The sequence below is a fragment of the Sciurus carolinensis genome, chromosome X (assembly GCF_902686445.1).
Source record: "Sciurus carolinensis chromosome X, mSciCar1.2, whole genome shotgun sequence".
NCBI lineage: Eukaryota > Metazoa > Chordata > Mammalia > Rodentia > Sciuridae > Sciurus > Sciurus carolinensis.
This window is the reverse complement of record NC_062232.1, coordinates 111140400-111384192: the sequence shown is the minus strand read 5'-3', so window position 1 is coordinate 111384192 and position 243793 is coordinate 111140400. Positions and strand designations below refer to the sequence as shown.

General features: G+C 37.4%; 2 protein-coding genes and 2 non-coding genes across 16 annotated transcripts in view; 2 read left to right on the top strand and 2 right to left on the bottom strand.

Annotated features, from left to right (window-relative positions):
• Positions 1 to 6528: 6528 nt before the first annotated feature.
• Mbnl3 (muscleblind like splicing regulator 3) lies at positions 6529 to 121347 on the top strand. Of its 11 annotated transcripts, none has more exons than XM_047535671.1 (10): positions 6529 to 6583; positions 51296 to 52190; positions 83202 to 83366; positions 100034 to 100225; positions 101322 to 101597; positions 105925 to 106075; positions 108026 to 108061; positions 110456 to 110550; positions 111663 to 111736; positions 113490 to 121347. In XM_047535671.1, the coding sequence occupies exons 2-9, from the start codon at positions 52014 to 52016 to the stop codon at positions 111717 to 111719; spliced, it is 1149 nt and encodes a 382-aa protein (XP_047391627.1). In that variant the 5' UTR covers positions 6529 to 6583; positions 51296 to 52013; the 3' UTR covers positions 111720 to 111736; positions 113490 to 121347. The 11 variants fall into 11 exon arrangements, with proteins under 11 accessions (XP_047391627.1, XP_047391625.1, XP_047391633.1 ...); XM_047535669.1 differs by lacking the exon at positions 6529 to 6583 and adding an exon at positions 7370 to 7554; XM_047535673.1 differs by lacking the exon at positions 6529 to 6583 and adding an exon at positions 7724 to 7953 and having other exon boundaries at positions 101322 to 101558.
• On the bottom strand, positions 119971 to 120046 carry Trnav-aac (transfer RNA valine (anticodon AAC)). Its single transcript has one exon. It is a non-coding gene; the product is annotated as a tRNA-Val (tRNA).
• Positions 121348 to 149536: 28189 nt separating the features above from the next.
• Positions 149537 to 149609, bottom strand: Trnad-guc (transfer RNA aspartic acid (anticodon GUC)). Its single transcript has one exon. It is a non-coding gene; the product is annotated as a tRNA-Asp (tRNA).
• An 81148-nt stretch (positions 149610 to 230757) lies between these two features.
• Positions 230758 to 243793, top strand: part of Rap2c (RAP2C, member of RAS oncogene family) — a 16387-nt gene continuing 3351 nt past the window's right edge. Inside the window, exons 1-4 of one of the 3 annotated variants that reach the window (XM_047536776.1) lie at positions 232114 to 232310; positions 232431 to 232945; positions 233067 to 233227; positions 235689 to 236001. In XM_047536776.1, the coding sequence (XP_047392732.1) occupies positions 233153 to 233227; positions 235689 to 235967 (354 nt within the window). In that variant the 5' untranslated portion in view covers positions 232114 to 232310; positions 232431 to 232945; positions 233067 to 233152 and the 3' untranslated portion in view covers positions 235968 to 236001. Of the gene's footprint in view, positions 230861 to 232113; positions 232311 to 232430; positions 233228 to 235688; positions 236002 to 243793 lie in introns of those variants that run through there. The other 2 variants (XM_047536774.1, XM_047536773.1) reach the window with 2 other exon arrangements.

The window sequence follows — 243793 nt, the reverse complement described above, 5'->3', positions numbered from 1 at the left end:
TGCATTCACTTTAAAAATGAACAAAAGCAATGTTTTATTCAACAGAAAAATAAAATATATTCCTGTCCCATATTTTAACCATTCTGAAACAGAGGCAAAAAAATAAAAATAAAAGGGATGAAAGAAGAACAAAGGAAGAATAGTTGGAATAGGGAGAAATGAAGAGAGAGACAGAAGGTTCAGAGAAATATTTATAGAAGGTGATAGAATAGACTTTGAAGTGAAAAAGGTGAGAGAAACAGAATTAGTTTATTTAAAATAAAAGTTTGATTCACACATTAAAATATTTATTTTTCCAATTTAATAGTTTTATTAAATGAATTACCAGAAATTAAAAATGAATAGAACAACATCCTCATATTAAATTAAAAAAAACAAATTTGTAAATCTTTGGACTCTCCTGATCATTATCCTTATCAATATATATGAATCCAATCGAAGTGAAGAATATAATTTTCATTACAATATTTTATTTCCTACAACAATTTTCTATTTTTGAAATTATAGTATTCAAATGATTTCACTACATTAACATATAATGAATAACTTAAGCATTTCCCTTTTGCTGGATACCTAGGTTGCTTTTTAGGATTTGTTTGTTTTTTTAATAGTCAAACTAAGGTTTCTTTTTTTCTTTCTTTGAATTATTGCCTTTGGATAATTTTCAGGTTCAGAATCCCTGGGACTAAAACTGTGAACATTTTTATGACTCTTAATTCAGTTTTCAATGCCATCAACAACTGGAATAGACCTCTTCCTCCTGAGCCTGTGTGGTATTGGGGTTTGTAAATTGTTGTTCTTTTGGGCAACTCGTTGAATATCAGATGGTGTCTCTCTGTTTAAACCATGTATTTTTCTTTCAGCTTGATGATGTTCTTTGACTATTTGTCCCTTGGGGATCTAGTACAGGTCTTGTAGATACATAATACTTCTGTATATAGTGTAGATGTTATTAATTTATCTGGGATGTTTCTATAATTTCTACACTTTAATATTACTTTCAATACTGTTTTTATATTGTATTGTTTTATTTTTAATCAATCTTCCCTTTGTAATATTTCCTATTAATTCAAAACTTTAAAAAATCCCCCATAATAAAATAGTGTGTTCGTTCTAATGTTTGAGTTTTATTTAAATATTTAGTTTTTTAGTTCATATGATGAGAGATAAAAGCTTTTGTTAATTTCTTTCCATATTCATGATCCCAGGTGAATTTAATAAATAATGAAAGCTTTCCCCCATTGTTTAGTTTTGTCCATCAAACTTCCAATTCCTAAATTAATTAGGGGTTTTTCCTGGTCTCAGCCTCTTTCACTTAACTATATTTCTGATTTGCATCAGAATTCTGCTATTTAAACTAGTGTCAATTTATAACACTTTCTAACATTTGGGGGTTCTTTTAGATTTATTTCCCTAGGATAGTCATGTGCAATTAATGTGGTATCATTTTTGAACTAATATATGTCTTTGTTTGAATTGTCGACATTTATAAATCAATCTGTGAATTAGTATCATCTTCATACAATTGGTGTTCCCATTCAGAAATACAGTATGACTTTATTCAAAATCTTATACCATTTCTTTTTTTTCACAATTCTTGTGTATGTTGACTTGTTTCCAAATATGTTAATGATGTTGCTTTTATTGTATTACTTTCCTCCTTTTGGTTGGCTTAGAAATAGGTAATATATTGACTTTGAAAGATGACTTATCTTGAACTTTTTTGAATTTACCCAGATGTAGTTATATTTAATCTCTTTCACTTAGTTCTGTGACTTTTCTATGTATACTATAATGTTGTATAAAATTTTTCTATTTTGGTTTTAGAACAGTGAAATTACTCTGAAAGATACTATAATAGTGGACACATGTCATTATATACTTATAGAAACTCATATAATATACAACACCAATAATGACCCCTATTATAAATTGTGGATCACTTATAACCATGTACCACTCTAATACATAATAAAAGGAGGACATAATAAAAGGAGGAGGCATCACATTTGTGGGTCCTTCCTCTCAATTCTGCTTTTGAACTGAACTATTCTAAAAAAATAAAGACTTTAATTTAAAAAAAACTCTAGTTTCTTATTTTCCAATATTTATGACCACTTTGTTTTAATACCTTATTGACTAAACAAGAATTTTTCAGAAACACTAAATTTATAAACATTAAAAGCACTCTTTTTTGGTTCTGTTTTTATGGGAAACATCATTTTTCCTCAGGGAATTAGTTCTTTATTTTTTAATATACATTCATTGTTATATTAAAGATATAGCTCACTATTTCTAGATGGTAACCATAATAGGAACTTCATTTTATCAAATGATTTTTTGATATTTACTGGAATGATCATACATTTTTCAATAATATTGATATTTTGTTGAAATTATATTTACATTTTTGGAATAAATAATACTTGATCTAGAATTAAAATTATTTAAAGAAGTTTCTGTATTTTATTTGTAGCATTTTAGGTAAAATTCCCACATCAATTAAAGCAGTATGGCATTCTAGGTGGGGCAAGTATCTGAGTTCAAGTCCAACTGGACCTTGCACTAGCTACATTCAGTAGTATGTAGTAGTTAAAAGCATAAAAATGCATGGACCCTGTCCTCAGAGACAACTGATTTACAATCCTTGCTATCCTACTTAATATTGCTGTTACTTTGTTCCTTTGGGCAAGCCTGGCTTTACCTGTTTTTTACATGGGACCATACTAATATAGGGATTGTAACAAGAATTAAATGAGCTAACCTGCCTAGTGTGGAATAGTTCCACATTAAGTGGTTGCTTTAATAATTATCATGTTCCTCAGTGACAATAGGTCTTGTTTTCTTTTTTTATAACATTCTAAACTTTTGTATTATTCTTAACCTTTGTAGCACTGGTATCTGTATCATTCTTGGCCCATTTTCCTCTGAGGATGATTTAAAGAAACGTACCATACTTTTCAATGACCAAGGATGATTTGTGTACTATATTCTTCAAAGGCTAGGGGGTGGGGTGGGGTAGAAATCACCTTGTAAAACCCTCAGGCCCCACTGTGTTTTGGAGTACAGAGGAAGTGGTTCTTTAATATTTGTCTTGTTTTATTCTGTATTTATTAGAATAAATCCAGGTAAGTTTGACAATTTTGTCCAAGTTAAAACAAACAAACCCTTGAGTTTCAGAAATTTTATTTGCAATCCAAGGATTATCAATCAATTTATTTTCTATGCTTGTAATTATTTCAGCATTCTCTTCATCTCTAAATTGCCTTAACTTTTCTTCTGTAAGAAATGCAGTCTGCACCACTTTACAAACAGGTTACCTTGAAAGCCTACATTCATTTGATCATTCGAACTTTTTTTAACAACCAGATCCTGCTTTTTCTTCTCTTTCTTTAGTTGAGACCTTTCTGTGAACCCCAAACTCCAAACCTCTAACTCTGAATGAAAAAGGCTTTTTCAAGAATGAATGAATAATAAATAATGCCTGTAGCTCTTGAACTACCCTTCAATGCCAGAGGCTTTCTTTCCCAAAAGACCACAAATGTTACCGTGGGGCTGTAGCCTGCAGGGCCATCTCTGGAACACGGCAACAGCAAAAATACCATTGTTGATTGTATTAGGGCTGGTGAGAATAATTCCATGGATTCAAAGCAAGAAGGAGATCTTCAGCTTTTATCCACAGCATGACCCTGCTGGTATGTCCAATAGTACAGGTTGACTCTCTTTTTAAGAGAATAACAAATGAGTTATGTGGCTTAGAAGAGCAATGAAATGATAATTGCAACAGAATATAATGATAATGCAAAAATTCATTAAAATCACAGTGCACTAATACACAAGAGAATGTAACTTTTCACCTATTCAGCATCTCTAAAAACACAGCAACATTTGTTTGGTGGTAGATTACAATAATCCTTTTGTTACTAAATCATTATATAACTTTTTGAATCCTTTCCTGCATCAGTCAAAATTAATTATATTTTATTGGAAAAATATGCTCCTTTAACTGTGCGACATCTTTACCCAGAGTCTTATCCTTACATTTTTACATAGGTGTCCATTTTGAGCTTTAAGACACAGATCTACATAGGGATGTCTCAGGTGTGTTTAAATGTTTGATTACATGCCTTCGTTTGACTGGCTGGGGCAGAGGGACAGGACTTGCAAATCCAAGTGTTGCAAGACTTGGCACCTTTGAAGGTGCATCAGGAGAGTGGTTCTGAGAGGATCCCAAAATGCCATGGAGGAACAGGTGAAAGCATGGAGTGATTATAATATCCATACATTATGCTAAGAACTCACCCAGTCTGTCACTCAGCACACAACCCCATTTTTCCTGGGTCATGCCTCCAATCATGTCGAAGAAGAACAGAGGAGAAAATGTTGGGTAGTTTGGGCCACTCCACTAAAGTGGAAAGTATTTCCAAGGTAAGTCTACCCCAGAGAGCAAATAGGCCCTTTTAAAATACAGAGGGGAGGGAACAGTAATTTCCTTAGACCTTTGAAAACTCCCCAGTGGCTGGGTGGCAAGGAAATTTGCCTAGCTTCATTTGTGGAGGTCATGTCACCTTTGGTAAAAGGAAGATAGTTTACCAGGCTAAAATTTGTTTACAAGGTTACTACCCCACCACTGCGTCAGAAAGAGAATTAATAAAGTCTCATTTGCAATTTCACTGACCAGAAATTTCAAGAAATAGATAATGTGGAAGGTATACTATCCCAAGAACTAGCAAAATGACTGATGTATGCCTTACACTTATAATAAAACAGTTATTTCAGCAACTCAAGAACAATAAAATTGAGCCAGTTTCTGTGGTATTAGGGAAACCCCAAGTGTCCCACAGGAGATGTGACTTGCAATAGTGGATACAGGTAAAAAGGACTGGTGTTGACCCAGGTTAGGTTTAGCATAAAGACTTCTTTGTTGACTCATAGCAATAACAGTTCCTCATTTGTTAGATCATTGGGTATAAAGTTATATAATTCAGCCTTGCCCTTCTCTCAGCCTTTAGTGGTAGCCAACATCTACTTTTAGCTGTGGTAGTTCCTGGACTGCCAAAGTCACTTCCTATATGTTAGACAAATTTTACTTTTACAGTAATGCAGGTAACTTGGCAAGTTTTAAGAAAGGTGAGGAGAGGTGGTTAAGAATTAGTGAGATCACTAGCAACTCCACTGTTTAACTTATGCTAGGATTTAATCCATAATACAAAGCATCAGACACTATCCCTACACAATGTCCTGATGACTTTCACAGTTCTTATCAAATGCCATTGGGAGTTCTCTCAATTATTTGAAAGGCAGTTTTTACCCAGTCTTTGCCTCCCAACCATTAGGATCCCACTCTTATTATCTTGCATTTAACAAACAGAGATTGATTTCTTGCCTAAAATTAGCTGGAAAATTCTATTTGGATCAGTCCAGCAGAATTAAAAAGTATAATTAGCCAGAGAATTCACTCCACTCCTCAACCTAACTGCTGCTTAACTATCTCCTGCAATGTTTTTGCACTTTCTGCAGAGCATGTAGAACTCAGTCCTCGGTTGAAGCCGTTGATTGCAGGAAAGCAGCCATGAATTGCTATGAGCTTGTCACTGCCGATCCTGCATATGCGTGTGTTATCAACTACAATTGTCCTCATAAAATTAAATAAAAGCACGCATTTATTATTGTGAGGCTCCAATTAAGGGACAGCTGGTGCTCCTATTACACTTGCATTAAATCGAAACTTGTAATTTAGCTGTCCAGATGCACACTTTTTAATCAAAATATAAAATTGCATTTGCTTTGTCCATTTTCCATTCAAAAGTATCTGGAAGCTTACCTCGGGCTCCTCCTACCCTGCAAACTCCGTCGAAGGGAACTATTTGCACTGATCAACATTTTCCTCTCCGAAGTTCTTAGAGGGAAATAAAAGATTGGGGGCATTTATAGAAGGGTGAGGACCCAGGAAGGCAGCTGGTGAGTATCTATTCAACCAGCAGTGAGTCGCTCTATGTATTGGCTAGGGTCGTTTTTGGAATACCTTTTTTGCCTCACCTGTCTCTGAAATGTCTATAAGCCCAACAGCTTTGAGGCACCCTGCGTTTCCCATTGGCACTTCAGTTCCTGAAGCGCTAGAAACTTTGCTGTCCGCCCCCCCCCTTTGCCCTGCAACCCCCGGGATGTGTCCATGCTCCCTGTGTTTTGGCTTTGGTATAAGCCCAGTGTTATGATTTGCCTCCCTTCTCTTAATAATGAAATGACAAAGGGCATTCGCAGCGGGGGCTGGGCGGCCAGGTTTGGGGGAGAGGAGCCACACCCCCTGAGAATAAAGCCCGCGCTGCGCTCTCCGAAAACCATGCACGAATGAACGAATCACACAAAGAATATATTTCGCGACGAAACAGCGCCCTACAGGAAGAAAGTGCCCGCACTCGGAGCGTGATCAGGAGCGCGACTTTTTGGCGCTCTTTGGGAGCAGCGAGAGGCAGGCAGAGGACAGAGAGTCCCGGGGTGGGCTCTGGAGCACGGGCAGCACGCGCCCGAATTCCCGCGCGTTCCGCAGCCGCGAGCCAGGGCTGGGAGTCCAGCGTCTAGTCAGGTGAGGCCGGCGGCGGCGGCGATGCGGGGAGCGCCGCGCTACCTGGCCGGGCGGGGCGGGGCCGGCGGCTGAGGACTGCCGCGAGCCGCCTCAGAGCCCAGAGCTCCTGCAGCCCCGGCGCTCGCGGCTCCTCTGCCTGGCAGTTTCGCGGGAGTTGTGTTTTGGCGCCTAAAGCCCCCTCGCTAGCGCCGCTCCCTCAGCGCGCCGGGTGTGTCAGGCGCAGGGCACCGAAAACCGTGGCCCCGGCTGCCCGGGTTGGTGAACTCCGTGAGGGGACATCTGGTTGAGGGCACCGGCCAGGACGGGAGGGCACGCCTTTGGTAGGACCGGGCGGGGTTTGGGCCAGGGTTGCTATGGCAGCCGCTAGCCCGGGCGGGAGCCCCACGCCCGCCCGCCGCCGCGAGGGAGCTGGGGCGCTCCGAGGTGTGCTCCAAGTGGACTGAACCAAGAGGATGGGAGAAAAGGGGAGGGCCGGCCCAGGTCCTCCGTCCCCTCCCCCAGCCCGCTGCCGGCCCCGGGAAAGGGCCCCCGCGGAGTGGAGAAAAGAAAATATTCTTTCCTCCGGGTCTGAAAGGAGGCTTGCACAAGCACAGGGGTGGCACGGGGGTGAGGGGAGCGGAGGGATTGTCGCCTCCGTTCGGGAGTCCCCATGTGCGTGTCTCCAGACTTGACATTTTATACCCCACAGCGGCCGACTCGGAGCCGGGTAGCACGTCCCAGCCCTGAAGTTCTGTAGGTGGGGCGGGCTTTAATTTGCTTATATCTAATGATTTGAGGAACCTCGCTTTAAAATGGCGGCATTCAGTATACACCCCTGCTAAAGGCTCTCCCGGCACTGGGGCCACCTCGCGCAGTGCTGCTTTTGCTTCTGCCGCTAACACATGGCATGTGCCGCTGTCGCTGCCGCTGCCCCTACTGCTGCCGCTGAGAGCAGGGCCCCTTAGCCTCTGGGTTTGCGCTAGCAGCATAAGGTAAGGCTGGAGATAAGTTGGGGTTTGTGAGAGTGGCTGCCTTTTTAAGACGCGACGAAATGCAGTGTCTTTTAAACTTTATTTTATGAAATGGCAAAGAGAAGGAATATTAATCCTGAAACTTTGTTGGAATTTAGAGCTTTGATCTTCCTCCTCTTTCTTCTCCTCCTTCCTTCTTTTTCCCCCTCGCTCTCTTCTTTCTTAATACATTTAAAGGAACTTCTTGCATGGCATACCATCAGCAAATGCTTTTAACAACTCATCTCCCCATTTCCACTGTGATATCGTGAGCAGTGCCATAGCTTCCTGGCAAATTAGGTCTCTTCCCGCCCCGGATCAACACATTTGGGCAGCTTACTTTTACTGCCAGGCTCTGAAGGGAATGAGAGTAGATTTTAGGTAGGTTTTAGGAGAGTATTAAAAAGGTAACTTTAGCTTTTAACACTCACACAATATACTTTTATGGTAAGAAAACGAAATTCAACCCAGACTAATAATGAAAGTTGGCATTTAGGTGATTCATTTGTGTGATTTTATAATGATTGTGGTAGACCTACTGTGTGTTTTTCTGAACACTGTCTATTGATTGGTATATATAGATGCAGTATATGAATCCATATTGCTGTAATTAAAGTAATATGTTCTAGAGGAGTTTTCTCTGAGATATTCTTAAATTGCTGTTTGTAAGTTGGGCTCAGATCCCCACAGCCTCTCCATATATATCTATAAAGTTCATGAGGAAGCATCAATTAAAACTAAACTGTTGCAGTGTTTAATTTTAAAATGATTGTTAATTTTTCATTATGCTGGCTTCCTGGTTTAACCAATAAGTTTTTGGGTGATTGCTGTTATAATGATCAGAAAACGGGTTGTTGATATAGCTGTATAAATGACTAGATACCAATGCTTAATATAATTCATCCTGGTTTTTCCTTTTCTCCACCCCCCCCACCTTCTGAGGAAAGGCATGTTCGACATTGAGACTTACCAGAGACCTTGGATTTTTCCTTCTTATATTCACATTTTGTCTTTTGCTGATGCAAATTTAGTCCTTCATATTTAAATACATTTTAAATTAATTTAATGTTTAATTCACAGTACTTTTAAGGGATGCTTTCATATTTTTAAAAACTTTTCCAAATATAGACTAAATAGGCTTTTGCCCACAGACCAGCTGATATTATTCTAAGTCCACTTTTTACTTCCCCCAGTGCAGTGGACACTACTCTTTTCACTAACTTTAGCAAGTGTCTGGAAGCGGGGAGTTGCTTTGCAACTGTTAAAGCATAGTATGGTTTTTCTACCCAGGTGCTGTGCTGTAGTCTACCTAGAAACAAAGAACAGAACTGTTTACAATGAAATTCACCATATAATAAATTTCATGTCATTTTAAAGATTATTGTTGAGAGAAGACTGAGGGGCAGTTCATTGCTTCATGCCTGAGAGTTCCTATACATACAGCAATAGATTAACTTGGAATTTTTGCAATGGGGGAATGAAAAATAGCCACTTCTTCTATTTTCAGTGATTACCTACTTAGATTCCACTTCTGTAAGCTTTGCTTCTGGGTGCGATTCCTTGCTTCTAAACAACTTTGGACTAAATGCATCCTTTTTAAAAGTGAAAATACTAAACTCTGGGGCCAGATTAGACAAGCTAAACTGATGTTATAGACATTAGGGGGAAATTTTGCCAGTTGCTATTCTGCTGCCACATATAGTGATGAGATTGGAGACCTTGTATGGATACAAGAAAAAAAATGCATTTTGAGAGAGAACTGATACAGTGCTGGGTTATAGGTGGTGACTGCATGCTTTGCTCTACTTCTAAGTTCTACTTCATTTCTCTGATTTCCTTTGCTGCTTTAAGCACTCATAATGACTTCCAGGGCTATTATAAAACAGCTTTTCCCCCTCATCTGTCTACTCCAGGCATTTCACAACAGCTGCTTTTTAAGGAGGATCAAACCTATGATTATGATCTGGTGGCCATACCTTTCGTATTATTCCCTTGCACCTATCCTATACCTAAATAATGCTTTGCACAAAGTAGGTGCCTAATAAATGTTGAATGAAAAAGAAAACGTATAGCTTATAAACCCACAGAGGAGTATGTTTGGGCACAACTTTTAATTTAAATAGAAGACTTTTTGTATACTTGCAGAAATCTAAAAATTTAAAATAGATTGAATGTATATTCCCCTAATTGTCTGTATTCTACTTGCCTCTCATTGTACTTGCAGGCTCTTATGTAAGTCATTATTTATTTTAACCAGTAGGTGTATTATTATCAGTCCAACTTGACAAATGAAAAAAGAAAAAATCAACTTGGGAATAAAAAGGTTTTGTCTTTTGCGTGAATGTACAGCACCGTACATGCTGGAACAGTGATAGTTCCTCGGCTGTTGTACAGATGTTGACAATATAGTTTGAAGTACAGTTTGGTTCTGTATCCAGCTGTCTTTATATGTGAGGGAAGAGGAGAAGGAAGGAAGGGAGTGAGAAGCCCTGAAGTGATGGAAGATTTTTATTCATAAAATTTTACACTTTTCTGCTTATGTTACAGTAAATTCAGGAAGGTGGCAGAATTTCTCTGTTTTGAAATAAATTATGTTGTCTGATAGGATTACAAACAGGGATTGGGGCAGAGCAGACAAGAATAAGTTATAGTACATGTTTGACAAGTAATTTGATCCTGTAATTAAAGTTAGATAATGACCACTGCCATGTTATAACTATCAAATGTCTAAAAGAGATGGCAGGATACACTCACCTTTACTTCATCCAGGCACTTCCATGCTGTCGTTTTCTCGTGACAATGTCTACTAGATCAAACAGGTAGATTTTCCCCATTATAAATGTATGCTGTATCAAGAAAATGGAAATCAGAAATTGTTTCATTGTGAGATTTTTTTCTGCCTCCCCCGAGGTGTGCTATGTCTCCTCACTTCAAAAATAGAAACCTGAGGGGCTGGAGTTGTGGCTCAGTGGAGAGCGCTTGCCTAGCATGTGTGAGGCATTGGGATTGACCCTCAGCAGCACATATAAATAAATAAATAAAATAAATAAAGGTATTGTGCCTATCTACAACTGAAAATAAGAAAGCAGAAACCTGAGCTTCATATAAAATGAAGCGGATAATTTCCCTCTATAAGAATAAACTCTGAGAATAAATAGTATGTCAACTAACTAACCAACAAACAAAACCTATGACCAAGAAGAAGGCAATTAGATCTATATTAATGTGGGCTTTTAGATCTAAAGGAAACCAGATGGTTGTGTGGCATCCTGCTCTTCCTGAGTGGTTATATATTGCCTCAAGATAGCCAAGTGACAATAGTGGAAAGAGAACTTTGAGAATTAGGATAAATTAGGTATCAGTTACCTTATCAGGTGTTAATGACATCCATGGAACCTAAAAGGGATCAGAAAATATTTATTTTCAGATCATTCTAGTAAGGGCACAGTATAAATCCATCATTTTGTTCTACTTGGTATTAAATTGGATGACAGTGTTTTTTAAAAATTGATGAGGAAAATAATAGAATCCAGAAAATTGCACATTATTTTTATTTGAGTAATAAAGGTACTCCCAAATGGTCTGGGAACACAGACACAAACACAACATATGTGTATGAGTGCATCAATTAGTGGTCAGTTTAGAACAGTTTTTACAACCATGTATTCATTTCTCCTTGGAAGAATATAGACAAATATATATATATATATATATATATATATATATATATATATTTTACATCATTCCTCCAATTCTAAGAATTAACGAAAAAAGATTTACAGTAAACTATAAGAAATATTTAACATAAGTGATGTCTCTCTGAGGCTTAGAAAAAGAGCCAGGCTTCTGAATGTTTAACTCCATACAGTTAACTTTCAGAAAAGGATGGCTGCATTGTTCAGAACTCAAGAAGAAGCAAGAGTGAAAAGATGCTTGATTTAAATGTGCATGCATGTGTATCTATGTGTAGTATATGTAAATGGTGCTTTTCAAGAATCATAGTATCCCTAGAATTCCTTTTTTTTTTTTCATTATTTTGAGACATGGACACACTATGTTTCCCAGGTTGGCCTTTACTTCCTGGGCTCAAGCCATCCTCCGATTTCAGCCTCTTAAGTAGCTAGGAATATGGTTGGGTGACCCAGAGCCCAGCTTCCCAGAACTCTTTATAACAGCCACGAGAACAAAATGTTAGGGGGAAAAAAGAAGCCTGATTAGAGATTTAAGACTCAATTAGTCATGCTTGTTAAAATATCATGTCCACTCTCAAATCCTTCTTGCATCAGCATTAAGTTGGCTCATGAGCAGAAGGAGTGATTTGTTTCTGATTTTAGGCAGTTTGATTTATGCCTGTACAGTGAGTGAACTTGAAGGGCCCAGAAAGAAAGGATTTCCAATTGAGAAAAAGGCAGTCTGGACAGAATGCAGGGGTTGTCACTAGAGACTTCAGACGTTTTAGGCCATAGGAACATCCTAGATACTGATAGTTTGCTGGATCTGGTTTTCCATTTTGGTTTATTGAAATTGGCTTAAAATTTTCCCCATTATATTCTCTGAATTCTGAGCTGCTTGGTGTTGCCTGCAACTGGGGTGGGAATTTGCGAAAGGTTTCTTTAGGCTCATTCGGGTGCCCTTGAATGTGCCAGTAACTCCTTTTTAGGCAGGTTTCTAGGTCTCTTTACCTCATATCCCCAATGTCTGTAGGTCTCAGTAAAAGTTTACATAAATCCAAGAACATATTCATTTTTCTAATATGTACTTGCATTTTGTGAACATTCTTCCTGTGATTTCAGGTAGCATTATTTTTATTTTTTATTGATAAAACATCAACAACAGTGAACACTATGTGGAACGTAGGTTGCCTCAGCAGCAACTCTAAATAAACAGGGAGAAACCTGCTTTGGCAGGTTTTGGGCTGAGATTTTGAGGACTGGCTTGAAAGCCAGCTGCTACGTTTCTGTTGCCTGAAGTTACACTTAGCATACGTTCCCTACATCACAGGGAAATCAGTCTTCAACATGAAGGTACCTAGAAATAGTTCTGTAAACTCTTTTACTAGATTAAAAAAAAGAAAGGAAAAAAAGAAATACTGGAGCTCGGGTGCCTGTTGTCATGTGTAGTTTAAAAAGTGACAAAGTCACAGATGAAACCCAAAAAGGAGCTGTCTCATTTTTAGTCAGACACTGATTGCCCATTTAGAGTTTGGATTTGCATAGGTTTTTATTTACCAAGATACAGGTATGAATAGTGCCTCTTTTTACTGTATCCAGAAAGCAAAGTCCACACAGTAGAAAAGAGCTGCCATTTCAGATCCACCACAATCATCTTTTGTACACAGAGAACCATCAGTCTTTAGGTACAGCTTTTGCAGTTTCTCCTTATGTGGTGTATGAAGAAACCAAATGAGAGGGTGTGTTGGGGAAAGCGGTGGAAGGGGTGACCTGTTAGCAAAAATGAGAGACTGAAAGAACTAGAGAGCTTACGTTTCACATTTTGTTTTGTAGTCTTCAGCCTTTAGGCAGGAAAACAAAACAAAGCAAAACAAAAGGGCCATTTGTAATATTAGCTTGGGCATATATCCTATAATTCCCCAGTTATTTGCTTTACAAATGGAGAAAATGAGATTGTCATATAATATTAAGGTGACTGCTTTATTAGGATTGGATTCATGCCAGGCACAGTGGCACACTTCTGTAGTCCCAGCAACTCCCAAGGCCAAGGCAAGAGAATTGCAAGTTCGAGGTCAGCCTCAGCAATTTAGTGAGACCCTGGCTCAAAATAAAAATAAAAGGGACTGGGAGTGTAACTCAGTGGTAAAGCACCCCTGCATTATCCCCAGTACCAAACAAATTAGAAAAAGAGAAAAACAATATTGGATTCATATATTATGATATTTTTCCTGAATTCTACTTATAATGTATAGAGACACACTCAGCAAGATTCATGGCATAGAGGTGGGGATCACATTTCACCTCAGTACCCAAGTGAAGAGTTTGTGTTTGTGCTCTGAAAACTAGGCATTCAATAAATGGTGCTGTTCTGGGTGCCTTTTTTGTTAAAGGGCACACTGATGTTCTCAAAATTCTTGCTCTCTGAGATTGACAAAGATCCCAAAGGGAGGAGGGAGTATTTATTTTCAGAAGTGATTTTGAGAAAAATTTAAACTCCCAATTCATTCAGCAGCATCTCCCTTAATTAATTGGGCAGCATAAAGAGAAACCATATACATCATCCAGAATTATGAAGTGAAACAGTGCACATTATACAGTCATGTTTTACCTCTAAGGGCTTCAAAATCATAGAATCTTTGGAGGGAAGCTGGGGTGCTGAGCCTGTGTGATTAGTTCTCTTCCGTGACTGCCTATAGCAGCGGCCTCAGCTGCAGACAGACTCGGAGTCAGTGAACACTCAAGCTGGGGTAGGGGCTGGACTCAGATTGACAGGCTCTGCAAGTGAGAGCCATTTTTGAAAAGAGCCTTGGATTTTGGCAAGACTTTTTTTTTAACAGTGCTGGGGATGGAATCTAGGGCCCCATACTTGCTAAGCAGGCATTCTGCCACTGAGCTATATCCCCAGCCCTTGGTGGGACATTTAACTGATGGACTAACTCCTCTCTCCCATGTATTAATCCTCTTTCTCAGAGAGGTAAGCCTGACTCTGTTGGGAAATTCATGTAGATATACTGAGAGATTCAGTGTAGCAATAATACTAGGGCAAAATGCTTTTCTTGGATTGGGGTTGTAGCTCAGTGGTAGAGTACTTGCCTAGCATGTGTGAGTCACTGAGCTCGATCCTCAGCACCACATAAAAATAAATAAATAGAATAAAGTTAAACAAATATTTAAAACATACTTTTATTTCCTACTAAAACTTCCCCTCCATAGTTCTTTGTGATTGAGAAGTTGACAGCATAGAAATGCTATGACCTAGTCCTTATAGCATTTCACAGTGCTGGAAAAACATGAGAACACTGTTGTATTTTGTGGATATTGTGATGATGATGATGATGATGATGATGATCATAATAATCTATAATTGGATTCAATTAGAGGACTCTTATACCTGCCCATACATTGAATTAGCAGAAGTCATTTTGTGGGCTAATGATGATGATGATGAGAGAGCAGGCAACTCTTAAGAGACTAGTACTCTGGGATAATGTAGTCTACAGGTTCTGTCACTTACTAATCAGGTACATGAAAATTGTGGTTTCAAATGTTGATCCTAAATTAACAGGAGCTGGGCATGGTGGCACATGCCTGTAATTCCTTTGACTTGGGAAGCTGAGGCAGGGGGATAGCAAGTTAGAGGCCAGCCTCAGCAATTTAGTAAGACCCTCTCTCAAAATAAAAAAATTAAAGGGGCTGGGGATTGGTTCATTGGTTAAGTGCCCCTGGGTCCAATCCCCAGTACCATAATAAGAGTAATTATAATAATAATAATAATTTTTTAAAAAATAAAAATTAGCAGGAAACAGCTAAGCTATCTAATGTCTGATTCTGAACACTATCATTCCAGTATTCCTTTAAATGTGGTAAAATACTGTTCAAGTGATCAGATGTGTGACCCGTGGTTTTTTTTTGTAAAAGTTATATTTTTCACTTTCAAGCCTAGATCATATAATAGCCCTCCTTATTGTCTTGTGTCTATATCCCCAAAGAAATTTCTGTAATATTTTTAGCCATCTAAGAAAACAATTCAGATAAAACCACTCAGAAATGGTGACAAGCAATGACAGGAAATGCTGGTTGCCCTGGTCTCCTTCATAACTTAGTTGAGGCCACAGCTGGCTGATTTGCTTTAAACTTCCTGTTTGGGGGCTATTTGGGTCAAAAGTAGCTGTGTTTTCCATATAGCGATTTTTTTTCTTTATTCTGTAAGACCACAATAAATCTGTCACTGGACTGCATGTTTTGTATATTTTATGAACTGTATCATGTGGTTCGAGTTTAATTTGGAAGGCAGTGCTTTTACAATCAAGATCCCCCCACACACACGTGCAGCTTTGGGGTCTGGGATTGCAGGGGCCTTCAAAAGTTTATAGCTTTATTTACACAATAGTGATTGCTGAGGAGGGCATTTCCTGCCAGTTAATGACTGGTTGGGAGGACCAATCGTCCAAATCCAGGGAGAGAGGACCATTCATTAAATGCCACGAAGGGACCGAGGCACTTTTCTCATGGAGAGGTGGGGAGAAAGTGAAACCACATTCTGCCCTTTGAAGAGCCCACAGCAGTGAGAGCAGAGCTAGCTATGGATGTGGGGCCTGGTAGTGCTGAGAGTGGAGCTTCTTTTCCTGACAGGAACAAACTAATTTTTTCCCACAGGTTGCCAAAAGGGAACATGAGTGGGAAAGGTATTTCCTTTAGGTTGATGGCCCAGTGGAAAGGGGTTAAAGAAACCTGAGGTCCTCGAACTTCCCATTAGGTGCCTGAAAATGTTCAATGCAGAGGTGTTAAGAGTTACTTTTAAAACCTATAAGATCACATGATGGAATTTCCTAATTTGTTGAATAACTGATCATAACTAAAGTGGACAAAAAACTTGGAAAGGAAGGGAAAGAATGATCTCTTTTCAAGGTCAGTTTAGCAAGATATACAGATTTTATTTGGATTCCCTATTATAATAAAGGTAAATAATATTCACAGTGTTTTCCTTTGGTGGAAGTAACATTGAGAGCTGAAATATTAACCATATAACCCATGCTATTCCCAGGAAACAGTTTTGTTCCCCAGTATAATTCTTGCCTGCTATAAAGCAGCTGAGGTGTGAAGAGTTTGGCATTGATTTAGAGCAAAAACAGAATTAAGATCAAGGTTGGGTTCACATCCAGGAATCCCTGACTTCCTGGCCTGTCCTTCACTCCTTTAGCTTGCTAAGCCTTCAATTTGCCAAAAGTTCAATGTTTATAAAAGATAAACATCTGTTCTGAGTTCTTTTAGTAGGTACCTCCATATAAAGGTCATATGACACCCCCTCCTCCAAACTTGGCTTGGTTTTTTACCTTGAAATTTTCATTTCTTTCATATCGTTCAAACTTAGTGGGGGAAGGCAGGGGTGGGCTGTACCTCTAAAATAGAGGCAATCGCTGAAGGCCAGACACCTGGGTTTCTTCATGGGATTGAGTAATCTGTCACATGAAGAACAAACCAAATATTAAGTTTCATTTTTTTGAGTCTGGCAAATGTCATTATATGCTTTTTAAATATTCAGTAATCCAGGGATTGCCGGTCATTACCAGTTCACAAAAGTGAAAAGGTTTTCTGAAGTTTAAAATGCTCTACAAATAAACTGTATACCCTTACATTTGTTATTTTTAAATGATGTCTCGAGCAAATTTATAAACAGAAGTGACTGATGAATTAAAAAATAATACATCAAAACATGATTTTATTTTTTGAACACTTGAGTTTGAATGTTAAGATACACTAAAATATTTGCTAACTCAGAGTAAAGACAGTATTCTGATTTACAAACTGTTTTGGACTAAGAGCAAGGTTCTTCTAAGTACGTGTCCTATTCGCTCGAATGTTAACATTCATTACAATTAGCAACACAGCTGAATTTAAATAATAATTCAAAAACCTTAGAAGTAGCTTGTTCTAAGAAGTCAAATGCTTCCATTTTCTTGACATTATTTTTTCATTCAGCAAACCCTTTCTTTGTAGGTAATCTAAAAATATATTTCAATCCGGTTCAGGTTCAGGTTCAGGTTACTGTAGTCTGAACTACTGGCATCAAAGTCAAATGAAAATTTACCCTGCTGTATTTGGACCTGACAACATTACTCTGTAGTATAAAAAAGTCTATTTGTTCTGTCATTGTAGTTTTCAAGTGTTAGGCAACAACTCATTAGCACATAATGAAATCCTTTTAGTAGGTTGCAATTTGGCATTTCTTTTAAACAAAATTCCATAAAATATCAATGTATCATCTACTAAAATTAGGCATTTCATGTGAGTCTGTTATTTCAAATCCACGCACATATGTACTGAATTAGGATGCAAAGTGTATTTGTTACCTCGTGTTGCTGTCAAAAAAGTTTAAAATCAGTGTTTTGTTGGATGTTAATTCAGACTGGATCAGAAATGGTTTTTCCTCTTTTTTTGTTTTTTGAGAGAAAGGTGGTTAAAAGATGCTGGGGGCTTTGGGCCTGATACTGAGTGATGTTTGTTAAGCTCTTTGATACTTATGTGTGTTTTTCAAATGCCTAGGGCATTAATGGGAATGATTGTACAAATAAAGATGACAATAACCACATAGCATTTCCAATAATTGAACCAAGGAGTAGGAAACAAAAAGGATTTACTTCCTTGGCCAGATAGGAGATTAAATACTGTATTCAATCTACTAGGAGATGGGAATCATCCTTAGAAGTGTGGACAATTATGCAGATTACTTTGAATTAAATAATAGTTGGATAAAGGACAATATTACCTTCTGGGGTACCATTGTGTCTTCAGCAAGAACATAAGGATCTTGTCTTCACCCTCCCTCCATCCCTTTCCCTGTTGTCTCCCAGTGCTATTAAATCCCTCTCTGCCCCTGACATGTTGAATTCATTCCCAAAGGCCTCCTCTTGCGGACATCCTTCAGAGCCTTAAAGCAGTGCTGCTTTCTCAACTCTGAGGACTTGAAATCCAATTAGGCTTTTCGTCAGATGTTTAATTGTTAAACTTAAGTTACTTTTCTGAGAATGAAATATAATGTCAGTTCTACTGAGTTAGTTACTAAATTCTGTGATTATAAATGAGTTTATAACTCCCTCCTCAGACCACACTTAAAACTCATTAAAAATAGAAAGACATACACATCTAATGGTTGTATAATTAGCAATCAAGTTATGAAATGAGATGTAAAACAAATTATCATGATAGAATTATACCATCACACCCCCCCAAACAAAAACAAAAACAAAAAAACCCTAAACTGTTATATGCATGACTTTTCATGATAAAAACTTAAAAATGTTGATGGATGAAATTGCATGCATTTCCACATCCCGGGAATGACAGTTTTTAACCATTTTTTATTCTGTTTGCTAAAGCTATGTAGAAAGCAATAATAATATGTTCTGGGGCCAGAGACTACCTTTGCCTTTAGAATCTGTTTTACTGTAAGCAACATTTACAGAATAGCATAGAGTAGGGTGAATAAGGTGGGTGGTTTGAGTGTGAATAATTCAGAATTTCCTGTTGCAGCCAGCATATAGTTGTGTGTTTTAGACAAACCAAATTAGTCATTGTTTGGGGGTGTCAGTTACAGTTTTTTCTATTCAGCCTTCTGGGTTTTTGTTATGGAATACTTGGAAAATGAATAGTGAGAAGCAAAAGCTATGTGAGAGGGTGTCCTAAAGCCAGGGAAACCCTGAGCTATCATTCATTTCATGCAGCATTCATGCTCTTCTCGGTCTGTTTGGGAAATACTGTTATGATCTGTTGTGTAATAACCTTCCAAATTGCATTTGAATCTTTAAGGTATACATAAGAACTGAAGGCCTTCAACAGGTAAGTGTGTTTTGTTTATTGTGCATAAATTCCCCATGGGAGGCAATGAGACTGTGGGGATACATTTTCTTCTAGAATGGAAGAAGAAGAAGGAAAAGGAGAAAGAGATACAAAGTTCACTATTCATTAGCTCCAGTGATTTCTTATGCCACATTCCTCATTTTTATGGAATCCTTTTGACCCAAAGAAAGTTCAGAAGTTGGTGTTGCTATTAGTAGAATCTTTCCTGAGGAGTGGGAAAACCCCTTGGTTTTGGCAACAAAAGCCTGCTCATCTTGGCTTCTGGTGCAGAGTTCTACTTCATGTCATTTTTTAAAAAATTTGGATAATAATTAAAATAAAACGAGAACCCCTCTTGAAATGCCGGGAGTTTTCTACGGTGAAAAACGTTGGGTTTCCTCAGATCACTGTAAAGGAAATCTCTTGAAGTACCTATCTAGACCTTTGAGAGTTCATTCTTTCAGCTTTCTAGAGCAAGACAGACTTAGGAAATAGGAAGTCAAAATAAAAGCAACATTAATGGCCTCTGTGCCGTTAAGTCTCCCTTTCTGATTTGCTGGGTGTGAATAGTGGTGGAAAATTTAACCATTCAAGGTTTTAGAGGCCTGAGACTTCGCTCAACACTTCTTTATGCTGTCAGGCCCAGGCAGGGTGATTTTGGCTTTTGTAGCACTTGGGTGGCAGGAGAACCAGCGTTTACAACCACCTTCACCTCCAGGAATGTATTATACTTTTAAATCAATCTTAATATCTGTAGGCAGGAGTTTATATATAGGAATAAAATTTGAGCCCCCATTTTCACACCCAATAAAAACGTCCTATAATAGGTGTTTATTCAGAGTCAACTGACATTTATTGAACAATTACTGTGTGCCAGATGCCCTGCTAGGTACTTGCATTTTGTTATGACAAAATTTTCTTTAGTAATGAAATACAATTTGTTTCATGCAGGCAGGTACTCTCTGGCATCAAAGAGATATCAAGCTAGAAGTATACTCTCAAGTCTGTTCTCACTTTTTATAAGCTTCCCCAAACAAAATAATTTCTTCTTTATCTAGTCATATTCTCTTCACATGGGGACCATTTTGTGGCCCATGGCCCACCTCTCTTCTATCAGTGAAGACATTTATTTCCTTATAAGTCAAAACAACACTAATCTGTTACCCATTTTGATATAGCCAAAGGCAAGTTTAACCATTTGGTGGATGGTGCCACAGTAGGATAGGGAAAACAGATGAGACTTGACAGTTGGGTGAAGAGCAGGACGTCAAGTGTATACAATGTGGAGTAAAGTGCTAGCGAAAGCTGTATAAAAAAAATCTAGTACAACACTAGATTAAACTTTTCTAAAATGCAGAGAAAATAACAGCAAGATATTTGTTAGCAGTTAATTCCTCACCCCTCGGAGTGGCCACAGCAGCCCAAAGAGAGGAGGAATCTTTTCATGTCACAGAAGCAGAGGGGAAAGAAAGTTTCTAGAAGATGAGGGCAATCAACAAATACTATGGGAATTATGTAACTTGAGACTGCTGGTTTTGGAATTTAAGAGGTCATTGTGACCTATGAGGAAACCAGAAAACAGTTTACGGTGGGTTGAAGAGTAAACGAAAAGTTGGAAAATGAAAGTGGTATTGATAACATTTTCAAAATAATTGATGATGAAGGATAATAAACATTGGAACTTAAAGAAACTGGATCAAGGGAAGATTTTAGAGTGTTTTTAGAGGGGGAATGACATTTCAAGTAGATGTGCTTGCAGATGAGCAGGCAAAAGTGAATATAAAATGTCCATCAAGCACAAAATATGTCCTGAGTGGCTACTCTACTTGCCCAACATCTCTCTTAATAATATGCAGAGTATTATTTGTGCAGTCTGATTAAGTATTACATGCAGAACTCTGGTGATAATAAGTTTTAGGTCCTGCTTATTCTTCTTGCCTTTAATGTATAGAATTAAGCTGGTTATGAAAGAACTGAGATAAGTTTGTAACCTTCAAAAAAGCCAATGGAATTCAGTCAAAATAACAGGTAAGAGTGTTTTTAAATGTCTTCAGAAATAAGACAGTGCTACTGAATTAGGGAAAATGGGGCTGATGTTTTTCATCGCCCAGGATCAATGAAAATGAAAGAGAGGGTGGGGAAAGCTATAAAAAATAATGAGGACTAGAATATAACTACCAAGGATGTGCTTATTACTCCATGATTTACCTTTAGACTAGGATTCAGTGTTTGCCTTTCATAATATGGAAATTTACCATTTAGCATTTTCTCTGTGTTGCATCTGTCAACTTCTGTTTTTCATGGATTTTATATTTTAACATGTAATTAAAATAAACACTCCAGGTCCAGATTCAATTCTCCTCATTTTAATCACCTTCTCCATTCTCTCTTGTAAAATACATTTTGTTTCTTTTCTCAGAAGCTGATGATTATTGGTACAAAATAATTTTAATTTTCACCTTGAATTTAATGTCTAGATTGATTCTGGTCAAAGAGAAAGTGTTGCTACTTGAGGTTCTGCAAATTTCTTTTTACTCTGAAGGGGAAAATGATGCAAATTATATTGTATGTTGAAAAACTTAAGTCTTTGAAGTTTCTGTACAGGTACGAATGATCGAAACCAGCATTTCTCAAACTGTTTATTTTGCCACATGTTCCAGGGGAATAGCTTTCTTAGGTGAAATTGATGGTTGAAATGGATACCACATTCTGAGGATTAAATTGCATTAAATCTATATGCCTCAAAATATGTGTGTATGTATATATAATAGAAGTGTGTGTGTGTGTGTGTGTGTGTGTGTGTGTGTGTGTTCTTTTAAATTTTAGCTTTGGACTTCTTATGCTGCATTTCAAGCTACTATGCAAACATTACTTGTTGATAAGAATTTAAGAATATTCTATCAACAAGAATCAAAATAGATTAATGACATCTCATGCCAAGAGAGCACACTGAACAAAATCAGCAGTAACTTAGATTAAAAGATTTCCTTTTATGCTGGGGTAAAATATTTATTTTTCTAAAATGACTACAGAAGTTTTGCTCTTAATTTTGTCTTTATGGTTTCTGGTATAAATTTCTCTATTTTTTTGTTGTTTACTTTGCAGTGCTGAGAATCCAAGCCAGGGCCTCAAACATGCTAAGCAAATGTACTATCTGGTTTACATTTCTTCCTCATCACTGGAGAAAATAGATTTGTACACTATTCTAAATAGGGAAGCATACTAAATGGTTTCAGATTTAAGTTATTGAGGATATTTTTTTGTTTTTGTTCTGGTAAAAATATTGAGTAGATAATAACTGTGAAATGATATAATGGATGGGCTTATTAAGCTCAAGGATTTGCAACTGTTTGCTTGGTAATTGGCAGGATTGAAAAGGAAGGCAAGTTCATATAGTTGATTTAAATTAAGGCTTTTGTTTTGAGGGAATAAAGCATTTTGTTAATCAAGTTGTGACCTCTGTGCATGTTTTAACTAATTAATTTAGTTCAATATCTTTTCAAAGGCTTTGTTCCATGTTATCAATGAACTACACTTCTTGAGAAGCTTAGTCCATCTTCCAGGGTCTGCTCTCTGACTTATAATTATTATGACTATTATTATATTTGGTCAAGAAATTGAATTTGTAAGTAGGTCCTCTTGGTGTTTGAAGAGTATTAGTAATCTACATTCTTAGGATGCTTCTACTCAGTAGAATTATATTTTTAGCAACAAGGTCTACACATGGAAATTAAAAGAATTAAAATTGAAAACATATAGAAAGAGGTATTATTACCAAAAGTCTTTATTGCATTATCTTTTTGGTGTGTGTGTGTGTGTGTGTGTGTGTGTGTGTGTATGATTAATATTGTAATAAATACCAAAGAAATGACGACTTGTTTGTTGAGCTTAAAGTGGAAAAATTTCAGCAAGGAAGACAAAAGTGAGTGATGAGAGACTGTTTCCAAACATATCCTCTGAAAATGGCTTTTCACTAAAAGCCTTTGCCTCCACCTCTGCCCAGCTGCATTAACTTGAGAGGAACATTTACTTTAGGATGCCAACTACCTTGTTTTTTCAAAGCTAGGGAAGTTCGGTTTTGTAGGACTTGAGATCTTTGAGAGTTAGTTATTCTCTTCTTCTGATTCAAATCCTGTTTATTTCTGTTTGTTCATCTTCAAAACTCCCTCTTGTCCCCAAAGGCAAACTTACATTTGGTCCTTTAACCTCAGTTCCTGGTAGAACATCAGTGTTCCTAAAAATCCTTGTTGACATTCAAAGGTCTGTATCCCTTTTTCTTGGCAAAAATTCTATTCTTCCAACATTTAACTTGAAAATTATACTCTTTACATATGGAATGCAGTTGGGAATGCAATTGGAACAAAGGGGAAGAGGGCTAATTTATCAAACTCAAATCAAGAAGCTGCACAGCTTCACAGGAGAAAAGCAGATCTCCAGAATTCCTGGAGAAAGGTCAGGTATACCAGTTGTGTTTGAATTCTGCAATGGGCCTTTTATAGCATATCAGTACTGGCATCCTGCCAAAGCAGTCTTTGCCCAGGAACTCACTATACCTATAACCTTGGAAAATTGCTTCAGCAGTAAAACATATTAGTCACTGTGTCTTCTTTTTGTTTAAAAGCATATTTACAGATTACATATTTATTATGACTTTAGAATAGAGCATTCTAAGTGCAAAATATTTTCCCCTCCCTCCTGCAACAGGTACACATACAAATATATAAATAGGAACAGCTTTGACTTCTGTTTCAGCAAGATTTCTATAGTACCTTGAAGTTGTGTTGTAGATATGTAGTAGTCGTGAATCTTTTTAAATTGAATATTCTCACATACTGACCTAAAATAAATCACTTAATTTAAATGTAATATTAATTAATAACCAGTTTTCAGTGTCATAGTGGATGTAACTCTAGAACTATTCACCAGGGAGAAAAAAAGAAAAGGAATGTTGAGATCATATTAAGAAGTGGCAGGAAGAAGTGATATAATTTTGTATTATTTTCTAGTATGAGTTGAATGTTTCTTAACCCAAATGCTTGGGACCAGAAGTGTTTCTGATTTGTAGTTTTTAAAAAGTTTTAGAATATTCGCATATACATAATGAGATTTCTTGGGGATGGGATTAAATTCTAAACATGAAATTCATTTATGTTTCATATACACCTTGCAACACAGACTGAAAGTAGTTTATACAATGTTCTTAATAATTCTGTACATAAAACAGTTGCATGGTATGGAATTTTCCATTTGAGTTGTATGTCAGCATTCCAAATATCTTGGATTTTGGAACATTTTGAATTTCAGATTTTCAGCTCAGGTATGCTCAATTTGTAGTAACAGCTACTTATTCTGTGCTAGACTCTGAGGCAAGAAATTTACACACGTTATCTCATCTAATCCTCACAGCGACCCTGTGAGGTTGGTGTTCTTATTTATCTCCTTTTTACAGATGGAGAACCTGGGACTCAGAGAGATTAAGTAGTATGCCCAAAGACATTTTGCTAGTAAACAGAAAATGTCAAAACTTGAAGTAAACACCCTAACTCCAAAGTCTATGCTTATAGCCCCTATGGTTATATTATGGAGATATAAAAATTTTTTACTTGGGAACTTGAGCTTACTACCTGGGTCTTTCACAATGTATTAGTCACCTAGAACTCAGTACCAGATAAAGATAGTAAACCTCTGGAACAACCAGATGCTTCAGGTTTTACAACTCACTTCTGAGCTAGGAAATTATAGATGGTTAGAAGTGGCAGAAAGGACTGGGGTTGTGCTCAGTGGTAGAGCACTTACTTGCCTAGCACATGCAAGGCACTGGGTTCAATCCTCAGCACCACAAAAATAAAGGTATTGTGTCCATCTACAACTAAAAACATATTTTAAAAAGAAGTGGCAGAGGAAGGCATCCTTCAGTTAACAATACACTTGTGCAGGATGTCTGTGTGACACAATATTGTCAGTAATGCAGCCCCGAATGTTTCAGATTTTTAAGTCATATTATGGTGATCTTTACTATTATTTAATGGTCTTTTTTTGTGGTACTTGGAATTGAACCAGGGGCACTTAACCACTGAGTTATATCCCCAACCCTTTTTATGTTTTATTTAGAGACAGGGTCTTGTTAAGTTACTTAGGGTCTTGCTAAGTTGCTGAGGCCAGCTTTGAACTCACAATCCTCCCGCCTCAGCTTCCCGAGCTCTTGGGATCACAGGTGTGTGTCACCTCCCCCCACTTATTTAAGGGTCTTAATTCCTGATGTTGAATGCATGGATCTTATCTCCAGCACATTTCAAATTCCAGGTTGCTTTACCCCTGATATTTAAGCCCTAGGACTTTTCCATTTCACTCCTCTTTCCATTCCACTTGCAGCTATTTTTTATTCATTGTTCATTCAGCATACTTTGCTGAGCACATACTTTGAAATTAGCCTTGTTTCTAGATGCGAGGATATGACTCTGAGTAACTATTCAAGTGAGTTTTTGGATCAAGATAAATGATGTAGATTATTTTCTATAAATTTATCACTACAAAGCATCACTACCTTTATTATTTTGTATGCCCTTCTTTAAGCCTAATTTTATTGTTTTAAGCTTGTATTGATTTATGTGAGAGAAAAAATGGAAGTAGTCCAAATGTCCGTCATGGACAATGAGGTACACAAACTGTGGTATACCCACAGAAAGGAATATTTTTGGGGAATAAAAAGAAATGACATACCATAACATGTTTTGATATGACTGAACCTTGAAACCATTACCCAGTCACAAAAAGCTACATACTGTCTGATTCCATTTATGTGAAATGTCCAGAAGAGACACATCCATAGAGACAGAAAAGCACATCGGTGGCTGTGTCGGAAAGGAGGAGTGGAGGATAGTTAAAGAGTATCCAGTTTCTTGGAGAGGAGATGAAAACTGTTTAAAATTTGCTGTAGCAATAGTTGCAAATAAAACCCTTGAATTATACTTTTCTAAAGGGCAAATTTGATGGTATGTGCATTACATCTCAATAAAACTGTTATTACAAATTATATTTAGATAGGATGAAAATTACATTTTTCCCACTTTAAAAATTGCTAAAGTTAAGTAACAGCTAAACTGAGGGAGTTGTTGATTGGCTTTTAAAGAGAGGTAATGGATTGGAACAGCTTTGAACTCCTATTTATTCTATGGCTTTCATAGGAAAAGTCGACTTTTTATTCCTTTTAGTTTTACATAATATTAGGGTTCTTTTGACATAATTATAAAAGGATGAAATATAATTAGCTCTAATTCAATTCCCAGGACTTCCCCTTTTTCCTCCCCTCCTCCCTCCCTCTGTTCCCTACCCTCTACATACTGATCTTTCTGCTGTTTGCTTATAGTTTACTTAAAAAGTTGAAATTCACTGTGGTATATTCATATGTGTACATAGGAACTTAGGTTAGATTCATTCCGCTGTTCTTCCCTTTGCCCATCCTCCTCCCTCCCTCTCAATCCCCTTCCTCTACTCCACTGATCTCTCTCCTATTTTGATGGAATTCCTCCCCTTTTCTTTTCATTCCCCCTTATTTTGGACTAACTTCTGCGTATCAGAGAAAACTTTGACTCTCTGGATCTGGCACATTTCATTGAACATGATTTTCTCCAGTTCCATCCATTTAACTGCAAGTGCCATAATTTTTTTATTCTTTATGGCTGAGTAATATTCCTGTGTTTGTGTGTGTGTGTGTGTGTGTGTGTGTGTGTGTGTGTATACACCACACCACATTTATAATCCATTTATCTATTGATGGGCATCTGGGCTGAGTCCATAATTTGGCTATTGTGAATTTTGCTGTTTTAAACATTGAAGTGGCTATATCCCTATAGTATGCTGATTTTAGACCTTTTGGGGAAATACCAAGAAGTGGGATAGCTGGGTCATATGGTGGTTCCATTCCTAGTGTTTTGAGGAATCTCCATACTGTTCTCCCAAGGGTTTGCACTAATTTGTAGTCCCATCAATAATGTATGAGTGTACCTTTTCCACCACATCCTCACAAAAATTTGACTTCTTATGTGAAGTTCTTCATTGACCATTTCCATTCTTAGCGGTGCCTCCCTCTTTGGTCCAACCATGTATTTGGTGCTTTGCCAAGTTCACTTCCATGAGCCTGAAATCTTGGTTTTTCCACATCTAGCACAATGCTTTCCATATAGCAGTGACCACTACTTCCATTGGTTTAACAAGTATTGGTTGAGAACTTACTAATATGAGGTATTGAGCCAGACACTGGAGATAAATAAGGTGTTTCCTTAAGGAGCTCATGGTTAGGCAGACGACTGAACAGCAGTTCTACTACAGAGTGACAGATGTTATGATAGAGATGGGCTGACATGTTTGATGGGGAGGCTGAAACCTTGAGCATAGTTCTGTGTCTGGATCTGGTTCATTCACTTAACTGGTACACATCCAGGCATTCTTCCCTACAGTTAAACACATCCAGCAATAAGACACTCACTATTTTCTAAAACAGTGAAGTTAAACTGTATTTTTCCCATCTACCAAATGCCCATGTATTTTTGACATCAAATCTACAAATTCAAGGCAATTAGATATCTTATTTATAAATAAAAAAGTAGGGCAGTAATTAATATTGCTTGGTACTTCCAGAAATCATTTCATATCTTAACTGAACTTTGATTAATCTCATTTTTATGGGAAGTAATTAGATTTATTATGTGTTCAAGTCCCTGATAATAAGCCTATAATTTTTAGGTTATTTTTGTGCCTAGGAGAGGCAGTATAGACCACCAAACATTCTGAAACAGGCCTGAATTTGATCCCAAATCTTCTGTTTCATAATCTTGAACCAATTTATTTCATCTCTCAGCATACCAGTTTCCTCCTCTGTAAAATGGGGACAGTAATGGAACACTTGTCTCACAGGATTGTTATGAGCAGTAAATAAACTGGTATGCGTGAGACTGCTAAAAAAGTTCCTGGCACATGATAAATTGTACATGTTTGCTGTTGTTTTTTCTTCAAATGAATTTCCCACTTTATTCGTATGTTACTCATAAATCATACCGAGTCATCTTTAAATGATAGTCAAGTCATTGGAGATTGATGCAAAGACTTCTCTTATCACACCAAAAGTCAGCTAGGTTTTCAAGTGTCTTTTAAATGACCATAGAGTTTTAGAAATCACATGCCTGTCTCCAATCAGTTTGCTTGATAAATCTCTATAACTCACATAACATATCATGCCAAAAAATCAGTACTTTTGGAATGTTCGATGCATAGTTTAAAATCCACAAGAAATAAAGCATACAACAAGGTTGGATTTATACTTCTTGACTAGATTGATGCCATTCTATTTGCCAGCCTCATGATTTACATGAGTATTTTTTAGTCAGCAGATAGCACCATTGGCCAGTATGCTGTCGAGGGGCTAAAATTTAGTGGTGCATTTCAGACATCTATTGTCAACAAACGTTTTTGGCAGCATTTGGGTGCTTTACTTGGCAAAAAAATTTGACACATACAAGGTAATTTAGAATAATAACAAATTAACATTGAGTTACTGGGGTACTCTTTTTTTTTTACCTTAAAAGCAGGTTATTGTTAACCTTTTTTCTTTCCATATTGTTTCAAATTTTTTTTGTTCAGTACAATGATGATATCATCTTTTTTATAATGATATAATCTTTTTCAGAATTAAGCACAGGTAAAGTAGCATGAAGAAGTGAAAGAGCTGATTTGGCCCTGAAAATGCAAGCCCCTTGGGACACAACACTACATTAAGTGCAGCTCACTGCAGGGTTCTGGGTAGATCCACTTTACTCTGTTGGCCTTTATCGGACCAAGTTGTTAACAGTGTCCTTATCATTGTGTATATGGATCACAACATTAACCTTGTCATTCCATTTAAACATATTAAGCAAAATAAGCCAAACTCAGAAAGTCATGTCATGTTTTCTCTCATATGGAGAAGGTTGAGAAGAAAAAGGAGAAAAAAGATGGTGGGGTGATGTCATGAAAATGGAAAGGAAACTGGTAGTAGAGGAGATGGATCAGGGGGAGGCAGGAAGTGAGGTAAAGGGGAGATACTGGGAATTATATTGACCAAATTGTACTATTACATCATAGACATCTAGGAATATGTAACAATGAATCTCACTATTATGTATAATTATAATGCACCAATAAAAATATGAGAAAAATATCAGCATAATGTTGTGCCTACCAAGACTTCCTCAGTACCAATAAGTAAATGAGTTAATTTTATTTCTCATATGTATGATAGTTATTAATGTTTAATGAGAAGTTCCCTTAAATAGGGTCCCATTCTCAGCACTAAAAAAAAAGAAAAGAAAAATGAAAAAAAAAAAACAAGGAGGATGCATGAGTCTTTGAGGGTCATTTCATATCCAAACTATAATATTATTCTTTCTACTGCTCACTCTGGGACAGACCCATAATTCAGCCACAAAAATGGCAGCATCTGGCAGAAGCCCATCAGTCCTGATTGGCAAATGCCTGTGATGTAAACGTTCAATAATTTGAATATCATCCTTGGCTCACAGCCTATAGAAACTCAGCTTCCTGCCCCAATACCCACCTATGCCATTGGAGCTCTAGGACCTTCACAGTCTTTTCCTGCACTGTTTCCCCCTGTTTGTTTCCTAGATGTCAGCTAGGATGCTGTAAGAAGAGTTGTATCCCATAAAGAGATGGGACACTACTTCCTAGATCTCAGCTTCTACGAGACACCCTAGAGTTCATGAAAGCCAGATCTTAAAGTTTTTAAACTGTACTCATAGAAAATCACCCAGGGTCCTCAGGAAGGGCACTTCAGAGCCCATGCTATTTGTATTTTAAGACACAAATCTAATGCACTTGATTCAACAACTTATACTTAACAGTTTGCTATTGCTACATTTTATTGGATTCAATCTGGTTTTGCAAGCCACAGACAGTTTAACTGGTGGGGGGTAGTTAATAGAGGCAGGTGCACATTAAAGTCGTAACTTTTATTTTTTTGTGGTGCTGGGGATTGAACCCAGGGACTTGTGCATGCAAGGCAAGCACTCTACCAACTGGGCTATATCACCAGCCTGAAGTCAAAGCTTTTTAAAGCTGACAGTGAGGCAGAAGATGGGCAAACTCCATAAAGTAGACATGAAGATTCCAAATGCTCAGGCCTTTGTGACCACTTAACTAAGTCCCAACATATCCTTCAAGACATGTTTTTAGGGGCTGGTGTGTGCTCAATGGTACAGTGCTTGCCTAGCAAGTGTGAGGCCCTGGATTTGATTCTCAGCACCACATAACAAATAAAAGCATTCTGTCCATCTACAACTTCAAAAAAATATTTTTAGAAAATAAAAGACCTGTTTCTTTCTAATGGTAACCTAGAATTATCAGCAAAAGCTGAACTTTTTGTCATTGTCATATATCTAAGTGGAAAAACAGAGTTTCACAAAGCATTTCAGAAAGATTTCTTCCCAGATTATTAAAAGACAAATAATAATAGATAAGGGTTTTGTTTTTTGAAATTTCATTTGTATTGATATCCTCTTTTCCTTGACAGTTTTCTAGTAAGTGAGGTATTACTGAAATAAGACTTTCATGTGACTTTTGAAGGTTTTAATAGGCCTATAATATTAATAAAATTTATTTGGGCCAGGCATGGTGGTACATGCTTATAATCCCAGTGACTTGGGAGGCTGAGGCAGCAGGATTGAGAGTTCAAAAGCCAGCCTCACCAAAAGCAAGGTGCTAAGCAACTCAGTGAAACCCTGTCTCTAAAAAATACACAATAGGGCTGAGGATGTGACTCAGTGGTAGAGTGCCCCTGAGTTCAATCCCCGGTACTCTCCCCAAAATATTATTTGGCATAGAAATGTGGGTATCCATAAAATTATTTGGAGGCCAGAGTCAGCCCCCAGAATAAAGTGGTACAGGTTGAATATCCCTTATTCAGGGTGCTTGGGACTAGAACTGTGGAGGATTTGAGAATATAATGAGATATCTTGAGAATGAAACCTCAGTTTAACATTTAATTCATTTATGTTTCTTTTATATTTCATATATAACTTATACACATAACCTGAAAGTATTTTTATGTTATTTTAATAATTTTTTTACATGAAACCAAACTTGATGATGTGGAATTTTTCACTTTTGGCATCAGGTTGGCACCTAGAAGATTTCAGATATTTGGAGCATTTCTGGTTATGAAGTTTTGGATACGGAATGCTCAACCTGTATCTGCTCTCAGTGACAATACTTCCCAACTCATAGAATTTGTGCAATAAAAAATATGGAATATTAATAACTTATTTTTAAGTAAAATGTGATTGAATAATTATTAGGTATCTCACTAAAAATAGCATAAGGGAGTCTGTTGAAGAAAACTCTAAAAGGAGGTGGTGCCACTATTGAAATTTTGTATCTTTTAGGGTTTTTTTTACATCTTTTAGTTTTTTCATAAATACACTTTCATATCTGGAGGGACAATGATTTTTCTGAAATCGGTATCATAAATGTTCCAAAATATTTGTGCATTTTCAGGAATAGAAGTATAGACTAAAAGCATAAAGATTTAGAACACTAAAACTCTTTGAGTTCTGTTTACCAAAGAAAAATTTTGTGGAATATCAGTAATATTTTGCTTATGAGGATTTTCAAGTGCCTTGTATATTTGACTGTTCACAATATCCTGCCTTATAAATGGGGATACAACTATACAAATGGAAATGTTTCTTGTATGTGCTTAGGGGATAACCACTTGCATTTTCTTCAGACTCATAGCTTTTACAGTTAAGCCATTCACAGTGTAATAAGAAACAAATATTGTAATTTATTTAAAAGCATTACCACTACTATAACAAAATAAATACATAGTGCCTTAGAAGATGTGCTCTAAATAGACTTTTCTATGTGCAAATTCATGTAACTCAACATGATTTACCAGAGGGAGGCATTTTCATAGGCTTCATATTGGATTCCAGTATTTGTGCTAACTTTTTTGAAAACCTACTATGTACTCAGCACTGAAAAGTCTGTTTTGTCCCATTTTTTCATGAATCTCCTCTTTCCCTTTTCGACTTGAATTCTGCTTTGTCACTTCTGCCTCATCTGCTCTTAAAAAATGAAATATCTTTTGCATCAGATATTTTAAAAACATGCTCTTCTTGCCTCTGCTTTGCATAACAAGTGTATTTGGACTGCAGAATACAATAGGACATCTCTTAAATTGATATAGTACCATTCCACTTACCAATAATGATCTTCCTGATTTTTCTAGTGCAGAATAACCTAGCAAAGAAGTTCCATTTGGAATTAATGCTTCTTTGAGGTTTTAAGTCTCACTTCAGAGTTCCCACTGGAGGTGAAAATCTAAAGTCCCTCTCTTCTTTACTTTTATTTTATGAACCTTTACAATTGTGAAGAGTAGATTCTCTTGATTTTAACTTAGCCTCCTGAGACATATTTAACTTTTAGTTTACATTGTAGAATCATAATTTTTACACCCAGTATTTTCATTAATTGTATTCATCTTGTGTGTCTATTGATTTCAGGCAATAGTATACTTTATGTTTTTGTAAAACTGATAAAAAACTATTTACTCTCATGTATGCATTTCTCATGTTTATTACTTCATACCACATTATTCTCTTATCCTTTAAAAAATTGTAGCCAACCTTTTGTAGTACAGGAATGACTTAATTTGTGTTAGCTTTGGTACCTGTATGAATCATGCTTGTTTGATTATGAGTGAGAAACCCACTCATTTTCTATATCATACCCATTGGTAAGATTGCTATCTATGCAGTTGATTCAGCAGTAGTAATCTGTATGAATGTTTTTATGTATGTATGTATATATTTGAATATTTGGTATTGGGGATTGAACCCAAAGGTGCTTTACCACTGAACTACATCCCCAGCCATTTTTAAAGTTGCTTGGGCCCTCTCTAAGTTGTTGAGCCTGGCCTTAAACTCATGGTCCTCCTGCCTCAACCTCCTGAGTCACTGGGATTCCAGGTGTCTGCCACCACGTCAGGATGTATACATTTTAAATACCACAAAACAAGAAAGAGGTGTCACAAAGGCATAACTTTAGTTATTTGATGACATTTTGTAGGATACTTATCTCTTATCTCTTCCATTTTTGTGTAGCTTGCTGGGGATCAAACCGAAGGCACTGAGCTACACTGCCCAACCCACATATTTATTTTTAATTATAATTGTTTTATTTTTAATGCATTGTACTTATGCATAATAATGGGGTTCACTTTGACATATTAGTAAATGCATATAGCATAGTTTTCTCCACTTCAATATCTTGTACTATCCCCTTCCCTTCCCTCCCCATATATTTATTTTTAAATTGCATTTGCAAAGAGCTTTACTTGTGCTCCTTATTTTTAACTAGCTGCTGTGCTTGCAATTCTATTTTGTGTCACTAGGTGGTTGCTGGTTGTGAATTGTAATCATTTGAGCAGATAATGCATGGATTAACAATGAGACTACCTTTATACTACACAACTGAATCAGGTTTACTTTTTCTATGAGAATTTATTTGTTATTAAAATAGTCAATAAAAATATTCAATCAGTAATGATAGACTGACAGTTTTAGTAATATTTCAATGTCTAAATATTTAAATTTTAATAATATTTAAATACTCATTAATTATATTTCTCCCACCAAACATTAAATGGTATTAACCATCTCATGTACTTCCTCAGGGTCTTCCTTTTGCTTCACATACTTTGTGTATTAAGAATCCCTGGACCATATGCTCATGTATTGCTTCCTGAAGGCTTTTTGCTTATAGCTTTCTCTTCTATCACCCTACTTAGTTATTTTGCTACCATTTCTAATTGCCCTAAATGACTAAAGCCTAATGTCTTTAGGTTTTAGGTGAAGTGTTAGTCTCTGGCACTATTTATATAGGAAAGAACTGTAACATATTCAGTGCAATGTCTCAGTAGGTTTGGCTCCTTTCAGCCAACAGACTTAAGATTCCACTTTCATACAACAACAACAACAACACACAGATATCCCAAGTGCACTCACCACCAGCCCCACCCCAACTGGTTTCTTCAGGTGTGGTGTACACACTTAGACGTGGCCGTGTCTTCCCTTGGTCTCTGGAAAATCTGGCAGTGGTCTCTCTTCTACCAGCTAGTTGCCAGCTTCTGTCACTTATTCTAACTTCTGCTTTCTTCTGGACTTTGACCCCTGGTTGGTACAAAAACTAACTTGCATCAAATAGTAAAGATTATTAGCTTCCATAGCAGATTTCCTGCAGTTTTATAGTTTATTTTGGAAAAGGAGGCCATTACTCTATTTCTTCTGAAAATCTGAGAGCATTTATTAACTACTTGTTCAAATAAATAAAATGATTTTAAAGTAAAGACAGTGGTTTCAGTTATTGATGACCATACGTGTTCTCATGCCATGAAAAATCAAGAGTTTAACTGTGAAGGAAAAGAGGAAAGAGAGAGAAAGGGGGGAAGAAAGAAGGATGAGGAGAGGGATTAAGATGGGGAAAGAGATTGAGATTGAGATTAAAACTTTCTCCAAGGTATTGAACAGAGTATTTAGCTCTGGTTATCAGAATTGGGCTCTTGTGCTGAATTTGTCACTAAATCTTTTTGTAATTGTGACCAAGCCACTTATCCTCTGTTGTCCTGTCATCTTCTCTGAGGAGTGAGGGAGTTGGTCTGTAGAACATCACTGTTAACATTGTGAGTCTATGACTCAGGTTTTCATATTTAAGCAAGAATATGAGGGAATACGTCTTAACTTCTGGTCTGTTTGTGTTCATAACTGAACAACCCCACTGCTAATAAAAGCCTAGATCCTTATACATAATAAAATGTCGGGGGCAGAGGTTGTGGCTCAGTGGTAGAGCACTTGCTTAGCATGTGTGAGGCACTGGGTTTGATTCTCAGCACCACATACAAATAAATGAATAAAATAAAGGTCTATCAGCATCTAAAAATTTTTTTTAAATGTGTGGGTCAATCTTTTTCTTGTTCATTCCTGCATTTTCTGGATCTGGTGCTCTCAGTGCAGCACTTTGCATTTGTGAGATCTTGGTAGTTATAACACTTTCCCATTCGTGATAAAGGAAAACAAGAACCCGACAGAGATCATTTTTTTTTGTTTGCATAGATACAATCATTGTAATTTACAGGAAATATTACCTTTGTATAAGAGAGTATTCCGAAATGGCATAGGCTGACATTTTATAATTCTGAGAGTTTGTGGTTTTTAAACAGATGAGATTCAGAGCTTAATCATGTCATCTCTAATGGTTTTAGGGTGTGAGATTATCTCCCAGAGAATAGGCTTATTGATGGAAGAGGCTGTCTTGTGTACATTTGTGTCATGCAAAGATGGTGCTATGCACATACCACACAAGTTACTGATGTGTTTCCTCTCTGATATTATAATAAAAATTTAGGGGCTGTGGTTGTGGCTCAGTGGTACAGCACTGGCCTAGCACATGTGAGGCACTGGGTTCAATCCTCAGCACCACATAAAAATAAATAAATAAAATAAAGATATTGTGTCCATCTATAACTAAATAAAAACTAAAAAAAATTATAGAGGATTGGTAAAGCACTTGCCTGGCTTGTACAATGCTCCTGGTTCAATCCCCAGCACCCAAAAATAAATAAAATAAAAAGTTACAGGCTCATGGCATCTTAACTTTGTTTGGTGGTTTTGAGATTTCTGGTCTGCATTGCCATCCAGTGTGACAGAAACCCAGCAAAGAGGAGGTGTCACCTGGCAAAACATTTCAACATACATACTCTATAACTTTCATGTATAGATCCTTCTGGAGAAAGAGAAAACAAGTTAACCACTTGCCTTTAGTTTTCTTGTTATTCTCCAGAGTTTCTCATGTTATAAGTATTTACATAAGGAACTTCATGGGATCAGAATGAATACATAGCATCTCATTTATTGAAAAGGAATTTTAGTCATTTTAAAGTAATGGGAAGAGACTTATTTTATTCCTGTTTCCATATTGACCGAGATGAGTTCAGGTAATTCATTTCAAAAGCATTTGGTATTTACTCTTGAACAGCACTGTTGTGAGTGCTTTATAAATATTAACTCATTTCAACCTATAAAACAACCTTACAAAGTAGATTCTGTTATTAACAATACTTTATAGAGGAGAAAACTGAAGTTCAGATTGTTTAAGTAACTTGATCAGTTAGTAAGAGGTAGAACTATTAACTAGGCCTTTAAGCTTCAGAATCCTATTGTTAACCACTGGGCCATGCTAAGATATCTTTTATGGGTTAAAGAAAATGAGGGACTGGGCTGGGGAAATGGCTTAGTGGTAAAAGCACTTGCCTAGCACGTGTGAGACTCTGGGTTCAATCCCCAGCACCACAAAAAAAATCAGGGACACTGAATTTTCTTTTTTTTTTCTCATAGATGAGTACCCAGCTGTTTAAATTTCCAATTTTTCACAGTTATTTACTTATTTTAAAATTAATATTCCTTTAAACATATCTGGGAATGGTACTGTCCAAAAACTTGGAAAAGCAATGCTTCCCATTATTCTGTTTATGTCACCTATTCTTTATGTTTATTATATAAAACTTCTGGCTATTTAATTAACTGACATAGCTAATATCTGGATGAGTTTTGCTCTTCTCTCTAAGGATGCTGTTACATCAGCTCTGTGCTCTGTCCCTTGGGTAACTATTGACTTTTTTCCATCTAGGTCCTTTGCACTCTCTCACACTGACTTTATTTAAATGTTCACTTTGGCAAAAGTCAAGGCTACAACACCAAATAAACAATTAACTATTTTAAAAATTTTCTGTAAATTCTGAACAACCCACCTACCTTGTCAACTGCCTTAATGTCATTAACTGAACCTCACACCAGGAGTTTGCAGGTGTGTTCTGTGATTTATTACTGCTAGTATACTGAGATTCTGAGATTAAGTATCTTGACTGAGGTTCAGATCCAAGTCTTTGTAATTCTAAAGTTTATTCTGTGTAGTATACAACAATAGATTTTCTTCAGTTTTCTGAGCTTTAGTTTCCACATCTGCAAAATGAAAAAAAAAAAGTTGGCTCAGAAACCAGTCTAGATCCTGCTATGAAGGCGTTAACAGCAGTAGATGCACAATGAGGATATAGTGGGCTCACTGTTTGGACAGTGTTTTGAGCACCCATTGATGCCTTTTACTTGAAGTTGGGAAGCTAATTCCAGAGAAACGAGTAGAATTTCTCCCTTTCTAAGAAAGTACAGAGGGGCTAGGGATATGGTTTAGTGGTAGAGAACTTGGCTAGTGTACAGAAGGTCCTAGGTTCAATTCCTAGCACAGCAGATAGAAATATAGTGGATTATTCCATAATTCTATAAGACCTTAAAATATATTTTTGTACATAGTACGTAGTTCCAAAACAAATACAGAAAAAAATGGTTTTATAAATTTGCAGTCTCTTATCTGTAGTCAACTGACAGTTTGAAGTTTTATTTAATGAATAATTATGTGATGAATACTGCCACCTTTATTATTTATGGGATAATCAATTTACCCAGTGTTTATTGAGAATCTAGTTGTTCCACATACTCTTCTGGGGGAAGGTAATAGTAAACGTACCTTTAGTTCTAGAGATATTTAATTCAAATTATTTTTGTTTTTGAATGCTGTCCCAGAGCAGTTTTAATAGGATGGTGTTGATTAAAGTCATAATGTAGCACATGCAAGTGTGATTTGAGGTAAAGATGAGGAGGCATCAGGTAGAAAATACTCCAAGAATAAGGGCTTTGGAAGAATTCTTTGAGAGGCACAGTTGAAGTATAAGATAGTTGTATTGATGTTTCTTGGAGAGACAAAATTGCAGCTCAAGAGATAATGGCGATGGATCTGGAGACCATCATGCTAAGTGAAATAAGTTAGTCCCCAAAAACCAAAGACCAAATGTTCTCTCTGATATGCAGATGCTAATACACAGTAAGGGAGGAAGGGAAGAATAGAAGTTCATTGGATTAGACAAAGGAGAATGAAGGGAAGCGCGGATGGGAATAAGAAAGACAGTGGAATGAATTGGACATCACTTCCCTGTGCTCACATATGAATACATGACCAGTGAAACTCCACATCATGTAAAACCATAAGAATGGGAAGTTATACTCCATGTGTGTAGGATATGTCAAAATACACTCTACTGTCATGGATATCTAAAAAAGAACAAATTAAAAATAATAAAAATAAAAAAGAGATAATGGGAAGATGCCTGAGGAACATGGTCAAGGAACAATTTTCCTAACATTATAGTATTGTCTAGTCATCAATAACCTTTTGGACCTCAACATGTTTTTCTTTTTAAATGTAGGGTATATAACATCTAAATTCCTAAATGTCATTTTTCTGCTAAGATTTTCTTGGGGAGATTTAAAATGTTGAAAATAAAATGTAAACATGAGGGACTGTGACTTTTCCATGTTTGTACCCTCAGCAACTAGGTATGTGGTCCCCTGAGTTGGTCCTTAACAAATGTTTGTTTAGTGAATAAATTTATGAAAAATTAATTATGAATACCTACTAACAACATACATTCAAATAATTAAATAGAAGTAATCTACTCTGAATAGTTTAGAGCCCTTCTTTTACCTGCCTGCAGGTTATGAGCTAGACTTGATCATTCCATGATTAATTCTAATATAAATACTAAAATACTCAAAATCCTTCTTTCTTACCAAATGAGTCTTATTTGATTTTTTTATTTGATTTTTGACAAACCTGGTAACCTGAGTTGTGTTGTTTCAGTCATTACTAATGTGAAAGCTGCTTTATTGCTGACAACTTAAGTATTTTTAGTGTAACAATTGCTTAGTAGTACATGTAATTGATAATACCATGCATATTAGGACCTTGGGGATTTCAACTCAGATTTATGTCAGTGTGAGTTGAAGAAATTTGTATTTGCAGAAAACCTTTATGACCTTTTGTGGGATTAAACTGTTATTTTAAACGGAATCAAGGCATTTTGGTCCCCTTCATGTATATATTGAATTATATGGCTGTCTAATTTAATCATTTAAAACATTCAATATTTGGTGATATAGATGACATAATGTTAACCTTAATTTCCTCATCACATATATAATGTGTACTCACATGATTTTAAATTGATGAAAGCAACATGGTAATTATAATATAGGATTCCATCCATCCCTTGTGATGAATATTCCTTTCACCTCAATATACATTTAAATCCTCTCTTACTTAGAATTTAAGTCCTCTCCCTGTCCTCCTCTTTTTGTTTATTTTATTTTATTTTATTTTATTTTTTGGTCCTTGGTACTGGGAATTGAACCCAGGGATGCTTTACCAGTGAGCCACATCTTCAGTCCTTTTTATTTTTTATTTTGAGACAGGGTCTTGTTAAGTTGCTTAGGGCCTTGCTAACTTGCTGAGGCTGGCCTTGAACTCAGGATCCTCCTGCCTCAGCCTCCTGAGTCACTGGGATTGCAGGCATGTGCCGAAACTGTTTATGAAACTGAAAGAGAGTGTCAAGGAAGTTTCTTCGAAGCTAATGGAAGACAAAGACCCAGAGAGGTCAATAAAGTCTTACAACCATAGAAGCAAGGTTTTACCCATCCCTGGGGATTCAAAGCTCCTGGGAGTGCCCTTCTGGTTTGCAGGAATGTGAAAATTCCTCCACTGCCAGGAATTAAAGCTCCAACACAGATCTGAGGTGTCAATAAAAGAAACCAAATGAACCAGGACAATTGGGTTAAAGTTGCCAACCCATTTTCAACACAAGTCGCCAACATAAGAGATATGATGAAATTTGACCCTGAGCTCTTCATGTGTACACTAAAATTTCAGGCATTTTAGCCAAGTAGATGAACCTTTCTGGGCCTCTGTTCAAGGCTGAAGTAATCAATAGGTTATTTTGTCCTTTACTGACTTTGAAAATCTGTTGTGAACTCATTTTGAATTATTTGGAGTGTTTTCAATATTTGATATGTGCTCGATTTTCCACACACACTTTTTTATTTTTATTTTTTGGTACCAGGGATTGAATCCAAGAGTGCTTAACCCCTGTGCTACATCCCCTGCCCTTTTTATGTCTTATTTTGAGACAGGGTCTCACTAAATTTCTGAGGCTGGCTTTGAACTTGGAATCCTCCTGCCTCAGCCTGAGTCACTGGGATTATAGGCATGTGCCACTGTATCCAGCACACACTCCGTTTTAAAAACCTGAAGTCTGGATTTAACTTGCATGCCTTGCACAAGTAGGCACAGAAGTTATTTCCCCATTTATTGATGCAAACCAAATTTAAAATTCATAGATTTCACAGAATTTCCCTCCCTCCTTCCTTCCTTCCTTCTTTCCTTCCTCCCTCCCTCCCTCCCTCCCTTCCTTCCTTCCTTCATTCCCTCAGTGCTGGAGATGGAACCCAGGGACTCAATCATACTAGGTACCATGAGCTATATTCCTGAACCCACAAAATTATTCTTATTGAACAAGAGTATTAAATTGCAGAGCTAAGGTGTTGCTTTCTAATTTCATAGTGGAATTAAACCAGTTTTTTTTCTAGCTTCCCTCTATTTTGAGGATTTTATAATTTTTCCTTTAAGACTTGTTGAGATTGACACTGAAAGATAGAAGAGAACTATTCTATCTGGACCTGACTTATTATTATAAGTATATTATAGTTATGCACCTTTCTTTAGTGTTAGCAAGGCCATTGAGTATCCAAATTTTAATTAGAAGATGTTTAAAACTTAGCCCATTTTAACATTCCTATAAATTTTACTACAAAAAAGACCTCTGTTTTCTAATCTAGCATTAATCATTCTGGAATACTAAGCAAAAGTAAACTTCTTATTTTAGACGCCTTTAAGGAAAGATACTTTCTGCCAGGTGCAGTGGCACTCACGTGTAACCCCGATGGCTGTGTAGTCTGAAGCAGGGGGATCACAAGTTCAAAGCCAGCTTCAGCAACTTAGTGAGGCCTTCAGTAACTTAGTGAGACCCTGTCTCAAAATAAAAAATTAAAAGGGCTGGGGATGTGACTCTATGGTACAGTATCTCTGGGCTCAATCCCGTATCTGTGCTCCCAACATTTTACTCTTAACTCTTTCTTAAAGCAACCAGCTTTCTAATGAACTCTAGTGTGTTAGTCAGCTTTTTGTTGCTGTGACCAAAATACCTAACAAGGACAACTTAGAGGAAGAAAAGTTTATTTTGGCTCATGGTTTCAGAGGTTTAGTCCTTGGTGAACCAACTTCATTGCTATGGGCCTAAGGCAAGGCAGAATATCATGGCAGAAGGGCATGGTGGAGGAGCACTGCTCCATTTATGTGGGTCAAGAAGCAGAGAGAGAGGGAGAAAGAAGAAGGGACTGCAAGGGAAGATGAATGCTTCCAGGGCATGCCCCCAGTGACCCATCTCCTCCAGCCAGGACCCACCTGCCTAAGTTACTACCAGGTCAATCCATTGCAGTTAGGTTACAGTTCTCACAATCCAATCATTTCATAGCTGAACATTCCTGCGTTAACACAGGAGCTTTCAGGGGGACAACTTATATCCAACCATAGCATCTAGGCAATTCATTTATAGATATGTATTTCAGTCATGTGTGTGATGTGCGATAATGTCTCTAGAAGCAGTGATTCCAACCCAGAGGGTTGGAGCTCTTTATATTCTTTCCTAGAAAATTCACTTTCCCAGAACCCTCTCTTCAAGTCTACTAGAAGGCTTGGCATTGGTCTTTGAAATCAGGAAACATTTGGGACTCTTGCAACATTTTCAACCACAATGCTTCCCCCCCCTTCTGTTCTTTCACTAGTTTATGCGTACTCCTAATAAAGAATGGGTGCTTAGTATTGAGACAAAATCTAAATTTATTGGCTGTAATGCCATGAAGAATTCAGTGGAGGAAGCCCTCACTGGATATAGTAGGATACACCACTAGGTACAGTGATGAATCCCTTTATGCCATTAAATTATTTAGATACTATCTCAGCTTACTCTTCTGACAAATAGTCACCCTTATGTGACTCATGTTTATCTATAGAGGTACTTGGGGAATAGGATTGTAGCTCAGTGATATAGCACCTGCTTAGCATGCATGAGGCCCTGGGTTTTGGTTTCCCCAGCACCACACACACACACAAAAAATAGAGTTAGAGAGTTATTTGGGCTATTTAAAAGTACTTGAAAGATAAACACTCAGTGATAGATTTTGATTATTGTTTTGCAGTGTGGGGGGGTGGGTGTAGGGATTGAACAGTGGTGTCCTACCAGATTTTATCAGTAAATACATCGACCTTGAAAATTCAATTCAGTTCATCATGCACTTTCAGAGGAGCATGAACACTTCTAATCCACTGAGATACTGGCTGAAGTCCTATGGCAGGAATTTACAAGATGCCATTGTTGCCCAAAAGTTACTGTCTAAATTTAGCTCCTGAGATGAGCTTGTTCTCCAGCAAAATCTAACTGAAGGGGTAGGAGTGGTAGCTCAATGTGCTTGCTTACCACATGTGAAGCACTGAACTTGGTCCTCAGCACCACATAAAAATGAATAAAATAAAAGTATTGTGTCTATCTACAACTAAAAATATTTTTTAAAACCTAACTGAAAAAAATAGTGGAAATTTGAACAACATTTTAATAAGGGGTTTTCATTTTAGATATTAAGATTGCAGCTGGGTGCAGTGGTGCATGCCTGTAATCTTGGGAGGCTGAGGCAGGGAGATCACAAATTCAAAACCAGCCTTAGCAAGGCCCTAAGCAACTTAGAGAGACCCTGTCTTAAAATTTCTAAAAGTTTTTAAAAAGAACTGGAGATGCAACTCAGTGTTAAGTGCTCCTGGGTTCAGTACTTAATATATGCACAAAAAAAGACTGCAAAAGTATTTGAGATTTGATTCAATTCAGACCCCAGAAATGCAGATACATGTCCTTAATGACTGGGTCATTGCTAAGTGGGTAGTTAGCAAAATGCAAACAAGAAGCAGCCCTTTTCAGTTTGTTTCTCAACCTACTTTTCATATTGGCTGGACTTGACACACTGCCTTTCACACACTCACAGAGCCTGTGGAGTGGAGAGCAACTCTCTGACCTTTATCCACTTCCCCTTTGTCTTTTGTTCTTTCAGGGTATGTTGGATGCATGAACTTTACTCTGATTGTGTGTTGTAGGCTCCTTAAATAAAACAGTTTTCAAAGGTCAGATCATTGTTAATATTCTACATTTATGGCCACTGAGTCTCTACTGCACGTAAAAAGACTGTGGGAGAGGCTTGTCTTTCTGTATCAAATATACACTCCTTAGATCACTTTCCAGATCCTTCAGAAACCACCCACATGTTTTTCTCTTTCCCCATAGTAACATGCCATCCTAGCCCGCCCATGTATGTTTACCATGCTATGAATGCTCGCACCTTATCTGATCTTCTTGCCCTTATACCTGCTGTTCTTTTCAGGAATTCTCTCTACCCCTTCACCCCCTATCTAGCTTCTTCTCATTCCTTAAGGCCTAGCTCTGCTTTCTTCTTGAAAACTCCCTTGACTACTCCAGGCCTTAGTGACATTTGCTTTTCAGAAGTCTCATAGCATTTGTTGCTACTGTTGCCAAATTTCATTCTTCATTATCTGCATTGCTTGCTTTTATTTCATATGTATTGTCTTTCTTTCACCCAATAAGATTAGGGTTGCAGAGGCACATGATCCAGGTCTGTGCAGAGTTGGTGAACATTAAATGTTCATTGATTGATATTTTCCCATATGAGAATTTTCAAAGGCTTCACTTGCCTTTAAAATAAATATTGGTTCCATAAATGAAATGAATGATGGGTATATTTCTTTGTTTTCTGCTACATCCCCATCCTAACTTGCTGCTGCCCCTACTTGAATGTATGGTTCAAAGGACACAGATTTTGTCTTCTTTACTTTTATTTCCTCAGTGCCTACATCAGAGCCTGGGTTGTATTAGGTGCTCATTGAATACTTGTTGACTGACTCATTAGCAAAATTGTTGTGTATATATTAAATGCAGTCAGTCTTGCAACTTATTTTGTATTTAACTTATCTCAAATGCTTTAGCATTATAGGACTGTAATTGTTCAATATGCTAAATTCTCACTATTCTTGAAGTTTAAATAAAATGTTTGGTGAAAAAATATCTTTTAATGGCACTGGGGTTTCTGTCCCATGCACTTAACCAGTGTTAGTTAATAACAACTATGTTAAGAATCCAGTTTCTAACCCATTTTTATACTAAATTGGATTGATTTTTAAAAGATATTTAGCAACAAGGTCTCAGAATTCTTTGTACTGTTTGAAAATAGACATACCTTCTCAGCACATCAGGAGGCTGAGGCAGGAGGATCACAGATTCAAAGCCAGCCTGAGCAACTTAGAGAGGCCCTAAACAACTTAGTGAGAACCTGTCTCTAAATAAAATATAAAAAGGGCTGGGGGTGGGGCTCATTGGTTAAGTGGTTCAAATCTCTGGTACCAAAAAAAAAAAAAAAAAAAGAGAGAGAGAGAGAGAGAGAAAGAAAGAAAGAAAATAGACACACCTAAAAAAAAATAAAAGATGAACTGCATTGACGATCAAAACCAGGAACATCCATTGCCACAGCTGTGTTCAAAAGAGACACTGTAGAACCTATTTTTTCTATCATGGCCATGTGTATGAACTGAGGTAGGTCATTTAATGGCTTTATGAAATAGAAGTACTTGATTTACCTGCTTTTTGAAAAAGTACATGAAATGTGACAAAGCTTAAAACATTTAATGAAAAAGTTCTGCACATAGGCAAAATATCTTTATTTTTATGGCCATTTTTTTCAGACAGAAGACTCAGGTTTTCCATTGGATGCCTGTGAAACCCTGATTTCCATGTGCAGTGTTGAGCCCCTCTCATATGCCTTAAAGAATGTGGTGGTGGACCACTAACCAAAACATGGGAGGGAACTAGAACCTGAAGCAAATTTGAACTTGAAGGCTTTTAAATCTTGTCACCCTGCCAATTCAAGCAGTATGTGGCAGGTGTCTCATATATTTGTAGAGCCAAAATAAATGGCCACAAGAAATTCAGAGGTAATACAGATGTTAAGCAAAGCTTAAAACTGAAAGAAAGAAAACGTTGTTTTGTTGTTTATTCAGGAGTTTGATAAATGCATTTAAAGGAATGCCTCTTCAGCTATTGGTCTGGGTGCCAAATAGTATCTTTTTTTTTTTTTTTTGGTGGTACTGAGGATCGAACCCAGGGCCTCCTCGTGTTTGCAAGGCAAGCACTCTACCAACTGAGCTAAATCCCCAGCCCCAAATAGTATCTTTGTGATCTGCTGGACCACGCATCTGCCATACCTCTGTGTTATGTGCTGGCTTTTAGAGAAAAAGCAGATGAAAGGAGGAGATAAAGAAAATGTAGGAAAATGGGTAAAAGCTGCCATCAGTGGCCTTACAATTAGATCTAGAGCAAGTTTTCTATTTCCATTATATCAGTAGAAAATATTTCTTTTTTGTTTTGTTTTACCTTCAAGATAACTTCTATGAGACAAGATGTGAATCTTTCAAAATCCATAGTCTACTTTTTTCAAATGATTCACTGAATAGTGAATCTAGAATGTATGTCAGTTTAGAAGTGGATATAGTTTCCTTGTGTCTTATCTAGGAGTTCGATAAATGAGCATTAAAGTCAAAATGAATTATTATTTTCAAGGAAGAATACTTAGGGAAATGTTTCTTTCTATGGCTCAAAGTGCAATCTCCACCCACCCTCACTCCTACCACCAGTTCATCTTTATCACATTCATTGTTGGGCAAAAACATTCTAAAGATTTGCCTACTATACCCAGATATAAAGATGGAAATCATTTGGATAGTCCATATTTTTATAAGACCTTGCTGCTATAAATGATCAGGAATAGACCATTCTTGATGGAGATCTAATATACTATATAATAAGAATTACAGGTATTATCATCTCAATTTCAAGGTTAGAATTGTGAGAAAACATTCAGCTTTCCAAATCCAGTGGATTCAAAACCTAGGGAGATGGCCAAAGCTCAGCCTGCCCAGAGGGTGTTCAGTGACAAAACTTGTTTCTAGAATGGTATAACAGAAGGGTCCGTGTTAAATTATCATTTAATCTTTTTTTCATTTTTCTTCTGGCACTGGAGATTGAACTCAGGGAGGCTCTACCACTGCACAACATCCCCAACCCTTCTTATTTTTTTATTTTGAAGTTTCTTAGGACCTTGCTGAGATGCCTAGGCTGGCCTTGAACTTGTGATCCTCATGCCTTTTAACCTCCCAAAACATTTAGTCTTAATATCTTTCAAAAAAAAAAAAAAAGAATCCTGGCAAATATTCTAAAACCCTAAGTAGCTACAACAAGGAAGAATGTGATCCGTGCCATAAGAGATAAACAGTATTGTGGCCTGGTTAATAGAGTGGGTTCTGGAGTCAGATGGCCTAGTTTGAACCATGACTTGATTACCTACTACCTACATGAAGTTGTTCAAATTAAATTACTTAACCTTTCTCTCTACCTCTATTTCCCTGTCTATAAGATGAGAATGGTAGTACCCTCTCCAAGAGGAATATGGACAGCAATAAAATTTATTGTGAGTAATCCCCAAGTATTTCCCTCTCATTTCTATGCAATAGTGTTTGAGTGTAGGTTTAAGAGTATTAATGCATAGTGTGCTTGGTGTTTTGTTCCTGGCATATTAAAGATTTGTGTTGAAGGCAGAATACCTAGTGTGTATGTCTAGCTCATTAACTCTAATAATCATTGCACTTCTCTGTGACTTGGGTTACTTCTCTGTTTAAATGAATATACCAATTTTCATGAGAGCAGGGATCTTTGAAGTCTTGTTCGATGTCTAGAATAGTGCCTGGCATATAGTAGATACTAGATAAATAAATGTTGGCTCAGCACAACTCACGGATATTATGAAAGTGATGATCCATCAGGCAAGAATGCAATTTTGAGAAAGAACCATAAGTACTCTGCAAAAATGACTTATTTTCCTTGTTTAAGATTCCCAGGAGAGAGAAATGATCTCTCCTAATATTTCTCTACCAGGACCCACACACAAGATTTGGAGTCAGAAGATCTTTCCTGGAGACATCTTTTAACCACTTAAGGCTTAATAACCTAAAAAAAGTGATTTAACTTCTATAATCTTCATTTCCTTCATTGACATATTTAAGTTATCACGCATGCTTTAGAGTATTTTTGAGACAGCATGCACAAGGTTCTGGGTTCGATGCCCAGCACCACAAAAAGGAATGGAATATTTTGAGATATCCAGAGATCAGTGCAACATAACTACCTGTAAAGTGCAATTATAATAAAGCACAAATGCACCAAGAAACAGTAGCTTACCATGTTCTACTTTGGAGGACTAGAAATCATAAAAAGTAAGACCATATTCCTGTTACTCAATTGTAAGGCAGGAAATATAAAGCTGTACTGTCCCCTCAGACAAACCCAATCATCTTACGAAAATAAGAAGCTGGGTGCAGTGGCACATGCCTACAATCCCAGCGGCTCGGGAGGCTGAGTCAGGAGGATCCTGAGTTCAAAGCCAGCTTCAGCAACTTAGTGAGACCCTAAGCAACTCAGGGAGACCCTGTCTGTAAATAAAATATTTAAAAGGACCGGGAATGTGGCTTAGTGGTTAAGCGCCCCTATGTTTAATCCCTGGTAACAGAATAATAATAATAATAATAATTAATAATAATTATACAAGGAAAACTGGCACCTCTTCCTGTCCTTTTTACATAGTCAGATAAACAGAGCTGCATAAGCGCATTTCTCCTCGTCCTCACACCAGTTCCCTTTACTTGATGCACCTAATTTCCTCTGAGCTAACCCCGCTAAATATTTCCAGTCAGAAGGAAGACATGTGCTGGCTAGAACTGCTTTGAGGAATTGGCCAGAGTCCCATCTGAGGTTTCAGGCCAAAATTAAAAAATCCCTCTTCTCTCATTCCTGATGTTACATGAACTGCACGGCCAGAGGCCAGTTCCCATTTGCACTTTTCATTTGTAAAAGTTCAGAATTCAAATTTATTATTTATTATCTGTTTCTCAATTTGTCAGATCTCATAGAAACCTTTCTCCAGATCCTTATGTTTATGTTCTGAGCAAATCTTCAACCCTTATATATATAGTTTTTTTTTTCCTTTTTTTGTTTATTTTTCTTTCAAATGTGTTCAGACAGCCTACACAATTTAGCTGTAGGATTAAGTTCTAATATAAACTTACAAACCCCCCAGAACACACTCTTTCATTGTACTATTCATGATACATCATGGCAGCTACAGTATGTAAACTAATTTACTATTGAAACTTAACTTAGTAACTAACATTACTGAGAATTTTTTGTCTGTGGAGAATCTAAGAAAACTTGAGGTAGCCAATCCTATCACTCATCAGGATTTTTTTTTTTGCTTGTCATAGCTTATTCAACTTAAAAACCAGTTACTAAGACATAATTCATGCACTGGCACTATCCAACTAATTCATTTTTTAAAGCTTTATGCCTTTTATTTTTTAATTATTTTAATATACTTTATTTTTAAATTATTTTTTATTTTTACAGATTGCATTTTGATTCATTGTACACAAAAGGGGTACATCTTTTTGTTTCTATGGTTGTGCATGATGTAGATTCATACCATTTGTGTAATCATACATGTACATAGAATAATGGAGGAACTTTAAATTATGTAGAAGGAAATGAGAGGGAGGAGGGTATGAAAAATGGTGGAATGAGACAGACATCATTACCCTATGTACTAATTCATTTTTTTAAGTATACAGTTTAGAGAATGATTTTTAATATATTTTTAAATTTGTGTAACCATCACCACTACCTAATTCTAGAACATTTCCATCACCCCCATAAAGAGACTCCTTGCCCATTAAATAGTCCTCTCCCATCTCCCCTCCCCCTAGCTCCTGGCAAATACTTGCCTACATTCTGTCTCTGTGCATTTGGCTATTCTGGACATTTAATGTAATTGGAATCATAGAATATGTGCCTTTTTGTAACTGGCTCATTTCACTTACCATGATCTTTTCAAGGTTCAGCCATGTTGTAAAATGTATCAGTATTTCATTCCTTTTAATGGCAGAATAATATTCCATTGTGTCAACATAATACATTTTTCTTATCCATTCATCTTTTGATGATGGACCCTGGGGTTGTTTCTGCTTTTTGGCTTTTTGTGCATAATGCTGTTGTGAACATTAGCATACAAGGATTCATTCGAACCTTGTTTCAATTATTTTCATTTTATACAGAGGTATAGAAGTGCTAGGTCATACGGTATCTTTGTGTAACATTTTAAGGAATTGTCACTGTTTTCCATAGCAACTGCACTCTTCTACATTTGTACCCAGAATGCATGAAGATTCTAATTTTCAATTTTTATGTTTTTTTTTTTTCATTATAGCCATCCTGGTAGTTAAGAGTGGTATTGCATTGTGGTTTTGATTTACATTTACCCCATCAGGGACTTTTTTAAATTATTGTTTTTCTAGAGTTCATTTCTCTGACAACTGTGACCCTCTGGAACACAGTTCTGCATGTAGCATATTGTAAAAGAACCCTCAGAACAGTTACGATCCATCATAGAACTTCTTCAGAGGAACCCCCACTTTGTCCCTTAGGCCCCTCATTCAGTAACTAACTCTTATTCAACATTCATAGTTGACCATTAGGTTTTCCACAATGGATCTAGAAAATTTGCTATGTCAGATATTATGGCAGTAAGAGAAGTGACATAAGAAGTTACAATTAACAGTAATTAACAGTTTGCCACTGAAGTAGGAAAACTGTAATCTTTCCCAAGACATTAATCACCCCAAGTTTTTAACAGAGGCCAACTTATGTTCAATACTTTTTAAGAAGTCAAAGGTATTTATAATACATTTTAGAAAGATTTCCATGAAGAAAGACTCACAGAAAAATATGGTTGGCTCTGGAATAAATAAGCTTGCATGAATTTTCCAGGTATTTAATTTCCCAATGATATCAGAAAAATCGAGAGCTATTAAATTTCCTCCAGATTTTAGAAAGGACAAACAGATTCTGTAAACTTATTGAAAGTATTGTTCAAATGTTAAATGAAATATTTTCAAGAACTTTAATTCTACTTCTTGATGATGTTAACAATTAGTTGATTAGTCTGGTACTCAGAGCTTACTTTTCCTCCAGTGGCATTTTGGCACAAGTTGATGATTTATTTCCTGTAAATTAACCTTTCGTATATCTTCTCAGCTGAGTTGCTTGACACTGGTTGTGGTTGTCACTGGGTTCAACTTCAAACCTTAAAGCTGCACAATATTTAATATATTACTGAACGGCACTTTCTATCTCTCTTATTTCTGTATGCTGATATCTTTTGAGTTGTTCCGATTTCCCTTCATAAAGACAAAAAAACATTCCCACAAGAAAAAAATCCAGGATCTTTTCAAAGAATTTTTTATATGAAGCACATTTTACATTTCCATTCTCTACCCTACCTCATATAAACTGATTCTCCAACTATTTGTGACATGACTGTTTTGTGCATTTTCAATAATTATATTTTTGATACATACATCAATTACTTCTCAGTACAACTTAAATTTTCTTAGCAATTCTTATTTTTATTGGAAGAAAATGACCAAGTATTTTTTGTTTTGTTTTTGGTGGTGCCAGGGATGGAACCCAGGGCCTCAAACATGCTAGGCAAATGTTTTGCCACTGAACTCAATCCCCAACCCTATAGTCAAGCCTTTAATCAGACCATAATAAGGTTAGTTAAAGACAGGTCTTTGATAGCCTCTAAAAACTGGAAACACACAAGTGGATTATGAATGCATAAGGGGCTGTCATGTTAAGCTGTGACATTTTCTGCACAGTGGACACCAAAATGAAATTCTACCTTAAACAAGTAAAACATAACAACATTTAAAATTTGAGATGTTGCCCAGTTTTGTACTTCAACAGTAAATCTAAGCAGTTGCTTTCTTTACTGTGCATAGCCTTACACTGGGAAATACCCTTTTTATTTACAAGAGCTGACTGTACTCTGTTGCACTGTCAGTATGTAGATGCTTCCTATTCTAAATAGGATATGGTTGCTTTTCTTTCCAAATCTAGAGTTTGAAATGGAAGCATTGTATTTTAGCTAATTTTATTTATTTTTTTCTTGCAGGTTCTGAAAAGTGCCTTTTCTGAAAACTCTGCTGCTTGGATTCTACTCTAGAGCTGTCTCTTTACCAACCCCTCTCCCTGCCACACCCTTTCCCGCTCCCTGCCTCCTACAAAACCTGGCGTGCTTGTAGTTCACTTGTCAGCAACTTGTCCATTTATTTTTTTTTCTGTGATTCGCAGTTTTCTTAGTCATTTTCTCGCCCCTCAATTTTGCAGCAGAGCTGGTTTTCGGGTTGTAACATCCTTCCCAGTCTCACTCTTTAGAGCTAAGAAATAGGGAGAAAAACTTTTCTCTCCCTGATCTGAGACCCTTGCACAAATTGAAGGGCAGCAAGCAGCATATGCTTTTTATAAGAATAATTGAAAACATCAACTAGACAGCACAGAATTCTTTTGAAAGCCTGCCAGTTTTTTGAGGCAAATTCAGCAAAGGAACAAAATAAACCATTCAATTTCTATGAGCTTTACAGTTGCCTTCTTAGGAGTTGGTCTCTAATTTGATTTTTAGTTATTCTGATACAACTTTGATTTTATGAGTGACTTTTTGTTTGATTAGATCAGATTTGACTTAAATGGAAACCTAAGTGCTAACAAATAGACATTCTGCCAAATCAACCTGGTGTCTCTTCACATTTAGCCCTAATTCATTTTTAGTCCTTTAACAATCCATAGTAATATTCTCCTAAAGAGGGTGCACTTGATATAATTTTGCTTTCAATATGACGGCTGTCAATGTTGCCCTGATTCGTGATACCAAGTGGCTGACTTTAGAAGTCTGCAGAGAATTTCAGAGAGGAACTTGCTCTCGACCTGATGCAGATTGCAAGTTTGCCCATCCACCAAGAGTTTGCCATGTGGAAAATGGTCGTGTGGTAGCCTGTTTTGATTCTCTAAAGGTGAGCACCATTTGAATGCACGTAATTGAAATTTGTTGATTTCTATGTTTTTCAAAACATGATGTGCTGTGAAATTAGTAAAATTAATAACAGCATGGAATTGGTAAGTTTTGTTTTTTAAAACAGAATGTAGACTTTGTGCTTATAGAACTAAGCCAGTCTAAAGCTCACTCTACCAAAGCCTACTTGTAAAGATAGATATGCTTAAAAATAAAGATTCAAGAATTTTTGGAGGAGTGAGGGATATAGTCTTGCTAATAGTTACCTTTTTAAAAAGATGGATTTAGATTTTGAACACAGTAATAGAAATCCTCATATAACCTGAAGAAGCTTTTACCAAATTACAATATAGCTTATTATCCATACTATAAAAATACACTTGGCAGGGACCAGTCAGCTTGGGATAAACGAAGCCAGTTTGTGAGAGTATAAGGTGAAAATCTCACAATTCAGGAAGAAAATTATGGAATTTAGAAGATTTTTTAAAGTATATTTTGAACCTTTAACATAAAGACATACCTACAAAACTAGGTTCACAGGCTGGGGTGTAGCTCAGTGATAGAGCACTTGCCAAGCATGTGCAGGGCCCTGGGTTCCACCCCAGCACTGCAAAACAAAACAAAATAAAACCCAGTAGGTTCATATAATTTTCTTCTTCAACACCTAACTGACCTAATTCAAATTTGTGCTAAGTTTTTGTAAGGAAATTCCTACATCTAAGGTCATCAAACCTTAATGTTATGTACTAGAATATAAACAAAACATGAGGGAAGATGAGGTATTATGTAGAATATGACATATATGATTGCAGAGCAAGAAAATGCATTGATTTTCATGTTTTATTCATAGTTATCCTTAAATTAATGATAAAGATGTACAAAATCAAAGCATAGGAGCATAAAACTGGTAATGGATTCTTGGCTTAATTAATAAGATTTTCTACCATGCATTCAAGATGTTTTTTCAAAATACATCAAAATGAATTAAACTTAACGAGAACCTTTTCAATTTATTGATATTGTTTTACCCTCATCATGACCCATTTTACCTCATTAACATTTTTATTTATGATGGCATTGGCTAATAGAGATGTATGCTTTCATGTGACAGTTTCCTCAAAGAACATTTTCTCCAATGATATACTACAGGTTCAGTATCCCTTAGCTGAAATGCTTGGAGCTAGATGTGGTTCAGAGTTCTGAGTTTTTCAGATTTTAGAAAATTTGCATGTATGTAATGAGATATCTTGAGGGTGGAATCCAAGTCTTAAGCATGAAATTATACAGTATTCTAGTACAACAGCATTTTTTACTACAACCTGTCACATGAGGTCAGTTGTAGAGTTTTCCACTTTTGATATCCTGTTAGTATTCAAAAGGTTTTTGATTGGGGAGCATTTTGAATTTTCAGATTAGGGATATTCAAATGCACTTGAGTTATGAGCCTTTATTGCAGATCATTCCAGTTCAATAATGAAAACTTGTTATGGTAAAGGTAATTCCTACCATTGGAAATCTCAGAATTCCTTTTATTTGCAAGAAACATTATGACTAAAGCACTTATTTTGCTTTCTTTATTTTGGGGTCATTCATGTTTCATCTACAGTCTTTTGTATATTACTTCAATCTGCTACTGTAGGACTAGGCAGTTCCTCCAAGTGGAAAAGAGCACTGAACTAGTCAAGGTTGGAGAAGGGTATCTTTTATCCAGTTCATATGGAGATTGATCCACTGAACTAGGCACTTTGTGTATGTTGTTTCTGAAGATCTGGAGTATAGTCCTAACCCCACAACTATGCTTGACCTTGGGCTCCGGAATATCACAAATCTTGAGTGACTTCTTCTCACTCTACATAATACCTTCTGTACCTAACTTTCATGATTACTTGTGAGACCAAAGATATACACAAAGGAAAAACTATGCATCACTATGAAAATTAACTAAATGCTTCAAACAATTTTATTTAGAGTTTATTATTGAAAAGTACAAACTCATGTTCCATGCTAAAATTCAGTTGCTGTATGATAGCAGTTCTTCTAAGTATCACTGTTTCTGTGTTTTACTCTTTGGTATGGAGTTCCCTGGAGGCTTTGTAGATTCTGTCTTTCCAGGCATCCTAGAATGTGGAAGGAGATTTGTGACCTTCCTAATCATTGGTACACTTTAGGTCATTGTTCCCATTTAAAGGTAAAAGAGTTCTATAAACTATTTTTTAAAAAATAATATGGAAGGCAATTGTTTACAAAATGCATATTCCCCTTTAAGCTTGGAAAATGTTTAATTCAGAGACTAGGTAACAGCTAATGAATATAAATAAGCCACTTAATTATTTAAATAAGATGTCTACTCACAGTAGCTGGTGTTTTAAAAAGAATTTGTGCATTATGTAAATATCCTGATGACCAGTCACATAGGATACAGACAATTTGCATAATCCTTATATCCCAGGATATAAGGATATAACGAAAAACTTAATTTTTCAAATATACAAAGTCCTTCAAACAGTTATTTAATTTGCTACTTAGATAGCACATTCATCAGAGTTCCATGTCTGCACAAAAGCTTTGTAGTTCTCTTTACTGTTATTTCTTCTCCACAATGTGCATGAAAGCTATGATAAGTTAAGGGTAATTGACCTTTGGGGGTGGTACCACTGCCATAGCAACAATACACGAAGTACGTACCTCAATGGTTACCACACCATTTGCTACCCCTCTTGAGTTTGTATAATTTAAACACCATGAAATTCATCTGTGTACTATTTCTTCTTCAATGAATGGTTAAATAACTGAAGCAATCATTTGATGAGTTTGGGGCTGCAGCTTTTGTTTTTATCAGGATTTCTTTATCACTCACTATTCTATCAGATGATGGTTCTTTGCCTTCATAATAGGCGCAATAGACACAAGGTCCTTTACTCACCTCATAATGAGGGAACATTACAAAAATGAGAAGGGTGAGTTGGATGGCTAATTATGCATTGTGCTGAAGTGCTGTGCCCATCACTCCATGAATGTTGAGTGTTTAGTGATAAAAGTTGCCCCATCTTCAGATAGAAATCTAGACAGTGCAGCCTGCAGATTAATTTCCAGAGACAGAAGAGTCTCACGTTAGGTTGGTATGCGACTCTTTTTGATTCAATTGCTTGGTCTGCTTCACACAATTTATTTAAAAAGTTCTCTTCTAAGTATCACTTAATCCATTCTATACCGTCTTTTTGATACTCTGGTTTGCCATTGATCTGAGTCGATATTTTTAGCGAATGTCCCTTGGATCTCAAAAAGGTTCATCACTATTAAAATTAAATCAACCTCTGCAATTGCTTTCATGACCAAGTTATTCTGCTTCAACAATATCTTGGTGACTGGTGTCTTGAATTTTCACCTCCATACTTGAAACAGTATGTGATATCAGCCACCTGATATCAGGAAGGAAGTAAATTGTCATTATTTCATTAGGACAGCTCAATACCCATCACATTTGACCACCATACTCACCACTTAGTGTAGTTTTGTCACAGTTATTTTCCGGTTAAGGGTAGAGCAGCAGGCATAGTCTGCAGGGGACATTCGTGTCAACCCATATACATTCCTAAATGAAGCAAACCTGGAAAATAATGCAAATGAATCAACCCCACATTGTCTTCAAACATCACATATGATCACATGCATAACATTTGACAGATGGAACCTGTTGTAGAGGCATAAGGATGGGATAGTATCCTAGTAAGTAAAATTGGTCTAGATACCAGTATATTCTATATTAGCACCACTAGTCACAGCAGTTTTCACTAGTTTAAAATACGAATGTTTATTTATTTTTTGGTACTGGGCATTGAACCTAGGGGGCGCTCTACCACCAAGCTACATCCCCAGCTCATTATCCCTAGCCTCTTTTGCTTCTTGTTTTTGATACAGGGTCTCCCTATGTTGCCGAGGCTGGCCTTGAACTTGGGATACTCCTGTCTCAGCTTCCAGAGCTGCTGGGATTATAGACCCATGTGTCAGCACACCTGGCTAAAATTTGACTATTTTTAACTGAATATTTACTGATCCCTGTTTGCTAAGGGAAAGTTTACCAGACGCTAGACTCCTAGCAACATAATCCCAAGGGTCGTCATATTACACAAGACTTAGCACCATTTGTAAGCTCCATCAGAGAGGCACTACAAAGACACAGGGACAATGACTGCCATCCTGAGAGACAAGGAAAATAAAAATTGACTTAAGGAACTCTATCTTCTATGATACTGACCTTAAAAAGGAAGTATCCTTCACTGGTAAAATTCATCGCTATTTATTGATTTTCAAAAACCTCTTTTGAAAGAAAAATGGAATTATAATTTGTACTCAGGTAAATATATATTGATAGTTCAGCCTCCTTTTTTAACTTTTTATTTTGCAAAAATTTTAGGCTTAAGGAAAACTTACAAAAATAGTGCAAGCAGTTCCTGTATACTTTTCACCCAGATTCCCCTAATGTCAACAACTTACATACCATACATAGCACAGTTATCAGAACAAGGAAATTGACAGGGTATAAGACTCTTAACTCAGTACCTTAGTTGAATTTCTCCAGCTTTCTCCCTAATGTCATTTTTCTCTTCCAGGATCCAATTCAGAATCCCACTTTGTGATTACTCGTCCTGTCTCCTTAGTCTCCTCCAGTCTTTCCTTGTCTTTCATGGCCATGACACAAAGCAAGACGCATTCCATAGAAAAATTGACCAGTTCTTACCCAATCTGTCATGGTCACAGATACTATGGAGAAAATTGGTGAAATTCAAATAAGGTCCCCAGTATAATTAAAAGTCATATCAGCATTAATTTCTTTGGGTAATTATGTTATGGTCATATAGATTTTCAACAGTAAGGGGATCTGGGTGAAGGTTATATTGGGACTCAAGTCATTATTTTTGCAATTTTTCTTAAGTCTAAAATTATTTAATACTATGATTTTTTTTAGTGGGGTTCTTGGGATTGAATCCAGGGCCATACACATGCTTAAGCACATACTACTACTGAGCTATACCACCAGTGCCTCAAAATAAATTATTTTTGAAAGTTAGCTTTCTAAACCTTGTGCATGCATCTCCTGTCCTTTGAAGCTCACAAATACATGAAGTAATTTTTTCCATTTTCTTTCTTCTTAAAAAAATAATTTAGGGTATGATAATAAAACTCTGACATCCATGCAATGACCGATCCCAAAATTGCCTGCACAAAAGCTCAGTGAGTCAGATAATTAGTTTAAAAAGTCTTCATACCCATAACAATCATTCACAAACCTTGCAATCAAGACTTTGGCTGAAGAAAGAAAACCATTCAGTCCAAAATGTTTACCATTTACAGATGAGGAAACTGCAGAATCAGTGAGGGGAAGTCATTTACCCAAAATCACCTATACAGTTATCAAAAGAGCCTGATGACTCCAGTGTCCTTCCAGTTGTTTCAATCTTTTTCCCTATGGAGAAGAAGGAAATGGAGGAAATATCAAAAGGGTTATTATTTCTACTAAACCAAAAGCATCTGGTTCTTATAAGGGTCATGCTTTCTCCCTGACTCTGTGATGCACTGCTTGTGAAGTTTTCTTTACCATATTTTTGTTGATGCATTATAGTCATATATAATGGTAGAATTTGTTGTTACATACTCATACATGTACACAATATGACACATGTAACGATGAATCCTGCCATTATGTATTGGTACATATTGCTACATATTCATACACACACACAATATGACAATATAATTTGACCAATATAATTTCCCAATAGTTCACATTTATCTCCCCTCCTCCCTGCCCCTGGTCCCTTTGCTCTCCTGTGCTGATCTCCATTTGATTTTCATGAGATGTTCCCCAGCACTTTTTCTCTCTAGCATCCACTTATGAGACAAAACATACAACCCTTGGCTTTGTAAGTTTGGCTTATTTTGCTTAACAAAATCGTCTTGAGTCCATCCCATTTTCCTGCACCTGGCATAATTTCATTCTTATTTTATTGGTCCTTTATCATTATACATGACAGCAGAATGCTTTTTGATATAATTATACAAGCATGGGATATATCTTATTCTAGTTAGGACCCCATTCTTATGGACTTACATGGTGGTGGGATTCACTGTGTTGTTTTCATATGTGTACATGGGAAAACTACGTCAGATTCATTACACTGTCTTTCCTTTGCCTATCCCCATTCCCTTCCCTCTGGGTGAGGGGAAGAATAGAAGTGCAGTAGATTAGATAATTTCTTTTTTTTTTTTCATTCTCCAACTTTATTTTTACTTCTAAATTGACCTTCATGTTTCATTCTTCTTTATCGCTGACTAAAACTCCATTGTTGATATATGCAACATTTTCTTTATCCATTCATCCATTGGTGGGCATCTATGTTGGTTTATAGCAGCACAATTCACAATAGCTTGTGAACTTTTGTTGTTCTCCTTCGGTTTTTGTACTTGAAGAGAGGAAAATTGAGAGAAGAACCCAACTTTCCCTTTCCTAATCCCTCCCTTTTTTATTGTTTCATGACAACTTATTTTGGTTAAGATTTTAAATTAAGGTTCATATTTCATTCATAGATAATCATTTGGAAATTTTCTTTTTAAAAACGGTAGAATAGAAGGAGTGTGTTTTAAAATATTTAGACAACATTATTTAATTTTGTGATACTAAACTTTGCTTAATTGCTGAGTGTCAGAACACTGAGTTATCTCTGCTCCATAGTCCAACCTCCTCACCAAACACTGCAGTGCTGGGTTAGCTGGCCAGGATTAGGGGGTTATTATTGTATAATATGCTCTGATGTCTAATTCTGTCATTAGTATAATGCTCTGGCTAACTAGGAGGTAATTGTCATAGATCTACTGAAAATACTGCAGTAGCAATTTGTCCTTACAATGGGTCAATTAAAAAAATAACTTGGAAACTAACACAACTTATTTTAAAATGGTGTCTTATGGAATTATAGTTCAAGATCATTTCTCTCTCCATCTTGCAGCCAAGTTGCAATTGGGTACCTACTGAGAAAAGACTCAGGATAGGGCTAGATATGTACTCTGCAACCACAGTTTGATTATACCATCCCCATAAAATAGAAGACATTTTGCAAGTCTAAAATTTGAAAACCTGTATATTATATGTCAATTCTTTTGTTTGGAAGAAACTCTTACATATCAGGGAAGTATATAAACATATAAATAATTCTCTTCCTGTTAGCATAACTGTATGAAATCATTGCAAATATTGCCTTTCTCTATGCCAGATTTTTGTGGAATGTGGATGAAAAGCTACTTCTGTGCATCTGGAAATAATAATTAGCTTTTCTAGGAACACGACTTTGTTCCTAGAACATCATTTACTTAATGCTCTTTTTGCCCTAAGAGATGAACTTTCTGCTTGTACCATTCTTGAGGATAACCCTGTTTTCCTCTCTGGCCATGTGTCATTTGATCCTTGATTTGTAGGGTTATGCATTCCAGAGGAATCTTGGCCATCTGCTCTTTTCTCATTATCTCTAAATAATCTCCTCATTTTCTTCTACGTTTCTTACACTATGTAATCAGTTCGAGTTCTTAAATTTGTGTATTTGTTGTTGTTGCTGTGTAAACCAGATTTGCAAACCTGCTTGGGTTTTCATTGTATTTCTATGTCTTCAATTCTCACCAGAGTTAGGTTTTGTTTGTTTGTTGTTTTTGCGGTACTGGGGATCGAACTCAGGGCCTTATGCTTGCAAGGCAAGCACTCTACCAGCTGAGCTATCTCCCCAGCCCCAGAGTTAGGTTTTATTGTTAGATATAATTAGAAATTTAACTCATGCTTTCTGTCATCTTTCTTGATGTTGTTTTCTTTAAAAAGTCATTAAATGCATTTGTCAACATTTTTTTTTCTAAATGATCTTCCCTATTTGAACTTGACCATGTCATCTCTGGAGGGAGAGTAAACCATTTTTCAATACCTTATTTGTGATGAGTTTGTGTAATATCGCTTTACATCACATCTAATCTATTATTTAGTCAAGCAGTATGGCTATTGGGTTCCTCTGTCAAAACCAGTTTTATAGCTATAACTTGGTCAAAGGCATTTAAACGAATGCCTTAAATTGGATTTTTTTCTATCATAAATGGCCCTTTTTTCCATTGGAATCTCAACTATTTTATCCACTAGAAGTTGGAAATTGGTAGACAATAAATTAGCCTTTGATCCTACCTGTATTCTTACGGGTAGAAAATGAAGGCAGTTTCCAGACTGTGAAAACTATGCATAAATTTGAAAATGTAGAGTACACAGTACTGTAAGTGCATTAAATAAGATAAATCCTATGGGTCAGCTATGATTTGCCAGTGAACTAGTTAGTACTCTTCTAATTTATCTCTTTAATATGCAAAAATGCAAACAGAAAACCTTTTTGCTCTGTGACTTTAAACTTTTTACCCATCTTTTATATGCCTGTAAATACACTGAATAGACAGCATTGTGCTATCAATATCTCTTACTCCAAGATCCCATTGTTTTAAAACTACATTGTCACATTGTCTTAAAACCTCTGTTCATCATCCCATTTGTGAAAGATACTTAACACTGATGTAACAATTTGAGAATTTTTCATACCTCCACTAACCCTGTGTTGTTGTTTTAAAATTTTGACAAATGCCTATCCCAGAAGTTGTTTTTCTGTTGTTGTTTTATGCAAATCTCATGCCTTACTTTAAGTGAACTTAACTTTTTTCCTAGCTTTTATACTGAAATAATATCTAGAGTTTCTGTAATTTCCTGGTTCTTTGATTTTTTTATTGGCCAGGAAAGCATTCCATATAGAAACAAATTTAATCTTAACATAAATGTAATTGAAAAGTCTTGAAACCATGACCGTCTTCATTCTGGAGTATCCCACAGGAAGAAAGATTTAATTTTGGAATATTGTCTTATTTTTCAAAGAAGCCTAGAAAGTAGTCTTGATAAATCCCTCTTTCTTGGGTGAGACACAGATGTAACCCTTGAAATATTTGGAATGAAAAACAGTATCAGCAAGTGGCATAAACATAGAAAATGTTTCCTTGTAATAATAGCTGTAACAAGGGCTCCTTGTGTGGCCTTCAATAGGTCATGGGAATCCTACTGCCTCTGTTTCTCTTTATACAAAAGCAAGCAGCAACATCAATTTGTAGAACTATTTGTTGTGGTTTACTACAAGGATTTTTATAAATGTCAGGGATTATTTAATGCTGAAAATCCTGTTAAATCCACGAAGAGTTCTGTATACCTTCAATTCCCCAAAGAAATAATTCATTCAACAAACATTTATGAAACCTATTACTTGTTAGGCACTGAGCTCGGCATTGTGCCAAATACAAAGATATGGAAGATGTGATTCCTACCTAAATTCTTAGTGAGAGATTGCTTGTACTATGTGCCATAAGTAAGGTACAAGCTCACAGTTAAGAGTCCAAGGGGAGGGGCAGGGACTGGGATTCCATCCAAATGTGAAAGTTAAAGATACAATCATGGGAGAGGTAATGTTTGAACTACTCTGAAAGAAGGACTAGAAAGACATTGCAGACTGAGAGGATAAGTTGAACAACTATACAAAGGGAAAAACTGGTGTATTTAGGGAGTGGAGTGTTAAGTCTAACTAAAGCACAGAGCTTCATAGAGCACACGTTGCAGAGGTGTGGGTTGCAAAGTCAGTGAGGAGTTTGGACTTGATTTGTAGGTCTGAGAAATCTGGCCATTTTGCAGCAGAGAAATGATAATATCTTTCTATGCAAGAAAATTGGCAGAGTAAAAGAAACTGGGGAGAGAGGACCTTTTAGAAGCCATTGAAATATTGAAGGTAGGAAATGATAAGGATTTAAATTAAGTGGTGGCAAGGGGAAGAGAAAGCCAGTGACGGAGATGAGGAGTAGATGAAGTCAGTGTGGTTAAGAGGTAGTTGACATTCTACCCTAGCCTACAGCTCTCGTGCTCAACCTGACATCAGATTGCTTGTACTAAATTGCAGTTATTGAGTTTTTTAAACATGAAGTTTCAATTTCAAACACTTTAAGACAAAAATAATGCTTGAATATTACTAGATTCTCACAGTAATTATTTTAAAGTAAGATTCAATGAGCTTAATCAGACAGAAATTTCCTTGCCTTGTATTTAAATATAGGACCAGTGAAACTCCACATCATGTACAATCACTAGAGTGGGGTCCTAAATAGAATCAGTTATACTCGAAGTATAAATAGAAACAGTTATACTGTATGTATTTATAATTTGCCAAAATACATTCTACTGTCATGTATAACTAAAAAGAACATATATATATATATATATATATATATATATATATATATTGACCTTAAAAAAATTCAGCGAGCAATTTAGCAAGGCTCTAAGCAATTTCATGAGAACCTATCTCAAAATAAAAATTTTAAAAAAGGACTGGGGATATAACTCAGGGGTAAAGCACCTCTGGGTTCAATCTCCAGTGGTCCCTCCCACAAAAAAAAAAAAAAAAAGATTCAGTGGGAGCCACTTGGCTAAATGTTTAGGTTTTAAACATTTGTTTTGCATTCGACATGTGCACTACCATATCTTTTGTGCTTAGCACATAGTAGGACCTTTAAAGATATTTGAATGAGACATGAGCTCATCGAATCACACAGAGGAAGAATAAACATAAACTCAACTGAGAGGCTCCCAGTGAACTCTCCTTTGGTGTCTGTACTTCTACCCCAGTTCAAATGTTATTGAAATATGGATGAAAAATGTATACCCCTGTGTGACAACTTTCCACACTCAAGCACATTTTAATCTAGATTAGATGACCTACACATTACTGGTTTTTGTAGATGTAATTCTGTCCTTCGGAATCATAGTAATGTTCTTTGTCCAGATGCTGTTGGATACTTGCCGAATGTTGCATTTTGAGTGCTTTTACCTTATGTAGGGATTTAAACTTTTTTTGCTGAGTTATTACTGTTAAATATTGCTTCAAAATAATTAGTATGATAAGTTATTCATATCTAAACATGATTTTTTCCTAAAATGTTTGAAATTGAATTTTACAGCAGATGGGTTGCTTACAAATCAAGGTATTCTTGGAAGTATGATTAGTGCTAATAAGATCATTCTGACCCAAGTATAGGTCATATTCTACAGAAAAGAGTTTTGTTGGAAAGGGGACTGCCTCGTCCAATAAAAATATATATTCGAAGTTCAATCAATAAGGGCTGGAGGTGTAGCTCGGTTGTAGAGCACTTGCCTACCATGTACAAGACCCTGGATTCCATCCCCTGCACCACCAAAAACAAAGTTCCATGAATAGTTCTTTCTCTAAATATTTTTGAAGTCCCAAAGAATTTGAGCATAGAAAGGCAAAGAATTCTAATAGAGTCCATGCACTGACACTTTAAAAAAACTGAGTAACTGAACTTTGGTCCAAGCAATTCACTTTGAAAAAAAATGGGAAAGGGGATGATGCTGTACATTTGTAGTAGAGTGCTTGCCCACATGTACAAGGCCCAGGGCTCAATCACCAGCACTACAAAGTAGTGGGGAGAATATTAAGAAAGTGATGTCAAGATGGGTTTTTTAAGGAAGGCTATCTGGGTTTATAAGCTATGTCCTGGACTTTGTGAATTCAACCAATGTGTTACACTTTCTCCATTCTCATCTCAATTCCTGTCTAGGGATTGCTGGTTTTCTGAACAGATAGTCCTGGGATCTTAGTGCAATCATCAGTAACCAAGATATGATTATGAGTTTGGGCAACTGACTCACCTTTCAAAAACAGAAACAATGCTTAGAACATGTTAGACAAGTTTTTCTACAAAAAAAGAAGCTTAAAATTATTTTAAGTATTTATCAGCATTCAGCTGATACCAACCTTTAGAAATGATTTCCATAATTATGACTTGAACATGTTAATAGACAACTGACAAGAAGAACAGAGCCAAGACTACCTTTCACTTTCTCTAAACTCTTTAATTTCTTTTCTTTATATGCCTTCAATTCTCACCCAGAGTTAAGTTTTTACTGCTGCATATAATTGGAAGTTTCACTCATCCTTTCTGTTATCTTTCTTGATGTTGTTTACTTAAAAGTCATTAAATGATTCTATGTGTTTGTTAACCTTTTATTTTCTGAATGATCTTCCCTATTTGAACTTGACCATGTTGTCTCTGGAGGAAGAGTAAACCATTTTTCAGTACCTGGTCTGTGATGTTAATATTGCTTAAAATCATGTCTAATCTGTTATCTAGTTAAGTAGTATAGCCATAGGGTTCCTTTGTCAAAACCAGTTTTGTAGCTACAACTTGATCAAAGGCATTTAAATGTACGCCTTATGTTGGATTTTTTCCTATCATAAATGGCCATTTTTTTCTTTTGAATCTCATTTTTTTATACCACAGGAAATTTGTCTCACTTTGGTGGCGCATGGCATTTATTTCATCATTGAAATTATTAAAACATATTTAAACCATATTTTGCTCTTTTCTCCCCAAATTTTCATATTCTTCCACTAGAGAAACCTATAGGAAAAATGATGTTGCTTTCAAGTCAGAGATTGTGAAAGAAAAAGGAGGAAGTGGAGGAGGATGAGAGAAAGAAAAGGAAAGAAGGAAATTAGGAGACACCAATTGAGAAAGGGTTTTCATTCTAAAATACTTCCATTCCAGTAGTAATGCATTTGAAACAAAACCAGAATGAAGATGTAATGAATAAAATCACATAGAAATTAAAGGGGGGTAATAGAGAAGGACTTTTGTAATCATTTTATTAGAAAGGTATCTTTTTTGTAAGTAATTTCCAAGGCTTTTGGAAGAATGTAGTTGTGTTACTATTAAGAGCAAGTCAGCAAGGGAAGGGGATAATTCCATATCTGAATTTATGTGCAACTTATTAAGCTAACTGAATGGTTTTCATTTAGACATGCTAATGTAGTCCAGGCATTCCAATATTGCAAACTGGGGAACTCAGTTTAAAATAGGCTTCCAGTGATACACAGATTTAATCATTATATAGTTAAAACATGAATTGCAACATCACAATGGAGACCGTAAACACATACAATTTTCATGTGTCTGTCTAATGTAAAAATGAAACAAAAAAGAAAGGAAGGAAGAAACTAAATGCAACTTAGATTACTCTTTAATACAGAATGGAAGGAGTGAAAAATACTTTGAACTCCTTAAACAGGTGTTTATTTTCTTCACTATAAAAGAAGTGCTCAGCGGCAGCATATGCATGGCCCTGGGTTTGATCCCCAGCACTGTAGGGGGGAAAAGGAGAAAGTGCTGTATAAGATGTATTTTTTTCTTACTCCCTTACTGCAAGGTGCAACTGGTGAACTTTGTATTCAGTGCTTGCTTTCAGGGTTAGGGATCTATTGATACTTCAGCTTTTGATTATCCATGTTGAAATGCTATGGTCAGCATTGGCTTGTTGGTTCATCTGATGTGAAAAGTATTTTCTTCCTTTTAGCTTGTATTTTTCTAGATGTAGTTCTGGGGAGTGAGGAGAAGTGGTAATGCTTTCAGATGATGAGGGATCCTGCAGTGAGTGAAGGGATGAATTTATGGGAGAACTGAAGGAGTTTACTAGAAAACTCTTTGTATACATAGCATACATTTAGAAAAACACTCTGGAGAACCTTGTAGAGCAAATGTAAGTAACATGTAAGCAGAGCTCTCATATACTTACTTACTATTATAACTAGTAGCCAGCCCCACTTTTGCAAACAGAAAATGAATGCATTTTCAAAGAGTAGTCGAATAGGTTATGAAAAACCCAGTCTTTCTTTTTAGTGACCCGAGCTGACCTTGTCTTACTTGACTGCTAAAGTCATTACTGATGTCAGAGACATGGAATTAAGATGGCCAAATCCTTTCATTATGACCTTTTAGAAACTGAATTATCAGTAATGTAACAAAATGCTCATTAAATGACTAAATCCATTGTCAGATAGGACAGTGTTCCCTGAGAGCCGAGTTTCTCAGAAGTATGGTGGCACACTAGCTTTACCTGGGAACTTGCTAGAAATGCAGATTCTCAGGTCCTGTCCGATACCTATTGAATAAGACACTCTGGGGGTACCCCTGGCCATGTGTTTTTCAAAAAACCCTCCTAGTGATTTCGATGAACATTAATATTTCAGAACCACTGGTTTAGAGGAAGCAATAACAGTTTAGAAGAGTGTTGATTAAAGATGATGTTTCAAAGTTTCAGAAGTCTCAGTACTCTGTTGTTCCCTGAATGCTTCTTCCTCCCTCCCTGCTTGTCCAAATGGACTTTTTCTTGGACTGTTGCTTATACACAGATCTGGTGGAAGAAAAATGGTATCTGTTCTGGAGGACTTTTGTGTCTTTGAGAAACCTATTATATTTCTCCCTACAATAAGCATTTTAATGCTTATTAACTTAGAGGAGGCTCTGGGAGATTCCTTTACTCAAAATTCTTTGGCCACAGAACCTGATTTTTGTGGATCATGTAGAAATGTCTCATGGAGAGTTTCTGTTTGTTTGTTTGTTTGTTCTGGTACTGGGAGTTGAACCCGGGGTGCTTAATCTCTGAGCCATACCTCCAGCCCTTTCTATTTTTTGTTTAGAGACAGGTTCTCACTAAGTTGCTCAGGGCCTTGCTAAGTTGCTGAGGCTGGCCTCAAACTTGTGATCCTCTTGACTCAGCTTCCCAAGCTGCTGGGATTACAGGAAGGTGCTGATTCCTGACCATTATGTGGACTATTACATGACAGATGATTGGGCAAGAATCATGTTGGTGTCCAATTATGTGAAACCAAAAAGTAAATTTTTTAGTTATTTATCTATTATAATTCTTTGAAAAGATTAATGACTTTTTTGTATGACAAAACTCTATTGAAGGTATTGTCAACTGCCACAAGAAGACCTACAAAATTTCATATGCAGCAAATATGAAAACAAAAAGATTGTGCATATGTATGTGTGCATACATACATATACATATAATACTTAAACATGTTTTACATTTACATGACTCAATGTTGGTATCTAAGAGGTTGGCCTATGGTGATGAAAAATAGGAAAAAGAAAAAATGAAGTAAAACAGCTTTACAATTAGATTCAATTTTATTATTTTACCAGTTTATGTAAGTAATATTTTAAATACCTTTGCTATAATTAATCCTTAGTATTTTAAGTACCATTAGCATTTTTTCCTAGTCTATTATTTGTTTTATCCTCCTCACAGGAACAAATGACTTGCTTGATTTTTTTAACCATTTTAATATGTGTAATAACATATAGCAGTAATCATGGCAAAGTTAGGATAAAAACAGTATCAACCAAAGACTGTGATACTCTATGCTTTTCATATAAAAGAAATGATACTGAACATTTTACTCATTGTGATACTAAAGTGAATTTTTGTTATGCTAGATTTTTGTATGTGTGTATAAGTGATGGTGTGTGTGTGTGTGTGTGTGTGTGTGTGTGTGTGCGCGCGCACACGTGCACACATGCACTAGAGATAGAATCCAGGACCTCCAGCATGCCAGGCAAGTGCTCTATCACTGAGCTATATCCCTAGCCCTAGTTATGCTAAGTCTTAAAATAGGAAGTTTGCAATGGTAAAAGAGTGTCTCTTGATTAAACAAGTCTCCTAAGTTGGTACTGGTTTGTTACCAGTTGAAAAGAAAAAGGAGCAATAATTCTTTTCTCTTAGTTTACTTACAAGAATGAGATTAAAACTTGCATCTCCCTTTTTCTCCTCTGCCCTTTCACCTATAATACCACTATGCTGTGGGAGCAGCAACTGCTTAACAATAATATCCAGTTCTAATAAGAGATATGTCCTTATTTTTAATATTATATATATATTTCCTCCCTAGGCAGGTGATAATTTATATTACTCATTTAATCAAGAACGATGCATATAATATTACCATCTGTAGAGAGAAGAAAATGATACAAATACCTATAATTTGTCAGAATATTTATGGCTAATTCACAGAAGTATTTTAGTTTTAAGGTAAAGATGTAATGAAGAAAAATACACATAATATTTTTACATTTTGTACTATTTTACTTCCAAAGCACACTAAATTTTACTCTGCTCCTATATTCTTTCAAACTACCTATAAAGTATGTAGAGGCAGGAATTTTTCTTAGGGAAGTTAATTAACAGAATTGGAAAATAATTTACCCATGATCTAAAAGTAATTAGAATCCAGAGTCCTTGAAGCCAGGTTAAGTATTCTTTCCAATAAAACACTGCATTCATATTAATTATTCTTTCTTTGTCTAGGAATAAATATGCTAGGAGTCAGAGTATAAAGAGTCTGTGACCTGCTTACATACAAAGAGTCAATTCATATAACAATGGATTTATTTTTGTTGTTTTCCCTATCATATTGTCTTAAAAGTGTAAGTACACGTTTGCACTCTGCTGTCAGTTGTTTAATTATTTATAAGAGCTGGGTTCCCTACTGTCATCAGTAAATGGTTTTAACACTTTGTGTTTTAAAAGCTGTGGAAAAACCTAATTGATAAATTAGATAATAGAATTGATATGTTTACATTATTGACATATTTATATGATATAGCCACATTTTCACTTGTAGTTGAAAAACTTCAGTTTTGTGACTAATGTGTACTTAACCAACAAGAAATTGGCAACAATATAACTGGGCTCAGTGGCCCACGCCTGTAATCCCAGCCATTCAAGAGGCTGAGGCAGGAAGATCACAAGTTCAAGGTCAGCCTCAGCAACTTGGTTAGACTTTGTCTCAAAATTTAAAAAGGAAAGAAAGAAGTGGGGTGGGAATGTAGCTCAGTGGCAAAAGCACCCCTGAGTTCAATACAAAAAAAGAAAATGAGGAAGGAAAGAAAATGACAATATACAAAAGAAAACAAATGTAACTCTTGTTTATCAACTGCATTTGAAGCAGGAAGAAATAAAACCCTAGTTCCCAGGCCCACAGATCATCACCTCCACTTTATACTGTCTCAAAGTATTTCTACTTTATGGTCATTTAAATCAGATCCCCACTGAAACTGGTCTTTCAATGGGGGTAGGGCAATATTTTGTGGGGTAGCCAGTGTACTTTATGTGAGTTCTTATTTGCCTGTGTTCTTAGAGAAATGAAATGCTTCAAGACACTTTGTACTTTTTGTGACAAGGTTGATCTTTGTCATCATTTGGAGGCATTGTCCACTTTGTGATAGTGTTAAACCTATAGCACTCAAACAATTGTGGTCTCAGGAAACTTGCTTCTGAATGGCACTAGTGTGTTTTTAAGTGGTTCCTCTCTCAGGGTGGTAGTAATGGTCACAAAGTGCACAGACCAACTGTTTTTTCAAGCCCCACTTCCTTCTCCAATCGTTCTCAATCTCCAAGCGGTGTTGCTGGACTCTTCCTTTTGTCAGGTCGTGGCAATTTTCCTTAAGTGCTCATGACACAATTTCTCATAATTTGACATTGTTTTCTCCCAAACCAACTGGCAAAATTCTGTTCTGCAAACACTTACTAAAAAGCTGTTGTTAAGGTTTGTATCTGTTTTTATTATTAATTGTTTTCTTTTCCCCCATGTGATTTGAATCTTAAATGTACCCCAAAAGTTCACGTGTTGGAAGCTTGGTTCCCAACTATGGCACTATTGGGATGTGGTGGAAACTTCAGGATGGGGCCTAGTTGGAGATAGTAGGTCACTAGGGGCATTCCTTTGAAGGGGATATTGGAACCCTGGCCATTTACCCTCTCCCTTTCTGTCTCTCCCTTTCTCTGCTTCCTGGCCAACAAGAGGTGAGCAGCTTTGCTCTGCCATGTGCCCCTTGCTATGATGTTCTGCCTTGCTGCAGGGCCCAAAGCCATGGAGCCAAGCAACCATGGACTGAAACCATGAGCCAAAATAACATTTTCCTCTTTTTACATTGTTTATCTCAGATCTTTTGATATAGTAGCACAAAACTGACACAGTTAAGAGAAGACATGTCTATAGTAATTTTTCTGCTCCAGGATGGACGTTTTTTTACTGTTGATTACCTTGTCTGGTCATTTTCAAGTCACCTGAGATCCCTAGATACTTAACAAAATATCCTACTTGCCATGTTTGTCTGTTAAATTGTTTTCGAACGTACCAAACAGCCAATCTTTGTTATAATCTGTTTTAGTCAGCTTTTTCACTGCTGTGACTAAAAGATCTGAGAAGAACAATTTTAGAGGAGGAAAAGTTTATCTGGGGTCTTGTGGTTTCAGAGGTCTCAATCCACAGGCAGCAGGCTCCATTCCTCAGGGCTCAAGGTGAGGCTGAACATCATGGCAGAAGAGTGTGGCAGCGGGAAGCAGCTCACATTGTGATCAGGAAGTAGAGAGAGAGAGAGAGTTTCCACTCCCCAGATACAAATATAAACTGGAAAGGCAGTCCCCAATGCTCCACTTCCTCCAGCCACACCCTACCTGCCTTCAGTTAGCACTCAATGAATCCCATTAGGTGATTAATTCACTGACTGGGTTAAGGCCATCACAACCCAATCTTTCCCCCTCTGAGCCCTCTCACACTGTCTCACACATGAGCTTTTGGAGGACACCTCACATCCAAACCATAACATAATCTTAGAAGACAAAAGTGACTCAGAAAGTAGAAATATTCGAACCAGTTCTTCAGTTTAGTTCTATCAAAATATTACAAAGCAGTAAAGTGTTCTGGTCTTAATGTGAACTCTAGATCCAGAACACCGAGGTTGAAATCCCAACTCTGCTTCTTTTTAGTTCTGTCATCTTGGGCCTCAGTTTCCTACATTGTGAAGAATAAATGACATAATGCGTATACAACACTTTCACCAGTGCCAGGCACATGGTAAATACACAATGAGGTAAGATATTAATGTACAGGTTGAGATGGTGTTGAAGAAAATGCAAACAAGATCACAGTATTCTAATCTCTCAAGTGAATTTTGTTATGATGATTACTTTCATATTAATGGAAAACATAACTTTACAGGGGTCTCAGCATGATATCTAAATGTGTATTAACAATTGTCCCATGACAAGGGATGTGAGCTAACACTGCATATACAATTATTCTCCAGCACTCATAAATAGTCTGAATTAGTTCAAGTTTGAGGGGTCATTTGGCCTTATATTCTAGAGTCTAGTATATAAAGTCAATGAAACATGAAACCACCTAAAGCCAAATAAATGCTTCAGTTACCTTTAGTAGTAAAATAAGTGTAAAAGATTGGCATACTGATATTTTACACTGCCTAGCTTATTTTACTGCAGCTACTTTATCAAATCTTTTCCAGCATAGAATTTGATTTACCTTATATAAGAGGCATAAACAGACTCATCTTTTTTTCAGAGAAACATGTTTTCTAATTTTATCATGATTTCCAGGAAGAACAAAATGAAGCTTGTATAGATTTATTTTGTTTTATTTTTCTCACCAAAACAAGAATTCCATTCATTAAAAAGCACTGATTAGACTATCACCATGGCCCCAATGACCCTAGAAACCTTTTTGTGCTTAAAGGATGCACATTCAGGAAAAATGCCACATGAAGTCTTCCAGGTGTTCTGATCTTCTAACAAGTCTTGTTCACGCTGTTTAAACTGATTTAGGTAGTACAATTGACAGATTTTAAAGCTAATTAATGAACTCTCTCTGGTCTTTGCTTTATTTGTCCTTCTTTTGGATTTAGAGATAGGCATTCTTTGGCAGTGGTCATATTTCAATTTCTTCTTTGTAAGGGCAGAGAATTCATGGTTGAGGAATTGATTTATTTTAAAACACAAAACCCTCCCATAATCACTTTATTTAAAATAACCCAATTTCTAGTTACATTGTTTGTAGATGGCTTTGTTTAGTTTTTTGAGTACTAAGTACAGTTTCATCATCATCAAATATTAACTGCTCCTCTTGAAAGCTTTACCAACTTAGACTGGGAAAGGATCATTTTAAAACACAAATTTTTTTTACAAAAGTAATTGCAGCAGTTTCATTTGGAACTTTGTGGATTCTATTCACATCTCTGAGACACACTTTGAATGAATCTTAAAACACTTGGTAGATACTCAGTTCATGCAGAATAGATTTTTACTTTTAGAAAAGAAAGAATGTATTTGTTTTCATGGCTACAGAACAAAAATAGACCATAAGTTGGCCTAATTTTCAGATGCATTTAAAAAGAATCACTTAGCTAAAAATGCCAATTTATTTAAATACACAATGCCTGGAATTTGGAATTTTCTTTGGGGGTTTGTGTGTTACTCTAAACTGCCTATAGTTTTAATAACAAGTTAACACAGAAGTTTCAATAAGGCTTTTTGGTGATAAAGATACATTTTCACTAACAAAATATAGACTTTGTACATGCCTCAAAGTATTTTAGTGGCAGTTCATGTCAACAAGTAAAATGTTCTGCTTGGAAACTGCATTTGTGGTATTAGTTTGGTATTTGGGAAGGGTTATAAGAAAGATGCTTATTTTAAAGTGAATATATTTGGCTCTATTAGGGGTTTGAAACATGATCTCACACTTAGGAATTTAGCAAGACCCTGTAAACAAGCATTTTGGTATCGTGCTTGCTTTTTCATTTCTTTATCTGAAAGAAGACTCATGTTTAGCACAAGAGCAACTGGTTTTCATCTTTGTGTCCCTGATTTCAAAATGCAGTGGTAAATCAATAATTGTATCTGCCCTTTACATAACCTTTGGGTGGAGGGATATGTGACTGACATAGAGACATAATTATTTAATTTATTCTCAGCAGCACACTGAGCCCCAGAGATAAATTGCTTAAATCTGAACAATAATCAGTGACTTTCTCACCTTATACTCTTGTTACACCTTTGTAAGATATTTGCCTAAATTAAATTCTTGTTTGAAACTTTCTTTTCACTTAGAGACAGGAAATTTAATTTTGCCAAGTAGAAACCCCAATGTTTAAGCTTAGTGCATAACTAAAACATGTAGAAATTGTGGGGATTGCCAAATACCTTCCCACTTCCTAAGTTTTAGTACAGTTAAAACTCACTTGAGACCCTTAAGTCATGGAAAACCTAAAGTAACTGGCTTGGTTTCAAGGGAAAGAAGTCATAGTGTAGGAAAGCCAGTTAGAGAAGTCTTGAAGTTTTTATTTCAGGAGTAACCTCAGTGAAGCCTTTAAACAAAAGAAGAAAGACAGTGGCCATTTGGAAAGATCTGATGAAATTTACAGCATCAGAAAGGGGTGTTGGCAGGATTGTGGGATGTTATTTTGTAGCAACCATAGGAAAAAATATCCACCTTGTTAGCTTTTGAGAGATGAAATATAGGCACAAGTATCCTTTCAGTGGAAGATCCAGTTCTTTGGATTTCACTCTATTTTTCAATTTAGGAGAGAAGTTAAAATGAAAATGAGAAGAAAAACTATAAGTATTACACACCTTGATTTAGACTTCACTTTTACTTGTAACCTGAGGAAGATGAGTTAGATCAGTATTTTCATAAGGGTATTCTATGGAGAGATGTTGACAGGCCTTTGATGAAAAGATGTAGGGGTGGTTTTTGCTATTGAACAATGTTGGGAAATTCTGGGTTAATAAAATAAGCAGGTCTCTTTCCCCTAGGATATGTGAGAATCTTTATTATGCTCTTGCATATTGTCAGTCTTCAACAGAGCAAGACAGTGCACTGTTGTTTTTTGTTGTTGTTTGTTTGTTTGTTTTTTACCCATTTGACCAGGAGACCTTGTTTTTGAGAATCCTTTCTTGGAACTAGTGATCTCTGTACACACTCTGACAAATAATGGATTAAAAGATTTCCAAGAGACTTTCCAGATTTATCATTTAATGTTTCTATAGATATCTAAACTTCCCCAGCATAGTACAATTTCATTCATTCTGACCTTATTAATCCTGAATCTTTGATAATTCCAGTGGAAGCATCTGCTTTCTTACTGAATAAAAATAGTCAGGACTGTGTCTACCAATTGATTCCTAAATATTCATTATCACCATTTCTTGTGAAATTTATATTCAGTAATATGGGACTATTATGAATTACTATTTTTCCCAGAATTTATTACTTTGTTAGTTAGAATTAGCCGTACCCCTCAACTTTCTTCCTCTCTTTTAATATGAGTAATCAAGGATTGACCGAAAAAGATATCTAGGCAAATACTGACTATTCAACTCCATATTTTGAATATGTAGCTGCATAGATCTTATGTGTGTTTGTAGAAACCTGATACTAATCAGTCATTTTCCTGAACTTCAGTGGATGATTTTGCTTGAAATTCAGTATTCCAGACAGGGCTAAAGAAAAAGTTAACCTGTCCCCTCTCTCTCACACACCACAAATAAAAACCTTAAAAAACAGAAAAGCCTCGTTGTCATGTAAAAATTCACATGCTCAAAAATTTTTGTAGTAGGCTGGGGCCATAGCTCAGTGGTAGAGAGATTGCCTAGCATGTATGAGGCACTGGGTTTGATCCTTAGCACCACATAAAACTAAACAAATAAGATAAAGGCATGCTGTCCATCTACAACTACAAAAGTTTTTTAAAAAAAATAAAAAAAACTGTTGCATAAATTTGGAAGCAGGCTGGGGATGCAGCTCAGAGGTAGAGCGCTTTCTTAGCATGGGAAAGGCCCTGGATTCTATCCCCAGCACCGCAAAAATAGAAAAAAACTAGAGGTCTGAGTCACACACCATGCCCCTCTGCATCCTAACCTAAAGAGGGAGCTCCAACCAGCATCAAGATCATGAAGATCTCTTGGACATATTTTAGTCCAGTTTTGCCTCTGTGGGTGGGAAGGTGGAGTGGTTGATAAGGTAAGTGATTGGTGTGAAGCTTTTGGTGGGAGGAGCTATGGAATAAAAAAATTGCCTTCTCCAACAGTCAACTTCCTTCAATTTCTTGCAGCTGGTCAGGTAAGCTGGGGCTTTGAGTGCCTTGTGCTTCACTCTGTGCAACTGATCGACTGATCGGGGTTGATTACGTGGAGGGGGCTGCCTAGGACTTTTTGGTAAATTGGGTAAAATGGGTTTTGAAGAATTTGACTTTATTTAGCTCAACTCGCTAGGGAGAGAATTGCCAGATAAAATATTGTATGGGGTACAGTTATACTTAAAAAATTATTCAGTGTTCATCTGAAATTCAAATTTAATTGGGAGCCCTATGTTTTTATTTGATAAATCTGACATCCCCAGATAGGATTCTAAGCAGAAGCCCTAGCAGGGAAGAAAGGGTATAAGCAGCTGGTTCCTTTTTGTCCTGGCTTCTAAACTGCTATGGTAGATGTTGGATGGACTGTCTAGAAAAAGAGGGTGAGAGAACCATAAGGGTAGAGATTTGACTTATGGGCCAGAAACAACACTTTGTTGTTTTATAACGAAGTCTATGTAGTAAGTAGCTTTTGGGTTGTATGATTTTATGTGTGTTTTATTTCTTAGAGTAGCAAATTGAATGCCATTACTTTTCTTTCCATTTTTTTCTGTATTTCATGACATTTTATGTTAGCTGCCATCAGCTGCTCTAAAGACAGCTTCTATGGATACTTACCATCAGGAATGCCTTCTGAATTTTGGCAGCTTGGTGCCAATGTACTTTGTTGTCTTTGGGGTTTTACTTTTATTCTGGCTGACTGTTTTGTAAACAGAGAAGATGCGTTCTCGATGAGCTTGTTATTAACCGAACATCTGGTTAATATTTTTCTATTTATGGTATTTGATTAGAGCAGGGGTAAAAGTGTATTTGGGAGAAGGAGGGGATCCGGAAGCAGATTTAGGGTATTGGTGAGGCAGGCTTGCTTTCCCTGTGAACAGCAACTATGATTTTTAGTGATATTTGCTCTCCAAAAATTTTCCAAGAAAAATCTCAAGCTCACGACTATTTGAAAATAAATGTTTAATGTGACTGAAGCAGAATGTGGGTGGAACATTTTTCTTGTAAGTCACTGTATGCAGTAGAGATCCACAAGAAGGCTCCACCTGCTGTGATTTTCCTAAAGCCGTGTATTCCACCTTTGTCTAAGTAGCTTCAGGGAATTTAACCTACAGCTTGTTCTGAGAAATTCTGGGTGGAGGTGGGGCAGTTGGAGAAACGGCTTGTTGTAAACTGACCCTGGAAATTCAGGGCTCTCCTTTGGCAGTCTCAGGTACTGTTTAGATATGGATCTGGTACTGGTTTCCATATACAACCAATGGGACCCTATATCCTGGGAGCCCTTGGGGCCAGAGATCCCTGAAATTAGACTATGGTTTGTGTCTGTGTGCCTCATGGATTTATGTCACTTCTGGTTCGGTTATACTAAATTACCTGGCTTTTTCAGTCACGATGATCCCATATTCCTCAAGGTTTCTAGTTATAAAAACAACAAAAAAGTTAGCTATTTTCTAGACCTAAATAGGATAACGGTTCCTTTGGAGGAGAAAACCGGGAATTGTCTCAATCATGTTGACTATTGTTCTCCACTTGAAGGCAGAAGAAAGACCTTATGAAAGGAAATAGCAAGAGAAGCAATTAGACTTCTAAATGGTAGGTAGGCCTTATGAAATTATTCTCAAAAAGTTCAACCGACTCAGTATGGTGTGGCTGCTATTCACCAGGCACAGACACATCCCTGGAGATTCAAAGATGAGGAAGGTACAGTTCCACCTTCAGATAGCCTCAAAGTTTAATAGGGGAGATAGGCATGCAAACAATTTATCGATGTATTCGGTGATAAGTGCTATGGTAATCTGAGTACAGGTACAGTTGGAGGCGCAAAGGAGGGAGTGACAAAGGGGTGTGGGGGTGGGGAGATGGCTTCAGGAAAATCTTTGTAGGGAAAGAATCCTTTGAACTGAGAGTCCATGTTGGATAATGAGATCCTGGAAACTTGTCTTTTTGTGTCCCTGAACTGCTTGTGAGTTAGGACAAGTCACCTCACCCTTTTGACCTTGACTTTCTCAGTCAGATAGAGGTGCACAAGACATTCCTTAAAATCCGGTTGAGCCCTAAAATGTTTCAATTTGAGAATCAAATTATCTTAGCGGGCTATTTCTAAACAACAGTGTAATTGTTGAAGCTAACCCTCCCTTCATTTTTTGGAGGTCACAATTGAAAAGCACTCTTGAGGGCAGCTAGGTAAGAAAATTCTCTCCTTTTCTCCCAGGTTCTTGCCTATTCAAATTGGAGAGCTCATTTGCACTAAAATCATTGTTCTGTATATGTGTATATGAATTATGTCAAGAAAGCAAAGTTCGAGCAGCACAAGGAAGGGGACTACAGTGCTAACTGCAATGTGGGGCACTTGGCTGGTCCTTTCCATGGGGGTCTGTGTTCAACCTTATTAAGCTTGCCTTCAATATATTCAGAAAATGATTTAACAAGACTTTTTCTTTTCAGATTTCTTCCCTGCACCTCACATTTAAAGCAAAAGTCGTATGCAAAATTTTAAGTATACTCTGTGTATAACATCGATACTTATTGATGATATAATATTTGGAGGAGAAAATGATGCAGATTTTATCCATTTTTATAAAGACAGAATTCTTTTTTAAAAACATTTTTACTTGTAGATGGACACAATACCTTTATTTTATTTATTTTTATGTGATGCTGAGGGTGGAACCCAGTGCCTCATATGTTCAGGGCAAGTGCTCCACCACTGAGCCACAACCCCAGCCCAAGGCAGAAATATAAGAGAAAGAAAATGGGAAAATTGCTATTTCTCTGCTGATATGTGGCTAATACCCAATTTATGCCAATGTTGACTCACTTTTAGCTCTTTCCGGTTTTTCCTAGACTTTAATAGGTCTGTGATGGTTGCAGGAACCAGGCAACATAGTATCTATGATTTGTAATGTTCAAACCACTGTGACTCACTCTGAAAAGCCATGCCTATACACATAAGTATGTTACAGTGGGGCAACCTCATCAATAGAATTTTTCATTTAACACATGATGGTTAAAATGCAGTAACAATATATTCTCCATAGTACAAATTATCTGAGTGGTCTGTTTAACATTTAAGTTTTAACTCTTGGTAGTCAGGCAGATTGGTAAGATTATGTCTTTGAAAAGATAATCCAGTTATAATTGTATTTGAGAGAGGATATTTGGGGGTTTTTTTCCCCTATGTCTCCAAATTTATTTGAAGAAGCAAGTCATTCTGCCAATAGCTGTTTTTGTTAAGATACTGGGACTGACAAAGGGTAGTTTTCAGCTTTTCTAGGGTCCTTTTCTTATTTTGATGGATGGTAGAGCTTTCTCATGAACATAAAAAAAAAGTACTTTTCACAGGCTTTTTCTACTACCAAGTGCATGGGAAGTCTTGTTATCTGACAGAATCTGACTCTCATAACTCCCAAGACTTAGGTGGGATTTGAATCACTACAGTGCTATTTTTCTCCATCAGTCAAAGGCTTAGTATTCATTTGTGAAAAGACTGAAGGTTGGAAAAAGGCAATAGATTGAATTTGGGAGGTTTTATAAAATGCTCACAACTTTTTCCTTTGTCTGTTATCAACTTTTCCATGCAGATGTAGTTCAGAAATGTCATTGGCCATTTCTACCCCCCTGCTGTTTTTTTGGCTGCATTTTCAAAGACAGTGGGTGGGAAAGGGGAGCTAGAAGATTCATAGGTGAAGGAGCACTTATTTCAGCAGCAACTACTTTCCTATTGAATCACTGTGGTATTTTCTTAACTCAATAACATAATGAAAGACCAGATGAGAATGACATGTTTTAACATCAAAAGGAAATGGAAAAGGAGGGAAATTGAGGAGAGCATAAATGAGCTTGCACACTCATCTTTAATTTTGTAGGTATTTAAGGGAAGGAGAGAGATTGTGCGTGTGTGTGTGTGTGTGTGTGTGTGTGTGTGTGAGAGAGAGAGAGAGAGAGAGAGAAAGAGAGAGAGTAAGAGAGACTGGTTTAAGATATCTTGACTAGCCTTAGCTGCTGTTTTTAGGATATAGGCTGTTCTACCAAAGGGTGGCAACTGTGACAGGTGAAACATTTCTGAGTCCTTGATTGATTACATAATCTAATACTTTCCACTAATAAATGGCCTTTCTGACCTTTTGTGTCTAGATTGGAAGAAAGAGGGCTTAGGACACCATCTACTTAGCTAGGGAAAAGTGAGAGGTGATTTTTTTTTGACTCAAAATAGTTTCTGGGCTGTTATAGATCTAGTGTGGTGGGGTATCTTGTGACCCACTCAGAGAGCTTAGTTAACTCAGAGAAATCATTGGAACTTTCCAGTCATAACTTTTCCAAAGTACAAGTATAATGTGTGATTACATACTCTGTTGGGACAATCTCTGCCCCTTCCACACTTCATCCCATCCATACTTAATCTACCACAGACTTTATCCCCTGCAATGATGAAAAGCAAGTGTTACCAAATATCAAAAGCAAAGCTTGTTCCCCACAAAATGCTATCTAGAGGAGGTTTATTATCACCAAGTGTTCTGCACACAGATATATTATCCTGAGTTCTAAAGACATTTTGAAAAACATGAGAGGCTTGGTTTTCTTTTGTAACATTGTATTCCACAGATAACATAGATATTAAATTACTTGGTCTCCTCATCTATTGTTTCCAAAGAAAATGCAGATTTTTTTATTGTATAAGCTTTCTTTAACATAAACAGCAGTGTCTGGTAAGATGGTATTGCTATGCATTTGCATTGTTATAGAATTAAATTATGAATTCTGTCATTCAAAAATGATTGCTTTATAAATCAAGTAAAATCTCATAACTAAGATGAATATGTTTCTTTAAATCTCTTGCTGCCTCATATTCCAGACTTTAGTTTTATAGCTCAACTTGATGTAATTTTTAAGGCATGATTTTCTTTTTTCTATTTGTTTACCATTTTTGTTTTGTAAAAATGTTATAAGTGAAAACTAAAGTTGCTGTATGTAAGGAACAGTGATATAAAAGCACAAAGGCATGTTCAACTTTTTATCTCTGGGTTAGCAGAAAATGTGCCAAAATGCTATACTCCCTTCCCATCTCCTTCTCTATCTGATTGCATTCATTACAAATGGTATTAAAACTCTAAATTCTCACAAGTAATGAAACCCCAATTATTCTTTTTTTTCTTTTTAAAAACTAATCTAGTATTTGAAGTTCGTGATAAGAAAGATAGTCTTTACATAGGTTTGCGTGTGTGTTGCAGAAGGGTCAGAAATTGTATTGTGTGACCGTATGTACTAATTGTTTTAACAAGCTAACTGGGTGGCTTCGCAATCCTAAGGCAATCCTGCTCAGCAGCTGCCTGATTTCTTTTCTCACCACTGCTATGTGACTGCCCCAAAGCCTAGGGATTGGTGCAATGGCCCTGAATGTGCGTAAGCAGCAAGATGAAAGATAAGCAAAGGAGAAGGCAGGTCAGGAGTGAGGCATTTAGACCTGGTTGGGGGCAGTATCTTCAAATGCAGCTGCAGCTGGTGATGCAAAGGTCTGAGATTCAGAAGAGAGGTCAGAGGTAGAGATAGAGATTTAAGATCTGAACAGTTGCAGGGCTGGATGAAACTTTGGAGAAACTTTGGAACAACTTCATTTCTCCAGGGAATAGAGATGAGAAAAGGCAGCAAAGGATTTAGGCCTGAGCCTTAGGGAAATGTTTAATGTTGGGGTGTGGAAGGAGGAGGAGGAAGCCTGAAGTAAAGTATAAACTAGCATGCCTGGTGGTGAAAGTCACTAAGTGCCATACCTCCTCCAGGCTGTGAATTTTAAGCCAGATAACCTCAGTTATGTGGGTGGAGGGTGGAAGATGTATACACTAAAATCCTGTGACTGTCTTTGCCTTGCTTCAAGATATGGTAGATGTAAAACAAAGCTAATGGCCTACCTTGAAACACATTCATGGTGGAAAAAATCCTTTATTGTCATTTTTTAGCACATATCAGGATTTCCGTACAGTTCTTACATGTGCTGAAATTATATAGCTATTCCTAGTCTCCTTGTAAGAATTCAGGAGGACTAGGTTAATATCATTCTCAATTCTTACAACCTATAAATTCTTTTTTTCCCAGGATTTGCAGAGGAATATAAAGGCACATTGAAGTGAAATTATTATTAGATTTTGGGAATCATTTAAATTTGCTTATATCTAAATTGATCAATGGGAGAAACAAAATGACATTCACCACAGAAAGCAATAGTGTACCCTTTCGTTTCTGGCATTAAATTTAAGTTATATTCCGCTTCTTTCCAAGGAGGTAAACAATCGAGCCACCTGGTCCCAGCCATCTAATATGGTTAATGGGTGCATTGGGATAGAAGAATCACTTCTAATGTTCCATAGCACAGTAGGGTGACTATGATTGACAACGATTAATTGTATATTTCAAAAATAGCTAAATAGAGAGGATTTCGAATGTTCCCAGCACAAAAAAAGATTAATGTTTAAGGTGATTGACCAATTACTCCAATCTGATCACTGCACATTGTATACATGTGTTGAAATATCACACCATACTCCATAAATGTGTATGATTTCTTTGTGCAATTTAAAATTTAAAGTTTAAAATGTTTTTAAACAGATGAGAAAGTAAAATAAATTCCATGCATGTATGATGATGTGAAAATGAACCCAACTGTTATGTACAACTATAATGCACTAATAAATTCCTTTGCTGAAATTCTTTAAAAATAAAATGAATGAGAAACCCCCTTCAAAAAAAAGAGTAGTTGCAATGCATTTGAGTTTGCATTACATACAACTCTTTAAAAGTTTTGAAGAACACACCTTGATTCCAGTGAAATTATAGGAATGTTTCATTGCAAGATAAATAAACATGGAGAAGTGATTGCCTAAACTACTTAAACATCATAAATAAGAAAAAGTGCATAGCATGTGTTGAATGAAAAACACTTGGTAAAATAACTCGTTTCTCTCCTGGGAGTTCAGGTGACCTAGCAACTTACACTCTTGGGTCCAAAAAAAATTTGTCTTTTTTTTCTCTCTCCTTTTTCCTCCCCAATATCCTTATGCACTGGAAAGAATCTTAGTATCTGTAGGAAAAAGAATTTCTTGCAGTTGTGTTTGCCATAAAAGGATTATAGTGAACCTAGTAATCCAAATGAGATAATTATTAGCTGCTTCATGTAGTGCTCATGAGTTGAACACAACAATGGGTCACATGATAATGTGATAAACAGCAAGTCCAGTGACATTCTTTGCTACCACATAGTAAACACCATAATCAGCAGCCATGTCAGCATTTAGGTGACACCAAAGGCACGTTGGATTCTGTGGAACTGAAATATTATCCTATCTTGAAAGTGTTTAAACCATCAATAAAACATCCAAATAGCTGAGAATCTAAAATATATTTTGGGCTCAATTATCTAAGTAGTGTAAGGTCTTTGCTTCTAGAACCTAAAGAACAACTTGGCTGCCAGGTATGAAGATTTATTCTTTGATTAACAGAACGTCAACGGGTCTCATGATGTTTTTCACATTGTGGATTTAGGAAAAGAGCTTTGAAGCCTAGATTACCCCCAAATAATGGAGTCCAAAATTTATGTATCTATGTGTGAATGATTATTAAACATTTCCCTGAATTTTCTTGATTACCTATACATGCGGATCCAAATCCCAAGTCCTCTTTAAACACACATGATTTGCCAACTCATGTTGAATGATTTTTATTTAAATTTGTAATTTGTATTTAAATTTTATGATATACTATTCACAATGTTTTATGTTCTAAATATAATTTCACGCATATCAAATAAAGCAGGGTGGCTAAGAGAAGGAGTTCTGGAATCAGACTAGCTGGGTTTTAGTTCTAGTTTTGTCACATTTTAGGTGTATGTCCATAGGCAAGTCACTTAGCCTATCTTAGTCTCAGTTTCCTGGCCTAGAAGATGAAGATTATAAAAGGATCAGCTTTACAATGTTGGTGTGAAGATGAAATAAGTTAATTCATGAAAAACACTTATGAAAGTTTTTGGTACACGATAAGAGCTTAATAAATAAACTCTTTATTTCCTCAACCATGTAAGATTGTTAGAAATGCTAAATGAAAACTTTGTCTAATTCTTCACTGTTAGGGTCGGTGTACTCGAGAGAACTGCAAGTACCTTCACCCTCCTCCACATTTAAAAACGCAGCTGGAGATTAATGGACGTAACAATCTGATTCAACAGAAGACAGCAGCAGCCATGTTCGCCCAGCAGATGCAGCTTATGCTCCAAAATGCTCAAATGTCATCACTTGTAAGTCACAGCTGTCTTTGAAAGTGGCCAATGCATATTTTGTGTTTTGTGGTGCTGTGGACCAGACCCAGGGCTTCACACACACTAAGCAAGTGTGTCACCACTGAGCAACATCCCCAGCTCCATGTACTTTATTTGAACCATACATATCTACATTGGAATAACCTTGTGGGACCTTTGGGAAGCTAGTTATTACAGGATTTAGGACACGACTCATGTTAATTGACACTTCTGAGCTGTGCATGTGAAGGGAACAGTCAGGTGTGTTGGATTGAAAACCGGGTTGCATTTATGCATGAGTTGAATTTGTAGAATATTAATAAAGATGGAAGTGCATTTTAAAATGAAGAGAAAGATTGATTATTATTACATGGAAATCTTTGAATTCTAGGATATTAATTAAAACAAAATTCTCTGTTCTTTGATAGTTTCATTGTTGTTTTTAAAAATCTTTTTATATTAAAGTAATTTTGGATTTATTGGAAGAATTTCAAAAGCAGTCCAGAGAATGCCTGTATTACCCCTCACCCAGTTTCCCCAATGTTTTATTTTGTGTTGGGGGTTTTGTTTTGTTTTGTTCTGTTTATTACAGGGCTGGGATTGAAATCAGGGTTTTGAACATGCTAGGTAAGTGCTCTACCACTGAGCCACACCCCCAGCTTTCCCCTGCTATTAATATCTTATAGTACCATAGTAGATTTATCAGAACCAAGAATTTGACATTCCTATATTACTATTAACTAAACTTCTGGCTTTATTCACACTTATCTAGCTTTTCCAGTAACGTTCCCTTTCTATTCAGGTGTCCTAGTGCATTTGTTTGGATTCTGTTTCCCCTCTCTCCTCTGATCTGTGACCATTGCTCAGTTGTTTCCTATTTCCAAAGACCTTAACATTCTTGAGGAATACTAGCGTGTTATTTGATGGTGGTTTCTACTTCTTAACCTAACTACAGATTTTCCCTCTGCAAAAATTAGTAAGATTATGATGTCCTTCTAGTCAAGTATCTAGTAATTTTGTAAATTAGTGAGTTTAAATGGATTGTATAGAAAGTAATTAAGCTATATCTGATCATATTGTCCTATTGAGAATTTATCTTGTTCTGATACCTTCAAATGTAATGCTGAATTTCGACCTGACACTTCTCAGAGGGAATTAAAAACTGTCCCCTTTCTGCTACAGTTCTTCAGTTCTAAAATTGAGCTCAATGGTGTCTCATTCCAATTCCAGCTAGCCTACTTTTTAAAAATTAACAAGATAAACTTGAAAGAACTGTTACTACCATTTGTTACCCATTCCATCAGTGACTATATGATAAACACTGAAAACCAAAAGATATATGTGTTATTTAGATGAAATGAAAAAGTGGGAATAGGATAATCTGCTGTCAGTAAAGCCTCATTAAAAAGTTTGTTCTCAGAATTCAAGAAAATCTGAGTTAATATAGCACCCTTGAACTATCATGTCTATATACATAAGTGCAAAAACAGGTGAGAAGGGCATTGATGTTTTGCACCATGATATTCTTTTTCCAGAATGTCTAGACAGATTTAGGTAAACTAAATATATTTCATGTCCTATACCATTAGTTTGCCAAAAATATTTGCCTTGGAACTCAGTGCTGATTAATTATGTTGATAAATTAGTTCTCAAATCACCAGTAGGCTTGTCAGAGCTCCTCTTTGACCTTCAGTAATACTGAAGTAATACTGGTCAACTCCTTACTGAAACTCTTCCCTGGGCTTTCACACACTGAAGTTCCTCCCTGGATCTAAAGGAGCAGGGAAGACAAAGACTCCTAGATATGAACAAAACAGAAGTGAATATGCCTGGTGAGTCCAGAAAATGTGGAATGAACCAGAGGAACTTTTACTTTTTTCCCATTTTATAGAGGTATAATTAAAAATAAAAGCATATATATTAAAGATGTACAATGTAGATATGATATCTGTATAGTTTATTAAATGAGACAACATGGATTAGCTTGGAGAACATTGTGCTAAGTAGAGTAGGCCAGATAGAGAAAGAAATACTGCCTGATCTCTTAAAAAAAATTGAACTCACAGGCACATAGTACAGAAGAGTGGGTCCTAGGTATTAGAATGGGGATTATGGGAATGTTGGTCAAAAGTGACCATGACAAAGGAACATTTATTTAACTCATCATTACTACCCTCAACCTCTTATGGTATGTCGCATTTTCAAATTGAGCAAGGATTGGGAGCAAGACTTTATTATCAAACAGTTGAGCCTAGCATATCTTAGTGTTAGAGCAAATCTCTTTTTCAAAGTTTAGGGGCTAGTTCAGGGAACCAAATGACCTGCTTCAGGGAATCAGAGAGCAAGTTGCAGGGTAAAGCAGGGATAACTATGCGCCTTCCATTCAGCTTCTGCCAGAGTCTCTCCATTCAAAGTCTCAGTCCTTCTTGCATTATCGATCATATGGGATCACATTGGAGCAGTAGGGAGTGACATTTTTAGAATCTAATAAGAAATTCACTAAGTTTTCTAACCTCTTTATTTGTGCTTTCTAATTTGGTTGTACATTATTTCTATAATAGAATATATTTCCTTTGTCTTTTTTTTCTTCATCAAGGGTAATTTCAGATTTTGGACTACAAATGATGACTGATATGACTCACAGAGGTACAATTTATTTTATGGCATGTCACAAGATGCAAGTCATTACTTAGAAGACCCCAGGGAACAATTATAAGTTACTTTTCTACCTCATAGATTATTTAGTGATAGCTGTTGTGATATGATAAACTGAAAAGAGATTAATTTCTGCAGTTACTATGTGTACAAAAAAATCTAAGCTGCCTCATAGATGTTCTGTAATTGAGCTAGTGTGAACAATTTTAAGTGGCATTTACCAGTCCAATCTGAAAGAAATCTTTTCATTATGGGTACTGATCCTGATATTATTACAGAAGTAATATATAATTTTACTTAATTTCCCTGGTACCTACTCTCCCCCAAACAACTCTCACTCTCTTAATCACTCAATTACCAATAATTGGATACTTGTCCCTAGAACGTCAAGCTTTTGTTTAAAATATTTCTAGTCCTTGTATTTATATGATTGCCTAGTACGACCCATTTATATCACTGACTTGAACTTCAGGTCTTTCCACAAAGCATACTTTGATCTGTTTCTGGGATACCAGAAGAGCACATCTGCCTTTACAAGATTGAATACGGTTTGCTTATTATAAGCCCCTAGATAAAGGGAATGTCAACCTAAATGGGATGGTAGCTAGAGAACAGATTCTGTTCAGTGTGACTGAACAATGAATAAAAGCCACACCTAGTCGATTTGGATAGAATGCTTGCTGTAGCAGGCAAGTTTGTTCACTGTATTTAACAGGTCTGCATTGACATTTGCTAGTATAAATTCCACCCCTGAAAGCTTTTTGTTGGCTTTATTAGAAGTTTAGTAAGTGAAACAAAGGATGTGACTCCCTGATAATTTCAGTGCAACTTAAGAGATTGTGATGCTCAAAGAAAAAAAAATATGAGTTTAAAAACTCCCCTTTGCATAATCAGAAGGTAAACCTGAGCATTGTTGAAGAATGTTAGGAAAAGTAGACACACTGGATTACTCTCAAGCAAAACTAAAATTGTGAAATTTCAGTTTCACAATTAGGAATTTTAGTCATTGGAAGGAAGGATTCTCACTACTGAATTTGATGTGTGTCTGTGTATACATATATATTTACATTTCCACATGTATATAAAATAGATATGATGCAATAAGGTTATTAGAATATTTTTAGTTAGATATTTTGCATATCTAGACCTTTCCATATCTGGAAAGTTCCTTTAGTTTCTTTCTCTGAATGTGAGTTTCATAGGGAAACTGATCCTGACACATAGGTGAACTTGACCCAGGAGCATATATTCATCTGATGATTTATATAGAGGGTGTAGTTCAGCACATTTGATGTTCCATTAATGTGTGCCAACTCATCTGATTCTGCAATTTTCATGATTTCCTAAGGCCAAGTTATGAAGTCCATACCATAAAGGCTATAAACAAAGGTTTCATTCCCTGATTTTTCTTTATCTTCTGTTGAATCATTTGTTGTCTTTCTGGACACCTGCCTCCCTTTTTACATCATTTTAAATTTCTATCTACCAAATATATTTCTCAGAAATAGGATTATATATTTACATTAATATAGTAAGGAATGAAAGTGATACAATACTTCAGAACCAAAAGAAATAAAAACAGGAAGTTCAAGTAGATAGAAGGAAGGGACACATACTAATTAATTACATAATAATAAATATTATTTTCAGATTCCAAGGTCTTCAATGTTTTTCTTCTTTACTTAAATAAGAGCTAGAAGGTATCATATTATTCTGTGAAACTTTGGACTAGAATAGTGTTACATGACTGGAAATAAAATTGGAAATTTTTTTTTACTTTTTCATTTTCAAAAGTAAGTAGATAATTTAGGAGTTGAAGACAAGAGGATAATCTCCTTCCCTTACCAAGATATGTTCTACACTTGCCAAATTTGTATTAGAGTTACAATTTTTCTAGTTTACATAAACGCACTTTATCCACTGACATATTTATGTTATAAAGAGTAGTTATTGCCCTGGTTCTTTTATTAAATTTTACTATGAAAAGGGTGGGTCAGACATTTTGTAGATTTAATGGAAAAGGAAACCATGTCTATTGCTCCAGAACAACTCAGTCCTAAAACAGGAGGACTGGCCCCAAGGAACTAAAAAGTCAAAGAAAGATGCAGACAAATCTAGGATTGCACAGAGTGCAGTAGGACATAATGACAAAAGTGTAGTCCTGGGCAACAAGGAGATGAACTGGATCCCTACAATTTGGGTCACAAGGAAGTTCGTACATATTGGTGAGGACCAAAATGACCTTGTCCTAGCCAGAATGTACCTGGTTTATCTTAGATTAACATAAAAGAGTCAAGCATTTTTCTGGCGCCAGGGTCTGGTCGTAAAGCTCCATATGCCACTCTGATGTTTTTGTCTATTTATAGTTTGCTGGGAAACTCTTGAGGAAAAACTGACTCCTAGACACAGGGGCAATCATGGTGGTCATAATTCAGCATGGCTGCAGTCATATCAGACTGAATCCACACATCCATATTCCAGATTGCTAGTCTCCTCATCAGGACAGAAATACAGTATATATTAATGAAGGTTCTACAGCAGACTTTTCCATTTACCTATTCACAGAATAATAAATTAAGCTATTTATTTTTCCATCTCAATGTAGTGACATTGTTTTATAAAGTGATTTTTGCAAAATATTTAAGGCAGTAAAAGGAGGCATTATGCAGAATTAAGGTTAATGTGCTCTTAATATAATTATGATTGTCATTATCATGTTAATTCCACATTGACTGAGATTGACCAAATCATATCCCAGGAGTGCTTGGAGTGCTACTATGTTATGAGCCCAAAATTTCATATGGATATTACTACATTTTCTGAAAGATTTTACTTTTAAAGGTAGCAGCTAAAGATCATGTTTTTAATTGCTCAACACACATTGTTCCAGAAGTGGAGTTACCTTACCTTGGGCTACCTTACCCTCATTTGCTTGGTGTCCTTCCAAGAGTAATGTCTTTTGAAGATGTTCATAAAATTTGCAAAAAGTTATTTGCATGTTCTAAGTGCTAAGAGCTCTTTCTCCCACCCAATGGTCTAAGCTTCAGGCCCTGAAGATTCCAGATTCATTCCTAATTTCAATTACTGATCTACCATGATTATTCATTACTCAGGTCCTTTCCTGTTACTGTGTATGTCACAGCTTAAAGTTCCTTTTATATTAAAATAAAACCACTAGAAGTGGGTGTGCTGCCTTGCCCTAACTCTGTTAAGAGGAAGTATAAAATCTGTTTGTTTCAAAAGTTAAGTGAAAATGCTACAGTTTTGCAACCAAACAGAGGGTACTTGTACATGATATCTCTTACAGTGCTCAGTTCCTTCAATGGTAACAAATCTCAACATTCTCCCTTTATCCTCCCTTATATATCCCCGTGGGATAAATTAAACATAATCTCCTCTTGGCCGACTTCGTGTCCTCCTCCTCTGGGACTGGTTAGCTCAGTTGGTTAGAGCCGGGTACTAATGAGACCATGTGGGCCTGTTAGCTTCACTGTTCATGGTCAAGTCTAAGCTACCAGCTACCTCAAAATTGCTTGCTGGTGATCACAAGTTAGATGAAAGCTGGGAATTTGGAGGGCTTTGTGAAAATCTTTCTCCCTGAAGGAGGATAAAGAAAACGTCAACAAATAAAGCCAATGCTTGATAATCTAATCTATACAGAATGATTTCTTTCCCTTATCAAAACCATCCTCTTGCATAAGTGGATATGGTTTAGCAGTTGTCACTAGGAGGGCCACCAGGAGACCTAGTGTAAAAACTTGTGATTGCCCCATTACCTGATAATCTTAAAAGTAGTCCCCTAACATTGTTAAATTGCTTTCATAGGCTTTAAGTATATATTCAATAGTAATTTGTTTTTGAGAAAAAGGAAAAAGAAGGTTTATTGCTTTGCTAGCAAAGGAGAAGCACAGGGGACTCCTGTCTCAGAGGCTGTGATTCTGACCCTCAAAGGGAGCAGGGGGCTTTAAAGAGGTGATTCAAAGGTAAATTTCATGTGTTCTCTGTTGGAGTTGTGATTCACTCATTAATTTGGGAGACAGTCATTTCTGAGATCTTCTGGTGTCATCCCCAAGGTCTGAGTTACTTGGTTCCTCTGGTAGGTGTGTGCTTAAGGCCAGATAACTCTGCCTAGGATGGGGAAGAAAGATGATTCTGTTTCCACTGAGATTAGGAAGGGGAATAGATTAGGGAGGAGGAGATTCTTTTAAAAATAAGTCACAGTTGCAGAGCAGCAAGGGCAGCAAGTTACATTCCATTTCTTTGGAAAAATGGGTGAGGACATCTCCAAACTGCTTCCTGATGAGAGAGAGTGACCTTAGGGGAAGTGACCCAAAGTCCTTGTCCTCTATCATGTGGGGCGTGGATAGTTAAGGGTATTCACCATCAGAGCAGTTAAGATGTCCACAGTGGCAGATGGCAGGTAACTGGACAAGGCATACATAGGGCAGGGATCATGCTAAAACAATAATAAGACAGCAGAGCATTACTTTTTTAAACAATTAGCACAAAAGCAATTACTATTTCAACCAGTCTATGAAAACCATGAAGATGGTAACTCATAATTGTATCAGTTAAAAACAGATGAATTTATCAATGTAGGAGGTTAAGAAGATTTGTAGGTCTATGAGCTCAGACTCAAATTGACTCAGGACAAATTTGGGACTCTCAAGTCCTTTGTGATCATTATTCTTAGGCACTCCTACACAAGAACCCTTCCTCTATAGCCTCCAGTTTTACTTACTTTTAGCAGAACTGACACAAGTGTACATCTTAAGTTACGTTTAAAAAACACACATGGTTTTTCCTTTTAAATGTCCACGTAGGACTTTGCTTAAGCTATATTCTCCTGCCAGGTTTTTAAGACAAGTTGTTCAAAACTGACCTTGTTCCTATCTATTCTTAAGAGTCAGCTGAGATTCCTGAGAGATCACTCTTGTGGACATGTGCAAAGTCTCTTGACTCCTTTAGCTTTCATCTACCAGTGGTGCCATCTGCTGCGATGGGTCAGGGTCTTGCTGACCATATGTGCCTTCTCTTGGAAGCATCAGGGACATTTCCCTCTCCAATGACCCTCCTCTTTGTAGAATGTGCACTGGTTGACTTCCTGTACTCTAGAATCCTCTCAATCTCCCTAATCAGCAGATTCGGTGACTCATTAGAGTTACAGGACTCAGAGAGGGGTCCTGTAATTTTCTTGGTCCTGGTAACAGAGGGCAAGAGTTAAATTATTGACTGCTTTTTTCTTGGTCCTTTTACTTCTTTGACTTTGGTGTCCAAGTTTTTTATTTGAAACAACCAGCAGGCCAGTTTCACCAGTCTTAAAGTGGGAGTAATATCTCCCACTTCAATATCTATAATTTTACAGTCACTCCTTCCATTTAATTGGGTCGGTATTAGTACTGGAATTCAGCCTTCTATCCTGTCTGTCCTATAGGTAGTGGCTTATTATCTCATATTAACTCAGGTTGTTTTATCAGAAGCAGTACCTTTGCAAAACATTAACAAACAACATTTATAAAGCTTGTAAGAAAAATCCAAAATGAAATTAATGTGGCAAAACATATTCAGTTTGTGTAATAGCTATGAACCAAGAAACATGATTTTTATCATCTTAAGCCTTTACTTAATTATGTATTATATGCTGTTCATTTTGAGATCAGAGTAATCTTTACAATAAAATTCAATCTTTTGAACATGATTTTAAATGAGCTTAAGTCTAGACTAAGTTGGTGCCATTCTAGCATGGAGTAAGGTGAGAGGCAGAGCCTTATCTCTGGTAATTTAAACCCTTCTTTACATAGTCTTTTTGAACTATTCCATGAATACCAGTCACATTAGCAATTCACTAGTATCCAGGATTTGTAATAAGAAGTTATATATTTTACCACATGATCTTGATCATATGGAATCTGCCAAAGCTACTCATGTAGAACTAGAAAATATGATAGTGGTTACCAGATACTGCAGAGGGAAAGGGTAGGAGGGATGAGGAGAGAAGTTAGTCAATGGGTACAAACTTAAAATTAGGAGGAATAAGTTCTGGTGTTCCATCACACAGTATGGTGACCATAGTTAACAATAATGTAATGTATATTTCAGAATAGCTACTAGAGTTCTCCCCACAAAGAAATAATGATTTTCATTATTATAATGATGGATTTATTAATTACCCTATTTGATTATTGCATAATATATACAAGTGTGTATATATATATATATACACATACATATATACATATCACTGCATAACATACATATATGTGTGTGAATGTATTATAAAATACCCCATGCTTTTCATACTGTTTGATCTAACATTTCCCATTTTTATCAAAAGATTGTTTGAGAGTGGCCATCTGCCTAAAGTATACCTCAGGAAAGAGAGAGAAGCTAATGTACATTCCATCTCTCTGACACTGCTTTTGTTTTGGTTTTCTTGTTTTGCACTGTGATATTCGAATTGGATTTTTATTTGGTAAACCACAAATTAATCTCAATATAGTTACAATATATTAGGAATCCCTTTTCATTCAATTCAGTGAACATGTATTGAGCATATACTCTGTACTGGACATTAAATGGACGGGAGGTGGATAAAAACAGTAAACACAAAACAGGCTCTACCCTCTACAATTTTATGATCTAATAATAATGAGGTATTTAATTAGTATTTTTCTGATCCTCTTAATTTTTTATTTGTATCTGATCCCCCATGTTCTTATAGCTCTGGGCTTTTCTTCTTTTCTTTTTTTTACCTTTATTTTATTTATGTGGTGCTGAGGATCGAACCCAGTTCCTCACGCATGTGAAGCAAGCACTCTACCACTAAGCTACAGCCCTACCCCTCTGGACTTTTCTTTATTTCATATCAGAGCTATCTTTCAAATAGCCATATATGATTTTGTTGTAGTTTCTGTTGTTTTGGTGATGATGATGTTTGTCTAACCCCTGATAATTTTAACTTATATCTCCCATTTATCCTGGACTTGTACTGACATGTTTATGAATAGTGTCCAGGTTTCCTGTAGGTTCCTTACTCTACTCAGTTCTTCCCATTTCCCCCCACAAAACCCACATTTTGTTTTATACTATTTGTTAACAACCTAATTTTTTATTATTTTTGTAAGCATTTTTGGTGCTGGAGATGGAACCCAGGGGCTTCATGCATGTGAGGGGTGCACCCAACCACTAGCCTACAACTTGATTTAAAAAACTATCAAGGTATGAGTGATACATCAAAAAAGCCATATATATTCATTATAGGCAATTTGATGAGCTTGGAGACAAGCATATATTTGTGAAATCATCACCACAATCCTTGCCACAAATTTGATTTTTAAAGTAGTTTTTCTTTCCTACATGGTGGTCATCAACAAATCATTTTTTAGATCAAGTTCGATTTACTCCTCAAAACAGTCAAAATTGCTTTGCTTATGAGGTCTCAAAATTTTCTGCCTAAGGAAGAATTATTTTGCCTTCTTCCTATGGTGATCTGTGTGTAGGTAGTTAATTATAATCCCTAGTGTTCTGTCGTAGCTTTCCTCCCACCAAATAAGGGTAGATCAGAACCATGGTTTATATTTTTTATGCTGTTCTTCATACCTCTTATACCCACAACAGTCTATTGATCTTTCATCTCTCTGCCTACCTTTAATGTTTCCTCTTACTTGAAGACATCTGTGATTATTAAAGTCAGAACAGCCAGGTGAGGACAATTATTACACTTTAGACCCTTGAACTTTTTTCTACTCTCTCTAGGGCCACAGTGACTTACTGTTCATTAACAGGCATGATTAGTACATAAATGCCACTATCAATTTGTATCCATTTATAAAGCTGATTCTCAATTATTGAGGGACTAGTTAACCAACCTGGAGATTATATGGGACTGCAGTAGCCTGCCTTTTAGCTACTTTGGTCCTCAAAGACCATAACTCAAAGATCATGGAAATGACCAAGTAAAAACTGTGAGAAAAAAAGATTACTCAGTTGTGCTGCATATGACCAGTTGGAAAAGTCTGATAGAAACTAAAGTTATGAAAAAAAAAAAGAAACTAAAGTTATGCATTTCAATGTGCTTTAAAATTATCAAAGGATAAAAATAAACCTTATGATGTTTAAAGAGGCTTGCTCCTTTTTATAATATATAAATGCTTGTGAATGTACAGTAAAAGGAAGGTATTATGAGCGCTAGTAAAATTTAAGAGTGCTATTTTTCTGGTATTAAAATCAAGTCAACAAATTGTTACCAAATGTTTATCCTTCCATAAAAGAAAATGTTTGGTCATCCACCTCTAGATAGGAGCTCAGAGAAGGAAGGTTCAATTATTCCATGGACTTCAGTACAGGATGCCATTTAAGGGACTTAAAGTATTTTGCATTCATCTATCAATAATTGTTACTGATCTCAGATATTATTGAGGTAACGGGGCAAATAGGTCTATTCTGTTAGGAAGACACAAAGATCAATTTATCATAAATGCAGAGTTTTCATATCTTTATGCTAGCTTGAGGAATAATCTATTTTAAATTATAAGTTAGTGTCCCTAATATGTGTGTAAATTGGACATATTTTTGAAGGCATAGTTTTTTTCATTTTTTATTTTTAAAAATTTTAATTGACACATAATATTTGTACATATTTATGAGATTCAGTACAATAATGCAATTTATGCCTAGAATTATAATGATGAAATCAGTGTAAATTAGCATTTCCTTCTCAAACATTTATCATTTCTATGCATTAGGAACCTTCAAACGCTTCTAGTTATTTTGACAAATATCATAAATTATTGCAGACCATAGTTACTCAGATTATTAGATCAAGGAGATTCCTGCAATTCCATGTTTATTGCAGCAGTATTCACAAAAGCCAAGATATGGAATCAACCGAGGTGTCCATCAATACATAAGTGAATAAAGAAGCTTAGTATTTCTAAGGAGCTACACAACACTTTAAGATGAATATGCAGTGACTCCTAAAATTTTACCTTTCTAGGATTCCAACTACTCTTTTTCCATTGTCAATCACTGAGTAGTAATCTATAAAGAAACAGTTGAGAACCTTATTCAGTAACTGCTTAAAAGAACGTTTGTGAATACCTTAATAGTAGTTTTTAAAAACAAACTTCTTCAACTTGTAGACTCTTGCCAAAGATATTATACTTTCCTATCAATGGATTTACATATAATTGATGCTTTACTCTAGAAATTGTAGTGTTTTATATTTTGGAATCCTCTAGAACCAAATACAGTAAACTTTTCTATAAATGACAAGATAGTAAATATTTTAGGCTCTATGAAGCAAGAAGATATTAAATAGGTATTGCAGAAAGGTTGGTCCTTGTTCCTGATGCTAATCCAATAACAAGGACACAGTTTGAGAAAAAAGGGGGGAAAAAAAGGTTTATTGCTTTGCTAGCAAAGGAGAAGCACTGGGGACTCCTGTCCCAAAGACTGATTCTACCCATCAGCAGGAACAGAGGGGCTTTTAAAGAGGTGACTCAAGGCTGCATTCTATGTGTTCTCAGTTGGAGTTGTAATTCACTTAATTTGGGAAATAGTCATTTCTGAGATCTTCTGGTATCATCCCCAAAGTGTGGATCACTTCCTTCCTATGGTGGGTATGTACTCAAGGACAGATAACTCTGCCTAGGATGGAAAAGAAAGGTGATCCTGTTTCCCCTGAGATTCAGTAGGGGGAGAGATTAGGGAGGAGCAGGGAGAGAGGAACAGAAAGAAACATGTCCCTTTAAAAAATAAGTTGAAGTGGCAGAGCAACAAAGGTTATATTCAAAGCATAAACTGAACCACTATTATAGATACCTATATGACAAGAGAAAATATCTCCAATTTCTTATAATATAGGTTTACTGATGAACACATCTTCATCTGTGGATAGACATTAAAATAAGAATTTCATGTAATTTTCATGTGTTACTAAATATTATTATTCATTTAATTTTTTCAACCATGAAAAACTATAAAAACCAGGTTGCTGACCATACAAAAAACAGGGGCAGCCTGGATTTGGTCCAGGGGTCCTAATTTGTGGATCCTCATTCTAGAGCATTTAGCTTCTTAACCAGTCCATAACTGCACTAGGGGTGAGTATCATGGGGGCCTTGAACTTCCTGAGATCATGTGAACTATTTTGTGTGTACTTGAGTTTTTTCTGTGGATAGGGTCTGGAGCTTTAATCTGACTCTTAGAGAAATCCCAGACTAGAAAAGGATTAGGAGAAACTGTGCTGAAGACATTTCATTAATTTTTAGGAGGCATTTCCTGAGTGCCTCATAGTTCCTAAGCACTGTGCTTGGCACCAGGAACTCACAGGAATTCCTATCACAGGAGGTGATATGCTAGAGACACCAGGGTAAATACTTTTCATGTGGTGATCTTATTCATAAAGTCTGTTATCTCTGCTTTTCTTGTTGTTTTACAAGACCCAAAAAGATGAAAAACCTCTAGTTCTGGGGAAAAAAAAACTCACATTTTCAAGTATTTGGTAAATAAGTTAGGTTCAGATTTGAATATCTGAAACACATTTAAACATCCCGATTAGTTTAGGCTTCAAAGAGAAAATTCATTTTGGGCTGGGATTGTGGCTCAGTTGGTACCCCACATGCATGAGGCACTGGGTTTGATTCTCAGCACCACATGAAAATAAATATATAAAATAAAGGTATTGTGTCCATCTACAAATAAAAATATATTTTTAAAAATTCAATGTCTCAAGAGCCTTTTTCTTAGGATTGAGGGAGTAGCTCTGTCGCAGAGCATATGCTCAGCATACACAAGGCCCTGGGTTCACTCTCCCTCACCAAAAAAAAAAAATCTTTTTCTTTAAAATAAGGATTAACCCACAGATCATTCACTTTGCTCAACTGACATCAAGGGCTATGATATAGATAGAAGCAGGATTAAGTTGCTTACTAAAGCTGAATATGTGAGTTTGCAGGCTGTTAGTCAAAGTTAAGCCCTTGAATGTTTAAATTCATGAAATGGAGTAGTTGCCCTGGGGCAGAGGTGGTGGTGAGAAAACAGAAATATCTACTGGAAAATAAATAAGCAACTTGGAGTTCCTGCCTCTGCCCCAGGGCTGTGAGTGGACAAACTTGCTTCTTCTCAGTAAACAGTGTTAGAAAAAATTTATACCCAAGGAGGAAATGGTCATAAAAGCTTTGATACTGATTTTAAAATCTAAAGACAGCACATTATAGTTCATGATGAGATCTTTTAAAGATCTAAGCGTTTTCAGCAACCCCCTTACATTTTGTATATAGACATTATTTAAAGCTTTTTTCCCATACACTTGTATCATGTAACAGACTTAAGTAAATTTAAATATATTCCAGAGATAGCAGAAGTTAACCAGGAAAATTTCCCTGTTGAGTCACCCCCAAAAGGAAAGGAAAAACAACAGAAGTCCAGATCCAGCATAAAAGGAAGGCATTGCTCATATGTACATTAGACTTAAATATTAATTGATCATTAATTAAATTAATATTAATTTGTTAATGATTAGTGTTTTTGAAGTCTGGGAAATTCACCCACCTCCTAATCTTTGTTTTAGTTCAATGGTTAATGGATATAATAATGATCTTTTTCTATTTCTGCAAAAGGCAAAAGCAAAAATCCTCCAGGAGATTGGAATGGTGACTTCAGTAAGAAACTTGCCACAGAAGTCCCAGAAAAAAACAAAAAATGAAACAAAGAAGACTACTGTGTGCTGCAAATATAGAGTTTTTACCTTGAGATCCTTGCTGATTTTGACATGACAATGAATCATTGAATTAGTGAAGTCTGTCTTGTTGCCAAAGCATGCCTGGGTGGCTGTTTCCAAAAGATTTCCTTCTCATGAAGTAAAATAATGTCATATCAGCTAATTCCTGGAGCTTCTATTTCATTTGATGAGGCTACAGACTTTTTATATCACCCGGACTTAGTTCGACTGGGTCAGCCCTAAGCTGTTTGTTCTCAAACCTTAAACCTCCTCTCCTAGCCACTTCACCGACTTTTCTGGCACCTGGTATTACCCCTTTCACTTTAAGCTCTTGGCCACTGTGCCTTCTTCACTCACCCTAGTGAGTCTTGTCAGTTCTTTAAGGCCAAGTTCTCTCCGTTCTTCCTAACAGTTAATTTAATAAATTCAACCAAGATAGAGTGCTAATGGGGGAGCACTTACATGTAAGCTGAATATGGCTTATAACAGGAGTTTCTTGGAGAATCTGTGCTGGTGAAAATTACAAGTCAGTGCAGAGGTCGGGGCAGGGAGTCTAGGTTGCCCCATCCAGGGTCTAGAGCTTCCTATTCTCCCTGTATTTAGAGATGTTCCAATTAGTGTGATTTAGCAAGTCTGGGCACAGCTTGGCAATATATCAGCTTCTTGGGGTTGTTTCTTTTTTTTTTTTAGGGAAAGAAAAAGCAAGAAAGAACACGTGTGATTAGTAATACACAATGAAGGGCTGGGGATGTAGTTCAGTGTAAAAGTGCTTGCCTAGCATGTGAGGGGCCCTGAGTTCTATTCCCAGCACTGACCCCCAAAAAGGTAATACACAATGAGACAGCAGCAATTACACAATAACTACCTTAATGAGTCACTATTAGAAATATACTATATCTCATCAGATATATTATTCACTTACTGTTAAAATGTATTTTTAAAACTTATCATTGATTATATCTGTCAATCAGTCATTCACTAAGTATTAGGTATGATAGAGGAGACAAGAAATATCTAAGAAATTATAACTACATTGAAAAGTAAAGATATCCATGTGTGAAACAAACTGGAAAATAGCACAGTAAAGTGTTAAATTATGTGGTTACAGATAATAAAGGAAATATACATACAAAACTCTTTGAATCCAGGACTTTTAAAGATAGAAACACATGTAATAGCCTTTGCATTTCTAAGGCTTTTCTTTACAAGTTCTGCCCTATAGTTTGTGTCCATTCTGTTATATCTTCTTGCCCAACAAGGATCCTTGTAGCATTTTTAGGACCTCCTTTTGAACTGTATCATCTGGCCCCACTTGATAAACACAAGGCTAGGCAAGTCAAGATTCATTTGTGAAGTAGGACCTCTAGTTAAAGAATAACAATATTTGATCTCATTTTAGGTAGACAGAAAAAGTTGGTAAAGTGCTTATTTTAAAAAGATGGTACCAGGGTTTGATGCCAGGAGTGTTTTTACTACTGAGTTATATCCACAGCCCTTTATCATTATTATTATCATTATTATTATTACCAGGGATTAAACAGAGGGGTGCTTAACTACTGAACCATGTCCTCAGCCCTTTTATTTAACTTGCTTTTAGTTTGAGACAGGGTCTCACTAAGTTGCCTAGGGCCTTAAACTTGTGATCCTCCTGCCTCAGCCTCCTGAATCACTGGGATCACAGGCATACACCCAGCCAAGTATTCACTTAACTTGCCTTTATCTTCCTCAACTCTTTGCTCTCTTCCATAAATGTCAATAGACCAAGAAAATTAGCAAGGTTAGTGCTTAGTAGTGCAGGTGGTACCAATGGTATGACAGGCAGCCTTCGAGCCAAGCACTACTGATTGGCAAGAAGGAAAAGGGTGGGAAGAAGGGGGTTTTCAGGAGTACCCAAAGTCCACAGAGGTCAGGCCTGTGTGAGGAGACAAGAGAGATTGTCTGTGTATGTACCGTCACTGGTGATGTGGTTTTTTTAAGTAAAAAAGGAAGTGCTGGACAAAATATATTTGGAACAATGAGATTTAAGTTGGTTTATTCATGACTTACAATCAAGAGGTTGTTTTATCGACTTATCAATAAATTTTTTGCTTGAAGACATTTGTTGGTTTAAAAGCAACTCATAGATGGGCATTAGTAGGAGATTAAAAATAAACCAGTCAGAAGAAACAATGTTAAATGCTGATATGGCTTAGGAAATTCTGATATTTCTGCAAGAATGTCATCTTGTCCAATAAAAACAGGAAGAATATGTTTACTTGTAACACTTTTATCCCCTCTTTTAAATATACAGACTTCTTTTCCTGTGAATCCATCCCTTGCGGCTAATCCTGCCATGGCTTTCAATCCTTACGTACCTCATCCCGGGATGGGCCTGGTTCCTGCAGAACTTTTACCAAATACGCCTGTTCTGATTTCTGGGAATCCACCTCTCGCATTGCCAGGAGTTGCTGGTCCGAAACTGATGCGTTCAGATAAACTGGAGGTATTTGTGAAGAAATATATAAATACCTGTAAGGTGGATATTAACCTTATGTATAAAGGTAACCCCCTCAGAGCCCAGTGTGCTAAATACTTTAAATAAGTACACCCAAATGTTTTCACTTATGGAGTATAACCTCAGAGAAATGTTAAATATTTTATTGCTACAGTTATACCTTACAATTAAGTGCATCGATTCAGTTATACAGTTGGTCAAAAATGTTTTAAATGAACCCAGTCTAGATGCTATGGCACAGGAAGTCTGGGTGGGAATGCTCCTGTACTCAGGCTCCAGCTTTATAGAATGGGATTACTGTATTTGTTAATGAGCCTCTACTTACTAGAACAGTAAACTGGAAAAACAAATCTAATCTAACCCTTTATGATTACAAAATGTAAAGTTATATGAATGCAGAATGCAAATGAGTCTTATAGCGTCTAAACCTTTTTCTATCTTAAGAATAATGTACTACATAATAAATACCACATATTACCTAAAGAATCAAAAAGTAGTTTCAAACAGCTCTTGGTTTACTAAAGTCCTTCAATTTTTCCTTAATTGCTTTTTTATTAATTGAAATAAATGACTAGTTGATTTCTTAGAAAGTAGCTCCATTGACAGCCCTTTAAATGCTTCATAATGTACTGTAATGGAATCTGATTGTACATGTAACTCAATCATGGTTCACAAGTTGGTCGTGGAAAACTACCAATGCATTGCTGTGTGATAAAGACTAATCTTGGACCTTAAAAAAACTAAATACACTTGAGGCTGTGTATTAACTAGAGGGTTAAAACTGGTTTTCAATAATACTTTCATTTAGGTCAGTGTAAGGGAAACAGAAAAACTTTCCTTTGTGGAGAATGGAATTTTTTTTCTAGAAACGCATTGTCTGTGTTTCCATCACATAGTGAATATGACTTTTGATTAGCCCTCATCTTTGCAGATTCTCCCTAAATAAATGAAAAAATGTATATACTTATTCTTGCAACCACTGGCAAAGCTAATAAAAGCCAGCCACCTTCCAGTCATCATACTGATGTGTGTGTGTGTGTGTGTGTGTGTGTGTGTGTGTGTGTGTTGTTTTTTCTTCTTTAAGGTTTGCCGTGAATTTCAGCGTGGAAATTGTACCCGTGGGGAGAACGATTGCCGCTATGCTCACCCTACAGATGTTTCCATGATCGAAGTGAGTGATAATACTGTGACAATCTGCATGGATTACATCAAAGGTCGATGCTCCCGGGAGAAATGCAAGTACTTTCATCCTCCCGCACACTTGCAAGCCAAACTCAAGGCAGCTCATCACCAGATGAACCACTCGGCTGCCACAGCGATGGTAAGAGCAGACCAGCACTTGCAGCCTCTCCATTTTGGGGTAAATGATTTATCAAATCAATTTGTCAAATATTCCATAACCATAATGTTAGATAGTCATGAGTGTATCTTAATATGAATAGTCAAGGTTATAAGCTAGATAAAAAAAGAACCTATTTATTCTACTTTATTTACTAAGATTTTCTAAAGGTAATTATTTAAAAGCTTTACTAATGATTTTTAACCTACTGTGGCTCTTTCTCCCATTTTCAGAGAAAGGATGAACTATGATTTAAGCAGTAAATTGTTTTTGAGTGCTTTTATAGTCTAACTACCCTTAATATACTAGAAAGGCAGAAAGTTGCCTCTGCTCTGTGAACCACTTTTGAGGGCACTTCGCTACTCACATTCTTAATGCCTTTCAGAAACAGAGTACTTGAAAGATGGGATATTAAGTAGGTTCTAATTTTTTAAAGTTAAGGTTACCTTTCCTTTCTGGAGGCATGGTATAGGCAAAGGAGAAGACAAAGATAGAAGCCTGCTAAGACTATGGGGAGATTTCCTCAGGACTTAAGAGAGACCTGGCTTTTGAATTGCCCCAGTAAGTCAGTTTTGGGGGAAATATACTTCTGCTTAATAACACTGAAAGGTTCCCAAAGTGTGTCACAGCTGTCAATTAAACGTACCACTTGCAGTTTATTTCTTTTGACACCTGGAACTTTCCTCGTGCAATAGGGTGTAACAGCCCAAGAAGGGACAAAACTCAGAAGAAACCTCATGTTTCCTGGCTATGGAAAAGGCACCTACATAACTCTGAAACCTTGAAAATGTGATATGAACCAAATCTCTTCATATGCATGTGTTGCTCAGACTCTCTTGACAAAAGATTTTGCCTTTTAGCAAAAGAGATCCATTTCTTTTCAAACATTCTATTGAGAAGGGTTTCCTCATACATAGTCAAAATTCATTTTGCTGAAACTAGAACTTCACAAAACAAGTCAGCTCCCATCTGATATGAGAACAACCTCCCATGTCTCTTCTCCAAACTAAATACCCCAAATCTCTCCAACGTTTCCTCATTAGATTATGGTTTCAAGGATATAGCATCATATTTGGACTGGCCCTACTTTCTCAATATCCTTCTGTTTTCAGAACTGAACCCATTACTTCACAGATCTGAGCACCAAAGTAGAGCATACTTACTTTCTTTTTTGATCTGGGCAACATCATATGTTAATAAATGTTTAAAAAGTCTTTATCAAATGTTTTTTTTTTTTTCTTAAATGCTTCTGAATGAAGGACTTTTAAGCTAGGAAAATAGCAGGGGAGGCAGAATGTAAGCCTGCAATTTTTTTTAAGAGATAGGGTCTGGCATGTTGCACAGGCTGGCCCCTAACTCCTGGACTCAAGTGATGCTCCTGCCTTAACCTCCAAAGTAACTGAGACTTATGGTCCTTCAGGAATTTTTTGTTTGTTTGTTTGTTTGGGTTTTTTTTTCTTGTACCAGGGATGAAAACCAGAGGCACTTTATCACAGAGCAATATCCCCAGCACTTTTTTATATTTTATTTAGAGACAAGGTCTCACTGTGCTTTAGGACCTCACTAAATTTCTAAGACTGCTTTGAACTCCCCATCCTCCTGTCTCAGCCTCCTGAGTCACGGGGATTACAGGTGTATACCACCACACCCAGAAGTCCTTCAGTTTTTTAATTACTTATGTTAGAGTTGCATAGAGTTCAGAAACATTGTGGGGCTATTAAAAGAGCAGAATGCAGCTGTCCCCCTAAATAAATGAACACACAGGATGAACAAAAAATGCCTTGCTTGCTCCATTATACATCTCTCCCCATGCTTGGACATGAGACCTTCATGTTTCTACCCATTTCTGATGATTTGAGTATGTTTGGTAGAATGCATACATTACATATGAGCATCAAATTTCCATCTGGAGAGCTAAATATTATATAGTATGCCCTCAACTGGTACTTGTGAATGTCAATGTAAAATCCCTTCCTGAGCAACAGATCACACAGGATCTTAGTTGCAAAGTCAAAATAGCCCATAGGAATTTGTTTGAGGTAAGACCATATAAAAGGAGGGCTTCATGAAGATGCTTAATCTTTTTTTTATTGTAAACAAATGGGATTCATGTTGTTTCTCTGTTTGTACATGGAGTAAAGGCATACCATTTGTGTAATCATAAATTTATATAGGGTAATGCTGTTTGATTCATTCTGTTATTTTTTCCCTTCCCCCCACCCCTCCCACCCCTCTTTTCCTTCTATACAGTCCTCCCTTCCTCCATTCTTGCCCCGCTCCCTAACCCTAACCCTGACACTAACACTAACCCCTCCCACCCCCCATTATGTGTCATCATCTGCTTATCAGCGAGATCATTCGTCCTTTGGTTTTTGAGATTGGCTTATCTCACTTAGCATGATATTCTCCAATTTCATCCATTTGCCTGCAAATGCCATAATTTTATCATTCTTTATGGCTGAGTAATATTCCATTGTATATATATACCACAGTTTCTTTATAATCTTTTTATATCTTTAAGAATTCAGAGTAGAAATGCTTTGTAAAAGGGGAGTATATACATATACCTTTTGTATATGTATAGCTCAGGTTGACTTTGTTGAGAGCAACTTGCATGCATTAAAAAATGACTTGGAGGGGCTGGGGCTGTAGCTCAGTGGTAGACCACTTGACTAGCACATGTAAGGCACTGGGTTTGATCCTCAGCACCACATAAAATAAATTAATAAAATAAAGGTAGGAAAAAGAACTTGGAGGGTTGATAATTATTTCATCCACATTCTACCACATCTTTGGTAAGTTGGCAAATTTGTGATGAGGGTATTGAGGCCCTGGCCAGTGTTGATAAGGGAAAGATTTAATGGCAGTACAAGCACCACCCAATCAGAACTGATAGACCCCAGCATTAAGCCAGGGGTGCTACCTTACTAGGAGTCATGAGTCAAATGTCCACCTAGGCCTTTCCTCAATTTGTAGTTTACTAAGCAACACAAGTTTGATTCTGATGATCACACCATGCTTCTAACTTTCTAGGGAAAGGGACACCCCATACTTATACCAAAGGGAAATCTTTTAAATAATCTGTCCTACTCTATTGAAGTCTTCAGCTAATCCATTTTCCCTCAATGGTGATAAAAGGCATTTGAAACGATAAATTATCCTTTATAATTTATGATTTTAGTCATGACTTTTGCCACCACTTCCTCTCAGATCAGTTTGGAAATCTAAAGCTACTTGGTTTATTTTCACCTCACTTTTTTAGGAAATGAAAATAAACTCACTAATAAAATGCAGACCTGTCACACTGTGTGCACCAACAGCAGAGTCCCCAAAAGAAAAAAGAAATAGCTTTAGGCCCTTGATAACCACAGGAATAAAAAGGGCATGGCGTAACCCTTTTTGGTACATACAAGGCTAGTTACTCTGCACAGGTGTCACTGTCTCATTAAGAAGTTGGAGTGTACCTAATGGTTGTTGCTGGTGCATGTTTTTAAAGTAATGTGCAATTTGTTGAGGAAAAAATGTAATGTGAAACTTCTTCAATGAATCTGGAGCAGGTCTGAGTATTATAAGCACAGTGGGATTTTGAAAGAAATACAAACTTGAAAGAAGGGTTTAAAATGCTGATAGGTTTTAGAATTAATCCTTACAAGGATTTAACAAAGCAAATGGTGCATACTAAAATACACAGTGATCCTATATAAAGCAGAAACACATTTATTTTGCTTAACTGTATATCATACCCAGGTGAGGTAGGTGGTAGGGGAGGAATAATTCATTTTCTTTTTCCTTCCAGGTGGGTTAAGAAACATATACTTCTAGAATTTGAACCTGAGGTCTTTGTATTAATTAGATTTTGTTTTATAGGGCCACAGTATCAGACTCTAATCTATCAGCATCTGTTTTATCATCTGTATACCACTTATCTCCTAGATCCGTATCAGAATTTTAACAGGCAGGATTTTCTTTCCTGCTGTACCTGTTGCTTCTGCTCATCCCATTTTTACAGATTAATAATTGAGCATTTCTGTGATGTTAATTGTAAATGTATTTGCTGTAATAGTTTTCTGTTGCATCCTGTTCAAATGAGGTCTGAATTAGGGATATTGAAAAGCTTTTCCTTTTTACCTTGCTTTTTTTGTGTTTTGGCCTAACTGCTTGTTCAGTGAACTGCTTCATCTCTGCAGTGGGTTACCTTGCTATGCAGCTGCTGCTTATTGAATGGCTTGCTCAATGGATACCTTTGCAGAAATTCCCAGGCCATTCATTACATAACTACTGCTTGCTTGATTTGACTATATTTTTTACTCACTCTGGTATTTGCGTTTAATCCATCCCTCCCCCACAGGCCCTACAGCCTGGTGCACTTCAACTGATACCAAAGAGATCGGCCCTTGAAAAGCCCAACGGTGCCGCCCCGGTCTTTAATCCAAATGTTTTCCACTGCCAACAGGCTCTGGCTAACATGCAACTCCCACAGCCAGCGTTCATCCCGACAGGTGAGAACATAGCTCTGGGTACCTTGAGTTTACAGATGTTGTGAATATATATGATGCAAAGCAGTTTTCAAAGGGCTTTCATTGGGAGAACAATCCACATGCATTTTGATTGATTAGAAATAAAACAAAGCAATTATGCTTGATCTGCTAATATTTGTTGAACAACTTGTTTTTCTATGATTCTAAAAATTAGTGGTTTGGAATCAAACTAGGAGAAAGTATTAATATTTTTCTTTATAGGTTTTTTGTTTCTTGCTTCTTGTGATCCATTTGCTTGGTTTGATCTCAACTAATTCCTTGACTCTTAGGTATCACTTTCACAGACAGCAGTCTGTTATCCCCCAAAAATAAAACAAAAAATAATTCCAGCATCAGCATTACAAAACTGCAGTCCATAGAGTGATATACCAAAGGCAGTAATTTTAAAACTACCCTTAAATTTATAGTAAGTGTAGTATGGCACAGTATAATATATGTAAAATAGGAAGTGTTAGCTTCTAACTCATGAACAAGTTAATATAAAAACATAGCAGTTTGTTACATTTTCTGATACTTTGCTGCATATTTTATATTACCTTCTACATTCATCTATATTTAATAGTGTAACAGTTTTGAGACTAATTGAGAAGAAAATTTAAAACCAGAATTTCATTCAAGTAAATATCATATATGGGGAAAATAATTTTCTTCCAGTGGTTTAGTACTTTAAGAGTGAACATATGGTGCCTTAGGAATAAATTGAAATACTAACCACTGGAAGTAAAAATAAACTTTTTTCCCCAGAATCCTAAATATCCCACTTTGTAAATGATTATTAAATGAAAATAACATCTGCTTAAAATATTTATTTAGAAAGCCTTGTTAGTTCTGAAAACATTTAGAACACACAGTATTGTATACTTCGACTTGGGAAAAACATTAGTTAATTAATAAATCAATCTGTTAATTAATTTTTAAAAAATCTTTCATTACTATATTTCTTCATGACACCATTTAAGTTACACATAATCATAAAAATAGTTTCTGAAAAGGAAAAATTTAATTCTTTAGCACTTTCTTACATCACTTATAAAAAGTAACCACTGATATCTAATGGTTACTAAAACAAAACAATGGTTACCTAAAACAAAAATATGCAATGTCCACAAAGTAAAAGAAAGAACCATTGTGAGTTGAGGTACCTTTATTTCTGGTGTTTTTTCCCCCTCAAGATTTTTAGACATTTACCTACCCATTAGATCTTTCCACTTTGGTTACTTCCATTTGTCTTGTAGAATGAATGCATAGCCCATTTGGTTGAATGTGGAGAAATGTACATTGTTCACTATAGGTTTTCTTAATCTGTTGATTTGTTTAGAAGTTAGACTTCTTTTCTGCCAGTTTTGGCCAGTATAAAAATCTAGATTTACATGCAAAAATGTGAGAAAATTTTCCTTTCCCTTAATCAATAGCAAAATGAAGAAACCCTGTCTGGCCGAGGGCCCCTTCTTAAGGGAAAGAATCTTGTCATATGTTCATAATGAAGTCCTCAATTTCTACGAGGTGGAGGAGGCAGTACTAATAGATTAATGTTCTAAATAGGAAAATAGGCACCAGATACAGCTACTGGAGCATATTTTGAAAAGAATATGTGTAATAAATGAACTTTTATGATAAAAATTACAACATATATGCCCAGAATAAATATGTAATTTAAATGAAATGATTTCTTTAAAGACAAATTAAAGTTCATTTTTTAACCTAAGAATTCAAGAATTACTTTAACTGGGTTTGTCATCTTAACGCTAATCTATAATTATAAGCATGAAGGATTACTGGGTATGCATGAGCTGATTAATTGATATTGCGAATAAAGTATCTTTCTAGTTAAAAATTCATTTCCATCTGTAAAACTTTAATAATGAAATCTCTCTTTTCTTTACTTTCCACGCTTTTCTGCATGGTGTACAGGGCCAATACTGTGCATGGCACCCGCTTCAAGTTTTGGTAGGTTTTGTACAAAAATTCTCAACTTTTTCTAATCTGAAAAAAATGTGTTTTTCTGCTGTTAACTATGAAAGAGATGAGTGACAGAATGATGTGATTGGTCATTTTCTGAATAATTAACATTTAGTATGGTGCTTTGTGTTCCATGTCTTTGTGGAACCAAAATAGTCTTATTTTCTCAAGTCCAAGGTGGTTGCCACTGTGACCAAATACTGACCCTGCCATTTCTCTAGTTCCATCCCCCAAATAGCAACTGACATGTTAAAAAAATATTTCTTTGCCTAGAGAAACTGAACAATTTAAATACCATGGAATGGTACACTTTTTTAAAAAAAAGAGAGACTGGGTAATTATTTAGGTTTACATATATTATTTTAAACGTGTAAAATATTTCAAAGGTCTAAAGTACAATGAAATAGTTTCCCCCAAAAAAGTTATCCATATGACCTAAGCCATTCCACACTCGGATGTTGAGAAAGAATGGCATAAGTAAAGCATTCTTCAGTGTTCTGTGCTGAATTCTGTAGTGTTCTAGAATGAAGTGCCATCTGCACAGAAACTAGACACAACAGAATCATTTTTAAAACGACTCTTTGGGGGTTATGAGATTTTTAGCAACCAGTTATGGACAGGACCTTTAGTTAGCCACTAGCCACCAACACAACATGGTAGCCATCTCTAAGCCATTTTGCACATCACTGATACTGAAGAGGTTGAGAAAGCAACCGAGGAGTTTACAAGTCTTAAAATCCTCATGAGAAGCAAGAACAGATCTAGAAAAAATAGATCTTTTCAATGCAGGGAGGAAAGTCCCACCCTTTACAAATCTACCATCTCATATCAACCCAATTCCTCCCATCCTTTTTGAGAGTTTGTATCAACTTGATCTCCATCCTATTGGTGGAGTACAGTAGTTACAGATGCCAGAAGGCACTAACAGGCTTATGGAGATAAAATAAAAGGTCAAAGTGATGATCACATAGAAGCAGAACTCACAACATAGTAAGTTCTGAACCCTGGCAACAGAAGTGAGGCCTCTGTTATTGAGGAATTAGCTGTCCCCTGTAGGAATTAACAACATTTCCAGTGAGACTAACTGGAACATTCTATGCATACGATTAGAAGAACAGACTTCTCCAAGTTTGAGATTTGTGTCTTTGTGTTGACATTTGGTGACCTGTTTCTTGGAGATGTTTCCCTGTCTTTTACTTTCAGAGCTCTGCTTAGGAATGCAAATTGCATGCTTTAGTGCTGCTGCTTCCTGTGTAGTTGCTGTGCTCCCAAAGGGGAAATAAGACTGTTTTTCAATTTAGCATGTGAGACAATAAAGGGATGACTGTAGGTAACAGGCAACTAGAGTTGAGTGGGAGGGATAAGTATGAAGTTTCTGTTAATAGCCATTTGGGGTACATTTTTGGTTTCTATGACATTACATATGTTGATTTTCCCCCTTCTGGCCATTCACGTTCTCAATAGGCTTTCAGAAAGCCTGAGTTCGATTAATATAGACACAATAAATTATTGTATGTGTATAGCTGCCAATCACACATCAATTCCCTGATTGGCTTTCCAAAGTATACTGGAAATCAGAAAAGCAGCCAAAACTTTCAGATTGAAACTGAAACTAGAGAAGGCAAAGAAAAAAACATCCTGAGACAAATTTTACAGTTGCTAGCCATTGTAACTCTAATACTTGCTGTGAAGACAAGATTTACTATGAAGGACTCCATGTATTTATTTGATAAGTAGCCAGTTTCCAAGGAACTTGCCAGAAGAGAACCTAAAAACCTGTACAAATAGTCCACTGTAGTCCTCATATCTGTTTCCCTACCATGTACCCACCAATTAAACTACATTTCTGTTTGTGTGCAGGTCAGGTAAGTATACATAAAACTGCCCCTTTACACCTGCAAATCTAATGACAGCACTCATGTCCATAAAGTCAGTGAATCCAAACACCAATCCACAATTCCCTAATCCCCTTTAAAATGTGCAACCAGTTACTTGTTTGCTTAACTAACTTCAGATAGATAGCCCTGGTAGCATCAGATTTTTTTCCCATATACATTCGTTATAAACCCTTTTGAAAATTTGACCTTTTGAGTCAACTACCATATGATACTGCTCAAAAACTTACTAAATGTTGAGAATGGTTCCTTTTTCCTTAATGGTAACTATAATTGGCTTTCCCATTTTCTCTTTTTAAATTTCCCTCCTTCCATGCTGTGTTGCTTTGCACTGACTGTGATTGCATGTTGAACCCTGGTGTTTCCATCATGATGATGTCACTTGGCTTGTTGCTGTGATACCTACCACACCTCATTCCATCGAATGTCGTCATTACATAAATGCTCTGCCCTCCCGTGTGTTGCTTCCATGGTTTCCTACTGAAAGTGCCTATGATGCACGGTGCTACACCTACCACTGTGTCTGCAGCAACAACACCTGCCACCAGCGTTCCCTTCGCTGCAACAACTACAGGCAATCAGGTTTGGCCATTTATTTCACCTGTTCAGACCTAGAAAATGACAACATGTTGGGAAGGCACAGTGTATGCTTTTTGGATTGGTGAGAGACACTGGTCCATGTACTTACGTGTTTCTTAACCAATTGTCACATTTACAAATTTTACTTTTGTGCACACTCTAGGATGTTGTATATACTTTACCATTCACCCTAAGGTTAATTGGTGGAATTTTACTCAATTTTAATCAGTGAACAGATGTCATTCTTGATATTCTATATCCAATTTTTGCTACCATACCAATCCTCAAATGTATATACTGTACTGTTTCTTAAATGTTTTCTCATTGATCAAGATGAGAATTGATTTTATTTTCCTGCCATTTTTTTGGTTATTGTGCTTGAACTTCGACTTAGTACAATCATCACTTTTACTTTCAGATACACTGGAAAGAAAGCGAGGTGTCACATTTCTTTCCAAGGCATCGATGGCCTTATCATTACCTGGTGATTACATCAGACATTCGTTCTCATACAAACATTAGATGTGCTTTTGTTGTTTCAATTTTCATTTGCTTTAGATATTTTTCAGTCAGAGTCACTGGCAAATTATAAGTATTCGAGGAGTCTTGAAATTTAAGATGGTACATTTGTATGAATACATCACAATGAATCTCCACATCATGTACATCCACAAGATTGGAATCCTAATTAAAATAAGATATACTCCATGTTTGTGTAAATAAGTCAAAATGGACTCTACTGCCATGTACAATCAAAAAGAACTAATAAAAATGAAAAAAATTTAAAGATGATACATATGATAATTATTGAATAATGCTGTTCTGCCATATCAAAGTGCTAACCATGCCCAGACTGCAAGTTCCTCTGCTGCTTAAATTAAAAGCATGAGCACCATGAGGCACACTGAGCATTAACTAATTGTGGAGCAAACCACATTCTAATCTGTGCTTTGCTATTAGTGGAAATGGTCAATATGTCTAAAGTTTAAAAAATATGTCTAAGCTTTTCTGTGAAATTGATTATAATCATTGATTACCATGTCCAAGCAGTGAACAAAAGAAACAGAATTCTCTCAAGAAACTATTTTAATCTAAAATCTTTTTTACTACTATAGATACCCCAATTATCAATAGATGAACTGAATAGCAGCATGTTTGTTTCACAGATGTAGAAGTTACCAGTAGAACAGTAAGTTTCTTTAAGTATTAATATAAATAATATTTATAGGTTATATCTTTTTATTTACACAAATGTATTTGCTACAGGCTTTGCTAAATATTTTCATTGAGATACCACTTATGACATAGAGGTTGATGTACACATTCTAAATTGTCCAAATTGAAATGAGAGAGCAAAATGTGCTTTTTAATATGGAAATGACAGCTGATAACTATGTTCTTTTTAGAGAATACAGCTTACAATTTCTGCAATGGGTGCCTATTTTTAAAGGGGTGTTATTTGTTAGCCAAACACATAGGTCACTTTTGAACTCTGATTCCTGAACATTTTTATAGCTTCATTTTTTAACTGAAATACAACAAAGTAGGGCCAGGGACATAGCCCAGTGGTAGAGTACATGCCTAACGTGTAAAGCCCTGGGTTCGATTCCCAGCACCCCTCCCCAAAGTAATATTTGTCAGGATTTTACTGAGATGATTATCTTAAAGACAGTAAGTGTCATGCTTCTCAGATGACATTGTGGAAAATAGTGCATTTACAGTCAGCTGCCTTATGTTGCTTCCCATATAAGTCACCCAAAATTGCTCCAGCTGTTTTGAATTTTGAGTGGCATGATCAAGTGATTTAATCATTACTTTCATTGAAATCATGTTATTTAAAAATTCCATTGCTCTGGGATTTTTCCCCTGCACCCTTAATCTCCTCTTTGCCTAGTCCAGAGCCCATGGTAGCACACAATTTGACCAATCATTCACCTGCACATGTATCTTTTGAAGCCACTTAAGAGGGCTAGATATCTTAATTCTAAGGACATTAAATAAGTGTACCAACTCTGAATTGCTTATGTTAGTCATTGAAAATATGAAGTCCTTGCAGCCACATTGTCGTTTGAAGGAGGCAGCAGTTGTGTTCCCAGCTAATCCTTCTTTGCTGCTGAGGATACACAGGCCACCAACTCTGTTTTGAACAGAGCTGATTGCCAGATGTACAGTAGATAAACAAGTCCTTTTATCATAAGGACTGTTTTTAAAAGACACTTTTGAATCCATGGAATAACAGAAGGAAACATAAATGGTAATAGTTTTCAGGGGTGTCATTTGGGATAGTGGCAACTTGGGAAAAGCACCATACATGAGACTATAGATTTTGCCAACACCTTGCTCCATTTTCAATAGCTACTGCATGTCAAGGTAAACAAAAGTCATAATTAAAACTAACTTTCCAACAAAATGCACATGGGAAGAGTGATTCTTTTTGCTTGTGTCCATTAGAAAATGTAGAGGCATTTGATATCTAAGAAGTATTGAAAATTTCTCTAAAGGTCAAAAACCGTTTTGTACATTACTATATGCCTCACTTAGGCTATTTCTGCATGGCTTTAAAACACTCTTGTAAAGTGTGAAGTTTATTTAATATTGGCATATTTCAAATTGTTTGGTGTTGAACACATTTTTCTAATATGTACCTGTTGAAGATCAGTCAATGGGTGGATAATGGGCAAAAAGTTTTGGTATTGTTTAGATAATGCCTGAAACAATGGAGTGTAACTCTGTTAATTGAGCACAGTTCTCCAAAATAGCTCTCGATGGGAACTTCCCATAGACGGTCATAGCTGTATGGCTGTTTAGTGATCATTCACAACAGCCCACTTTCACAGATGTAAAACTGAAGTTCAGAACTGAAACAAGAACTAATCTCCTAACTCAGAATGCAATATCCCTTCAATATTTCTCACTCTTTCTCTTGTTTTTCCCCATTTCAGTCGAAATTCTGAACAGCAGAGTTACGGAGTACCGGAATCTCTCCATGAGAACCTCCATATGGCCTTTCTATATGTATTCTCAAATGTCCTCTTCTACCAACACAACAATAAGCATGGTGCAGTCAATATATTAACAAAGCAAAGGTACCAGCTAACAAATTTGAATAAAAAATGAAACATGAAAAATCAGCAGAGATGGTAAAACAAGACACAAATAGAAAACTAGTAACTACTACTCATCTTGTTTGAATTATTGGGTAGAATAAGACCATAGAATTTGTGATTTTCCAATAACCAGTATACTAAATTAATTTCCACAGTGTACTGTTGGTTTACTCTACATTCTTGGTGGATAAATGTTTATCTGTTTTTGAAGTGTTACCTTACTATTGTGTTTACAGGATAGTCTATTGGGTTGATTTAGAATGTAACAAATATGTCCAGTACCAATTTCCACATCATTGTGTTGTACTGGGTTGGGTTGGAATTAGTCCTTACATACTATAGTGTTTTGCTGTTTATGTGTGGTGTTTGATAAAAATTAAAATGTTACTAGTGGGGAACAGAAGTTTATGTGCTTGAAAACATGACAGGTTCATGTTTATATGCTCTCTTTAGAATCTTTCTGTAGGTTTCTAGAGGCAGACATTTAAAAGGCCTCACTTTTGAGTGTGCACAAAATTTGTTCATAAACATGCATGTATATAATTTGTACCTGTAGCTCTGACCCTGCATAATTCAGTAAGCTTACTAGATTTTTTTGTGAGAAATAATTACCCACCCAAAGTAAGGAACTTCTTAAGACATTAACTCCTAATACACTCCTCTTAAATAGCCTAAAAAAAGAATAATTTTGCCTTTTAATGAAGTTCTCAGCTTTTATACTAAAATTTATATAAAGCACGCATTACATTTTTTTGTGTCTCAAGAAATCCTGTCTCCTAGGTTGAGTGTCTAAAATTGAGCCATTTGTCATCTTCAGCTGAGAAACTGGTACTTGGGAGCTTAAAGGTATGCTAATTGCAGGGTATAAATCAAACAGAGAGATGGGGGAGTGGAGATAGTTTTTACATACTGGCAGAAAGTGTGTAAAACCATTGCATTGTAACCTTTTACACAAGTGCCATTTCCAAATGCAAATGGCTCGTGCTCTTTAGACTACTCTGAATAATAAGTAAGAGGCAATCTAGCAAAAGTCAGTCAGGGTGAAAGAGAATTGGTTCCAAATGAAGCCTTTCCTCCCCAAATGGACAATCTTTTCTATTGATCACAGAGGGAGCCTGAGTACAGGTTCGGAGAAATGGTAGAGATGGGGACAGGGAGACATTTAAAATTACTCTTTGATTTATGCAAAACAACTAGGAAAGATGTCCACAATTGTCTTTAGCTAAAGTTTCACTGAATTTCCAATTCTGTTAAACATTTATTGTGAAGGAGCCAGTGCCTGTGATACATGGCAAGTTTTTCCCTGCCTAGACTTCAACATCAGAGTCCTGTGCATCATACCCAAGCTTTCTTATTGTTTGGAATCATTAGCCTTTATGTATGTTTCACAATTATAATACAGGTGTTAGCACACTTTGGTTAGTGTAGAGAGGCTATATTCCATAGAAATGAACTGAATTCTCATTACTAATACTTATGAAATAGTTGCACACAGTAAAAATAGCAATTAATCCATTCCTGTGCTACATAGCATACCTCCTCCACTCTATGGAGTTATTAACATTATTATACAGTGGTAGAAACATATGATATTTTACACAACTTAGATTTAATATTTTCTACTAAATATATATTCTCCCATGGGAAAGTATAAAACCATAAAATATATATGTTGTTTTTCTCCTTTATGAAAATGACAATCAAAGAAAGTCTGATTTAGGATACCTTAAGCCAGCTGGTGGGTTTGAATTGCAGAACAATGGATATGGTGAAGACTTTTCGCAGTCTTATTTTCTAAGACCCAGAGCACGTGATTGCTCAAGGGTGCCCAGCCAACTGTAGGACTCAGAACTCCCAATTATCCCTTCTCCTCACATTTTGCTTCAGAACATTTCAGACTCCATGGACAAAGCATGAGCAAAGCACTTTGACTCAGAATATAAGATAATTAAATTATCCCTGGTAGTTTGTATCCTACTGATCTTAACTATCAATCCAAATCCTGGTCAACAGTGATTTCTAGACAGTCTCGCTTGTATTGAGCCACTGTTATCTGTTGACAGTGTTGCCTGGAGCAAGAGATCAAGAGTTGTCCTAACTTTTCCCGGTTTACTCTTTGAACCACTTAAATTTGTTTCCTAAAATCTTAACACTGCTAGAAAAGAAAATAGAGTATGTCTTTTTGAAATGTCTTTTGTAAGCAACTGAATTTTGTATAATCTGTGCCGGTGCCTCTCCAGAAGGGCAGATCTGATCACATAAATCCAGGAAGGAAGCACCTGAGCTGGTCAATGGAGATGGGAATTTTTGTGCAAAATGAACTTTTCTGTAGTTTGACATTTTGATGCAACATACTATCTCATTGAACTTTTTAAACTTGTGGCATAGATGTACATAGATAACAAACCTAGAGTACAGTTGTTTTCATATTGCTTTAAGCACTGGAAGACATTAAAAATGACTTATTTGTAGGAAGAAATTCAATAGGGGATATCCATGGTAGTTGTATTTTGGAGCCACAAGTTTCTATATTGATGACATTTTTAAAGTTGCTATGTAAATGAGTTTAAAGAAAGAAAGCTCAAAGTCCTAAAGTTTTCATCAAATTCAACAGAGTTTTGAGAGATGCAATTTTAAGATAGTACTCTTTAAGCTAGTTGTGCAATGACTTATTAAAATTATCTCTTTTCAAGAGAAAATAAGACCAATAAGTCATTAGACTTTAAATTTCCAGTTAAAAAGACAAGTCACGAAATCAGTGACTCTAAGCACAAATTTACTGGATGAATTGTATATATGAAATTCTAACCATTTGTGATTCTTAGTTAACAGTTTATAATCTTTGTGTTTTACAAGGGCCTCTATTGTTATTTATCTCAAATTATTGTTTGTCCATTTTTCTCAGCCTTTTGCGAAACTATGCAAGAGTGCTGAAACTTGGCTGAAACGGGTCATATATACAGAAAAAATAATCTAAAAATATCTTTTAAGAGGGTTTTAGTAGTTTCAATTTTTGCAAAAAGCACTATGTGACCATAGCATAAATATATTTTAAAGAGGGATTAAGATTAAATTTAAAAATGGATTCATAAAATTGCTATTTAAATACAGTATTTACTTTTGCAATAGGAGCATGATTCCACCACCAGCTGTTGCATTTCATTTCACTTTTCTAGATTAGTCTTTACTTTGTAGTTAATCATGAAAGCCATCTTCTCCCTACTCCATCCGTTTCTGAACATGCTAAAGCACTTTGATCTTGCCATAAGTGTTGTCCTACAGCACTGGCTGTGTTCCCTAATGGGAGCCCTCAGCTCACCTGCTCTCCAGCTTGGGAGAATGCCAGGACCTCCTCCCTGCCATCAGCAGGAACCAATCAAAATTAGCCTTTACAGTCTGAATCACTTATAAATGGCATGACCAGTAAGCATAGTGCTGATGTCTGAATAAGGAACCAGATTTACATTGCATTTAATGAAATAAGAGAGAAGGCTCATGTGCTACTTGGAATGTTATTTGGTTCTTTTTCCAAAACCCTCTTTAGAGAGTGTCAACGAGGATGCTCTCAGGTAAAGCGCAACCACAAGTTTTCTGAGTTCTTGTAGTCTGTAGAGTAGGCTGTGGCACTCAGAATGGTTAGAAACTGGAGTCTTCATTCTTTTTCTCACTCATACATTTCACATACATTAAAATAGAACTAAGTAAAATTTATGAGGGAAATTTGATTTCCCAATTTTGATTAATAGATTCAGTAAGATAGTGGCCTAGTTTTACCAGTGCCTGTTGAAGGCAATAGAAGAAATAGCATTTAAAAATATAACTTTTTTTTGAAAACTTAGTTGCTAGTCTAATCAAACTGTAAATATAACTACAAATATAGGTTCTAAGCACCAACTCGTTAATTGGTGCCATGTTTTCATTTTTTTATTGTTAGTTTTTAAGGTTCATATTTTTTACTTTTTATATCTCTAAGTAACTAATGGATTTAATGTTGAAGGACAGTTAGGGAAAGTTTTAAGTTTTTACTACATATAGTCATCCAATCTAGATAGGTTCTAAACTGACATTGAAGCATGGCAAAATGTAGATCACAGTCCATAACAACTCTCTACAATTCACAGTTTAAGAACAAATTTACCTTTATACAAAAATAATAATTGTTAACTAATTATATTTAGTTGTTGCTTTGGCAACAAAACTACAACATGGCTACCTTTAGACATTGTGTGTGTGTGTGTGTGTGTGTGTGTGTGTGTGTGAAATTTTTATTTGTAAACTATACATGGTTTGTGACAGTATAAGCATGTCAAAGATACAGTTCAAAACTCAGAAAACAGATATGGTTGATTTTTTTTTTTAAATCCCTAAGTCTTATGTGAAAGCCGAATTTGTTTCCTTGTGTGACTTTTTGGTCAAAAAGTTTACAACACATGGATTTTAGAGTCAGGTTTTATAGTTCATAGAATTTGTTGTGTGGATTGGGTTATTCCTCAGTATTTTGACAGCAGAACATAAACTTTGCATATATGAAATGTTACCTGACCCCTTCTTATAACTAAAATTATCCTATTCATGTAACATATCTGTTTTCTGCAATTATGTACACAATTACATGAGGATTAGAGGATGACTAAAACATATTTTGAAACCAATTCATATTTGAAAAACCATACATAAAGATACTGTGGAATGACCCCTTGACAGTGTTTAAGAGACATATGCTGCCGTTACCTGATTGTCTCAGTTAGGGTGCGGATGTGTGAGACACACCTTTTTTGCACTTATGTACATAGTCCATGAAAGCAATCCTTGGAACTTTTTTTTTTAACGTAAGAAGTCTGTGATGATAGTGGAAACATTAGTAAGAAAGAGGTATTTCTAAGGCCTTGAGAAGGAGGGGTTTTGCTTTGCTGTTGTGGATGCTTTTCTAGTTTGCTGCAGCTCACCATAAGAGAAGGCTGGTAACAGGGAAAGGTCAACTTGAACTAAGAGCACTAAACAAGAGCAGAAGTCTTTCTTTCAGCAAGACCACTAGCAAAGATTGTTTGCTTTGTGAATTAACCCCCACTATAAACACACACACACACATACACACACACACACACATGCACACGCACATACACCCCAAGTGGGTTTCTACTAGAAGTTTACTTTTTTTAATGATTTCAAGCAGTTAGATATGCTGTAAGTTGCAAAATAGTTATTCTCATTGTGGTCAAATCAGATTTCATGTTTCCCAGAAAATTATTGGTATATACATCAGTTAATATGTATGTCATCTAATATGTATTTAAGTAATAGTCAGATTGCTATTGTTGACCTCTCTCTTCCTCCTTTAAGATTCAGGCCCCCAAACAAATGGGCAGTCAAGAGATGTAACTTAACAATTAAGTATGACCAGTATAGGGCAGGTCATCCCCTTCAACAGAGGAAAACATGCTCCTGGCACAACTTTGGAAATAACTTGATTTACATTATGCCTGCTCGGTGGAAGCTGTTTTCTGACCTGCCTTTACCAGATTACAGAGTACTTTGATGTGCCACTTGAGCCTCCCAATGTTTTGTTTTAACTAAGAAGAGAACCAGCCAAAATCTTACATAACATAGGAGCTGGAAGAGAATGTTTCAATCTGATCATTTCTGCCAGTTTTAGCTCCACACCAACTACAAATAGACATGGAACTTTCTTGTCCTGCCGAGGAAATGAGACCTAGAAAAGGTTGAGATTAGAAAGGTTAAGGGATAGATCACTCTAGGTCCTTTGAGTCCTTCACAAATTGGAGCATATAGCTCTTGTTCTGGAGAAGAAGCACATCCTGGGGTTAGGAGAGCTACTACTGGGGCATGGCAGCCCTGTTTTCTAGTTCTCACTGAGATAGAAAAATAGGACTGAGATGTAGCTCAGTGGTAGAGTGCTTGCCTAGTGTGTGCAAGGCTCTGGATTCAATCCCCAGCCCAAAAATCAAATGGAGACAGAAAAATAAGCCAAAGTCAGAAAGCAATCCAAGCCTTACAGTTGTTAAATAGCTCAGGGTCAGCTGGTTAGAATTTTTTTTTTTACTTCCTCATCTCATAAGCACTCACAGGTCAGCCATATAATCATACAACAAACAGCCTGACAATCTAGCCATCATTTCCATTGATGTAAAATGTCAGCATTCATTCATTCTATAGTTAGGAACTCATCAACATAATTTCCCAATGTAACCTGTGTCCTTGTTTTCACATTTTCTTGTGAATTTATAAGCCACAAGAATATATTTTCATAAGGTCAATAGAGAGAGATGAGTTTTTCCATGTTTTTTTTTTTTTTTTTTTGCCATGCTGGGGATTGAACCCAGGGCCTCATGCATGTTAGGCAAGTGTTCTACCACTGAGCTACATCCCCAGCCTGAAATATGACATTTTAAGTCAGAAAAAATCATCCATAAAATAGCAGAAAAGGCCCTAGAAGCATGGAGGAAGATATTCAATGAACTTACAACATGGTGTGCCTGCTGACAGCATCTGGGTCTCATTCTTTGGAGCTTAAATACAGTGGCTGTCTACAAGTAAAACAAATTAGGGAACAAAGTATAACAAATGCATATGAGACCAAAAAATCACCTCATTAGGGTTCAGTTTGACTAATTCAGTTTCCAGCCCCCTTTTTTTTGTCCTTGCCTGTAGGGGAATTGCTCATTAATACTCAATAGCTGAATTATTCCAGAGAAAATTTATTTTTATATAGAACCCATCCTCAGTTATGGTATACCTAAAAGAAAAAAAATATCACTGTGAAATAAGTTACCACTCTGCAGATATTGTAAAAATCCTCACTAGTCATCTTCTACATAAAAAATACCTCTGTAAAAAGACCGAAAAGTAACCCGACTATGAGTAGGCATTTTTTCTCCTAAACACATAACCTGAAGATTTATCTATCTTAGAACTGCATGGTTCCAAAGCTTATGTCTATATACAAATGCTATTTGTTAGTAATGGAAACCAAATTGTTTTATTGTTGTCTTTTGTGTCTAGCAGTTGAGGGAATGATGTGAACATCATTGTCATTAGATTCTGAGGATGAACTTTCCAATATAAGTTTCCTTTTATTATTATCATTGTTAAAAATTAGTTCCCATGCTCCCAAGTACACTCATTTAAAATTAAGAATTTTTGTTTATTATTTTTGAGATGGAGTATGTCTGCATTGCCCCAGGTTGGCCTCAAATTCCTGGGTTCAAGCAGTCCTCCCACCTCAGCCTCTTCAGTAGATGAGGCTTCGGTTGTGTGCAACTATGACCAGATATAAATTAAGATCTTTTTTAAAAAGGATACTCCTAAACGTACTCTTTTTTAAGGGTTAATTTTATGCATTCATAAAGCAATCCAGAATATAGTCAATGGAAGCATGTATTTGGGACAGAAAAATGGCAAAAAATACCTATATTAAGAAAACTATTAACACTGTGCAACAACTATAGATTTAAATAATGATCAGAATATTTTATAAATAAAAACCATTCCTATAATGTTTTGTCTCTAAATGTAAGAGCTCATTCCCTCAACGGCAGATGCTTTGACTTTTTTTTTTGCAAGTTATAGTGCTGTAGTGCTTGTTTGTGTTTAGAAGTATACATTATGCAACTCATTTTAGTATGCTACTTTTATGTCATTTTTTGTTCTTTTAATAAAGTATGTAAATTCTTTGGTTATGTCTTTTTTTATGAATCCATATTCACACATTTGGAGTTCACTTCAAAGTTATTCATGTTCAAATATATCAATCGCTAATTAGAATTAGTAATTCTAATATAAATTTAAATTTGTGATTTGGTTCAACGTTATATTTCATACATGTAGTAGACTTATTTCCAAATACCATCAGTATTTTGAATTATGTAGATAATACAGCTGTTGTATTAGATGTATGAGTCCTATAAGATTGAAATGACTAACACAAGAAAGACATTTTAATAAAAGAAAAGTAAGAATTTTGAGATCACGCTCACTGGTTTCCATTGTGCCTCAGAAATCCTGAGGAATGTTTTAAGACACGTAATTAGAAGTGAGTATGTGGAACTGGGGATATAGCTCAGTGGGTAGAGTGCTTGCCTTTCAAGCATAAGGCCCTGGGTTCAATCCCCAGCACTGCAAAAAAAAAAAAAAAAAAGTTTGTATGTGCCAGTTATTCATTTCCATTCTGCATCTTCTGTGTAACATATGAAACCAGTGTTGTTCATTTCATCCTTTTCAAGATGGGCATCAGTAGTTTCATGACAGTGAGATGCATGAATTGTTCCAATAAAATGTTTTCTGTCACTTAAAATTGGTTATCTCCAATAAATGACACAGAAATGAAAGGATAATCATTATTTATTTTTAAGATAATAAATGTAACTTGATAACACTTTATTCTGTCCAATTTCTAAATGCTTCAAAAAACTCTAATCTTGAAATTCTCTACATGATCCCTCTTCTGGAGTCCAGCTAGTAGAAAAATGAGGTGAAGAGAGTTTGAATCAGAGGTGGTGATAAAGTATTATTGACCTCTATTACAGTGACAAGGGCCAGACAGGAGGTTGTGTCCTTGTCCGGCATCAGCTGTACCATATAGATGCCCCTTGCTCTTTGTGCCCTATTTTACTATTTCTCATGTGATTCCACTTTGGCCTTTCCTGATAAGCCATAAGTCCTTTGGTGTCACATGTGTTTCTGTGAGTCTGATAATCCCAGCACTAAAACCAGTTCAGTATACAGACATTTACAAGAGGTCTTTGGCCTCCTCAGAATTCAGCTTATGTCTTTCTCTTTGAAACTGCTAGATGGGTATGAATTCAGGGCAGGCATTCCCAACTGTTGTCAAAATGGAAAGTGAGTTTCTATTGATTGGGAGAAAGTTGACCACAGACAAAACCAGATGTAAACCAACTTTCTCTTGGGTATTTTTCATCTTCTTTACACAGCACCCTTCTAAGCCCCTCCTTTTCTTATCCCTGATCATAGTCTGTAGTCCTCTAAAAGCCCTGTGGTAGCAACTTCTCAGGTCTGACTTCTTAGGTAGATCTGGACTTTTTCACTTCAGAACTTTCTTGTTGGGCATCTCAGGCTATGGAGAGCAGCTCATAGCTGAGATCTAAGAAAAATCACACTCTGGTGTTAAGGAATGGCAGGGCTTTGTGTGCTGCCCCTCCTGGGAGTTTTTCTATTTAACAAGGCAAGACTCTCCAGTGGTACAGTATTGAACATCAGACAACCATGTGTATGGATAAATGAGATGTTTTACTGAAGCACACCTCTAGGCTTTGAATCTCAAAATTTAGGAACAGCATCAAATTCCTACTGAACAATGGAGCAGTCATTTACCACTTCACGAGGGCCAAAATGTGAAGATCCTTGTAATTTAATAATTGTTCTGAAAGTTCTGATATAATAATGAACGTAAAATATTGCCTAGATGGTGAACATCTCAAAGTTCCACAGGCCAGAATGGTCAGCATCTGTACAGAGCATAACAGAGATAGGACTAATACATGATTTTGCTTCTGGGGTGATCTAATGCCTATACATGTTAATATTCAACAAGTGAACACACATACTCTGATTTTTTTAAAACTTGGCTCTTTCCTGTACTAGAAATCCCCATTTAACTGAGCCCTCCCAGATTTTCCATTTAGTAACTAACTTACACGTCTTCCTCAGGAGGACAGTGTATAGCTGGGAAACAAAAGCAAACAGCTGCAAAGAAAATACTTTAGATAGAAGGGGCAGCCACCAGGACATAGTGTGAGGTTTGTGAGAAGTTTGGAAAGTCTGACTCTCATCTGTATAGACAAGCCCAAAGCAAAAGTATAGAATTCTGAAGCAAATTCAGAAATGAGTATGAGAAGGAAGTTCTAGACCAGGTGCAGTGGTGCACACCTGTAATCCCAGCAACTCGGGAGCCTGAGGCAGGAGGATCTCGAGTTCAAAACTGGCCTCAACAACTTGGTGAAGCCCTAAACAACTCAGTGAGACCGGACTCTAAATAAAATATAAAAAAGGGGCTCGGGATGTGGCTCAGTGGTAGTGCCCCTGGTTTCAATTCTCAGTAACATAAAAAAGAAAAGAAAAAGCAAGTTCTAGCATTTTTGTGTTGTGCACAGTGCAGAAGTGGGCAGGGTTATCCAGTACAAAGTGCAGCAGATACATACAAAATGCAAGTTTTCCTGATGAGAGACACAGAGATGTCTCCCTATAAGTGATACAGTACATTCTCTTTATGTGCAAATCCAAAGGGAGAGAGAGGTGAAAAATCATGGAGTAACAGTGGATAAATAGCAGAGGTAGCACCCACTAAAGCAGCCAGCCTGTTTATTGAAAACTGGACTTGAAGGAATCTGAGGAGTGTCTACAATCAGCATGTTTTTCTAGAGACATAATATGGATACAGATGATAATCTGCCCATCAGGGATCAGTGTAGTTCTCAAGAAGAGGATGGGAAAGCATAAGATTGGGACTGAGACTTTGCCTTTAGCTTTCATGACCTGAAGAGTTGAACAATTATTTTGGGGGAAAATTGGCGGTTAAGAGATAATCCTGTCTGTGTTAACTATATATAAATATATTGTAAGTGGTTATTGATGTGCCTTTGTTAACTCTTTAATAAATGTGTGTGTTTAGTTCATTCAAAGTGTCTTAGTCCTTCTTAATTTCTATTAACAGAGTCCCAAGTTAAAATTTTTCATTTATGAGAGGTTATATTAGGAAAGCCTGAACCTACAAGAGTCCAGGCAATCACTAGTCAAACTTTGGGATTCTAGCTGTCAATAAATGAGTCACTAGTCCTAACAGGTACACCCCAGTTTCAAGACCTCACTGATAATATCAAATAAGTGCTTACCATAAGCTGAGCCACCAGCAAATGGAAAAGACCCTTACAATAAGCAACTCTTTTCTCCTGATGTGCACCACCGGAAATATTCCAGAACTTAAAGAGGCATGGGGTCTCTGGAGTCACTGGGCCAGAAGAACACCAAAAGCCCTCAAGAAAAATGGCCAAAGAATGTGATGAACCTCAGCCACATTCACTATTGTTGTCCTCCACTCTCCCCATTTTGGATAAATGTTCTTTGTGCTTCAGCTCCAGATATTGTTAGGATTGTTAACAGAAAAGTCAGTCCAGAAATAACTTTTTGAGGGCTGGGGATGTAGCTCGGTGTTAGAGCACTTATCCATCATGTGCAGGACCCTGGGTTCAATCTCCGGCACCACACACACACACACACAAAATTATGTATACAAGAATAACTTTTTGAGTAATAATAGACTTTTTAAAAACCTTAAATGGCATTTTGAAATTATCAGGTCTGCATTCAGTGCTGTGCTACTTCACCCTTCTCCCCTTCTCCCTTCCAACCCACCTCTACGTTACTGCCAGAGTGATTTTTCTAAAGTCAAAAACTATTTATTTTACTTCCCTGACTAAAAATCTTCCATAGCTCCTCCATGTCTATTGACCAAAGTGTGTACTTTAACACAGTGCTCTCTATGCTCTGGCCTTAGACTTGCCCTTCAGTTTCATCTTTTCCCTCTGCTTTCTGTAACTTGTTGTCAAAGAAAACCAGAGCTGTGCAGTAGATAAAGCAGTAAAAACAGATTGTTTTTCCCAGAACTGTTGCAATAGGGGAAAGGAGATCTCAGTATTGAACTAGGTTAAATGCTAAATACAACCAGGAAAAGTAGAAAGTTATAGTTGAGGAGCAGGGTGGGGTCAGTGGAGGGAAAATGACTAAGAGGAAACATCAGGGGTGAGGGGACATTCTTGTTAAACTGATCTAACAGGATTCTTGCTGAAGACAGGCCAGGGTGATCAGACATCACCTTGAGGGGAAAGGGAGGAAGAAGGATTGGATCAGATATGGCAGTGGGAGGTTGTGGGTAAACAAATTAGCAGGATTCTTGCTAAAATTGAACCATGCAAAGACAGACATGGAAGTGCAAATGTCAAGGCCTAGTTGGGAAGACAATTCAGAAGAGCCTGAGTGAAGTTTAGTCAAGGAGAAACTTCATCAATGTATACTGCACAGATGAAATCACCTTGAGGAAAATATAATTGAACAAGAAATCTCCCAAGTCAAAAATCCTCTCCACAAAGGTAGTAAAGGGAAAAAAATGCACTTATTAGCGAATAAGCATTAAGCCAGATTGTGATACACATCACAGGCAACTTTTAATGAGGTGGAAGTTAGGGACATCAAGATGGTGGAGGCAAGGTACAAGAAAAATGCTGACCAGAATACAAAACTGGGAGATGAGTCATTATGTTCCTGTTTACAATAAATCCCATTACCATGGCAACTCCTGCCTTGGAGGGCTTATCACCATAGCAACTCCCACCACAAGTTCTGTGTTCTAATTAGGCAAAAATAAAGCAACCGATAGGAAAAAGTGGGGCATAATCCCCAATCAGGTCCACAGGTAGGATATACAAGACAAGACTTGCCCAGTTATCAGGGCCTTGGGCCACTCTCTCAAGCTCCACCTGCTCCACTTTCCTTTAGAAATGTACTTTCACTTTGAATAAATGTACACTCTGCTTGTTATTTCTTTGTGCCTTGCTCAGTTCTTTGTTTGGGACACCAAGAACCTAGACCCCAACTGGACACTCCACTGGTATCACTAACAGATTGCAAAAACATAAAGGAATCTCACCCCCATGTACAGCCAAGCAGATACAACCCATTACATGCACATTCTCGAGATAAGCAATAACTACTCCAAGTATGAGGACCTGAGAGTACCTTTTGTCAAACGAAATTCTGTCCTAACTTTATCATGACAATTTAGGAGGTCACCTATGTTCAGTTTATCAGGAGAAAAAATATATTTCTCATATCTTTATGACAGGAAGTAGCCAGCTCCCTTCCCCCTATAAAGAAGTAAGGCTCTTACATTCCCTTGATGTTTGCATATCAAAAAGATGTCTCTCAGGAGTTGAAAGACTGGGATGAAGACATATATGTATGTGAAAAGGTCTGAGAAGCAAATAGTGAAAGAAATGGGGTGGGGGTGGAGAGAAGTCTCTATTCTTTTTCCGGTTCTGTGGATGGAACCCAGGGCCTTAGGGCACATGCTGGGCAAGTGCCCTACCACCAAGTCACACACCCTACCCTTTCTGGTTTTTGTTTTTCTTTTTAATTTTGACATGGCTTCTCACTAAGTTGCCCAAACTGGCCTCAAACTTGAGTACCTGGAATTACAAGCATGATCCACTTTTTATCTTTAATTTTCATTTGCCTTTACACCACTCACTGTTTCTCAGATACACACCATAGTTTTCCATATCTCTGTGCATTTTTCTCTCTACTTGGAACACTTCCCCTTCTTCTTCCTCTTCTTTGTAAACTTATCCATCAGGGTATGTACCAATGATCCTTGAGGTCTCTGGCTTTCCCTGATACCACTGAGATGCAGCTAATATTTCTTTAGTGTTTACCAGGTGACCTCAAAACTCAGTACCCATCTACCATATAAAGATTTTAAGATTGGGCCAGGCATGGTGGTGTACGCCTGTAATTCCAGCAGCTCAGGAGGCTGAGGCAAGTGGATCACATTTTCAAAGCCAGCCTCAGCAACTTAGTGAGGCCTGAAGCAATTCAGTGAGACCCTGTCTCTAAATAAAGTACAAAAAGGGGCTGGGGATGTGATTCTGTGGTTAAGTGTCCCTGTGTTCAATCTCGGGTAAAGATTTTAAGATCATCTATATGCCTCTGCCATTAAATTGGGCTTCTCAAGAGTAAGAACCAGGTCTAGCCATCCTTGCTATCTTTATGATGCCTGGAATAACCACCATACAGTAAATACACAAAAGAAAAGTTTTGGAAACACAACTGAGAAGTCAGTTTACCTTTATTGTAAAGAAAAAAAAGCCCAATTAAATAAAAGGTGTTTGCATAATGATAATGAAAAATTTCACAAATTCCAGTTGTAGAAGGAACAACTAGGCTTCATGGAACAACTTGGTCTCCCTGTCTGTCATTTTCTCTGTTTCAGTCTTCTACTCCTCTCTGCAAACCATCTTTCTTGGTTTATTGCTCAGCACTCAGTGGATTGTCAAGGCTACTCTTGGAATGGTAGCCATATTGTTAAGGTCTACATCAATGAAAGCCTGTACCAGAGGCACCAGGAAGGCTTGTAAAACAGGCTAGTGGGACCCACCCCAGAGTTTCTGTTTCAGTAAATATGAAATGAAGCATGGGGTTTGCATTTCTAAGTTTCCAGATAATCGATACTGATGATCTGGGGACCACATATTGAGAACTGTTGAGCTATGTAATCTTCAAACAGGATGCACCCATAAGGAATTGATTCAGTCACTTAACCCCAGTCCTGATTGTCATGGTAGAGAATCCAGTTGACCCTACTTGAGTCACCTGCTTAATCTATGTTACATTCAGTTGTGCTCAAGAGGTTGGAGTCACATGATATACAAGACGTGTTGCCTCTTTGAGACTGTGGGATGAGAAATAATTTAAAGAAGGTGGATCTCTAATACAATCACTGCTATGACTACATTTAAAGCTGTAAGTGTTTCCACACTGAATTAGATCCTTGGTCTATGTGACTCCGTTCTCCAGAGCCAACAGAGCCTATTAGAATACAATAACCATATATTGGGCACCTCCGGCCAATCATCTCAAAGTGAATCAAAACCTTATGTCCCACTCTAAACTCATAAACATCCCTTTCATACATGCTACTCCTTACCCAGTGGTCCAAGTCAATTATTTGACACTTCCTACTCTACCCACTACATTGAATCTACCAAATCCTGTCAATTCTATCTGCTAATCATTTTCACCTACCCTACTATGCCCAGTTAGTTTAACCTAACACCCTACCAGTGCTGTTTGCCTCCAATCTATTCTTCACATGACTATCAGAATGTTCCAGTTAAAACAGTGTTCCAATCTTTGCTTCTTAAATCAGCTATGTTGGACCTGGAGCAGCCTATCATGTTTAGTAGCAGACAGCTACAAATCTACCTCCCCCAGAGTGACATAAAAAAACATCATGGTATGTATACTATAATGTGATGGGGAAAAGGATGGGGGAGCTCGGATCTAAAATAAGTTCAACTATGTAACTCCACTGCTTATAGCATTTCAGTGATGCCCCATAACTCTCAGGATAAATTCTAAACACACACTATAATTGCTTATAACATCTGGAATGATCTAGTCCCTGTCTATTTCTCCAGCTTCATCTCTTGCCATTGTCTGTCTTGGACTCACTTCAACAGTAGGCAAATGTTTATAGTTTCCTGCACCTACCATGTTGTTTCGTGCTTACTCCTGGTTTTCTTTCTGGAATGCCCACTTTCCTACCCCTTTACCTAGCTCCCATACTTTGAGACTCGGTTCATTATGGTTTGGATGTGAGGTAAGCCCCAAAAGCTCACATGAGAGATAATGCAGAAAAGCTCAGAGAAGAAATAATTGGGTTATAAGAGTCTTAACTCAATCAGTTAAGTAATCCTTGATTGGATTAATTGAGCATGGTTTGGGGTATATATTTTGTATCTGGAGAGTGGAGTCTCTCTCACTCTCTCCCTTCTTCCTGATGATGCGAGCTGCTTCCCTCTGCCATGCTCTTCCACCATGAAGTTCTACCTCACCTCAAGCCCTGAGGAATGGAGCTGGCCTTCTATGGACTAAGACCTCTGAAACCATGAGCCTTCAAATAAACCTTTTCTCCTCTACAATTGTGCTGGTTAGACTGAGTCACAGCAGTGAAAAGCTGACTGAAACACTGTTTAAGTACCATATCCTCCAGGAAGACTTCCACATGTGCTCCTCACCTCCACTAGTACAACCCTTTTGGAAACCCTTATGAGAACTTGAGCATATAATTGTCATTGAACTTACCACACTGTTAAAAGTTGGTTTTGAGTTGGGCGTGGCAGCACATTCCTGTGATCCTAGAAGGAGGCTGAGGCAGAAGGATCACAAGTTCAAAGTCAGACTCAACAACTTAGCAAGGACTTAAGCAACTTAGTGAGACCCTGTCTCTAAATAAAAAGGACTGGGGAGGTACTCAGTGATTGAGGGTCCCTGGGTTCAATTCTTGGTACCCAGAAAAATTGGTTTTGGTTCTCCCATGCTCCTGTGAGTTTCTTGAGGACAGGATCTGTATCTTATCCATCACTGTATTTTCAACACCTAGCATAATGATTAATAAGTAGGATCATATGACTCAACAAGAACAACAAAACCCAACTGCAAAATAGGCAAAGGAGTTAAAGTTTAGAGTATTTCTCCAAAAAGAATATCCAAGTGGGTAATGAAAAGTCATTCAGCACATTAGCCATTGGGGAAATGCAAATCAAAACCATGACAACATCACTTCACACCCGGTAAGATAGCCATGATGGGGAAAAAGGAAAACAAAAGTGTGGATTTTTTAAAAAGAAAGAGTAGATGTAAAAATAAGAACTCTTGTACTTTCCTGGTAAAAATTAAAATGGTACAGAACCATTATATAAAAGAGCTTGGTGGTTAAACAGGCAGGCAAGGGGGTGCACAACTGTAATCTCAGCTACTTGGGAGGCCGAAGGAGGAAGGATCCAAGTTCAAAGTCAGTCTGGGCAACTGAGCAAGACCCTACTTCAAAAAATGGACTGGGGATGTAGCTCAGTGGTAGAGTACTTGCCTAGCAGGTGCAAGGCCTTGGGTTTAATCCCTAGTACTACAAAAAAATAAAAATGAAAATAAACAATTAACATGAATCAACAATTCCGCTCCTGAGTATGTGCTCAAATGAATTGAAAGTGGGGTCTCAAATGGACACTTGTACATCTACATTCATAGCAACATTATTCACGATAGAATATGAAATCAACTTACGTGTCCTTTGAAGAATGAATGGACAAACTGTACATCATGCAAAGGAATGCATACAAATGGCATAGATATACATTAGAATATTGTTTATCCTTTGAAAAGGAGGAAATCCTGTCACATTCAACATGTATAAAACTTGAGAACATTAAGTGAAATAAGCCAGTCACAGAAGCACAAATACTAAATGTTTCCACATATATGAGGTACCTAGAATCATGAAATTCATGCAGACTGACAGTAGAAGGGTAGTTGCCAAGGACTGAAAGGGGAGAAATGGGGAATTGCTTAATGGATACAGAGTTTCAGTCTTGCAAGATGAAAAGAGTTCTAGAGCTGGATAGTAGTGATGGCTGTGAAATGTGCCACTTAATACCACTGAACTGTACACTTTCAAATAGTTAAGTTGTTATGTACACTTTTCCACAAGTTAAAAAATGAATGCTGATGACTCTATGACTTCTATGCTAAACTTGGACACAAGAATCCTACTTTCGAGACTGGGAGACATAATTCCTAGTAATCAGCCTTCCTCGTTGTGCTACCAAACCATTTATTTGGAAGGTTCTGCCATATTCCCCAGAGCACTGAGCAAGCACATGATGCTTAACATGATAGCAAAAGGCTCCTCATTGAACTCTTCCTTCTGATTGCTCCTCAGGAAGTTTCCCTATTTTGCCTTTTCTGTCTTTTCCCTCCCCAAGCCTTCGCTTCTTTCCATTCTTGTTATGGTTTAAGTATGAGGTGTCCTCCAAAAGCTCATGTGTGAGACAATGCAAGAAGGTTCAGAAGTGAAATTATTGGATTCTGAGAGTTTTAACCCAATCTATACTTTAATTCTTGATTAAAGACTTAACTGGGTGGCAACTGAAGGCAGGTAGTGTGTGGTTGGAGGAGATGGGTCACTGGGGATATGCCTTTGGGGTTATATATTGAGTTGAGCTTGCTGCTTCCAGGTTGCCATACTCTGAGCTGCTTTCCTCCTCCATACCCTTTCATCATGATGCTCTGGCCCACAGCAACAAAGTCAACCATCTTTGAACGTGACCTCCAGCACCATAAGCACCAAATAAACTTTTCCTCCTCTAAAAGTGTTTTTGTCAGATCTTTTGGTCACAGTGGTGAAAAAGCTGACTAAAACACCTTTCCATCTTGGATATCTAGAATAATTCTCTAAATAAGGCAATGCTTAAAAAAACACAACCAAACAGTAACAACAAACAAAACAAACAAAATAGTAGTTAGCTTCTCATGCCTGGTTCAAAAGGAGACTCAGACAAGGGAAAATAAATTTTTGGCCTCTCTCATGATATAGGATGGAAAAGTCCTTATAGTAGTGAGAAAAAAAAAACATAAGCTACTGTCAATAATAATTCTCATTGTGAGATAAAAGGAGGGAAAGAGATGGCACTTTACAAGATTATGGGTGTCTTTTTGTCCAGGTTCTTCTGGTTATAAGTGACAAAATTCAAAATAAAGCAGGATTAGTAAAGGGGACATGTATTAGGTCAAAGAGCTGAAAAATCCGTGGGTGGTTTAGCTTCAGGTTTAACTGTGTGCTGGTGCTCAAGCTGTGAGCCTGGGAATCTGCCTCTCTCATTTTCTCATTTGGAGCTTCTGTTGCATTAGAAGACCCATCCTTTATCTAACCAGATAAACAGTCTAGAAGAAGAGAGTTCATTGTTCCTAATTACAGTTTAATTCCTAAGGCTGATTCATTGGCCAGGTTTGGCCTCGTGCTTATACTAGTTTGGGTCACGTGCCCATTCTCAAAGCTAGGGAATGGAATATTCTGACTATGTAGGTTCAAGTTTATGTGTCTACTCTTTGAATCAGGGAGTAGGACATGCTGACTCTGACCTGTGGATGGAGAGGGAGAAGGGAAGGAAAGGAAAAAGGAAAGAGGGGGAGAGAGTGCACCAGAATAGTCAAAGGAAAACTCCAGTGCTGTTCCCAGAACAATTGGAAATACATGTTGAACACCATGTGACCTACATGAACACCATATGAACAGAATGTTCTACTACTAGGTAGCCTACCCACTATATTCAAGGTTTTCAACTAATATAATACAACTGTATCAAATGCAAATAAAAATGTACTTGTACCCTCTATATAGAGAGACAACCCAAATTCATAGACCACAACTTTATAAGTTGGAGCTTTAAGATCAATGGTCTTTCAGTAATTAACAGTCGTCCAGGTCTCGTTGTCACTTCCCATCATCTCACAGCTATGGTTAAATGATGCATTTGACTCTGTCTGAAACATCCAATGTCCAATGTCCAATATTCAAGGGAAAACAGGATAGAGTAAATTAAACCTCCCATTTCAAAATAGAAGAGATGGAAACAATATACTAAGATTATCAATAAATATCATGTAAATTTATACATGTCTACAGCAAGAACTCTGACTGAGCAATAGAGTTTTTGTTCAGCTTAGCTAGACATCCTATGTTCTGCTCTCTAAGAGCATGTCCCTTGGTTATTTTCCTACTTGGCTAGTCCTAAAAGAGGCTTTGCAAAAGTTTGGCTATCTGAGAACTTCACCATTTCATCAACCCACTTCCTGTAGGTGTGGATTGGGGACTGCCCTAGGAGTTGAAAAAATCACATGCATTTGTGTATGTGTGTGTGTGTATGTGTGTGTGTGTGTGTGTGTGTGTGTCAGGCTTAGAATTTCTCTGGCAAACTTTAACAACTTAACAGGTACATCGCTTACTATTAAATTTAATTCTCTATAAGACAAAAACCAAAGATAATAGTGGTTTACACAAGACTGCAAGTTTCTTTCTTTTATAAAAGAAGCATGTAAGTAGATAATCTAGAGCTAGTATGAAGTACACAACTTCCTTCTTGCTCTCTGATCTAACATCCGTAGGGTATAGCCCTCATTCTCGTGGCCCAAGGTGGCTGATAAAACTGCAGCTATCACATCCACATTCCAGGCAGTGGAATGGGGAAAGGTGAAGAAGGGCACGTCTCCTGCTCCTAAGGAGACTTCACAGAAGTTCACAAAACACTATTGTGTTTGTCTCAGGGACCAAAATTTAAAAGCACTGCCATGCCTAGCAGTAAGGGAGCTTGGGAACATGGCACACAGCTTTTTATAACAAATGGCCATATGCCCAGATATGAATTGTGCATCTGTTACTAAAGAAGGGGAAAATAAAGATGGGGGTAGGTCACTAGACTTCTACCACAGTAAATTTGATTTACATTCCTTTTCATTGGGTGCTAGTCAAAGGAAGAAAGGCTGTCAATTCATATCCTTAGATCTTCACCTTCACCTCACAGTCAACAAGACATAGAAATCTTCCCAGGTCCCCTAGCCCCTCATTTAAATGACTCTCTCTTAGCTTTTTTTCACTGAAGTCATTAGATTACTTTAGATTGAGAAGACCCAAATGATCTGAGACACTGGCCCTCCTTTGGTATAAGTAGGTGTTTGGGGGATGTCTATGGGTTCAAGTTTTCACAGGCACTGTTCCTATATTCAACCAGGTTTCCTTCCTCTTAATATTTTAAATGCTATTTTTCTATTGGGTGGTACATAATTTAGGTTTTCTAACTCTATCAAGATTCACAATGAGTCTCATTCATTTTTATATTGGTAATAACAGGCTAAGCAAAACTATTTTCTCTCTTCTTGCTTTTAGATATGCCTATTTCAACAAGTTTCCCCCTCTTTTTTTGCAAGCTACTAGTGGAAGCCGTAAGAGATCCCCATAAGCGCCAACAAGCTGACATGTTTCTACAGGTGCCTAAAACTGCTATTCTTAACATGCAGACTTTTGTCCTGCAACATATGGCCGCAAGATGACTTTTGTTCCTCCAGGCATTTTGAGCACATTCTAGACAGATAGAAGAATGAAGCAACAAAAAGATTCAAGGATCTGTCATCTGCATATATTCATTTAAAATGCTTTCCCAGAAATTCCAACCAATTGTAGAATTACATGGGGCCGCAGGGGACCAATCCACAGTGTATGCTACAGTTTGCCACTTTGGGCAGTCAATATTTATACACATCTATTTGCCTTTTAGTGGCAAAGGCAATACGGTCCAGAATTCTCATCTTTTACACCCTTTCCTTTTTTTTTTTTTTTTTTACATGTGGAATTGAGCCCAGGGGGGCTTAACCACAGAGCCACATTCCCAGGCCTTTTTTTATATTTTATTTAGAAACAGGGTCTTGCTAAGTTGTTTAGAGATCACGAGGTTGCTGAGGCTAGCTTTGAACTCGTGATCCTCCTGCCTCAGCCTCCTGATCCGCTGGGATTACACGCCTGCCCCACCACACCCAGCACTTATAGCTTTTCCTTTGAAGTTAGCATCTCTAGATTTTGCACAGTCCTTTCCATAAAATCAGTTCTTATCACCTACCAATTAACACACAACTGGTCTTCTCCTCACATGATCACTATAAAATGTGGTTGTGATAAGATTTCTGCAATTTATTATTTTTTTAAGAATTTGACTTTGATTTTTTTATTTACTTGGTTTTTATGTGGTGCTGAGGATCGAACCCAGTGCCTCACCCATGCTAGGCAAGAGCTCTACCACTGAGCCCCAACCCCAGCCAGACACTGCAATTTAAAACTATTCAGAAAACTCCTCCAAAGAAAACACACAGCAGTCATTGGTCCATCGCTTACTATAATTCATCCCACAATCCTTACCCCCACATAATCGTCACACTCTGCTTTTCTAACCCTAAAACTGGTTTATAACCTTTTATATAAACATCATATGGCATGATTCTGTTCATCACACTAGCTTAAAAGGTAAACAGAGCAGCAATATATTCATCAGTAACATATGGATGTGCATTTGTTTTCTCCCACACTGAGCAAAAAGCCTAGAATTCTCAGCACATTCACATTATCAGTGTATTTCCAAAAGCTGCCTTGTGTGGATTGTTTAGAGCATTGCAGAACAAATGGGAAATGTCTCATACAAGTGCTTCTGAGAATGGTGTATCAGATAAGGAAACCAATGATAGTGGCTCAGAATCACTGGACACAGATTAAAGTTTTAAGTCCATACCTCACAACACTGCAGTAAATTTTCTCAAGTATACTATTTTGACTATAACGCACAAATCAATAACAACTAATGTGTTAGCTTTGTTTTTTAGGTCAGAAAAATGTTTACTAAACTGTCATGAAGAAATGTGTGTCAATTTGGACTATTAAATTTCAACATATATTCACTAGTATTGTGCACTAAAGATAGTTTAGTAATCAGCACAATTTTCTTTTCTAAAAAAACTTCACATAATGGTCACACTCCACTTTTTTGCAGAAAAAGAAAATTTGGCATAAAATCTGTGATGATTATGAGGTGAAATATGGTATATCAACTCCTGCTTGCAGGAATAATAAGGATTTCCTGCCCCGAACATGAAGAATGTTCTTTGATGAGCCAAGTTAGCAGGTCCTAGTTCTGCTCTCTGGAAGGATTTCCCTTATTCATTTTCCTTCATTTAAAAAAAAAGAATCTGTCCTCTGAGGGGATCCTTTTCATTCATTCATGGTCAAATTTGAGACAGGCACTAGGAAAAGTATCCTGGAGACTCCCCAGCTTCACATAATTTCCTATGAAACACCTGGGGTTTGCTTAGGGGTTGAACAGCAACAGTATGTTGTTGGTTTTGGCAATGGAATACCTTCAAAAAGTTAAGTATGTTTCTGGTCAACTCCTGTACAAGTAACTACAGCCAAATGTCTTGATGAGACATGGTGTTTAAGTCTGAAGGGCCCCCTTTTTTATTTACTGCTTTTGCACTCTACTTATCCCTCTGGCCCTAAAATAACCTTGCTTAATGAGACCACTCACAATCAGATCATCGTCAGTGGATTTGCCCCTTGGTCTGGGAGAGAATTATTAATGGAAATTAACTAAAAAAGGCAGAGACCACCACCCTTTTAGCTTCTGCTCTGACAGCCAATTGTTTGCCACTGATGTTTCAGCTTCAGCGTGAGATAAGAAGCAGTTGGTGTTATCAACCCCACAAATCTCCATAATGTGGGACAAATACTGTAGCAATGCTGTTTCTTTCTATGTCTACTTGTGGGCTTTCTCAGTTCTAATTTAAGTTAATCCATCTCTTGTAGAACTTTGATGAAAGCAACAGGAAGTAGCAAATTTTACACCCTGATTTTCCCCTGTGACTTTTAACACTACAGTCACTTCTCTTTGTACATCTGCTCCATTCTCCTTTGTGCAGAACACATTTGATCTCTCTGAACTTTCTGCTGGTCCCACCAATGCATAGATTAGTATAGCCTAGAGACTGGGGATGTGGCTCAGTGGTTGAGTACTTGCCTAGCATGCACAAGGCCCTGAGTTCCATCCCCAGCACAGCAAAACAAAACAGAACAAAAACCCACATCCTCAGTGTTGTGGTTTAAATATGGTTTGTGCTCACCAAAACACTTGAAGAGGTGATTAAGTATTTAAGAGGGATTGATGCCCTTTTCCTGGGATTTGGTGGGAATGAAAGAGTTCTTGTGCTCTTACAAATGAATTTGTTCTCTTGAGAGCAGGTTGTTACAAAACAAGGCCACACTACATGCTTGGTCTCTTTGCACACAACTGCTTACCCTTCTGCTCCGAAATGAGGACTTGCCAGAAGCTATGCATATAACATATACTCTTGGACCTCCAGGACTGTGAACTAAGTAAAACTCTTCTTTATAAATTTCTCAGTCTTGGGTACCATGTTATAGTAACAGAAAACACAATAAGACACTCAATTTAATCAAAAGCGCCAAGACTTATCAGAATCAATGGGCTCCAAATTCCTGAGGGAAGACTCTTACTGACAGTTCAGTTGTGTACCCATCATTAAACTATAGTCAGAAGGTAAAGGTCACATACCATACATATGGATCATAGAGCTGTCCCCTGAGTTTTATGGGTTTTTTTCCCAAGGTAGAGACTTGATTGGCAGGTATCTACTACAGATAAAATCATAAATACTTCTCATACAAGGTAAATACCACAAGAAGGAGAGAGATTAGGTGCTAAAGCAGTATAAAGGAGGAAGATATTTCTTGCAGTGAAGAAGTACTTAGATGTTTGACAGAGGATATCAGGCTTGTTTTCTTTAAACTCATATGACTCAAGCTCTTACCAAAGGTCCCAAAGTGGTGACCCTTGGATCAGATTCAGCTTGTCCAAATTTTTCTGTAATTATTTGCCTACATTGAAAAATCAAGGTATGTCATATGATGATGTTTGATTTAGGGTTTCTCTCAAAGAAATCAAGATCTCGTGATGCCAGGGCAATCTGCTACCACTCAGAAACAGCTACCCTCTTCAGAGGAGTAACATGTTCTCCAGGTCATCAGGTTCCAATTGGCCAACCCTGTTTATTGGATTTGCTTGTCTGTCCTCTATCGAATCCCTACCCTAGCTGATTTTTGCAGAAAGAGCACCAAAAGACTACTGGTGTCAGAATGGCCATATAGGAATTGCAGACTCCGTTTTTCTGCAATTTGTTCTCTGTCCACCATGTATAAAATACCTCTTTGTCTGCGTATATTTTCACTAGAATACTCCAACTACCGTGCTGCCCACCAGGATTACATCTACCTTCTTCCCAGTGGTGTAGCAAACTGCAAGTCATGCCTTACTGTTATGTCCCAGGCAATGACTTCAGGGTACTTGAAAGGTACTTCAGGGTACAAAGTTGTTACATTCCATTACCCTGTACACCTTAAATATAACCAATTTATATTCGCCACTCCTATCTCAATAAAGATGGAGAAAATAAATCTGCTTTCCATGCTGTTTGGTGTTCTTAAGGAATGTATCCAGATGACATTCCTTCAGTTAAAAGTATTTGAGGTAAACAATCAAGATATTGTGTTTTGGGGACTGGGGTTGTAGCTCCATGGTAGAGCATTTATCTAGCACATGTGAGGTACTGGATTCAATCCTCAGCACCACATAAAAATAAATAAATAAAATAAAGGTATTGCATCCATCTGCAACTAAAAGTATTTTTAATAAGAGATCTTGTCTCGGGGATAAAAATTTCATACAAGCCTTCCCAGATATCAATGACAGATATAAGAATATATGCTTTCTTCATTTCTCTCTTTTCTTTTTTTTTTTTTTCTTTTTTTTTTTGCAGTGCTGGGGATTTGAACCCAGGGCCTTAGTGCTTGCAAGGCAAGCACTCTACCAACTGAGCTATCTCCCTAGCCCCTTTCTTTCTTTATTCCCTTTACAATTAGGGATACTTTGATTTTGGTCTTATAGCCTCCAATACATTAAGAAAATAAATTTTCAATTTTTTAAGACACCCAGCTTCTTTTAGCAGCTATATAATTCTAATGCACGCTTTCAAGTGACAAATACCATATGTATTATTCAACTTTTCATCACTGATAAAATTACCTAACAATAACAATTTAGAAGAGGGAAAGTTTGCTTTGGCTCATGGTTTCAGAGGTTCAGTTCATGACTGGCCCACTCCATTGCTCTGGGACCCAGATAAGGCAGAACATCATGGTGGAAGCGTGTGGCAGAGGAAAGTTGTTTAACTCAGAAAGCATAGGAAGTATGAGGAGCCAGGGACAAAGTATAATCCCAAAAGACGGGCCCCCAGTGACCTACTTCCTCTAGCCACACCTTACCTATATACAGTTACCATCCAGTATAGTAGTCCTTTCAAATTATTGGTCCATCAAATGAATTAATACATTGATTAAGTCAGACCTCTCATAATCAAAACATTTCACCTCTGAACACTAACACAGAAGCTTTTGTGAGATACCTCCATTCCAAATCATAAAATCACATATGCCAAAGTCTAACTTTACCTCTGAAAGACACCTTGTTTAATGACTTCACAACACAGCTGCCACCGGGAGAAACTCGCCACTCCTCTACCCCTCTAGCCTCTCATTCCTTGTACCTTCTGTTTTTAGCACTCATTTGTATATAATTTAGTCTTTTGTGGGGGGAGGTACCAGGGATTGAACCTAGGGGCACCTAACCACTGAGCCACATCCCCAGCTCTTTTAAAAAATATTTTTATTCTGAGAAGACATCTTACTAAATTGCTTAGGGCCTTGCTAAGTTGTTGAGGCTGGCTTTGAACTTGCAATCCTCCTGCTTTAGCCGCCCGAGTCACTTGGATTACAGAAATGCACCACCACGTCCAGTTTATAGTTTAGTCCTTCCAATGTTAAAAGGAAGTATTACTCTTGGTAATGATGGTTTACTGTGCAATTCGGGGGAAAGTACTTTACAAACTTGGATATATAAGAACTGTCACATTTCTGTATTTTATTTAAATCCAATGTATTCCATCTCCACATTTATGTGTTGCAAAAGTGGCAAAAAATAAAAAAGGAATTTCCCAGCCATTTCTAGAGCTCTGTGTCCTCCTTAGGATCACACAGATACCCAGGAGGTTTGTGTTATCAAATAGGGAAGGCATCTACAATCCTCAGGCCATTGTATTTTCTAGTCCAAACCTGCCCAGTACAGCCATACTTCTTTTAAGCCTAGGTGAAAGCCACAATATCTGGAATCTAGCTAGCCTTTTAAGGTTGATCACAGATACATCACCCCCAGGAGATCTGCAACAGAGTGTTCCCAGGTCTTCACTGTACCCAGACTGGCAGCTGTAAATCTATCCCAAGGCTTACTCTAAACGCAATTATCCCCCTTCCTTCTTTAAGTACAACTCTTACTAAGTGTACAGGATTCCAGGTAAATGAAAGCTAGAAAGGCAGACTTTGGGCCATGCAACACAATCCACTATCCCTAGGAAAGAAAGCACAAATAGTCTGGATTCCTCTTTGGAATACAAAGAAGTAAAATTAGAGGAAGAATAAACACAATATCTCAATAAATTACCCTTGCCTCACTTAGCAATAGGATAAAATAACACCATGAACTTGTACTCTTTGAGCTGCATACTATGTGCCTGCCACTCTTCTAAGTGCTTGACATGTACAAACTCATGTCAGTCTCACAATTCAATCCAGCAGCTACCATTATCATCCCCTATTTTACAGATGGAGAAATTTAGGCACAAAAAAGTTACGTCATGGGCACCAGGTCACATAGTTACTATGTGACACAGCCAGTATTCAAATAAGCAATTTGACTCCAAGGACTGCATATAAACTCAGTGCTCTACTGCCTCTCAGTGGAACATGTCATCTTCTTATCTACACAGGTATTTTATATCCCAGTGATTCCTACAGCTAAATGATTATGAGATTTAAGGAAAATGGGACTATAGCTCAACATCACTTAGGAGTAAACATTCAGAACCTCAGACACACCTCTTCTTTCTCTATCTCCTCTAAATGTGGGTTTCTCAATAAACCACCACTAGGCTAAAATAGCCTCCTTCAAGTTCAATCTATAGACATTTGTCCTTGGCACAAGCATCTTCTAAAATAGAGCACCAACAACATTTTGTGGCGAAATTTCAAGTCAAACAGCCTTAGATAATAGTTGACCTTGATCATGTGCAGATCTTGAGTTTGACCCATCATGGCTGGGTTGGTTTTATTCAAAGGGTTAGTTGTTTTCAATGCTTAGGGCATAGGCTCTAGCAACTTTATGTAGAAAGAACCCTCAGGGCTGTTTCTTTCATAAAGGGGCTGCAGGAGTGGTGGTCACTAAGAGCGCAAAAGACCACAGCCCAATCCCTTCAAAACAATGAAGACTTAATAGCCTGGACTGGAGGTAAACAGGTGTTCTGGTAACACAGGTGAGGCTACATAGTAGGACTGGTCTTCCTTTCCAGATTCAGTAAGGGATTGGTCAACGTCAGGTGCCGAATTCATTCAAGATGAGCATGTGATCTAGAATGTGAGAATTAAATTTAAAACCAAAGCCATAAAAGATGAACCATCCATAAAGCTTCCTTCCCAACAGAATGTATTCAATGTCAAATCTCTCCTATCATTAAAAAAAATACTCTCTCCAGCCTTACGTGACTTTCCATTCATCACTTGAACTTCCAGTTTCCCAGGGAGGTTGTTGGTCCTTGTTGACTCCATTGGATAACCCTTCCTTCACTGCTCAACATACTTTTCCATCCTTTTCACCAATCCTTCCATAAAACTTTCCTCATTAAGTGCATCAGTGGCTACTGACCATTTTTGACTTAAAACTCTTCCTTTGGTTTTCCATATCTTACTGCATAATCATCACAGATTTTATGCCAAATTATTTTGCAAAAAATGTGGGGATGGTGATCATGTGAAGCTTTTTAAAATAAAAATGATCCAGTATTACTTACAAGTCATTTATTACTAAACTGTCTTTGGTGCAAGACTAGGATGCACAGAATACTTATGAATATATGTTAAAATTGAAGAATCCAAATCAATGCACATCATTTCTTCATGAGACTTTAGGAAACATTTCTTCTGGCCTGAAAAACAAAGTTAACACAATAGTTGTTCTTGATTTGTTCATTACAGTTGAAATATTACACTTGAGAAAAATACTCCAGTGTGAAGTATGGACTTAAAAATTTAATCTTCTGTGTCCAATGATTCTGTGCCACTCGCAGTGGTTTCATTATCTGACTGGCCAGCTTCAGCACCACCTGTTTGAGATGTGTTAGTCCTACTGCACTCTAAACCACACAAGCTGGGTTTAGGCAAATCTAGTGACGATGCGCATGCGCTGACAATTCATGGCTCACACGGTGAGAGAAGACAAATGAGCATTCCTATGCCACCAACGAATACATTGCTGCTCTTTTTACCTTTTAAGCTGGTGTGAGGAATAGAATTATACCCTATTATGTGATGAAATGTTATGAACCAATTTTTGTACTTAAAGAAACCCAGGTGGGACAATTATGCAGTGAAATATGGTAAACAGAGAGCTCTTAGATATGAGACCCAAAGAATAATCAGTAATATTAGAAACTGATAAGTTGGACTTAATGAAAAATTAAAAACTTTTATTCTGTGACAGACATTATCAAGGGAGTGAAAATTAGACCACAGCCTGGGAGTAAATATTTGCAAATCACATCCCTGACAAAGAACTTGTATCTAAAATATACAAAGAACTCTTAAACGCAACAATAAGGTAACAGACAACAAGATATTTAAATGGGAAAATTATATAAACTTACCTCACTAAAGAAGATATATGGATGGCAAATAAGCATAAGAAAATATGTTTAATCCCAGCACCACAAAAATAAGAAAATATGTTTAAAATCATTTACCTTTGTGGAAATGGAAACTAAAACCACAATATGATACTTCCACATGCCTATCAGAATGGCTTCTAGAAACAGATAGTACTAAATGTTGGTGAGAATACAAAGCAAACAGAACTTTCATACGTTGTTGGTGTGAAAGCAAAAAGGTACAGTCACTTTGGAAAACAGCATGTCAACTTCTCATAAAGTTAAATATAAACTTATCATACTACCCAGTCATCCCCTTCCAAGGTATTTATCCATTTATCCCAGAGAAATGAAAACTTATACTATATATATACATACACACACACACATATATATATATATATATATATATATATATATATATATACACACACACTTATGCATGTCTGTAGTGATTTGATTGACAGTCTTCACAAAATGGAAACAACTCAAATGTCCTTCAGTTGGTGAATGGACAAACTGTGGCACGGTCAGACAATGGAACATACTCATCAATAAAGATGAATGAATTATTGATACATTTAACATGGATGAATCTGAAGTGCTTTATGCTGTGAAAGAAGCCAGACTTAAAAGGCCACACATTGTATGATCCCATTTATTTCTCATTCCGGAAAAGCAAAAAACTATGGCAGTGGAAACCAGATCAGCGTTTGTCAGTGATGGGTGAGGGGTTGACTAAAGAGAGGCAACACAGGGGAATTTGGGGGAATGATGAAACTGCTCTGCTTTGTAATCATGGTATTAGTGTCCATAGAGCTATGCATTTTCCAAAATGGAATGTACACCACAGAGAATGGGATTTATTACTTGTAAATCAATTAAGTAGAGACTTCCTGGGGATTTTGTGACAGTACTTCTCAGAGTCCTCAGTGCTTTTTAAATATATTTTTATTTGTTGTAATTAGTTACACATGACAGTAGAATGCATTTTGACACACCATATGTAAATGGAGTATAATTTCTCATTTGTCTGGTTGTACATGATGTACAGTTACACAAGTCTTGTAATCATATATGCATATAGGGTAATAATGTCCAATTCATTCTACTACCCTTCCTACACCCATGCCCCCCCTCCCTTCCCTCCCCTCTGTCTAGTCCAAATACCTCTATTCTACCCCCTCTTATTGTGAATTAGCATCTGCATGTCAGAGAAAACATTTGCCCTTTGGTTCTTTGGAATTTCTTATTTCACTTAACATAATATTCTCCACTTCCATCCATTTAGCTGCAAATGCCATAATTTCATTATTCTTTGAGGCTGAGTAATATTCCATTGTATATATCTATCACATTTTCTCTATCCATTCTTCTGTTGAAGGGCACCTTCATTGGTTCCACAGTTTAACTATGGTGAATTGAGCTGCTGTAAAAATTGATGTGGCTGCATTACTGTAGTATGCTGATTTTAAGTCCTCTGGCTATAAATTGAGGAGTGGGATAACTGGTCAATTGGTGGTTCCATTCCAAGTTTTCTGAGAAATCTCCATACTGCTTTCCAGAGTGGTTGCACCAATCTGCAGTCCCACCAGCAATAGATGAGTGTTCCTTTCCCCCACTTCCTTGCCAACATTGTTACTTGTATTCTTGATGATTGCCAATCTAACTGGAGTGAGATGGAACCTCAGTGTAGCTTTGATTTGCATTTTTCTAATTGCTAGAACATTTTTTCATATATTTGTTGATCCACTATATATCTTCTCTAAAGTGCCTTTTCAGTTCCTTAGCCCATTTATTGATTGGGTTATTTGGGTTTTTTTTTTTTTTTTGGTGTTAAGTTTTTTGAGTTCTTTATATATCCTGGAGATTAGTGCTCTATCTGATGTGCATGTGGTAGATTTTCTCCCGCTGCGTAGGCTCTCTCTTCACGTTATTGATTGTTTCCTTTGCTGTGAAAAGTTTGATTCCATCCTATTTATTGATTCTTTTTTTAAAATAGATTTCATTTTTATTTTTTTAATTTTTTTGTATTCATTATACACAAATGGAGTACAACTTTTCATTTCTGTGGTTGTACACAATGTAGAGCCAATCCCCCCAAAAAACAAAGGCCAATTGTTTTGTCTAATAAGTGGGTGCTGATACTTTTATTGATTCTTGATTTTATTTTTTGCACTTTAGGAGTCTGGTTAAGGAAGTCAGGTCCTAAGCGAACATGGTGGAGATTTGGGCCCACTTTTTCTTCTATTAGGCACAGGGTCTCCATTCTAGTGCCTAAGTCCTTGATCCTTTTTGAATTGATTTTTGTGCAGGGTGAGAGATGGGGGTTTAATTTCATTTTGCTGCATATGGATTTCCAGTTTTCCCAGCACCATTTGTTGAAGAGGCTATCTTTTCTCCATTGTATATTTTTGGCACCTTCATCTATTATGAATTAACTATATTTATGTGGGTTTGTCTCTGTGTCTTCTATTCCATACTGTTGGTCAACACACATAGACCAATCGTACAGAATAGAGTCCCTGAGCCTAATAGAAGAAAAAGTAGGCCCAAATCTCCAGCATGTCAGCTTCAGAACTGACTTCCTTAACAAGACTTCCTCACTGCTTTATGATTCCTCCTCTTCTACTTAGAGTAAATGAGGGTCTTTAAGGTCTGGTCCAAGACCCTGGTCTTGTTTTATTCTACTCTCTACCCAGAGGTACTCTCATCTGTTCCTGTGATGGACATTTCTAGCCAAGACACTTCTGAGCTCCAGATCTTCTGATTCATTTGAATGTCTCTCAAGCATCTGAAACTACATGTCTATGCTTCTCTCATAACCTTTGCTGTCTTCATAAATGATACCATTATCCACTTATTTGCCCGGAGCAGAAAACTGGGAGTAATACTTGGTTTGCCCTCTTTTTTCCCTTCCCATATTCAATTCTACTTCTTAGATTTATGTTAATTCTGACTAGTCCAAGCAGTTACAATCAAGTTCCACCCCATTACCTTATTTTAATATTCTAACCTCACTCTATCCACCTGGATTTCCTTCATTTCCTACAAAGTGCTATGATTCCAAGTCTTTGCGCATACTGTTCATCTTTTTTTAAAGTGATTTTTTAACCATTATTTATTTTTATATGGTGCTGAGGATTGAACCCAGTGCCTCACATGTGCTAGGTAATCATTCTATCACTGAGCCACAACCCAGTCCGCATTCATTTTTTAAGAAATATTTTTCTCCATCCCATCTGTCTCAAGCTTAGTTAGATCTTATTCAGACTTTAGGTATCAGTTTAATCTTCACTGTCTTATTAAGAGGACCATCTCTGACCTAAACTAGGCTAGGCATACTGGCTGTCTACTTCCATATTGCTTTTAGTCTTACACTAAATCACAATTCCTTCTCTCACATTTTTCTCCTCTGCTAAAATCTAAGCTTGGTGAGAGCAGGATTATGTCTATATCGTTTACTCTATATCCGCAGTGCACAGCACTTGATAACCAGTATTTGCTGAAAAAGGACAGGTAAGTGAAGTAGGAAGCATACACTACAAATTCAGGTGCATCTTTGGACACCAGCTGTCCTACTTGGACCTCTTTTAATGGCATGCAATTCTGCTCTTCTGGGCTTCCTTAACTTATTTTAAAGCCACTATCCTTAGAATGACTCTCCTTACCCACAGCAGAGAAGAGGAAAGCTTTCAGAAGTGATGGAAGATTACCATTAGGTTACAGGGAAATGTATAGATGGGGGGGTACGTTCTCATGTCTTCTCCTTGAACCTGTATGCATTGTAACCACCTAGCTGATCCATGGTACTGATGCCTGAGAGAGATCAATATGATCCCCCAAAAATTCCCAAATTACTTAGAGAAAACAGAAAGCATGGGACATGGATTTGGCAGTAAGTACGTCGTCTTGACTTTCAGGGCCTTCTTCTTAACCTGTGGTAGATGTGTAGGATTCAACATTAGGAAGTCAGAGTTTGCCTGGAGACATGAAGAAGCATAATCAACACATTCACAGCTTTCCCAGTGTATCAGTGTGGTCCACCCAGATGGGCCCTTCAAAGCTGCTAGGTTCAGGACTAATTAGGCAAGAAATATTACTGAGAAAAAAATACATGAAATCTTTGTGCTTGAATACCATTGCCCAGGGATAACCATGACATGTTGGATATGGAATCAGGATAAAAGATAGGCCAATGTCAGAAAAGCCAGTTAAAATCAATGCCAATCTCATGAAATGGTGTCTAAGAGGGAAAAAAAACTGTAGTGGTCATTAGACAAGGAGTCCAAACCAAGAAAAAACTTATGATCTCACCACTTGCTGTTTTTAACTATAGAAATTACAGAGTGGATTCTTTATTAGTATTTAGTAATATTTTTCATGTTCCTGCTTGGGATCTTTAAGATCATCTCATGGCTGGTGGAGGATTTTTCACGGCAGGCATTAGTGAAACTCCTCCTATGTGTGATTATACCTAAATCCTCTATATCCCTTTATATGCATAATCTTAAATGGTTGTCAAGGTGAATCAGTCTGCAAATGCCTGGGCTTTTAGACAATGAGCCTTGCCTCTTTCTGTTCTTCAAATTCACATGCTAACTAACTTCTCCTTTGATGCCTTCATCCCTGCTAGCCTCACCCCAGCTCGCCTCCTCCTGCTTTTTGAAAATCTGAATCATGGACTTGGGGTGCAGCTCAGTGGTCTTGTGCGCAAGACACCCTGAGTTCCATTCCAAATGCTGCCTAAAGAAAATCCAAATCATATATTTCCTTCAAGACTCAGTTTGTTCCCCAATGATGATCATGACATGTTAGATCTAGAAGTATCCTTACAGCTCTCCAAAGCCCACTTATTTATTTTATATATTAGAAAGTTGAATCCTGGAAAAAGGAAGTGCTCTACCGGCTCTTCCCAAAACCTGAGCTACCTGCTTCCCACCTTGGGCTCTTCTTAGCCCTCCACACCAGCACAGACATTACCCATCGCAACACTTTTTCTGTCTACATTTGGAAACATTTGTCAAATAGGTTCTGGACTCAGAGACAAAAATACCAGATTATTATATAATCCTATAATATTTTATATTGGATAATGTGTTCTGGATCCATGGCCACAAATGGGCATCTAAAACTTACAACTTTCCACCTCCTTACCATTAAACGGAACTGAGGTGCCACCAAGACAGAGCATAGAACGCCCAGATCAGTGCATTCACCACATGGCAAAACATTGTGGAGGGAAGTCAGATCTCATCTACACATACTCAGTGTTTCTTCTCAAGTTCATCAAGTATATAAGTCTCTCCTCCTCTTGGATGGAAACAGTGAGAGACAGAAAAAAGTACAAAAGCTCTATTCAGTATTTATGAAAGGGTCCAAGTATAGAAAGAAAGAAAATGGCTCCCTCTAATGATTATATTCTAAAGTAGTTTGTAAGTGACTCAAAGTTGGGGCTTTGTTTTTCCACTAGATACCATAAATGAACAACTGCTAACTATACCTACCTGAAGACTTCTTAACTCTTCTTTAGGTAGCAAAACCAGATTTTCCTTTGGGAAAACAATGGAGTTGTAATAGAACTCATAGCTTGTACCCCTCATCCCACACCCAGTTCCAGGTGTGAATGTGCAATCCGGGCCAGTATGAATGGGCACAATAGTAGATTCAGAGATGGGTTGGTGACACAAACCACACCAATATAAGTCAAACCTGGACTTCTGTTGGAATGTTTAGGGAAGAAATGCTGCTCTCTGCTGGGATTGTTAAGCCAGGAGAGCATAGACCTGGATTTGCTGGTAGACATCTTTGTTATTATGTGGGAAGAGGCTGTCTAATAATGAAGTAAATATAAGGAGATGCAGAGGTGAAATGAAGTCAGTATCATCAATCCTGATGATATCGTTGACTCCCAGTACCCAGTTAAAGCTTTGAGAAAACATATTTTTTTGTTACTAAATACAAATTGATTTTTGTCTTGGTACCTACTCATGTAAATGTTGTTGCAGAACTGTGTTCTTGTGCATATTTCCTTTTTCTTTTCTTTCTTTTCTTTTTTTTGTTTCTGATGAATCCTCTGTTCTTGAAGTAGACTAGATATCTCAGCTATCTTTCCATGAGGACATCATTGTGTGCATGTGTAAATGTGTTTATGTATCATATTTGACTTGGGTCTGCCATGCCTTGTATTTTACAATTGAGCGCATATTTTTTCACATAAAATTGATTACAGCTTATTGATTATTCATATATAATACTATTTTATCATCCTTTTTATTTTTAATAATTATTTTCCTTCAAACTTTTTTCCATTATTTCATTATCACCATCTCATTTTCATCTTATCATTCTCCTCTAATTCTTCATCAGTACACACTATATGACCACAGCTCTTCCACACAGATCTGTCATTTTGCAGCTCTAAAAACATTAAACACATAACATAAAATTTACCATAACAATTTTAAGTATACAGTTCATTAGCAATAATGAGATTATGCAAATAATATCCAGAAAATTTTCATCTTGAAAAACTTGAATTATACAATTATACCCATTAAGTAACTTTCTATTCAGCCTCACCCACCCAGCCCCTGGCAACCACCCAAACCCCATTCTATTTTCACTTTGAGTCTGACTATTCTTTTTTTTTTTTTTTTGTACAGAGATTGAACCCAGGGGTGCTTAACCACTGAGCCACATCCCAAGTCATTTTATTTTTTATTTGGAGACAGAGTCTTGCTAAGTTACTTAGGCCTTGTTAGGTTGCTGAGGCTGGTTTTGAACTTGCAATCCTCTTGCCTCAGTCTCCTGAGCCACTGGGATTACAGACTTGTGCCACTGTGCCCGGCCCTCCTACTCTTTTGTTTGTTTGTTTGTTTTTGCGGTGCTGGGGATTGAACCCAGGGCCTTGTGCTTGACAGGCAAGCACTCTACCAACTGAGCCATATCCCAAGCTCCCTGCTACTCTTAATATTTCATATAAATAAAATCAGACAGTATTTGCCATTTTGTGATTGGCATAGTTCAATTAGCATAATTTTCTCAGGGTTTTTCCACATTGTAGCATATGTTAGAATTTCCTTCCTTTTTAAGGCTGAATAATATTCTATTGTGCATTTGTGTGTGTGTATCCCATTTTGTCTGTGGATGCATGAACACTTAGGTTCTTGCTGCTACTTGGCTTTCCTGAATAATTCTTCTTGAATGTGGTGTACAGACATTTAACTCTTGATTAAACATTTGATTAAATAGATTTTACCTGTGCCTCATCCAAGTCCTCTGATCACATCAACTCCTTATCAAGGAGCCTCTTATATCTCCTCTCGCCCATTTTCTGCATCCACAGACTTACAACAGCATATGGGAAGTATGAGCTCTGTTACAACTGGTTCTTTTTCTGTCCTTAAAGGTAATTTTAAGGTTGTTCTCTGTCTCCTAGAAATACTGAATGCATGGGTCATGCATGCTTTTATATGTACTTTGTGTTGGTTTTATGGGCTTTTGAAAAAAAAAGACTCTGGGAAATCAAAATCAGGCAGCCTTTATCGTTCTCTAAACCTGCTTCCCTTGTCATAAAAACATAGTTTCATCACGTATGCATGTTTCCCTAAAAGTTATATTGCTTTTGCTTATGTTGAGCTTTATAAGGGAGCTGTCAGTGGCTGGGGAGAATGGGGAGAGGGAAGGATAGGGAGAGATGGATCAATGAGCATAACATATAGTTAGGTAGGATGAAGAAGTTCTGGTGAGCTAGTACACAGGATGTTGAATACATAACAATAAGGAACTGTACATTTCAAAAAGCTACAAGAAAGGACTTTGAATGTTTATACCATAAGGAAATGATAAGTGTTTGGGGAGATAGATACATTTAACCTGACTTAAACATTATACAATGTATACATACATAAAAGCATCACATGATACCCTATAAATAAGCACAATTTTACAGTTTTTTCTATTAAAATTAACTTTAAAATGCTGTTGTACTATATATATTCTTCTGAAATTACATTTTTCATTCCTTTCTTTCTTCCTCTGGAATTCACATTTATTGAATAACTGATGTGATGAAACCTGGGACTTCTGAATTAAATTTCATTTTTTGAACATTTAATCTGTTACTTTTTTGCACCAATAGACTTGGTAAGACCTAATGCTGACCTGACAGTGAGGTGACAACCCCACCTCCCTCGACTCCACATCCCTTTTATCTGCTTCATAAACCCTTTGCTGCCAGTCACGGGGGCTGCCCACTTATAATCCCAGTGACTTGGGAGGCTGAGGCAGGAGGAGCAAAAGTTTGCGACCAGCCTCAGCAACCTAGGCCCTAAGAAACTTAGTGAGGCCCTGTCTCAAAATAAAAAATATAAAAGGGTTGGGGATATAGCTCAGTGGTAGAGCACTGCTGGGTTCAAACCCCAGTGTGTGTGGGGAGTCATTTGCTAGCTCTGTCATTTGATGGTCTACTGCACTCCTTTCTGTAAATCTGGGTAAACCAACTGGTGAAGGCAAGAGTAGTATCAGTGAAGTGGTCCACAGAGCTTGAGCATGACAGTCCAAGATGATTCCTTGGCTTCTCCAACATGACTCCCTGAAGCCACGTACCTGTGCAGAGAACAATGCTGTCATTCTGCCCACTCACCAGCCTCAGTGACTCCACTCCCACTTCCCCATCCAGTTTCACCACTGTCATCATCTTCACTCATCATTTTCATATTTACCTTTGTTCTTGTATAAGTTTTGTTCTTTTACTTTATTGCTGTATAGTATTCCATAGCATGACCATTATTCATAGTAACATTGATGGACATGTGGATTATTTCATATTTTGTTACTACAACCAGTGCTACCATAAATATGCTTATGCATATCTCTTTATGCACATGCACAGATTTCTCTGAGTGTATGCAAATGTTAGGCACAAACTACAAGTCACTACTGAACATTTAAAATGGGAACATAAGAATTGACATATGTTTTATTATATAATATGCACTGTATTTCAAAGATTTACTATGAAAAAAATAATGTGAAAATCTCACTTATGATTTTTATATTGACAGCCTGTTGAAATGATCATCTACTGGATATATTTGTTAAATCAAATATATTATTATAATTAAAATCATATGTTTGTTTTTACTTTGCTATGTTGTTCCAAATGGATTCAAAACTTACGTGACCTGCATTTAAGGATCATATTATATTCCTAAGATTTTGTTGCTCTAGTATATAAACCTAGTCAAATTTGTTTTCTATGAGATTGTACAAATTTATACTATCAGCAGTACTGTAAAAAAGACTTCCCATTGATCCACATCTTGGGACAGTAAGACAATTTTATCACTGCTTACCAAATGAGTATAAAATGTACTTCACTGTGTTCTTGATTTTCATTTCCCACATTATGAATAAGATTGAAGAAAATCTTCATATTTTAAAATTGTTATTCATGTTCATGTTTTTACTAAAATGAAATGCTTATTTTCTCTCTCCTCTCTCCTTTCCTCCACTTTGTTCTGATAGATTTTGGAGGATGTCTTATTGATTTATAGAAATTCGTTCTTTATTTAAGGCACTTTATTTAAAACTTTGCAGATATCTTCCCCCTATTTATGGTTTATCTTTTTTCCTGCTTTATTTATGGTAACTTTTAAACAAAAAATGTTAGAGTAGTTCAATTTATTAAACATTGTTTTATATCTCCATTTATTTAGGTCTTCCTTTAATGTGTTTAGATGTGGGCTTGAAATTCTCCATGGATGTCTTCCACATATTTTATTGTATTAATTCCTAAGTACCTTAATTGTTTACTAGCTATTATAAGTGTTACCTTTTCTAGAACCTATGCTTTTCATTTATTGCTAGAATATATAAATGCAATTACATTTTTGTGATGATATTATTGTGAGTCAGGTTGATAAACTCCATTACTATTTGTAATACTTTTACATAGATTCTTTATTGTTTTCCGTGTAAAAAATCACATGAATAGTAAATAAAGACAGATTGACTTCATCTTTTTCAATTTGAATGGTTTCACATTTTAGTTTTTATTCCATATGGTTTTACTTAACTATAGAGTGTAAAGTGATGGTTTTATTTCATTTTCCATATGGATAACCAATTGTCCTAGTACCATTTATTGAGCAGCTAAATCTTTTTTGCTCAGTGATTTCAATCTCTGTCATGCTCCAAGATCATCATATACATGTTTATGTTCCTAGACAATTATTGCATATTGATTATTTAATTTATCCCTTCCCTAAGAAATCTGCATGGTCTTAAATAATCCAGATTAACATCAAATTTTGGAGCAGGTAGCAAAGATTCCCTTGACTTTATTCTAAAGGACTGTCTTAACTTTTCTTAGCCCCTTGTTCTTACATGTATATTTTAGAATTACCTTAAGTTTCACAAAAATTGCCTTTGGGAATTCTAAGAATTATATTGAACTGTAATATATTTAGAGATAACTGACATATATAAGATGTTAAATCTTCATATCCACAAGTAGAAAATACTTTTCAATTAACTTAAATATTCATTAGTGTCTTCAGAAGAAAGTTTATAACTTTGTACATAGATGACTTGTACATTTTATTATATTTACACTTAAGTACCTGACACTATTATTTTTTATTTTCTGCCTCATCTCACAGCCCCAAAGCAACAGAGTCACTGACCATCAACTGAAAACTCTGAAACTGTGAAGCAAAATAAATTATTTCCTCCTTTAAATCTGACACTATTTTGATATAATAAATAGCATCTTTGCTCAAATTGTAATTTCAAAATGTTCAATGAAGTTACATATTTTATGTTGCTCATATGGTTAGCCACATTACCAAATGCTATTTTCATTTCTAATAATCTGTGCATTCATTTAGGTTTCTAAAAATCATACCAATTCCTAACAATAGCATTTCTGTTTCCTTTTCTTCATTCATCTATCATTAATTTTAATTTCTTGTTTTACTGCATGATTTAGAAACTCAAATACAAAGTTGAATAGAAGTCAGTCATAACTTTTTTCTAATTTTAACCTGAATTTTTCTTCCTTCCTTCTAATTAAAAGAAAATTGCTGTAGTTTTTTGATAGGGAACTCATATAAGATTAGGAAATTCCCTTTCATTCCTAATTGCTAAAATTTTGAGTCATAAAAGAATGCATGATTTAAAAATTTATGGAGTAGGACATGGTGGAGCAGACATATCATCCCAGCAACTCAGGAAGCTGAGGCAAAAGGATCACAAGTTCAACGACAGTCTCAACAACTTAGTGAGATCCTGTCTCTAAATAAAAAACGAAAAGGGCTACAGATGTAGCTCAGTGGTAAAGCGTCCCTGGAAACCCCCAGTACTGCAAAGAATTAAAATAAACAAACAAAAAATCCTAACATTGTGGACTGTTTCTTCAATTTCTTTTTTAAACAATACCTTTTCTGAGATATAATTCACATAACATAAATTTCTTCGATTAAAGTGTACAGTTCTGTAGTTTGCAGTATACATACTGAGTTGAGCAATTATCACCATCATCTGATTTCAGGAAATTTTTGTTATCTACAAAAGAAATCCTGCAACCATTGACCATCATTATCCATCAGATCAACTTCCCAGCTCCTAGCAACTACTAATCTATTTTGTGTCTCTATGGTTTTGCCTATTCTTGACATTTCATGTGAATAGCATCATATGATATATAGTATTTTATTTGTTCTATTTAGTTATACATAACAGTAGAATGCACATAGATTCACTGTACACAGATGGAGTACAACTTTTCATTTCTCTGGTGGTACATGATGTAGAGTCACACCATTTGTATAATCATACATGTACATGGGATAATGATGTTTATCTCATTCCACCATCTTTCCTTTGTCCAGTCCCCTCCCCTCATTTCCCTCTCCACAATCCAACATTCCTCCAATCTTCACTTAGCCACCCCCTGCCCGTTATGTATCATCATTCACTTATCAGAGAAAACATTTGGCTTTTAGTTTTTTGGAATTGGCTTATTTCACTTAGCATGATATTCTCCAACTCCATCCATTTACCTGCAAATGCCATAATTTTATCTTCTTTATGGCTGAGTAATATTCCATTGTATATATGTACCACAGTTTCTTTATACATTCATCTATTGAAGGGCATCTAGGTTGGTTCCACAATCTAGCTATTGTGATTGATCTGCTATAAACATTGATATGGCCACATCGCTGTAGCGTGCTGATTTTAAGTCCTTTGGGTATAGGCCAAGGAGTGGGATAGCTGGGTCAAATGGTGGTTCCATTCCAAGTTTGCTTTCCAGAGTGGCTGCACCAATTTGCAACTCCACCAGCAATATATGAGCATACCTATTTCCCCACATCCTTGCCAAACCTATGGTTTCTTGTATTCTTAATAATAGCCATTCTAATTGTAGTGAGGTCAAATATTAGGGTAGCTTTGATTTGCATTTCTCTACTAGAGATGTTGAACATTTTTTCATATATTTGTTGATTGATAGTATATCTTCTGTGAAGTGTCTGCTCAGTTCCTTAGCCCATTTATTGATTGGGTTATTTGTATTTTTGTTGTTAACTATTTTGAGTTCTTTATAAACTCTGGAGATTAGTTCTCTATCTGAAGAGTGTGTGGTAAACATTTTCTCGCACCCTGTAGGCTCTCCCTTCACATTATTGATTGTGTCCTTTGCTCAGAAAAAAGCATTTTACTTTGAGTCCATCCTATTTATTAATTCTTGCTTTTGTTTCTTACGCTTTGTGAGTCTTGTTAAAGAAGTCTGGTCCTAAGTTGACATGATGAAGATTTGGACCTACTTTTTCTTCTATAAGATGCAGGGTCTCTGATCTAATAACTAGGTCCTTGATCCATTTTAAGTTTACTTTTGTGCAGGGTAAGAGATAGGGGTTTAGTTTCATTTTGTTGCATATGGATTTCCAGTTTTCCCAGCACCATTTGTTGAAGAGGCTATCTTTTCTCCATTTTATGTTTATTCTCACCTTTGTCTAGTATGAGATAACAGTATTTATGTGGGTTTGTCTCTGTGTCTTCTATTCTATACCATTGGTCTATCTGTCTATTTTGGTGCCAATACTATGCCATTTTTTAAATTATTACTCTGTAGTATAGTTTAAGGTCTGGTATTGTGATACCTAATGCTTTACTCTTCCTGCTATGGATTACTTTGACTATTTGGGTCTCTTATTTTTCCAAATGAATGTCATGAATGCTTACTCTATTTCTACGAGGTACAACTTTGGGATTTTAATTGGAATTGCACTGAATCTGTATAGCACTTTTGGTAGTATGGCCATTTTGACAATATTAATTCTGCCTATCCAAGAACATGGGTGATCTTTCCAACTTCTAATGCTTTCTTTAATTTCTTTCTTTAGTGTTCTGTAGTTCTCATTGTAGAGGTCTTTCACCTCTTTTGTTAGATTGATTTCAAAGTTTTTTTTTTTTTGAGGCTATTGTGAATGGGGTAGTTTTCCTAATTTCTCTTTCAGGGGATTCATCACTTATGAATATAAATGCATTAGATTTATGAGTGTTGATTTTATATCCTGTTACTTTGCTGAATTCATTTATAAGTTCTAGAAGTTTTCTGGTGAAATATTTTTTACCCTCTAAATATAAAATCATGTCATCAGCAAAGAGTGAGTATTTGTGGTCTTCTTTTCCTCTCTGTTTCCCTTTAATTTGTTTGGTCTATCTAATTGCTCTGGCTAGAGTTTCAAGGACGATATTGAATAAAAGTGGTGAATAAGGGCATCCCTGCCTTGTTCCAGTTTTTAGAGGGAATGTTTTCAGTTTTTCTCCATTTAGAATGATATTGGCCATGGGTTTAGCACAGATAACCTTTACAGTATTGAGGTATGTTCCTACTATCTCTATTTTTCTAGTGTTTTGAGCATAAAGGGGTGATGTATTTTATCAAATGTTTTTTCTGCATCTATTAAAAAAACTGAACCAGGAGGACATATACATTTTAAACAGATCAATTTCAAGCAATGACATAGAAGAAGTCATCAAAAGCCTACCAACCAAGAAAAGTCTGGGACCGGATTAACTCTCAGCTGAGTTTTACAAGACCTTCAAAGAAGAACTAATTCCAATACTCCTCAAAGTATTCTATGAAATACAAAAGGAGGGAACCCTTCCAAACTTATTCTCTGAAGCTAGTATCACCCTGATACCAAAAGCAAACAAAAACACATTAAGGAAAAAAAAAACTTCAGACCAATATCCCTGATGAACATAGATGCAAAAATTCTTAACAAAATTCTGGCAAATCACACAAAAAAATATTAAAAAGATAATGCACCATGATCAAGTGGGGATGCAAGGTTGGTTAAACATCCAGAAATCAATAAATGTAATTCTTTACATCAATAGACTTAAAGTTAAGAATCATATGATTATTTCAATAGATGATATATAGTATTTTGTCACTAACTTCTTTTTTTTTATTATTGTATATAAATGGGATACATGTTGTTTCTCTATTTGTACATAGAGTCAAGGCATACCATTTGTGTAATCATACGTTTACATAGGGCAATGATGTTTGATTATTTTTTTTCTTCCCCCCCACTTCTGCCACCCCTCTTTCCCCTCTATACAGTCCTTCTTTCCTTCATTCTTACCGCTCTCCTTATCCCTAACCCTAAACCTAACCCTAAACCTAATGCTAACCCCTCCCACCCCCCATTATATGTCCTCATCCGCTTATCAGCGAGATCATTCGTCCTTTAGTTATTTGAGATTAGCTTATCTCACTTAGCATGATATTCTCCAATTTTGTCCATTTGCCTACAAATGCCATAATTTTATCATTCTTCATTGCGGAGTAATATTCCATTGTATAAATATGCCACAGTTTCTTTATCCATTCATCAACTGAAGGGCATCTAGGTTGGTTCCACAATCTGGCTATGGTGAATTGAGCAGCAATGAACATTGATGTGGCTGTATCTCTGTAGTATGCTGATTTTAAGTCCTTTGGGTATAGGCCAAGGAGTGGGATAGCTGGGTCAAATGGTGTTTCCATTCCAAGCTTTCTGAGGAATCTCCACACTGCTTTCCAGAGTGGCTGCACTAATTTGCAACCCCACCAGCAATGTATGAGTGTTCCTTTTTCACCACAGCCTCGCCAACACCTATTGTTGCTTGTATTCTTGATAATTGCCATTCTAATTGGGGTGAGATGAAATCTTAGGGTTGTTTTGATTTGCATTTCCCTTATTACTAGGGATGTTGAACATTTTTTCATATATCTGTTGATTACTTGTATATCTTCTTCTGTGAAGTGTCTGTTCATTTCCTTAGCCCATTTGTTGATTGGATTATTTGTATTCCTCGTGTAGAGTTTTTTGAGTTCTTTATAGATTCTGGAAATTAGCGCTCTATCTGAGGTATGGTTGGCAAAAATATTCTCCCACTCTGTAGGCTCTCTCTTCACATTTCTGATAGTTTCCTTTGCTGAGAGAAAGCTTTTTAGTTTGAATCTATCCCAGTTGTTGATTCTTGCTTTTATTTCTTGTGCTATGGGAGTCCTGTTAAGGAAGTCTGATCCTAAGCCAACAAGTTGAAGATTTGTACCTACTTTTTCTTCTATAAGATACAGGGTCTCTGGTCTGATTCCAAGGTCCTTGATCCATTTTGAGTTGAGTTTTGTGCAGGGTGAGAGATAGGGGTTTAATTTCATTCTATTGCATATGGTTTTCCAGTTTTCCCAGCACCATTTGTTGAAGAGGCTATCTTTTCTCCATTGCATATTTTTGGAACCTTTGTCTAGTATGAGAAAATTGCATTTATTTGGGTTTGTGTCCATGTCCTCTATTCTGTACCATTGATCTACCTGTCTATTTTGGTACCAATACCATGCCGTTTTTGTTACTATTGCTTTCTAGTAGAGTTGAAGATCTGGTATTGCAATACCCCCTGCTTCGCTCTTGCTACTGAGGATTGCTTTAGCTATTCTAGGTTTTTATTCTTCCAGATGAATTTCATAATTGCTTGCTCTATTTCTGCAAGGTACATCATTGGGATTTTAATTGGAATTGCATTGAATCTGTATAGCACTTTTGGTAGTATGGCCATTTTGACAATATTAATTCTGCCTATCTAGAAACATGGGAGATCTTTCCATCTTCTAAGGTTTTCTTTAATTTCTTTCTTTAGTGTTCTGTAGTTCTCATTGTAGAGGTCTTTCAGCTCTTTTGTGAGATTGATTCCCAAGTATTTTATTTTTTTTTGATGCTATTGTGAATGGGGTAGTTTTCTAATTTCTCTTTCTGAAGATTCATCACTTATGTATAAAAATGCATTGGATTTATGAGCATTGATCTTGTAACCTGCTACTTTACTGAATTCACTTATGAGTTCTAAAAGTTTTCTGGTGGAATTTCCAGGTTGCTCTAAATATATAATCATGTCATCAGCGAACAAGGATAGTTTGAGTTCTTCTTTTCCAATTCGTATCCCTTTAATTTCTTTGGTTTGTCTAATAGCTCTGGCTAGAGTTTCAAGGACGATGTTGAATAGAAGTGGTGAAAGAGGGCATCCCTGCCTTGTTCTAGTTTTTAGGGGAACGCTTTCAGTTTTTCACCATTTAGAATGATATTAGCCATGGGCTTAGTGTAGATTGCCTTTATAATGTTAAGGAATGTTCCCACTACCCCAATTTTTTCTAGTGTTTTGAGCATGAAAGGATGCTGTATTTTATCGAATGCTTTTTCTGCATCTATTGAAATAATCATGTGATTCTTAACTTTAAGTCTGTTGATATGGTGAATGACATTTATTGATTTCCGAATGTTGAACCAATCTTGCATCCCTGGGATAAACCCACTTGATCGTGGTACACTATCTTTTTAATATATATTTGTATGCGATTTGCTAAAATTTTGTTGAGAATTTTTGCGTCGATGTTCATTAAGGATATTGGTCTGAAATTTTCTTTCCTCGATGTGTCTCTGTCTGGTTGAGGTATCAGGGTGATATTGGCTTCATAGAATGAGTTTGGGAGGGTTCCCTCCTCTTCTATTTCATGGAATAGTTTGAGGAGTATTGGAATGAGCTCTTCTTTAAAGGTTTTGTAGAACTCGGCTGAGAACCCATCTGGTCCTGGACTTTTCTTTGTTGGTAGGCTTTTGATGACCTCTTCTATTTCATTGCTTGAAATTGGTTTATTTAAGTTGTGTATGTCCTCCTCGTTCAGTTTAGGTAATTCATATGTCTCTAGAAATTTGTTGATGTCTTCGAGGTTTTCTGTTTTGTTGGAGTATAGATTTTCGAAATAGCTTCTAATTATGTTTTGTATTTCACTCGTGTCTGTTGTGATGTTTCCTTGTTCATTCCAAATTTTAGTAATTTGAGTTTTCTCCCTCTTTCTCTTTGTTACTGTGGCTAAGGGGTTATCAATTTTGTTTATTTTTTCAAAGAACCAACTATTTATTTTGTTAATTTTTCCAATTGTTTCTTTTGTTTCGATTTCGTTGATTTCGGCTCTGATTTTAACTATTTCCTGTCTTCTACTACTTTTGGTATTGGTCTGCTCTTCTTTTTCTAGCGCTTTGAGCTGTAGTGTTAAGTCATTTATTTGTTGATTTCTACTTCTTTTGTTGAATGCACCCCATGAAATAAATCTTCCTCTAAGTACTGCTTTCATAGTGTCCCAGAGATTTTGAGATGATGTGTCTTTGTTCTCGTTTACTTCTAAGAATTTTTGTATTTCCCTCCTGATGTCTTCTGTTACCCATTCATCATATAATAGTGTATTATTTAATCTCCAGGTATTGGAGAAGTTTCTGTTTTTTATTCTGTCATTTATTTCTAATTTCAATCCATTATGATCTGATAGAGTACAAGGTAGTATCTCTATCTTCTTGTATTTGCTAACAGTAGCTTTGTGGCATAAATATGGTCTATTTTAGAGAAGGATCTATGTGCTGCTGAGAAGAAAGTGTATTCGTTCTTTGTTGGATGGTATATTCTATATATGTCCGTTAAGTCTAAATTGTTGATTGTGTTGTTGAGATCTATAGTTTCTTTATTCAATTTTTGTTTGGACGATCTATCCAGTGGTGAGAGAGGTGTGTTAAAATTGCCTAGTATTATTGTGTTGTGGTCTATTTGATTTCTGGAATTGAGAAGGATTTGTTCGATGTACGTGGATGAGCCAATGTTCGGGGCATAGATATTTATGATTGTTATGTCTTGCTGATTTATGCTTCCCTTAAGCAGCATGTAATGTCCTTCTTTATCCCTTCTGACTAGTTTTGGTTTGAAGTCCACATTATCTGAAATGAGGATGGATACTCCAGCTTTTTGCTGAGTTCATGTGCATGGTATGTTTTTCCCCATCCTTTCACCTTTAGTCTGTGAGTATCTCTTTCTATGAGATGAGTCTCTTGCAGGAAGCATATTGTTGGATTTTTCTTTTTAATCCAATCTGCCAGTCTATGTCTTTTGATTGATGAGTTCAGACCATTAACATTCAGGGTTATTATTGTGATACGATTTGTATTCCCAGTCAATTGACTCATATTCGTTTTTGACATGATTTGGTTTCTCCTTTATTTGGCTATTCCTTTAGGCTAGCGCCTCCTGTTGCTGATTTGCATCATTGTTTTTCATCTCTTCCTCATGGAATATTTTGCTGAGAATGTTCTGTAATGCTGGCTTTCTTTTTGTAAATTCCTTTAGCTTTTGTTTATCATGGAAGGATCTTATTTCATCGTCAAATTTGAAGGTAAGTTTTGCTGGGTATAAGATTCTTGGTTGGCATCCGTTTTCTTTCAGGACTTGGTATATGTTGTTCCAGGTCCTTCTAGCTTTTAGGGTCTGGATTGAAAAATCTGCTGATATTCTTATTGGTTTCCCTCTGAATGTAATTTGGTTCTTTTCTCTCGCGGCCTTTAAAATTCTGTCTTTATTTTTTTTTTTTTAATTTATTTTTTTACGTTTACATAGGGTAATGATGTTTCTTTTTTTTTTTCCTTTCCCCCCCACCCCTCCCACCCTTTTCCCTTTATACAGTCCTTCTTTCCTTCATTCTTACCACTCTCCTTAGCCTAACTCTAAACCTAACCCTAAACCTAATGCTAACCCCTCCCACCCCCATTATATGTCCTCATCCGCTTATCAGCGAGATCATTCGTCCTTTAGTTTTTTGAGATTGGCTTATCTCACTTAGCATGATATTCTCCAATTTCGACCATTTGCCTACAAATGCCATAATTTTATCATTCTTCATTGCGGAGTAATATTCCATTGTATAAATATGCCACAGTTTCTTTATCCATTCATCAACTGAAGGGCATCTAGGTTGGTTCCACAATCTGGCTATGGTGAATTGAGCAGCAATGAACATTGATGTGGCTGTATCTCTGTAGTATGCTGATTTTAAGTCCTTTGGGTATAGACCAAGGAGTGGGATAGCTGGGTCAAATGGTGTTTCCATTCCAAGCTTTCTGAGGAATCTCCACACTGCTTTCCAGAGTGGCTGCACTAATTTGCAACCCCACCAGCAATGTATGAGTGTTCCTTTTTCACCACATCCTCGCCAACACCTATTGTTGCTTGTGTTCTTGATAATCGCCATTCTAATTGGGGTGAGATGAAATCTTAGGGTAGTTTTGATTTGCATTTCTCTTATTACTAGGGATGTTGAACATTTTTTCATATATCTGTTAATTACTTGTATATCTTCTTCTGTGAAGTGTCTGTTCATTTCCTTAGCCCATTTGTTGATTGGATTATTTGTATTCTTCGTGTAGAGTTTTTTGAGTTCTTTATAGATTCTGGAAATTAGCGCTCTATCTGAGGTATGGTTGGCAAAAATATTCTCCCACTCTGTAGGCTCTCTCTTCACATTTCTGATAGTTTCCTTTGCTGAGAGAAAGCTTTTTAGTTTGAATCTATCCCAGTTGTTGATTCTTGCTTTTATTTCTTGTGCTATGGGAGTCCTGTTAAGGAAGTCTGATCCTAAGCCAACAAGTTGAAGATTTGTACCTACTTTTTCTTCTATAAGATGCAGGGTCTCTGGTCTGATTCCAAGGTCCTTGATCCATTTTGAGTTGAGTTTTGTGTAGGGTGAGAGATAGGGGTTTAATTTCATTCTATTGCATATGGTTTTCCAGTTTTCCCAGCACCATTTGTTGAAGAGGCTATCTTTTCTCCATTGCATATTGTTGGAACCTTTGTCTAGTATGAGAAAATTGTATTTATTTGGGTTTGTGTCCATGTCCTCTATTCTGTACCATTGATCTACCTGTCTATTTTGGTACCAATACCATGCCGTTTTTGTTACTATTGCTTTGTAGTAGAGTTGAAGATCTGGTATTGCAATACCCCCTGCTTCGCTCTTGCTTCTGAGGATTGCTTTAGCTATTCTAGGTTTTTATTCTTCCAGATGAATTTCATAATTGCTTGCTCTATTTCTGCAAGGTACATCATTGGGATTTTAATTGGAATTGCATTGAATCTGTATAGCACTTTAGGTAGTATAGCCATTTTGACGATATTAATTCTGCCTATCCAGGAACATGGGAGATCTTTCCATCTTCTAAGGTTTTCTTGAATTTCTTTCTTTAGTGTTCTGTAGTTCTCATTGTAGAGGTCTTTCACCTCTTTTGTGAGATTGATTCCCAAGTATTTTATTTTTTTCGATGCTATTGTGAATGGGGTAGTTTTCCTAATTTCTCTTTCTGAAGATTCATCACTTATGTATAAAAATGCATTGGATTTATGAGCATTGATCTTGTAACCTGCTACTTTACTGAATTCACTTATGAGTTCTAAAAGTTTTCTGGTGGAATTTCCAGGTTCCTCTAAATATATAATCATGTCATCAGCGAACAGGGTGTCTTTATTTTTTATGTTAGGTATTTTCATAATAATGTGCCTTGGTGTGGGTCTGTTGTAATTTTGTATATTTGGAGTTCTATAATCCTCTTGTACTTGGTTTTCCATTTCATTCTTCAGATTTGGGAAATTTTCTGATATTATTTCATTGAATAGATTGTTCATTCCTTTGGTTTGATTCTCTAAGCCTTCCTCAATCCCAATAATTCTTAAATTTGGCCTTTTCATGATATCCCATAATTCTTGGAGATTCTGTTCATGATTTCTTACCATCTTCTCTGTTTGGCCAACTTTGTTTTCAAGATTAAATAATTTTTCTTCAATGTCTGAGGTTCTGTCTTCCAGGTGTTCTATCGTATTAGTTATGCTTTCTATAGAGTTTTTAACTTGGTTTATTGTTTCCTTCATTTCAAGGATTTCAGCTTGGTTTTTTTTCAGTATCTCTAACTCTTTATTGAAATGATCTCTTGCTTCCCGTATTTGGTCTTTTAACTGTTGATTGGTGTGATCATTTAATGCCTGCATTTGCTCTTTCATCTCCTCCTTCAATGCCTGCATTTGCTCTTTCATCTCCTCATTTGCTTCCCTGATCGTTTTAATTATGTACATTCTGAACTCCCTTTCTGACATTTCTTCTGCTGTGCTGTCATTGGGTTTTATTGATGTAGTATCTAGGTTTGTTTGGGACATTTTTTTTCCCTTGTTTTCTCATATTGGTCAGCTGTCAGTGGGACCCTGAGATATTGCAGATTTCCGCTATTGGCTTATAGTGTCCCGGTAGATTTCCAGTGTATCACCTCCTAGCCTTCAGTAGCCTGATGTGTTGGAGGAATTTGATAATGCAGTGCATCCGAAGAAAGCTGCCACTAGCCCACTACTGGTTCCAGGGTTTGGAGCTGGCTCTGTGCGGAAAGGCTCTCACTGGGGGTCTGCACCATGCAGCTGGCCGTGTGGGAGGAGCCCACCACCGGAGTGTGGAAGGCTACCTGGGGAAGACTCTAGCTGCCCTGCCCGGCTCCGATAAGCCACCTCTATCTGGGCCTGCCACCCGGGCCGAGCTTTACCCAGTGGGCAGACTCACCTGTGGCTCTATTTCAGTCCGAGTCTCTCAATGCCTCCCCTTCTTAACTCCTGGGTTCTGGAGCGACTGGGGGTGCAGTCACCCTCTAGGCCGCCATCTTGGATCGCCCCATGAAGAGAGCCTGCGGCTGGAGTGGGCAGAGCCGCCTGAAGAGGTCTCTGACTGCCCTACCCTGATCCCAGAGGCTGCTTGCGGATCGAAGCTCTCCGTTGGTTCGGGGGCTTGTGGCTGGTTCTATGTGGAAAGACTCTCACTGGGCGGTCTGGTCTGAGAAGCTAGCCTTGAAAGGCACCTCCCACTGCAGGGGTCCAGGCTACTTGGGGAGGTCTCTGGCTGCCCTATCCTGGTCCCTGAAGCTGCTTGCGTGCTGGAGTACGCTGCGCTGCGCTGGCTCCGGGACTCGGAGCTTGTTCTGGTCAGAAAGGCTCTCACTAGCGGGCCCGCTCCGGGAACCTGGAGAAGCTGGCTGTGTGGGCGGGGCCCACCGCCGGAGTGCGCAGGGCTGCCTGTGGAAGACTCTAGCTGCCCTGCCCAGCTCCAATAAGCCACCTCTATCTGGGCCTGCCACCCGGGCCGAGCTTTACCCAGTGGGCAGACTCACCCATGGCTCTATTTCAGTCCGAGTCTCTCAATGCCTCCCCTTCTTAACTCCTGGGTTCTGGAGCGACTGGGGGTGCAGTCACCCTCTAGGCCACCATCTTGGATCACCTGTCACTAACTTCTTTAAATTGCCATAATGTTTTCAATTTATCCATGTTGTAGCATTTGTTAGTCATTTCCTTTTATATAATGGTTATACAATGTTCCATTGTGTGTGTATAACACATTGCTTATTCCTCAGTTGATGGATACTTGGGTAATTTCCACCCCTTTTCTTTATTCTTTCTTTTCTTTATTTTTTTTCTTGGTACCAGGGTCGATTAACCACTGATCCACATTTCCAGCTCTTTTTTATTTTTTATTTTTAGACAGGGTCTTGCTATGTTGCTTACAGCTTTGCTAAGTTGCTGAGGCTGGCCTTGAACTCAGGATCCTCCTGCCTCAGTTTCCTAAGCTTCTGGGATTACAGTCACGTGCCACAGTGACCAGGTCCATCCCTTTTCTATGAATTATCCCCACTGCAAATATGTATGTACAAATATTTGTGTGGACATATTTTCATTTCTCTGGCATATATCTAGGAATGAGATCATTGAAACATATGGTAACTACATTTAACCAATTGAGGAACTTCCAAATTGTTTTCCAAAGCAGCTGCATCATTTTACATTCTCATCAGTAATGTAAAATATTTCCAATTTCTCCACATCCTTGTTAACACTTCCCATTGTCTTTTTAAAATATTATTGTAGCCATTCTAGTGGATATGAATTTGTATCTCATTGTGGTTTCATTTGCATTTTCCTAATGACTGATGATGAGAATCTTTTCATGTGCTTATTGGTGTTCAACTATCTTCTTTGAAGAAATGTCTGTTCAGTTCCTTCACCCATTTTTAGATTGATTTATTTGCTTTTAATATGCTGTAAGAGTTGTTTATACATTCCAGACACAAAGTTTTTCGGATATATTATTTGTTTTAATTTTCTCCCATTCTGTGAGCTGCCTTTCACTTTATTGATGATATCATTTAAGGCAACAAGTTTTTAATTTTGATGAAGTCCAATTTAACTGCTTCTTTCTTTTCGAGTCATGCTTTTGGTGTCATATCGAAGAAACTATTGCCTAACCCAAGGTCATTCTGTTTTTATTAAAGAGTTCTATAATTTTAGCTCTTACATTGAGTCATTGATCTATTTACTATTAATTTTTTTGTAAATTTGAATATAAAGTACATTACTTGTAGACAACATATAGTGAAACCATGCTTTATCTATTATTATAGTTTCTGTATTTTGTTTGGAATATTTAGTCTGCTGCAGATAGGGTCTCTTGGAGTTTCTAGATACCATATGTTGAATTAGCATTGTTTATTTAATGAATTTTCTATTGATCAATATTTTCATTGTTCTCAATGCATGACTAGAAAAAATGCCACACCCTTATATATGTCTCTGTATACTTGTAAAAATATTTCTTTTTTGTGTGATGCTGGGGATGAAACACACAGCCTCATGCCCATTCAGCAAGTGCTCTATCACTGAACTACATCCCTAAACTGTGAAAGTGTTTTTTCATGAAATTTTCTTAGATGAAGCTGTTGTCCTTTATGAAAAGATAGAAGGAGCACATACAGCAAATTGGACCTCGCCAATATTCTCTCTCTCTCTCTCTCTACCTCAGTGATTGAACCCAGGGGTACTTAATCACTGAGGCACTTCTCCAGTCATTTCTATTTTTTATTTAGAGACAGGGTCTCGCTCAAGTTGCTTAGGGTCTCACTAAGTTGTTGAGCTCACTTTGAACTTCCCATCTTCCTGCCACAGCCTCCTGAGCTGCTGGGATTACGGGTGTGTGCCACTACACCAATTTTTTCTTTTGCATTATTTCTGATCTGGGATGTTGGTCCCTTAGAGTTAGTACTGTAAAAAAGAAGTAGAGCATCAGAACCATAGTCTACAGCTATCTTAAATTCAGAGAAGGATTGTAAAGCCCAAACTTAAAATTGAGGAAATGTTTATGTTTTGAACCAAGGAAAATATAATTTATGAAAACCAATATCAATTTTGATCTTCCACCTTGGCAGGGTAGAATATATCTCTGAACTAGGAATCCCATCAGAGCTACTTTTTCCATGGTTTAAGCAATAAACAAGGAATAGAACAAACCAAAACAGAAAGATGGGGAAGGATGAGCCCCAAAGTAAGTCTTTGTCTTGGTTCACTCCCATTGCATATTCATTGCTGTCTGGTATTTGGAAATCTGCTTCTATCGTCCCTTCCATCATTTCACCATTGATTCATTCAGCAAATATCCCAGTAGCTGCTCTATTCCAGGGAGATAGATTAAAAGAAGATACTGAGGTTAAAGGAAGGATCCCAAGAGTATCATTTAAAAGGGGGACATCTTAGGTGGGTGTGGAATCTTTATAGAGACTATAAATATTTTAAGTAGAAATTCTATAGCAAGGTCTTTGTAGGAGACTAATTTGAAAACCTACTTTAGAAACTCAAGGATGGCAGAACAGCCAAAGGGACTTCTATTTTTAAGGGGCTGTTAGAAACAGGGAAGGTGATTGAGAGACCCAACTGTAATTCACAAAAACACTCTTTAACAAGACCTCTGGAAGGATGAAAGAAGGGGGACCATAGGGTTCAAAGTCTTAATGCCCCGCATTGTGGTTCTAGGGTAGGGTGTACAGAAGAATTATTTCTGGAATCACAAGAAGAGGTGCCACTAAACTATTCCCTTCAATAAGTTAATGGTGAAATCTTCCTTCATTTCTAAAAGGGGACCATAAATTTGAAGGTTTTCTTGGGAGTCAAAGGTGGAGAACGGGAGCTGAAAGTTTGTGGTCCATTGAATGTTGGACAAACTATATTTGGCCAAAAAAAAAAAAAGAAATAACTGGGGTATAGTAATTGTCCTCCAACTTTGGGAATGACAATGTAGACCTTGGAAACAGAACCAAAGCAGAAGAACAAGAGCAAATCTACAAAGTGACACTTCAGAACAAGAAGGAACCCCGTGGGGTATAAAGGAAAAGAAGATTAGGATGTGAGAAGTTGTCATTTTAGCAATCAAAATATGATAGCTTCAGAGCCATGTATCACTGAGTTTGTCTTAAAGCCTTTGAGTGTTCCTGCATGGAATAGCACATTTTACTTATATGTACGAATTACCGTGAGTCTGTATGTGTAGATCATATGTTTACCCTGATGTTTAAAATCACATCATCCACACAAACACATCTCTGTGTTTCTTCCTACAACTTTTGAAAATCGTTTACCTCTCTGGTCCATTTCCCCCTTTGCATTGCAGTATTTGTGAACCAGATTTAATGAAAACCTTGTCTAGAGTGAGTTCTATAGAAGTCTTTGACAAGCCTTCCAAAATTCATTTTCCAAGAGCCTCCAACAGGGTAGAAGGAAAACAGGACTCCCATTCTTCCTTGATTTATGATTTCTTAGTTCTTTTTGATCTACTTTTGCTCTGAGAAGAACGCAAAATGGAAATATTTTAAGCCCTTAAGAATTTAAATGTAATAGAACCTTACAAAACAAAAACTATTCTACAAAAAATAATTGTTTTAAGATATTGAATTGAAACTAGGTGGAAGAAGGGGAGAGGAATAGGGGGTTTCAGAACCATTTATTGCTTTGTGGGTTTTACTCTTGAAAGAAAACAATAAAAGGACTCAATTTGAAATGACCTTCTTTTTGTTTTTCAAGAAAAATCTTAGTGTTAAGCTTGGTAAGTGAACCTTTCCTATGCAGTGAATATACAAAATCATAGTCATAGGCATGTAGATGCTCAGGGACATTGACAATCCTCACACCACACATCCACCTACCTACCTGCAAGATTATGAGCAAAGACTTAACAGAACTCACTAACTTGTTTTCCATTCAGTGACAGTCACTCTGAATCTGTTTTGGTTTGTTTTTGCAGTGCTGGGATGGAACACAGGGCCTTAAGCACACTTGACAAGTGTTCTGCCACTGAGCTAGACCCTAACGTCACTCTGATTCCTTTTTGTACTGATCCAAAGCACAACCCTCATCTTGTCACTGGCCTCCTGGACTTTTACGTCCATATTGACTTCACCCTCTTGTTTGATGCTCCCTGCATTGCTTCAGATAGGATACTGTAATTGTAGCTTGGGTTCCCAGAAACCAACTGTTAAAACTAGCTACCTCCATTGTCGCTGATCCTGCTTCTCTATAGGTGTACAGAAAGGAGAAGGGAGTAAGGTTCAGACACCTAACTGCTTAGGAGCCACAGGAACTGAGGCTAGCAAGTACATGCATCAAGCCTAGTAATTGTTGGACCTATTCACTATCCTATTAAATTTCCAGCCCAAAGGATCACTTTGTAAAATGGAAAATGAATTAAGAGTGGGCAAGATTCCATCATCCAATTGCTCCTGCTAGAGCCTGGGGCTGCTCCATCCATCAGTTGCAAATTGTAGTCTAGGTCACTTGATCTTGGGAAGCTAAGAGGAGTCAGGCCACCGTTCATCCTAATGTGTCCACAGGGTGCTGGTGTAGAGTGAAGAAAGGTAGGCCTTTTTGCCCCTTCCTATCTTCTCTGTCATCAGTCATCTTATCAAAGGACCCAGGTTTCACCATGATGGAAACAAAAAGCCCACTTTTTCCAAGAAGGGCTTTTATGTGTTTACGGGTAATCTGTTGTTACATGTATCACTGGTGGTGAGTTTTAAGAGTAGAAAAAATTGCAATAGTGTTGATGGCAGTAATTTTATTTGCTCTTTTCCTTTCTTGGCCTTAAAACATGAATCAAATATACCCTCCAAGTAGGGAAACATTGTAACAATGCTGCTGAGTGCAAATTTTACAGCTATGATAACTGTAGAAACACACTGATAATAGATTTTTAAATCAATTTTAGAGGTATATTGGGATAGAGTTTTGGTGCTATGACTAAAGCCCAGGAAAACAAATTTAATAAAAAAGTAGTCATCAGTGGATTTATATGTCAAGACATAGGGTCTAGTGCAGAGGATGGATCAAAGATTTCTGACTTTAACTGATGGTGGGACACAAAGTTTAAACAATGAAGCTTCCAGATGGCTGGGGGCTTGGAGAAGGGGCAAAGACACAAAGGATAATCTGTTACAGGTACAGTCAGCAGGAAGGCACACATCAAAGGGATGCTGTGGGAAGCAAAAGGAACAGGATTAGGAGAAGAGAAGCCCTGAGTCCCCATGGTTACTCCATTAGTGCCAAAATGTCATAGACTGATAACCCTCTGTAGATGTGATTGGCAGGTAAAGGTGGGAATTAAAGGACTGAGAATCCTTAATGCAATAGATTGGGTTGAAGTACATTGCCAAAAGAAAGGGAGAGCAAATGACTTATCTGATAAAGCCTTCACCAATTCAATTTCAGAAATATTCAATTTAACAATAGTTGCCCTTTATGGAATTCAGCAAGAGGTGCTAGACCTGGTTTCAGGTCTCTGTTTACTCACTTGTCTCTTGCTCTCATACAAACTGAGGGATTTTCACTCCCATTTAACATGTGTTCTAAATGTCACCCAGAGCCTCCATAACTCTTGACTCCAAGTAAAATTGATCGCAAACCTCAAAAACCACTGACTGTGGAAGGTGAAAGTTCAGTACATGTTTTCTGTGACTTCAGAGGCTTCCTCTGTCTCCTGGGCTCTGCATCTTCTCAAATGGCCTGTCCTTACAGAAACAACCTTAGTGTGAAATTCAGTTTACACACACATGCACACATGCACACACACACCTCTTACACAAAATATCTGTAACTATATAACTTTAATGCAGCTCTGGCAATCATGGAGATGAGACTATATTGTGCATGACATCTTACTGGCTCTCTCCTCCCCCTCCTTCTTCCTTGTCCTTCAGAGAGCCCTTGGGAACTCCAGGCTCTATGCATTTTATTTCAACTTTCTCTGGTTCTGATCTCTGCATTTGCTTAGCCAACCCCATCAGGATACTCAAGAGATAAAAGATCATTTCATCTAAAAAAAAAGTTGTGCCCCCCTTAGAAGGAAGTTGTAATTATAAATAACAAAATAAAATCACATTTAGGTAGATATGCTTCAGGAAACTAAGATTCAGAGAGGTGATGCCATTTGGCCAGGACTACACAAGTACAAAGTGACAGAGTTATGATTAGAAACAAGTTTGTCCAGACCTAAAGCCTGTACTATTTCTACTGGACAGTAGAAATATCTCCTAGTGACTTACAGAGAAAGCCAAATCCCATACTGCCTTACTCACTATTTTTTCCTCCATTTTGCACCTGGATATTGACTTTCAGGTTTCTCAGTTGCTCCTAACACATCTACATGACAGGTACAAAAAAAAAGGTGCTCCAAGGAACCTATGAGCCTATCCTGAGGTTCAATCTGACCTTACTGTTCTGTCATTCTACAGAGCACTGCTTCTCAACCAGGGATTTTACCTCCAAGGGGATATGTGGCCATATCTGGACACAGTTTTGGTTCTTAAAACTGGGGGAGTGTGACTGCCAGGTATATACACAATATCCTACCATGCACACGATGGCTCTCCCCAACAAGGAATTCCAGCCCAAAATGTTATAGTGCCAAAGTTAAGAATCCCTGTTCTAAGGAATTCACCCACTGCCATGCAATGTTTCTTTATTATCTGTTTCACATGGACTGTTTTATTTTTCATTGCTGCTTTTGATAACCAACTGCCACTAAACTTTTTAGAGCCTGCTGTCATATCAAAATTCCAAAGAGCTATCTCCTCTGAAAGTATTATTTCCAGAAATGCTATTGCATGGACTCACTCAAGGTAACCCTCATGGTGTTCCTCAAAATGATGTCACTAAGTTACGCACATGTGTCAGGGGAGACTCTCCAGCAAGAATTTACCCATTATTTTGTGACAGCCTAATTGAAAGATTGTGCTGCTATGGAGCAAGGTTGGACAACAGAATTTCTTCTCTATCTTGGACATTTGGGAAACCAAAGAAATGAAACCCAGCTTCCAAACCAAAGCTGAAAATCACACTCCCTTCTTCTCCCTAGACATTCTGGTCTTGGCATTCTTAGTTGAATCTTTGGGTACCAGATCAATGATTTAGTCTCATGTGTATTGATCTCCCATTTTCCCTCTTCTTTTGGGGGGCATTTGTTACCATGTAAAGACAAAAACATTCACTTTAACATCCAAATGTTGGATCTGGACATCTCAAAACGTTGAACTTCGACTAGAGAAATTTAGCTGTGCTATGCTTTGAAAGTTGATGTCCCTCCAAAATTCATGCTGAAACTTAACACCAAATGCAAAGGTGGTGGCCTTTAGGTAATTAGGCCATCATCAGGGCTCACTTTCATGGATGGGATTAGTGGTCTTATAAAAGGGTTTAGGGGAGCATGCTCATCCCTTTTGCTCTTCTACCCCTCTCACCATGAGGGGACACAGCATTAATCTCGTCTCTCTGTTACCTAGTCACAATGCATTTATACAGTATCATTTTGGAAAGAGAGCACAAGCCCTTATCTTATAGGAGAGCCACAAGCCCCTTAATCTTGGACTTCTAGCCTTCAGAAATGTAAAACAAATTTTGTTCATGAATTACCCAGTGTTAGGTATTTTGTTATAGCAGCAAAAACAGACTAAGACAGCATACTAACAGCAGCATGTATGTTCCAGGTTGAGAAGCATTTCTGTTAAGGTGATCCAGTAAAGGTCAGACATAAAACTGGATAAAGTAAAGCTCCAAAGAGAAAAATGTTTGACTTAAGAACACAAAGATAACTTTCACAGTCAGAGCCAGAGGCTATTAATTTTCCTACTATACTGTAATTCCTATGCTAATGCCAGAGTAAACATATATGTAGTCTGATTTTCCAAACATCTTGAAACATTTTATATGATTTTAAAATACTTCCATATCAAATGTGAGGTATGATTATGCTAATGATTTTCGAAGTATCATCATCACTCTGAATGACACTCAGGGAATTAATGTGGATTGTAGAGCTGAAAACAGAATCTGGGTATACAGATACCTTTCTATTGCAACATCCTGATGAGAATGTTGGATGTCAGAAGTTGACAGGTACGAATGTTATCCAGGCCGTTAAGTCATGTCAGAACCTAGTCAAAGAGTTCAGGTAATGAGGACAGAAACAGGATTTGAGCTGAATTAGCCAGACTACCTAAATGATTCATTTTGACCTAAGACAGTATGCGTGCTTGAAAACTTCCCCAAACGTTATGGTTTGCAGGTATCTGTAGGGAAACTCCGAAGCCATTGCAAAAATCTGCAGAAGTAAAGTTTGGATATCATTTCTTAGCCATGTAATAGTACACTCTTCATCTGTGTATCAGAGATCACAGGGGCTCAAGAGAACACTTCTCACTCTGGATCCTAGGGGTGCATTATGTGTGAGAGGATTTGACAGCTTCAAGTCAATTTTCTGATCATAAGCTTCATCATAGAAAAGTAAACTCTTCCAATCTTATATCCCCAAATATTTACTAAATATTTATTGTATGCTACACTATACTAAGAATGGTTTGTGTATTAGGAGTGGGGTCGTGAAAACAAAACATATTCCCTGGAATCCAGGATATTTCAAGGCAGGGACTGAGAGTGATGGTTAACAGATATTAAGAATTCAAAGCAGCTGAATGTGGTGGTGCACGCCTGTGATCCCAGCAGATCGGGAGGCTGAGGCAGGAGGATTGTGAGTTCAAAGCCAGTCTCAGCAACTTAGTGAGGCCCTAAGCAATTCAGTGAGAACCTGTCTCTAAATAAAATGCAAAAAGGGGCTGGGGATGCGGCTCAGTGGTTAAATGTCCCTGGGTTCAATCCCTGGTTAAAAAAAGAAGAAGAGGAAGAAGACTTCAAAGCCAAAAGTGCTAAGAGCACATGCTATTCCTTGTCTTTTGGACATTCTTCCCTCCCACATTTCCCATCTAGTATCACTTCTATTAGGAAACATTCTTTATCTTGATGCCTCTAGTGGACTTTGTGTCCCTTCACTGTGTTTACATGCTACAGTTGGCATCTTTTGAATATACTATTATTACAAGATATGGTGTCCAGTCTCAATAAACCATTCATTTATAAAGAGGAGAGAGTTTTCATTTTTGTAGCCTCAAAGCCTATCACAGTACATAGAACATAAAAAGTGTTATTATATGGCTGCTTAATTTTTAAATGGGTGAATAAAGGAGTACATAAATCTGTTCTGGAAAACAAAGGAAAAACAGGTTGCTTCTAATTGAAGGGTATATGAAAGTTTGCTTCAAGGAGATGGCATACGTTGGGTTTTGAAGAATGATAGGATTTGTACAATGAACAAAGACACAGAGATCAGAAATAAACAGATCAGGAATATGCTTTAAAAATAATACTTTGGAACCAAACAGTGGCGAATGCCTACAATCCTAGCTACTAGGGAAGCTGAGGCAGGAGGGTGGGAAGTCTGAGGCCAGCCTGGGCAACTTAGCAAGACCCTGACTCAAATTAAAATAATTAAATAAATAAAAAGGGCTGGGAATGTAGCTCAGTTAGTAGCACCCCTGGGTTCAATGCTCTGGGTATTCAGTGATAGAGTGCTGTCCTAGCACAGGTGAGGCCCTAGAATCAATTCTCAGCACTGCAAAGCTTAAAAAACAAAACATTGAAAAATAATAATAGTTTGACAGGGCTTCTGCTTCTTTCATGCCAAATTATTTAGTACCAGATTTGTTGCCTTATCACTCACATTTAAAAAATTGGACAAAATATGTGAAATGACTGTTTTCATGAGCAGAACTGTGATTCACAAGGAAAAAATGTCAAGGTGAGTGCTACTATCTTGTCCATGTGCAAGGAGCACAGCAGACACACTGAATTCAGGAGAGAGTTTGGGATTTAAGGAAGCTAAGGTATGTGGAATTGATTGGGCAGAGCTCAGAAGACTGGAAAAAAGACATTCCAAACTGTACATAGAGGTATCCCTGATTCTGTTGCTATAAACTAAGCTGTATAAACACATATGGCAAAATTCCATGTAGCCAGATGAAGGAAACGACAGAATGTTACAAGCAGAAAATTTTACAGATTTCAAAGAGAGATAGGAGGTATTTGAATTCCAGTCAGATAGAAGAGAATTTGTTTAGCATCCAGAGAAGTCAGTAGAGGCCTAAGAAGAGTATCTTGGTATAAGTGCTAAAATAAATAAATAAATAAATAAATAAATAAATAAATAAATAAACCCTGAGTAAAGCCTACAATATACTAAACCTTAGAGCATTCCTAAGATGAAAATAAAGAGGAATACATAGTTCCCATAAGGAAGTTGTGAATAGAATCCTAGGAAACAATACAGGTCAGGGCTGAGTTGCTATTCTTACAGAGCTATGTTGGATCTTTCCATCAAGGGCTCTTTAGAGTCTTCCTTGATATCTGTCAGAGCCTTCATTATCGTTGAGTCCTAAGACATTTCTTTTTGCCAATCTTGACCTCTTGGGGAGTGACATGGGGGGCCAAGAGAAGAATGGAGGAACTTTGGATTGTGTAGAGGGAAATGGGGTGGGAGTGGGTGGAGGAAGGAAAGATAGTAGACCAAGAAGGACACTATTACCCTATGTATATGTATGATTACATGAATGGCGAGAATCTACATTGTGTACAACCATAGAAATGATTAGTTGTACCCCATTTGTGTACAATGAATCAAAATGTGTCTGTAAAAATAAAAAAGCAGAAAAGAGACATGCATTAAAGAATAGACAGGGTAAAAAAGAATAAATATAATTATCTGTCAAAAAAATTGACATCTTAATAACAAGTTTTCAAGCTTCACTTGTACTAGAATGAGGAGAAAAAAATAGAGGCAAAAAATCCCTCCCATCAAAAAACAAAAAGCCCGTATTTTACCCTAGCCTGAACCTCTCCTCTGAATTCTCAGATGCATAAATACAATGACCTATTTAATATTTATAATTGGCCCTCAAGCTTAAAATGTCCAGAACTCAACCCTTCATTTTAAAAGTTTTGTAGTTAGATAAAATATACTACACATATGGTTTCTTTTTGAGGTGATGAAACTTCTAACTGGACTGTGATGATGATTGCACAACTGAATATCCTAAAAACCATTGAATTATACATTTTAAATAGGTGAACTGTGTGCTCTGTGTCTGACTTTTTTCACTTAGCATAATGTTTTCAAGCTTCATCAATGTCGTAGTATCTATCAGTACTTTATTCCTTTTGAGAGCTGTATAATATTCAATTGCATGTATATATCACATTTTTTATCCATTTAATAATTGATGGAGCTTTTGGTTGTTTCCACCTTTTCGCTACATGAATAATATTTAGAATAAAATCCAAGCTTCCTACCCTGGCCTACAAGGCTCTGTCCTGGTTGCTGCTTCGTTCTTCTACTCTTCTCTTTTGACCACCATTGCTCACTGTCCTTCAGTCACAGGGACTTTGTTTTTGTTTGTCCAACATGACAAGGAATGTTCCCATCTCAGGACATTAACATTTCTTATTTCTTCTGTCTGGAATGCTCCTCCTCAAATATCCCTCTGGCTGTCTCTCTCTCTCTCTCTCTCTCTCTCCTCTCTCTCTCTCTCTCTCTCTCTCTCTCTCTCTTTCTCTCTCTCTCTCTCTCTCTCTGTCTCTTTACTGGGGATTGAACCCAGGGGTACCTAACCACTTAGCCACATCTCCAACTTTTTATTTTTTATCCTGAGACAGGGTTTCACTAAATTGATTAGGGCCTCACTAAGGTGCTAAACCTAGCCTTGAACTTGTGATCCTCATGGCTCAGCTTCCAGAGCTACTGGGATTACAGGCATGCACCCATATTCCCCAACTGCATTTTATGGAATTTAGAATTCAGGTCTGTACTCACACATTTCCTTATCACAAAGGTCCTCACTAAGCAACCTATCTACAGCACAGGGTACAAATTTTCTAGACTTCCAGAGGGTTCTATGTGACTGCTATGCTGGAGAATAGTATTGTTTTCTTCATCCTTGTCAAAGAAAAAGACAAAAAAAATGTCAACAAAATAAGTGGTCACAGATGCTCCTGAATGTTGATATTCTGATGCTGACAGGATTTCATTTAGCTCTTAGAATGCTTCTACCATTGATAATGTCCCTAAAATTCTCAGTCTTGTTTTTCTGTGCCTGCTCCCTCTGGAGCTGCCCCAAAGACCTGGAGGTGAGGCACAGGTTTACTTGGGAAGCAGGACAAGCCTGAATGACATACTCTTTTATCTCCTGTTAAGTCTCTTCATGCTGACTGGGTGGGAACTGAGTCTCAGAGCTGGAAAAACTGGTTCAGCAGTTTAATGCTTGGGAAACCAAAAGGGAACATTTTGCTCATGACCCTAAAGAGCTCTCCTCATTCCAAGGAAAAATTTACCTTTGTGTCCAAAAGGCATTTCCAGAGGCATCTTTATAACTTCTGGGAAATTAAATAGAAGTTCAAATAAAATGATCATGAAGCAAATTTTCAATGTTCTTTTTTTGTCTTCCTCTCTCTAGGGGCAAGGTTCAGATGTGGGAAGTGCTTCTGTGGTGAGGGTCCATAGCTAGCTATTGTTCTCTTCCCTAGCAATGATTGGGTTTGAAAGAAGCTGTTGGAGCCTCTGTGCCAGAGGCGTACACACTGAGAACTCCACATTTGGACCCCTGGTAGCACAGATTGGAACCTCCTGGAACACACCTTTGTTCTGCCATTTGTATATGACCTTGGACAAATCACTTGCCCTCTTTGCACCTCAGTTTCTCCACATATAACATGTAACACTTGAACCGTGCTGTCACTGAGAGCCCTGCTAATCCTGTCATTCTACACGTTTCCTGAGTCCCCAGCAGGTGTTGGCCTCTGTTAAGTAAAGTCATCATAAGGCATCCGGGGAGAAGAAAGTTGTCTCTTGTCTTTCACTGTGTGTACTTATGTGTCTGGCATAAATCAGAGGATGGGACCAATTTTCCAACTGTTACATTTTTACTTCTGTGATTTCTTGTTAGGACAAGTGTGCTATCCATTTTGGGAATGTAATTGAACAGGCAGCAGAAAGAGCATCCTTCTCTTCTCAGGACCTAGGAATTCTAGTTGTCTCCCCAAAATGAAACATTTGCATGAGGAGCTAGGTCCTGAGGGATGCCTCCCAGGAGCTGGTGACTGCCAGGTGTGAGGATAAGCCTCATGAGGAGGTGACCACCTACATGGTGTGCATTGAGGAGCAATGGGTGATCCACCTCTGTACCCTAACATCTCTTCCAGTGCTTGTCCTTGTACCTCTAATACGCCCATTTCAAATGCATTCGTATCAGTATTTGCAGACTCCTGTCAGAGGTTGAAAGTCGAAGAAGCTACCTGCTACCCACCCACAGAACTTCCTTAGACAGCAAAGTTTTAAAGAAGTTGAGTGCTTTGTTTTTACTTTTTAGATATCAGAACTTTTAAGATCTTTGGCAATAAAGTTTACCCTTCCCATCATTTTACAAAATAGCTGGTAATCATAGCAATGTTTAAGGAAACTGTGTTAGCACTCTGGAAAACAGTATGGAGGTTCCTAAGAAAATGTAGAATGGAACCAATATTTGACCCTGTCATTCCACTCCTAGGTTTATACCCAAAGGACTTAAAATCAGCATACTACACTGACACAGCAACATCAATGTTTATAGCAGCTCAACTCATGATAACTAAACTATGGAACCAAACGAGGTGTCCTTCAACAGATGAATGGATAAAGAAAATGTGGTATATATATGCAATGGAATATTACTCAGCCTTAAAGAAGAATGAAATGATGGCATTTGCAGGTAAATGGATGGAGTTGGAGAATATCATGCTAAGTGAAATGAGCCAATCCTCAAAACCCAAAAGCTGAATGTTTTTGCTGATATGTGGATGCTGACTCACAATAGGTGGTGGGGGAGGGAGGAGTGGAGGTTCACTGGATGGGATGGGGGTATGGGGGGAAGGGAGGGGAGATGGGAATGGAAAAGACTGTAGAATGAATTGGACATAACTTTCTTATGTTCACATATGAATACATGACCAGTGAAACTCCACATCATGTACAACCACAAGAATGGGAAGTTATACTCCATGTATGTATGATATTTCAGAATATACTATACTGTCATATATGTCTAAAGAGAACAAATAAAAAAAATTTTAAAAATTGCATCTATCTAAAAAAAAGACAATTCTGTTAAGCATCAATGGTTGGATTTGAGGTTCTGAAATATTTCTGGGTAGATACGTGAGAGACTAGAAAACATGTTTGGCATTTCTCTAAACATACCAACGTGGAATCCTCAGATCATTTTTGTCACACTTACAATACTGAGCATATTTTGCTTTATGTAACACCACAAATATTTTGCAAAATACTTGGATGATTTGCAAGTATAACCTATTTCTAACCAGTGACCAATTATAAACAGCTTGAGATTCCAGAGGATAGTAGAAAAGGTTATTCACTTTGCTCATTGATTTTCTTTTCAGTCCATTCAAAGTCCATTTCTGATAACAGTCCCAAATCTCCCTCCTTTCAACCTACCTTTCAACCCACCATATCCCAGTTCCATACCTCAGGCTCCAAATGATCTGGAACACTGAGTGTTGCTAAAGTTGGGGATCATTTATTGGGGGTCGTGGTGATTCTGAGTCTTTACATCAAATGGATTCTTACAGTTTCTTTTAGGAGCAGGTTTGGGTCATTCAAAGCCTTTAGCATAGAGAATCCTTAACACCTTTCTTCTTATTAATATTGAAAGTCCTGAATGGCAAAACTTTGATACAATATTATGCTAAAAACTTCTTTCTCACTGGAAATAAGAAGAAAACATGAAGAGAATTAAAGAGATGAGGAACTCTGTCCTACTATCTTATATTAAAGTTACCTGTCTTTCCTACTATACTTACATTTCTAGAGAATAAGGGTCATGTCAATTCATCAGTAGTTCAACAGTACATCAGTAGCTCAATGGTATTTGGGCAGAGAACAAATAAGGAAATGAATGAATGCTTCCCCTTCTTTATGAAGGCTGATTACAAGGAAATTCATCTTTGTAAATGGGCTCAGAAAACACTCTCAATGAGAGAATAAAGTGAAGTTAGGGAGTTTTTCTTGCCCTCTATGAAATCTCGGGACACAGAAATGGTGGTATTTTAGCTTGCAGTTGAAGTCTGTCCAAGGCAACATCTGACTTCTGCATAACTTTTAAGGATCAGTTCAACTTATATTTTCATTTCTACATGCTCAGGAGCACTCAGTTTGTGTTGCCAAACCCTGCTCTTATAATCCAACGGATCTTCATCAAATGCCCCCCATTTTCTACATCCATCCAGATAACTTTATTGGCTCAAATAAATCCAACCCAGCCCTTGATGTCCAACTGTATTGATTTCCTATAAGTACTGTAAAAACTAACAACAAATCTGGTAACTTAAAACAATACAAATTTTTATCTTATAATTTCAGAGGTCAGTATTCCAAAATGGGTCTCAATGGGCTGAAATCAAGATGTCAGAAGTACCATGTCCTTCTGGAGACTCCATCAGAGAATATATTTTCTTATTTTTTCCTGCTTTTAGAGGTTGTCCAAATTGCTTGGTTAGTGACTCCATTCCTCCATTTTCAAAGCCAGCAATGGCTAATCAAGTCTTTCTCATACTGTATCACTCTGGTGTTTTTTGTCTGTTTGCTTTGTTTTTGTGTTTTGCTTTTGTCATTGTACCTCTTATGACTTTTTAAAAATCTCTTATGAGAATGTAAACTTCTTATTAAGCATTCTTATCACAAAATAAAGTTAATTTGAAAAGATAGATGAGTTCTAAAAATAGAAGCTCTACAACCAATATCTTTAGTTTATGCACATTTAACTTAATTCCAAGTATAACATAAATCTCTGACCAGTTTAAAGAATATCCAAACTAAGGGAATTTTCCTTTCTTTACTGACTTTAAAGTAAATGGTTAAATGCTACAGATTTATGCCATATTATATAGATGAAAAGCACACTATATTCACCATGCTCAATAAACAACTTATTTAAGAGTTGGAAACCAGTAAGTTATCAAATCTCATCACATGCTATATGATCAAAATCTTCTGAAAAATCAACTAAATAACATCAATTTGCACTGCAAAAAAATGGAACATGTGAAAGTGAAAAATATAATAGGTAACATGAAAATTTCACTAAATGAGCTTCATATTAGATTAAATGCCACTACTGCAAAGATCAGTGTACTTGAAAGTGACAACACCTAAGAATGGGATAGCCTTCATTCATTTTCAGGAACTGTGCTATGGTGGGGTGACACACCAAATTCTGGTTCAGGTCATCCCACTCACCATCTCACTATTTAAATCATCTCAACCCTGTTCTTCTGAAGAGTATAAGAAACCATTTTACATTCTTGGAGGAGTGTTAAACACTGACACAAGTGTCACCTTGATGTGATTCACCAAGTGGTGCATTGTACTCCCAACATTTCATGTTCCTGTAGAAACCATCTATGAAGAATGCACAAAGTTCCAAGCGGAGTTCTAGACACCGCATGTAATATAATAAGCAATAATGGTCCCTTTCACATGGAAGACAGGAGTGTACAGATTGGTAAAGGAAAAGTAGCAAATCTGGCTCAGAATATGTTCACTGAGCTCTTACCCTGTGCCAGTTGTCATGATTTGGTGATGTACAATGGTCCTTGTTTTCAATTTGTGTAGAACTCAGGTTTCCTATAACTTTGGTTAAAAACTACAGCCAAAAGATAATAACAGCTATTTCTCATGGAAAAGGAGAGTTTAACTATGTGGGGTTTTATTGGAAATAACATTTTTAATCCACATTTTCTTGGTGTATTATAGTTGTACATATTGATGGGATTTGTTGTAACACATTTGTACATGTACATGATATAACAATATAAATTGGTTGATATCACTCCCCAGCATTTTCCCCCTACCTCCCTGAATTCTACCTCTTGATCCCTTTCCTCTACTGATCTCCGTTTGATTTTCAGGAGATCTCAATTTCTAGGGGTCCAGTGGTGTGAGGTATTTCAAGAAATCTCTGCTAAATTGTGATTCACAATAAAGTTATAGAATCAGCCTCAGTGCCCATCAACAGATGAATGGAAAAAGAAAATGTAGTGTATAAATTTAAAATAGTTTTACTGAGCCATAAATAAGAATAAAATTATGGCATTTGCTGGTAAATGGATGAAATTGGAGAACACCATAATAAGTGAAATAAGCCAGTCCCATAAAGTCAAGGATCAAATGTTTTCTCTCATATGTGAAAGCTAGAGAGAAAGAGAGAAAAGGGGAATTTAAAAAAGGAATCTCCAGGGCACTGGGGTTGTAGCACAGGGATAGGGCGCTTACGCAGCACATGTGAGGCACTGGGTTCTATCCTCAGCACCTCATAAAAGTAATAAGTGAATGAAATAAAGGTATTTTTTAAAAAAGGAATCTCCAACTGGGCACAGTGGTGCAAGTCTGTACTCCCAGCAGCTTGGGAGGCTGAGGCAGGAGGATCTGAGTTCAAAGCCAGCCTCAGCAACTTAGCAAGGCCCTAAGAAACTCAGTGAGACCCTGTCTCTAAATAAAACATAAAAAGGGCTGAGGATGTGGCTCATTAGTTAACTGCCCCTGGGTTCAGTCCCTTGTACTAAAAAGAAAAAATAAAGGAATTTCACAAAAATAAAAGGGAGACCAATGGAGTATAGGAAGGAGATCAAGAGAGAGGGAAGAGGAGAGGGCATGGAGAAATACAGAGGAATGAAATCTAGCAAATTATGCTATGTCCATGTGTGAATATACCACAGTGAATCCCATTTATATATAATTATAATACACTAGTTAAAATAATAAGAAGGGAGATCAGTAGAGTAGAGCAATTGAATCAGGGAGAGGGAGGAAGGGAGAGAAAAGGAAGGTACTGGGAAAAGAGATTGATCAAATTATTGTATGCATGTACAAATATGGCATAGTGAATCCCACTATTATGCATACTTATAATGCACCAACAAAAATAAATTTTCAAAAAAGAAATTCCTGCTAAGGTGAAGGAAAAGTTGTCATATCTGGCCCCTCCCACTATCAAAAAGAAAGTATAACACCTGGTGGGTTCCTTTTGATTTCAACATATTCCTCATTTGGATGTGTTACTCGGGGCCATTTAATGAGTGGTGTAAAAAGTTGCCAGTTTTGAGTGGGACCCATAATAAGAGCAGAATCTGCAAAAGTTCCAGGTTGTAGTGCAAGTAACACTGCCACTTAGGCCACATGATGCAACAGTTCCAAATATGCTCAAAGTATGAGTGGTAGAGATGCTGTTTGGATCCATTGACAGGCTCCATTGGTGAATCACCTTGTGGACCCTTGGGATTCCAAAATAAGATTCTGTCATGGGCTGTGGATAACTACTATTCTTTTGAGAAACAGCTCCTGGACTAGTACTGGGCCTGAGTAGAGACTGAATACTAAACCATAGGCTACCAAGTTACCCTGTGGCATGTGCTACCCATGATGAACTGGTTGATATCTGACCACCAAACAATACAGTCGGATGTGCACAGAAGCATTCCATCACTTCCAAATGGAAGCAGGATACATGTGAACAGGTTCAGTCAGGCCCTGAAGGCACAATTAAGTCACATGAAGAAGTGGCCCAAATGCCCATGGTCTCTACTCTTGCTACACTACTTTCTTTCCCTCTTAGCCTGTACCTATGGCCTCATGGGGAGCTCCCTACAATCATTTGACAGAGGAAGAGAAGACTCAGGCCTGGTTTACAAATGGTTCTTCATCATATTCAAGTACCACCTGAAAATGGATAGTGGCAGCCCTTCAGTCCCTCTCTGAGGCATTCCTGAAGGACAGTGGTGAAGGGAAATCTTCCCAGTTGGCAGAACTTTGAGCAGTGCACCTGGTTGAGCTTTTGCTTTGGAAGGAGAAATGACTAGATGCTCAATTATATTCCAACTCACGGGATATTGCCAATGGTTTAGCTGGATGGACAGGGACTTGAAAGGAACATGATTGGAAAATTGGTCATATTTTTTAGCAAGAGGTATATGGATAGACCTACATGAGTGGGCAAAAAATGTGAAGAAATTTGTGACTCATGTGAAGAATGTTCATCACTGGGTGATCTTAGCAGAGGAGGCTTTTAGTAGTCAAGTGGATAGAATAATCCATCTTGTGGGTACCAGTGAGCACCTTTCCCCAGCCATATATGTCACCACCCATTGGGCTTCTGAATAAAGTAGCCATGGAGGCAGGATGGAGATGGTGTATGGGCTTAGCAACATGGGCTCTAATTACCAGGGCCAACTTGGCTATAGCCACTGCTGAGCACCCAATCTGCCAGGAGAGAGAGAGAGAGTATCACTGAGTCTTTGATATGGCACATTCCCTTGGGTATTCAGCCAACTTCCTGGCAGGCTGATTACACTGGACTCCCTCCATCATAGAAAAGAGTGTCTTTTACTTCCAGAGTAATTACTCTGGATAAGCATGTGCCTTCCCTTCACACTATGCTTCTGCCAAAACTATTATCCATGGTCTTATAGGTTGATTTACTCACCATCATGATATTCATCCCAGCATTCCTTTTGAGCAAGGAAATCACTTCACAGCAAATGAAGTGCAGCAATGGATGCATGCCCATGGAATTCACTGGTCTTAACCATGTTCCCCACCATCCTAAAGCAGCTGGTTTGATAGAATGGCAGAATAGCCTGTCAAAAACTCAGTTACAGTACCAACTAGATGGCAATACCTTACAGTACTGGGGCAATGTTCTCCAGGAGATTGTATGTGCTGTGAATTAGCATCCAATGTGTGGTACTATTTCTCCCAAATTCAGGACTCATGGGCCCAGGAATCAAGGGGTTAGAAATGGTGGCAGCACCACTCATAATTGCTCCTAGTGTCACTAGCAAAATGTTTGCTTCCTCTTCCCAGGACATGCTCTACTGGATTGGAAGTCTTAAATTCCAATAGAAGAAATGCTTCTATCATGAGATATAACAATGATTTCATTGAACTCGAAGTGGGCTGCATGGACACTCTGAGCTCATTATGCCTCTAAATCAATAAGCAAAGAAGGGAGCTATGGTGAATGATCCTGAATACCAAGGGGAAATCGGACCACTACTCCACAACACAGGTAAGGAAGAATATGTCTGGAATGTAAAAGGTCACTTATGGTGCTTCTTAGTATTCCCAAAGTCTATAATTAAGGCCAATGGAAACAATGATAACCCAATCCAGACAGGACTACTGATGGCCTGGACCCTTCAGGAGTGAAGGTTTGAGTGACCCCACCACATAAAGAGCCACGACCAACCAAGGTGCTTGCTGAAGACAAAGAGAATATAGAATGGGTAGTAGAAGAAGGTGGTTACGAACGCCAGCACCTACCATGTGACCAGTTACGAAAATGAGAACTGTAATCGTATTAGTATTGTCTTATTTCCAGGTGACCTCTACTGCCACTGGCCCAATAAGTTGCTCTGTGATGTCCAAGGCCTAGATAATCTCTAAAACCCTTGCAAAGGAAAAGAGCCCTTTTTAATGAATGCCTACGATGTGCCAAGCTCTGTACCAAGCAAAGGCCAAGAGAAAAATCAAAGCATCCTTGGGGGAGGGGAAAGCAGCAATAGGAGGAGTATTGTGGTAGAAAGACAGACCCCAAGTCCTTTGAGAGCATGAAGGGAGAGTTGAGAAGGGGAGGGGATAGCATTGCTTTGCTTTGAGATATGGCTGGCCAAGCTGCTTGGGGCTGATGCGCTCTTGACAACCTGAAAAGGTCCTTGGATTATTCCCATGTTCAGGCTGCTTTTGAAGAGCTCTTTTGTTTAGGAGCCTCTTTCAATTGTATGAAGTCATGCTCACTTCCTATAGATGTTTCTCAGTTGTCAAGAGCTCTCCAGTCCTTCTGGAAGGCCCCTGGGACAAAGGGAACTGTGGGATGCAGAGGCCAGGTGCTCAGACTCCCACGAATGGGTGGAGAATGGAAACAAAGTGAATGGGGTTTAGAGAGGCAGAATGGCCAGGTTGCTCTTGGTTGAGTCACCAGGGAACAGCTATAGTGGAAATAAGCCCTAGCCTCATTTTTCAGTTAACTTCATTTCCCTTCTGAAAGGCTGAGACTAAAGGGAGAAAGTGGGGCAAAGGAAAGAAGCTATTTCTGGGTAAATCAAACATAGTAAAAATTTACCCCCCAAAATGGAAAATCTGAAGGTTGAAAGCCTGTGAAAGTTCCTTTTCAGCATTAGTAGGAGATTAGCCTGACCATTAAGAGCCTGCATAGTGTAGTCCCAGCCCACCATTGAATCTTGTCTTACTTTTCTTTGACCCTCAAGCTCTACTTATCAGCCTAGGCTTTGACCCCTGAAAAATACTCATCTTTGAATTTCCCATCTCCAGGCTGACCTCCATCTCCACTCCTCTACTCTCACCCACGGCCATTTCCTCTTAGAGTTGTTGCTCCTCTCAGTGCCTGTGCCACTTGCCCATGCTACATTTTTCATGTTATGTCTTATTACACAAGGCATTAGTGCTCCTTCATTGTGCATACATCTATCTTCCCACCTTGATTCTAAGTGCCTGGAGGACAGGTACCATGTTTTATACCTCCTGTCCCCCACCCCTTCCCTAGCTGTGCTATATTCATAATTAATCAATCAAAAACAATCTTCTGGTTGTTTTGTTGATTATTACAAGTATGTCATGAGACTAACCCATAGGACTCTACCCTGAATGTTTTATATGACCTTGCGCAAGTTTCTGCTCCTTTCTATGCCTCAGTTTCCCCACAGGTAAATGACTAGGTTGAAGTCAATAAAGTCTAAGACCCCTTCAGGCTTTGATAGCACATGATTCTACAAATCCATGCTGAAAATGAGGAAAGGGGATCAATCCAGCTTCCCATTCAAGCTGGGGAAAGAGGGGCAAATCAATTTTCATTCAAAGTAAAACTACATGGCAAACAATGGCTGAAAAGGAAATAAAAGGAATCTACAAGATGGTTTGTGGCTAGAAACTAGTGTGAGAATTGAGGTGGGGGAAATACTCACCAACTAAGAGAGCAGGCTTTTCCAGCCCTGAGTGCTTTACAAACATGAATTTTCTTCTGTAATAGACAAAGGAATCCAGCTAGGTCGAGTGCTTTTTGTTAGCAATTGATTGCAAGAGCCTAAGAAACAGAATAACCAAGTGAAACTCCGCACCACTCAGCAGTCAAGCACTCAACGAAGGCTCAGGTCTGGCCATCAACCCTCCCAGACACTGCCATCTAGTGGCAGTTCAGAAATAGACTTGGGGCAACTCATCCTTGGCATTTTCAGATGAATGAAACTAAACCCCTATCTCTCACCATGCACGAAACTAAACTCAAAATGGATTAAGGACTTCGGAATCAGACCAGAGACCCTGCATCTTATAGAAGAAAAAGTAGGTCCAGAGCTTCAACATGTCGACTTAGGACCAGACTTCCTCAACAGGACTCCAATAGCACAAGAAATAAAAGCAAGAATTAATAGCTGGGATAGATTCAAACTAAAAAGCTTTCTCTCAGCAAAGGAAACTATCAGCAATGCGAAGAAAGAGCCTACAGAGTGGGAGAAAATCTTTGCCAATCATACTTCAGATAGAGCACTAATCTCCAGATGCTATAGATATTATTATGGCCACAAATGAACTTCGGTAAATTTTAAAAAATTGAAATTACACGAGTATGTTTGAAAACAAAATGGAATTAAAATAGACAATAGAAAGATATCTGATAAATTCCTTACTATTAGGAAATTAAACAATATATGTATCAATAGCTTACAAGCCAAAGAATAAAGCATGAGAGAAAGGAGAATTTTCTTTGAACTGAATGATGATAAAAATATAACACATAAAAATGTATAGGATGAAGTTAAGGCAAAGTTTAGAAGGAAATTTATACTTTCTAATGCCTATATCAGGAAAAAAGAAATGTATCAAATTGGTAACGTATGCTTCACCCTATAAAACCAATATAAGAAGAGCAAACTAAGTTGTAAGTGAGCTGAAAAAGGAAATAATAGAAATTAGTGTATAAATTGATAAAACAGAAAATTTTATGTAGAATATCAGTTAAACCAAAAGTTGGTTCTTAGAAAAGATTAACAAAAATTGACAATTCATAAGCTAGACTGATGAAGAGAAAAAGAAAAAAAACGCAAATGACCAATGTCAGAAGTGAAAGAGAGGATATCACTATGAACACTATAAAAATGAAAAGAATAGAGAATACCGGGAAAACCTTCATAGAAAAAACTGGACAACATAGCTGAAATACAAAGCTTTCCTTAAAAGACACAAATTATTTTGAAAAGATATAATTGGAAAAAAAGAAGGAAAAGAAAAAAAGACACAAATGACTAAAACTGACCATACAAAAATTTTAAAAATCTGACAAAACATATACCAAATCAAGAAATTTATATAGTAACTAAGTATCTTCTCACATTGAAAGTCCCTGAATCAGATGGCTTTAGTGATAGATCCTATCAAATATTTAAAGAAGATATAATATCCATTCTTCATAATATCTTTCAAGAAATAATAGAGGGAACACCTATCATCTCATTCTATGAGTTACTATTACCCTAATTCTGAAGTTAGAGAAACATATCACAATAAAACAAAAATACAGGTCAGTGTAATCCATGGGCATAAACATATATGGAATCCTGAACAAAATATTACCAAACAAAATTAAGCATCATATAGAAGGAATTATAGCTTAGGGACAAGTGAGATTTACTTCAGATATGTAAGGTTGACTTAATATTTGAAAATCAATCAATGTAATACATTATACTGATGGAATAAACATGATCATCTCAGTAGAAGTAGAAGAAGAAAGAGGAGGAGGAGGAAGAGAGGCATTTTCCAAAATCTGAAATCCAACACTCATTCATGAGAAAAGCTCTCAACAATTACAAATGGAATAAGGCTACCTCAGATTGGAAAGACGACTACAAAAACAAAACAAAGTAAAATAAAACACAGTTTAATATCATACTTACTGATAAAAGGTTGTTTTCTAAAATGGGAACAATGTAAGAATGTCTCCATTAGTCACTTATATAAAACACTATCTTGCAGTAAGTTAAGTAAATAAATACATAAGAGAAATTAAATGCATACAGATTGAAAAGGAAGAAGTAAAAATGTACTAATTTGCAGATAACATGATACTGTGTGTAGAAAATTCCAAGGAATCCAGAAAAATGGTAGAACTAATACTTTATAAAAAGTCACAGGGTGTAAGACAAGTAGCACTATCCATAAAATTAAAATTTAATGAATTGATTTTCATCCAAATAAAAACTTTTGTGCTTCAAATGACACCACCTCAGAATGGGAAAGAATTTTTGCAAAACATATATCTGATAAGTTTGTATGAAAAATATGAAAAGTGAAGGTAGATCAGCAGAGCAGAGGAAAGGGACCAGGGAGAGGAAAAAAGGGAGAGAAAGGGGAAATATTAGGGATTGATATTGACCAAATTATATTGCAATATTATGTGCAGGTATGAATATTTAATGATGAATCATACAATTATGTATAATCATAATGTACCAATAAAATGAGGGAAATATAAAAAGAACACTTTTTATTTTTTTAATTTATTAATTTTATTAGAGCTTTATAGTCATACAAGTAGTTGGGTCCATCCCAACAAACTCATACATGCATGGAAATTGATTTCAGTTCATGATCCCCCCTTTTCTTCCCATTTTTCCCTTCTGTCCTCCCGCCCCTCTCCCATTCTCCTTGTTCATCTATTTGTTTATATTTGATTGGTTCTTTATGTTATCCTACCCTTCTGCCCCCCTTTCCTTTATTTTCCTCCAATTTCCACATATGAGAGAAAACATTCGAACTTTGAGTTTCTGAGTTTGGCTTATTTCACTTACCATGATGTTCTTCATTTCCACCCATTTACTGGCAAATACCATGATGTCATTTTTTTATGGTTGAGTAGAACTCCATTGTGTGTGTGTGTGTGTGTGTGTGTGTGTGTGTATTTCAGTTCATGATACCCCATGATATATATTTTTTTCTTAATCTATTTATTTATTATCAGGCTTCTGGGTTGATTCCATAATTTGGCTATTTTGAATTATGGTGCTATAAACATTGAGGTGACTGTGTTGCTATAGTATGCTGATTTTAGATCTTAAAAAGAACTCTTACAACTCAACAATTAAAAGACAAATAACCTAATTAACTTTTACAAAGTATCTGAATAGACATTTCCCCCCAAAATTTAGGAATGGTTAAAATGTACAACTTCCAACTCAATACGGAAATGCAAATCAAAATGACAACACACCATGACACATACACTAGGAAGGCTATAATCAAACAGAATGTCTCATTTGCCTTGTTTACCTAGTGAACTGCTGGTTCCTCTGCAGGAAGCGGTTGAAAGCCTCTCATCTCTCCCGGATCACTATCCCCAGGCCAAGAAGGGTTACTCATTCCCCTTTCTCTGTCATGACTGTTCTCATCATATACCTCTATCATTGTGTTTCTTGTACTCTACGACGATTATCTGTGTTTACCTACTTCTCTGGTCTCCTTAAGTAAATGATGAGTTTATTGTAGGCAGGAATTATGCTGGATTTAGCTACAGGGCCTGATACACAGTAGACTATAGGTACACATTTGTTTGTTAAATAAAAGGGGCTGGCCAGTCATACAGAGCAGAGCAATAGAGAACACATAGGGTCAAATTATTATGTCTTAAAAGGCAATGCAAAAGCTTAGAGTCATTTTTGAGTCACTGCCTACTGTGTATCTCTTCTACGTGATGTGACACCCTGAGAATTTTTATCTGTTGTGGCTTAGTTATGGTTTGAGCGTGTACCCAAAGGTTCATGAGCTGGAAGCTTGATACCAGTGTGGCAGGGTTGAGGTGGGGCTATTTTTAAGAGGTAGAGCCTAGAGTGACAATTAGGTCATTGGGGCACTGCCCTTAGAAAGGATTAGTGATTCTCTCAAGGGATCCTAGTTAACTCCCCCAAGAGTGGGTTGGTATAAAAAAAGAGCGAGCCTGGCTCCTGAATCTCTCTTCCTTCCCATCTCACCAGGTGACTGCTCTTTCCCTCCCACATGTGCTCCCACCATGATGGCCTCCACCATATTGTGATTTGCCCAGAAAGCCCTCACCAGAGGTAGAACAAATGATATTTCCCAAATTTGGACTTTCAGCCTCCCAAATGGGGAGATAAATAAACTTATTTCCTTTTAAAGTACTCAGCCTCAGGTACTTAGTTACAGCAACACAAAATGGATTGATATAGGCTCTCTAAATGCTGCTTCAGAGACTCCTTTTCTGAATGCTACGGTTAGCAGACAGATGCCACTATCTTCTAATCCTTTCTGGCTTTTTAATTACACAGGGTGCTCAACCATGTTTTCCTGTGGTCTAAATCAACAACTTTGTACTTGTATAATCTTTAGCCAGAAGGGCCAGCTGGCTCTAGCCCAGTCATTTTGACTGTTTGGATAAAACATGGGGAAAATATGGCCTATACTAAGCAAAATTGAAATGTCAGAACTGCCTCTTTATATTGTAGAAGAAGGAATTCTGCCTCAAGTCTATAACATAGAAATTCTGCTTGAGTTTGCAGCTTACTAGCCTGCCATGTGGATTTTGAATTGACAGACCCCACAATCATGTAAGCTGATTCCTTAAAATAAACGCTCCCTCTCTCATATGTATATATGTAGTTATCCAGTGTACTGCCTGTCTCCTAGCTGAATTTCTTGCCCCAATGTTGTTAATCTCTGAGGACAAATGTCTGAAGGCCAGAAGTTCCCTTTCAGGTAACCTAGCCAAAACAGGCTGGATCTAAGATGACTGCCAGAGTAACCACCAGACACCTTCTAACCTCTTTATAATCTAATTTCCATGCTAAGTGACATACCCAACAGTAGCCATGACTGGAAATACCAGATCATAAAAGAAATAAAAAGGTGACACCCAAGTTTTGAGAAGTCCACTGAGTCATGGAAAATAAATGAATATTCCTTCCTGCTGTTGGCTATCCCCTCCCCTCATTTCCACTACTCTATCTCGATGACCTCTCAACCCTAAGTGAGTCAAGAAGTTGATATGTGAGCTGGGCTTCCGCTTCTCCATTCTTTGGCCACTGAATAACAGCTTGTGCCTTGAATGCTCAGAATCAGTTTCATTATTGGTTTCACAACACCCAATGAAAGAGTCTCTCTCTCGCTCTTGCTCTCTTTCTCTTGAAGGGAAACAAATCTGTTGGTACACACACACACACACACACACACACATGTGCATGTGTGTGCATACACATATCATACTTGTTTTGTTTCTCAAAAAGACCCTTCCTGATATGCCCAGCAAATGAGAAAAGTATTTCAAGAGAAAATGTGAAATGTGTACGTTTCACAATTTTGTCTAGAGGCAACTTTCTCATGAGAAATATAGCTTTCATCATCAGCCTATTCATCATCACTCAGTTTCTGATTTAAAACAGTTGTTATTTTGGCTGGAAAATCCTAATCTGACAATAGACTCTTCTGATTAAATGAATACAGTCAGGGGCTTTTGACAGAGTGGTTGCTAGCAAGCTAGTTTCTTCTGTCATTTCAGTGGCAGAAGGACAGTTTTATCTTTCCCAGTGTCAGACAGAAGCTGGTCTGAAACCACTCCCATCTCAGTCTGGGTGTGGTTCTGATTAGAAGCCAAACAGCTCAAACAAGAGCCAGGAGATTTTAGGAGCAGTAATTTATCAGCAAATGCATGCCCAAGGCAAAAATGGCGGGTTTTGCCACTTCCCAGTTTGAGTTGCTTTGCCTGAACTTGAGGGCCTTTCCAATTACCCAGGTTTCTCTGTAACACACTACAAAGAAGTGTGACAATATGTTCCACAGGACCCACCAGCATCTGCAGACAAGATGGGTGCTGAACACCACATTTGAGCTGTGTTGATAATTAAGGGAGGTCTAGAAAAGTCGGGAAGGTTATTTTTGTTCAAATGATCTGGGGAAAGTGAAAGTACAGGAAAGAAAGTCCCTTTTGTGGTGTTTTTACCTTTCTTTTAAAATCTAGGAAATACCTCTTAGTTGTTTGCCTCTTCAGATAAATAGAAAACATAAATACATTTTGTACAAGACACTTAAAACTGCAATCACTTCGAATTGCTCCATTGTTCACTTCATCTGCATTCATAGTCATGATCCTCTGCCAGCACCAGATGTTTCTAGGAGTGGCTAGCTCAAAAGCTCACTTGACATCATTCCATGGCTTTCCTTTCACTGATGTTTAACAGAGGACACAAGGCTTGACTCACACCTTGGCCAGAGACCATAGCTTGATTAAGGCAAGCTGCAAGGAATCACAAGCTCCCTCCCTAATTGAGGCCAGCTTTGTGCAGCCACAGTTCTCTGATAGGAGAAAGGGAGCCCTTGTCTAGGATAGTGTTCCTTCTATGATTTTGGAAAGGGGGAAGGTCTCCAAATAAGAATAGAAAGGAAATTGGGTTGGTAATTCAGAAGCAGAAACATACACTGTGCAGTGATCTGAAAGTTGGTACCATGTCTGAGAGCACTACACTACAAGGTAGGGTGTTTGTTGAATTTTGAGGATGCTCATTCCTGTGTATAATAAATAGTACAGTGTACTGCTTCTTAAACTTTCATGTGCATGTGAATCACCTGGGGATCTTGCTAAAATGCAGATTTTTATCTGGTAAGGCTACTAGGCTTGAGATTGTGAATTACTAACAAATCCTCAGGTGATACCTAAGCAACTGGTCCTTGGACCACACTTCGTGTACAAGGTTATAAGACATGTGTTAGGCCTGCAAATAGTTCCCAAAGCTCTAGTGTTGGCTGAGTTCTGTCAGCCATGCAGAAAACACTAGACCCTTCCATTCTGTGGTTTGCAGTCTAGTAAAGAATGATTCTCATGTACACATAATGGGACCAGTGCCATGAGGGAAGGAGAGAGGGCTGGGGATATTTGGAAGGAGGAGAGGTCGTTTTGCAGCTGTAAGCAGGAACTGCAAGAGAAAAAAACTTTCAAACCGGATCATGAAAGATAAATTGAACTTAATAGAAACATGGTGAGGTCTTGCCAGGAGGATGGATCACCAAAAGCAAAAGTGCAAAGATTAGAAAATATGAGACATGGGCAAGAAATAGTAGTAATTCCATTTGACAACACTTAAGCGTCTTTGCTCTGAGCAGGATGCACAGGTTTAGGCAGCAAAATTCAATGCAAGGAAGTCAGTTATGTGAAAGTTTGAGTTGAACAGACAAGAGGTGATAGAGGCTTGATCTAAGTGGAAGTGAGGGGAAAGATTTCGGAAGACACAAATGAAAATAAGTGGATCAAATCAGCAAGAACAGGAGAATGTGGGGAAGAACAAAGAAAAGGAGGGCAAAAATGATTCTTAAACTCTTAGTTTAGGGACTGGAGAGAAATTGGTAGCACATCCTGGAAAAACTGATCATCCGTATGGATAAGACTGAAACTAAATCCACATCTCTCACCCTGCACAAAAATCAACTCAAATGGATCAAAGAGATAGGACTTAGATCAGATACTATGCAACACCTAGTAGAAAACATAGGGTCAACACTCCAGCAGATAGGCATATGCAACAACTTTGTCAATAGGACCCCTAAAGCTCAGGAATAATGCCAAGAGCTAATAAATGGGATGTAATCTAATTAGAAAGCTTCTGCACAGCAAAGAAAACAATTAGAAATGTGAGAGGAGAACCTAAAGAATGGGAGAGAAATCATTGCTAGCTACTCTTCTGATAGGGATCATTATGCAGAATATATAAAGAACTCGAAATTTAATACCAAAAAAGCAAATAACCCAATAAATGAGCAAGTGAACTAAACAGACACTTTTCAAAAGAAAAGTACAAATGTCCAACAAATACATGAAAAAGATGTTCAACATCATTAGCAATTAGGGAGATGCAAAAAAAAACTACACTGAGATTTAATCTCACACCAGTCAGAATGGTAGCCATCAAGAATACAAACAATAATAAAAGCTGGAGAGGATGTGGAGAAAAAGGAACACTTTTATACTGTTGGTGGGATTGTAAATTAGTACAACCACTGTGGAAATCAGTATGGAGGTTCCTCAAAAGACTGGGCATGGACCCACCATATGACCTAACTATACCACTCCTCTGTATTTATCCTAAAGAATTAAAGTCATCACACTATAGCGATACATACTTACCCATGTTTATAGCAGAACAATTCACAATAGCCAAACTATGGAACTAGCCCTGGTGGACATCAATGAATGAATGGATAAATAAAATGTGGTATGTATACACAATGGAGTTTTATTCAGTCATAAAGAAAAATGAAATTATGTCATTTTCATGAAAAGGATGGAGCTAGTGCCATCATATTAAATAAAACAAGCCAAACTCAGAAGGTTCAGGTTGTACATTTTCTCTCATATGTGGAAGCTAGAGAGGAAAAAGGAAAAAGAAAGTGGTTGGGGGCTCTCATGAAAATCAAAAGGCGATCAGTAGAGGAAAGGGACTAGGGGTAGGAAGAGGGGAGGGAGTGGAGAAATGTTGGGGAGTGATATTGGCCAAATTATATTGTTATATTGTGTGCATACACGAATATGTAACAATAAATACCATCATCATGTACAACTATAATACAACAATAAAACACTGTGGAAAGAGAAAAATGAAGTTGGTACCACAGCCAATAATGTAAAGAACATTGGAGGAGAAGGAAATTTGGAAGAGAGCAAGGAAGAGAAGTTCAATTGAAGATCCTGTGACATTCAGGGAGAGATGGATAGGCAGTTCTGTATACCACTAGAGTTTGGGAGAGAGATTTGGACCAGGGATAGAAGCTTGCGAGTCATCAAGATAAAGATGCTGGCTGAAACCTTATGGTCTCATTCCAGCCTCAAAACATTCTTCCCTGCCTGCTCATCATGCCTCCCCATCGTGCCTGGCCCCAAAACTCTCTAGGAACAGACACTGCAGTCGACAGACTCATACAGCCATGCAGATTCTCTCTCCCATGGCTGAAGAAAGGGAAAGCAGAATTTGGAGATAAATCACAAAGGAATTTTGAGAATTTATAAGAAATTATTATATCTTTGGAGTTGGTATACAACATATCAAGGTGAGGAACAGCTTTCATTTAATGTGTTCAGTCTGATAAGTCAGTGACAAAAAGAAGATTCAAGACTTTGCAGGCAATTGTACATCAAACTTCAGCTTAAGAGTGTTGGGTCAGCTCTCCCTGCTCAGTTACCCAAAATGTTCTTGACATATATATGCTCAGAGTGTACAAGCTAATTCCAATATTAGTCTAAACAAAACCATAATTAGAAACACCTGTTGCTGCTGGAAATAAAACTATAATACATTCCCAAAATGAAAACAAATAACTTTTCCCAGTATTTTAGACTATTTATACCACTTTGCCCTTTCAATAACCTAGATAACCTAGTTGACTGTATTTAAAAAGATTTCATTCCAAATGAAACAATGTGAGGTAGTTTGCTTTATATAAGTGGTCTTCCTGAATGATATGCCTATCAGCTACCTTTAAAAATAATACTTAGAAATTATTACATCTGCAAACTAATGCTTTTATAGGGTCTATTGAAGGAGAACTCTTGTAAAGGAATCAAAAATAAGAAAATGAAGCCAACAGCAATGTGTCTTCTAAATTTGCAGCAGAATGATGTCTACAGAAAAATATGCAATCTGAACTTAATCTGATGCAAACCTCAGGGTGACATCATGTATTCATATGTGAGAATTTCTGAGTGAAACCAGGACTTGTAAGGGTATGTGGTGGAGGGTGGTATGGTTCCCTAGAAAGGCAATGCCACTGAGCAATTATCAGACTCTGGATAGGCAGGCACCTAGAGGGAGGAGGTCACCTATTTGAGTGATTAATTATGAATCATCCAAAGAGTTTCACCACCTGCTTAGCAATGCCAGAAATGTCAAGAACTGGGCCTGAAGCCTTATGCACAACTCGAGGAGATCTGGAATATAGTTGTTCCTTGATATCCATGGGGAATTGATTCCAGGACAGCCAGGAGATACAAAAATCTTCAGAAGATCAAATATGGTATACAAAATGGTGATGGTGTCATATATAAACTATACACATCCTCCCACAAACTTTAAATCATCTTTAGGTTACTCATAATAACTAATACAATGCAAACAGTTGTTATATTTTGTTATTTGGAAAATGAAAAAATGTCTGTACGTGTTCGGTACAGACAATTTTTTTCAAATATTTTTCCTCTGTGATACCTAAGCACCTAGAGAAACCAGGGAAGCTTCATAGAGACTTGTGATACAAGGAAAAAGTAATATTCCCTAAATTTACCACCTAGCACAGACAGTCCCCATTCATTTCCACTATCCCCCCAACTACAAATTCATCCTTCCACCAATCATCAGACAAATATGGCCTAAAACTCAGTGCTTTCCACCACTACAACCCTGGAATGCTAAATTGTATTAACTCAGAGCAATTAGACAAGAGAAAGAAATAAAAGGCAAACAAATAGGATAGAGGAAGGCAAAGTATCCCTGTTTGCAGATTATATGATTCTACACATAGAAAAACCTAAAATACCCACTAGAAGACTGTCAGAACTGAAACAAATTCAGTAAAGTATAAGGATGTAAAATCAACATACAAAAACCTGTAACTTTTCTATATGCCCATAATGAATTTGCTAAGAAAGAAATCAGGAAAGCCATCCTCAAAAAATACCTAGGAATAAACCCAACGAAGGAGGTAAAAGACCTCTAGAATGAAAATTACAAAACACTGAAGAAATAAATAGAAGACACTAAAAGATGGAAAAGACCTCCCATGTTCATGGATTGAGAGAAGTATATTTAAATGGTCACATTACCAAAGGTGAGAGAGAGATACAATGCAAACCCCATAAAAACATCAATGGCATTCTTCGTAGCACTAGAAAAAAATCATATGGAAACACAAAAGACTGAGTAGCAAAAGCAATTCTGAACTAAAAGAGGACTTCTGGAGGCATCACAATACCTAATTTCAAAATATATGACTGAACCATAGCAACAAAAACAGAATGGTATTGGCATAAAAAGACACATAGACTGATGGACTAGAAAAGAGGACCCAGAAATCAACCCACATATCTACTGCCATCTGACTCTACATAAAATTGCCAAAAATACACATTGGAGAACAGGCACCCTCCTCAACAAATGGTGCTAGGAAAACTAGATGCCTACATGCAGAAGATTAAAAATAAGATCTCCATCTCTTGCCCTGTATAAAATCAACTCAAAATGAACCAAAGACCTTAATGAAAGACCTGGAAATTTGAAGACTAGAGGAAAACATAGGGGAAATACTTGAAGATATTGGCATAGGCCAAGATTTCCTGACTAGGGTTATACTAGATCAGGAAATAAAATTAAGAATTGAAAAATGGCATTATATCAAATTAAAACGTTTCTACACAGAAAAGGAAACAATTAAGAAAATGAGGACACAATGAGAAATCTGGTGAGAAAATCTTCACCAGATGTTCATCTGACAAAAATTAATATCCAGAATATATAAAGGACTCAAAAAAGTTAACAACAAAAGAACAATAATCAAGTCAATAAATGGCCTAAAGATCTGAATAGACTTCTCAAATGAAGAAATACAAGAAACCAATACATATATGAAAAATGCCCACCCTCCTTAGGCACCAGGGAAGTTCAAATCAAAACTACATTGAGATTCTAACTTACCCCAGTGAGAATGACTATTATAAAAATAATAATAATAAAATAACAAATGCCAGCAAAGATGCAGAGATAAATGAATTCTCATATACTTCCTGTTGGTGGGAATGTAATTAGTACTTTCACCATGGGAAACAGTATGGTGTTTCCTCAAAAAAACTAAGCTATCCCACTCCTATATTATACATTCAAAGGCAATGAAATCAACATACAAAAGAGACATCTGCACACCCATGTTTATTGTGACACTATGTATGAAATAGATATGGAATCAGTGTACGTGCCTTCAACAAATGAATGTAGAAAGGACATACAGTATATACATACCCATGGAGTATTATTTAGTCCTAAAGAAGAATAAAATCCTGTCACTTGCAGGGAAATTAATGGAACTGGAGGACATGATGTTCAGTAAAATAAGCCAGACATAGAAACACAACTATCACATGTTTTCTCTCATATATGGAAACTAAAAAAATAAACTGCCTGAAAGGAGAAGAGGGATTACCAGGGACTGGGAAGAGCATGATGGGGGATGAGGGCATACTAAGGGTATATGGACATGATCAATGTAGGACATATGCATATCTGGAAATATCACAGTGAATCCTATTAATTTGTACAATTAATACACTGATAATTTTAATAATAATAACTTTAAAATCTTTTTACTATGTCCCATCTGTCTCTTACACTCTGTTTTCTATTTTTATTCTGTGTCTTTCATTTTAAATACTCTAATCCTGTCTCCAACTATTAATTCTTAACTGTTTTGATTCTAGAATTCCAGTTATTATAGCTTCTAATTATTGCGCTGTTTTCCCTTTTTCATATAGTTTGTTCATCTTTCCTCTCTTACTTGAACATTTCATTATTAAAAATTCTTTGTGTGAGAATTGAAACATCCAGATCATCCTTCAGTTTCTATCTAATGTCTGTTTTTCCACTAGGTTTTCAGTTATATGGCCTTGTCTCTTTTAATTCCTAGATGGTTTTGAATAAATGCCATCCAATTGTGTCTAAATAATTATAGAGGCTCCAGATGATATTATCTTCCCACAGAGGGAGGTGACATGATTTCTTTCTTTTATGGCTGAAAAATATTACATTGTATATACTGGTAGGTATACAACAAATTTTCTTGATCCATTCGTTAGATAATGAACACTTAGGTTGATTTCATATCATGACTATTTTGAATAATGGTGCAATAAACATGGGAATGCAGATATATTTTCAACATGCTGATTTCATTTCTTTGTGTTATATACCCAGAAGTGGGATTACAAGATCGCATGGTGTCAGGGACCAAGAAGAAGTTCTCATTCTGAGGACGTTCTGACCTTTACGATAAGCAGCAGCCTAGGGAGCATTTTGTGGTTGCCTCGCCCTGCGCAAACACCCTGCAGCTGACAGCTGACGGATTCGTGGAGCACGCCCCTCCCCCCTCCCGGCTGATAGTTCTGACGATATGGCGCCTATGGCGCCGCCCGCCCGTGCTTCTCTTCCGGGACTTCACCTTCCCGCCAGCGCGAACTTGCACCCTATCAGGAGCCCAATAGAAGAACACAGCCAACCAGCCTGCGCCTCGTCATACCCCTCATTCACTCAGCATAAATACCCGAGAGAACAATAAAAATTTGCAGCTTGATCAGAATTCCTGTCTTGCTGTCACTCCCTGTGTCTCTTGTCCCTTTCATTCCTTCTCTCTTAGGTTCGCCATCCTCCGTTGATGTCCCGCGGGTTGGGACAGCATGGTAGTTCAATTTTCAATATTTTGAGGAAACTCCATACTACTTTCTATACTGGCTGCACCATTTTGTCAAGGTTTTTTTGTCCTATTTTTAAATTTCCTTCCTTCCCTTCCTTATATCTATCTATCTATCTATCTACCATCTATCATTTATCTACCTGTTTTTACAATACTGGAGATTGAACCCAGAGTCATAGACATGCTAAGCTTTCATGCACTCTACCACTGATCTACATGCCCATTCCCCTTTGGTCCATTTTTAATTGGGTTATTTGCTCTTCTCACTGTTGAATTTTTTGAGTACCTTACATATAATTACTATACAGGTATAGTTCATCCTTCATATCTATAGGGGATTGGTTTCAAAACCCCTCACAGATATCAAAATCTGGAGATTTTCAAGGCCCCTGTATAAAATGGCATATTATCTGTATATAAACTAGACAATCATCCAAAATATTTAAATCAAGTCTAAATTACTTACAATACCTAATACAATGTAAAAGATTTGTGAATAGCTATACCATATTGTTTATGGAATAATGACAAGAAAAAAGCCCATCTACAGGCACAAGTTTTTAAAGTATTTTCAATCCATGTTTCGTTGAATATAAAACTATGGAACCTGCAGATATGGAGGACTAACTGTATTTTGAATATTAAGTTCTTATCAGGACAAGTCCCGGAGCCAGTGGAGAGTTCCGACCCACAGGCAGTCTCTGGGACCAGGGCAGGGCAGCCAGAGACTTCTCCAGGCGGCCCTGACCCCTCCAGCAGCAGGCATTTTCCACGAGGCGATCCAAGATGGCGGACTAGAGGGTGACTGCATCTCCAGTCGCTCCAGAACCCAGGATTCAAGAAGGGGAGCCATTGAGAGACTCGGACTAAAATAGAACCACGGGATGAGTCTCCCCCACCGGGTGAAGCTTGGACAGGGCGGCAGGCACGGATAGGGGCGGCTTATCAGAGCAGGGCAGGGCAGATAGAGTCTTCCCCAGGTAGCCCTGCTCACTCCAGCGGTGGGCTCCTCCCACATGGCCAGCTTCTCAGAGCAGGCCACCCAGTGAGAACCTTTCTGCACAGAACCAGCTCCAAGTCCCACCAGCGGCGAGCTCCGACCTGCAGGCAGCTTCAGGGACCAGGACAGGGCAGCCAGGGACTACCCCAAGCAGCCCAGCTCCCTCCAGTGGGAGGTGCCTTTCAAGGCTAATTTCTCGGAGCAGACCACCCAGTGAGAGCCTTTACACACAGAGCCAGCTCCAAGCCCTGGAACCAGTAGTGGGCTAGGGGAAGCTTTCTTCGGAAGCACTGCATTATCAAGTTCCTCCAAGACTTCTGGCTACTGAAGACTGGGAGGTGATACACTGACAATCTACAGGGACACTATAAGCCAATAGCGGAAATCTGCAATATCTCAGAGTCCCACTGACATCTGACCAATATGAGAAAACAAGGGAAGAAAGTATCCCAAACAAACGTAGATACTACATCAATAAAACCCAATGACAGCACAGCAGAAGAAATGTCAGAAAGGGAGTTCAGAATGTACATAATTAAAATAATCAGGGAAGCAAATGAGGAGATGAAAGAGCAAATGCAGGCATTGAAGGAGGAGATGAAAGAGCAAATGCAGACATTAAATGATCGCACCAATCAACAGTTAAAAGACCAAATACGGGAAGCAAGAGATCATTTCAATAAAGAGTTAGAGATACTGAAAAACAAACAAACAGAAATCCTTGAAATGAAGGAAACAATAAACCAAGTTAAAAACTCCATAGAAAACATAACCAATAGGATAGAACACCTGGAAGACAGAACCTCAGACATTGAAGACAAAATATTTAATCTTGAAAACAAAGTTGACCAAACAGAGAAGATGGTAAGAAATCATGAACAGAATCTCCAAGAATTATGGGATATCATGAAAAGGCCAAATTTAAGAATTATTGGGATTGAGGAACGCTTAGAGAATCAAACCAAAGGAATGAACAATCTATTCAATGAAATAATATCAGAAAATTTCCCAAATCTGAAGAATGAAATGGAAAACCAAGTACAAGAGGCTTATAGGACTCCAAATATACAAAATTACAACAGACCCACACCAAGGCACATTATTATGAAAATACCTAACATACAAAATAAAGACAGAATTTTAAAGGCCATGAGAGAAAAGAATCAAATTACATTCAGGGGGAAACCAATAAGGATATCAGCAGATTTTTCAATCCAGAACCTAAAAGCTAGAGGGCCTGGAACAACATTTACCAAGCCCTGAAAGAAAACGGATGCCAACCAAGAATCTTATACCCAGCAAAATTACTTTCAGATTTGACGATGAAATAAGATCCTTCCATGATAAACAAAAGCTAAAGGAATTTACAAAAAGAAAGCCAGCATTACAGAACATTCTCAGCAAAATATTCCATGAGGAAGAGATGAAAAACAATGATGCAAATCAGCAATGGGAGGAACTAGCCTAAAGGAATAGCCAAATAAAGGAGAAACCAAATCATGTCAAAAAACAAAAATGAGTCAAATGACTGGGAATACAAATCATATCACAATAATAACCCTGAACGTTAATGGCCTGAATTCATCAATCAAAAGACATAGACTGGCAGATTGGATTAAAAAGAAAAATCCAACAATATGCTGCCTGTAAGAGACTCATCTCATAGAAAGAGATACCCATAGACTAAAGGTGAAAGGATGGGAAAAAACATACCATGCACACGGACACAGCAAAAAAGCTGGAGTATCCATCCTCATTTCAGATAATGTGGACTTCAAGCCAAAACTAGTCAGAAGGGATAAAGAAGGACATTACATACTGCTTAAGGGAAGTATAAATCAGCAAGACATAACAATCATAAATATCTATGCCCCAAACATTGGCTCATCCACATATGTCAAACAAATCCTTCTCAATTCTAGAAATCAAATAGACCACAACACAATACTACTAGGCGATTTTAACACACCTCTCTCACCACTGGACAGATCTTCCAAACAAAAATTGAATAAAGAAAACATAGATCTCAATAACACAATCAACAATTTAGACTTAACGGACATATATAGAATATATCATCCAACAAAGAACGAATACACTTTCTTCTCAGCAGCACATGGATCCTTCTCTAAAATAAACCATATTTTATGCCACAAAACTACTGTTAGCAAATACAAGAAGATAGAGATACTACCTTGTATCCTATCAGATCATAATGGATTGAAATTAGAAATAAATGACAGAATTAAAAAACAGAAAATTTTCCAATACCTGGAGATTAAATAATACACTATTATATGATGAATGGGTAACAGAAGACATCAGGAGGGAAATAAATTTCTTAGAAGTAAACGAGAACAAAGACACATCATCTCAAAACCTCTGGGACACTATGAAAGCAGTATTTAGAGGAAGATTTATATCATGGGGGACATTCAACAAAAGAAGGAGAAATCAACAAATAAACGAATTAACACTACAGCTCAAAGCCCTAGAAAAAGAAGAGCAGACCAACACCAAAAGTAGTAGAAGACAGGAAATAGTTAAAATCAGAGCCGAAATCAACGAAATTGAAACAAAAGAAACAATTGGAAAAATTAACAAAATAAATACTTGGTTCTTTGAAAAAATAAATAAAATTGATAAACCCTTAGCCACACTAACAAAGAGAAAGAGGGAGAAAACTCAAATTACTAAAATTTGGAATGAACAAGGAAATATCACAACAGACACAAGTGAAATACAAAACATAATTAGAAGCTATTTTGAAAACCTATACTCCAACAAAACAGAAAACCTCGAAGACATCAACAAATTTCTAGAGACATATGAATTACCTAAACTGAACGAGGAGGACATACACAACTTAAATAGACCAATTTCAAGCAATGAAATAGAAGAGGTCATCAAAAGCCTACCAACAAAGAAAAGTCCAAGACCAGATGGGTTCTCAGCCGAGTTCTACAAAACCTTTAAAGAAGAGCTCATTCCAATACTCCTCAAAGTATTCCATGAAATAGAGGAGGAGGGAACCCTCCCAAACTCATTCTATGAATCCAATATCACCCTGATACCTAAACCAGACAGAGACACATCGAGGAAAGAAAATTTCAGACCAATATCCTTAAAGAACATCGACGTAAAAATTCTCAACAAAATTTTAACATAATCGCATACAAAAATATATTAAAAGGATGGTGCACCATGATCAAGTGGGTTTTATCCCAGGGATGCAAGGTTGGTTCAACATCCAGAAATCAATAAATGTAATTCACCATATCAACACACTTAAAGTTAAGAATCACATGATTATTTCAATAGATGCAGAAAAAGCATTCGATAAAATACAGCATCCCTTCATGCTCAAAACACTAGAAAAAAATGGGGTAGTGGGAACATTTCTTAACATTGTAAAGGCCATCTATGCTAAGCCCATGGCTAATATCATTCTAAATGGTGAAAAACTGAAAGCATTCCCCCTAAAAACTGGAACAAGGCAGGGATGCCCTCTTTCACCACTTCTATTCAACACTGTCCTTGAAACTCTAGCCAGAGCAATTAGACAAACCAAAGAAATTAAAGGGATACGAATAGGAAAAGAAGAACTCAAACTATTCCTATTTGCTGATGATATGATTATATACTTAGAGGAACCAGGAAATTCCACCAGAAAACTTTTAGAACTCATAAGTGAATTCAGTAAAGTAGCGAGATATAAGATCAATGCACATAAATCTAAGGCATTTTATACATAAGTGATGAATCTTCAGAAAGAGATATTAGGAAAACTACCCCATTCACAATAGCATCAAAAAAAAAAATAAAATACTTGGGAATCAATCTCACAAAAGAGGTGAAAGACCTCTACAATGAGAACTACAGAACACTAAAGAAAGAAGTTAAAGAAAACCTTAGAAGATGGAAAGATCTCCCATGTTCCTGGATAGGAAGAATTAATATTGTCAAAATGGCTATACTACCAAAAGTGCTATACAGATTCAATGCAATTCCAATTAAAATCCCAACGATGTACCTTGCAGAAATAGAGCAAGCAATTATGAAACTCATCTGGAAGAATAAAAAACCCAGAATAGCTAAAGCAATCCTCAGTAGAAAGAGCGAAGCAGGGGGTATCGCAATACCAGATCTTCAACTCTATTACAAAGCAATAGTAACAAAAATGGCATGGTATTGGTACCAAAATAGACAGGTAGATCAATGGTACAGAATAGAGGACACAGACACAAATCCAAATAAATACAATTTTCTCATACTAGACAAAGGGTCCAAAAATATGCAATGGAGAAAAGATAGCCTCTTCAACAAATGGTGCTGGGAAAACTGGAAAACCATATGCAACAGAATTATATTAAACCCCTATCTCTCACCCTGCACAAAGCTCAACTCAAAATGGATCAAGGACCTCAGAATCAGACTGGAGACCCTGCATGTTATAGAAGAAAAAGTAGGTCCAAACCTTCAACTTGTTGGCTTAGGATCAGACTTCCTTAACAGGACTCCCATAGCAAAAGAAATAAAAGCAAGAATCAACAACTGGGATAGATTCAAACTAAAAAGCTTTCTCTCAACAAAGGAAACTCTCAGTAATGTGAAGAGAGAGCCTACAGAGTGGGAGAATATCTTTGCCACTCATACTTCAGATAGAGCGCTAATTTCCAGAATCCATAAAGAACTCAAAAAACTCTACACCAAGAATACAAATAATCCAATCAACAAATGGGCTAAGGAAATGAACAGACACTTCACAGAAGAAGATATACAAGCGATCAACAGATATATGAAAAAATGTTCAACATCCCTAGTAATAAGAGAAATGCAAACCAAAACTACCCTAAGATTTCATCTCACCCCAATTAGAATGGTGTTTATCAAGAACACAAGCAACAACAGGTGTTGGCGAGGATGTGGGGAAAAAGGTACACTCATACATTGCTGGTGGGGTTGCAAATTAGTGCAGTCACTCTGGAAAACAGTATGGAGATTCCTCAGAAAGCCTGGAATGGAACCACCATTTGACCCAGCTATCCCACTCCTTGGCCTATACCCAAAGGACTTAAAATCAGCATACTACAGAGATACAGCCACATCAATGTTCATTGCTGCTCAATTCACCATAGCCAGATTGTGGAACCAACCTAGATGCCCTTCAGTTGATGAATGGATAAAGAAACTGTGGTATATATATACAATGGAATATTACTCCGCCATGAAGAGTGATAAAATTACAGCATTTGCAGGGAAATGGATGAAATTGGAGAATATCATGCTAAGTGAGATAAGTCAATCTCAAAACACTAAAGGACGAATGATCTCACTGATAAGCGGATGAGGACATATAATGGGGGGTGGCAGGGGTTAGCGTTAGGGTTAGGGTTTGGTTTAGGGTTTGGGATAAGGAGGGTGGTAAGAATGGAGGAAGGAGGGACTGTATAGAGGGAAAAGAGGGGTGGGAGGGGTGGGGGAAGGGAAAAAATGACAGAATGAATCAAACAACATTACCCTATGTAAACTTATGATTACACAAATGGTATGCCTTGACACCATGTACAAACAGAGAAACAACATGTATCCCATTTGTTTACAATAAAAAAAATTCTTATCAGATGTATAGTATCTGTATTCTCCCATTCCATAGGTTGTCTCTTTATTCGGTAGACTGTTCCCTTGGCTGTACAGAAGCTTTTAAGCTGATGCCATTTCATTTGTCCTATTGAGGGTTTAAACCCTCAGAGGACTAACATGACCACTTTAGTAGTTAATAAGAGTCACTCTGAAGGATGCTGTGTTAGTTTTCCTGGACTGCAATCACAAAGAATGACAGACTGGGTGGCTTAAACAACAGAAATTTATTTTCTCATGGTGCTGGAGCCTAGAAGTTTGAAATCAAGGTGTCAAGAGGATAGATTCCTCCTGAGGCTACTCTCCTTGGCTGATCAATGACTATCCTTAATTTGCAGCTTATAAAATCTTTCTACACCTATCTGTGTACTAATTTCCTCTTTTTATAAGAACACAAGGGGAAATAAGGAAAGTTGAATTAGGGCCCATCCCCAATGACTTCATTTTAAATGAATCACCTCTTTAAAGTCCCAATCTTCAAATACAGTCACATTCTGAGTTATTGGGGGATGGGACTTCAACATATGAGAGTTTTGGGGGGTTGGGTGGAAACACAATGAGATGTATAGCATAAGGTTTGGAAGGAAGCAAGCACAGAGTCAAGGAGACTAAAGAAAAAGCTATCGGGGCAATCCGGGGGAGACAGGTTTGGGTACATTTGACTAAACAATGGTGGTGAGGCTTCTAGAGAACATCAGAGTAAATAATAGACAGAAGCTGGTAGTTATGAATAGGCTATGTTAAGATGATAAGGGAAGCCAGGCACAGTGGTGCAAGCCTGTAATCCCAGCAGCTTGGGAGGCTGAGGCTGAAGGATCAAAAGTTAGAGGCCAGCCTCAGGACTTAGTGAGACCCTGTCCTAAAAAAAATAATAATAAAAGGGCTGTGAATGTGGCTTATTGGTTAAGCACCCCTGGGTTCAATCTCCAGTATCATAAAAAAAAAGATGATAAGGAAAGTGTCAAGGATGATACTCAATTTTCTAATTTGTGCCTACAGTAGAGGACAATAGAAGTGTCATGGATAAGGAAGAGTTATCTTCTGAGATGCAAGCATACTCTCCTCTTCTGTACTCTGAGATAAAACTGAACCCCTGGTATTAAAGTTTCTGGAGCTACCTTCCTTCTTCCTTCATCTTACCTAAGTACTGTAGTTCATGATACTGAATCTTCTCTGGTCCCCACCCAGGCTCCTTGTTCCCTATAACCTAGGAATGCTCAGTTCTTTCCCTCTGCTCAGGGATTTCATCCCTATTCCTGAGCATCAGTTAGGAGCTTAGGCTCTGCTTCCTGTGGACAGAAGGCTGCCAGCTTTTCAGACTCCTCTGTACTGTGGCACCAGATTAGGCTTCCCTACTGGGTATGCGTCCCTTTCATTTCAGATCTCTTGGTGCTGGCAACTTGCCTGAACCTTGGTCTGCCCCTTCTCTATGCCTCATCTCAATGGATCAATCTAGAAACTCTGCCTTTGTTTGATTGTGAGCATGCTACAAAACCTTTTTACTGATTCCCAGTACTTGACATGCCAATGACAGAGAAAGACATCGGTGAACTGGATCAGTGCAGAAATGTTCATATCCCCTTTCTCAGACTTCTGTGTCCATCTAGAAAAGATGCCATTCTCAAAGAATGAACAGACAATGAGACCGACCTGACATCCTCAGCTCAGACAAAGTGGAATTGAGTAAAGAGGTCTGAGTCACCATTGTGTACACCCGCAAGACTGGGGTCCTAATTAGAATAAAAAAAATTACACACTTGCATAAATATATCAAAAGAGATTCTACTGTCATGTATAACTAAAGAGAACCAATAAAAAAGATCAAAGTAACTCTGCCTGGGACATTCTGATGAAGTATTTTATCTCTTTATTCAGTTCTGCCAAAATTTTGAGGGAAAGGTAGTAAGTCCAAAATGCTTGAACATACCCTTGACTTATCCATTACCCAAATGAGCAAGTTTAAAATACCATAATTCTGTAATTGACCTCAACTCAGCCCCTCTCCAGCTAATATCAAACTACTTCCCTTCTAAAACTGCTTTTCCACATTCATGAGAAAGCAGATTAGCATGTGTTAGAGACTTTTCTACTTTTTCTCTACTGTCCATTCTTTCCCTTTATTTCCTTTAGTAATGTAAATTCCTGAGATTTAGCAAGGAACCTGGCTCCCAGAATAGAAACTACATTTCCCAACTTCCTTTGCTACTTACAGCTATGTGTGTTCATGTGACTAATAATGGGTGAATAAACAATAACTCTAACATTTGAGTTACTTGTTTTGCACTTCTTTTTTCTCCCTCCTTCCCTTTCTAGAAACTAAAACACTGACATGGTAATGATGAGCTAGTCATAACTCTGCAGAAAAGAACTATTTTTAGGGGATGAAGAACCTTAAGATAGAAAGATACTGGGTCTTTAGAAGATCCCATAAGAACAGAATAGTCTACCTGCTTTCCCTTTGATTTGTTACACGAGAGAAAGAAACTTTTGTCTTTTTAGGATTTCTATTATAGAAGTTTATCTTGTACCTTAATGCACAACGTGTTGTTCTTCACTTATCACCCAGAGAACAATGTATATTTGGGCCCATAGTCTGTCTTCAGCCTTCTGTCAAGTCACCTTGGCCAGTGCCCATGAATACCAAAATCAGGTACAGTCATCATTGTAAATGGATTCCATCCACCTATCCCTTCCCCCCATGCCCACTGGGAGTTTTTTCTTTGTGTTCTTGAGGAATCCTGAGTTTACCTTCCTCCTAGCCCTTAATGCAGAAGATTTTATTGCCTATGGGTCCATTTATCCTCCTCACTGGAGAGCAAGTTCCTTGACAGACTCTACCTGAATTATTCATTATTGTGTCCCATTATTGTGTTTAGGACTCAATTTGGATATTGCCTACTCTGTAAAGCCTTCTCTGACCTCTTCTCTTCCAGACTGAATGAGGTGCCCCTCCTCCAGGCAGCTACAAAATCTCAACAATTCCAACTTGTCACCTATGTAACAATGATCACTGCATTAATTGTCCCTTCTACCTTTTCTCATTTACTAGACTGTAAACTCTTTCAAGATCTCTGGATACCCATTAGCTAATACTGCACCCACACTGATTAATTCATTTAATGAATAAAGTTCCTGACAGTTTATCTAGGAAAGAAAAAGCTTGACACATGAATGGACTGGTCTCCAGGCGTTTCGCTCTCAGGCATTTGTTTGGAACCATGAGTACATTAAAGATGGTGTGGTTGGGCTGGAGATGTAGCACAGCAGTAGAGCACTTGCCTAGCACGGGCTGGGTTCAATACCCAACACTGCCCCCCACTAAAAAAAAAGATGGTGCAGTTAAATGCAAAGTATCTTAGCCTGGTGATGAGGGACTTGGACTTGGATTGTCTACCAGTAATTCCTTAAGGATTATGGGCAAGTCCCTTCTACTGTCTAGGTTTTGGTTTTCCCTTTTATAAAGTGAGGGTGTAGACAAATGATTTCCAGTGGTTCTGCTAACTCTAAATTTCAGTATGTTTTAGAAGGTAGCCATAGGCTATTTGCTACTGCCTGAATTGCTGTGTGAAGATTTGTTCTCTCCTCTCTCCATTAAAATTCAAAGTATCTGAAGAATGTTCCATTAAAGCTCAGACACCTCAATGTGTTTGTTTCTGTTGATCCCACTATTTTCTCCAGATGGAGTGAAGGAGTAATCTGTGACCCATGCCTCCTACATGGCTCATAAAGTGGAGCACAGGTGAAAAGCAAGCTGTCAGGGAAGGAAGAAATGTGGAAGAGACATTCCTATTGTTCAGGTACTGTCAGTATCCACCCTGGCTTCACAGAGAGGCCTGCTTGAGAAAATGCCACCACTGGCACATTCCCAAGGCTGGCTCAGGGACCACCCTTCGAAGAAATTTGGAACAAAGTCCTTATCGCTCATGTCTTTCACCTCTCAAGCTTGGCCCCTCCCAATATTCCCACACTGTGGAAACTTCCCAGGCTCCAGGGTAGGGTTGGCAGGTTTTCTTGAGGTGCAGATTGGGACAGTACTCTGGATGGCATCCAACTTACCAGGTGTTTCTCTGGTTGGATGCAATCAGAAGCCCGGATGGGGCAGACCTTGGGTGTAGTTTTTGTTTCCTTGCTGGAAAGTCTATAAACTGTGAGAAGGCTGCTACATTTGCAATTTGGGTTTTCTGGAAATACACCATGTTCTTGTTCTGGGTTTTAAGTGAGCCCTTCAAATATGGAAACTCATGCTGTTTAGACCTGGAAACTGTTTTGTATTATTTCATCAATAATTTGTTCCTGGGATGAGGTTGTGGTTCAGAGGTAGAGTGCTTGCCTGACATGTGTGAGGCACTGGGTTCAATTCTCAGCACTGCATATAAATAAATGAATAAAATAAAGGTCTGTTGACATCTAAAAAATATTTAAAAAATAATTTGCTCCCACCACCTTTTCAATTTTTTAAAAATTCTTATTGGATTGGTGATGCATTGCATAGATTGCTATTCTACTTCTCTTATTTCTTTTCTTTTTCTTCTTCTTCTTCTTCTTTTTTTTTTTTTTTTTTTTTTTGGTAGCAGGGATTGAACCCAGGGGCACTTAACCACCAAACCACATCCCTAGCCCCTTTTTGTATTTTTTTGATTTAGAGACATGGTCTCACTGAGTTGCTTAAGGCCCCACTAAATTGCTGAGGCTGGCTTGAACTCACAATCCTCCTGCCTCAGCCTCCCAAGCTGCTGGGATCCTTTTATTATTTCTGCTCTCATTTTGTCCACCAAAATAGAAACTACACAAGGACAGAGGATTTTTGTCAGTGCATTATTGTTGATGATCTGAGGGCCTAGAAGAGAAGTTGGTATGTAGTAAACACTCAAGCAATTTTTATTGGGAGACTGATGGATTAGGCAATACTGAGGACTGAACTTTGAGGTGCTCTGACTGTGCTCCATATCCAGGCCTTTTTACTTTTTATTTTGAGGCAGGGTTTGCTAAGTTGCTGAAGCCTTCCCCAAACTTGTGATCTTCCTGCCTCAGCCTCCTGAATTCCCAGGATTACCAGCATGTATCAAAGCACTCAGTCACTCAAGCAATTTTTATGAATTAAATCTTTATCTTTTGCTGTACTTTCTGTGTAATTCTCTCAACTTGTCTTCAACCCTATCCCACTGAATTTTTGCTATCACATTTTAAATTTAGTTCTTTTTGTTCTTTGATTATTCTTTCTTTCATATATCCATGTTCATGTTTTAGTGATGCAATGTCTTCTCTTATTTCTCTGAGGATATTAACTATTATTTCATAGACATTTTCCTCTATTCTCAACATTGTTCTGATTTCTTTTCTTTTTCCCCTCTTCATTTTGGTCTCTTTCTTGCAATTTCGAGTTTTCTTTCAAATGACTGATGATCTTTGGCTATTCATTCCTGTTTAAGAGTGAATAACTAAAAAGTATGTTGGAGGGTGTACTGCATAAGAGGGGCTTAGGAGCTGGTGGGCAGAACTTGCTGCCTGCAAATTCTAAACTTTTCCCGAGTCCTTAGGATGAATTGGCATGCTTTTATCTGCATGTCCAGCAACTATCACCACCACATTATTCCTAAGCCCTACTGACCCAATAGCAATTGGCTACCATAATTAGAAAGCCTTCCCAAAAGCATGATGTAGGAGCTGCGTGTTAAAGGACACTATATTTGTTTTCTATGACTGCTGTAACAAATTACTGTACCACAAATTACACTTCTTAAAACAACAGCCATTTATTATCTCACAGTTCTGTATGTTAGAAACTTTTATCCAGATGTCAATATGGCTTGGATGCTTCCTGTGCTCTGAGTCTCACAAGGTGAAAACCAATATCTCAGCAGCTATCTTTTTTTCTGGGACTCTGGGCTGAATCTACCTCCACTACCACTCAGGTTGTTCACCAAATTTAGTTCCTTACATTTGTAGGATGGAGGTCCCCATTTTCTTGCTGGCTATCAGCCAGAGGCCAGTCTTTGTTCCTGGAGGCCACCCTCATTCTTTTTCATAATTTCTGTGTCACCTCCTCCCTCCAGCAAAACTGGGTATTACATCCGTAAGTTCCTCTCATACTTGAAATCTCTCTTTCTTCTTCTGCCATTTCTCTGACTACAGATCAGATTGGGCCAGCCCAGATAAACCAGGATAATCTTCCCATCTTGAGGTCTGTAACCTTAGTTACATTCGCAAAAGCAAGAACATTTTTTTTTTTTTTTTTGCTCCATAATATAGTAGATTCAGATTCCAGGGTTTACAACCTGGATAGCTTTGTGAGCCATTCTGCCCAGAACAAATACATTCAGCAAAAATGGCAGTAAGTGTGTATAGGGCACCACAGGCACTTCAAAATGACTGAAGCATGCATGAAAATTAGGTTAGGGTGGAGGCAGGGGCAGATAATAATGGACCCTCGCACTTCCAGCTCTCTTGTTTTCCTTCATTTCTTTTTTCCCTTAGTTTCCTTTGGGTGCGCTATATCAGAATATTTCATCTCAGCACTCTCACAAGCCAGTTGAAACTGTCCTCCCCATCTGAATTCATTCTAGTTGATTCTCGCCTCTAACATTGCCTGATTGGATGCCAGTCTTTAGCCTCTTTCCCTTTACAGTCAGCTCACTGCTCTTCGTACTGGCAACTAAGAATCTTTGCAACTGGAGCATTTGCCATCTGGATGACCATATGTAATCCCATAAATCCTGGTCTAATTTTCCCACAACACTGTTTTCCTCATGTCATTATGCTTCTAATGGATCCTGATGGCTCTTCTTTGTCTCTGGAACTCAAACCAAATTCTTAAGCCTGCATAGCCAAGTCTGAATCTACCCGGCCATGCCAACCCTCTCACAGACTCAATCCTAGGCAGCCTGGCCTCATTGCCTTTCAGTATTCCATACTGATTCTCTATTGTGAATTTGCTCTTTTTCAATCAAAGTGTCTCATTCTCTGAATTAAACATCATTACCCTATGTAGATGTATGATTACACAAATGGTATGCCTTTACTTCATGTACAAAGAGAAACAACATGTATCCCATTTGTTTACAATAAAAATAAATTTTTTTTAAAAAAGTGTCTCATTCTCTGTCCCTTTTGTGCATATAAATTGTGCCTAGCCTATGTATGAGTCAGAACACAAAGCACGAATCCTTGAGGAAGCTTTCCCCAGGTCTCCCCATTAATCCTTCATTCCTCTTCCTTTCTTTGGCATGACTGCTCCATACAGTTTTGTGTTATGTGCATTTCATTCTTTATTACAAATTTTCTTTGACTTTAATGATGCCATGTGTGGCAGTCTCATCTTTCCAACTGCCCAATAGGCTACTTGAGGACAGGTCTCATGTCCCATTAGATTTTGGAAACTATTTGTTTTCAGCATTTATACAGATGTCAAACATTTTATATATGACTTAGAGAAATATGAAAATTCGTGTCTATTTCTGTTCCACTTACAAATCAGTAATCTCAACTGAAACTCAAGGGGGACTTTCTCATAATATCATATTTTGGACAAGATTATGAACTATGTATTTCTGGCATCAGAAATTTTAACCAAGTTTCTCTTTATATTTATTTCCATGACAATGAATGTGCATACTTATCCTAGCTTTCTCAAGCTAGCTTTCCCCACAGGCCAGTTTTGTCAGTTGGCCAAACATGTGCATGATTTATTAGCAGTGGTGGTGTTTAATCTAATTCTTGCATAGTCTTCAGCAGGCAATGATTGGAGAAAAGAACCACCTTTTGAAGAAACTGCCAAACTTTGCCTTAAGACATATTGCAAATAAGATACTAGATTTATTGCAAAACTCATTCTGATAAACAAAAGTGTACAGTAAATTCAGTTCCAAATTGCGAAGTCCATAAGATTCTAACTAGAGGGCTTCGGGGGCTCAAAAACCCAAATCTTTCTTTGATTCTAAGCAGAAAACTATTACTGGAAGTGCTGACAGTTGATAAGTTTGAGACATATGGTCCTATTCTCTTTTTCCAAAATGAGAATGGTGGTTTTAGCAGTAAATTGATAGTGTAAGTAAATCTAGCACTTGAAAGAATTTAATTAAATTTTCCCCATCTTCAGTGTAAACAACAGACAGAATCTATCCTTCTGGTAAGGAGAAGTAATGGAATTCCCCTATGGCAAATGGCTATTGCACTAGACTAGCTCCTGTTGAAGAGGCAGGAATGATGCTCATGCAAGATAGCCTGTAGTCAACAGTACATAAAGACTCTCCAATATTGAGAGGGAAATACATCACAAAAGAACACTAACATGTCAGCCTCTTAGGAGCACCAAGCACCCATTCATTCCTGTGAGCTCAAACACAATAACCAATAGGTCCCACGGCAACAGGGAAAGGACCCATTCCCACCAAACTGATAAATAAGATAGCAAGTAGAGCCACGGCATGAAGGAAAAGGAATGGGAACATGGAAAGTGCAGGCTTTAGTGGGAAAATGATCCAGAACAATGCCAACATTTAGTGAGCTCATGACTGCTTTGGAGCTCTAGAGACCTCGATGGTTAATTGAAAATGTCCTGACCCTTATTTTTTCCAATAAGAAAAGTTCACACAGAAAGCCTTTAACCAATCTGCAGTAGATAGCAAAACACCACCCCAAATTCAATTGTGCCCTTCAGCAGCATGTTTGTTATGCGGAAAATACTTGTAAAATTTTCTGGAAATGGAATTTTCTGGCAAATGCAGGTGCTTCCAAATTTGCATGCATCTGACTTAAGGTATTTTGTAAAACAAAGGGAACAGACATGAAAGCCAGGATTACAGGCCTACTTTGGGGCTGTTATGAAGAAGAAAAAATTGTCTCCTCATTTTTTTCTGTGCCTCTTCCCTTCCCACAGCCCATGTCAGTAGCCCCACATGGAATCATGTGAGGTCAGCCTCCCTCACCTGCCTCATTGCCTCCCTGTGTTCTTGTTTATGTGCTTCCCTCCACCACAGGAACCTGAATGTCCACCATTATATCTGCAACTTTTGATCATATTTGTGCATGTTTGTTCTCCTTCCTAAAGTTATAAGTACATTGAGAATAGGAATATGCATTTTAAATGCATATTTTTAAATGATCATTTTATTATTTTAATCATCTTATCGATGAATCCCATGTACGTGATTTATTTTTTGAAAATAATAATGTTTGTCTCCATTTCTGCACTTGTGATTCTCTACTTACATCTACATTTCTTATTTTTATACATTTTGTTTTCTCTGAGGACTACTGGTTTCTTGAGGGCAGGTAAACGTTTTATCTCTGTGCTTTCTACACAGCAGGCACTCAATAAACATTTGTTGAGTTAATTCCCTAGTCATGTATGACTCTTTACAATTGACAAAGCTCTTCACAGTATCTCAATGGGGTAAGCAAAACAAGTATTATTCTTCCAGCCCGCCTCTTGTTTTAGTTAAAGAAACAAAATGATTACAATGCAGGCAGCTTAGCCTAACTTCCAACAATGGTCAAGAATTAGGGCTGAATGTCCTAAGAGGACCCCTACCTCTTACACTGAGAGTGTTTTCTCCTTCCTTTTATTCCCCTTCTTTAGACCAATTGGCTTTTCCCTGCAGGGTGCCTTTTTGGAGAAAAGTCTCCATTGGATTCATTGATATAAAATACCTCATCAAATGTTTTAGACAGTGAGTAGTAACAGCTGCTATACCTGATTGTCAGAAGGAAATCTTTTAGAACCTGGACTTTTGTAATATATGACGCCTTTCTGTTTTCTGGAGCTAACACAAGAACACAATCTTTCTCTAGAGCCAGCTCAGTGCCTAGAACAAATTACGGCAGGATCCACATTGACTTTGTGGTTAGGCACTCACATAATCAACGTGAAAAAAATACTGTGTATTTTGTTCCATACGTTGTATTTCCTCAATGTCAGTTCAAATATATTACTACATTCAGACCATCCATCAATCCTGTGAGGAAGGGGTATTTTTATTCCCAGGTCGAAGACAAAACAAGTACAGAATGATTAAATAAATTGCCTCTGGATAGATAGTTACCATTTAATTGGCTGTGAAAAAATTTTAGAAACCTGGAACCTATTTAAAAGAACTTTTATCAGGAGTCAAGACGAATATGCAGTCTGGGTCAGAAAGACTTGAAGCTCAGTAAAATAAACCAACTATAGAACAAATGAGGGAAAGCCCTTCCATAGATGCCTGACAAAATTGGAGAAGTCTTAGTGTTCATTTATTAATTAAATAAATGAAGACTTTTTATCATATTAGTCTCTGGCAAGTATGGAACTAATGGTGTGCACTAATCAGTTCAAATGACATTACAACATCAAAAAGAAAGGAAAGTCAATTGCACTAATGCTACATTATTAACTAATGAGCAAGAACTTCTCAAATATACTATGGAGGAGTTTTTTTTATGTTCTTTTAAAATTTTTTTGTTCTTCTTAGTTATACATGACAGTAAAATCTATTTCGATATATTTATACAAGCATCTTATTCTAACTAGGATCCCAGTCTTGTGGTTGTACATGAGGGTGAGATTCACTATGGTGTATTCATATATGAACATAGGAAAGTTAAGTCAGATTCATTCCACTGTCTTTCCTATTCCTATCCCCCTCTCTTCCCTTCATTCCCCTTTATCTAATCCAATAAACTTCTGTACTTCCCCTCTTCCCCACACTGTGAATTAGCATCCACATATCAGAGAGAATATTTGACCTTTGATTTTTTTGGGGAGTGGCTTATTTCACTTAGCATGATAATCTCCAGATCCATCCATTTACTAGCAAATGTCACAATTTCATTCCTCTTCAAGGCTGAGTAATATTCCATTGTTTATATATAACACATTTTCTTTATCCATTCATCCATTGAAGGGCATCTGGATTGGTTCCATAGTTTAGCTATTGTGAATTGAGCTACTGTAGACATTGATGTGGCTGCTTCAGTGCAGTATGCTGATTTTAGCTCCTCTGGATATATACTGAGGAGTGGGATAACTGGGTCAAATGGTACTTCCATTCCTAGTTTTTCTTTTTTTTTTTTTTTTTTGAAGAATCTTATGGAGGAGTTTTCTGATTCTTAGAAAAGTTGAAGGAAGATTCTGATTTTTATTGATCTGCCACTTATTTATTCTGGACCTTCGTTTTGCTATCTATTAAGTAGTGGAACTGATGCCTACTTCATAAAGTTGCTGTGGGTGTTAGTCTTGTTCAGTATACAGCACATAATGAATGACTGGAAGGAAGGGATAATTGGTATTATTTTAAATTGTTTTCCTTCACAAATAAGAGATATTACTTATTCCAAAAGTGGTAGCAACAAGGATAAGTCAAGTACAATATGTAACTGTTAATAACTTGGCCAGTACTTCAAACTCAACAAACTCTGAAATCTTAAGTATGCCAGATAAGTTTTCTCCTTGGGAGAAGGTCTACTATACTATATTGCAATGCTTGAAACATCCCTTGCAATTTCCATCAGAGCCAATTATAAAGCCCTCAAGAAAATCAGTCTCATTTCTTAATTATTGCACTTTCCTTTACACTGAAAATTTATGGACTATCTCTATAGCCCATTGTATTCATTTGACTTGATGCTAAGTGATGCTTGGCTATTCCAAAACATCTTGTCTATTCTCCAATGATAAAACTCTAGTCTGAGTATATTTGACCATGTATCACAGCTCATGTAGGAAGTTGCCAAGTTTTTTGAATAATCTTTCAACTTCTTCAGAGATTATACACATTTTGTCCCCTCTAAAACCCATATTCAACATGAACCCCAAAACAACAGTGTTTGGAGGTAAAGCTCAATGAGTGGTGCTTAGGTCTTGAGGGCTCCCTCCTCATGAATGGATTACTAATGCTATAAAAAGGGTACGTGGAGTGAGTTCACTGTTTTCAGTCTTTCACCATATGAGGTCACAACATTTGTTCCCACTTGCCCCTGCCATCTGCCATGTCAGGACCCAGCAGGACCCTCACCAGAAACCAGATGCCAGTGCCTTGAAGTTGGATTTTGCAGTCTCCAGAACTATGAAAGATAAATTTATTTTCTTATTTGTTTATTGTGGTACTGGAGCTTGAATTCAGAGCCACTGTACCACTGAGCCACATCCCCAGCCATTTACATTTTTTAATTTCAACACAGGGTCTCAATAAGTTGCCAAGGCTGGCCTCAAAATTGTGATCCTCCTGCCTCAACCTCGGCTGGGACTACAGGTATGGGCCACAGTGCCCAACTAAATTTCCTTTCTTTATAAATTTTCCTGTAGCATTTTGTTAAAGTAGATCAAAATCAATCAAGATACAATGTTACCACTTCTTACTACTCCTGCATGAATAGACATTTGGAACAGAATAAATGGGACTGAGGCTAAGACACACATCATAACCTTGTTTTATTGTTGTAATTGTGTCATGGTCCACTTATGTGCACTATCTCTGCCTCAGTACTTGGGGCCTTCTTGAGTCCTGGGAGCAAATATTTTCTAAATGTTTATGAAACTATTTAACTCCTTACTTTTATTTTTAAGAACTTGAATAGTGCCTTATACAATTTTGACTCCCACAAAGCACCTAGCATAGTGCTTATTGCATGTCATTCAAATAATACCATTAGTAGAAATTAATGACATATTTGAATTAACATAAGCAAAGTTAAAAATTAGCAACAACGCGGTTAATTTATCTCTAATCCATATGAAGTAGTAAGTAAATATTGTCCAATTGGCAGCAACAAACAAAATATGAGGGTGTGTTCAACTACAATGTTGGGTTCAAATAATGACTCTATTATAATTATGCTAGGCAATAGTCCAGCCAGAAGAACCAAATTTTAGTGTTTAATAAAATGCTACCACCAAAGTAAAAATTATCTATAATTTGGGGGTCACTTTCAAATCCACAAAAATGTCATGAGTTATAGTTGACAGTTCTAAATGACACAGTTTTCTACCATGACAAATATTGTAGATCCCTCTTGTCTTAACTCATGGACATATGCTGTGGTTTAGCAAAACCATAGTCTTTGGAGATTGTCAGTTCCAATACTATCCCAGGTAGTGACTGAATTGGATTCTCCCCCATTTAGGCAAAATTCCAAACATCTGTTTTTCTTAATTCTTGACCTAGTCTAGCCTCACTATTTTTCTCTTATCTGCTCACCTGTCACTGACCCTAAGGAGAATTTTACACTGTACAAAACAGCTTACGTATCCAAACCCAATTCATGGCCCTCCAGGTACAGTACCAGAATATCGGAAGCAACTTCTTCAATTAGAACCACTTTTTAAAGTAAACAAATTGCACCATTTCCTACATGATTGGAATTGGACCGAGGAAATTCATCATTTAAGGAAAGACATGGAGACATAAATCTCCTCTGAAGTCATTAAAATTTACAAATGAACATATAGATACTCATATAGCACCATAAATGATATGGAAGGGTTTCATAATAAGCATTGAAAACTTGTTGGAATTCCCATTTTTACTCTCTGCTATCTTTTTCTAAATTAGACAAACTCCCAATTGATGTTACTAATTTATAAGGAATAAGAGGAAAGTAGGACAAAAGGAAGGGGAAAAACTTTAAGAATCTAGTTGTAAACTATTACTAGTGGAACCTAATCCACATTCAAAATCCCCTTTCCTAATCTTAATATGAAACACTCTTCTGACACACAAGTATGTGCCCAAAAAGACTTGCTTTTCTTAAGTCAAGTTCTTTTTATTTGCACATATTTATGTTTAGTGTGCAAATCCATATAAAATATAGTGAGATAATAAATACCATTATTTCTTATAAGGTGCCTGGCCCATGCAGTTGTTTGATGAGTATACGTTTCCTTCCTCCCCTCCCTCTTTGACTTTAGTTCCACAGTTCTTACAACTTTTATGCCACTTTACATCCTTGGGTGTGATCTCACATATCCAAAGATTCATCCCTCCAAATCCTAGTTTTCAGAGCAATGTGACTGAAGTTTCTAGCGTAAAAAGGACCAATGTTCCTGTCCTTAGGGAGTATACACACTAGTGGAGAAGACTGGGAAACACCAGAGTTAAAATACAGCAAGGACACATGGGGTGCAAGGCAAGCACAGAGAAGAGGCACCTTAGCTGGAAGAAGCACTTGGGAAAGGTGTTCTGAAAAAGAAGGAGACTTCTAAGTAACCTAATAGATAAGTAGGAGTTAGGTGGGAAAGGTGGATACACAGGCAAAAATTCTCATGGCTTATCTAAGAAATAATCTGGATACTAGGAGGGCTGCTGTTGAGGACACAAAAGAGAAAAATAAGCTTTCAAGTTAGTTGGGAGCCAAATTAAGATCATTGAGGGCAGGGCTGGGGATTTAGCTCAGTTGTAGAACTCTTGCCTGGCATTTATGAAGCCCTGGGTTCCATTCCCAGAACCACAAAAAGAAATCATTGAAGGCCCAGCAGATGAATGTGTACTCTGTCTTGGAGGCAATGAGGCATTTGTTACTTATTTTTAAGTAGGTCATTGACTGACATGTACAAAGTAGTTTTTTTTTTTTGGATCAATATTTTAGAAATCTTGGTTTGAACCAGAAGAAAGGATGATAGAGGTAGAGAGAGGAATTGGAAGCCTCCTGTAGTGTGAGCTAATAAGGCTGAGAATGGGACGAAGCCGTGGCAAATGAATACAGGAAGTACTCTAGAGGTAGAATCAACAGGACTGGATGGCCTGACAAATTTAAGAGGGAAAAGGACAAGATCTAAACAACAGGCACTCATAAAACACACACACACTTCATCAGTTGATGTGAGCTTGCAGTGTTTCTCAAACTTGATCATGCATCAGAGTTCCCCAGAGAACTTACTAAAACATAGATGGCTAGGCCAAACCTCTGAACTTTTGACGCAGTAGGTCTGCAGTAGAACCTGATCCTGAGTTTCTAATAACTTCTAAGTGATGCCAATGGTACTGTCTGGGGACCACACAATGAAAACCATTGCGTTACAGATGGGATAGGTCATATCTTTTGTGGAAGTTAGTCCATTAGTATTGTTTTTGTCACATTTGGATTATGAATTAATACACATGAATTTGAATCTCCTAATCACAACCTCCTCTATCTTCAAGGCACAAGATAGAGGAGAGTGCACACATCTAGTTATTTTTTTTAAATAGGCAACATATTAATATAATTAAAATTTCAAATGGGAAAATAGGAGACAGAAAAGTTCCTTGGTCACCCACTACATCTCCCCAGGGGCAACAAAATATTTCAGTTTTCAATATCTGGACAATCTTGAAATAAATACTCATTATCTATGTCATTTCAAACACATGTGAGTATAACTGCAGGACAAATTCCTAAACCTGGAATTGCTGCATCAAAGCCTATGTAGATTTATAATGACCAAACTGCCTTAGATAGAAATTAACAGCTTAAAATCTACTATCAGTGTCTGAGAGTGTTCATTTTCCCACATCTTTGCCTGCAAAGTGCATTATCAAACATTTCACTGACTCACAAAAAATGGTGCCTTAACATAGATTTAATTTCCACCATTCTCATTATGGAGTGAAGCTGAGCATCTTTTCATATGTCTGAGGACCATTAATGTTTTCTTTAGACAGAGACTTCGAAAGAATTCATGGATAATCTATAAGGATGGAATACTTAGGATGGATAACTGAGGTTTAATTTTCTAAGAAAGTTCTTGGCAACTCCTGGATGAGCGATAGGGATCATTACATCAGACAAGTCCACACTCCACTGGCAAAATAAAATGTCAAGAAAAAGAATATGTCTTTGTAGATTGGAGACATTCAAACTATTTAAGAGGCTATTACCAAGTTTAGGAAAGAGATGTCACAAATGTTTCTCAAATCTCTACACACTGCAGTAGACAATAGAAATGGGAGAGATGTAAGAAATAGTAAGGAGGAAGAATTGTCAAGACTTAATCGTTTTTTTGATTATGGCAAGTGAGGATGAAGGAAGAGTTGAGGATGATACCCTAGGTTCTATTTTCAATAACAGGTTGATGGTGACATAATTTACTATGACAGGAAACAAGAAGAGGGAAAAGATTTGGAGATCAAAATAAAAAGCAATTTTTTATTGCTAAATATTGAATATACAGATGGACTATCTTATCTGAAATACTTGGGACTAAAAGTGTTACAGATTTCTGATTTTTTTCCCTATTTTGGGAGGCAAGAATTCTATCATTGAACTACCAATGCCTCCTTTTTTGACTCTTAGAATATTTGCATATAGAACATGACATATTTTGGGAATGGGACACAGGTCTAAACAGGAAATTCACTTGTTTCATATACACCTTATACAGATAGGCTAAAGGTAATTTTATACAATAGTTTTAGTGCTCCTGTTTGACCTGTGACCTGGCATGTGAAGTCAGACATGTAATTCTTCACTTTTATGGTATCATTCTGATACTCAAAATTTTTGAGTTCTGGAGCATTTCAGATTGGGAGTATTCAGGTTAGGAATATTCAACCTGTACTAAGTTTGAGAGATCCTTAGGATCAGCCAACTCACTTGGTTCTCAAAGTGATCCTCTGAGTTAATTTTGTTCCTCTTAGACACATGGGAAGAACATTTACTGAGTTAATAAGTACAAGCATTGTGATTGGCTTGAACATTATATTTCCATGTGTAAATGATTAGAAATGAATGGTTCAGAGGAGTATCTAACTACCCTCCCCATCCTTACCTCCAAACTCCTGAATCCACAGATTTGTGCTTGATGGAAAGTTGAGTTCCAGAATATCCCCAAAGGAGCTGAAGAAATAGTTTGTTTTGGAGAGTGCTCACCTAGCATGTGCAAGGGCCGAGTTTCGAATCCCCGGCGCCTCAGAGGAAAAAACAAAAACATAAACAAAAACAGAATATCCCCTAAGTGAAGGTAAAACTTAGTTTTATAATTCCTTGAGCCATGGTGATCTTCCTCAGGTGCCTACTTTGAGTAGCAGCAACTCAATATTTCTTGTGCTAATGTTGTCACAGAAAACAGAAAATGTGTGCTGTCTTCTTTTAAAATCCAGGACATGTACTTTATTTTTATTGTTCTAAAACTCTGAAAAATATAGAAAAATAGAAAGAAAAAACAAAAACACAGCTGGGTTTCTAATTTAATCTTCTGCTGACACCTAGTGCCAGAACTCTGCATACTCTGTTAGTTGCCCCAAATAAGAAAAATAATTAACAGAATTTTAAAGTTGCCATGAATTTGAAACAGAAATAATAATGACTTATTTTAGCAAACAATAACTTTTATCTTATCTTCACATTAATTTTTCACACTTCAATATCAGCCTTTTTAAAAAAGTGTTTAGACACCAGTCTTTGTACATGTCTAAGAATTCAATCTTTAGGCAATATCTTTTTGGAGGAGAAGTACTGGGTTGAACCTCCAGGGGTGCTTTACCACTAAGCTACATCCCCGGCCCTTTTTATTTTTATTTTGAGACAGGTTCTTGCTAAGTTGCTGAAGCTAGCCTACAACTTGCGATCCTCCGGCTTCAGTCTCCAGAGTTTGTGGAATTACAGGTGTGTGCCACCATGCCCAACTATTCCAATTTTTGGTTACCTGCTGGGGGAATTCCTAAGAGTGCATGGAGACCCAAGTAAGTAACAATTTCACTCTAAGTTCTGAATCACTTGGGATAAATTGAAAGTTGCCATCAGGTGGAACTGGAGTCTGCAATGTTTTCATAATCATTCTTTTCAACTACTGAAGAACGTTCAATATCATAGTAAGAGTTTCTACTACACACACACACACACACAAAATCTAGTGTTGCATGTAATTATTACAAATGATCATATATTAAAAAGAATGAGTTTGTAAATGGGGGAGGGGGAGAATGACTTCTAATGAAGAAACTGGCATGTTTTATATATACATCATTAAAAGCAGAGTTTGAATTATTCGTGTTAATTAAATTATGTAGACAGTAGAGGCATTCAAGAGGATTACATTTGTGTTTGGTGATCTTATACCTACAAAGTCAAAGAAAAAATTTAAAAATATAAGGTTTGTAAAATGAATTATACCATTTCTCCACTTAAGTGTGCACTTGCTGGCTGAGTGAACTTGGCTGCCAGTCTCAGTTTCCTCATCACTAACCTAAAGTACTTGCCTTATTTGGACTTACCTGGCAGTGTCAAATGAATTCTAACAATCTAAGAAGCATGTCTTCCACAATTTTACCTTTCTAAAGTTCAAACCTGATCATTATCACCCTTTGTTAAACACCTACCATATGTCAAACACTTAGGTAATTTTTCTTAATCTTCACAACTCTTAAATAGGGTAGATGCTCTTTTACCTTTACACTTGAGGAAAGGGAAGCTCAGAGAAGGTAAGGAACATCTTCTTAAGTAGAACAGCCAATAGTTGAACTTGGGCCTGGATGTCCTAGGTCACACTTTTGTTCAGGGTAATGTGCTACCTGACATTTGTAAAACTGGCTTTCATGCCAGTATCATTGTACATGCCAGTAATCCTGGCGACTAGGGAGGCTAAGACAGGAAGATCAAAAGTTCAAGCCCAACCTCAGCAACTTAACAAGGCCCTAAGCAACTTAGTGATTTAGTAAGACCCTGTCTCAAAAAATGAAAAAATCTGGGGGTGTAGCTCAGTGGTGAAGCACCCTGAGTTCAATCCCCAGACAGCAAAGAAACAAAAATAAACAAACAAAAAAACTCATGGCTTCCTACAACCTTCAGGAGAAAGGCCAACCCCATGGCTTATTACAGGGATTTTTCTTTGTCTGTCTCTAGCTTCTGCCAATCCCTCTGGCCTTTGCCTACAGCCCAATCACCTTCTCCAAGAAACCTTCCCTGGTGCCCTTCCTGATCCACCTAAAGCACACTGGTCATGTCCTTATTATCATACTTGCTACACTATACTGTAAATGTTGATTTCATTGTCTGTCTTCCTCAAAAGTGCTGTAAAAGTGCTTGACGCACAGTAGGAATTCAATAAACATATTAATGAATAATGAGTAGGAAAGGCCTGGTATCAAGTCCTACCACTTTCTAGAAAACTGGCTGTGTGTGTGTGTGTGTGTGTGTGTGTGTGTGTACGTGTGTGTGTGTGTACATGTGTGTGTGTGTACGTGTGTGTACACACACGCACATGTGTGTAAACTTTGCAGTATTGGAGATTGAACTCAGGCCCTCCCATATGCTAAGCAAGGGCTCTACCACTGAGCTACCCTACCTCCAGCCTTAGAAGAGTGTTGTTTAAAGTATGGTCTCAGGGCCAGTAGCAACAGCATCATCTGGGGACTTAGAAATACAAATTACCAGCCTTGCCTGCTCCAGACTTATTGAATCAGAAATTCTGGGAGTGGGGCCTGACCATCTGAGTTTTAACAACCCCTCCAGATCATTCTTGTGCAATGAATTAGGAGTATGGTTATTATTAATATGGTTTCCTCAGGTTTATATACATTAAATAAATAGATTAATGCTTAATAGATTACAAAATGCTTTCCTAACCCACTATCTTTGAGATTAAAAATGAAATGACAAAGGAATTCAGAACTCTATTTAATACACCCCTATTTAGGAGGCCCCTGAGTTCTGAGGAAAGAACTTTCTTAGTTGTCACACCAGGAAAATAAGGTTTATGTCTTTATAGGGGTGTTTGCCTGTCCAGACTGGGGTAGTGGCTTCTGTGGTAAGCAGTCCCTCGCACAAAATCCCAGCACTTGGATGAAGGATTCTAGGTATATAGGGTTGAACATGATTAATACCAACTAAGGTCGTAGGAAAACTAATCAGTAGGAAAGAAGATGGTGATGGTTATAAGTGTGTGTGTGTGATTAGGAAATGATCCTAGGGGCATGATGTTTCAATAATTGAAAGAAGTTGCTTGCAAAATTATATGATCCCATTCTTAGTTAAAAACATTCTTTATTTCAGGAAAAACTTGTGAACAACGCTAAAATATTGTTGGTGATTTTCTGTGGATGGTGAGACTACACCTTTACTTTATAGCTTTTGGCAAGCAACATTATTTTTATAATGATAAAAAAGCTATAAAGGCTTAAAAAATTGGTTCTGTGTTCTTGGAGAGCCTGATATGCAGGATCAATGGCCTGTGTGGCTAGAGGTGGGATCTGAAAGGCAACTTTGGATTTCTTAGAAGCTAGAAGGAGCTGGAAGGAATCCTGAACATTCCAAGTGGTATCAATGGGAGCTCCTAAAGCATTGAAATAAGAGGGGGAGACACCCTTCAGAAGATATCTGTAGGTAGACATGGAAGGCAAAAGGATTCACCTGGCAGGGAAAAGTCGGGGTAAATGATTCGGACAGTTAATGACTATAAGTATTGCAACCAAAAGAAGGCATCGACTTGAAAGGAGGACCGGAGAGATAAGAGAGATAAGAGAAAATGGTGCCTGAATCAAACTGTCAATCACTTTAAATTGAACCAAACTAAGTTTGTAAACTCAGATTATGCACTGTAATTTACATATTCTGCATATGGCTTATACCCTACGATTTCTTCTCATCATCATAAAAATCTGGATGTGTTCTTGAAAGTGATGTCTGAGCAATAGTTTCTGTGGAGATATGGGTACAGAATTGAAGCAAAAGGTCTGAATCTCAAGGGTATGATTTTTGGAGAAGTTCCCCCATCTCCACCATTGAGCCTATTATTTGAGCATTTATTAAGCAGTGTTTTAGAAGCCTAAATGCTGTGAGTGACTTGTCTTGCTTATTTTTATAGGTATAAGACACTGCTATCATGCCCAATTTGTAAAAATTGGTAAGGTTATAAAGAAAGTAATATGGTCATACTGCCCTGGTGGGAATGTGAATTGGTGCAACCTTTCTGAAGGACAATTTGGCAATACTTTCCAGAAGAATTTTAAGTGTAAGTACCCTCTGTTTCAATTATTGAACGACTAGAAATTCACCCTAAAGATAAACTGGCAACAATATATGCACAAAGAACATGCAAAAACTGATGAGATCCTATAGTATGTACAATCAGAAAAAATGAGAAATTATACTCTATGTATGATCTATCAAAATGTATAAATGCATTCTACTGTCATGTACAACTAATTAGAACAAATAAAAAATTAATTTAAAAAAACCTGAAAGCAACCATTGTCCTCAAGTGGGGAGTTGGGTAATTAAAGTATGGCACAGCCATGGGGGGAAAAATGAAGAAAATTGGTGTTCTGAAATGGAAAAGGATCTATCAAAATACAGTAAGTGAAAAAAAGCAAGTGCAGAAAAATATTTATAACATGATTAATTTTGCAGCAATTTTAAGAATACATATATACACATAGGATATGGATTGATAGATATATTGGTATATAAACAATGTTTTTCCTCAGAAAGGAAGCACAAGAAACTTAACAATACATACGTCTGGAAAGAACAACTGAATTATTTTTCTGTGATTTTGAGATATTTGGGTTTTAAATGTTTTGATTTCCTCCTTATGTTCTCTATTTTTTAAAACCCTAACACTTCATTAAATCTTTTAAATAAAAAAACAAATAGCTAGCAATGTGTCGAGGCTTCATAATGTGCAGGGGACTGAGCTAAGCACTTTACTTTTAATAGCTCATTACATTTACATCTTAAATTCTTATCTTCCTTTTACAGGTGAGAGGCTCAGACCTGTGAAATCACTTAATTGAGGTCACACAGCTAGAAGGTAGGGGAGCTGCTATTTAAATGTCCTCCACTGTATTTCAGAGCCCTAACTCTCAACTGCCAAACCACACTCTTCTAATTGGTCTTTCTACCCTCATTGTCTAATGAGAGTGCACTAGTGAACAACTGCGACCTAATGAAATAATGTATGAGAAATATTTTTCTAAGTATAGAGATGTTTGAGAAGGGTGGGCAGGAATAGGGAGGTTGTTTAAATTGGGAAGACCTGTGCATGGACCCCTAGTGAAGTGTTGATGAACAACTTTCTTTTGTTTCTCCTTTAGAAATATTATAAAGTTTGCTGGGCATGGTGGTGCATGCCTGTAATACCAGCAGTGCAGGAGGCCAAGGCAGGAGGATCACAAGTTCAAAGCCAGACTTGGCATCTTAGTGAGACCTTGTCTCAAAATAAAAAATAAAAAGGGCTGGGAATGTGGCTCAGTGGTAAAGCACCACTGGGTTCAAACCCTGGTTCTTAAAATGCACACACACAATATATATATGTATATATATATATATATATATATATATAAATATATATATATACACACATACATATATATAATATACTCACATATATAAATTTACATTTACTCCCTTTTTCCCAATAATACCTGATAGCTCTTTAAAACTTTTTTTTTTCAGATTTGAATGGCTATATTGCACACTTTGGGGGAGAAACTGAGGATTCAACCCAGGGGTATATCTGCAGTCCTTTTGATTTTTTATTTTGAGACAAAGTCTTTCTAACTTGTTGAGGATCTCATTAAATTATCCAAACTGGCCTCCAACTTGCAATCCTCCTGCCTCAGTTTCCCAATTTGCAGACTACCACCACACCCAACTGCACATACATATTTTATATAAATGAGAGCAACTATTCATTTATTCAGTATCTTGCCTTTGTCACCTATATATCTTGGCCATCTTTTCATATCAGCACTTACCAATCTACTTTGTAAAATAGCTGCATAGCATGCATTTTGTGAATATATTTTTAAAAAATCATCAAAGAACTTTTACTTCCATTTGTTCACTTTCCTAATCAGTGCTGAAATGAACACCTTTCTAAGAAAGTTTGGAAAGGCTCTTCAGACTGAGTGTGACATTTGTCCACCCTGTATTGGTGAGAGTGACTCAACAGGACTCTGCACTGAGGGAAGGAGTATTTTTCACTGTGTGGAAAAATAAAGAACTCTCTCCAAGACAGCCAACACACTCAGAGATATGAGAGTTGCCAACAGGTGGGATGACTTCAAAAATAAATAAATAATAAAACTTTCTGTTGAGCCAGTTTAGTAAAAGAGCAGAGACTTGCTATGATTGCTCAACACTGGCTGGATCAGAAAAGGAATTTTCAGACTCACTTACAAGCATGGTTGGTGGAGGGCTGTGGATTCCACCAGACAGTCTGGAGACAGCTAGACAGGGACATGAGCAGCAGAACTCCAAATCGGCAACAGCACGTGTGGAAGGAGCAGTGACCTATGGGGAGAGTCATAACTCATAGACCAAAGCTCTTCCAGCAGAGGGCAGTGCCTCAGATATCAGGCAGGGCCCAGGCCAGCTAAAGTCAGAGCTGGGGACTTCGCTGGAGAGATTGCACCAGCTTCTGGCGGTGGAGAAATTGAACTAATTTGTCCTTTGAATACTGTAAGTGGTATTGGGGGGCACTGAGGAGGGACAGTGGGAACTCACACTCCTGTGATTTGCCTGTTTTCTGGTGTCTAAAAATTTGGATTGGGTATACATGTCTATTCATCCAGTTTGGCCATTAGGGCTTGCAAGTAAGGAAATTCGGGGTCATTTTCACTAGGTTGGCCACCGAATCTCTCAGGTTTCTGGGTGCACTTGAATCAAAAAGGGAGTGACATGTCTAAAATATAGCCTAGACTTCTAACCCTGGGGCCTGTAGAACAGACACAAAGTTTACAACTAGAAAGTTAGCAGAGGGGAAAATATGTAAGAAGTAAAAATTTTATCTAAAAATAGAAACTTAGTGTTTAACACTGGAGTTATTGTTTTTGAATTTCGATGGCTAAGAACGATGGCCTTTAAAACGAAACTTTAAAGTAGAAGAGCCGACCATGCAAAATATTATACATACAGATAATCAAAGATTAAATGAAAGTATTCCACAGACCTAAACCAAATCCGATCAACTCTTCCGTAAATATTGGTCACCTTTTCTGCTGTGTAGTGGTTGGAATGAAATGGGGACAAAACTGACTAGACTTATAAACTCTATTTCTAATGCTTTTGTTTTTGAGCCTTGAGTTTTTTTATGGGGAGTGGCTTTGGTATTCGCTAGTGGAGTCAAGGCAGATTTGCCGGATAATAAAAGTACAGTGTGTATTTAATTGCCAGGCACAGCTAAGTAAAACACAACACATACGAAATCAGCGCCAAAGCCAAGTCTAAAGGCAGTTTGTATGCATGTCTGAGAAAAAGATCAAGTGGAAAAAAATACCAGCAAAGAGAATAAACTTCCCCAGCTGTTTTCTTTCCTGCAACTTGTAGTGCAGGGGTGTTCGACGTTCCCCCGGTTTCTAGATTATTAGCTGGCGGTCCTCACCGGCCAAGAAGCGGATCGAGTCCTCAGACCCAGCTGGTGGAGGCCGAGAAGCCCAGGGACTTCAACGGGTTTAGGGATGGGACAGTCAGCAGCAGCTGCGGGCGGGGCAGTAGGGACGCTGGAGGTTCTCAGAGGGGCCCTTTCCCAAGGCCTTAACCCAGACCCGAAACCGTCCCGGCCGCCTAGCTCGCTCAGCAGGGCGCGGCCCTAGCGCCACCCGGCTCGCCCAGGAGAGGTGGGACTTTCCCCACCGGAAGTGATCCCGTCCAGTCTGGGGGAACTGGGGCACCTCAGCCAGTGTGTCAGGGAAACCCTTCCGGGTGTACGCTGGGGGGGGTGGGGGGTGGGTGAGAAAAAAAAGAGCTGGGTTCGCCTGGAGTCCCTGCGGCCGCCGCCGCCGGACGGCCCCCGCCCCTTTCCCCTTGGCGAGCAGCAGCGCTGGGGCGGCCCTCCAACACAGGAGCCAGCGGGTGGCCATGGCCTTGGCTTGACAGCCTCCCGGGCGGCCGGGCTGGTGCGGACGGCAGGGTAAGCGGCGGCGGCTGCGGCGGCAGCCCGTTCTGGGTGGGTGCTGGGGGAGGCGGCAGCCAGGGCCGCCGGCTTGGGGCGGGGGTCAGGCGGGTAACGTGCGCCTCTCTCCTTTCACAGGCCGGACGACCCCCGCGGGAGCCTGGGCCCACAGACCCGCCCGGGCGGCGGTGACTGGAGCGGAGCCCGCAGGCCTGGGCCGGCTCGGAGGCGCTAGCAGGAAGCGGGGTCCCTGGGCCCCTTTGTGTGAAGGGCGGGGGAGGGGTGCGGGGCAACCCCCGGCTGCGGGCTCCTCCTCGGACGCCCTCTCCTCGGCCCCCACCCCTGCCCTCCTGGGGGCGTGCTCCGTCTCCCCACCCTCGCTCGCTCGGCTTCTCCCAGGCTCGCCCTCCTCCCCACGCCCCCTGCCTGGGCTTCAGTTCCTATAGGAAGGGCATTACCATCCCATCCCCACCCACCCGACACTCCGCTCTTTCCCCTCCCCCTCCTTTAACTTCCTCCTCTTCCCCGGCTGGGCCCTCCGCTGCTCTGCACTCTCCTCCCCAGTTCGCAGATTTCCGCCCACCTTCCGCCTAGGCTAGCCGCAGCGCAGCTAGCGGGGTGTTCTTTTCCCCCTCTGGTAGGAGTTGGAGAAGGTGAGACTCATGAGGGAATACAAGGTAGTGGTGTTAGGGAGCGGAGGGGTTGGCAAATCTGCCCTTACTGTGCAGTTTGTCACCGGGACTTTCATTGAGAAATATGACCCCACCATTGAAGATTTCTACCGCAAAGAGATCGAAGTGGACTCTTCCCCCTCCGTGCTGGAAATTCTGGACACCGCAGGAACGGAGCAGTTTGCCTCCATGAGAGATCTCTACATCAAAAACGGCCAAGGTTTCATCTTGGTTTATAGTCTGGTTAATCAACAGTCTTTCCAGGTAACCTAACCGAGTCTTGTAATTTCTTAGAAGGGGGTGTGGTAATTCTACATCGACTTCTGATTTGCTTGAACCCGCGGTAATGACTGTGTTTTGCTTTTGAAAGTTAGACATGGTACATTTTTGAGGTTACTACTGGCATGGAAAAGTATCGGGTTGTTTCTAAAGACTGTGCTAAAGTAAGGAGCGCCAACAAATATCTGAAAGTTATTTTTAAGGAAAAGAAAAGAAAACGAGATGGGTCGGTCTGCATTTATTTAGCCTGGAATAGAACCTTCTGAAGTTGCTTATTCAATTCAACAAGTATTGATTAACCTACTCAACGGAACAACATCTAACAGATAATCTCGGGTAAATAGAGAGCTTTGAAAGGAAAAATTATTTGGAGCCCATTATCTCTTGAATAGATAAGACGGTGGGTCTGCTTTCCCCTCCCACCCCCTCTGTTCTCTCCCAAGTTTCTCAACTAGAGTCATAAATCTTAGTGCTGCAAGATGAAGAACTCAAGACCTGCCTTCTAGGCATTTTATTTACTTATTTACTTACTTGGGGACATGGAGTAGGAAGGGAAGTTATCCATGGGAAAGGCGAGTACCGGGAATTAATAACCCCCAGAAATCAAGAATGACTCTCCTTTTCTGCATTTGATCCAAATTGTTTCTGGTATCATAGCCTATATTTACAGAAAATATGTGAGTCTGGAAACAGTGAACAAGTGCAGATTTCTTACCCCAGCAGGGTAGCCAAACTGGATGTGGTCCAATTTCTTAGGAAAATCTGTCCTGTCCTTTACTGGGAGACAGAATGAAGGTTTAACGTTATTTTAAGAGATGCAATAAATGTTGCTATTTATTCTTTGAAAATAAATAACCTCATATTGACCCATTATATTGACCTCCATTGATTTAGGAAATGGAGATTTTTTTTCTGCATTTAAGGTATGCAGTTAATGTTACTTACTTGAGAGACCTTAAGTGCTTTAGCTTATGCAATGTGTTAATTTCACATTCTTCAGTATTTTAAGTTAGTATACAGTAACCTTGTATAGCAACTTCAGGAATTTTTTTTAAAGATAACTTCTGAGTAAATGAATCAAACCTTTTGAGACCAAACTAAAATTCGTTTAATGTGGCCTTAAATTCCAAACAAGGATATCATAAAAGCATTTTTCCCCAGAAAGTACCAAAGTGCTAAAGGTGCTGTTTTACAGACATTTTCTTTCTAAAGGCTTCTCAGGAGATTTGTTATTCTTTCAGCTGACTCTCTTGAGGCTGGGAGTCTTTTGAAGGGTGTTTCACAAGATTTCCATTATATCCACTTCTGTTATACACATAAATAGGCAGTATAAACCTGTGGCATTATTTCAACGGAGAGACTTAGACTCTTGAGCCCATATGCCCTAAGTTTGAATTCTCAACTGAACCTGTGTTTCTGTAAGGACAATGGGAAAAGTGTAACCTTGAAGACCGAATTGATAACATGATCAGATCAAATTGTTGCAAACTTAAGATTACTTGGAATTTTTACAAGTGTTCTTGGATTCCTTGTTTTCCCTTTGACCCACCCCCAGATGTTCTGTTTGTAACTGTTCAGATCAATACACATTTACATTTAAGGCAAATCTTTTAAGTTATGAAAAATCACAAACAGCAAAAAAAAAGGAAAGTCACAAAAATTGTAATGTTAGAGTTAAATCTATAATATTGTCTTAAGTTGATACTTCCACCCAAATTACTACTGGAGAATTGTTAAGTCTCTTCTGTAATTAATTGTAATTACTCAGGAAAAGTAATACAGGAAGGGAGAAAATCAAGTAGTAAAAACAAACATAGGCAAAGAGAAGTATGACTTCTTCCCACCCAGTCTCCCCCTACATTGTCCTTCCTCAGAGGTGATCACTGTGACAATACTTTCTAGTGTATTTAAGCAATTTTAAGGTGTTCAATTTTACTCTAATAAAGACATTCAATTTAAGTGTATTAATCTTTTAAAAACTGTTCTTCTAGGCATTACAAAGTATTTTTTGTTCCCACCTAAAACACTTTCTCTTAAGCCCTCTTGCTAAATGGCTAGGAATGTATGAGTGCTGCAATCCTGTGCTTGGATAACAGGTGTTACAAGGAGCGATGACAAGCAGGCAGGTTTAGGGAGATGGCCAAACATCCTTATGTACGAATGGATTAATCACGTTTGGGAACCTGATTTTTTCATCGGTATAGACCAAGGGGCGGGGGGGAGTGATTATATGAGTTTTAAGGTTGTGCACAAGCTGCGTTTAGCAGAGCCTGTAGAAATTATCTACTTGATGGAAAAAAAGGATGATGTTTTCTTTATTGGGGTGTGTGATTTTATTTATGATTCAGCTTTATGTACTTATCAAGGGATGGCTTTTTGTAATACTGTAATACCTCTGTTATACAAACACATATTTTTTTCTTTCTCTTTGTGATTGTTTGAATAGGATATCAAGCCAATGAGAGATCAGATTGTCAGAGTGAAGAGATATGAAAAAGTCCCACTAATCCTAGTAGGAAACAAAGTGGATCTGGAACCAGAAAGAGAGGTTATGTCTTCAGAAGGCAGAGCTCTGGCTCAAGAATGGGGCTGCCCTTTCATGGAGACATCGGCAAAAAGTAAATCAATGGTGGATGAACTTTTTGCTGAGATCGTCAGGCAAATGAACTATTCATCACTGCCCGAGAAGCAAGATCAGTGTTGTACAACTTGTGTTGTCCAGTAAAAAAGATAACCTCAATCATGGCCATACCGAGCAGGTTAGTTGTTGATGAAACTGTATGAACCAGGTAGTGTTTTGGTTTTTGATGAAGAATTACAAAAAGCTGGTTAATATTAATACATAGGACACTACCTTAAATTTCTTTTTTTTTAAATGACATTTTCCTCAACATAAAATAGTCAACATTTAATGCGGAAAACCTAAAAATGCAAATAGAGAAAACAAAGGTAAAAAATTGCCCATATTCCCACCTTTAAGATTTATTTTTTAAAGTGAGTTACTGTTTATTCCCTCTCTGCCTGATTGATTACATTTCTTTGGAGTGGGTCTAAGCACAATACACCTTCTCCCTGTTTTGCTGATTTAACATCCAGAATGCACTGGAGAACATTCAGAAATAGTCTTAAAAGATGATTAGTTTTGTGATGTTTTCTATGCTTTAATGCTATCATATCCTGGATAAGAGTTGCTGTAATTGAAGCCATCAATTTACTGATCACCCAAGTGCTTGATTTAACAGGATGATTATTTAATCAAGTTCATCTGTATCTTGCACTTGAGGAATTTAAGTGACCAGTGATGATAATAAATTATAATGCCATGATATACATTGACTTCATTCTGAATATATGGTCCAAATGAGAATCTGGTTAAATCATTTGTGATGTGTTAGAAGGCAGTGTCCCAATTAATAATTAATGGAATTAAGAATAATAAATATTTATACCTCTCGAGTTAAGTGGTAAAGATTTTTTAATGAAACAGGTTTTGAAAAAGTATGATTATATAAAACAGCATTTAAAATGAAATTATTTTATTCATGTCATAATCTTTTTAGTCTTGATGTAGTGGAGCAAATAGTCTCAGTAACACTTAGATAATAAGATAAAAGCAAACAATATTGTGGATGACTGAGAAATCACAGCAAATGCCAGAGTAGCCCAATAATATCAGGGATGAAATTGATCTTTCTGAGCCAAGGCTGACCTCAAGTCTAGGCGGCAGTTTTGCAAATGGCAACAGGCATTTCAGATGGTGGAGATGATTCCTAATCAAAGGTCTGGCTTTGTATGTTCTCCCAGGAGAAAAGACTAACGGTCCCTAATTTATCTTTGCAGACAAGATCTACTGTCAGGTAGTGTCATCTTTAAAAATGAAGGATGACAACAGTGCTTTATTAAAAATGCTTTCACTCATCAGCTTTTAGCACACCAGAATATGTTTTAAACTCATTTATTTTCTTATATCTAGGCACATCTATTATTTTATAAAGTCACTGTTAAGCTGTAGTCTAACTTTTGTTGATAGTGTCACACTTGCAGTATAGTTGTTTCAGGAGGGGACAGACATAGGCAGTTGAGTCCCATGTTATTGCTTCTGTAATCTCTCTTTAAATCGTAAGCCAGCTTCAAGTTTGAACAAGTTCTCTGTGGTGACTGCATCTTTACCATTATGCCCTTTTTCTCTAACTGACACTATTAACTGGGCAGAGGATATTACTATACACATTTTGTTTCAGTTTTATCATCTTTATAAACTATTAATCAACCTGCTAAATGTTCCCAGTTTTTTCTCATGATGAATGTAGACAGCTATAGGAGGTAAATGGAATAAAATTAATCTTATGTTTAGAGAGGGCCGTGGTTAGCTAGTTGGCAAATGAATAATTTCTAAAGCTTTTAAACCTTTTTTTATTCTGAATTATTTGAGTTTATTTCATTTTGCAACTTTTTGTAATCTGAGTTGTTTTTAGCCACTTCATTATCTATAGGGATGCATACATAGGAATTTTTTATCTCAAACCAACTATTTTTATATTTCTTATTAATTAATGTATGAAATATCAATCCAGGCATGATGGTGCATGCCTGTAATCCCAGATACTTAATAGACACTGAGGCAGGAGGATGGCAAGTTTGAGGCCAGCCTGGGCAAATTAGTGAGACACTGTCTCGAAAAAAGTACTAAAAATCAGAAATTATTAATACCAATAATTACTCATTTTTCTAGTGATAGGTCAGGTTCCCTGTATGGTTTGTTGCCTGGCTTTGTTTTTTTAAGAACAGTACATGAATGAAGGTATAGGCCTTGAAATAAAATAATCTAATCAACTAAATTTCTGAAAATGGTAAAGGGAACTCCATGAATAAAATGCTTTATTAGAAAAAAATATATATGCAGTTTTTCCAGCATCAAGTAATATTGAACTGCTGTGTGTTGGAATCAGTAATCTGAGGCTAGTAAAGTTTTTGCATATCCTTGCTCGCTATTTACCTTTAAAAAAAAAACTAATGGGTTTCGAATCTTGTAGCTTGTGAGTCATGAAGCTGTGAAGTCTGTCAGTCCCAGATCTAGATTGAAGATCAGACTTTGACAGGTAAAGGTAATTTGAGAGATGTTTGTCCTTCATATTTAGAGGAGTGCCTTGTCTAAGTTAGAAATAATAGTATGTAAGACAGAGTGGGATCATTGTTGTTAATATGTGGCACTTAACTGAGAGGGAAATCTATTACTGCTCCAAGAATTGTTCCTGATAATTTCTCACATTCATTTCCTAACACCTTTTAATTTGGATAATGGGTCTCTTGCTCAACACCTGTTTATCTTCATGGCTCCCAAGATTGTTTCTTCACTTTTTACCCTCTCATTGGCAGACATTTTAGTGTAAATTTGGAAGCATGACCAGATTCCTTTTTTTTTTTTTTTTTTTTTTTTTTTTTTTTTGGTGGTGCTGGGGATTGAACTCAGGGTTTCATGCATGCTAGGCAAGTGCTTTTACCACTGAGCCACATCCCCAGTGCTCAGATTCTTTATACACAGTCATCGTCCAGATTTCTTTACTGACCTGAGGGGGTGCCACCAAGTGCTTTGAAGGACCTCTTTAACTGTGCAGTTGCTGTATAATAGAAACCCAGGTCAGTGTTGCAGCTCTCTTGTTGTATTCACTACATCATAGCTCCTCTATTCCAGTTGTAAGAAATAGGCAGTCGGGGTTTTTTTTTGGCACATTGTTATTGAGAAGGATGAACGAATAATCTCATAATATGAAAGAAGTAAAGCACAGTGCCATAGGAATTCAGAGCAAGGAGAAAGCAGTCTCTCACCATTCTGGGCTCTTTGTTGTTTGAGGCTGTCTTATACATTGTCAGATGTTTAGCAGCAGCCTTGGTGTCTACCCACTAGACCAAAATAGCATTCCCCCTAGACCCCTGGCTATGAAAAATAAGAATATCTCCAGAAATTGCCTAATGTCCCCCACAGGCAGATTGTCCCTGCTTAAGAACCACTGAGTTAAAGGAACTGAGGAGCAGTAGCATTTGAGTGAGGCCTTGAAGAAGGGGCAGGATTTGAGGGGATGGGAACTAAAGTTATTTCCAAACAGAAGGCATTTGAAGAAGTAGCATGATAATATCCTAACATAAGGGGGAAGTGCATAAAAGTTATCCTTTAAATGGACAATTTAGTATGTTTTTATCAAATGGAGTTTTTTAAAGACAGTGTTTGAAAGATTTCTATAAGTTAGTCCAGTACTGATGAAAGTTATAAAGAAATAAAATGAGGAAAAAGGTGTTCTTTACTATAATGTGAAGGTCTTCTGCAAAATTTTATACCATTTTCCCATGTATTTTGGAACTGGTTCTTCCAAAATAGAGTAAATGGTGCATAAGAGTACCAAACACCAGGAAGCAAACTGAAAGAACAAAGATCATTATTTATGTCAGCCCCAGTTCATTATATATGTCAGCCTGAAGAAAAAGGGAGCTTCTTGATTCAAGACAAGCTCATCATTTCACGTGGCTGCAGAATTCCTAGGATGTTAACAAAGGCTCCTGAAAGGCTGAACAGATTATGAATGCCATTTTAGTCCAGCTGGACTTTTTCTTTTTCTTTCGTTCGTTCTTCTTTTTTTTTTTTTTTTTGTATTAGGAATTTAACCCAGAGGCACTCTAACCCTGAGCTAAATCCCCAGCCCTTTTTATTTTTTCTTTTGAGAAAGGATTTCACTAAGTTGCTAAGGTTAGCTTCGAACTTGCCATCCTCCTGCCTCAGCCTCTGGAGTTGCTGGGTTTGAAGGTGTGTACCACAGTGCCCAGCTGGACTTTATTTTTAAATACAATGGAATTAATAACCATTTTCAGGATTTTTAAAATAAATGCATTTTTTAATGTAGACTCTGAAAGGTTTCTAACCTTTTTTTTTTCCCAGTTTTTCATTGGATACAATGTGTTGCGAATTTAGCAAATGTGAGGGGAAAAACCCTCAAGATTAAATCATATTGTTTGATTTTAAATGCTGGCATTTTCATATCCAAGTTAAATATTAATCGTATCAGTGCAACACTGGGGTGGAATTCTGTTGTAGTTGGTACAACTTGGTTAGATAATTCCTTTTTCCCCTTCCCCCACTCTATTCTGTGCATCACTTTGAGTGGGGAAATAGTTTATTTAAAATTCTCATTTGTCATCCAGTTCACCTGGTGAGCCTGAGTGGCAGAAGAAGCATGCTTTGAAATAGTATATACCATGAAGGTCTAGAGTGGGTCTGGGGTAGAAGGGAAGAACAGAGTTGCTTTGCCCTCTCTGCCACCTCTCATTCTCCCAGACCTTCACTGACCCCCTCAGGGTTCATGGTTTGAGAGTATTCACAGTGGACAGTGTCTAGTTAGACCTGCTCTGGGTGTGAAGGTATCTGGTGATTAGAATGTCTCTTTGTAGATTTGTTCCTTCTTTAATTGCTTCCTTTTAACCTCAAGATTAGGCTTTATTGCAGAATGAAATGCATATGAGCCATTCCGTTTTACTCTATTACCTCTCTGGCTTAGAATGAACCATCAGTAGAATTAACAAAAATTGCATCATGGAGTTGGAGAATTGCCACTGAGGAAGTGTTCTAGCCATGCTACAGGGAAGATTCTCCTCATGGGATTACTTCTCAGTGGAATTCTATAATTCAGAAGATAATATCACAAAAATTGAAGTCCTGTCAGCTGTTCGAAAAACTTTTCCAATCAAAAACATACTCCCAAATTCCTTTGATTAGCCACAGTGTTAGGAATATCATATTCAAAAATTGCAATTTAAGCTGGATGTGGTGGCACACATCTGTAATCTCACCTGCTGAGGGTGGCAGGTTCTAGGTCAGCCTGGGTAATTTAGCAAGACCCCAGTCTCAAAACAACAAAACACAGTTGAGGGGAGCAGGTCTTATTCAATTAGCAACTGGAATTGGATCATTTGGCTTACACTACTGATTATTAGCACTAGACCTGGTTGCACAACTTGAGATCTCAGAATTAAATCCTTCATATTAATTTATACTTTTGGAGGTTTTAAGCCTAGACATCAGAAAAATAGCGATTCCCTTCCCTTCCCTTCCACCCTAGGTTTACCATAAATATTTAGTGTGTATGCATCCCTTCAAGCATGATTCCACCTCCACTCAAGGAATCTCTGACATAGGTTCACCTTTTGCTCTCAGTTGTTTAATGGGTAGCCCTACTTTTATTGACTTAATCTTCCTATTACCCCCTCCAATAAACTTCATAAGTATCAGGCAAATTAGGATAGAGAAATGAAACATAAGATATTTTAAAAAATGTAACCCCTAGGCCAGGCATGGTGCCCCTTGCCTGTAATCCCAGTGACTCAGGAAGATAAGGTAGGAGGATCACAAGTTTGAGAGCAGCCTCTGTAATTTAGGGAAACTGTCTCAAAAAGGACTGGGAATGTAACTCAGTGGTAAAGCTAGACCCTGGGTTCAATCCCCAATACCAAAAAAAAGAAAAAAAGTAGCATCTGTTAGATAGCAGAATTTCAGCCTGGTGTTTCACTAATACAAATAATATTTAACTTGGATATGAAAATGCCAAGTAAAAAATGTGAAGGAAAATTCATTTTTAAAAAAATTCCTTTGGTTAAATCCCCAGAATATCGTGTGTCTCAAACTAGAGGAAAAAAAAGAAAGAAAAGTGACTATGATCACACATTTATATTTGCTAAAAAAGAGGGAGAGAGAAAGAATGCTAGTAAATACCATTGTATTGAGAAATGATAAATCCAGTTAAGCAAAAAAGACATTCACAAACTGCTAAGTCTTTCAGGAGCCTTTGTTAACATCCCAGGCATTCTGCTGCCTCGTGAAATGATGTGTTAGTCTTGAGTCAAGAATCTCTTTTTCTTCTGGCTGACATAAATAATGATCTCTGTTTTTTCAGTTCTGTTTGGTACTCTTGTGTACCAATTCACCCCACTTGGGAGACTGTATTTCACAATTTACTGAGCAAAAGGTTTGGACTATTGTTCGATTGTTTTTATTTTGTATTCTTTTACAAGTTTATTTAAAAATATAAAAAAATGAAACCAATCAATTAAGCAAGTGTTTGAGCAGAAAGCTTCCAGAGTTAAGATTTGTTGGGTGTCTTGCTGGAAACTTGAGAGCGAGGACAAGGATATTTTGTGTTCTATATTGAAAGCAGTGTTACACCTTTGCAGTGTGTCTAATGTCCTGTGACTTTAAAAGTACTAATTTGACCAGCTGCCTTTAAAGCCTCTGGGATGTTTTCATTTTTAAACGAATAAGAGTGTTAATACACTGAAAATTTTGCTGTCACTGTGGAGCAAAAATATTCACATTCTGCATTCTGTGAACTTTAAACTGAGAGACACTGTCCTTTTCACTTAATGCAAGTTTTTGCTTCAGGATTTATTACTGCAGAGAATTATAATATATTGCTCTCTTGAAAAGTAGCCAGTGTCAATACTTTGTTTAAAGGTGTACCTAATGTTAATATTGTTGAGTATGACTCAGCATTCATCTATATATACATTTCATTGGATTATTGTCATTTTGTGGAATGTGGATGAACCAAATGTTAACCAGGCTTTTGGGAGGTGGGAAGTAATGAATATGTAACCTTTTATTTCATATAGATTATAGTCAGTAAGCTGGTTTGTATTAATAATGTTGATTTGGGTTAGATATAAATAGTAACTACTTTCTTAGTTTGATTTCACAGAATGCCTAAACTATTAAATCATCACATTTTATAAGTCTTTAATATTTAAGAGACACAAACATATCTGAAAATCTCAAGCTTTCTATAATTGTTTATTTTGAAAAATGTAGATTCAAATGTATAGCAAATTTATTACTTCAAATTAATTTCAGGTAGTCTGAATTCCTAAAAATTCTTCATAAGGAGATGTGTATATAATGAAATATTGTTCTGTTTAAATAGGTATAAAAATTCAAAGTAGGCTAAAAAAATACAAAGCTTATTAATCTGGATATTGAAGATGGAATCCTGATCTTCTAGACATTTATAACACTTAAGAAATGAAAATAATACATGACATTCACCATACAGTCACTTTGTAAGGTACTTTCATATATTATGATATTTACAACAACCCTGAGAGAAAAGTATTTTTATCGCTATTTTAATAATGAGGAAATTGGACTTAAAATAACCCATGTCCTAATTAATAATTAACTTTAATGCAAAAAAGTTAATTTTAATTAGAAAAACTTTCTATGATACTTTCTATAAAGGAGGACTTTTGCTGTTTTTTTTAATAATATATTTAGGTGGCAGGATTTCTATAATGAATGGAGCTCTTTCTTCAAAAGTAATCATGCTTATGATATGACTACTAAAAAAGCATTCTTTCAGGCTCTTTGAACAGTATAGAAGTATAGCTGTCAAATAAAATTATGCATTTATAAACATTGGTCAAACCCTTCTAGAGCTTCCACTGGTTTCACTTGGCTTTCTTTCCTACTTGCTGTTCTTTTGTTTCTGGCTTTATGATAATTTTTTTTTATCTCCC

Coding starts and splice junctions, on each gene's coding strand:
- Mbnl3 (XM_047535671.1), top strand. CDS start 52,014: ATGACGGCTGTCAATGTTGCCCTGATTCGTGATACCAAGTGGCTGACT. Junction 83,367..100,033: donor ATGCTCAAATGTCATCACTT/GTAAGTCACAGC, acceptor TTAAATATACAG/ACTTCTTTTCCTGTGAATCC. Junction 100,226..101,321: donor TGCGTTCAGATAAACTGGAG/GTATTTGTGAAG, acceptor TTCTTCTTTAAG/GTTTGCCGTGAATTTCAGCG.